The sequence below is a fragment of the Theropithecus gelada genome, chromosome X, assembly GCF_003255815.1.
Source record: "Theropithecus gelada isolate Dixy chromosome X, Tgel_1.0, whole genome shotgun sequence".
NCBI lineage: Eukaryota > Metazoa > Chordata > Mammalia > Primates > Cercopithecidae > Theropithecus > Theropithecus gelada.
In genome coordinates this window covers 121,061,079-121,299,805 of record NC_037689.1, presented here as the reverse complement: position 1 = coordinate 121,299,805, position 238,727 = coordinate 121,061,079, and the positions used below count along the sequence as shown (strand labels likewise).

At 39.4% G+C, this 238,727-nt stretch overlaps 1 protein-coding gene and 3 pseudogenes across 4 annotated transcripts; 1 reads left to right on the top strand and 3 right to left on the bottom strand.

Annotated features, from left to right (window-relative positions):
• The first annotated feature begins 39,363 nt into the window (after positions 1-39,363).
• On the top strand, positions 39,364-171,564 carry THOC2 (THO complex 2). Of its 3 annotated transcripts, XM_025372581.1 has the most exons (40): positions 39,364-39,494; positions 59,569-59,627; positions 65,611-65,702; positions 69,049-69,100; positions 74,397-74,467; positions 75,305-75,426; positions 76,316-76,449; positions 86,347-86,513; positions 99,472-99,564; positions 102,928-103,083; positions 103,962-104,134; positions 105,412-105,607; positions 125,209-125,250; positions 125,684-125,814; positions 125,917-126,018; positions 129,969-130,053; positions 131,564-131,657; positions 132,443-132,523; positions 134,401-134,497; positions 136,518-136,635; positions 138,512-138,691; positions 139,697-139,861; positions 143,390-143,665; positions 144,692-144,833; positions 145,289-145,446; positions 146,682-146,810; positions 147,160-147,291; positions 147,382-147,566; positions 147,644-147,709; positions 148,064-148,242; positions 148,487-148,589; positions 150,046-150,476; positions 150,673-150,731; positions 152,146-152,262; positions 157,484-157,621; positions 157,964-158,033; positions 158,116-158,273; positions 160,165-160,241; positions 160,717-160,762; positions 168,377-170,272. In XM_025372581.1, the coding sequence occupies exons 1-39, from the start codon at positions 39,424-39,426 to the stop codon at positions 160,742-160,744; spliced, it is 4,929 nt and encodes a 1,642-aa protein (XP_025228366.1). In that variant the 5' UTR covers positions 39,364-39,423; the 3' UTR covers positions 160,745-160,762; positions 168,377-170,272. The 3 variants fall into 3 exon arrangements, with proteins under 3 accessions (XP_025228366.1, XP_025228369.1, XP_025228367.1); XM_025372584.1 differs by lacking the exons at positions 147,644-147,709; positions 168,377-170,272 and adding an exon at positions 170,785-171,564 and having other exon boundaries at positions 152,227-152,262; XM_025372582.1 differs by lacking the exons at positions 147,644-147,709; positions 160,717-160,762; positions 168,377-170,272 and having other exon boundaries at positions 152,227-152,262; positions 160,165-160,290.
• LOC112615259 lies at positions 168,186-171,763 on the bottom strand (annotated as a pseudogene).
• A 35,161-nt stretch (positions 171,764-206,924) lies between these two features.
• Positions 206,925-209,199, bottom strand: LOC112616310 (annotated as a pseudogene). Its single transcript, XR_003117611.1, has one exon. The product of XR_003117611.1 is annotated as a tubulin beta-4A chain-like (transcript).
• A 3,377-nt stretch (positions 209,200-212,576) lies between these two features.
• Positions 212,577-212,831, bottom strand: LOC112615258 (annotated as a pseudogene).
• Between the last annotated feature and the right edge of the window lie 25,896 nt (positions 212,832-238,727).

Sequence of the window (238,727 nt, the reverse complement as noted above, 5' to 3'; positions counted from 1 at the left end):
CCACCCTGCCCGGGTAATTTTTTTTTTTTTTTTTTTTTGAGACAGAGTCTTGCTATGTCGCCCAGGCTGGAGTGCAGTGGTGCCATCTTGGCACCCAGGTTCAAACAATTCTCCTGCCTCAGCCTACTGGGATTACAGGCATGCGTCACCACACCCAGCTAATTTTGTATTTTTAGTAGAGATGGGGGTTTCATCATGTTGGCCAGGCTGGTCTTGAACTCCTAACCTCAGGTGATTCACCCACCTCAACCTCCCAAAGTGCTGGGATTATAGGCGTGAGCCACCTCGCCTGGCTTGATAGTCAATATGTTTCTAAGTCTCTCCTGGAGATTCAGCAGAGTAACTGTCCAGAACTTTTGATCTCAATGGCAGAAATAGAAGAAAGAGCACTGTCCAAAATGGTGGTTGCTATTGAGTACCTGGAATGCAGCGAATCTAATCTGATTGGAAATGTGCTGCAAGTGTAAACACAGACAAGATTTCAAAGACTTAGAACGCAAAAAAAAAAAAAAAAGGTAAAATATCTCACACTTTTCATATTAATCGATTATGATCTATTTTGGATATGTAAGATTAAATCTATTACGATTTGGCCAGGTGCGGTGGCTCAAGCCTATAATCCCAGCACTTTGGGAGGCTGACGTGGGTGGATCACCTGAGGTCAGGAGTTTGAGACCAGCCTGACCAACATGGTGAAACACCGGCCCTACTAAAAATATAAAAATCAGTCAGGTGTGGTGGCACACACCTGTAGTCCCAGCTTCTCCAGAGCCTGAAACAGGAGAATTGCTTGAACCCAGGAGGCGGAGGTTGCAGTGAGGTGAGATTGTGCCACTGTGCAACAGCCTGGGCGACAGAGCGAGACTTAATAATAATAAATCTATCAAGATTTATTTTACCTGTTTAACTTTTTCTAATGTAACTACTAGAGCATTTAAAATGACACTCATAGCTCACGTTTTTGGCTCATGTTATCTTTCTATTGGATAGTGCTGCACTAGCTAGGTATTGTAGAGTTTCCTATATTCCTCTTTTGACTCACTCAAAGTTCCAACCAGTACAGAAATGATGGTAAGCTCATTCTTATGGTTCTCCATGGCTTTAACAGTATAAGGCCAATGTATGTCATACTGTGTTCAATTTTTGATTCTCCGTACATCTTTTGCTCAATAGGGAGCTCATACAGAGGTGTCCTGTCCCCATACCAGAAAGTGCACATCGACGGGGGACACATGATGCGAAGGCCATAAGCACCGGCAACAAAAAGACCCATGGAGTGCGATAATGGCTCTAGAGTCTTTTTGTTAATCGACCCTGTGAAAGCCACCCTTCTAGCTGTGCTTTCAGTTGAGGTCCTGAGACTGACTGCCACTGTGTACAGCCTCATCACTCGATTGGCCATCTGGTGCAGGAGGATGAACCGAGTGGCCGAGGCGGCGGCGGCGGCGGAAGAAGCGGCTCCAAGAGGAACCAGGCACCGCGAGCCCAGCGCGGGAGGAGGAGAGGGGGGAGGCGGAGACAAAGGAGGATAAGATGACATCCGGGGCGGCGACGCCGGAAGATGGGGCCCGGAAAACCCTAGGTCCGGCCCTAGGAATTCTCCTTGGCGGGGCTGAGTCCGCGGAGTCGCCTCGGTCGCTCCTTCCTTCGGCTCAGACTGGCGTCATCTCCCGACTCTCAACTAACGCAGCTCTCTACCCTGGACTGAACCCTCCCACCCAGCCCCTAAAGCAGGTGTTTTTTTTGGCTTTTTTTTTGAAAGGACTAATAAAATAGACAAACTGTCAGCTAGCCTGACTGAGGTAGGAAGAAAAAAAAAAAAAAAGGAAAGAAGGGGAAAAGAGGGAAAAAATTAGTAATGAGCAAGTCGATAAAAGCACAGATATATGATAAAGATGTTAAGAAACTATTGTGGGTAACAAATGTGAATATGTAGAAGAAATTATTGCTTTCCTAGCAAACTATGAACTACCAAAATTGACCCCAAAAGTAGAGAACCTGAAAAGAGCAATAACCATAGAAGAGAATGGAGAGTCACCAGGTCTAGTTGGGTTTTAGCTAAGTTTTAGCTAACCTTTTTTTTTTTAATGCTTTGATTAGAAAAAAAAAAAAGAGAGAGACTATGTTCCTCAGGCTGGTCTTGAACTTCTGAGCTCAAGTGATCCTCCCACCTCCGACTCCCAAAGTGCTGGGATTACAGGCGTGAGCCGCTGTTCCTGGCCAATTTTAGCTAACCTTTAAAGAACAAATAATTTCAGTGTTACCTGGTCCATTCTAGATAGTGTTTTTCAAAATATCTGCAGTGAAGAACAAGTTTTTTAAAACTTAGAATTATTGTGGACATATACTTTTGCCATTTCTTTCTTTTTTTTCAGACGGAGTCTTGCTCTGCCACCCAGGCTGGAGTGCGGTGGCACGATCATAGCTCACGGCAACCTCTGCTTCCTGGGTTCAGGCGATTCTCATGCCTCAGCCCCCTGAGAAGCTGGGACTAAAGGTGCGCCACCACACCCGGCTAATTTTTATATTTTTAGTACAGACAGGGTTTCGCCATGTTGCAAAGGCTGGTCTCTAACTCCTGGCCTCTGCCCACCTCGGCTTCCCAAAGTGCTGGGATTACAGGCAAGAGGAACCGTGCCTGGCCTACTTTTGCCAATTTTAATTTAAAAGACTAGAAAAATTAAATATTAAGCAGACATAAAGTACAAGGCCAATTTTCAAATTTTTAGAACAATCAGAAATGAAATTAAATTTTCTTAAAAAATAATCAAAATAGGCCGGGCATGGTGGCTCATGTCTGTAATCTCAGCACTTTGGGAGGCCTAGGTGAGTGGATCATGAGGTCAGGAGATCCAGACCATCATGGCCAACATGGTGAAACCCCATCTCTACTAAAAATACAAAAATTAGCTGGGCGTGGTGGCCCAAGCCTGTAGTTCCAGCTACTCAGGAGGCTGAGGCAGGAGAATCACCTGAACCCGGGAGGCAGAGGTTGCAGTGAGCAGAGATTGTGCCACTGCACTCCAGCCTGGGCGACAGAGCAAGACTCCGTCTCAAAAAAGAAAAAAAAAAACAAAAAACAAAAAAAACTTAAAAAAAATAATAATCAAAATAAATTTAACATAGGGCCGGGCCGGCCGGGCGCGGTGGCTCAAGCCTGTAATCCCAGCACTTTGGGAGGCCGAGACGGGCGGATCACGAGGTCAGGAGATCGAGACCATCCTGGCTAACACGGTGAAACCCCGTCTCTACTAAAAAATACAAAAAACTAGCCGGGCGATGTGGCGGGTGCCTGTAGTCCCAGCTACTCGGGAGGCTGAGGCAGGAGAATGGCGGGAACCCGGGAGGCGGAGCTTGCAGTGAGCTGAGATCCGGCCACTGCACTCCAGCCTGGGCGACAGAGCAAGACTCCGTCTCAAAAAAAAAAAAAAAAAAAAAAAAAAACAACATAGGGCCGGGCACGGTGGCTCATGTCTGTAATCCCAGCACTTTGGGAGGCAGAGGCACATGGATCGCCTGAGGTCAGGAGTTCGAGTGCAGCGTGGCCAACATGGTGAAACCCCATCTCTACTAAAATTACAAAAATTAGCTGTGTGTGGGGGCACGTGCCTGTAATCCCAGTTACTCAGGAGGCTGAGGCAGGAGAATTGCTTCAACCTGGGAGGTGGAGGTTTCAGTAAGCCAAGATCGTGCCACTGTACTCCAGCCTGGGTGACAGGGCAAGACCTCGTCTCAAAAAAAATAAAAATAAAAATAAATAAATAAATTGATCAAGACCATCCTGGCATCCTGGCTAACACGGTGAAATGCCATCTCTACTAAAAAATACTTAAAAAAAAAAAGTTAACATAGGGACAAATAAGATAATTACAAAACCTGAATACACTACTCTTTGATGAGTCCAATGATCACTGCTTAGATGTCATAATGATGTTAAATTGCTGTAACAGTTTCTAAACCCTCTCAATTTCTGTATTTATCTCATCATAGATGGTAACAGGTTAGGGACAGGCACCAGTCCTCAGACCACAGAAAAAGATGAAAAGATCCGAAATTTATTTTGTAAAGCTAGCATAGCCTTACATGTGGGAATATTAAAATATGACAATATTTGCACAAAAGATACATGTAGAAATTCAAAATAAAATATTAATAAACTGAATCTAGCAGTGTAGCAAAGAATAATATACCATGACTAAATAGAGTCTATTTAAGGAAAGCAAAAAAAAAAAAAAAAATGCTGAGCACAGTGGCTCACACCTGTAATTCCAGCATTTTGGGAGGCCCAGGTGGGAGGATTGTTTGAGGCCAGGAGTTTGAGACCAGCCTAGGCAATGTAGTAAGATCCTGCCTGTACAAAATATAATTATAAAAATAAAGAAAGCAAAAATGATTCAAAATTAAGAAACCTATTAACATTGCTGGGCATGGTGATATGTGCCTGTAGTCTCAGCTACTCAGGAGGCTGAGGTGGGAAGATTGCTGGAGGCTGGGAGTTCAAGGCTGTAGTGTGTACTATCAATGCACCTGTGAATGGCCACTGCACTCCAGCCTGGGCAACATAGTGAGACTCCAAAAAGTCTATTAACATAATTCATGACCTGAAACAATTAAAGGAGAAAACTCATGTTATTATGTCAATAGAAACTGAAAAAGCATCAAAAATTCAACCGCCATTTCTAATAAAACTTCAAAGTAAAATAGAAATTAAAAAGAAACTACAGGCCAGGCATGGTGGCTCACTCCTGTAATCCCAGCACTTTGGGAGGCCGAGGTAGGCAGATCACTGAGGTGAGGAGCTCGAGACCAGCCTGGCCAACCATTTTGTCTCTACTAAAAATACAAAAATTAGCCGGGCATGGTGGCACATGCCTGTAGCCCCAGCTACTTGGGAGGCTAAGGCACAAGAATCGCTTGAACCCGTGAGACAGAGGTTGCAATGAGCCGAGATCGTGCCATTGCACTCCAGCCTGGGTGGCAGAGTGAGACTCTATCTCAAAAAAAAAAAAAAAGAAAGAAACTGTTTAAACATGATAAAGACTCCTTTCTGAAACTCAACAGCAAACATTATGCTAAATGAAAATGTGAAGTCATTTTCACTAAAATCAGGAACAAGAGAAGGATGCTATCACCACTATTATTCAACATTGTTTTGTATGTTCTGAACAATCCAATAAGACAAGAAAATGAAGTGATAGGTGTAGAAGACTGTTAGTTATCCTCCAAAATCTATTCTCCCCTTCCTCCTCAGAAGTACGGCTTTAAAGCACATGACTGAGAGACTACATTTTCCAGTTTTTCTTTTTTTTTTTTTTTTTTTTTTTTTTGGAGACAGAGTCTCGCTTAGTCGCCCAGGCTGGAGTGCAGTGGCGCGATCTCGGCTCACTGCAAGCTCCGCCTCCCGGGTTTACGCCATTCTCCTGCCTCAGCCTCCCGAGTAGCTGGGACTACAGGCGCCCGCCGCCTCGCCCGGCTAATTTTTTGCATTTTTAGTAGAGACGGGGTTTCACCATGTTAGCCAGGATGGTCTCGATCTCCTGACCTCGTGATCCGCCCGCCTCGGCCTCCCAAAGTGCTGGGATTACAGGCGTGAGCCACCGCGCCCGGCCTCCAGTTTTTCTTAAAGCTACCTGCAGCCACATCACCGTGTTTGCATCAGTAGAATATGCACAGAAGAGATAGGTTTCAATGTACCCCTCAATTGCTTAAAAGGAAATTGCTTGTCCTAGACTTTTCTCCCACCCTGCTCCCCACAAGCTATAACATAGGTACAACTGTAATTTAGCTCCAACCATTCAGATGAGCACAATACCCCAGTAGATGGCTGGACAGTAATGGATCACTGAATAACCTAGTGGAGCAAGGATGTCCCACCAGCCTGAATTGGTCATATGGATATGTAATAAATAAATAAGCTGGACAGGTGTGGTGGCTCATGCCTGTGAGTCCAGCACTTTTTGAGACAGAGGTGGACAGATTGCTTGAGCCCAGGAATTCAAGACCAGCCTGGGCAACGTGGTGAGACCCCATCTCTATTTTAAATAAATAAATAAATAAACAAGCAAACAAATAAATAAACTTCTATTTTATTTTCTCTCTCTCTGTCTCTCTCTCTCTTGCTCTGGCTCTCGTTTAGCTTTTAGTAAAACCAATATAATAGGAATAATTATCAGAAAAAAAGATCCAGAAATTATCAAATTTTTATTATATTCATAGAAAACCTAATAGACTCTGGTTTTACAAAAATTTCCAGAATCGTTTTCCTCACACTATTGACATTTTGAAAAAACTACTAGAATTAATAACAGTTCTTGGCAAGGTGGTTAGCTACATGACAAGCAAAAAACCAGTAGAATTTCCTAATGTTATGAATAACCAGCTAGAAATAGCAATGGGAAAATATTCCATTCACAACACCAAAAAAAAAAAAAAAAAAAAAGTAAAATAACCTAGGAATGAATGGAACAGGAGATATACAGGATTTATATGAAGAACATTATAACTTCTTTTGGAAAAACATAAAACAAGATCTGAGCAAGTTGAAAGATATAAAAACACTAATCCTCCCTCAAATAACCAATACAATAAAATTCAAATAGGAATATTTGTAAAAATCTCATTGAACTGGATAAAACAACTTTATATTATAATTATTATAGAAATTATAGTTGTATTTATTATTTTGAATGAGTAAAATTTTCATATCATTCAAATTCAAAAGGTACCAAGAGGGATGCAGTGATAAAGCTCTTTTCCGGGCCTCCCTCAGCCACTCAGTCCACTCCACATAGGCAGCCTAGGTCACCAGTGTCTCCCATAAACTTTTAGAGATATTTACATCATCATTATTTTTTTTTTTGTTTTGAGACTGAGTCTTGCTCTGTCACCCAGGCTGGAGTGCAGTGGCACAATCTTGGCTCACTGCAACCTCTGCCTCAAGTGATCCATCCACCTTGGCCTCCCAAAATGCTGGGATTACAGATGTGAGCCACCGTGCCCCCACCGTGCCCAGCCTGCATCATATTTTTTTACACAGGTGATAGTGTGATATACAGATTGTTCTGCATATTGCTTTATTTGTCTTAGCAGTGTAACTCTGAGATGTACAGAGCTTGCTTCTTATTTCTTTTTTTTATTTCTATACATTTATGTCTATGATGCTGTATTAGTCCATTTTCATGCTGCTGGTAAAGACATACCTGAGACTGGGCAATTTACAAAAGAAAAAGGTTTAATATGGACTTATAGTTCCACACGGCTAGGGAAGCCTCACAATCATGGCAAAGGAAGGGAGGAGCAAGTCACATCTTACATGGATGGCAGCAGGCAAAGAAAAAGAGCTTGTGAGGGAAAACTCCCCCTTATAATACCATCAGATCTTGTGAGACCCACCCACAACCATGAGAACACCATGGGAAAGACCTGCCCCCATGATCCAGTTACCTCCCACTGGGTCCCTCCCACAATAAGTGGAAATTAAAGGTGAGATTTGGGTAGGGACACAGCCAAACCACATCATTCTGCCCCTGGCTCCTCCCAAATCTCATGACCTCACATTTCAAAACCAATTATGTCTTCCCAACAGTCCCCCAAAGTCTTAACTCATTTCAGCATTAACTCAAAAGTACACAGTCCAAAGTCTCATCCCAGACAAAGCAAGTCCCTTTTGCCCATGAGCCTGTAAAATCAAAGGCAAGTTAGTTACTTCCTAGATACAATGGGGGTACAGACATTGGGTAAATACAGCCATTCCAAATGGGAGAAATTGGCCAAAACAAAGGGGCTACAGGCCCCATGCAAGTCTGAAATCCTGTGGGGCAGTCAAATCTTAAAGGTCCAAAATGATCTCCCTTTACTCCATGGCTCACATCCAGGTCAAACTGATGCAAGAGGTGGGTTCCCATGGTCTTGGGCAGCTCCACTCCTGTGGCTTTGCAGGGTATGGCCCCACTCCAAGTTGCTTTCATGAGCTGGCTGAGTGTCTGTGGCTTTTCCAGGCGCATGGTGCAAGCTGTAGGTGGATCTACCATTCTGAGGTCTGGAAGACAATGGTCATCTTCTCATAGCTCCACTAGGTAGTGCCCCCAGTAGGGACTCTGTGTGGCAGCTCTGACCCCACATTTCCCTTCTCACTGCTCTAGCAGAGGTTCCCCATGAGAGCCTCGTCTCTGCAGCAAACTTTTGCTTGGACATCCGAGTGTTTCCGTAAATCCTCTGAAATCTAGGCGGAGGTTTCCAAACCTCAATTCTTGACCTCTGCTCACCTGCAGTCTCAACACCACATGGAAACTGCCAAAGCTTGGGGCTTGCACCCTCTGAAGCCATGGCCCAAGCTGTACCTTGGCCTTTTAGTCATGCCTGGAGTGGCTGGCACACAGGGCACCAAGTCCCTAGGCTGTGCACAGCATAGGGACCCTGGACCCAGCCCACAAAACTATTTTTTCTTCCTAGGCTGCCAGGCCTGTGATGGGAGGGGCTGCCGTGAAGACCTCTGACATGCCCAGGAGACATTTTCCACATTGTCTTGGGGATTAACATTCGGCTCCTCATTACTTACACAAATTTCTGCAGCTGGCTTGAATTTCTCCTCAGAAAATGGGATTTTCTTCTCTATCACATTGTCAGGCTGCAAATTTTTCAAACTTTTATACTCTGCTTCCCTTATAAAACTGAATGCATTTAACAGCACCCAAGTCACCTCTTGAATGCTTTGCTGCTTAGAAATTTCTTCCACCAGATACCCTAAAACATCTCTCTCAAGTTCAAAGTTACAGAAATCTCTAGGGCAAGGGCAAAATGCCACCAGTCTCTGCTAAAACATAACAAGAGTCACCATTGCTCCAGTTCCCAACAAATTTCTCATCTCAATCTGAGACCACCTCAGCCTGGATCTTATTATTCATATCACTATCAGCATTTTTGTCAAAGCTATTCAACAAGTCTCTAGGAAGTTCCAAACTTTTCCACATTTTTTCTGTCTTCTTCTGAGCCCTTCAAACTGTTCCAACCTCTGCTTGTTACTCAGTTCCAAAGTTGCTTCCACATTTTTGGTTATCTTTTCAGCAACAACTAATACAATTTATTGTATTAGTCCATTTTCACGCTGCTGATAAAGACATACCTGAGACTGGGCAATTTACAAAAGAAAGAGGTTTAATGTGGGCTTCCAGTTCCACATGACTAGGGAAGCCTCACAATCACGACAGAAGGCAAGGAGGAGCAAGTCACATCTTACATGGACGGCAGCAGGCAAAGAAAAAGAGCTTGTGCAGGGAAACTCCCCTTATAATACCATCAGATGTTGTGAGACCCACCCACAACCATGAGAACACCATGGGAAAGACCTGCCCCCATGATCCAGTTACCTCCCACTGGGTCCCTCCCACAACATGTGGAAATTAAAGATGAGATTTGGGTGGGGACACAGCCAAACCATATCAGATGCATATTCTTACTTTCCTGCTATGTTGTATCATTGTCCTCTAATAAACTGTACATTCATAAGCACCCTCATGCTGGGTCTCCTGGGTCTTCTATAGCAATCCAACCCTGTTTAACTATTGGGAACTTATAGTAGGGGAGTTGCGCCTGATTCTTGTCTGTGAATTTTTTTTTTTTTTTTTTGAGACAGTGTCTCACTCTGTCGCCCAGGCTGCAGTGCAGTGGTGCAATCTTGGCTCACTGGAACCTCTGCCTCCTGAGTTCAAACGATTCTCCTGCCTCAGCCTCCTTGGTAGCTGGGACTACAGGATCATGCCACTATGTTTGACTAATTTTGTATTTTTAGTAGAGGCAGGGTTCCACCATGTTGACTAGGCTGGTCTCAAACTCCTGGCCTCAAGCAATTTGCCTATCTCAGCCTCCCAAAATGCTGGGATTACAGGCATGAGCCACCACGCCTGGCCCTGGCTGATTTTTAATTTTATTTGATAAGCAGTACTCTTGTTGGCTTCTATTATGGGCTGAATTGTGTCCCCCTCAATATCATATGTTGAAATTCTAATCCTCATTTCCCCAGAATGTGACTGCATTTGGAGACAGAGCTTTTAAAGAGGCAATTGAGGTAAAAAGAGATCTTATAGGTGGGCCCTAATCCGATATGACTGGTGTCCTTAGAGGTAAGAGATTAGGACACAGACAATACGGAGCCCATGGGGCAACTATGTTAGGACAGTGAGAAGGAAACCATCTGCAAGTCAATGAGAAAAGCCTCAGGAGAAACCAAACTGTCCCCACCTTGAATTGGACTCCTGGCCTCCAGAACTGTGAGAAAATACATTTCTATTGTTTAAGCCACCTGTCTGTGGTATTTTGTTATGGCAGCCTGAGCAAATTAATATAGCTTCTCATCTATCTTGTTCCTGGGAATATCAGTTTATTAACCATCTCTGCAGACTCCTGCAGGTCATAGTTCCATCTTTGCCATTCCAGACTTGCTGTCCATTATGGTTATTACATTCACCTTGACTCTGACAGTTAACTGCAACTACCTGGCCTCTGCTCTTTCCGAATCCTATTATCTTCATTGACAGATACCAAGGAGCCTAATTACATAGTAATCTCTCCTATCATGCACCCTGACCCATAGAAGACAGCCACCATGGAGTTTTTCAATATTGCTAGTAGCACATTCCTTATTGCCTTAACAAAACAAGTGTCCTCTGGGCCCTCTCAGGAGACATTGTCCACTGATGTATTTTCTGGTTTTACATAAGCAAGCTGTGCTAATTTGCCTACCTTTCTGGCCTTTTGACCCTTCTCTCAAGTCAAGGCAGTTCCAACAACTCCCCTTCATTTACTATAGAGGCATTGTTTTCTCCAAGTTTCAAGAAGCCATTCCAGCAGCGTACTAGGACTGGCTCCAGATGCCCTTGCCAGGATGCTAAATCCCGAGTCATGGGAGAGTGTTCCAATAACTATAAATTCTCCCATATCCAGCTTTCTATCCCTTCCTGGTCCAGCACCCTCAAGATCTATTCCCAGTTTATTCTCCTGATTCCTGCAAATAGAAATTTTCCAAGACTGACAACTCTTCAGTGGATAATCTATTTTCTCCCATAGTAGAAACACTGTTTCTCTTCTTGGGCTATGCTAAGAATCATCCCTTGTTATTTGTCTATAGAAGAAATGTGCTGAGGTGGGGGCAGATCTTGTGGAAGACAAGCATCATTCTTCTGTGTAAGTCTATCACTCTCACAGTCGAACCTGGAGTCTATTAGAATAGACTATTCTTTTCTGGAAGAGATTAAAAAAAAAGATACAATTTCTTATGAAGGCCTTTTGCTTTTACATCATTCTTTAAAAAAAAATTTTTTTTTTTTGAGAAAAGGTCTTGCTGTGTCATCCAGGATGGAGCGCAGTGGCATGATCACAGCTCACTGCAGCCTTGACCTCCCAGGCTCAAGCAATCTTCCCACCTCAGCCTTGTGAGTAGCTAGGACCACAGGCATGCACCACCATGCCTAGCTATTTTTTAAAAATTATTTGGAAAAACAGAGTCTCACTATGTTTTGAGACCTGCCCAGGCAGGTCTCAAACTCCTGGGCTCAAGTGACCATACCACGCTGGCCTTCCAAAGTGTTAGAATTACAGGTAAGCCACCGAGCCTGGCCCACACTATTCCTTGAGTTAATAGCTGGCTGACCATGGCTGGGCGTGGTGGCTCATGCCTGTAATCCTAGCACTATGGGAGGCCGAGGCAGGTGGATCGGCTGAGGTCAGGAGTTCAAGACCAGCCCGGCCAACATGGCGAAACCCTGTCTCTACTAAAAATACAAAAATTAGCCAGGCGTGGTGGCACGCACCTGTAATCCCAGCTACTTGGGAGGCTGAGGCAGGAGAATTGCTTGAACCCGGGAGGCAGAGGTTGTGGTAAGTTGAGATGGTGCCATTGCACCCCAGCCTGGGCAACAAGAGCGAAACTTCATCTCAAAACAGCAACAAAAAAAATGTTGGCTGACCAAACTTATCATTTTCTTCCTTTAGGGTTTCTATGGCCACTAACAACAGGAAACTAACTCCATGATTCTTAAAATTTCCACTTTTCAAGTGCTAGAATTATTGCATAAACTTCCTTTCACTTGTACCCTATACCAATCTCAGCGATTGTGAGATGACAGCATGCTGGGGATTACCAACACTCTGCTTACCATCAGTATTGAGGTTCTTGTTTTCATACATTCTACAAGTGATCCGATTCCAGAATTCCATTCTGAGGGTCTATTTTAAATGACCACTTCTGGTACCAAAAGTCTTACTTGGGGTGAAACAGGCCCTGAGGTAAATGTTTGAGAGCAAGTGGTTTACTTGGGAGGTAATCCCAGGAAGCAATGGAAGGAATTGAGATAGGGAAGAAATGGAAAACAGTACATGGTCTGCCAAGAAAAGAAAAGAAAAAAAAAAAAAAGGCCATATGCAGTGACTCACTCATGTAATCCCAGCACTTTGGGAGGCCGAGGTGGGCAGGTCACCTGAGGTCAGGAGTTCGAGACCAGCCTGGCCAACATGGTGAAACCCTGTTTCTACTAAAAATACCAAAATCAGCTGGGCATGGTGGCGGGCACCTGTAATCCCAGCTACTTGGGAGGCTGAGGCAGGGGAATCACTTGAACGTGGGAAGTGAAGGTTGCAGTGAGCCAAGATCATGCCACTGCACTCCAGCCTGAGCAACAGAGTGAGACTCCGTCTCAAAATGAAACAAAACAAAACAAAACACATGGTCTGCTAATGAACAAATTACACTGGGGCAACTGGGACTCAATTACACTGGGACCTCAGGAAGGGTAGATAGGACATGCATCAAGTTTTCTGCCCAGGGAACAAGGAAGCTGGGGGCATTTTCCCTTCATTTGTGTCCATCATTGATTGAGGGTTTCTCCCAAGGGCCTTAACTCCCTGGCACTTCTGGCCTGCCTTGTATACTGGCTAAGCACACTCCTGTGGTCAGAAAACCCTTAGGCAGAGAGTCACAGGTGCTTGCAGTAAGAAAACAGTGGCCCGTACAGAAACATTGAGTGCCTAGAGGATATTGGGAGAAACATCCAGAGTCTGTTATGAGGGGGGATGGTGAGGAGGAATTATTAAGTTTTTTTTGTTTTGTTTTGTTTTTGAGACAGAATCTTGCTCTGTTGGCCAGGCTGGAGTGCAGTGGCACGATCTCGGTTCACTGTAACCTCCACCTCCCGGGTTCAAGGGATTCTCCTGCCTCAGCCTCCCCAGTAGCTGGAACTCCAGGCGCCTTCCACCATGCTTGGCTGGTTTTTGTACTTTTAGCAGAGATAAAGTTTCGCCATGTTGGTCAGGCTGGTCTCCAACTCCTGACCTCAGGTGATCTGCCTGCCTCAGTCTCCCACAGTGAGGGATTACAGGCATGAGCCACCGTACCTGGCCAGAATTATTAAATTTGTTTTTAAATAGCCTTGTTCCCTTTTTCTGGTTGAGGTGAGCTTGTGCCTGTACACTGGTTGCCATGGAGCAGCTAGATGGAAGATTTTCTTTTCTTTTCTTTTCTTTTTTTTTTTTTGAGACGGAGTCTCGCTCTGTCGCCCAGGCTGGAGTGCAGTGGCCGGATCTCAGCTCACTGCAAGCTCCACCTCCCGGGTTTACGCCATTCTCCTGCCTCAGCCTCCCGAGTAGCTGGGACTACAGGCGCCCACCACCTCGCCCGGCTAGTTTTTTGTATTTTTTAGTAGAGACGGGGTTTCCCCGGGTTAGCCAGGATGGTCTCGATCTCCTGACCTCGTGATCCGCCCGTCTCGGCCTCCCAAAGTGCTGGGATTACAGGCTTGAGCCACCGCGCCCGGCCTAGATGGAAGATTTTCTCATTTAGATTTTGAAGTAGGAGTTTCAGTACTACAAAGCTGCACATACTGGGGGATTCTTCCCCAAATAGGGAGAGGGATTGGATGTTGAGCAGCAGTCAGTCAATCAGTCAATAGAACAAGAAGAAGAAATAAAAATTGGAAAATTCTACTACCCACATTATTCATAACTACCAGTCCAAGTTTCTGTTATATTCTCTCATAGCCTCATACTTTTACATTCTTATCACTCAGAGGTGTTTTTGTCTGTAACAGAATATCTACCTACAATGGCTTTAAAAAATGGATTTCTGGGTTTATTTTCTCACAGAACTGGAAAGCTAGAGATCAGGAGCTGCTAGCAGTTGTTCAGCAGCTCAACAATGTTAGGGCTGATGACTTTACCATTCTTTTGGCCTTTTCCTCTATGTCGCTAGATGACTTTTACAGCTCCACATTGAAGACAAAAATAAGAAAGAAGAGGGAGAGATGGTGCCTGTTATCAGGAAAGCAAAAGTTTTCTGAAAGAACCCCTGCATTCGTTTCCCATGACTGCTGTAACAAACTACCATAGACTTAGTGGCTTAAAAGAACACAAGTTAGTTAGTTAGTTAGTTAGTTAGTTTATTCTATTTTGTTTATTTGAGATGGAGTTTCACTCTTGTTTCCCAGGCTGGCGTGCAATGGTGCGATCTCAGCTCACTGAAACCTCGGCCTCCCGAGTTCAAGCGATTTTTCTGCCTCAGCCTCCCGAGTAGCTGGGATTACAGGCATGTGCCACCACGCCCGGCTAATTTTTGTATTTTTAGTAGAGACAGGGTTTCTCCATGTTGGTCAGGCTGGTCTCGACCTCCTGACCTCAGATGATCTGCCGGCCTTGGCCTCCCAAAGTGCTGGGATTACATGTGTGAGCCACCAAGCCTAGCTATAAGAACACAAGTTTAATATCTCACAGTTCTGGATGTTGGAAGTCTGAAATGGCTCTCTCTGGGCTAAAATCATAGTGTCTGCAGGCCTGTGTGCCTTCTGGAGGTTCTAGGGGTGTATTGGTTTCCTTTTCTTTGCCGACTTCTCAAGGGTGCCCATATCGCTGGACAGGTAGCTCCCTTTCACCTTCACAGCCAGCAACAGCAATCACAATCACATCGCTTTTGACTTTTTTTTTTTTTTTTTTAAGATGGAGTCTTGCTCTGTCATCCCGGCTGGAATGCAATGACAAGATCTTGGCTCACTGCAAACTCCACCTCCTGGGTTCAAGCGATTCTCCTGCCTCAGCCTCCCAAGTAGCTAGGATTATAGGCACCCACCACCACGCCCAGATAATTTTTGTATTTTTACTAGAGATAGGGTTTCACCATGTTGGCCAGGCTGGTCTCAAAATCCTGACCTCAGGTGATCCTCCTGCCTTGGCCTCCCACAGTGCTGGTATTACAGGCGTGAGCCACTGCGCCCAGCCTACATCACTTTGACTTCTGTTTTCATCATCACATCTCCTTCTCTGACTCTTCTGCTGCCAACTGTCTTCCACATTTAAGGACCCCTGTGATTATTTTGGACCCACCTGAATAATTCCAGCTGATCTCCCTATTTTAAGGTCACCTGATTTGCAAACTTACTTCATAATTCTCCTTTGCCACGTAATCTAACATATTCACAGGTTCTGGAGACTAGGACATGTACATCTTTTGGGGGCCGTTATATTGCCTACCACAACCCGCTGTGTCTCTTTTTTTTTTTTTTTTTTTTTTTTTGAGAGGGAGTCTTGCTCTGTAGCCCGGGCTGGAGTGCAGTGGCCGGATCTCAGCTCACTGGAAGCTCCGCCTCCCGGGTTTGCGCCATTCTCCTGCCTCAGCCTCCGGAGTAGCTGGGACTACAGGCGCCCGCCACCTCGCCCGGCTAGTTTTTTGTATTTTTAGTAGAGACGGGGTTTCACCGTGTTAGCCAGGATGGTCTCGATCTCCTGACCTCGTGATCTGCCCGTCTCGGCCTCCCAAAGTGCTGGGATTACAGGCTTGAGCCACCGCGCCCGGCCATCCGCTGTGTCTCTTTAGCCAGTATTCTAGCTGGGACGAGGCTGGGGAAAATGGGACTGGGAGTGAGAGTTGGGTCACTGAACAACAGTGTCTCCCATACCTTGCTAGAACTTTAGACAGTTTTTTACTAGGTACTAACGGTATGATACTCTCCCCAGTAGATTATATGTTCCATAAGAGCAAGAATCATGTCTGTTGTTAGTCATTGTATTTTCAGCACATAATACAGCACCAAACACATAATAGCGACTCAATAAACTTATAATCCATAAAGGAATGCATGAACAAGTACATACACACACATATACACATGCCTGTTACAGCATTTCTTTCTTTTCTTTTTTTTTTTTTTTTGAGATGGAGTCTCACTCTGTCACCCAGGCTGGAGTGCAGTGGCGTGATCTTGGCTCACTGCAACCTCTAACTCCTGGGTTCAAGCAATTCTCTTGCCTCAGCCTCCCAAGTAGCTGGGATTACAGGCGCACGCCACCACGCCCGGCTAGTTTTTGTATTTTTAGTAGGGACAGGGTTTCACCATGTTGGCCAGGAATGGTAACAAACTCCTGACCTCAAGTAATCCCCCCACCTCGGCCTCCCAAAGTGCTGGGATTATAGGTGTGAGCCACTGCGCCCAGCCTGCTACAGCATTTTTGAGGTCATAGCTAAGACCTGGAAACAATTTATTCATCTATGGGAAACTGATTAAAGAAATAATTGAGGCCGGGCGCGGTGGCTCAAGCCTGTAATCCCAGCACTTTGGGAGGCCGAGACGGGCGGATCACGAGGTCAGGAGATCGAGACCATCCTGGCTAACACGGTGAAAGCCCGTCTCTACTAAAAAAAAATACAAAAAACTAGCCGGGCGCGGTGGCGGGCGCCTGTAGTCCCAGCTACTCGGGAGGCTGAGGCAGGAGAATGGCGTGAACCCGGGAGGCGGAGCTTGCAGTGAGCTGAGATCCGGCCACTGCACTCCAGCCTGGGCGACAGACCAAGACTCCGTCTCAAAAAAAAAAAAAAAAAGGAAGAAATAATTGAGGCCAGGTGCAGTGTCTCACACCTGTAAATCTCAGAACTTTGGGAGGCTGAGGCCGGAGGATTGATTGAGACCAGGAGTTTGAAACTAGCTTGGCTGTAGTGTGACCCTATTTCATTTATATATATATAAAAGTTATAGTTGAGCAAAATTAGTTGGGCATAGCGGCATGTGCCTGTAATCCCAGCTACTCAGGAGGCTGAGTCAGGAGAATCACTGGAACCTGGGAGGCAGAGCTTGCAGTGAGCCGAGATCGTGCCATTGCACTCCAGCCTGGGCAACAAGAGTGAAACTCTGTCTCAAAAAAAAAAATAATAATAATAATATATTTTTTTCCCCGAATAAATCCCTAGTGCATTTATATTATGAAATACTATGCAATTGTTATAAGCCATGAGGCAGATCTTAAATGTAGTGACATGGAAGGATGTTCATGATTTATCATTAACGGAAAATGCAAGTTGCAGAACAGCATGTATTGTATGACCCTATTTATGAGATAAAGAATAAACTGAAGCTTATTGCCCAAGGGAGAAAAAAACACAAAGAACCAGAAAGAACAAAGAATCAAATTCTTGGCCTTGAGTTATTCCAGGAACACATACCAAGCATATTCCTGTCTCATGGGTTTTGCACTGATTTTTCTTTCTGCCTGTAATACTCTTCCCTCACATATTAACATATTGACATGAATTATAATTAATAGCTTGCTCTTTGTTCATTAAGGTCTCTGTCCAATGTTTTCTTCTTAGAGATGCCTGATTTGACCACTCTATCTAAAATAGCATTCCCTATCACTCTTCATCTCATTGCTCCACTTTATTTTTATGATATTTTCTTTCTATTAGTTTAATTGCTTATTGTATCTCTTCTCCTTTAAAACTGACACCTCAGGAGGCCAGGGTTCTTGGTGATTCGGATTTAGGTTGCTGGAGTATCTCACTTTAAGAACCACTTTTTTTTTTTTTTTTTTTTGAGATGGAGTTTTGTGCTTGTTGCCCAGGCTAGAGTGCAGTGGTGCGATCTTGGCTCACTGCAACCTCTGCCTTCTGGGTTCAAGCGATTCTCCTGCCTCAGCCTCCCAAGTAGCTGGGATTACAGGCATCTGCCACCGCGCCCAGCTAATGTTTTGTATTATTAGTAGAGACGGATTTCACCATGTTGATCAGGCTGGTCTCGAACTCCTGACCTCAGGTGATCCACCCGCCTCGGCCTCCCAAAGTGCTGGGATCACAGGCATGAGCCACCACGCCCAGGCTTTTAAGAACCACTTCTAATGTTTAGGGCAGCAGTTCTCAAAATATTGTCTCTAGACCAATAGCAGGAGTATCCCCTGGGTACCTGTTAGAAATGCACATTTCAAGACCCACCCTGGACCTACTGAATTAGAAACCCTGTGAGTAGGGCCCAGCGGTCTGTTTTAATAAGCTTTCTAAGGGATTTTAATAAGCTTTCTAAGGGATTCTGGTGCACACTAAAGTTTGAGAACCACTGACTGAATAAAAAAATTAGCCGGATGCATTGTAAGTACCAGCTACTCAGGAGGTTGAGGAGGGAGGATTGCTTGAGCCCAGGAGGTTGAGGCTGCAGTGAGCCATGATCACAGCACTGCACTTCAGCCTGAGCAACAGAGCGAGACCTTGTCTCAAAAAAAGAACGTTGAAATCCTGTGTTTAACTTAAGTTTAATTTTTTTGAGTGTCTAGACCTCTCATTACTGATCCTCTTTTCCTTCATGAGTTTCACTTTCCAGTAAACTCCCTGCACTCCTAATTTCTGCTTCTTCTTCCTAAAGAATGCTATCTGCTTGATGACCTCTTTGCTAGAGGAAATGGGACATTTTTAATGTGTGGCATGAATTGAATGGTGATTACTTAAATTATCACCCATGGTGGCTTCAAATGGGATGCAATTGTAAGACAAAGCTTTGCAAAATGAAATGGCTAGAGCACTTAGTCCCTATGGTGACAATGGTGATTGCTAACGTGGCTAAGGCTGTTTCTGATGACCATAAAGAACTTACATTGAAAAGAGGACAAATTGAAAGACTTGAATGCACACCTCATACCCCAATGGAAAATCAAAGAGCCACAATGCCAGCATTAAAGTAGTCTTAATTTTCCTGGAGCTGCAGGACAGATATGCCTGAAGATCACACTCAGGGACTGATTATAATATATTTTTTTTTTGAGATAGAGTTTTGCTCTTGTTGCCCAAGCTGGAGTGCAATGGCACCACAAGTGATTCTCCTTCCTCAGCCTCCCGAGTAGCTGAGATTACAGGTGTGCACCACCATGCCTAGCTAATTTTTTGTATATATTTTTTTTAGTAGAAATGGAGTTTCACCATGTTAGCCAGGCTGGTCTTGAACTCCTGACCTCGGGTGATCCACCCGCCTCGGCTTCCCGAAGTGCCGGAATCACAGGGGTGAGCCACCGCACCCAGCCGGGACTGATTATAAATGTTGCAGATGTGCGGCATCAGTTAAAGGTACAGGCTTGCCAGGACTCAGGCTAAGTTAAAGGCACTTCTGGAGAAGGAATAGGACCCTAACACATTGGATGGAATTATTTGGGCATAAACAGATGAGGTCGAGAAAAATTTAACTCCCAACTCCCAACTCCCCTTCCTTGCCTGTAGAAGCAGCCCTATATTCCTTGTCTAAAGGTACCAGGCTTCCCCTGCATAAAAACCTTTTATGGCCAGGCACGGTGGCTCACGCCTGTAATCTCAGCACTTTGGGAGGCTGAGGTGGGTGGATCACCTGAGGTCAGGAGTTCAGGACCAGGATGGCCAACATGGTGAAACCCTGTCTCTAGTAAAAATACAAAAATTAGCCAGGTGAGGTGGTGAATGCCTGTAATCCCAGCCACTTGGGAGGCTGAGGTAGGAGAGTTGCTTAAACGCAGGAGATGGAGGTTGCAGTGAGTGGAGATCATGCCACTGCATTCCAGCCTGGGTGACAGAAAACACACACATACACACAAAACCACAAAAAGATCTTAGTGTAGCCTAGATGCTCAAATGCCCAAGGGGAAGGGAATGTTAAAGTGGGATTATTATATGCCACCTGCTCAGTGCCTACTTGCAATTATATTCTCAGAAGAACTGGGTGATGGGGTGACCCACTCTCTTGATTTGCCTAGGACTTACAGGTTTCCTAGGTTGTGACATTTTCAGTTTAAAAGCGGTACAGTCCCAGGAAAATTTGGACAAGTTGGTCACCCTACTGGGAGGGCACTCTCTTCAATAAGGCATCAAGAAATACACTGATGAAATGAGCATTAGTATTATTGAAAAGCTCCACAGAATATCTTTTGTAGGCCAGGGATGATGGTGGGAGAAGCTTCAGTGGGAACAATAGGGTCCAAAAGGGTACAGTGCATGTGATGGTACTTAACTTTGAGAACTAAGGTGGGTGCAAGTAACATAATAAAGTGCAGGGATAGGATGACAATAGAGTGTTTTTGCCTCCATCTGTTGCAGTGGTTGATTATTTATGGAATTCCTTTGGAATAAAATAGATATGACTTTCAGAAGCAGAAAAATTCTAGGTCTAATAGGCAGAAACTTTGCAGACTCCTTGACTCTTACTCTGTTCCCAGATCTACTAAGCCAGTTCACAGATCTGGAGCCCATTGATTAAGAGGGAGGCTGGATCTCTCTGAGAAAGGACTCTGCTTTGATGCTATCACAGATGTATATTGCAAATCTTCTAAATCTCCATCAGACTGGGACCTGTGGCCATTTACTAGAGGACTATGACCAAGAAAAAGGAAATACCCAGAACTTGTTGAAAATTATTAGATCCTGTCTCTGAATTGATGCTAATTCTTATAGACATAGTTTGCCACTGTCGTCCACCACCAGAGTGGGGATTTATTGAGTCAGGTGCTAAATAAAGTCTTGGTGTGAGTCAATTTCAGTGGGAACTTGCACCCATCTTTGCAGAATCACCACACATTGTTTTTCTGACCCACATATCCACAGAGGGAAAGCTCTTATTATAGGGAAGTAGCAAATAGTAACCATTTTAACTGTACCTCCTCCTCTCACCCCTACCACTAAAGCAATACCAAATCCCTGACACAATGCAAGAGATTGGAACCAAAACCAAGGACTTGAAAAATGGAAATGTGAAGATTCCAACTACTTACCCCTGTTTAACTGACCCGTTTGGCCTATGGAAAATGCCATAGAGGTTTTGGAAAGCGATTGTGAGCTACTGTTAGTCAGGTAATGATGCCGGTCACGGCTGTGGTTCCCATTTACTGGAGCAAATGAACATTGCCTCTGGCACCTAATTCCCTAGCAAATGTTATCAGCAAAGATCATCAGGAACAGTTTATCCTCATTCTCTTACCTCAGGGCTATCTTAAACTATGTTGTTTTCTGTCATACTCTATTTCAAAGGGAACTGCTGTCTTTTCATCCCACAGACATAATGCTGGTCTATTACATTGATGACATAATGATAACGATGCCTATGAGCAGCAACAATCAAGCACCCTAATTGACTAGTGGTCACAGGCTAGGAGATGAATACTGTGAAAGTTCTGATTTTTGCTAAATAGATGACATTTCTAGGGGTCCAGTGGTCTGGAGCATGTCAGGATACCTCCTCTTAAATACAAGACAAATTGTTTTTCCTTGTATCGCCCACCGCAAAGAAAGAAACCAATCCTCTGTGGGCCTCTTTAGATTTAGGTGGCAATGTATACCATATTTGGGCATGCTGTTCTGGCCTATTTACTGAGTAACCTGTAAGGCTGCCAGTTTTGAGTGGGATTTGAAGTAAGAAAAGGTTCTGCAGTAAATCTAGGCTGCCCTGTTGCTTGGGCCTTATGACTCAGCAGACCGAATGGTTTTGGAAGAGTGTGGCAGAAATGTTCTGTGAAGCCCAATAAAATTCTCACAGCACAGAATCTTAGGCGATTGAAGTAGGGCTATACTTCCCCTTTTTATTTTTTGAGACAGGGTCGGGCTCTGTTGCCCAGGCTGGAGTGCAGTGGTGCAATCTTGGCTCACTGCAACTTCCACCTCCCAGGCTCAAGTGATTCTCCCGCCTCAGCCTCCAGGGTGGCTGGGCCTACAGGTGCACACCACTGCCCCTGGCTACTTTTTGTATTTTTTGTAGAGATGCAGTTTAACCATGTTGCACAGGCTGGTCTCGAACTCCTGAGCTCAAGTGATCTGCCTGCCTCAGCCACCTAAACTGCTGGGATTGCAGGTATGAGCCACCACACCTGGCCAAGACTATACTTTCCTTGCTTGACAATTATTCTCCATTGAAAAGGCAGCACCTGGTTTGCTACTAGGCCCTTTTTCTCCTTCCTTCCTTCCTTCCTTCCTTCCTTCATTGAAAAGGCAGCACCTGGTTTGCTACTAGGCCCTTTTTCTCCTTCCTTCCTTCCTTCCTCCCTCCCTCCCTCCCTCCCTCCCTCCTTTCTTTCTTTCTTTCTTTCTTTCTTTCTTTCTTTCTTTCTTTCTTTCTTTCTTTCTTTCTTTCTTTCTTTCTTTCCTTCCTTCCTTCCTTCCTTCCTTCCTTCCTTCCTTCTTTCTTTCTTTCTTTCTTTCTTTCTTTCTTTCTTTCTTTCTTTCTTTCTTTCTTTCTTTCTTTCTTTCTTTCTTTCTTTCCTGATCTTGTTCTGTTGCCCAGGCTGGAAAGCAGTGGTAAAATTATAGCTCACTGGAACCTTGAACTCCTGGGCTCAAGGGATCCTTCCACCACAGCCTGCCGAGTAGCTAGAACTACAAGTGTGCACCACCATGCCCAGATAATTTTAATTTTTTTTGTAGAGACAGAGTCTCACTATCTTGCCCAGGATGGTCTCAAACTCCTGTCCTCAAGTGATCCTCCTGCCTTGGTATCTCAAAGTGTTGGGATTACAGGTGTGAGCCATCACTGTTGGCCATGACTGAATTTCTGACTATGGAACACGAAGAGATTTTGTGACTTGAACTGTCCATCATTAAACTGAGTGTTATCTAACCCATTCAATCATCAAATGGCCATATGCAGGCAGCATTCCATTGTTAAATATAAATTGCATATAATATTGAATCCTAGAAAAGTGGGAAGGTAGAATTAAACTGAATGAGTAAGTGGCTCAGACTCTCATGGTACTTGCCACTACTTCTCCATAACTCCATACATACAGCCTCAAAGAGAGTTCTCTATGACCATTTAAGAAAGCAAGAAAATGTAGGTCTGTGGGTCTATGGATGTGTTTGCATAGTTGGCTTGCAGCTGCTGGAAGTGGGCAGCAGTTGTCTTATAGCCCCACTCAGGAATGGCCCCTAAAGACAGAGGTATAGGAAAATCTTCCCAAATATGACATCTGATTGTTTACATTGAAGGAAAGAGAAATGTCCTCATATACTGATCTATGCAGATTCATGGGCAGAGGCTAACAAGTTGGCTGGCTAGTGAAGAGTGTGAAAAGAACAAGGTAAGAATTTGGTGATGAGGAGGCTTAGGAGAGAGATACATGGATGGGCCTCTTAGAGTAGGCCAGAGTGTGAAGGTGTTTGTATTCCTCGCAATTGTCCCCAGAGGGCATTCTTTGTAGAGGAGACTCTCAGCAATCAAGTGGATGAGATGATCTATTCTATTGATGTTAGCCAACCTTTTCCTTCAGCTACCTTAATGTTTGCTCAGTAGACCCTTGAACAAAATGGTCATGGCAGCTGGAATGGGGCCTATATGTGGACTCGACAGCAGGTTCTTCTCACTGGAGCTGATCTCTCTAGCATCACTGTTTAATGGGCAATCTGCGTATCAGCAGAGACCAAAGGCTGAGGCATCAGTGTGATTCCATTCCACAGGGAACCAGATAGTCATCTGGTGGGAGGTTAGTTACACTAGACTCCTTTCATCATAGGAGAAGGCACAAAATGTCTTTACAGGAATAGATACATAATCTGAATACAAATTTGCTTTTCATACTTGCAGTGTTTTTGCCAGCACCACTATGTGGACTCATGGAATGCCTTATTCATCAACATGGCATCCCACCGAACAGTGCCACCAACAAAGGAACTCATTTTATTTTAGGATGAAGAAAATGTGATAAGCTCATCTCCATGGAATTCATTGATCTTATCCTGTGTCCCATCATGCAAAAACATCTGTCTTGATATGTCAACTGAAGAATCACATCAACTGAAAAATGATGAGGTTTATACATTTGGAAAGGAGAGTTTTTATGGAGCCTCACTCCATTGCCCAAGATGGAGTACAGTGGCACGATCTCAGCTCACTGCAACCTCCGCCTCCTGGGTTCAAGCCATTCTCCTGCCTCAGCCTCCCAAGTAGCTGAGATTACAGGCACGTGCCACCACACCCGGCTAATTTTTTGTATTTTTAGTAGAGACAGGGTTTCACCATGTTGGCCAGGTAGGTCTCAAACTTCTGACCTCAGGTAATCCACCCACCTCGGCATCCCAAAGCGCTGGGATTACAGGTGTGAGCCACCGTGCCCGGCCGCTGAGAGTTTTGTTTCTCAAAAGGGGGTTGTGACCTGCAGGCTGGCAATCTTGCACGCTGGGAAGCAAAGTCTCTAGCTAGACACATCAAGGGAGGAGTAGAGGGAACAGGAATTGAAGCGAAGCAGATTGGCTAAGTATACACATTCGACAGGTTATAAGAGGAGCTATGATTATTCATGAAGGAGAGGCACAGGCATGTGTAGTAAGCTAACATGTAGGCAACAGGAGTCCCATGTTCACATTGGGATAGAGACTTAACATTTAGATGTATTACAATTAGGCTCTACACATCAAAAAGTGAAGCAGAGGACATGAAATTCCTCTGTGTGCAGCCTCTGTAGACTAGTCAGAACTACCCCACGGTCAGTGGTCTCTGATCAGGAAGAAATTCTAGTCAGTTGTATCAAACCACAAAAGGGAGGGGCAGCATCATGTGTCAGGTGGTTGGTTGATATCAGTGGTGGAGCAAATCTTTCAAAAGCGCTGGTTTCTGTTTAACTCTTAGGGAAGAAAGCTTAATGGCAGTTAGCGAGAGAGGGGGTAAAATGAGGCGTGTCCTATCTCTTATCCCATTATGGCTGGGAACTAAGTTTTGAAAGTTTCTCTGGGACCCACTTAGCCTAGAGAGGGGCGGTTTAGTTGGTTGCAGGAGTTGGTGGGGGGCATAGAATTTTATTTTATTTTATTTTTTGAGACAGAGTCTCACACTATCAGCCAGGCTGTAGTGCAGTGGTGCAATCTCAGCTCACTGCAACCTCTGCCTCCCAGATTCATGTGATTCTCCTGCCTCAGCCTCCCAAGTAGCTGAGATTACAGGTGCCTGCCACCAAGCCTGGCTAATTTTGTTGTATTTTTAGTAGAGACGGGGTTTCTCCATATTGGTCAGGCTGGTCTCGAACTCCTGACCTTGTGATTCGCCAGCCTCAGCCTCCCAAAGTGCTGGGATTACACGCGTGAGCCACCGTGCCCAGCCTGGATTTTATTTTATTATTTTTTAATTTTTAATTTTTAATTTTTTTTTTTTTTTGGCGACAGAGTCTTGCTCTGTGGCCCAGGCTGGAGTGCAATGGCACGATCTTGGCTCACTGCAACCTCTGCCTCCTGGGTTCAAGTGATTCTCCTGCCTCAGCCTCCCGAGTAGCTGAGATTACAGGCGCCCGCCATCATGCCCAGCTGATTTTTGTATTTTTGTAGAGATGGGGTTTCACCATGTTGATCAGGCTGGAATCTAACTCCTAACCTCAGGTGATCCATCAATACCAAAGTGCTGGTATTACAGGCGTGAGCCACCGCACCCGGCCAGGATTTTATTTTTATTTCTTAGAATGGTGAAATTTCCTGCTGAAAGCTCAGTAATGACACCAACTGGGTGGCAGCACCCAGCAAGTTTGGGATTCTGTCCTATTGAACCTACTACGTGCTTTACATCATAGGCCAATATGTCATATTCTCTCCATTGTCGCCATAATGTATGGGTCCAAGATTCAAGGAGTAGAGGTAGGAGTGACCCCTCTCACTGAAAAAATACTTGCTTTCCATTTCTACATTTTTTTTTTTTTTTTGAGACACAGGCTCGCTCCGTCTCCCAGGCTGGAGTGCTGTGGCGCGATCTCAGCTCACTGCAAGCTCCGCCTCCCGGGTTCACGCCATTCTCCTGCCTCAGCCTCCCGAGTAGCTGGGACTACAGGCGCCCGCCACTGCGCCCGGCTAATTTTTTGTATTTTTTAGTGGAGACGGGGTTTCACCGTGTTAGCCAGGATGGTCTCGATCTTGGACTCAGTGGGTTAGGAAGTTCTAGTGCAGGAGAAATGCTTCCACCAGGGAATGTGACAGGATTCGGATATTTGAGAAGCTGACACCCTGCTCTCTGGCCATTTTATGCTCCTCAATCCGTCGAATAGCAGCATGATGAACAGGGGGCAAATAAGGAGTCACTACTGAGCAGGGTGGTCTATTTTGACCACTACACAATGAAAGAAGAAGGACTGTGTCTAGAACCAGGGGCTTTCAGTGGGCTTCCTCTCATCATTCTCTTGCTCAATAGTATTGGTCAATGAAAACTGGTAATTCAATCAAGGCAAGATTATAAGGACCCAGATTCAGTGGGGATAAAGGTTTCAGGAACTTCATCTGGTAATGTATCCTGTCCTGCTGAGATGCTGGAAGAGGATAAGGGAAACATGGAGTGAATGGTAGAAAAAAGAGGTATGATTATCAAGTGAAGGCTTGCTTCCCGTTTTAGAAGCAGGGATTGTAGCTATTATGCTTATGTTAATAGCTCCTCCTTTCTCTTCTACTTTATGTAAAAACCACTGGTGGTGGCTAATATTTTAGATTTCATGTGGGAGTATGAATGAATCAACATCACCCTGTAATGATACAGTAGCTGATAGGACTTTGCACATTCTGTTTTGAGTACAAGAGTTTTTCATCCAGACAAAAAGCAAGAGTGGATGTAGAGGGGACAAAAGGAATGGGCAGTACTGGAAATTCTGTTTTCCCTTTCAAGATCCACTTTTAACCTTTCTCCACCCTGCTCTGTCCCCTGACCCACAAAAATTGCATTCACCAGCATTTTTTGCACTGTGACTTCTTCTGTCCTTTAGCCCATGGGAGGTATCAGCAGGAGATCAGATGGTGAAGGAGAGAAAGATTGGGGTATTTTCCAGACTCCCTCCCTGCTGGGATATGAATTGGTAGTGGCTATATTTCTCTACAGAAATCCACAGTTCCCATTGGGTGTTCCTTTCCTTACAGTTACTGCTACAGCTCTCACTAGTTTTTGGTAAACGACTCCCTCCCCTTGCCCCTTGAGGCTTAGGAGTGCTAATGTTTTCTAGTGTTGCTATCCCAGAGGTGCTTCGCCACCTCTTGTAGGTTTCCCTTAATCCTGCCCATATCCTTGTGCATGGTTATTTCATTAAACTCTCTTTAATTATTCCTTTTGAGTATGTCATCTGCTTTCTGTCATGAACCCAGTGATATAATTCCTAGTACTGCTTTATATGTACCTTCTCTCTTCCTTTTTATGATCAGTCTTGCCAGAGGATTGTCAATTTTATTAGACTTTTCAACCAATCAATTTTTGGTTTTATTGATCATTTATCATGGATATTTTCTTTTTCATTAATTTTTTAAAGATACTTGCTTATTCTTAGCAGCATGGTGACTCAATACTATAATCCCAGCACTTCGGGAGGCCAAGGCAGGTGGATCACTTGAGGCCAGGAGTTAGAGACCAGCCTGGCCAACATGGCAAAAAACCTGTCTCTACTAAAAATACAAGAAAACTATCCCAGCTACTCCGGAGGCTGAGGCATAAGAATCGTTTGAACCCAAGAGGTGAAAGTTGCAGTGAGCCAAGATTGCACCACTGCACTTCAGCCTGGGTGACAGAGCAAGACCCTGTCTGAAAAACAAACAAACAAGCAAACAAACAACAAAAACCCCCCCTGCTTATTCTGGAATTTTATGAATATTTTCTATTTTAAAGTTTCTTTATTTCTATTTTCATTTACTCTGTTTACTCTGTTATTGGATGCTTAGCTTTTGAATTTTCAACCTTTTTTCTTTAATAATACAAAGGTGTAAGAGCGTATTTTTTTTTAAAACATCACTTTAGCTGCAACCCATAATTTCTGCCATTAGTTGTGATATGTAATATTTTTGTTATTATTTGGTGCTAAGTATTTTATAACTTTTGACTTTTTCTTTGACCTGCGATTTATTTCAAAATATGTTTTTAAATTTCTAAAGATGGTCATTGTCTTTTTTATAATTTTCTTTCTTTATCTTTTTGTTATGGATTTACAATTTAATTGCATTGTGGTCAGAAAATGTGAACTGGTTAAGACTGATTCTTTGAAATTTGTTGACTTTTTAAAAATTTTTTTATTTTTATTTTTATTTTTTCTTTGAGACAGAGTCTCACTCTGTCACCCAGGGTGGAGTGCAGTGGCGCAATCTCAGCTCACTGCAACCTCCACCTCCCAGGTTCAAGCAATTCTCCTGCCTCAGCCTCCCGAGTAGCTGGGATTACAGGCTTGTGCCACCACCCCTGGCTATTTTTTTTTTTTTTTTTTGGTAGAGAAGGGGTTTCACCATGTTGGCCAGGCTGGTCTCAAACTCCTGACCTCAAGTGATCCACCAGCCTCTGCTTCCCAAAGTGCTGGGATTACAGGCATGAGCCATTGCAGTTGGCTGACATTTGTTTTTTTTAAACCTAGTATATGGTTAATTTTTTATATGTTTGATGTGCTGGACCACCAGGATGACACATTGCCTTTGTACGAATTAGGAAAATATGCTCTATCTTCCAGCTAAATGCAGTACCACACTTGAACATGTGGTTTGGTAAGTGGAGCATGGCATGGAGTTTGGCCCCCACTTTCCCCTTTGACGAGGTCCCTTTGATCTGTGAACACGGCCCTGCTTATTTGTTTTTCTTTTTTTTCTTTTCTTCACTCCCTCCCTCTACTTCTGTTCATGTGTTCTTGTAAAGGATGTTTATTTTCCAGTTGCTAGGTACAGTGTTCTATGTATAGCTACCAGATCAAGCATATTCATTTGTTCAAATTTTCTACATCATCACTGATTATTTTGTCTGCTTCATCTGTCAATTTCTGAGAGACATGAACTAAAGACCCTGTCTGTGGTGGTGAATTTGTCAATTTCTTCTCCTAGTTCTGTTAATTTTTGCTTCACATGTTTCAAAACTGTAATTGAGTACATTCAAGACTAGGATTGTTATATTTTCCCAGTCAATTGAAACTTTTGTGAATACATAGTAACCCTCCTTAAACATAGTAATTATGTTTCTTTTACTTTCTTTACTTTTGAGACAGAGTCTCACTCTTGTTGCCCAGGCTGGAGAACAATGTTGCCATCTCTGCTCACTTCAACCTACGCCTCCTGAGTTCAAGCGATTCTCCTGCCTCAGCCTTTCAAGCAGCTGGGATTACAGAGATGCACCACCATGCGTGGCTAATTTTGTATTTTTAGTAGAGATGGAGTTTCACAATGTTGGTCAGGCTTGTCTCAAACTCTTGACCTCATGTGAACCACCACCCTTAGCCTCCCACAGTGCTGGGATTACAGGCGTGAGCCACCGTGCCCAGCCTTCTTTTTCTTTCTTTTCTTTTCTTTTCTTTTCTTTTCTTTTCTTTTCTTTTCTTTTCTTTTCTTTTCTTTTCTTTTCTTTTCTTTTCTTTTCTTTTCTTTCTTTCTCTCTCTCTCTCTCTCTCTCTCTCTCTCTCTCTTTCTCTCTTTTGAGACGGAGTCTCGCTCTGTCGCCCAGGCTGGAGTGCAGCAATCTCAGCTCCTTGCAAGCTCCGCCTCGCGTACTCACGCCATTCTTCTGCCTCAGCCTCCCGACTAGCTGGGACTACAGGCACCCGCCACCACACCCGGCTAAATTTTTGAATTTTTAGTAGAGATGGGGTTTCACCGAGTTAGCCAGGATGTTCTAGATCTCCTGACCTCATGATCCACCCGCCTCGGCCTCCCAAAGTGCTGGGATTACAGGCGTGAGCCACTGTGCCCAGCCTTTTTTTTTTTTTTTTAATGTTTATTTTATCTGATTTTTACCTTAATATCAAGAAGAAATTGAAAGACAATTAAAAGAAATTAAGTTACAACAGCTTAATTTTTGTTGATCTTAGTATTTGGCTGGTGTATTTGCCCCATCATTTCACTTTCAAACTTCTTGTGTCCCTGTGTTTTAGGGATGCCCCTTAAAAATAGCTAGATTTCAGCCAGGCACAGTGGCTCACGCCTGTAATCCCAGCACTTTGGGAACTCGAGGTGGACAGATCGCTTTAGCTCAGGAGTTTGATGAGACCAGTCTGGGCTGTCTTCACAAAAAATACAAAAATTAGCTGGGTGTGGTGTCCCAGCTGTTCGGGCCGCTGAAGCAGGAGGATTGCTTGTGTCTGGGAGGTGGAGGTTATAGTGATGCAAGATCACACCACTGCACTCCAGCCTGGATGATAGAGCCAGACGTTGTCTAAAAAAAAAAAAGCTAGAGTTCTTTAAACCCAGACTGATAATCTTTGCTTTTCAGGTGGAACATTTAGTTCATTTGTATTTCATGCAATTACTGATATACTTAGGTTTAAATCTTCCTTTATTCTATTCTGCCACTTTTCCAAAAATTTTTCCTATTTTCTTGTCGTCTTTGGATTGATTGATTTTTTCTTTCTTTCTTTCATTTTTTTCCCCTTTGCTGGTTTGAAAGATACACTTTTATGTTTGTAGTGGTTATCCTAGAAATGTTAATATTTATATTTAACTTAACTAAGATTAGTTTTTTTTTTTTTTTTTTTTTTTTTGAGACGGAGTCTTGCTCTGTCGCCCAGGCTGGAGTGCAGTGGCCGGATCTCAGCTCACTGCAACCTCCGCCTCCCGGGTTCACGCCATTCTCCTGCCTCAGCCTCCCGAGTAGCTGGGACTACAGGCGTCCGCCACATCGCCCGGCTAGTTTTTTGTTATTTTTTAGTAGAGACGGGGTTTCACCATGTTAGCCAGGATGGTCTCGATCTCCTGACCTCGTGATCCACCCGTCTCGGCCTCCCAAAGTGCTGGGATTACAGGCTTGAGCCACCGCGCCCGGCCTCTAAGATTAGTTTTAAAAAATACATTACCAATATCCAGCATTCTAGGAGACAGTCCCACACAGACTACAGTTTATAACAATGTTCAGCATACCAAAGACAGGTCCTAAGCACATTAAAGAACATATCCACACTACTGTGGAGTCCATTAGCAAACAACCCCTGCCTATGCATAGGGCTAGGTCTAGATATTTTGAATCCTTCTAATCAGTTCTGTGGGCTCATCTCCTGTCCTGTGTGATTTTCTTTTTAAAGTCTGGCACCATCAACCTTCTTTAGCAGACTGCCATTGGGCTACAAGAGCAACTTATTGCTGTAAATATGTGGAGAGCTGGAAGTGTCTAGGAGTTTATGTTTCTGCTGGGATAGCCTGTAGCCAACTGGCCAACTCCTGTGAAAGTATGAAAGCTTTCTTGCCAGCTCCCTTGCCTCAAGCTGGACAAATCCTGAATAATCTATGTTCCATATATATCCTGACTGGATCAAGCAGAGGCTGGCACTTCATTTTGCACCCATGCTTGGTCTCATCCTCTCTTCTGTCCTCTTTTCCTCACTCCCTTACCTGTTTCTCCTGGGAGCACTTCCTTAATAAGCCACTTATGCTCAAATCTTCATTTCAGGGTATGTATCTGTTTTTTTTTTTTTTTTTTTTTTGACAGAGTTTTGCTCTTGTCGCCCAGGCTGGAGTGCAATGGCACAATCTCAGCTCACTGCAACATCTGCCTCCTGGGTTCAAGCGATTCTCCTGCCTCAGCCTCCCAAGTAGCTGGGATTACAGGCTTGCACCACCGCGCCTGGCTAATTTTTGTATTTTTAGTAGAGACGGGGTTTCTCCATGTTGGTCAGGCTTGTCTCGAACTCCCGACCTCAATGATCTGCCCGCCTCGGCCTCCCAAAGTGTTAGGATTATAGACGTGAGCCACTGCACCAGGTCAGGTGTGTATCTGTTAAACCTGACCTAAGACAGAGCCTATGCATATGACAAAGCTTAGTGTACCATACAGCTCCCACCCAAACAAAGACTGTTGGCCTATACAAACAGTCTCCATGCAGCGCACATAGAGATGTATCATTCTGGTGAGGGTGAAAAGTCTTTCTCTATAGATTAATATTAGTTCCTTTCCCTTTGCTCTCTGCCTCCTTAATTTCTCCAACCCTTCCTCCAACTGCCTTCCTTCAGGAGGCATGACTTACTTGATGGATCCTTTTTGGAAAAAGAAACTGGGCATGTGTAGCCCAGCCTTTACCTCTCTATATAATCTTGGGAAGAGAGTAGTTGTTCTGCTCTGTTCTGCTCTTGTCCAGTGCTGCATGTGACTTGGTGGGTCAGTCTATTTCAGGAGTTTACTATTAGGAGGCCCAGTTGCTTGGAGATTTAACCACATTCTCCTAGATACTTCATCCTTTCCTCTTTTTTTTTTTTTTTTTAAATTGATTTAGAACTTGGACAAAGAAAAGGAGTGTGTCATTTGGACTCCTCCAATCCCAGTGGATACTATTACCTTCATTTGATAGAGGAAGAAACAGAGGTATAGAGAAGTCAATTAATTTGCTAAAGGTCATGCACCTAAGTGGTAGAATCTGGGTTCAAACTCCTGCAGTGTAGAGTTAAGAATGTGGGCTCTGGGCTGGGCATGGTGGTTCCTGCCTGTAATACCAGCACTTTGGGATGCTGAGGCAGGTGGATCACTTAAGCTCAGGAGTTCAAGACCAGCCTGGGCAAAATGGCAAAACCCTGTCAATACAAAAAATACAAAAATTAGCCGGGTGTTGTGACACACACCTATGGTGCCAGCTACTTGAGAGGCTGAGATGGGATGATGGCTTGAGCCTGGGAGGTGGAGGTTGCAGTGAGATGAGATCACGCCATTGCACTCCATGCACTCCAGCTTGGGTGACAGAGCCAGACCCTGTCTCAAAAAAAAAAAAAACAAAAAACAAAACAAAACAAAACAAAAACAGTGGGCTCTGGAGTCTGACTGCGTGAGTTTGAAGTAGTAAATGAAGAGGTAAATGAGTAAGAGAAGAGGTAAATGAAATGGAAGGGCAGGGAAAACGACAATAAAAAACTAAGAGGAGACAATGAGAGTTTTTATAATCTGGGCCCTATTTACACCTAGAAGACAGGTAGTTCTAACACCTCACCTCTCACTTGCCAAACTGTGGTCATCTCTTCCCTGTGACCCTGACAAACCTCTCCCTCACAGGGGTCTGGACCAACCTCTCTGCCGCCCCTCCCAGGCTCAAGTGATCCTCCTGCCCCAGCTCCCTAGCAGCTGGGACTACAGGCACACACCATCATGCCCAGCTAATTTTTTTCTTCAATTTTTATTTCAAATACTGGGGTACATGTGCAGGGTGTGCAGGTTTGTTACACAGGTAAACGTGCCATAGTGGTTAGCTGCAGAAATCAATCATCAACTAGGTATTAGTATGTCTGGGCATGGCATGACCCTTCTTCCCTCTCTGCCTCTTTTGTGGGATTCCAGTTCCCACCTGAAGGTCTAACTCTACCACCTGGCACAGATAATGAAAAGACCTTTTTCTGGCCAGGTGTGGTGGCTTATGCCTGTAGTCTCAGCACTTTGGGTGGCCAAGGTGGGCAGATCACCTGAGGTCAGGAGTTCAAGACCATCCTGGCCAACATGATGAAACCTGTCTCTACAAAAATACAAAAATTAGCCGGGCATGATGGTGGGTGCCTGTAACTCTAGCTACTCTGGAGGCTGAGGTGGGAGAATCGCTTGAACCTGGGAAGCAGAGGTTGCAGTGAGCCGAGATCGTGCCATTGCACTACAGCCTGGGCTTTTATTTTTTGAGACTCTGTCTCAAAAAAAAAAAAAAAAAGAAAGAAAGAAAGAAAGAAAAAGGAAAAAAGAAAATACTTTGTTTTCACCAAAGGAGCACTGTAGACGGGAAGGAGACAGTAGATTGGTTTGGCATAAACAGCCTTAGCATAAAATGCAGAAATTATCAGGTAGTTTATTCTAAAGAACTTTTCTTCATTTTAAATCTCAAAAAAAACCCTTTGCATTCATTCTTTAATTATTTTGTTATTTTGTCTTGTTTTGCTTTTATGTGCTTCCTTTTTGGTCCCATTATTTGTCTTTACTGAGATGGTAAGTTATAAGATTGCTTGACCTTACAGTAACCTAAAATCGACCTATCATTCCATGCATCAGACTGTCAACATTGAAACTACCCAATCCCTGGCCTCCACCACAGCCCTCAGTCCCTGAATAGCGCATTGGTATCCATGAGCTTGTGAGATCACCAGAGAAAAATACCCCCAGCTGTTGAGATAATACCAGATGCAGATAGCAAAGAGCAGGCAAGCCAACAACAAGGATGCAGAAGATTTCATAGCTTTGCAATCTTATAGATCAAAAAGCCAATTAGCTCTGAGTAATTCCTAAAGGAGTCATTATACCATGTAAAAATAGTTCTGCAGTTTCTGGAAGAAGAGAAAACCAGGCCTCAAAGGGCATCATTGCACTCAGGTCATATCACAAGTGTGACATATTGATTACTATGCATACTGCACAGTTCAATGTTTGGAAGAAGAAATCACTGTGATACGTGGCAAGGTAAGTCACAGTACAGGAGAATACTGTAGCTCAATGGTTCTCAAAAGGGGACTATTTTGCCCTCTGGAGAATTTTAGCAATGTCTGCAAATGGTTGTAATAACTGGTGTGTGTGTGTGTGTGTGTGTGTGTGTGTGTGTGTGTGTGTGTGTATGGAGGCTGATACTGACATCTAGTAAGTCAAGTACAGTGATGTTGCTAAACATTCTACAATGCAGAGGACCCCTGCCCCCTGGCCCCCATCCCCCCTATTCCCACAAGAATGTATCTGACCCAGGTTGAAAGCCCTTGCTGTAGATTACACAGAGAAGTATACATAAGTAGCAAGATAGTGCTTCTTGTATCACAGAAGCTACCTTGTAATAATGACTTCAAAGTTTTCCAGGGGGGATGATGGTACACGAAGATTCATTGTATCATTCTGTTTGCTTTGTATACATTTTAAATTGTCCATAATAAGGAAACATGAAAAGATCAGAGGGCACTATATTTGACCCCCCTCGAAATGGCAGAAGGTTTTTACAAGCAGAAATCACTGAAATTGAAAGGTGGATATTTTCTAGTGGGTGGCTTTAGAATTTCAAAGTCAGACAGGACACTAGAAGACTAGATACAACTGGTGAAAAACAACCATAAACAATGGAGCATTTTCCCAGAACCAGTTCTGAATACAGCACATAACTTAAATAGTTTTTCAATGCAAGTGAGCCTGGTTCATCTGACAAAACTTGCCATATTTAGAAGATACTAGCTCTAAAGTTCATATATAGGGTAGGATTTCTTCATTTGGATTGTCTGTATTTTCTGCCAAACATGTGTTTTTTTAAAAACACCTTTTATTTTGAAAAGTTGCTGTAGGGGTCAAGGGAAAACTTTCCTTTCATCCTCTGAAAGTTCACTGAAAAAACAATTACTAAAAGGCAGATTAATTGGAGAAAAGGCATACAAATTAATTTAACGTGTATACGTGGGAAGAACCACAGAGTGATCACCGACCCCGCAATGTGGTTTAGGTCTTGGTCAACCAGATTCTGGGAGAGTGGAGACGAGAAATTCTGTTGAGTGGATTACTGGGACGAATGAGTGGATCAGGAAACAGAGATTAATTGTACATTATCTTGTGAAAGAGTCTTTTCAGGTGTGGTTGCATTCTTGGTCCTACAGGGAAAGGAAAAATAGACAATTATTCTTTTTGGTGGTCTGAATCTTAGCCAGATAAAGGTTTGGGGTGAGGCAGTGGGGAGTGGAAAAGGTCAAGAGGCCTTGAGGCTTCTTCAGTTCAGCATGTCAAAGTGCTGAATTTCAGGGTATCAGCTTCTGAGCCCCAACATTGCACAAGTGGAACAGAGAATCCCTATATGTCCTTCATTCCTTCATCCTGTAGGGTAGGGAAAACTTTTCCTTTACTCTCTGAGGATTCAATAATTGAGTCTATGAAATAAACTGATTGTAGACAGATTAACAGGAGAAAACGTATAACAATTCATTACATGCATGGGGGTATGTCATGAAAGAAAAGTGAACAGCCCCAAACCCAGTAGATTTAGAGGTTTATATACCCTTTTCATAGGGGCGAGAGGAGGGAGGATATAGGGAACTTAGGATAGAATAAATGATTTTGGGAAAAGATGAGTGGGCCCTCAGAATAGGTGACAGACTGTGACAAAGTCTGTCTGGGCATGGCATTGACTTCCAGTCTCCTCTCCTGTTTAATTTTCTCTGGTTGGTGAGATTCCTGGGGAGGAGATTCATGATAACTGAGTTAGTTTTTGAGGATCTGTCTTTAGGCAGATTGAGGAAGTTCAGAGAAAGCCTCTCCCTGCATTTGCTCTTCCCCAAGAGCCCTAAGTTTAAAGTAATCAGCATACTAAAACAGCATATTTTGGGATGGTATTTACAGAACTCCTTCAATCCAGATTCCTAAAGTTAATAGTTTACATTTGCTTTATCATCCTATTACTTTTTTTCTTTCTTTGAGACAGAGTCTCACTCTGTCACCCAGGCTGGAGTACAGTGGCACGATCTAAGCTCATTGCAGCCTCCACCTCTCAAGTTCAAGCAGTTCAAGCAATTCTGGTGCCTCAGCCTCCCGAGTAGCTGGGATTACAGGCATGGGTCACCACACTCAGATAATTTTTGTATTTTTAGTAGAGATGGGGTTTCACCATGTTGGCCAGGCTGGTTCGAACTCCTGACCTCAGGTGATCTGCCTGCCTCGGCCTCCTAAATTGATAGGATTACAGGTGTGAGCCACTGTGCACGGCCTTATTACTTTTTTTCTAAAATATTTTAGAGTAAGTTGTAAAATAATGCCCCATTAACTCTAAACACTTCTGTGGTTGTTCTTTATTTTTAAAATGTAAGATTTTTAATTAATTTTTTAAATAGACAGGGTCTTGCTCTGTTGCCCAGGCTGGAGTGCAGTGGCCAGATCATGGCTCACTGCAGCCTCTAACTCTTGGGCTCATGGGATCCTCCCACCTAAGCCTCCTGAGTAGCTGGGACCACAAGTGTGCACCACCCCTTATGGTTAATTAAAAAAATTTTTTTTTTTGTAGAGATAGGGTCTGTTGATGTTGCTCAGGCTGGTCTTGAATTATGGCCTCAAGAGATTCTCTTGCCTCAGGCTCCCAAACTGCTGCGATTACAGGCATTAGCCAGCATGCCCAGAGGTATATTCTTTTTTCTTTTTCTTTTTTCTCTTTTGAGACAGGGTCTTGCTCTGTCACCCAGGCTGGAGTGCAGTGGCATGCTCACAGCTCACAGCAGCCTCAACCTCCCCAGCTCAAGCAACACTTTTACATCAGCTTCCTTAGTAGTTGGGACTACAGGCATGCACCACCAAGCTGAAATAATTTTTGTATTTTTTGTAGAGATGGGGTTTCACTCTGTTGCTCAGACTGGTCTTCAACCCTTGAGCTCAAGCAATCCACCTGGCTCAGCCTCCCAATGTGGTAGGATTACAGGGGTGAGCCACCACACCCGGTTCCAGAGGTGTTAACTCTAAATACGTCAGTGGGTGTTTTCCCATCACCATGGCACACGTTTATCTACATAACAAACCTGCACGTCCTGTACATGTAGCACATGTATCCCAGAACTTTAAATTAAATTTAAAACAATAAATAAGAAAGAAATTGCCACAATAGCAGCCATCCACATTGAGACAAGACCCTTGACCAGCAAAAAGGTTATAACTCTCTGAGGGCTAAGATGACTGTTAGCATTTATTAACAATAAAGTATTTTAAAATAACAAAAAAGAAAAAGAAAAACACGATGTTGTAGTATGTCAAAAAATTGCATAAACTTAATTTAATCGTGAAGGAACATCAGACAAACAAATACTGAGGTACAATCTACAAAATTACTGGCTTGCACTCTTCGAAAATGTCAAGGTTGTGGAAGGCAGACTGAGGAATTCTTCCAGATTAATGGAGATGTGATAACTGATACGCAGTCAGAAAAAATTTTTTTTGTTGTTGCTATAACAAGCATTATGGAGGTGGGGTGGGAGCACATGTTGTCAGGACTTCCTGAGACTGTGTCATGAAAAAAAAAAAAAAAGTATTATTGGGGTGAGCAGGGTGGCTCACGCCTGTAATGCTAGCATTTTGGGAGGCTGAGGTGGGCAGATCACTTGAGGCCAGGAGTTCCAGACCAGCCTGGACAATGTGGTGAAAAACTGTTTCTAGAAAAATACAAAAAATTTAGCAGAGCCTGGAGGTGTGCATCTGTAGTCACGGCAACTCAAGAGGCTAAGGTGGGAGGGTAGCTTGACCCCAGGCAGGTAGAGGCTGCAGTGAGCCATGATTGTGCCATTGCACTCCAGCCTGGGCGATAGAGTGAGACCCTGTCTCAAAAAAGAAAAGAAAAGAAAAGAAAAGAAAAGAAAAAAAGATCAAATTTGAAATATCTGTAGATTAAGGAATAATACAGTGTTTGTCTTTTTTTCTTTTTCTTTTTTTTTTTTTAAGATGAAGTCTCACTCTATTGCCCAGGCTGGAGTGCAGTGGCTCCATCATGGCTCACTGCAGCCTCCGCCTCCCGAATTTAAGCGATTTTCCTGCCTCAGCCTCCCGAGTAGCTGGGATTACAGGAGCGTGCCACCACGCCCGGCTAATTTTTGTATTTTTAGTAGAGGCGGGGTTTCACCATGTTGGCCAGGCTGGTCTCAAATTCCTGACCTCAGGTGGTCCACCTGCCTCGGCCTCCCAAAGTGTTGGGATTACAGGCATGAGCCACCGTGTGCGGCCCATTTTGTTTTTCATGGTACTTACAGTCCCTAGTTTAGCCTAAGGTAACAATGATAGCAGGCCAACGCAGCGTGTCAGAACTCGTGGATCCATGTTTCCCACGGTTAGGTCGTATCCCTCGCATTAGCGTAATGCTTGGCACACAGACAATGGCTACCACCTTCCCGATTATTTCCTTTTATCTCAGCAGTCAGCAGGGCGTAATGTAATTTATCTGCTTATATTTATGTCTTTCCCAAAGACTGTATTATTTCTCTATCCCCAGTGTCTAGCACATATTAGGTGCTTGAAAAATGCGTGTTTGTATTAGTGGTTGGGGTAGATACTATGGAAGAAGATAAGGTCTACTTGTTGGCCCGTGGATGGCATTTTTCTGTTCTAATGGAAAGGCTGAGGACTTCGGACGGCGCAGCCCGCGGAGTAACTTCGCAAAGGAGCCCGCGAGTTTCCACGTCGTTGGCTGCCGGGCCTCGGGTTTCCGCTGGGTGGGGAGGAAAGTGGGGCGGGAAATCGAAAAACGAACTCTCAGCTCCCGGCATTCCTCGTGGGCGGTGCTCCCCTTTGACCCTTCGCTCGCGTGCTACACATCCGGGCCTCTGCTACTAGTGAGAGGAAGATGGCGGCCGCGGCTGTGGTGGTTCCTGCAGAGTGGATAAAGAACTGGGAGAAATCAGGGAGAGGCGAATTGTGAGTGTTCGGGCCGGAGGCAGGCGCACTACCGGGCCGGGCCAGGGCGTCAGCTGCACTCTCACCTGTGGTGGGAGGTTGGGGGGGGAAGATGTACCCCCTCCCCCACCCGGGCGGCGGGCGTGGATGGTCGGCTAGGAGTTTCGAACTCGGGGAGAGGTGCTGTTAACCGCCGCGGACCTCTTTCCTTCCCTGGCCTCCCAGAAATCGCTACTGCCTGCGGTAGCTCGGCTTTCTTTAGCCTCTTAGTAGAACTCCTGTTCCGCCCCTGCAGGTCTCTGCGCTCCCTCTTGGTCTCTTTTTGTGTCCCCCTTTTCGCTTGATCTCACTGGGCTCCTTTATCTTTATGGGGCTGCGCTGGGGCGATTCGGACTTTCCATCTCTCTCTGTCCCATTTCTTCACTCTGCACCCATTGGACTCCGCAGTTTGGAGCTTGGCGCCTCCTCTGCCTGAAGTCCGAGGAGGGCGAACCGTCCCGGATTCCCTCCCCTCCTCTTCGCCCGCTGCCGCGAAGCCCGGGGCGCCGCGAAGAACCCGGTTTGGCACCTCTCGTCCTCCCGGGGAGCGGTCTCTTGACTGTCCCGGCCTCGCGTAGCGCCGTGGGGAAGTGTGGCAGGGATTGCCGCTTTCCCTGAAGAACTACAGACATTTCTTTGCTCCGTCTGTTCACCTTAGAGCTATTTAGGGTTGGATTTAACTTTCGTCATTAAGTGTTCCCTAAACCCCATTTTATCCTGGGACTGCAACTAATTCTGGCAACTCTCCAAGCTTCTCGAGTACCTAGGATAACGCGTTTCCTTAGTCGTGAAACTTTTCCCCCGTAACGCCGAAAACAGTAATTTGCCATACCCCTAGTCTTCTCGCCCCCACATTAGAGCGCTCCCTCCTCCCCTCTCCCTGAAAAAAGTCGTTTAAGCAGCAAAGCAAACCTCAGATTTAAGAAAACATATTAATAACAGCTTCTCATTTCCTTCTCTGGATCGCTTTTAGATGCTAACGCTCAACCCTGGATGAAATTAACTCTTGTTAGCCATTTTTGTCGTCCTTGCCCACCCCTCTCCATTTCTAGTAGCCAGTTTACCGTGGCTCATGCTAAAGATTCAGATCTTTGTAACTTCATTACTTGGAACGAAACACGAGGAACGCGTTGCCGGATCCCGCGCTTGTAATAGTGCCAGCCTATGTGGCTTCCTCCCCCGCACCCCCCGCACTGCTGTATGAAGTCTTAACAGTGTGAGCTCTAGAATTCCCTAAATAAGCGGCTGTCTTAGCCACTTAACTAGCCGAGTGACCTTGGGTAAGTTCCTTAACCACTTGGACTGTTTCCCCTTGAGTAAATTGGGAATAATAAGTACTCTACTCAAAGGATTGTTGTGAAGACTAAATAATGTCTGTAAAGCACTTGGCTTATAGTAAGTGCTCAAGTGATAGCTATTAAAAGTAATATTATTCCAACCTTTAGATATTTAAACTTCTCAGGACAGCTCATGCACTTAAAGTCTGTACCACTCTGGTTAGCAATTAATTGGTCTCTGACTCCTTCATGTGTTTTTACTCTTGCACTGTAATGAATTGAGAGGCCCTTGAAAGATAGGGACTATGTCTCATATTTCTTTCGGTTCCACGCACGCCCACCCCCCCCCCCAGCATATGCTTAGAGTGCTTATTGGTTTATTAATTGTCAGAGAAGACTATTTGATAAACCTTCATTTTTAACTGTAATGAACATTTTACAAATCCTCGTACATGCTAGTTAACAAATAGCTATCAAGTTTGTTAGCTAGTTGACAAATAGCCATCACGTTTGATAGCTAGTTGACAAATAGCCATCAAGTTTGGGGAAGGCAAGATGGGAAGTTACCCAGCCAGACCATCATCTTCATCCATATTAGGGTAATCCACCAAAACTCGTAAAGCAATTCACTGTTTTGTTTACTTTTAAAGCCAGCTCATTTATTTAGGGGCTGTTATCTTTGTAGATTGCTCAGCTTCCTCCTTTCAGCTACTGTTTTTTGACAGTTTTGCTTTTCTTTTTTCCCCTTGAGACGGAGTCTCGCTCTGTCGCCCAGGCTGGCGTGCAGTGGCGCGATCTCGGCTCACTAACAGCTGCCTCCCGCGTTCAAGCGATTCTCCTGTCTCACCCTCCCGAGTAGCTGGGACTACAGGCACGTGCTACCACGCCCAGCTAAGTTTTTGTATTTTTAGTAGAGACGGAGTTTCACCGTGTTAGCCAGGATGGTCTCCATCTCCTGACCTCGTGATCCGCCCGCCTCGGCCTCCCAACAGTTTTACTGTTATTGCTCCCACCTTAGAATGAGTGGTATTAGGGCTACAAGGTGAAATTCTGCTTGGCTTCTGACTGGTAATGGTTGGAGAAAAAGTGATGTAGGAGGTCGAAATACCTAGAAAAAATGGAATTTTAGGTTCACATTATGTGTATTTATATAATACGTGCTACCTGTCATAGTTCTTATATTTGAAGAGCTGCTTCAAAACTGTTATTAGAAGCCGGGTGAAGTGGCTCACGCCTGTAATACCAGCACATTGGAAGGCCGAGGTGGGTGGATCACCTGAGGTCAGGAGTTCGAGACGAGCCTGACCAACATGGAGAAACCCCGTCTCAACTAAAAGTACAAAATTAGCCAGGCGTGGTGGCACATGCCTGTAATCCCAGCTACTCGGGAGGCTGAGGCAGGAGAATCGCTTGAACCCGGGAGGCGGAAGTGGCGGTGAGTTGAGATCGCAGCTGTCGCACTCCAGCCTGGGCAACAAGGGGAGCGAAACTCTTTCTCAAAAACAAACAAAACAAAAATAACAACAAAAAAAACTGTTATTAGAACTTACATGTATGTAGTTATTGCATGACTTGTGGAATGTGGATTGAATTATAGTAGATCCAAATCAGTATAGTCAGTTTCATGATTGCATTCTGTTACAGGAAGAGAGTTTAAAATTGTGTAACATAATAAGCTATTTTAAATAGTTAAACACATCACCATTCAGTACTTAGTTTCAGTTTATTTGACCTGTTTTCCCTCTATGAAAACTTTGTTGCATATAGCATGTCTTTGGAGTTTTTGTATCTTCTTAAAGATAGGTGTTAGCATTTTCATATTACTAGGCAGAATACGTGGTGGTGCAAATATATTACAAAAAACATTTTCCCTTTGTCTGAAAACAGCCTCTGAAATATAAAAGAGCAACTGGAAAATTTAAAAATGAAGGTAGTGTGCCACCAAATTATTAGTGAATCTATTTATAGATTTGGCGTTTAGAATATGACCAATATTTAAAATTATACCTTGGGTGAATTTTTCCTTTTTAACAAGATAAATTAGCAGATAAGCTTTAACTTGACTGAAAATTACCTTTTTTTTTTTTTTTTTTTTTTTTTTTGAGACGGAGTCTCGCTCTGTCGCCCAGGCTGGAGTGCAGTGGCCGGATCTCAGCTCACTGCAAGCTCCGCCTCCCGGGTTTACGCCATTCTCCTGCCTCAGCCTCCCGAGTAGCTGGGACTACAGGCGCCCGCCACCTCGCCCGGCTAGTTTTTTGTATTTTTAGTAGAGACGGGGTTTCACCATGTTAGCCAGGATGGTCTCGATCTCCTGACCTTGTGATCCGCCCGTCTCGGCCTCCCAAAGTGCTGGGATTACAGGCTTGAGCCACCGCGCCCGGCCGAAAATTACCTTTTTTAAAAATAATGTGATGTATTTCATGAGGTTGTTAATTCATTTCTTGTCTGTCAGTTCTTACCACCATAAATCTTTTCTGGGGGTGGTTGTCAACTAGTGTTGAAAGCAACATATGAGATGTATGGGATATTTTATAACTTTCAGATAGGGCAAATTCTTAATTGTATGCCATGAAAAACAACTGTCTATTAAATGGAAGGTCTTGGCTTTGAAGAATGTTTTATTAGGTAATTAGGGAGAAAAGTAAAACTGTATTTTGCCTATCTGAATGGTCCATCAATCGCATACCTAGATATCCCATTATGTTTCCAGATACCAATTATGTTTTTAATGCTAAATTATAGAACTCTTAAAGAATGACTTTTTCCAAGAGGGCTCAGAAGGGCAAAGGCTACCAAAATGTAATTGTAATTTCCAATAATACTTATATCTAAATGCAAACTCTTTCAAATTCTGAAAGATATGTATTTGATCACTTAATTTTGGAATTAGTTTTAGTTTCTTGATTATTTTATATTGACGTAGAACTTGCCATGATTAAGCTAATAAACTTGCATGTACTGGTAGATCCGGTGGAGAATTCTGGTTTTGATAGAAATCATTAACACAGTGAACTCAACATTTCTTTATCACAAGCAACCTTAATGGAGAATTGATATTCGAAGCTCTTAATCTGAAGATGCTAGCCTCATGTTAATACTTAGTCTAATTTTGAAATACTTATGTTTGTTGAATATCATCTGTTTGTTTGAATAGCTTATTTTAGGTATCTCAATTAGAAAGTTTTGTTAGGTCTTACCTTATTAATGGTAGTTATAATAAAGTTTTAAAATTTAATTGCCAAATGTTTTGATTGCTACTCTTTTTCTTCTGCTGCTACGACATTATTTTAAACATTCTAGAACTTATTTAAGTACATTTGGTTGTTCAAAACATGCCATATGATCTGAATTTCTTGGAGAATTCTAGGTAGAGGGTTATAATCATTCTAAGAAATTTTAGTCTTGGTGGTTGAGTCTTTTTTTCCTCGCAAAGTTGCTCCAAATTCAGCCAAAGCTTTATCTGAAACCTTTTCTTGATGTCTCAGTTTTCATTTCGTATTTAATTTCCCATTTCGACCTGTATTCATAAACCAAGTATAAGTCTTAGTCTGTTTTCCTGGGAAGAGAGACATTCTTCAGGAAATGTTGAAGCAATGTCAGGAGGTTGTATAGGCTACTGCCTTGTTTGTTAAAAAAAAAAAAAAAATATATATATATATATATATATATATATATATTCTGTAATGCTTTAATGTTTAGGTAGGGTGAGTGCTGTCAATATACTTGTGCTTTTTTCCTGCTGTAAGTGCGGCAACTCCTGTTGTCTTTTTTTCTTTTTCTTTCTTTCTTTTTTTTTTTTTTTTTTTAACATTTCCTGTTTCTTTTTCTTTTAAATGCATGTTTCTACAAGATAAAACTATATTGTCCCAGTATTCATTTTTGTGGGTTTTGTTTCTGTTCTACAAATGATAATAGAGGTAGCACTTTGCTTAACTACATTTAACCTTTTTGTTGTCTTGTTTTAAAGAATTAAGTGAAGCGTAAATAGCATCAGCTTTTTATATATGAAAGCCACATTTGCGATGTAAGCATAATCAAGTAATTTAAGCTTGTGACTCTGTTTCCTTTTTACTGGAAAATGGGAACAAGTAAGATGAAAAACCGTATACCCATGTTAAGAAGTATTCACAAAATACCTTTTAAGTCCTTGAAGGAACCTCAGACATTTTATTCAGTTTTCCATACATCTTTTGACAGAAAGTAGATTCTGTCCTCGTTCTCAGGGACCTGAGACAGCATCTCCATAATAGCACTAAACAATTTTAAAAGTGGAAAAAACGAATGCCTGGCATGGTGGCATGTGAGGTGGTGGTGGCGTGCACTGTGGCACACACCTGTAATCCCAGCTACTTGGGCAACTGAGGCAGGAGGAAGGATCGCCTGAGCCCAGGAGAGCTCTGGGTGACATAGCGAGAACCTGTCTCTATTTTTATTTAAAAAAATAAATTAAAAAGTGGAAAAATGGTAAACTCAAGTATTTGAAAGTTATTAAGGGATTAAAATAATTTCAATTTGGACTAAGACAGAAAATTTGATTATTTTTAAGCCATATTAAAGTGGGCAACTATTAGAGGTAGTTTTGTTTGTTCCTTTCCCTATAATTTAGGTTAGTGACCTAAAACCATTAGGCAGGTGTATAGTAAGACAAATGTAACGTTCAGAAACAGTTTCTTTAAGAATCCTTGGTGGGCTTCTGTTAGTGAATCACTTAGGGAGAAGAGCACAGATACATCTACTTGTTGGTGGAAAATTCTTAGTGTTTGTTTTTAGTTTCTTGTTATAACTAAGGAATACCTGTTTTATTTTTTTATTAAAAAAGTTATTTTTAACTAATTTTTTTTTTTTTTTTTGAGACAGGGTCTTGCTTTGTCACCTAGGCTGGAGTGCAGTCATACGATCACGGCTCACTGCAGGCTTGACCTCCCAGGCTCAAGGGATTTTCCTGCCTCAGCCTCCTGAATAGCTGGGGCTACAGGAGCATGCCACCATGCCTGGCTAATTAAAAACATTTTGTGTGTGTGTGTGTATGTATAGGGATGGGGTTTTGCTATATTGCCCAGGCTGGTCATAAACTCCTGGCTTCAAGTGATCCTTCCCCCTCAGCCTCCCAAAATGCTGGGATTACAGGCATGAGCCACTGCGCCCAGCCAAAGGAATACCTCTTTTATACTAGGGAAATATAAGTATCTATTATGCAAACAAATTGCCTTGTTGTAATAACCTTTCAATGGTTCCATATGCAACTTGAGCAAATCTTTGAGATTCTAATAGTTCATGATGACATTGTCATCTGTGTCCTAATGAACATGTTTGTAGCCTGGTGACTGACAATATAGAATTATATTTCAGTTATTTCTTAAAGTTATGTAATGATGACTGTACCATTAGTCTAGGTAGGAGTTTGCAACACTGACGCAACCCCTTCCCCCCAACCATTGGAAGGCTTTTTGCAAAAGATGTGCATTAAGATTGTTAAATAGAAATAAAACTGTTGGAAATGTGAGGAAGCAAATGCATTGTTATAAGGAGAAGTTTTTTTTTTTTTTTTTTTTTTAAAGACAGGGTCTCACTCTGTTGCCCAGGCTGGAGTGCAGTGGCATGATCTTGGCTCACTGCAGCCTTGACCTCCCAGGCTCAAGTGAATAAGGAATAATTTTAAACAATTATTTTGTTTCTCTTTCTTTCTCATCCTTTCCTTTTCCTTTCCTCTTTTTATTTTTTCTCTTTTTCTATATGAAGGAATATTTGAAATTGCATTTTAGTAGCCTGAGTACAAAGGGAAAGATGAGTTACTTTATTCTCTTAAATTCTTCTTTCAAAGACATGGTGCTTCCTGCTATTATTATTATTATTATTATTTGAGACAGAGTCTCACTCTGTCGCCCAGGCTGGAGTGCAGTGGTGCGACCTCGGCCCACTGCAACCTCCGCTTCCTGGGTTCAAGTGATTCTCCTGCCTCAGCCTCCCGAGTAGCTGGGGTTACAGGCATGCTCCACCAAGCCTGGCTAATTTTTGTAGTTTTAGTAGAGACGGGGTTTCACCATACTGGCTAGGCTAGTCTCCAGCTCTTGGCCTCAAGTAATCTGCCCTCCTCGGCCTCTTAAAAGTGCTGGGATTATAGGCGTGAGCCACTGTGCCTGGCTCCTGCTATTATATTCTAAAGGGAATTGACCCTATAGGGGAAATAGGAACCCAAAGAAGGAATTGTTTTAATACTTCATAGTAAATATTGAAGCAATCTTGATATACTTATATATCTCCTCTCTGCAAAAGACCTAGATGGCATTTTTAGGTTATAGCTTCTGATGCTAATCTGAAGCAGATATTATTTCTATGTTGCCTACTGGAAGGAAGATTGATTTTGTTTTATATTCCAGATAAACTTAGGTTTAACATATTTTGTGAAAATAGAAGCTTAATCAGTGTTTTTTTTTTTGAGATAGGGTTTCACTCTGTTCCCCACGCTGTCCAGGCTGGAGTGCAGTGGTAGGATCACCACTCACTGCAGCCTTGACCTGCAGGCTCAAGTGATCCTCCCAGCTCAGCCTCCCAAGTAGCTGGTACTGTAGGCATGCGCCACCACACTCGGCTAATATTTTTTTTCTGTTTTTTTTTTTTTTTTTTTTTTTTGAGATGGAGTCTCGCTCTGTCACCCAGGCTGGAGTGCAGTGGCCGGATCTCAGCTCACTGCAAGCTCCACCTCCCGGGTTTATGCCATTCTCCTGCCTCAGCCTCCCGAGTAGCTGGGACTACAGGTGCCCGCCACCTCGCCTGGCTAGTTTTTTTGTGTTTTTTAGTAGAGACGGGGTTTCACTGTGTTAGCCAGGATGGTCTCGATCTCCTGACCTCGTGATCCGCCTGTCTCGGCCTCCCAAAGTGCTGGGATTACAGGCTTGAGCCACCGTGCCCGGCCTGTTTTTTTTTTGTGTAGAGATGGGGTCTCACTTGTTGGCTAGGCTGGTCTTGAACTTCTGTGCTCGAGTGATCCTCCCACTTAGGCCTCCCAAAGTGTTGGGATTATAGGCATGAGCCAGCATACCCAGCTTTAACCAGTGTTCTTAACCAACCACTGTTCTCTTCTCAACCCATTAGAAGGCCTGTCTAGTCTCCAGGGAAGTAGTTGAAAGTGCTTGGGACCAAACTTACACCAGCTTACCATTCATAAGGTATTCTCAGAATAATTTTTTTTTAGTGAGAAATGTTTAATAGCTAAATGACATTTTCTTTCTTTGTTTTTGTTTTTGAGATGGGATCTTGCTCTGTCACCCTGGAGTGCAGGCTGGAGTGCAGTGGTGCGATCATGGCTCACTGGTGCGATCTTGGCTCACTGCAGTCTCAACTTCCTGAGCTCTGGCAATCCTCGCATCTCAGCCTCCTGAGTAGCTGGGACCACAGTCGCGTGCCACCATGCTCTGCTAATTGTTTGTGTTTTTGGTAGAGACGGGGTTTCACCACGTTACCCAGGCTAGTCTTGAACTCATGAGCTCAGGTGATGTTACCAGGCTGGTCTCGAACTCCTGAGCTCAAGCAATTTACCCAACTTGGCCTCCTAAAGTGCTGGGATTACAGGCGTGAGCTACTATGCCTGGCCTGACATTTTCAAACTAAATATTTAATTTAGTAAATGCTCTCCATTGCCCTTAGTTTTTATTTTTATTTTTTCTGAGACAGTCTCGCTCTGTTGCCCAGGTTGGAGTACAGTGATGCAGTCTCAGCTAACTGCAACTTCTGCCTCCTGGGTTCATGTGATTCTTCTGCCTCAGCCTGCAGAGTAACTGGGATTACATGTGCGCACCACTGCAACCAGCTAATTTTTATATTTTTAGTGGAGACAAGGTTTCATTATGTTGGCCAGGCTGGTCTTAAACTTCTGACCTCAAATGATCCACCCACCTTAGCCTCCTAGACTTCTGGGACTACAGGTGTGAGCCACAGCTCCCGGCTTCCATTGCCTTTTTATTCTTTGGTTTTGAACATACTTTTGTGAAACCTGGAAGTGAATTGTTGACTAGCAAAAGTTTACTCTGCTGACTTTTAATAACCTTATCCTGCTCATCCTGATGATACAGTATTGACACAGTCAGAAGACACAGAGGTGAGCTGCAAGGTTATGTGTAATCTGCAAAGTAGATAATCTCTCTGTGGATGATTGTAATCTGGCATCTTATTTAGCCTTAGATGTGATATATAAGCAGGTTCTGTTAAGTCTTAAAATTATTTGTTTCATTGACTAGAAAAAGGATTACGTGATATATAAACAGGTTCTGTTAAGTCTTAAAATTATTTGTTTCATTGACTAGAAAAAGGATTACTAGATACAAAAGAGTAAGAAACTCTTCTATATGAATTCATTGGCTCTCTTTAAAGCCTTGTACACCTTGGAAGAATTTTTTTTCTAAATTATGAAATGTAACAAAAATACAGAGAAGTCATGAAACCTCAATATAGAGCTTAAAGAGTCATTGTAAGATGCACCCCCATGTAACTTACACCCAGGTTAAGGCAACATACCATTTGTTCCCAATCAAACCTTTCCCACCTCCCATGTAGTAACCATTATCCTGACATTTATGGTTTTCCTCTTTCTTGATTTTTCTCTTTTTTTAACCTTGCATCTTCAGCTCAAAGGAACTTTCTTGCTTTTCTTTGCAGTGTCATTACCCAATATGTTTATTTTTTTCTTGAACTTCATATAAATGAAATTGAATATTTATCCTACTGTATCTGGCTGCTTTTGCTCAACAGTTATGACTTTAAGATTCATCCATATTGTATGTTTGCAGTTCATTGATTTTCCTTTTTTTTTTAGTTCATTCATTTTCATAGTTGCAAGATACTCCATTGTATACCAGTGTTTATTTTTATGCTGTCTTGTTGATAAACATTTTTGTTGCTTCTAGTTTTTGGCTATTACTAACAGTGCCAATAGAAACATTATACAACAGTTTTGGTGTATACAAGCATGTGTTTTTGTGGAGTATATACTAGGTGTAGAATCTCTGGGTTATAGGTTACACTTTAGCTCTGTTAGATATTGCCAAGCTATTTCAGTGTACACTCCCACCAGCAGTGTATGAGTTGACCTTGTTTCACATTGTCACTACATTTGATATTGTCAGACTTAAATTTTTTGTAAATATGTATGTAATTTTACTGTGGCTTATATTTTCATGAGCATCTTTTTATATGTTGTTGGTCATTTGGAGTACTTATTATTATTATTTTTTGTTGTTTGAGACAGAGTCTTGCTCTGTCGCCCAGTTTGGAGTGTGGTGGTGGCGCAATCTTAGCTCCCTGCAACCTCTGCCTTCCGGGTTCAAGCGATTCTTGTGCCTCAGCCTTCTGAGTAGCTGGAATTACAGGTGTGTGCCACCACACCCGGCTAATTTTTGTATTTTTAGTAGAGACGGGGTTTCACCATGTTGGGCAGGCTGGTCTTGAACTCCGGGCCTATGGTGATCAGCCCGCCTTGGCCTCTGAAAGTGCTGGGATTGCAGGCATGAGCCACCACGCCTGGCCTGGAGTTCTTGTTTCTTTTTGTGAAAGGTCTCTGTCATATCTTTTGCCTTTTTTGCTGTTGAGTTGCTTGAGTTTCTTTCACTGATTTGTAGGGGTTCTTATTATAGTCTGTATTTGAGCCCTTTTTGGGTTACACTGCATGTGTTACAACTGTCTTTCTTTTTTTTTTAATTTTACGTTCTGGGATACATGTGCAGAACGTGCAGGTTTGTTACATAGATACACATGTACCATGGTGGTTTGCTGCACCTATCAACCCGTCATGTAGGTTTTAAGCCTCGCATGCATTAGGTATTTGTCCTAATGCTCTCCCTCCCCTTGCTCCTCAACCCCCAACAGGCCCCAGTGTGATGTTCCCGTCCCTGTGTCCTTGTGTTCTCATTGTTCAACTCCCACTTATGAGTGAGAACATGTGGTGTTTGGTTTTTTATTTCTGTGTTAGTTTGCTGAGAATGATGGTTTCCAGCTTCATTCATGTCCTTGCAAAGGACATGAACTCATCCTTTTTTATGGTTGCATGGTATTCCATGGTGTATATGTGCCACATTTTCTTTATCCAGCCTATCATTGATGGGCATTTGGGTTGGTTCCAATTCTTTGCTATTGTAAATAGTACTGCAGTGAACATATGTGTTTATGTGTCTTTATAGCAGCATGATTTATAATCCTTTGGGTATATACCCAGTAATGGGATTGCTGAGTCAAATGGTATTTCTGGTTCTAGATCCTTGGGTAATCGCCACACTGTCTTCCACAATGGTTGAACTAATTTACACCCCCACCAACAGTGTAAAAGCATATCATCAGCAGCAAATACTCTGCTGTTTTCCTTGAAATGACAGGCTCACTTGGTTCATTTTTGAGAAAATGCACGTGGAAGACCCATGTCTGAATAACCGTAGTTTGTTTTTTTTCAAGTAAAAAATGGTGTTTCATAAAATCAAGCTGGTTCAGCTTACAATTCTAATAGTCGCACAGGTGCGTCACCTGTAGACAAATACTGTGGTTGTATTTGGGTGTGTGGCAGAAATTACTTATGCAAACTTTTAAATTTCATCATATAGGCTATTAAAAGGATGTGTTATTTTTAATTTTTAATTTTTTTTTTTTTTTTTGGAGATAGAGTCTCGCACTGTCGCCTAGGCTGCAGTGTAGTGGCGTGATCTCCGCTCACTGCAACCTCTGCCTCCTGAGTCCAAGCGATTCTGCTGCCTCAGGCTCCCGAGTAGCTGGGACTACAGGCATGCACCACCATGCTCGGCTAATTTTTGTATTTTTTAGTAGAGATGGGGTTTCACCATGTTGGTCAGACTGGTCTTGAAGTCCTGACCTCAAGTGATCCACCCTCCTCAGCCTCCCAAACTGCTGGGATTACAGGCGTGAGCCACCACACCCAGCCAAAAGGATGTGTTCTTAACAAAAGACATGCTTTCCCAGGCAGTGGCTCACTCCTGTAATTCCAGCACTTTGGGAGGCCAAGGTGGGCAGATCACTTGTGGTCAGGAGTTCGAGACTGGCCTGGCCAACATGGTGAAACTCCATCTCTACTTAAAATACAAAAATTAGCCAGGCATGGTTGTGCACACCTGTAATCCCAGTTACTCAGGACGCTGAGGCGGGAGGATTGCTTGAGCCTGGGAGGCAGAGGCTGCAGTGAGCCAAGATCGTGCCACTGTACTCCAGCCTGGGTGACAGAGCAAGACTCTGTCTCAGAAAACAAACAAACAAACAAAAAAACCAAAATATGTTCTTAGGGTTCAGGATTTAACAAAATTAACAACTTTTTAAGTAACTTTTTTATTGTGGAAAAAAACACCCAACATGAAATCTACCTTCTTAGCAAATTTTAAGAGAGCAGTACAATGTTGTCAACTCTAAGTACAATGTTAGCAGATCTTTTGATCTGATCTTTTTCATATTCTATGAGCTGAACTTCGTATCCCTTATACACCAACTCCCCATTTTCCCCTTCCTGCAGCCTCTGACAACCACCATTCTACTTTTCACTTCTGAGTTTGACTACATTAGATACTTTATATAAGTAGAATCATACAGTGTTTGTCCTGTGACTGGCTTCTTACCTTAGTACACTGTCCTTAAGGTTCATCCATATTGTAGCACGACGGGATTTCCTTTTTTTTTATGGCTGAATAATGTTTGCTTTCATAGATATACAACACGTTTTCTTTATTCACTCTTCTGTTGGTGGACATTTAGGTTGTTTCTACCTCTAGGCTATTGTAAATAATGCTGCAGTGAACATAGGAATGCAGCTATCTCTGTGAGATCCTGACTTAAATTTTTTTGGATAAATACCCAGAAGTAGGAATGCTCGATCATATGGTAGTTCTACTTTTCATTTTTTGAGGAATCTCTATACTGTTTTTCATAACAATTGCATTATTTTATTTAATTTTTTTCGAGAGACAGGCTCTTGCTTTTTGTCACCCAGGCTGGAGTGCAGTGGTGCAATCATAGCTCACCGTAACCTTGAACTCTTGGGCTCAAGTGATCCTCCTGCCTCAACCTCCTAAGAGGCTGGGACTATAGGGATGTGCCACCATGACCTGCTAATTAAAAAATTTTTTTTGTAGAGATGGAGTCTTGCTGGGTTGCCCAGGCTGGTCTTGAACTCCTGGCCTCAAGCAATTCTCATGCCTTGGCCTCCAAAAAGGCTGGGATTAGAGGTGTGAGCCACAGGCCTGGCCTATTTTTTTTTTTTTCTTTTTTGAGACAGGGTCTCACTCTGTTGCCTAGGCTGGAGTGCATGGCGTGATCTCAGCTCACTGCAGCCTTCACCTGTGGTGCTCAAGTGATCCTCCCACCTCAGCCTCCCAAGTAGCTGGGACTATAGGCCTGCACCACCATGCCTGGCTAGTTTTTGTTTATTTTTTGTGGAGATGAGGTCTCTTTGTTACCCAGGCTTATTTATTTTTTATTTTTATTTTTTGTTTTTGAGATAGCATTTTGCTTTGTTGCCCAGGCTGGAGTGCTGTAGTGAAATCATAGCTCATCATAACCTGGAAATCCTGGACTCAAGCAATCCTCCCACTTCCGCCTCCCGAGTAGCTAGGACTCACACCGCAATGCCTATTTCTTTTTTTCTTTTTTGTAGAGACAGAGTCTTGCTATGTTGTTCAGGCTGATCTCCAACTGACCTCAATGAATGTTCCTGCCTCGGCCTTGCAAATTGCTGAAATTACAGGCATGGGCCACTGTGCCTGGCTGGCATCACCATTTTCTTTTATTTTGAGAATATGTTTAATTTTTTAATTTTTTTTTTTGAGACAGGGTCTCACTCTGTTGCCCAGGCTGGAGTGCAGTGGCTGATCTCAGCTCACTGCAAGCTCCGCCTCCTGGGTTCACGCCATTCTCATGCCTCAGCCTCCCGAGTAGCTGGGATTACAGGCGCCCGCCACCTCGCCCGGCTAATTTTTTTGTATTTTTTAGTAGAGATGGGGTTTCACCGTGTTAGCCAGGATGGTGTTGCTCTCCTGACCTCGTGATCCGCCCGTCTCAGCCTCCCAAAGTGCTGGGATTACAGGCGTGAGCCACTGCGCCCAGCCCCTTGACTTCTTTATATATTTTGGATATTAAACCCATATTTGATGTTTGGCTTGCAAGTGTTTTCTCCGAATCCATAGGTTGTCTCCATCACACTGTTAATTGTTTCCTTTCCTGTATAGAAACTTTTTTTTTTTTTTTTGAGACAGAGTCTCGCTTTGTTGCCCAGGCTGGAGTGCAGTGGTGCGATCTTGGCTTGTTGCAATCTCTGCCTCCTGGGTCCAAGCGATTCTCCTGCCTCAGCCTCCTGAGTAGCTGGGATTACAGGCATGCGCCACCATGCCCGGAAAATTTTTGTATTTTTGGTAGAGAAGGATTTCTCCATGTTGGTCAGGCTTGTCTTGAACTTCTGACCTCAGGTTATCTGTCCGCCTTGGCCTCCCAGAGTGCTGGGATTATAAGTATGAGCCACTGCACCTGGCCTCCTGCATAGAAACTTTTTTTGTTTGATGTAATCCCATTTGTCTATTTTTGCTTTAATCACTTGAGCTTTTGGGGTCAAATCTAAAAAACTGTAGCCCAGACCAATGTTGTGTAGCTCTTCCCCTGTTTTTTCTTTTAGGATTTTTATAGTTTCAGGTCTTACATTTAAGTCTTTAATTCATTTTGAGTTGGTTTTTGTATATGGTGTGAAGTAAGTGTCCAGTTTCATTGTTCTGTATGTGGATATTAAGTTTTACCAGCATTCTTTATTGAAGAGACTGCCTTTTTCCCCATAATGTGTTCTTGGTACCCTTTGTTGAAAATTGACTATAAATGCATGGATTAGTATCTGGGCTCTCTATTCTATTCTGTTAGTTGATGTGTCTATTTTTATGCCAGTGCCATGCTGTTTTAATTACCCTAGTTTTGTAATATATAGTTGGCTGGCCTTACATTTAGTTGGTTGGCCGCATCCACAGATTCAACCAACAACAAATCAAAAGCTGTGGATATGGAGGGCTGACTGTAAGTGTTTTCTGTCTACAGTTGGTTGAATCCGCAGATGCGGAACCTGTGGACACAGAAGGATGACTGTATATATGCCATATATAAGGGACTTTTGAGCATCTGTGAATTTGGTGTGTGTGGCAGGTGGTCCTGGAACCAATCCCCCTTGGATACAGAGGGCCAACTGTAGCTTGAAGTCAAATAGTGGGATACTTCTAGCTTTTTTCTTTTTGTTCAAGATTGCCTTGGCTGCTATTCGTTTTTTTTCTGGTTCCATATAAATTTTTAGGATTTTTCTGTTTCTGTGAAAAATGTCATTGGTGTTTTGATAGAGATTGCATTGAGTCTTTATATCTCTTTGGGTAGCATGGACATTTAAACAATCTTAATTATTATAATCAATGAACATGGAATATCTTTTCATTTATTTGTCATCTTCAGTTTCTTTCATCAGCATTTGATAGTTTGTGGTGTATAGATCTTTCACCTCCTTGGTTAAATTTATTCCTAAGTATTTTATTTTTTGTAGCTATTTTATTTTTATTATTATTTTTCTCTTTTTGCCATTCTTGCAATGCTATAGCTATTTTAAATGGAATTAAAATTATTTTTCAGGTAGTTCATTGTTAGCATATAGAATCACTACCTATTTTTGTGTGTTGATTTTTATATCCTGTAACTTAACCCTATTTATTATTTCTTTTCTAAAAATTTTTTTTTGCCTTGATGGATGCAGCATATTTATTTCTAACAATTTTATGGTGTAGTCATTAGGATTTTCTAAATATAAGATCATTTTGTCAGCAGAGACAATTTCACTTTTCTTGTTTGGATAACTTTCATTTCTTCTTTTTGCCCAGTTGCTCTGGCAAGGACTTTTAGTACTCTGTTGAATAGACATGGAGAGAGTGGGCATGTACCTGATCTTAGAGGAAAAACCTTCAACTTTTCACCATTGAATATAATGTTAGCTGTGGGCTTGTTATTTATGGTCTTTTTTTTGTGTGTGTTGAGGAACATTCATTCTATAGTTAGTATGTATATTTATTTGATAGGGAGTCTTGCTCTGTCACGCAGGCTAGTTAATTGTTGAGAGTTTTATCATAAAAGGGTATTGAATTTTGTCAAACGCTTTTTCGGCATGTAAGGAGATGATCAAGTGATTTTTATCCTTCATTTTGTTAATGTAATGTGTCACATTTAGTGTATGTTGTACCATCCTTGCTTCCCAGGGATAAATCCATTGTAATCATGGTGAATGATCCTTTTAATGTGCTGTTAAATTCCGTTTGCTGGTGTTTATTGAGGATTTTTTCATCTGTGTTTATAAGAGGCATTGACCTGTAATTTTCTTTTCTTGTAATGTTTTTGTCTGGCTCTGGTATTATGGTGTACTAGCCTCTTGTATTCCTTTTTGTTTCTGTGTAATTGGTTGTAATGTTTTTTCTTTTGTTTCTAATTTTGTTTGCATTTTCTTTTTCTTTATTAAATGTCTAGCTAAAGATTTGTCAGTTAATCTTTTTTTAAAAAACAACTTTTAATTTTATTGATTTTTTTTTCTTTTTTTTTTGAGATAAGTTCTCACTTTGTCACCCAGGCTGGAGTGCAGTGGCACTATCTTGGCTCACTGCAGCCTTGACATCCTGGGCTCAAGTGATCCTCCTATCTCAGCCCCTCAAGTAGCTGGGACTACAGGTGTGGGCCACCATGCCCAGCTAATTTTTTGTGTTTTTTTGTAGAGACAAGGTTTTGCCATGCTGCCCAGGCTGGTCTCGAACTCCTAAGCTCAAGCTATCTGGCTGCCTCAGCCTCTCAAAGTGCTAGGATTACAAGTGTGAGCCACCGCACCCGGCTGATTTTTGTTTTCTTTTTTAATTCTCTATTTCAGTTGTTTCTGCCTTAATCTTTATTATTTCCTTCCTTCTATTAACTTTGGACTTAGTTTATTCTACTTTTTCTAGTTCCTTGAAGTTTTGAGTTAGGTGGTTTATTTGAGATTTTTTTTAAAAAAGGCATTTATAGTGCTGGCTTGGTGGCTCACGCCTGTATTCCCAGAACTTTGTTGGGCTGAGGTGGGCAGATTGCTTGAGCCCAGGAGTTTGAGAACAGCCTGGGTAACATGGTGAAACCCATCTCTTCAAAATATACAAAATTAGCTGGGGATGGTGGCATGCACCTGTGGTCCCACCTAATGGGGTGTTGGGGGTGGGTGCTGAGGCTGAGGTGGGGGGATCTTGAGCCCAGAAGATCGAGGCTGCAGTGAGCCAAGATTTTGCCATTGCAGTCCAGCCTGGGTGATGGAATGAGATACTGTGTTTAAAAAAAAAAAAAAAAAAATTATTGCTACAAATTTCCTCTTTTGAACTGCTTTTGGTATATCTCATAAGTTTTGGTATTTATGTTTTCATTTTCATTTGTCTCAAGATAATTCCTAATTTCCTTCTTGATTTTGTTCTTTGATTCTTTGGTTGTTCAAGAATGTGTTTAATTTCTACATATTTGTGAACTTTCCAGTTTTCTTTCTGGTATTGATATCTAGTTTTATTCCATTGTGTTTGGAAAAGATACTTGGAATGATTTCTGTCTTTTAAAATGTGTTATTTTTTTGTGATATCTAATGTGATCAGAAGGTTAGATCACATGTTAGAGCCTGGAAAAAGGTTTGTGTGTGCTTGAGAAGAATGTAGTCTCCTTATCTTGGGTGGCATGTTATGGATAGGTCTGTTAAATCCATTCGGTCTGTAGTAGTATTCAAGTCTTCTGTTTCCTTACTGATCTTTTGTCTAGCTATTCTATGGAAAGTAGTGTATTGAAATTCCCTACTATTACTGTGTTGATGTCTATTTATTTCTTCAGTTCTGTGTCACATATATTCATATGCTTTTGTCCTCTGATGTGGTATGTGTATATATTTATAATTGTTATATTTTCAAAGTATATTTTGTCTAATATAAGCATAGGCACCCCTGTTCTCTCTTGGCTAACATTTGAATGGATTATCTTTATCCATCCTTTCACTTTCAGCCTGTCTGTGTCCTTAAATTTAAAAGAAGTTTCTTGTAGACAGCATACAGCTTTAAAAAAAATAGCTTGTCTTAAAAAATATCAATTTAGATACTTTGTCTTTTGAATGTGGAGTTAGATGTTACATTTAAGGTAATTAATTACTGACAGGAAAGGACTTAACTACTGCCATTTTGTTAATTGTTTTTCTGTCTTGTAGCTCTTCTGTTCCTCTTTTCCTCTCTTGTACTCTTCTTTTATATTTTATTATATTTTTCCTTGCAATTTGTTTGTTCAAGAGATTGGGTCACTCTCTGTTAGATTTTCCCACAGTTTGAATTTTGGTGACTGTATCCCTATGGTATCTCTTAATATATTTCTCTGTGGTCTTTTTCTGTAAATTGGTAGTTGGATCTAGATGGCTTGATCAGATTTTGATTTACACTTTCCCCCCCCAAAGACAATTTCATAGGTGGGTGATGCTTTCTTTTCTTTTTTCCCTTTTTTTCTTTTTTCTTTTTCTTTTTTTTTTTTTTTTCTGTTGCCCAGGCTGGAGTACAGTGGAGCGAGCAGTCATGGTTCACTGCAGCCTCAATTTCCTGGGCTCAGATGATTTTTTCACCGCAGCCTCCCGAGTAGCTGGGAGTGCAAGCGTGAGCCACCATGCCAGGCTAATTTTTGTATTTTTTGTTGAGACAGGGTTTCACCATGTTTCCCAGGCTGGTCTTGACCTCTGGGCTCAAGCTATCTGCCTGTCTTGGCCTCCCAAAGTGCTGGGATTACAGGTGTAAGCCACCATGCCCAACCTGCGTGGTGTTTTCTTTCATCAGAATCTGGAGGCACATAATGTTTCATAGTCTCTTTTTCTTTTCTTTTCTTTCTTTCTTTTTTTTTTTTTGTAGAGACGGAGTCTTGCTCTGTTGCCAGGCTGCAGTGCAGTGGCATGATCTTGGCTCACTCTGCCTCCTGGGTTCAAGCAATTCTCTTGCCTCAGCCTCCCTAGTAGCTGGGACTACAGGTGCATGCCACCACGCCCAACTAATTTCTTTTGTATTTTAGTAAAGACGGGGTTTCATTGTGTTGCCCAAGCTGGTCTTGAACTCCAGGGCTCAGGCAATCCTCCCGCCTTGGCCTCCCAAAGTGCTAGGATTATAGGTGTGAGCCACCGTGCCTGGCCTCTTTTTGTAATGTGAGCAGCCATTGGTAGATGCCTAGATTCTGTAATGTTTTTTTTTTTTTTTTGAGACGGAGTCTCGCTCTGTCACCCAGGCTGGAGTGCAGTGGCGTGATCTTGGCTCACTGCAAGCTCTGCCTCCCGGGTTCACGCCATTCTCCTGCCTCAGCCTCCCTAGTAGCTGGGACTACAGGTGCCCACCACCACGCCTGGCTAGTTTTTTTGTATTTTTAGTGGAGACAGGGTTTCACCGTGTTCGCCAGGATTTTCTCAATCCCCTGACCTCGTGATCCACCTGCCTCGGCCTCCCAAAGTGCTGGGATTACAGGCGTGAGCCACCGCGCCTGGCCTAGATTCTGTAATTAATTAGGGATCTTAAAATGGTGGTATTCTAATTTCATAATTCCTTCTTTATTACTACAGAGATAGTTTTAATCTTCTATGAGTTACCAGTGGTACAGTTTGTATATGAAAGGCAGAATAAATGCCTGATTAAAATTTTTTTTTTACTTGCCAGTTGATATAATTTGCTCTATAAGCATCATCTCATGTTAAGGTGGAAATTGAAATGTTTTCTATTTTATTCTAGTTTGCATTTATGTCGGATCCTCAGTGAAAATAAAAGCCATGATAGTTCGACGTATAGAGGTAAGATTTTTAAAAGTATCTTAGTTATTTTTGGCTTGATTAAAATTAGTAACTGTCTGCTTTCTATTCACTGTTAGGTATGAAAACAAAAGGTGTAAGATAGTTCACATTACATAAAGGTTTTACATGGTTATATTATAGTCAGGATTAAAACTGTAATTACAGTAAGACTATATCTCTGTATACCGATGTTATTTGACCTGCATTATAATGATATGATATTGCTTGACTTTTGTAATTGGGGCTTGGTATATTTAGCTAAATTTCAGCAGTTGTTAGCTGTATCAATCATAAATATGACAGAAAAGATAGCATGGAAAGAAAAATTGTTCTGATCTTATTTGCACTAGAAAATTTCCAGAAACTGAGGTTCAGTGTTTTTACTACAGCTGGTTATGTTTAGGTGGTGTCTGGGGATCTTGTTAAAGGCAGTTGTCATGGAAAACATTCAAACAAAGGAGTTGTTTACTGCATATCACAGATATGATTTATTAAATAAAATATTATATAATTAAATAGTATATATTATAATTTTCCAGTATCTTTAGTTTCAAAGGATTTTACTATTTAACGTTTTATTAATTTAAAATTAGACATGTGGATTTGGCAAAGGAGGGACAAAACTAAAAGCGATTGTGTCTAGTAAGTGTAAAGCATTTACATTTGTAGTATTGTTGGGGGTAAAACCCACAGTATTTTTTTAAATTAGAAAATACATTTTTATAACTGATATTCTATTTGAAGGCAAAAGCATTAGATAAAGTGTATTATGGTCATTTAAATTATGCTTTTGTGAATAGAAGATTAAGAACAGAATTTTACATATATATATATATGCTTATTTTTGTTCCACCAAAAGTTATAACTTTCATAAGAGAGAATATATTTTCTTTTTTTTTCTGTCTTTTTTTTTTTTTTTTTTTTTTTTTTTAAAGGAGACAGGGTCTCTTTCCATTGCCCAGGCTGTAATGCAGTGGTGGTGTAATCATAGCTCACTGCAGCTTCAAACTGGGCTCAAGCGATCCTGCCACTTCAGATTCCCAAGTAGCTGGGACTGCAAGTGTGCAACACCGCTCCTTGCTTATTTATTTATTTATTGTTTGAGATGGAGTTTCACTCTTGTTGACCAGGCTGGAGTGCAATGGTGCAATCTCGGCTCACTGCAACCTCTGCCTCCTGGGTTCAAGCGATTCTCTTGCCTCAGCCTCCTGAGTAGCTGGGATTACAGGCATGTGACACCATGCCTGCCTAATTTTATATTTTTAGTAGAGATGGGGTTTCACCATGTTGGTCAGGCTGGTCTTGAACTCCTGACCTCAGGTGATCCTCCCGCCTTGGCCTCCCAAAGTTCTGGGATTACAGGTGTGAACCACCGTGCCCAGCCTTATTTTTTTAATTTATTTTTTTGTAGAGATGAGGTATCTTGCTATATTGCCCAGGCTGGTCTCATATTCTTGGCCTCAAGCAGTCCTTTCGCCTCAGGCTCCCAAATTGTTGGGATTACTGTCATGAGCCACCTTGCATAGCTGAGGATATACTTTTTAAAGAACATTTGGGCAGGGTGTGGTGGCTCACGCCTGTAATCCTAGCACTTTGGGAAGCTGAGGTGGGTAGATCCCTTGAGGTCAGGAGTTCGAGACCAGCCTGGCCAATATGGTGAAACTCCATCTCTACCAAAAACAAAAAACAAAAAACAAACAAACAAACAAACAAACAAAACAGCTGCGTGTGATGGCGTGCGCTTGTAATCCCAGCTACTCAGGAGGCTGAGGTACGAGAATCGCTTGAACCCGGGAGGCAGAAGTTGTAGTGAGCCAAGATCACACCACTGCACTCCAGCCTGGGTGACAGACCTTGTCTCATAAAAAGAACATTTGGATGTGTGAGTGAAAAATGTTTTTTTAACAAATGAAAAAGCCATTTTTTACCCTGTCATATGGGTAAGACCTGTTTTAAGAATTAACATTCCTAGCCTGCCATCCCCAAATTATTTTCTTGTTTATCCTGCTTATAAAATTGCATGATCACTCAAAAGATTTTTGAGGTTGGTAGACAGTAATGTATTCTTGTTTAAGTTAGTTGACTGTCTGAAGTGTAAGAATGTACAGAAAGACTCCTTTCTAAAAATACTAGGGTACTTTATCTTTTTTCTTCCCCGTGTTTAAAATCAGTTTTTAACATCTCAGTTAACTTTGATCTTGTTTAATAGAAACATTAGGTGGATAAAATAGAAGAATTTTCAATAAATGATAGTGTAAATAGTGTAACAATGTGACTCTGGATCTTTAATAACTATTAGGTTATTGTTTATTTGCATGGTTCTGATTCACATGTGAAACCAGAAATAGTTATGAGTGTGGCCTTATTGGCAGAATTGCCAGTGCTCTCCTTCTCTTACCCTTGCTTGTTTCCTTAACACATATACTCACTCCTTGGCTGATCTCTGTCAACAGTCAGGCTTTGGTTTGAGGGGCTCCAGTTTGTTGTCCTAGCAGGGAACTGACTGAATATCATTCCTTCAGAATCTCTTTTCTGTCTTAGGGATTTGTGTTTGGGCAGTGTTCCCTCTGACCTTTCTCTTTCTGCCCTTCCTTTGAATTACTTTCATTTCAGGCAGGCAGTTTCCCTTGCACACACTGCTTCTCCTTGTTTCTTTTATAAATCACATTTCCCCCACCCCAACCACTGCCAATGAAACAACACTGTAAGGATGGCTAATAAACATGAGTAATTGGGGTACAGTGTGATATTTTGATATGTGTATATAATGTGTAATGATCAAATTAGTATAATTAGTGTATCACCTCAAACATTTATCATTTCTTTGTGTTGGGAAAATTCAAAATTCCTTCTAGCTATTTGAAAATAAACAGTACATTATTGTTTAAAAAAAACAAACATGAGTAGTACTAGTAATATTATTAGACATAACCAAGAATTGGTGTCTTCAACATTCAAACCCTGCAAAAACTAAGAATCTCTAGAAGTACCTTCTAGTGGCCATTCTTTTTTTTAATTTTTTTTTTTTTGAGATAGAGTCTTGCTCTGTTGCCCAGGCTGGAGTGCAGTGGTGTGATCTTGGCTCACTGCAAGCTCCGCCTCCTGGGTTCACGCCATTCTCCTGCCTCAGCCTCCCAAGTAGCCGGGACTACAGGCGCCCGCCACCACGCCCGGCTAATTTTTTGTATTTTTAGTAGAGACAGGGTTTCACCGTGTTAGCCAGGATGGTCTCGATCTCCTGACCTTGTGATCCGCCTGCCTTGGCCTCCTAAAGTGCTGGGATTACAGGTGTAGCCACCGTGCCTGGCCTCTGGTGGCCATTCTTAAAACTACTCTTTCTGAAGTGTTAGCGTTAAGATAAAATATTTTATTGAATTTTTTGTGGATAACTATAAGGGTTATAAGTTTTCCTCCTCATTGTAAATGTAAAGTTTTTCACCCGCAATATAAATTTTATAGGTTTCTGTGGAACTAGCCTGATAGTTTTAAACCACCATTTACAGTTTCTATGGATAAAACACAGTAGGAGTTCCCAACCATTCTTAAATAGGCATTTAGAAAACTCGTGAATTAGGCCAGGCGTGGTGGCTCACGCATATAATCCCAGCACTTTGGGAGACCAAAGCGGGCAGATCACTTGAGGTCAGGAGTTCAAGACCAGCTTGGTCAACATGGTGAAGCCCTGTCTCTACCAAAAATATAAAAATTAGCTGGGCTTGGTGGCGGACGCCTGTAATTGCAGTCACTCGGGAGGCTGAGGCTGGAGAAGCGCTTGAACCCAGGAGGCAGAGGTTGCAGTGAGCCAAGATTGCGCCACTGTACCCCAGCCTGAAGAGCGAGACTGTGTCTCAAAAGAAAAAAAGAAAACTTGTGATTTGAGAACTATCGTTGCTGCTGTGTGGATCACAGTATGATTGTTTTTATGTCACTTTAGTGTCAGCAAAATGACCCAGGTCACTTGTTCTCTATTTTAATCTCCTTCTGTGATTAAGATTAGACTTCCCTGGTTCGCTATGAGTACCAGAGGACATATTCTCACGGGACCTTAGTTTTTGATAATTGGCTATTTTGTTCCTCTGATTGCTTAAAAAAAAAAAAACAAAAAACAAAAAAACAAAAAAACAAAAAAACCCCACCTTAATTGTCTGGAAAATTTTAAATAAGTATTGTTTGTTGTAAAGCATTTTATTCATGGAAATACAAAGCATGAAGTTGACCTCTTATACCTACGATACCAAAAAATAGAAATTTTTTCCTTTGTTTTTATATTGTTTATTTAAAAGCACAATGAAGATATAGTTGTAAAATAGGCAGAATATATTTAATAAATAATTCTTCATAAATACTTGGAATAATTATTAGCAATAGCAATAGCAAATGATTTAATGAACAAGTTAATTTTACTGCAAAATAGTATTTTCATTAAGGGGGGATTTATATACATTTTGATTTCTATTATGTTGTTTTTTGTGGCTAGGAGTCATAGCAGGGGAGAAGTTTTTTTAAATTTTATTTTTGAGACAGTGGTGCTATCACAACTAATTGCAACTTCCGGAAGTCTCCTGGGCTCAAGTTCCCGCCTCAGCCTCCCAACTAGCTGGCATAACAGGTGCACGCCACCACACCTGGCTAATTTTTTTTCTCTTTTATTAGTGGAGATGAGGTCTCCCTATGTTGCCCAGGCTGGTTTCGATCTCCTAGGCTCAAGCCATCCTCCTGCCTTGGCTCCACAAAGTGCTGGTATTATAGGTGTGAGCCACTGCACCTGGCTAAGAAGATTTTTAAAATATTTGATTTTTTAACTTGCTGTTTGGTTCTGAAAAAAATTTGATTCTGCTCAAAAGTAGATTATAAATAGACTTTATTTTACATTAGCATCTTTAAAGCTCCTTGTTTAACTACTTTCTCATGATTGGAAGGAGGTAGAGTTTTTAGTACATGGGACTTTAAAAAAAAAGATGACCAGAAGGAGGTATTCACCTGGCCACTAACTACCCGTTCCAAAACCAAAATATCTTTCTTCAGGAAAGGGGACTGTGGTAATTAATAGTGAATGTTGCTACTTGTGGTTGACAGTTATCATAGAACTACCATTTTATACATGTATTTTTTGTTAGATTTTTATGGGACAAAGAGATTTTAGATTTGGGGAGAAACTTCTCTCACTCTAAGGTATGGTTAAAACTCGGTAGTATATTTACTGCTACTCTTTATCTGTTGTCACTATAGCCCTGAGATTGAATTGAGAATATATCCGAAGTCTACTAGTGAGGAGAATGATTGGTTTAAATCCACTCGCTAGAGTTCATTGAAAATAATTAGAGAGACTTGAGTAGCATGAAAAAATGCTTTAAAAGTGTTTTGGGGGGAATCAGAATGCTATATGATGTGCATGGTGAATTTAAATATGTAAAATCTGTAGACATACAGAAAAAACTGGAAAGGAATGCTCAAGCCGTAGTTATAGTAGTGGAGAGGTGGTTAACATTTTTCTTTTTTTTTTTTTTTTTTGAGACGGAGTCTCGCTCTGCCGCCCAGGCTGGAGTGCAGTGGCCGGATCTCAGCTCACTGCAAGCTCCGCCTCCCGGGTTCACGCCATTCTCCTGCCTCAGCCTCCCGAGTAGCTGGGACTACAGGCGCCTGCCACCTCGCCCGGCTAGTTTTTCGTGTTTTTTTTTTAGTAGAGACGGGGTTTCACCGTGTCAGCCAGGATGGTCTCGATCTCCTGACCTCGTGATCCGCCCGTCTCGGCCTCCCAAAGTGCTGGGATTACAGGCTTGAGTCACCGCGCCCGGCCTACATTTTTCTAACCTTTTAATTTTATGTTTTTGTGAAAAAGAAAAAAGTGCTAGAGGAAAAGCGTTAGAATTATATTTTTTCATTATTGATGTTTATAATAATTCTGAGAGGTAGGAAATATATAGATTTACTTTTCATGTTCAAGAGACTGTATCCTTACATTTATTTCTCTTATGTTCAACAGATTTCCAGCAAGCTCTCTATGAGTTGTCATATCATGTAATTAAAGGAAATTTAAAGCATGAACAGGCATCTAATGTTCTTAATGACATTAGTGTAAGTATGTATATACATATTTTTAAGTTAATAGTTGTTATATATCTTTTGCTTTGACACAAAGATCCCTGAAGTTTATAACTTGTATTTTATTCAAAATTATAGTAGTGGATGGATTTTTAAAATTTTCTTTTTTTTTTCTTTTTTCCCCTCAAAACTATGGAAGGGAGTAGTGGATGTTTTAAGATGATATTGGTAAGCCGTTTTTGCCAGACAGGAACACAGATAGTTTAATCTTTTTATCTGGTTGTTACTAAAGTAGGAAATATCAGGTAAGCTGGTAGGGGAAAAAAAAAAAGGCTGTGCTGTAATGAAATTAAGGTATCCATGGGTGGGGGTAGGGGAGAGGGATAGCATTAGGAGATATACCTAATGTAAATGATGAGTTAATGGGTGCAGCACACCAACATGGCACATGTATACATATGTAACAAACCTGCATGTTGTGCACATGTATCCTAGAACTTAAAGTATAATTAAAAAAAAAAAAAGAAATTAAGGGATCCTTAATTAAAAACGCTACTCTAAAAACATAAATTGGCTAAAATATTTTTCTCTCAATATAAGTCATTTTTTTGTTTGTAGTTATGTTTAGAAATTAAATATATTTTAAAAATTGAGGATTAAATTATTTTAAATTGCTATTGCTTGGCTCTAACATTCACTTGGTGCCAGTTTTCATTTACTTATGGTTTAAAAAAAATTGACTAGATTAAAAAAAACCCTTTTACATGGTTATTCTGTTTCACTCTTTCTTTGGAGAATTTAAGTTAGATTCAGACCAAATGTTTTTCATGGTGGTTTGGCATTTGAATTGGAAGATGGGCTTTCACATTGTAAACCAGTAGTTAAGCTTGAGGTTTTATGAGTGGTGTGCTGTTCTTTTATTATTAAGCTGGTTTTTAAACTTGTATATGAATAAAATTATCTTGTGTGTGTGTATGTATATATACATTTATAATGAACTTGTATATAAATAAAATTCAGAATAGCTTTTATAATAGGTTTTATTAAGGTGTGGGAATTGAAGCTTCTTGGTCTCAATCTGAACTTCTCTTACTGTGTTTCTTTAATCTTCTGTAGCCTTTTTTTCTGTCAGGGGAGGTAATATTTGTATGTTTTTTGTGCTTTCCCAGGGATAGTCTTAAGGAAATTCTAAGTTTAGCTGTTGTGATTTCCACCCCATATTGGGGTGTATTTGAGCAGTAGGAATTCAGTGAGTTTCCCTTTTGTCTCTAAATTATCTCCAACTGATAACAACAGCATTAGTTCATGCTGGAGTAGTCTATTTCCTTTTTTTTCTTTTAACGTTAAAAAAATTCAGTTGCTGCCAATCTTTCTTAAATAACTAATTTTTCATTTTTGAAAACTCTTATCTTACTATATTTCTGATCTTCAAGTGGCCTGAGTACTTGCATTTAAATAGACGTAACCAGAGTTCAGAGCCCTTAAGAAATTTGAGGCTAAAATCTGATTGACAAGGTTATTTCATTTTGTAAATTGAGCATTGGTATAGGTTTTAGTTTGTTTATGGGATCTGATTCTGATTCTTTTTCCATTTATTGAAAATGGATAGTTCAAGTGAATTTTATGTATGTATGTTTGGTTCTTACATAGCTTCTTTCTTTTGAATACTTAATGATGTTTTTATAGATACTTCTGCAGCTTAATTGTCTTTGTCATGGCTTTCTCTTAGTACTATACACTGTCCAGTATCTTACCCACAGAAGAGTATCTTGTGCATTTCTTTGCAGCTGCCAGATTTTTCTTTAGAATTTCCTTTAGTTTCTGAAAATAGGCTAATTTTAGGGTTGCTGTACTGCCAGCAAACTGTTAACTGCAATAAGTGAACTATGATCCCTTCTAATGGAAAATAGCCCTAAAATTGAGTGTGGGAGTAGAAAGTCAAGAGACAAGTCTAGAATAATACTGAAGTTTTTATTCAGAAACAGGAGGGTCCTTTTCTTTTCTTTTCTTTTTCTTTTTTTTTTTTTTTTTTCCCCAAGACGGTGTCTTGCTCTGTCACCCAGGCTGGAGTGCAATGACACAGTCTCAGCTCACTACAACCTCCGCCTCCCAGGTTCAAACAATTCTCCTGCCTCAGCCTCCCGAGTAGCTGGGATTACAGGCGCATGCCACAACACCCGGCTAATTTTTGTATTCTTAGTAGAGACAGGGTTTCACCATGTTGACCAGGCTGGTCTTGAACTCTTGACCTTGTGATCCGCCTGCCTTGGCCTCCCAAAGTGCTAGGATTACAGGTGTGAGCCACTGTGCCTGGCCCGATTTTGGGTCATTTTCCCCAAAGGCTACAAGAGTGAATAAGAAAATAAAGAGAACATTGAGCTCTAAAAAAGGGGAGAGGGAGGAGGAGGAATAAGGGTTGAAAAACTACCTATTCAGTACTGTGTTCACTATTTGGATGATGGATTCGATAGAAATCCAAACCCCAGCATTACGAAATATATTCATGTAACGAACCTGTACATGTACCTCCTGAAACTAAAAAACAACCCCCCCAAACCAGCTTTTAGCTTTTTAGCTGGTTTTGTATTTTCAAGATTTCTGTTTTTCTGATACTATTATGATTTTTGCATAGATCAAATGTTGACTCAGGCATGAGCACAACATTTAAAGTCTTGGGTGAAAAATGTACCATTTTTAACAGTCTTCCTTTAGGTAGGTATGAGGTACTCTAAATTCATGTGATTTCTAAAATGAAACCTCATTGGAAAAATGTTACTCGTTTGTGCTCTTTAATATTTCCCAAAGTGCTTGTTTAGGTTTCCGTTTTTTAATCAAGTTATTTCATGGCAGACGTAAACATTTTTTGCAAACATTATCTTCCTCTTTGTTATGAAAGTTTACTTGAAGAATTTTAATATTTGTCAATATAATGATGGGGTTTTTGGTTTTTTAAAAAAATTTTTTCAGCTTCACCTGGAAATAAATTTTTTTTTTTTTTTTAAAAGTCAGAGTTTCCTCTGTTGCCCAGGCTGGAGTGCAGTGGTGCGATCTTGGCTCACTGCAGCTTCCACCTCCCAGGCTCAAATGATCCTCCCACCTCAGCCTCCGGAGTAGCTAGTGCGCCATCATGCCTGGCTAATTTTTGTTTTTTTTTTTTTTTGTAGAGATGGGATTTCACCACGTGGTCCAGGCTGGTCTCAAACTTTTGGGCTCGAGTCTTCTGCCCTCCTTGGCCTCCCAAAGTGCTGGGATTGCAGGTGTGAGCCACTGCTCCCAGCCGTTTTTTGTTTTTAAGTTTCACAGAAGAGTGTTATTATGAAACCCTAATACTTGCTGTGTGCTTTTTTGCTATTTACTGTAATTATATTTTTAAAATTAGGAATTTCGTGAGGATATGCCCTCCATTCTTGCTGATGTATTCTGCATATTAGGTAGGTATTAAGCCTTTATTTCACCTGTAATGTGCTGTTTGGTAAGTCAAATGTTTGTTAAATAAAATGTTTTAAACTAAGAATTTTACAAATGTTTCTGCAAATCTAGAAGCAAATTGATTCTTTGTAGAGAATATAGCAATATAAGTCAAATGTCATAATGTTATAAACAAGCTTTAGAGGTATAATTCAGATTGAGTTTTTGACAATGTAGATTTGTATAAATTTGAGCTAAATTAAGTTATTTCAAGTTAAAAGGCCAAGTTTTCTGAGATTTTGGTAACCAAATAATCTTATTTAATGCAGGTTTTCAATGAATGATGTCAGAATCTCATACTTAGGACACTCAAGAAATACTTTGCTATTGTACTCTTTTGATTCTTCTTAATTTTAGAAAGAGCAAGAAGAGCCAAAGTAATCAAAAGTACTTTTGTTTTGAGGATGAGAAACCAGCTTTGGGAATAGCAGCTTCTTTATTTTTCCAGAATAAATACGGATTCATGCAAGATAAAAAAAGGAGTATTTCTGTGACTTAGAATGAAATGTAGTGTCCCATGGCATGGATTTAAAAAATAATGTTTATTATAATTTTTTTTTCTCCAATTTTAGATCTAGATGAAAATAACTGAGCACAGGTTTCCCATCAGTCAGTCCTGTGCTTTCTTTTCTTTTCTTCTCTTTCTTGAGACATGGTCTTACTCTTTCAACCAGGCTGGACTGCAGTGGTGTGATCTTGGCTCACTGCAGCCTCAACCTCTTGGGCTCAAGTGATCCTCCTATTTCACCACCACGCCCTGCTAATATATATATATACACACATACATACACACACACACACCCCAAACATGTATTTATATATAAACAAATATATAAATATAAATATATGTGTATATATATATAAATATAAACAAAAAATATATATATTTTAGTAGAGATTGGATTTCACCGTGTTGCCCAGGGTTGTCTGGAACTCCTGGGCTCAAACAATCTGCACACCTGAAGCTTCTAAAGTGCTGGGATTATAGGCATGAGCCACGGCACTAGGCCCAGTCTTGTGCTTTCTGTTACTTTGAATCTAATAGAAGACGTTGCCAAACGTTATTGTATTCATTTCATTTATTTAGTTAGTTTTTAGAGGCAGAGTCTCGCTATTTTGCCCAGGCTGGTCTTGAATGCCTGGCTTCAAGTGATCCTCCCACCTTGGCCTTCCAAAGTGCTGGGATTATAGGTGTGAGCCACTGCACCCAGCCAATATTCACTTTAAAATAAGACATCCTCTGAGGGTTTGTGAACCTGGAATGAATTGTTTTAGCTCATTAATCTTAATTCTTAGAATTAGATACATTACTTAAATGTCTTACTGAGAATTTAGAATTTGTTCTTGACAAATATAAATGCTGGTGCTTGATCCTTCAGGAAGTTTCAGATTTCATAAGTTCCCAGTAATGTTGGGAGTAGGTCAACATGTATGTGGACTGGGAGTGATAAATGAAAAGAGAAGACCGTTGATGAGATGAGCACATGTCCCAGTTTTGTTTTCACCGGCTAATTATTAATAGTGCCCCCTTTTACTCTCAGAACTATCCTGGTTTGGATGATCGAGTATATGTTCATGCTATCTGTTGGATTGATTTAAGCCAACCAAAAAACCTTTTAAGCTAAAATTTTTAGTGAGGCACTAAAGATATTACCTTTTTTTTTTTTTTTGCAAATAAATATATCATGAAACAAATTTCAGTTAAAAATATTTTTACTGTAAGACTGATTTGTAGGTAACATTTTGTGGAAGCTGTTGTTCCTTGATAGTGTCAGGAGTATATCTTTCTTTGGGTAATCATCAATTATCAGCTTATTGGCCCTAGTAATTTCTTTATTGACTTATTAGGTTATATTTTTCCCTTCGTAGTTATTTAGTAACATGAATTATTGTTACAAGTCATTGTCTTTTACTAGTAACATGAATTCATGAAGATGATGCTTGGTTGCTCTTGGGACATTTCTCTTAGCCTATCCAGTCCATTTTTTGTTTGAGATGGAGTCTTGCTCTGTCACCCAGGCTGAGTTCAGTAGCACGATCTTGGCTCATTGCAACCTCTGCTTCCTGGGTTCAAGTGATTCTCCTGTCTCAGCCTCCTGAGTAGCTGGGATTACAGGCGCATGCCACCACGCCTGGCTAATTTTTTTGTATTTTTAGTAGAGATGGGGTTTCACCATGTTGGCCAGACTGGTCTCAAACTCCTGACCTCAAGTGATCTGCCCACCTAGGCCTCCCAAAGTGCTGGGATTATAGGCGTGAGCCACGGTGCCCGGCCTATCCAGTCCATTTTTATAAGCAAGATTATGATGGCAAACTTGGGAAGAGGATTTCCCTCACCTGCCCCCTCACTCACCCACCCTCACCCTTGGCAGAAAAAAAATGATTAAAGTGTGACCCCAGATCAAGGCTGGGGAATAGGAGTAAGAATGTGAGCTACCTCTAATAATAATGATGATGATGATGATGATGATAATAATAATGATAATAATAACAATTTGAGTTCTGCTTTTAGAGTACCTTCCATGTTCTAGGCATTGTGTTAAGCATTTAATTTTTATTTTAATCCTTACATCAACTCCTGTAATGGTGGTAGGTGTACAGATCAGAAAAATGAGGTTCAGTGAAGCGGTGATTTTTCAAGGCCACACAAGCCAGTAAGGCAGAATTTGAACCTGGGTCCCTTTGGCTCCACAGCCTGTTATCTTTTTATTACATCATGTTGTCATTCTAAATGTTAACAGTTATAAGGGAAATTAGTGCTGCACTTTCCAGGTTAAGATAGCAACTCCCCCCTGCCCCCCCAAGCCCGCCCCGAGATGGAGTTTCACTCTTGTTGCCCGGATTGGAATGTAGCGGTATGATCTCGGCTCGCTGCAACCTCCGCCTCCCAGGTTCAAGTGATTCTCCTGCCTCAGCCTCCCGAGTAGCTGTGATTGCAGGCATGTACCACCACACCCAGCTAATTTTTGTATTTTTAATAGAGACAGGGTTTCGCCCTGTTGGCCAGGCTGGTCTCGAACTCCTAACCTCAGGTGATCTGCCTGCCTTGGCCTCCCAAAGTGCTGGGATTGCAGACTTGAGCTACCGCACCCGGCTGATAGCGACTTTAATAGACTAATCATATGAAGGTGAGGGGACGTGAGAGCTATAGAAATGGGGAGTCTGCTGTAACTTGGTATGCTGATGCGACCTCTGGGCTAGAGTAGGTAATTGGTGATACTGGGCACTAGAGTTGGAAATAGCTGAGGGCTTTTTATTAAAATCATAGGGGAAATTAAAGAGAATTTATTCGAAGTAGAGGAGTCAGGGATAATAAATGAGTTTATTAGAATGGTGTTAATGAGTTAGAGCAAAAAGAATAAAGAAACCAGGGAAGGTACAGTTGGGATAATAGAGTCCTGTACTGATTGTTGAGATAGTTCAGCTAAGAAATTTACTGAGACCCTATTAAGCATTTCCTAACATTGTCAGAACCCAAGAGAATGGTTAGACATTTAAGTAATTTATCCAATTCTAAGAATTAAGATTAATGAGCTAAAATAATTCATTCCAGGTTCACAAACCCTCAGAGGATAACTGTCTTAATCAGGTTAGGTGGCTCAGAGGAGAGAGACTTGACTTGAACAGGATGAATCTGCCATCCGTTGCCTCTGATCTTAGGGACCTTGAGAGGTAGATCTTAGGGACTTTAGGGCCCTGGAGTATAGATAGATGTTGGGTAAAAGAATGAACTCAGTTTAGCCCCGGTCCCTTAAAATCAGTATCTTTAAAGTTCTAGACTGAGGAGGGACCAGAAAACCAGATAGCAGGGCAACAATTGGGAGTCCCTGAAAAGGATTGGTGAGGTACACATGGGTTAAAAGTCTTAATGAGAAATTGAGATTATACTGTAATTTACATTGCATAAATTATACCCTAAAATTTCCTTAATACACATGAGCTAACTGCATGCTTAGCTACAGTGGCCAGGATATGTAGAAATGGCAACTGTCCAAGAAGGGAAAGTCAAGGGCCAGGAAAATGTGGATATGTTTGATGAAAAATCCCCTTCTCTTTTGATTCTCAATGTTGGCAGTAGAGCGTGTAGAGGACAATTTTTATTACTTCACTAAAACCAGTGCTTCTCTTTATAGCATATTCTAAATTATGAGTTGACTGTAAAATTAGGTTAATAGTATATAATCAGTTAAAGCAGTAATCCTGAGATTAGCCTTGTTTGTAACCCTGCCAATGCTGGTTGAAATTTTTGGTGCTTGGCATTTGGCACTGTTTTCTTTCTTCCACACTTCAGATCAGAAAAATTTTTGACAAATTTTCTGAATAATTTACTGAAACTCACAGTCTCAGTTTTTAAATATTTCAGTAGGAAGATAAAAATTTTGAATAATTTCTATTTACTGACTAGAATTATAATTCAAGATAAGATGTTATTTATTTTATTTTATTATTATTTTTTTTGAGACAGAGTCTTACTCCGTCACCCGGGCTGGAATGCAGTGGCATGATCTCGGCTCACTGCAACTTCCGCCTCCCAGGTTGAAGTGATTCTCCTGCCTCAGCCTCCCTAGTAGCTGCACTTACAGATGGGCGCCACTGCGCCCAGCTGATTTTTGTATTTTTAGTAGAGACGGGGTTTCACCATGTTGCCCAGGCTGGTCTTGAACCCCTGACCTCAGGTGATCCACCTGCTTCGGCCTCCCAAAATGTTGGGATTGCAGGCGTGAGCCACTGTACCTGGCCAGAACTATTTTTTAATACTGTCTTTTCATAAGGTTGGTGGCCAGGTAGCTTGGTTAGGACATAGTAATTTGACCAGGGTGGCGAAAGTCATGGGTTTGATTTTCATGAGTATTAGGATCTTTAGAGTTAGAAGAAATCTTTGTTATAACCCTATTCAACTTTCCACCTAAAATAATCTTTTTTTTTTCTTTTTAGCATCTCTGACAAGTAGTCATTTAAACTTTGAATGTTTCGTTTTTTGCGAACAATTTTTTATGAAGCTTTGTTGCTTCCAGTGCCATAGCAGGCAGCTCCAGTGTAATTGATGTACCATTTTATGGATCTGTCATAGGTCACAGAGTCAACCTCCAGTTTTAGGAGAAATTAAAGCATTCATATAATATTTCATGTTACCATAGTTTTGAATTTTTCCAAATTCAGATTGAGGCATTTTGAAATTAGTTTTTAAATAATTATCTTACTTTAGTGCTGGGGAGTGTAGAAAAATCAATCAAACTTTTTTCATCTTCATCATTATAGATATTGAGACAAATTGTTTAGAAGAAAAAAGCAAGAGAGACTATTTTACACAGTTGGTATTAGCATGTTTGGTAAGTTTTTAAAAATATTTTTCCCTTTTAAAAATCTGCATTAAACAGCTGCAATAGAAGTTAGTCATGTTAATGGAGGAGGATATTGACATTCAGTTGACTTTTCTCATAAGGTGAGATTTGCGTTTTGAAATGGAATGTTTTGTGAAATTAGACATGCTGTTTCTATGAAATAAGCATGTAACCATATCCATATCACTTAAACTATCTAGACATTTAAAACCTTTGGTGATATTCCTGACCTAGTAAGTTCCTAAGAAAAAGGTAAGCATTTATAAAGTAAGTAGAAATGATTGTAGACAGCTTTTAAATGGATTTTTTTCCCTCATAAACTGGTAAGCAAAGAGTAAAAGAATAGAGGTAGTTTAAAAATGATAAACTCTAGAACTCGCCATGATTGTTGTCTGGTAAACCATTTGTGTTCATAAATTTAGAACCAGGGAGAACTGCCATGGTTCAGACCTGGAAGAAGGTGCTTGTCTTTGCTATACTAGAATTTAACTTCAAGTAGGAGGCTATTAAGTGCTGTATTAGGTGAAAATCCAGTTAAGCCAAATGCAATCATATTGAAAATTTCATCTGTAGTTCTTGTCATTTATAGGCAATATACAACATGCATATAATTTTGTAGGGAATTTTTTGAAAGCTATTTATAAAATATTTCAATATTTGGAGTCATAATATTTGTTAAATTGAGCTTCCAAGCCTTTTTATAAATTGTAGGTTGTTATATAATGTTATTTTTGTATTCTTATTTAGGAAGCTTTAGTTTGAATATATTTAACATTGTGGATGCAATGCTAAGGAATAAATGACTTTTAATATTTTTTAATACAGTATTTAGTTTCAGACACAGTTTTAAAGGAACGCCTGGATCCAGAAACACTGGAATCATTAGGGCTTATCAAACAATCACAGCAATTCAATCAAAAGTCAGTTAAAATCAAGACAAAACTCTTGTAAGTACACGTATCTTACGTTTCAGATCAAGTAGCTGAGTATGTTTTTTCATTCATATTTTGAATGCTAGTGGCTTCTAAGGGGACTTTGAAGACTGTTTTTTTGTTTGTGGTTAGCATGTCTTGTGTTTTTTGCCTTCTAAAAGTAGCCTAATATTATTGAGTCATCAGTGACCTTTACCTGTGTAAAACCAATGTTACTTTTGCCCATATTCAAAGTTAAAATAATACTCATGCTTTCATAATTAGCAATAAAATGATTTATGACTATGACTATACTCGGGGTATATTCTTAGAGATGGAAATAGTGATATGTTATTGTTCCCTGATATTAACAATATCCTTTTCTTGTGTTACTGGTTTTCCCCGTGTGATTAATATTGGGGGTTCTCATATCAACCACTGTTGTTTTCTTTTTTTTTTTTTTTTTTTTTTTTGAGACGGAGTCTTGCTCTGTCGCCCAGGCTGGAGTGCAGTGGCCGGATCTCAGCTCACTGCAAGCTCCGCCTCCCGGGTTCCCGCCATTCTCCTGCCTCAGCCTCCCGAGTAGCTGGGACTACAGGCGCCTGCCACCTCGCCCGGCTTGTTTTTTGTAGTTTTAGTAGAGAGGGGGTTTCACTGTGTTCACCAGGATGGTCTCGATCTCCTGACCTCGTGATCCGCCCGTCTCGGCCTCCCAAAGTGCTGGGATTACAGGCTTGAGCCACCGTGCCCGGCCACCACTGTTGTTTTCTACTCTAAAAGGCACACAAAGAAGTAAACTTTAAACAACTATTCTTACGATTGTTGTAGGTTGGAGATAAGAAAATTCAGTGAGAATACAGTACTCTGTGCAAGCTTGTTAATTGAGATTAATTTTATCCCCTTAATGGTATTTATCTGATTTCAGTTATAAGCAGCAAAAATTCAACTTGTTAAGAGAAGAGAATGAAGGTTATGCCAAGCTGATTGCCGAATTGGGGCAAGATTTATCTGGAAGTATTACTAGTGACTTAATCTTAGAAAATATCAAATCTTTAATAGGTAAGACATATATCTGTATAGTATGTGTTGTTAAGATAAGTTATTTTAATTGTTGGAGAATATCCATAAAGACAAAATGAGTGCATTCCATATACTTTTTTTTTCTGGTTAAGGAATAGGAGAGGTGTTTAGCTTTTACTTTTAATGTTTTATCAGTAATTATAAAATTTAGCATGATATTTGTGAGAAATCTTTTTGTCACTATTACTTGTATGTTAATATTAGGTCCTGCTCTGTCTAGTCTTTCTTTTTTGTGGAGGGGATCCTGAGTGGTAAGCCAACGCTTTCAAAAGACAATGGATGACAAAGAACAGAATGGACTGTTCTGATACAGTGCCCTACGTTTCTCTGGTATTTCTATTTTTAAGTATTTCTCAACCATTTTATGGAGGACCGAAAAGCAAACATGAAAACTTTAATACAGTAAATCTTCAGTGAACTTTTGAAACCTACAGATGTGTAATTTTGAACTTTTTTCAAAATAACTTTACAAGGGACTTTGATGCATATTTTATTTTTATAATAGCCTTTTAAAGTAAGTGCAACAGCTGTTGTAAAAGTGTAACAGGAAAGTTTTTATTCTCCCTACCCTTTAAGTAGAATTCCTGTAGCATTACTTTTTTCTTTTTATTTGCATTGAGCATTTGGAAGAAGTAGTTGACTTCTGTGGAAAAGATGAATGAGCACCAGAAAAATAGGGTAATCTCGATTTTCCTAAGGTGGAAATAGTTTTTTCTATTATTTGCTAGGTGTTGTGCTATCGTAGGGAAGATTTTGCGGTACCTGGGTCTTGAGACCTGCCAGAGGAGTCATATTTTGTGCCTCACTAGTTACATCTTTGGGGTGCTTATCATCAGCTTCTTGATTCCTTCTCTGTTTTTTGGAGTTTATATATGACTACGAAAGAGGGAGAAGGTGTCCCAATCCTTATCTCCTTCCTCTGGTGCTTTGTGTAGGAATCCAATTAAAACTAGATTTACTATAATCACCCTTGTTCTTACCAGCAAGTAAGTAGCTTTCAGTTTATTTTTAAATTTTTTATTTATTTATTTATTTATTTTTGAGACGGAGTCTCACTGTGTCTCCCAGGCTGGAGTGCAGTGGCGCGATCTCGGCTCACTGCAAGCTCCGCCCCCCGGGTTCACGCCATTCTCCCGCCTCAGCCTCCCAAGTAGCTGGGACTACAGGCGCCCGCTACCACGCCCGGCTAGTGTTTTGTATTTTTAGTAGAGACGGGGTTTCACCATGTTAGCCAGGATAGTCTCGATCTCCTGACCTCGTGATCCACCCGCCTCGGCCTCCCAAAGTGCTGGGATTACAGGCTTGAGCCACCGCGCCCGGCCATTTTATTTATTTTTTTAAGAGATGGGGTCTCGCTATGCCCAGGCTGGTCTTGAACTCATGGGCTCAAGCGATCCTTCTGCCTTGGCCTCCCGAAGTACTGGGATTACAGGCATGAGCCACTGTGCCCGACTAAATAGCCTTTTGTTTAAATACCCTTTTCTTTGAAGTTAATCTAGTTCTGGCAGCTGATCTAGTTTCTTTGCTGTTTCTTCCAGTTGTCAATTTAACATCAAGATGGGTGGCCCCCTAGGGCTGTGGGACTCTTGCTTACCTGTGTGGCCGTGACTCATTTTTAGAAACCTTCCTGTGGTGGTTCCTTAGTTCCTTTCTGTTCATTCTTTTGGCTTGTCTTTTCTTGTCTTTTCTTTCTATGGAGTCTCACTCTGTCGGCCAGGCTGGAGTGCAGTGGCACAATCCCAGTTCACTGCAACCTCTGCCTCCGGGGTTCAAGCAGTTCTCCTGCCTCAGCCTCCCGAGTAGCTGGGACTACAGGAGCCTGCCAACACACCCAGCTAATTTTTGTATTTTAAGTAGAGATGGAGTTTCACCATGTTGGCCAGGTTGGTCTCAAACTCATGACCTCAGGTGATCCGCCCGCCTTGGCCTCCCAAAGTGCTGGGATTGCAGGCTTGAGCCACTGTGCCCAGCCCCTTTCTGTTCTTTCTAGGGTAGGCACCACACTTTCCTGAGTGTTTTTTGATCTAGCTTGAGAAGCTTGTCAGTGCTGCTTTGCTATAAGTTTGTCTTTCCTTGTATCCTGTCATGTACTTACTTAAGATAGTATTCCCCACATAAAAATTCTGTGCTATGTTTTTTTTGTTTTTACTTTATATCCTTTTTTGTTGACATCTGTTTCTTCTATTTCTTATGAGTTTATACCTTTTCGTTCCTTCGTTATTTTGGGAACATTTCAAAGAGGGATTTTCTTGAAGGTGTGCTTTTATCTTACTAGAAAATGTACACTATTTACTTTTCTTGAACTTTGCTCTCAGGGAGAACATGCTGTGATCCTATTTCTGAAAAACAGTGTAACAAACACAATTGTAAGCTCATGAGGTATATGGACAGTCTATGAGTATAAACAATTTGATTTATTGGGCTAAACCTATATTCTGACCCACCAAGTAGTACTCAAATGTCACCTTCTTAGTGAAGCCTTCCCTGCCCACCCCTGTCAAAACTCCTATTATTCCCTGATTATTTTTCTTTTTTGCACATATCACCATATAATATGCTCTGTACCTCCTCCCCCTCCCCCTCCCCCTCCCCCTGTGATGTAAGCTCTGTGAGGACTGGGGTTTTGTTTAGTAGCTTATCCTTTCTTTTTTTTTTAATTGAGACGGAGTCTTGCTCTGTTGCCCAGGCTGGAGTGCAGTGGCGTGATCTCAGCTCACTGCAAGCTCCGCCTCCCGGGTTCACACCATTCTCCTGCCTCAGCCTCCCAAGTAGCTGGGACTACAGGCACCCACCACCACGCCTGGCTAATTTTTTGTAGTTTTTTAGTAGAGACGGGGTTTCACCGTGTTAGCCAGGATGATCTCGATCTCCTGACGTCGTGACCCGCCCGCCTCGGCCTCCCAAAGTGCTGGGATTACAGGCGTGAGCCACCGCACCCGGCCAGTACCTTATCCTTAATACTTGGTATGTAGGTGATAAATAAATACTGGGTATAAAAGGAATGAATATTTCCTCTATTCTTGTATAATCTATACTGACTCTTAGCCTCTTTTTCCTGACATGGAGAATTTTAGAAAGTTCATCTCCCTGTCTCAGTGTTTATTTATCTCTGACTAGGTGATTTCCTCCTCCCTTTAATTGTCTGAGAAATAAACTTTTATTTTTTTGAGACAGAGTCTCGCTTCATTGCCCAGGCTGCAGTGCAGTGGTACAATCTTGGCTCTCTGCAACCTCTGCCTCCCAGGTTCAAACGATTCTCGTGCCTCAGTCTCCCGAGTAGCTGGAATTACAGGCGTGGGCCACCCATGCCCAGCTATTTTTTTTATGTGTGTGTGTGTTTAGTAGAGACGGCGTTTCACTAAGTTGGCTGGGCTGGTCTCGAACTCCTGGCTTCAAGTGATCCGCCTGACTCAGCCTCCTAAAGTGTTGGGATTACAGGCGTGAGCCCCCACACCCGGCCTGAATGAAACGTTTCATTGATGTGAAAATAGAGGTTGAAACTTCAATTCCAATGAGTATTCTTTCAATGTTGTTAGCATTTATTGGAGTCCCTCTTAGTGCATACTTCATCCAGGCCTTGTCTTATCTGTCCAGAACAGCTCACTGACCAGCATCCTATTTTTCATGGCCTCTTTGGATGGGTTTCTCTGTGTTTATTCCCATTGTTTTCTGTTTAGGAACAGTCTAGACAGGTAGTTTCTGACACCTCCTTCACCAGCCAGTGTCAGAAACTGATACCTAGTTTGGGCAGTATACATTTTAGGTGCACATACTTTCAGGGTACTTGGTCTGACCAGGATAAATCCTTACTTATCATCCTTTAGTTAAAAGACAGTTATTTGGCTGGATGCAGTGGCTCAAGCCTGTGATCCCAGAACTTTGGGTGGCCGAGGTGGGCAGGTCACCTGAGGTCTAGAATTTGAGACCAGTCTGGCCAACATGGTGAAACCCTGTCTCTACTAAAAACACAAAAATTAGTTGGGCATGGTGGCACGTGCCTGTAATCCCAGCTACTCTGAAGGCTCGGGCAGGAGAATCACTTGAACCCAGGAAGTGGAGGTTGCAGTGAGCTGAGATCACGCCACTGGACTCCAACCTGGGTGACAGAGTGAGATAGTGTCTCAAAAAAAAAAAAAAAAAGGCAGTTATTTGCTCCTAAAAGATTCTGGCACATCAAAATTTTTATATTCTGCCAGATAACTTGGGGCTATTTAGTGCATGTGCAAGCAAGGAAGCAGAACCATTGTGCATCTGCATGGTGATTGTGATCTGACACTAAATTTGAACAACTTATTAAATACTAATGAATAGTGAACAGTAGACTGTTGAGCTGCCAAGTCATAGACACCATACAAGTGACCATTGCTTGAAGATGGCAAAAAAAATCTTTTAGTAATAGAGGAAAGGATATCACAGGTGGACTCCTTTGTTTGCTGAACTAAACTGTAAGAACTCTTTTGGATGCCCTTCAAAAAAATCAGAGCATCATGCTGTACACTTTAAGTATATATAATAAAAACAAGTGGTTGCTAAGTGTTCTTTCCTTTCCTTTCTTCTGAATCAGTGGTAAGCAAGTGTTTTCTATAAAGGGTGAGATAGTAAATATTTTTCGGCTTTGTGGACCGTATGGTTTCTGTTGTAACTACTTAATTCTGCCATTGTTGTGTAAAAACAGCTATAGATAGTACATAAATAAAGTGACTGTGTGCCAATAAAATTTTATTTACAAAAACAGACAGCTGAATGGATTTAACCCACAAGCCATAGTGCTGATTCTTGCTCTAAATCAAAAGTTCTGGCTAACAACTAATTACGGAGCTAGCTTATTTGAGCGTAGCTTTAGAGAGTGAAAATGGTTCTTCCTGGTTTTAGGTTTTAGTGGTCCAAGACCTTTCTGGCGTAGGCTCTAACCCCTTTACCTTCGCTTGCAGAACCAGAGCTTTCTTCATCAAACCTCAAGACCTTCATTTGTTGCCTGGTGTCAAAGGGTATAGATTTGGCTAGGGAAGGGTAGAGTGAGAGTCTTTGCCTTTTCAGTCTCTCAAGTGACCAGAGTAACATTAAAAACAAGATAAATCCTTAAGCCAAACGATTTTTAGTTTTGGATAGATTATGGGACATTTTACCCCTTTGACTACATGATTTTGAGTGTACTTAGTATTTTATCTTTGGTTCAATCTGAATATAGGGTCCATTCAGCTTAGACACATCTTATTATGCCACCTTTCTCCTATTTCTTTGAAAGGGAAGTTGGCTGCCTTCTTTACTTAAGTTTTTACATTATTGAAGTTTCTTGGCTATATGTTAGAAGTTTTCCCTTTGTAGTATGAAAAAGAAGACAGCAATTGGTGTTTCCAACTATAGGGTTTTTTTTGTTGTTGTTATTTATTTTATTTTTATTTTGAGACAGGGTCTGGCTCTGTTGCCCAAGCTGGATTGCAGTGGTACAGTCTTGGCTCACTGCAACATCTGCCTTCTGAACTCAAGCCATCCTCCCACCTCAGCCTCCCAAATAGCTGCTACTACAGGCACACACAACCGTGCCCACTAAGTTTTGTATTTTTTGTAGAGACGGAGTTTTGCCATGTTGGCCTGGCTGGTCTCAAACTCCTGAGCTCAAGCTATCCACCTGCCTTGGCCTCCCAAATTGCTGGGATTACAGGCATGAGCCACCGTGCCTGGCCTTGTTACTGTTTTTTAGATCATACTTTTATTTTGTTATTCATTGGTTCTTGCTTTGAGATGTGCAGGTTTTTTTTTTTTTTTTTTTTTGCAAATAGTGTTTCTTAGAAATAGTCTAGCATAGATTTTTATTAGCTTGCTTCTAAAGAAATTCTTTCTACATGATAGATCATTTCATTTTGTTAAAAACATGATTTTCTTTGTCTCCTAAGGTCCATTCTCTTATGAACATGATGATTGAGGCTATAATTCCGTTTTGCCTGAAATTTATAGGCTGGACATCTCTCCTAGTTATGTCTGCAATACTCTCTTGGTCTTTTATTTTCCTGTTAAGATCTCAATTTGGCCTAATTTCTACAACGGTCATTGTCAGTTTGACCATATTTCTTGCCCCTAGTCGGTGTCGCTGTAACATACTGGCCATTTTTTCTATCTTTGGGGAAACTCCAGTTGCTTTTTAGTGCGTTTCTTCAAAGATATATCATTCAAAAGGTGTGAACTCTCCTCAAGGGTAGCGTAACCATTTTACTAATCGCTCTAAAATTTGAGCTTTATTGAGGCTTCATTGACATATAGTAGAATGCTTGTATTTAAAGTGTACAATTTGACTTTTACATCTGTGAAAACACCACAAACGAGATAATGCACATTCCTTCCACTACCCCTGAAATTTTCTCTTGCCTGTGTGTTTATCCCCCCTCTCTCCTCTCTTTATTTTCCCGGAGAATCACAAGCACCTGGCACATGGTGGGTAGTTATTTAATACTTATTTAAATGAAGGAGGGAATCTATGGCCGTTGTAGTTTTGCAGTTTCTTTATTTTTTGACTTATTCTCTTTAAATATGGTTTCTTGTTTGTTCCTCAAAAGGCATAAAGGCATATGTGTGTGTGTGTTTGTGTGTGTGTATGTATGTATGTATATGTAAATATATATATGTATATATATAAGTTTGTGTGTGTATTAATGTAGCTGGTGGTAAAGTTAGGGAGCTAGGTTTATGATCTCTCTAAAGATCACATGACTATCAGTGCTTGGGCTGGACAAAAGCCTTTCTAAGATGTTTGCATACAAGACTGCTTGTATTCTATTACAGCTGCCATTAGGGAAACATTTTGGATTTTCAAACTTACTGATTATTATTAGAGTCTCACTGTATATGAACTTAAACACTAAGACTTTAAAAATAATTTTCAGCTGGGCATGGTGGCTTATGCCTGCAATCCCAGCACTTTGGGGAGGGTAAGACAGGAGGATCACTTGAGACTAGGAGTTTGAGACCAGCCTGGGCAACATAGTGAGACCCCATCTCTACAAAAAAGTTACCCAAGCGTGTTGGTGTGCATCTGTAGTCCTCGCAAATTGGGAAGCTGCGATGGGAAGATCACTTGAGCCCAGGAGTGTGAGGTTGCAGTGAGCTATGAATGCACCACTACACTCCAGCATGGGCAACAGAGCGAGACCCTGTCTCTAAAAATAATAATACATAAAAATAAATGAAAATAGTTTTCTAAACCTTCAATTGGCTACCTTTTCTATCTGATGGATAAAATTAATTGGACTTATGGCACCTGAGATAGTAATAGAAAACTCATGAGCCAGATTTTCTGTAATGAAAGATGCAAAGGTGATACCTGTTATAAATAAAAGTGCATAACTCTTGTTTCAGATTACTGCATTAAATTGCACCTAGAAAGAAAGTGGGTAGTTGACAGTAAAGGTCACTGATAGAATAGCCTTGATGGAGTAATGCTGTTAAATAAAATATAATGCTAGTGGTTCACATTTCAGCATACTGAAAATGTAAACTTAAAAGCAATGTGAATGAAGCACTTAAAAGATTTTAATCTAACTTGTTGCTATTCTGTTCTTTATGAGTTTTGTGTATGTAGCTTAATGGGTAATTACAAGCCAGCCAGTTTGTCAAAAATTATATTCAGTGTCTCTTTTGTCTTCTATGATAGAGTGTTAATTCATTTTTATTTAGTGATTTTTTTTAATATTTAGTTAATGTAGGAGAAGTTACATGATTTGAGAATTTGCTAGATCTTACTTCCATAATATATCATCAGTGTTACAGCAGTGTGAAGGCATTTTTCACCTTTGTTCAGGCTTCATTGACATACAATAAAATGCACATATTTAAGGTGTGCACTTTGAGTTTTAACATACATATACATCTGTGACAACACCACAAACAAGATAGTGCAGATTTCTCCCATTCCCCCTCAATTTTCTTCTTCTTGGCTCACTGCAACCTCTGCCTTCTGGGCTCAAGTAATCCTTCCGCCTCAGCCTCCTGAGTAGCTGGGACTACAGGCATGTGCCACCATGCCTGGCTAATTTTTTGTAGTGACAGAGTTTTGCCATTTTGCTCAGGCTGGTCTCAAACACCTGGACTCAAGTGATCTACCCGCCTTGAACTTCCAAAATGCTGGGATTACAGGCGTGAGCTGCCGTGCCCGGCCTGATCTGCTTTTTGTTACTGTAGATTAATTTGCTTTTTCTAGAATTTGTCTATAAATGGACTCATACAGTGTGTACTGTTTTTGTCTGGCTTATTTCATTCAGCATAATTATTTTGTGATTCTTTGATACTGTTGCCTGTATCAATAGTTCTTCCCTTTTTATTGCTGAGTATGTCCACTGTACTTATCCTTACTCCACTTATCCTATACGGCAAGTTGTTTATCCATTTATATGTTGATGGACATTTGAGGAGTGTTGTATATTACAAATAAACCTGCTGTGAACATTTGCGTACAAATCTTTGTATTGTCATAGACATTTATTTCTCTTGAGTAAATGCCTAGGCTGGGTCATATGGTAGGTGTAAGTTCAAATTTTAAAGAAACTTGCCAATTTTACAAAGTGGTTGTACCATTTTACATTGCTATCAGCAGCATTTAAGGATCTTAATTGCTATTTTGGAATCACTTTTATATTCATAGGCCATACTTTTTGGAAGTACAGGGGTAGATAAAAATATTTAGAAGTTTTCTTCCTAGAACTTCAGGGAAACGTCTTTTTGGAGAGTTTATGAAAATATGGAACTTTTTTTGAGTAAGACATGCTCACTGCCTTAGTCCTTTTCCTTAGTATGATGAGAAGCAGAAGAAAATGTGTTCTTAAGTTTGGATCTCATAAAAAGAGGGAAAACTTGCATTTGGAGGATTTGGTTTTCTAAGTGATTGCTAAGGTAGTATGAAACATGAAATGACATTAGTTTTATAGCATTTAATATGAATAAGTGTGGAGTTAATAGAAGTAACTGGAGATACCATCTTACAAAAGGGTTTGGACAGGAATAGGTTATATAAGAATTTTCTTGGAAAAATCCCCTAACTCATCCATAAGGTGTAAGTGTTTAGATCTAACATACGTCCGTAAATTTATCACAGTTCTTTTCTCCTCCAGTATTAGAAGAAATCAGTGTTTATTTTTTGGCCCAGTGAAGTGGTTAGCTTGCATTTAGGGACTGTGTTTAATGAAATATACATATTTTAAAATACTAGAATCCCATTCAGCTTGATGAAAGGCATGTGGGAACTGACGTAAACCAGGAGCCTCCAACTCCCTTGGTATTCTTTGATCTATAAGTATCAATAGAATACCACTTTTCCCTTTAGAATGCTACTAAAAGCCATGGATATAAATCAGTGTTATATTTTATAGTTCTGTAGTATATGTAAGATAAAAAAAAAAAGATTTTAAAAATGATTGTCCACTTTTGTGAACCTGGACTTTTAACTGTTTATCAATATTCCAAATACTTCTGCCTAAAACATTAAAAAAAAACCCCTTTAGTTGCTTAATTTGTAAAATGCATTGTTTGATTTTCATGTTTTTCCAAGAATTAATAATGTGGACCTGTTTCAGTAGCTCGAGTAATCAAGAACTGATGAGGCAAAGTGTGGCATGGAGGAATGTTTATTTGACTGGTATCACAGGTCCTGGACTATACCAACCCAGGTCTGTCATTAACCCGTTCTGTGATTCTGGGAAAGTCACATTCTCATCTGCAAAAATGTGTAGCGGATTTATTTCCCTCTGGGAGAGGGGAAGCAAATTTGTAAAGGAAGTTGTTTTTAAAATCATTTTTATCTTGCTATATGAGTTATCCCTGAAAGTTAATGGCTTCACTAGAAATGATGTATAATCATTTTTAAATTTTTGTATGTCTCATCTGTTGCAGGATGCTTTAATCTGGATCCCAATAGAGTTTTGGATGTCATTTTAGAAGTGTTTGAATGCAGGCCAGAACACGACGACTTCTTTATATCTTTGTTAGAATCTTACATGAGTATGTGTGAACCGCAAACACTGTGTCATATTCTTGGGTTCAAATTCAAGTTTTACCAGGTAAAGAAAAACGTGTATGTATGTATATTTAGAGATTAATTTCTTAATCTTGTTTGTATAATTTAATTTGTTTTATTTGTAAATGATTGGTCTCATCTCAGACATTCTAGCAGAAGAGATAGATAAATGGATAGCTAACAATGCAATGGGGTAAGTACTATATTGGTAGTATGAATGATGTTATGTGAAAGCCTAGAGGAAAGCATTATTAAGTTTTGCCTTGGGAGAGGTGGAGTCAGGGAAGACTTTGTAGATGTATCTTTTTTTAAACCTGGTCCTTGAAGGATGAATAGGAGTTCATTAAGATTTTCTCTGCGTAAGTAACAAACAATGGGAGAATAAAGATGTGGCAGTGTGAATATATTTAAGAGATAGAAGGAATGGTTCATAGTCTAATGTGGCTGGGTTGTAAGATGGGAAAAGAAGGGACAGGAAATGAAATTGGGAAGGTATGTGTACTTTGGATGGTCACAGACTTTGAATACTGTGTTAAGAGTTAGAATCTTATTTTTATTTAATTATTTTTTATTTTGAGATGGGATCTCACCGAGACTAGTCTCAAACTCCTGGGCCGAAGTTACCCTCCCATCTCAGCCTCCCAGGTAGCTGGGACTTACAGGCATGTGCCACTGTGCTTAGATCAAGAATTTTATTTTATAAACAATGGCTATTGGAATTTTTTAGGGACATGAATAAATATTCAAGGCACATCTTGTATCATTTGCTTAAGCCACTAAAATAGCTGTCAAGCTAATCTGTGTCTCTGATTATTTCTACTTCAATCCATCTTTCATATTATTGTTACTGTTGCTTTCTAAAAGAGACCTAACTGAGGCACTTCACTGGTCAAAAACCTTTACTTGTAGGATGAAATTCAAACTTCTAAGTGTGGCAGAAATAGCTCTTCACAATTTGGCATTGTTCTTTCTGGCCTTATCTTTATAGTTATTTTTTTTTTCTTAAATCTAATATTCTAGTCATATTAAGTGACTAGCCATTTCTTGAACTTAGATATAGATATTGCTGTGAACCTTTATTCCTGTAGTTCTTTATAACTAAAAAACTATTCTTACCCAACCCTCTCACTTCTCCTTTCTTCATCTTGTGAACTCCTATTTATTCTTTAAGAGCAAATGCTGCTTGCTCTGTAAAGGCTTAGCTGACTCTTTACCCATGCAGAATTAGTCACTTCTTAATCTGTATTCTCGTAAAACTTGACACATAACTTCTAACACTCATCAGATTATCTTAGAATAAATTGTATCTATCTCCTTTGCCAGATTGTAAACCATATAGGGCAGGTTCTATGTTTTACTAATTCCTATGGATTAGTTTGTTGCCTAGCCTATAGTAAATGCTCACTAATTATAAATGAGTGATCTATGTTTTAGGAAGACAATTCTCTTGATAGCATGGAGGATTTTAATGTAATAAGGCCTCCATTTACCTTTTGGTATAACTCTGCTAATTTGTTTACTTGCCTGGGATAGTCAGCTAGTCAGAAAGCATTCATTGAATGTTTATGATTATGCTCTTTGCTAGGCACTGAGGTTACTCTGGTGTAGAGGAGTGTCTGTTTCTGTACTCTTGGAGTGTGAGGTCAGGTTAATAAGATAATTCCTTTTAGTATTCTTAAATGATATAGTACCTACTGCCTTTGCTCATCTTTTATTTTCTATGATCTGGGATGCTGCAGCAGACAGAAGAGAAAGCAGACAAGAGTTTAAAAGCATATAGCTTTTCAATACCAAACAAGAGACATGGTAGGGTTTTTGGGCAGGAGCACAATACCTTTGTTCAAAAATGAGCAGTGGAGGCTGGGTGCAGTGGCTTGTGCCTGTAATCCCAGCACTTTGGGAGGCTGAGGCAGGCAGATCACCTGAGGTCAGGAGTTTGAGACCAGCCTGGCCAACATGGCAAAAACCTGCCTCTGCTAAAAATATAAAAAAAAATTAGCTGGGCGTGGTGGCGGGTGCCTGTAATCCCAGCTACTCTGGAGGCTGAGGCAGGAGAATCTTTGGAACCTGGGAGGCGGAGCTTGCCATGAGCCGAGATCGTGCCACTGAACTCCAGCCTGGGCAATAAAAGCGAAACTCCGTCTCAGAATGTTCACTGTTGGTATTGGGAAAGAGATTCAAGCATTCTATCAGATTTTAAGAGCCACCATGATTGCTTTGGGCTTGAGTACATGAAGCCAACTGCTTTAGTGACAGGTTGGCTGAAATTTAACTTGTGCATGATTAATTAAAATATAAATTAGGGCTTTGGAGACTGTAGGTTTGAGAGCATATGACAGTGAATAATGATGACCTACTACATAACATCAAGTTAGTTGAATGTAAGTTTTAGAATTAAAATCTTTTTGTATAAAAACATTCTTTGGCCGGGCGCGGTGGCTCAAGCCTGTAATCCCAGCACTTTGGGAGGCCGAGATGGGCGGATCACGAGGTCAGGAGATCGAGACCATCCTGGCTAACCCCGTGAAACCCCGTCTCTACTAAAAAATACAAAAAACTAGCCAGGTGAGGTGGCGGGCGCCTGTAGTCCCAGCTACTCGGGAGGCTGAGGCAGGAGAATGGCGTAAACCCGGGAGGCGGAGCTTGCAGTGAGCTGAGATCCGGCCACTGCACTCCAGCCTGGGTGACAGAGCGAGACTCTGTCTCAAAAAAAAACAACAACAACAACAACAACAACAACAACAACAAAAAACATTCTTTATAAATAATATAACTTTTTTGAGCTGAATTAAAATATACCCAGGGGGGTTGACAGTATTTGAATAATCTTTTTTTTTTGTAGACAATGACCATTTTTCTTATATAAGAAATGCTCAGCCAAGAAATACTTAATTTAGAAATAACTTGTTCTTGGAATGACTAACCCTCATATTGCTCTATGTAATACCATCCCTTTGTTTCTATTGTTAGAACTGTCTTATGGGCCGGGCGTGGTGGCTCACGCCTGTAATCCCAGCATTTTGGGAGGGCGAGGCAGGTGGATCACCTGAGGTCAGGAGTTTGAGACCAGCCTGAACAACATGGAGAAACCCCGTGTCTACTAAAAATGCAAAATTAGCCGGGTGTGGTGGTGCATGCCTGTAATCCCAGCTACTTGCGAAGCTGAGGCAGGAGAATTACTTGAACCCAGGAGGTGGAGGTAGTGGTGAGCCGAGATCGCGCCATTGCACTCCAGCCTGGGCAACAAGAGCGAAACTCTGTCTTTAAAAAAAAAAAGTCTTGTCATTGTGGGAATCTGCATTCTTAAGGGCCATGGAGGGTAGAGGAAGAAATGTCAGATATTTTTGAAAAGTTGTGGCCTTGAAGGTAAAGTAAGGAAAGCTGTGAAAATCAGGAACTGCTTCGGTGATGTAACCTTGAGAGTTGGCTCCCAAGCATGTATGACCAATCTGTGTATTGGTCCCTGGTGTAATTCTACCATCCCCCTTTCCCATCACTACCGGAAAATGTTCACAATCCCTTTCTCCAACTCATATTTTGACCAGCTGGGTCTTATTTGGATTAATAGGCTTCTTTTTTTCCCCCTTAATGCTAGTATTACACTATGGTATCAACGACAGTGAGAGGTTGAGCATCCCAAATCCACAAAGCTCCAAAATCCAAAACTTTTTGAGCACTGAATGATGTTCAAAGGAGATGATTGGAGCATTTTGGATTTTGGGTTTTCAGATTTGGGATGCTTAACCAGTATGCAAATATTCCAAAAGCTGGAAAAAAAAAATTCCCAAATCTAAAACACTTCTGGTCCCAGGCATTTTAGATGAGGGATACTCCACTTGTACAGTAGAGGACTTGGGGACAGCATGAGAGACAGCACAGGAAGGGAGTACAAGAAAGTGTGAAGCTACCAGAAGACAAACTTGTCTGGATTGTCATTACAGGAAAGGAGGAGGAGGTGATAGGTCTCATCTGTATTGCCCTTTGATTTCTGGATTCAAAACACAGTAATAGTAATGGTAGTACCATGGTTCAGCCCTATTATACATACCCAAATTCATTCATTTAAGAAATAGAGATTGAGCATCTATATTTGTGCAAGGTAGAATACTAGGTACTAAGGCTTCATCTGTAAACAGAAATTCTTACTTTTTTGATGTTTACATTCTCAGTAAATTATATGTTAGAAAATAATTAATGAGATGGGGAAAAATAGAGAGCAAGATAAGATCAGGAGTGGTAGGTTGCAATTTTAACTAGAATAGTGAGAATACTCATTGAAAAGGTGAGATTTAAGCAAAGACATGAAGGATATGAGGATGTAAACTGTGTAGATGTCTGAGGAAGAGCCTCTAGGCTAAGGGAACAGTCACTGCAGTGGCCCTAAGGTGTCAGCATGCCTGACATGTTGAAGAAAAGTAAGGAGGTCAGTGTGGATGTATCAGAGTGATTGAGTAGAACAGTAGGAGATGAGGTCAGAGATGCGGGGGATGAGATCACAGAGTCAGTGCAAGGTTTCTGATTTTGATACTGTGTGAAGCCAGTGGAGGGTTTTGAGTAGGGTAGTGATGTGATCTAACTTAGCTTTACGTTTTGTTTCTCTCTTATTTTATTGTGAACATTTTCAAATGTAGAAAAGAGTGAATAGTATAATGAATACTTATAACCCCATTATTTACAATTGAGTTTATTAACATGTTGCCATATTAAAAATTTTAATTTATGTTACAAATATCATGAAAGCTTCTTCCTAAATACTATAGTTTACAGTTTTTAAAAGGAAGGGCATTTTCCTTTTTTTTCTTTTTTTGAGATGGAGTTTTGCTCCTGTTGCCCAGGCTGGAGCGCAATGGTACGATCTCAGCTCACTGCAACCTCCGTCTCCTGGGCTTAAGCGATTCTCCTGACCCAGCTTCCTGAGTAGCTGGGATTACAGGCGCCTGCCACCATGCCTGGCTAATTTTGTGTTTTTAGTAGAGATGGGGTTTCTCCACATTGGTCAGACTGGTCTCGAACTCCTGACCTCAGGTGATCCTCCAGGATCAATTTCATAACATAACTAGATTACTGTCATATAATAAACCTAGACTGTATTCATATTTTCCAAATTGTCCCCAAAACGCATTTTACAACTGGTCTGTTCAAATAATGATCTAATCAAAGACCACATGTTATATTTGATTGTCAAGATTCTCCTTCTCTTTTAATTTAGAATAGTTCCCCACCTTCTCCATTTTTTCATGGCGTCGACTTATTGATGAGACCATTCCTAGAAGACCCCATCTTTTGGATTTATCTAATTGCTTTTTCATCTTATTTGTTCTTTGTTTCCTTATTTGTATTTGTTATATACTTGGAGTGAGGTCTAAAGACTTGATTATGTTCAGATAAAATATTTAATGGCAAAAATACTTTATAGATTGTGATATTATGTAACATCTAATGTTTGACTGTCTTTAAATGGTTCAGTAAGTTTGTGACAGTCTGATCCCTCAGTTATACAATGGCACTCCGCCTACCCCCATCCCCACCGTCTTTCCCTTCAATAACAAATTATCTGTAGGTTGATACTTTGGCAACCTGGGAGTATCCAGTTTCTCATCAACTTTACGTTAAATGGTTTAGAATCCATGGATGACCTTTGCTTGAGCCAGCTTTCCCTTTAGGGTTTCCAAATTGATGATTTACTAATTTTATCATGCCCTATATATTTATTAGCTGTCATTCTTCTAATAAAGAAGAGTTGTCCCTTACTAACTCAGGCTGTTTGCTTTCCTTGAAATACAGTTCCTACTGGAAAGGCAGGACAAATGATTAATATGTTCCCACTAATTGCGAGCTATCAGAGTAAGGAGTTTCTTTAATAGCAACCTCCAATGGTGACGTGAGTCGGGGGTGTGTGTGTGTCTGTGATGAAAGAGAGACAGAGAGAGAAAGTGTGTGTGTGTGTGTGTGTGTGATTACTTAGATTTTCAGCGGATCAGTCTATGTATGGCAGCAGTGGATATCAATGAGGTTCTGAATGTATTTGAAGGTAAAGCAATAGTGTTTGCTGATGGATTGGATACAGGATGTGAGAAAGTAGAGTTAAGGACTATGCTGAAGTTTTTTGGACTGAGCAGTTAAAAAGATAGTGTTGTCACCAACTTAGGGAAAATTTCAGGTGGATTGGGTTTGGAGTGTTGGAAGTGAGAATTAGGAATTCACTTTGTGCATGTTAAGTTTGAGATGTCTCTTCGACATCCAAGTGTAGATAATCAATTTATGGATCTGAGTAAATAATTGGATATACGGACCTGGTGTTCAAGAGAATAGACTGGGCCAGAAATAGAAATGTGGATATCAAAAGCATGTAGATGCTATTTAAAGATATGACACTGGATGAAATCACTAAGGGTTGTATACTGAGAGGCAAGAGAAGAGAGCCAAGGACTAAGTCTTGGGGCACTCCAGTGTTAAGGGTCTAGGAGAAGACGAGGAACCAGCAAATAATGTAGATGACGAACAACTTGTAAAGTAGGAGGAAAACAGAGAATGTGGCATTTTGGAAGCTAAATAGAGGAAGGAATGATTAACTGTCAAATGCCTCTGACAGGTCATTGAAGGACTGAAAATTGACCGTTGGAGGGAGGTCAAAACTAGCAGTTTTGGTGGAATTGGGTGACATTAAGAGATAATGGGAAGAGTAGAATTGGAGACATTGACAATTGACAACTTTATCAAGCAGTTGCTACAAAGGGGTACAGACTAAATGGGATGGTAGATGGCAAGGGAGTGGGCTTGAGAGATTTTTTAAGATGAGAGAGAGAACGTGTTTGTATGCTGATGGGTACGACTGAGTGGAAAGGGGAGAGCTGGTGATACAGGGGAGAGAGTTGAGAATTATTTGGAGCGGTGTTCTTGAGGATAGAGAAAATGGAGTTTGGTGCTTAAGTGGGTGGATTAACATTTTATAGGAGGATAGAGAGTTTATCATAAGAGGTATAAAGGCAATATATGTAGGTATAGTTGGGTAGGTGTGATTGGGAGTTTGTAGAAGTCCAATTGATCTAATTTTCTTACTGAGAGCAAGGACATCAGCTGTGAGGATGAGAGAGGAGGTATTGGAGGTTAGGAGAGGAGGTAGGGAAGTACAGTTATGTGCTGCACAATGATGTTTCGGTCAACAATGGACCACATATATGACAGTGGTTGCGTTAAGATGATAATGAAACAGGAGCACATAGCTGAAAAAGAGGCCCAAGAAAAGGAAACTACAGGAGAACAACCCCCAAGAAAATTCACAGTAAAGGGTTTAGCAGAAGCTTTTCAGCAAGCTCCTTAAAAAATTTGAAAACATGGGCCGGCCACCGTAGCTCACGCCTGTAATACTAGCAATTTGGGAAGCCGAGGCGGGTGGATCACTTGAGGTCAGCAGTTCGAGACCAGCCTGGCCAACATGGTGAAACCCCGTCTCTACCAAAAACAGAAAAATTAGCCAGGCATGGTGGTGCACACCTGTAATCCTGGCTACTAGGGTGGCTGAGGCAGGAGAATCACTTGAACCCGAGAGGTGGAGATTGCAGTGAGCCGAGATCATGCCACTGCACTGCAGCCTGGGCGACAGAGCAAGACTCCATCTCAAAAAAAAAAAAAAAAAAAAAAAAAAAAGTTTGAAAACATGGACCCCAACACTGACCAAGGTTTTTATTAATAGAGAGGAATGTACATGGTGCATTATCTACTTACAAGCAAATCTGTGACAGGCAAACCATCATGGCATGGACATATTTCTGAAAAGAGTGACACCTCCTCAAGAAGAGCCTCAGGTCCTTCAGGAGGTATTCCAGAAGAAGACATTGTTATCATAGATGACCACTTCATGAGTGGTATTGCCCCTAAACATCTTCTAGTGGGAAAAGATGTGGAGATGGAAGACAGTGATATTGATGATTCTGATCCTGTGTAGGGCCTAGGCTCATGTGTGTGTTTGTGTCTTAGTTTTTAACAAAAATGTTTAAAGAGCTTAAATCTTTTCTTTTGAGATGGAGTTTTGTTCTCCTTGCCCATGCTGGAGTGCAATGGCGCAATCTCGGCCTCACTGCAGCCTCCGCCTCCCGGATTCAAGCCATTCTCCTGCCTCAGCCTCCCGAGTAGCTGGGATTACAGGCGCCTGCCACTAAGCGTGGCTAATTTTTTGTATTTTTAGTGGAGATGGGGTTTCACCATGTTGGTCAGGCTGGTCTTGAACTCCTGACCTCAGGTGATCCACCTTCCTCGGCCTCCCAAAGTGCTGGGATTACAGGTGCGAGCCACCGCACCTGGCCAACAAGTCTTAAAAATACAAAAAAGCTTATAGAATAAGGACATAAAGAAAAAAAATTTTTGTACAGCTGTACAAAGTGTTTTAAGCTAAGCGTTATTACAAAAAAGTCAAAAAGTTAAAAAATATTAAAAAGCTTATAAGGTAAAAAAGTTACAGTAAGCTAAGCTTAATTTATTTTAATTTATTGAAGAAAGAAATATTAAAAAAATTTTAACCTAAATATATAGTGTTTATAAAATATAGTGTTAGTAGTGTCCAGCAATGTCTTAGACCTTCATATTCACTCGCTAACTTACCCAGAGCAACTTCTGGTCCTGCATGCTCCATTCTTGGTAGGTGTCCTACACAGGTGTACCATTTTAAATCTTTTATACTTGCTACATAATATTAAATATGTCCAGTTTTTTTTTGAGGTGGAGTCTCCCTCTGTCACCCAGGAGACCCTAAGCTTTCTCTTCTGGGTCTGAGTAGGCAGGAAGTGAAGACCGCGGCAGAGCTGTGAATGGTCTGGCCAAACTTTGAGGAGTCTTCTAATGCACTCTCTTTTCCTATTTATTTTGCTCCAGGTCTTTAAAAAAACTGTCAATATACTAGTTGGTCACTAAGCTGACAGAACATAGATTCAAGTGGCCACACGTGATGAAGAATACAGACTTTACAAAAAGGGTTTATAAAAGTCACTAAACACACACACACAACAATAAATCCACAATAAGCAGCATCAACCAACCTCTGGGCATTTGGGGGTGGATAATAATCTGATCTCCATACTTGCTACATAATATTAAATATGTCCAGTTTTTTTTTTGAGATGGAGTCTCCCTCTGTCACCCAGGCTGAAGTGCAGTGGCACAATCTTGGCTCACTGCAACCTCTGTCTCCTGGGTTCAAGTGATTCTCCTGCCTCAACCTCCTGAGTACAACTGGGACTACAGGTGCACACCACCATGCCTGACTGATTTTTGTCTTTATAGTAAAGACGGTTTCACCATGTTGGCCGGCTGGTTTTGAACTCCTGACCTCAATTGATCCGCCTGCCCCGGTCTCCCAAAGTGCTGGGATTATTACAGGTGTGAGTCACTGTGCCCGGCCTAGATAAGGAATTTAAATCAATAGTCTTAAAATGCTTTATGAGCTAAAGGAAACCAGGAGTGTGCTGTCTCACCAAATAAATAGAGAACATCCATAAAGAGATACAAAATTATGAAAAGGAACCAAACAAATTCCGGAGTTGAAAAGTACAATAACTGAAATAAAAAATTCACTGTAGAGGTTCAACAGTAGATTTGAGCAGGCAGAAGAAGCCAAGCCAAAGAAAGAACACTGTAAGTAACTCTAGGTAAAATATAAAAGCCAGTATTATTACATTTGTGGTTTGTAACTCCTTTTTTTCTATATGACTTAAAAGACAAATACATAAAATAATAATTATGAATCTTTAAAAAAATAATTTAAACTTTTATTTTAGACTCAGGGTACATGTGCAGATTTGTTACCTGGGTATATTTTGTGATGCTGAGGTTTGGGGTACAATTCATCCCATCACCCAGGTTATAAATCTGTCAAATGGCATACTATAAAAATGTAATTTGTGACTAACAATAGATGGGGAGGGGCAGAGATGTATAGGTGCAGAGGTTTTGTACACTATTGAAGTGAAGTTGGTATTAATTCAAACTAGGTTGTTTTAAGTTTAAAATGTTAATTATTATACCTAAAGGAACCACTAAGAAAATAATTAAAAACTAAACAGAAAAGAGAAGAAGGGGATCAGAATGGTGCACATACACAAAATCAAACAAAAAAGGCAGTGATAGAGGAAATGAGGAGCAAAAATATGACAGAAAACAGCTAGCAAAATGATAAAGTTCATCCTTATCTATAATTATTTTGAATGTAAATGGATTAAACTCACCAATTAACAGGCAAGAGTTTGGCAGAATGTATAAAAAATCATGATCCAGCTATGTACTGTGTATGAGGAACTTGCTTTAGATTTAGAGATACAAATAGCTTGAAACTGAAAGTATGGAAACATACTTTGTGCAAGCATTATGCTGGAGAGACCTGGGGTGGCTATACTAATATCAAAGTGGACTTTAAGACAGTAAGTTTTTACAAGAGACAATGAAAGACATAATGATAAAATGGATAACCCATTGAGAAGATATAACAGTTATAAACATACATGTACCAAACAACAGAGCCCCAGAGTATTTGAAGCAAACATTGGCAGACTTGAAGGAAACATAGTTCTGTAATTATTGGACATTTCCATACCTTACTTTCATTAATGGTTAGAACAACTAACCATTACTTGACAAAAGATGAGTAAGAAAATAGAAGACTTGAACAACGTTATAAACCAATTAGACTTTTAATATATATAGAACATTACACCCAACAACAGAATCTACATTCTTCTCAATGCACATGGAACATTCTTTAGAATAGACCATATATTAGGCCACAAAACAAGTCTCGGTTGAAATCATACAAAATATCATCTCTGACCACAACAGATTGAAACTAGATTGCAACAATAGTGAGGGAGTAGTGAGTGATATGAAATTCAAAGCTGGGAGGATAGAGGGAGAATAGCCTGGAAGCAACAATAAAAAGCAAAAAGAAAACTGCCACATCACCTCTAGGCCTGGTAGTGTGAGGTGTCTGAGGAAAACAGCTACCATTTAACTGGGTTACAATGGCAGTGCTGTTCTCAGGGTGAACCAGGTTCTGTGTGAGCACCATGGTGAAAAGAACCTTTAGATGAGAGGTTTGGATATAGGGAATTTTGCTGAGGATGGATCATGAATTCCATATGATTCTGTGGAAGTATTTCAAGGATGTGGAAAGGTATGATGGGACAGAACAGGGATTGTGCATAACAGTATGTGGATGAGAGTGTGGGGCATATTGTGGTGATTTATTTAAACAAGAATGAAGGGAGTAATGAACATGGCTTTGGTACATTCAAGTCAGGTAGTGGAGGAGAGGTTGTCAATAAGTTAAATAAGCTTTTGTGAGTTTGTTTTGAAACCCTGACAACAATTGGTTTTTATGGGAAAATGTTTTGATACTAAATAACCATTTATAAACATTTATTTTTATATGTTTTAAAAAGTTTTTTGAGATGGAGTCTCTCTTTGTCACCCAGGCTGGAGTGCAGTGGCATGATCTTGGCTCACTGCAACCTCCGCCTCCTGGGCTGAAGTGATTCTCCTGCCTCAGCCTCCCAAGTAGCTGCTCTTATAGGTGGCTGCCACCACGCCCGGCTAATTTTTGTATTTTTAGTAGAGACGGGGTTTCAGTGTGTTGTCCGGGTTGGTCTGAAACTCCTGACCTCAGGTGATCTGCCCACCTTGGCCTCGCAAAGTGTTGGGATTACAGGCGTGAGCTGCTGTGCCTGGCCTGCAAACAAATTAGAATTAGGAAACTATTGTTACATTGAAGACATCTCATCTGTTTTTTAAAAATAGAGTGAAACAATGCCTTCTATAAATGATAAACATTAGTTTGGTTAGCTTTGTATTTTATTTGCATAATATCACAATTGTGGGAAGAACCTTACATACAAAGGTCTCATTTTCAGTATTGAGTATAAAAAGAACATAGTGTATTGTTATTGTTTGCTTTTTATTTACATTTGGCCAGTTAGTTATTGCCAGTTATTCTCACGTCACTGTTCCATTCATCTGACCTCAGCAGTATGCAAATTAGATTTGAAAATTCATAGCATTCAAAGATTCTTATGTTTCTATGTAGGGTCCTCATGGCTAGCCTGGAATTGACTTTGACATTCTGTACTTTAAAACATCGATTTATTCATCTGTAATATTTATGTACACCTGTTTTGTGGGGAACATCAACTGACAGCCAGATATACTTAGTATAAAACCCAAGAAATAAAATTAAAGGAAGAAAAATATAAAGCAAACGCTGATGGTTCTTCTGCACTTGTCAGTTTGTCTATCTGCGTCTCCACTGAGAACTAATTTGAAAAAGCAAGTTAAGAAAACACACATGTATCAGCCAGGTGTGGTGGCTCATGCCTGTAATCTCATCACTTTGGGAGGCTGAGGTGGGAGGATCACTAGAGCCCAGGAGTTCGAGATCAGCCTGAGCGACGTAGTGAGACCCCATCTCTATTAAAAAAAAAAAAAAAAAGTCGAGTGTGGGGGCATGTACCTGTAGTTCAACTACTCAGGAGGCTGAGATGGGAGGATCGCTTGAGCCTGGGAGGTCAGGGCTGCAGTGAGCCATGATCATGCCACTGCACTCCAGACTGGGTGACAGAGTGAGACCCTGTATCAAAAAAAACCCCTAAAACCAAAAAACACACAAAGAACAGAAAAGAAAACACAGATATAAACAGAACTGCAGACTAAATCTTGTGCATTATAAAATATCACTCTATTCAGTTGTGAGATTTTATTTAAATGTTAACCTGCACTGTAAATTGTGTCCATTTTTGAAATTACTTTCCTTGTGTTCTTCAGAAGATGTTCCAATGTGAAAAGGGATGTTGGCATAATAATCCTTGTATTGAATTCAGATGTTTGGTAAGATAAGGAAGAGCAGTGAAGCACTTTCTTGGCCTAGAGTATTTGATCTAATTGTTCTTAATTATTGGTAGGTGAAGGATGTTGCTTTAATTGTCCTTTCTGCACTAAGTGGAAACTTTTTTTTATATTTCTAGGAACCAAATGGCGAGACACCATCATCTTTATACAGAGTTGCAGCAGTACTTCTGCAATTTAATCTTATTGATTTAGATGATCTTTATGTACATGTAAGTCAAGTGGGCTGCTAAGAATATTTGGTTGTCTGTCCCAAGGGTAGGGAAGAGGAGTAGGTAGCCACATAGCACCCCCAGGATTGGGTTGGTTCTAGGTTCTCAAGTCTTACTCTTTGAAGCCCCACTACATTGTTGCTTTTTGTTTATTTTATAAAGTGAATGAATTTAGTTCTTTGGCAGTCTATGAAAATTACATACCTTTTTGGTCACCTTTACGGAGTTTGAGTTTGGATATGAAGTTCAAGTTCTTAACTGTCATCAAGGAATAGCTCATGAGGAGAGAAGCCAAGTTCTAACCAGGGTGGTGTTTTAAGCCTTTTTATTATCTACAAATGATGAGAAATACGGAGTTACCTATATACTGCTTCTTTCTCTCTAAACTGTTAATTTTAGGCATTCAGGATGAATGGGGAACTTCATTAGTATATTTTTATATTTAGTATATTTAAAAAATATTTTTCTTGTGTTATTTGTGTGCACTAAATGACTACTATTATGCTTTTATTGCTGGACCCAGGATGTAGAAGAGTTCATGATTGTGGCAGTTGATCTCTAGTTTAACAAAAATTTAGCCATCAGTTTGAAAATCTAGGCTAATAGTGTATAAATTCCTCTTCTATTAGGTTTTGCATTAGGATATCTATTATTTTAAAACAAATATGTCTAAAGGTGATATCATCTTCACTGCCTTTGAAATCACTTTATTAACATCATTGCCTATTTTTGTATACTGTGGCTACAGAGTTGAGTAAAACTTGGTCTCTACCTTGGAAGCAGTCATAGTCTAGCAAAGGAAAAAAAAATTTTGCATTATTTAATAGGTACTCTATTGGAGATATTCACAAAGCTCAGAATAGATAGTGACCGTATCTGTCTTGGGGGGCTTTTGGAAGACTTTCCCAAACTAGTTATGTTGAACTGGGATCTTGATAGACAAGTAGGGTCATCTAGGCTGAAATGGTAGAAAACTTTTTAAGTAGAATTAACTGAGTATAAAGACAGGAGTTGTTGTTGTTGTTGTTGTTGTTTTTTTGAGACAGAGTCTCACTGTTACCCAGGCTGGAGTGCAGTGGTACGATCTCAGCTCACTACAACCTCCGCCTCCCGGTTCAAGCGATTCTCCTGCCTCAGCCTCCCAAGTAGCTGGGATTACAGGTGCACGCCACCATGCCCAAGTAATTTTTGTATTTTTAGTAGAGATGGGGTTTCACCGTGTTGGCCAGGCTGGTCTTGAACTCCTGACCTCAGGTGATCTGTCTGCCTCAGCCTCCCAAAGTGCTGGGATTACAGGCATGAGCCACCATGCCCAGCCAAGGCAGGAGATTTGAAAGGGCTTTTTTATCCCTTTATGGGACTGTCAGGAAGCTCAGAGTGGTTGGAGCCTAGGGTGATATATAGGGGGAATGAGGATGGAATAGAGAAGAGCTAAACTGCTAAGGGCTTAAGTGACATAGTAAAGAATCTGGATTTTTCTCTTGGGAGTGGAGAACCATTTAGTATTTAAAGGAGAGATGTGATATAGAAACTGAGAATATGGAAAATTGGACAGAAAAGGGAGAATTTAAAAACCTAGGTATGACTTTACAGGGAAGTATAGACCGGCATATGTGGAAAGTACAAATTGATGATAGATTTATTACTCATTATGATTGCATTTAACAGTAAATGTAAGCAGACTAAGTGGTCCTGTTAATATGACAAAGATTGTCAAATGGAATTAAAAATGAGTTTATTATTTTTATGAGAAACAGCTTAAACCTAAGGATAATGAAATGTTGGTAGTAAAAGGATGAGAAAATATATCAGCAAACTTATTATTGTTGGACAAAATAGACTTTTTGGCAGAAGGAGATAAAGAGGGCTACTTCATAATAACAAGATTGTGCTCACTAGGAAGATAAAAACAGTTCTAACTTTACATGTATCTAATGACATATTCTCAAAATACACAGAAATAAAAGTTGAGAGAACTATAAGAAGAAGCAGTTTGCCCATTAGAGGGAGTTGTAATTGTCTGGGTAAAAGGTAAGGACCTATGGCCGGGCGCGGTGGCTCACGCTTGTAATCCCAGCACTTTGGGAGGCCAAGGCGGGCAGATCACCTGAGGTCAGGAGTTGAAGACCAGCCTGACCAACATGCTGAAATCCCATCTCTAGTAAAAGTACAAAATTACCCCGGGGGTGGTGGCCCATGCCTGTAATCCCAGCTACTCGAGAGGCTGAGACAGAATTGCTTGAACCTGGGAACTGGAGGTTGCGGTGAGCCGAGATCGTGCCATTTCACTCCAGCCTGGGCAACAAGAGCGAAACTGTCTCAAAAAAAAAAAAATAAAAAAAATAAAAAAATAAAACAAGAGGACCTGTGTGCCAGGTGTATAAGTACAGCAATAAAAATGTGTTTGATTGCCAGGGGAGAACATACAGAATGAGAAAAAGTCTTGCTTACTTCCTTGCACCAGTCCATAGTGACTTTTCTCTCTCCTTCCTTTTTTTTTTTTTTTTTTTGATTAATGGAATGGAATCTATAATGTTTAATATGTCATTATTATTTTCATTTACTGTTTATGTTAAACCTAATTAATGAAATAGATTATGCATTTTTAGGGGGCAGGAACATTTCTTTTATAGCTTATAGTGACTAGCAGAAACTACTAAGTAATGGTTTGTTGCCTGAATTTTTCTTTGTGTTAGGGTTATTTTATAAATGTCTACATTAATCATCTTTCACTCATACAAGGTGACTGTACTTGAGATACTTGAGCCTTTTTCATAATGGAGGGTTGACTATGCACATAGTACTTTTCCTTTTGCAATAAACTAGTAACTGGCTTGTGACTTAAGTTAAATAAGCTTCTAGAAGAAGTGAGATGTCAAGTTACTAATAATTTTTCTACCTAAAATTTTTCATTTAGATGATTTAAATTTATCCCTTCGTGTTATTTAGTAGCTCACCTTTCCCGTATTGGATCCATATTGCAATGCTTTATTTAATTTGGAGTTTAGCCTTTAATGGGGAAATTTGTAATGTTTTTAATGGAACTGCTATATATTTTCTTGGGTAAACTAATAAATTCAATGGAAAACATCACTGTTGTGGTATTATATTACTTTAGGGACTCTATCAGACAGAAGATGTGAAACTTTGAGCTGCGACTTGATTTTAAAAGGGGTACAGAATTCAGGTACTTAATTCTGTCAAATTATAAGAAAATAACTGGAATTTACTTAGAAGGCAAATGGTCGTGAATAAGTTAGACTTCTTATTTTTAGTTTTATCAATTGAGAATAGTGTTTGCTTTTTATGTGAACAGGTAGTTGGTATTAGCTGTTTTATGAAATTTTAATGTACCATTTTTAGCTTCTTCCAGCTGATAATTGCATTATGGATGAACATAAACGAGAAATTGCAGAAGCTAAGCAAATTGTTAGAAAGCTTACGATGGTTGTGTTGTCTTCTGAAAAAATGGATGAGCGAGAGAAAGAAAAGGAAAAAGAAGAGGAGAAAGTAGAGAAGGTATGTAATTCATTCTAGTAAGATTAAGTGTCTTCTGGATTTTGAATTATGAAATTTAACTTCTAAATAGTCATTTATGGAAGAATAATTTCTTAGTTTTCATTTTGCTGAAACCTCATTTTCTGGATCATTTGCTCCAGTGGTTTTATTTTTAATCTGAATGGCTCCTTTTTAAGAGAAGCTGTCATATTTTTTTCTTGTATAAATTTCAAAATGTTTTCTAAGTAAAATCACAAGAGGTATTGACTTTAATTGTCCTCTGTGTATTAGTGGCCCTCAAATCCTAAAGGGATTCTCATAGATGATAAATTCTGGTTTCCTGTGGCACGACATAACATTAAGTAGAACTTAATTCCAAGTCTATAAACTGTAATGCCTGTGTCTGTTTTTTTTTTAAATTAATTTATTATTATTTTTGAGACAGGGTCTCACTCTTTCACCCAGGCTGGAGTTCAGTGACATGATTACAGCTCATTGCAGTCTTCTGCTTCCTAGACTCAAGTAATTCTCCCGCCTTAGCCTCCTGAGTAGCTGGGACTACAGGCATGCACCACCACACCTGGCTAATTTTTGTATTTTTTGTAGAGATGGGATTTTGCCATGTTGCCCAGGCTTGTCTCAAACTTCTGAGCTCAAGTGATCTGCCCACCTCAACCTCCCAAGTTCCTGGGACTATAGGTGTGAGCTGCTGCGCCTGGCCCTGATGTTTTTTCAATAGCTAAAAATTTTGATTGTACTTTCAGGAATATATTGTTTAATTTCCCATGAATAACAAATATTTTTGATGTGTTGCTTAGGTCAATTTTTTAAGTGATGAAGTATTAAGATTTCTTGATGTCTGTATCCTGAGTATCTTAGTTTTGACTATTCATTTTTAGCCACCTGATAACCAAAAACTTGGCTTGTTGGAAGCCTTATTAAAGATTGGTGATTGGCAACATGCACAGAACATTATGGATCAGATGCCTCCATACTATGCAGCTTCACACAAGCTAATAGCCCTTGCTATTTGCAAGCTCATTCATATAACTATTGAGCCTCTCTACCGAAGGTATGTATCTGTATACTTTACTAATCATTGAGGTAGAAATAGCTTAGGACTACAACAAATTCTGTATTTATCTTATCTCCTCAAACCAAGCATGTATTATAGTACCTTTTATCAAAAGATAAGAACTATTCACAGAGTGTATCAGTCTGATGTATATTAATCAGTGACTTGTCTTCTAACGTCTACACCAGGGATTCTAGAATGTGTGCTGCAGTGTAGTCTAAAAACTACAAGTTAGACTTCTAGGTTACGTTTGTTCCATTGAGAGTTGAAACCCCATTCTTCTGGTTTTGACTTTTCCTCCTCTCAGTGGTTGGGAGGGGCAAAGAAGAATTCCTTAAGTTTTTTCTTAGTGTAATTTTTCTCTATCCTGGCTGAGTGGCTCTGAGTGAGGACATTGCCTTTCTGATTCCCTTACCTTTCCTGGCATATAGGTTGCTGTTCTGGAAATTACTAGTGCAGCCTCTCTTATCATCCCTGGTTACTATGTCGTCTAGTCCTTTAGCTTTCTGCCTACTTGCAGGATACTTAGGAGCAGTATTGATAGCAGCTCTGGCTACAGCCCCATAGATCAGAGCCTGCCTCAAAAGCCTCAGCCTTGTGACTTTTGTGTAGCTGCTGGTTGCTGCCGTCAGTGTCACCTCATGGGCCGTGGACCATGCAGGCTTCTTAGAGAGTGACCCCTGTGACTCCACAGTGGGACACCTGCTGAGCAGGTGGGAACTCTGGGTGTGATCTCCTGAAGTGACCCTCTTTAATTACGTGACTCACTTTCCCTACCACCACATTCTACATACTCTAGGTTGTGGAATCCAGATTGAGAAATGTCAATGTCAGTTGACTTGAATCAGTGTTGTTATATCCATATTTTTCTGTTTCATCTTTCAGTGTATCTTAGGTCCATCCCTTGTTTCCCATTCCCATATCCAAGTTCACGATACTGGCCAAGTTTAAAAGCAGATTCAGTTGGTGTATGTTAGATGTTCCTTGAAATCCGCACTTCTCTGATTAAGCAGTTAATTTGGAGCATTCTCCTCTGAGTTCTGATTTTTTTTTTTCTCTAATGACTGTTGTTTTTATGTGTTTCTACCAGTTGAGAATTATCTGGTATAATAAAGTTAGGCACAATTGAAATGTAGAAAGCAAATATGAGCAAGAAAACATTTCGCTGATTAAGATAACTTTGTTAACTTAAAATGATAGATATTGTAGTGTGTGTGTATAGTTATATTTATTATATATATGTATTTATTTATTTATTTTACTTTTTAAAATAGAGTTGGTGTTCCTAAAGGTGCTAAAGGCTCACCTGTTAATGCTTTGCAAAACAAGAGGGCACCAAAACAAGCTGAGAGCTTTGAAGATTTGAGGAGAGACGTGTTCAATATGTTCTGTTACCTTGGTCCTCACCTTTCTCACGATCCCATTTTATTTGCAAAAGTGGTGCGCATAGGCAAGTCATTTATGAAGGAGGTAAGTAAGATTTTTCTTACAAACCTAAATTTTGAAATGAAAATGTTCTGAGTGTACTTGTGTTATGAGTATCTTTAGAAATAAAAGTATGAACCTCAGTTAATAAAGGGTTATGTTGAGTGAGGTTTGTGGAAAATTCCAGTGTGTCCTAACCATATACAGTCACGTGTTGCTTAATGACAGGTGAGAAATGCATCATTAGGTGATTTGTCATTGTGCAAACGTCAGAGAGTGTACTTCTACAAGCCTAGATGGTGTGACCTACTACATAACCTAGGCTATATGGTATGGCCTGTTACTCCTAGGCTACAAATCTGTACAGAATGTTACCATACTGAATACTATGGGCAGTTGTAATACACTGTTAAGTATTTGTGTATCTGAACATATCTAAACATATAAAAGGTAATACCTTGCACTAAGTTGTTAGGACAACCATGATATCACTAGGCAATAGGAATTTTTTAGCTCTAGTATAGTATTATATGACCCTGGTCGTATATGTGGTCCATCAACCGAAACATTGTTAAATGGTGCATAACTGTATATATTAATATAACCCAAATCTAGCTAGATTATTAGTTAAGTCCCTCACATGGGAAAATATACTTCAGACAAGTGGCCGCTTTTTGAATTCCCTTATAATTAGTGGTTACCTTGCATTCTTTTCCTCTGCTTACCATCTAGTCATTTTCTTGAGTGTAGTTGTCAATCATTGCTGCTATGTGTAAGAAGTCTTTTCAGCCTCAGACTGTTGAGGACCCATTTTTTTTTTTAGTAAGATTTTTATTGAAATAAAACATACATATGGAAAAATACAGCTCAGTGACTTTCCCTAAACTAAGCACCCACATGTCCACTACCCAAATCAAAAAATAGAATAGTACCTGCAACCCAGAGTCTTTCTCATACTCCATTCTAGTTATTATCCTAACGTAAACATTTATGCTTTTTTAAAAAATCAACTTTGAGGTATAATTTAAATACAGTAAACTTCTACAATTTTAAGTGTACAATTCGATGAGTTTTGACAAATGCATACAGTTGTATGTTCACCACTACAATCATGATATAGAAGTTCCCGCCTTCCATTGCTGTTCCTGGCAACCTCTGATAGGCTTTCCATCACTATAGTTTTGCTTTTTCTACATCTTAATTAATAAATGGAATCATATGGTATATACTCTTCTCTGTCTAGTTTCTTCCACTTAGGCTTTCGAGATTTATCCAAGTTGCATGTGTCAGTAGTTTCCTTTATTGCTGAGTGATATTTTATTACATAGACGTACCGGAGTGTAGCCACCAGTTGATGGGCATTTGGGTTGTTTCTACTTGGAGGCTATTGTAGCGCTGCTTTCAATATTCTTGCACAAGCCTTTTGGGAGGCATGTGTTTTTGTGTCTCTAGGAGTGGGATTGATGGGTCATATGAGTAAGTATATGTTTAATTTCATAAAAAATTACCAAACTGTTTCAAAGCGTCTGTACCATTTTGCATTCCTAAGAGCTATTGTATGAGACTTCTAATTGTTCCACATTCCCACCAACACCTGGTGTTGTCACTCTTTTAAATTTTAGTCATTCTAGTGGGTATGTAGTGGTGTCTCGCTGAACTTTTAATTTCGTTCCGGTGACTAGGGATGTTGATCATCTTTTCATGTGCTTATTTGCCATTTATAGTTATCTTTAGTGAAATGTCTGTTCATGTCTCTTGCACATTTTTAAGTTGGATTATTTGTCTTTTTATTATTGAGTTGTAAGAGTTCTTTATTCTGGATGCAAGGTCTTACCAGACATGTGATATTTGGAAATTTTTTTCTTAGTCTGATTTGCCTTTTCATTTTGTTAACTATTTTTTAACAGCAAAAAAATTTTAACGTTTGATTAATTCCAATTTAGTAGTATTTTTCTTTTATGGTTTGCTTTTCATGCTCTAAGAAATCTTTGCCCAGCCCAAGGTTTTAAAGCTGAAAAGAATTATACATAGTTTCTTTAAAGTTGTGAAACATGACAACTGAAAAAACATCTAGACATTGTTAAAAAGCACAAATGCAGGGTGTCTTCAGTGTTTGGTGATTATATCTAATTTGAATTTTCGACAACAGTAACTGTATAGAAATACTAATGGCTATTGTATATTAATTTCTTGACATCTGAAATATTTGACTTGCCTTTTTATACTTAGCTGGTAGTTTTTTTTGTTTGTTTTTGAGATAGGGTTGCACTTTGTCATGAAGGCTGGAGTGTAAGTGGCACCACCATGGCTCACTGCAGCCTTGATCTCTCACGCTGAAGGGATCTTCCTGCCTCAGCAGCCCAAGTAGCTGGGAGCACAGGTGCATGCTGACATGCCTGGCTAATTTTTTTTAATATTTGTAGAGACAAAGTCTCTCTATGTTGCCTAGGTAGGTTGTTTTTAGTGCCCACAAATTTAAATTATGTAAAGGTACTCTAAAGAAATCTGTTAAGTAGTTAATTATTACTATATATTGCTTATTATGTAATATTCATATGAAATGAAAGTATATCATTTCTAAATGTTGGGAACATTCTAAGTCCTCTGTTCTAGCTATTTTGAAATATACAATACATTGTTAACTGTAGTCACCCTACTCTGCTATTGAACATGGGAATTCATTCCGTCAATCTAACTGCATATTTGTACCTATTAATCAACGTCTGTTTATTCCCCCTCACCCCCAGCCTCTGTTATCTGTCATTCTAGCCTCTCCCTCCATGAGACCACTTTTTGTTTTGTTTTGTTTTGTTTTTGAGATGGAGTTTTGCTCTTGTCGCCCAGGCTGGAGTGCAGTGGTGTGATCTTGGCTCACTGCAACCTCCGCCTCCTGGGTTCAAGTAATTTTCCTGCTTCAGCCTCCCGAGTAGCTGGGATTACAGGTGCCCGCCACCAAGCCCAACTAGTTTTTGTATTTTTAGTAAAGACGGGGTTTCACCATGTTTGCCAGGCTGGTCTCGAACTCCTGACCTCAGGTGATCTGACCTTCTCAGCATCCCAAAATGCTGGGATTACAGGCGTGAATCACTGTGCCCAGTCATGAGACCACTTTTTTAGCTTTCACATGAGTGAAAACATATGATATTTGTCTTTCTGTGCCTGGCTTATTTCACTTAACATAAAGACCTCTAGTTCCATCAACATTGCTGCAAATGATATGATTTCATTCTTTTTTTATGGCTGAATAGTATTCCATTGTGTATATATACATCACATTTTATTCATTCATCAATTGATGGGCACTTAATAGGTTGATTCCATAACTTTGCTGTTGTGAGTAGTATTGCAGTAAACATGAGGGTACAGGTATCCTTTTGATATATTGATTACTTTTCCTTTTGATAAATACCTGGTAATGGGATTACTTGTAACAAATTATCACATGTACCCCACAAATATGTACAAATATTTGTACCAATAAAAAAATTTAAAGAAATTTAGGAAATATAGTAATGTTTCACTCTTGATTTTTATTGTCTGAAAAGGATGATTCATGTTAGCTAGTGCCTGCTCAAGAAACAGAAGGGCTGTATTTTTTCCAGTGCATCATATCAGATGCACATGAAGTCACTTTGTTCCATTGCTAGTGATGTTAACTTTATCATTTGGTTAAGGTGATCTCTGCCAGGTTTCTCCACTATACAGTTACTGTTTTTTCCCTTTGTTATTAAGATACGTCTTGCGGGAAGATATAATACTTTGAGACTATATAAACAGCCTGTTTCTCCTCATACTTTCACCTACCTAATGCTGCTCTTTTTACTTGAAAATCTTAATGTTCAGGTCTCTTGTTCTGAAATTCTTTATTTGGTTACAAGTATGAAACTTGTGAGCAGGAGACCAAACCTCCAACTCATGGAAGTCCTGTACATAACCATATACAATATTATTACCAAGATACACACTTGGTAGAGCTGTCACACTTCCCCTCTTGCCTTCTCCATTGCATTCATCCTGTACACCCATTCTGCCCTAGTTGTGCCAGGTTCCTGCATTAACTCCAGTCTATTCTTGCAGAGATGAAGGGCAGAAGGGAAGAGAAAAATGTTAATTTTGACCATAGAGACCAGTGTAAGAAGAAATCTGCATTTTCTCATTACTAAGTTTGTGATGGAAAAGTGAATATTTACAGTTATCTGAGTTAGAATTTTGATCTGTTCTTACCCATAAAAGATTTTGCTGTGACAAATCATTTGTTCTGCGTTTAAAAGGGTTTTGTTGTCGAGCTTGGAATTCAAGCAGGATTTTTAAGATTGCTTCTAAAGGGTGAATATGACCTTAGTTCCAAATAATTTATTTACAATTACACTTCTTTAACAAATCTCATTTATAAGCTTAGGATTGCTTTTATATACAAATTATGCATATTTTTAAAAAGAGGCTTATATACTTATACCGGATATCACTTAACAGAATTATCTTCTAGCCCTATAGTTATTTGTAATTTATTTCTCTGATTATGTGTATATATGTTTCTTAAATTTGAGGTATGTAGTATATAGGACTAACTCCTAGTACAGTGATTCTCAAGCTTCAGCATGCATCGTAATCATCCAGAGGACTTGTTTTTGTTTGTTTGTTTGTTTTGAGACATTCCAGCTCTGTCGCCAGGCTGGAATGTGGTGGCACAACCTCAGCTCACTACAACCTCCACCTCCCGGGTTCAAGCTGTTCTCCTGCCTTAGCCTCCCAAGTAGGTGGGACTACAGGCATGCGCCACCACACCCAGCTAATTTTTGTACTTTAGGACGGGGTTTCACCATGTTGGCCAGAATGGTCTCGATCTCTTGACCTCGTGATCCGCCTGCCTTGGCCTCCCAAAGTGCTGGGATTGCAGGCGTGAGCCACTGCGCCCGGCCGAGGACTTGTTAAAATAGATTGTTGGGCCCCATCCTTGGAGTTTTTGATTCAGTAGGTCTTGAGATGAGACCTTAGAATCTGCATTTCTAGTAAGTTCTTCTGTGATATTGATGCTCCCGGCCCAAAGACCAAACTTTGAGGATTCTTGTTCTAGTCTTAAGCGGTGGAGGAGTTTGGTGGCTCTAGAATTGTTTCATATAAAATGACACATTTTGCTATAATAACATTTTCTTTAATTGTAGAGCACTAACATGCTCATCTGACATACTCAAATGTTTTTGATAGCACCTATACACTTTTTAGACTTTATTTTTTAGAGCAATTTTAAGTTCACAGCAAAATCCAGAGGAAGGTACAGAGATTTGTTATATGCCACCTGTCCCCATATGTGCATAGCCTCCCTTGTAATCAACATCTCCCACCAGAGTGGTACATTTGTTACAGGGATGAACCCACATTGACACATCAAAGTCCATAATTTACATCAGGATTTGCTTTGTGTTGTACATACTAGGGATCTCGTCAAATGTATAGAATATTATCACTGCCCTAAAAAATCCTCTGTGCTCTGCTCATTTATCCCTCTCTCCCCACAACCCCTGGCAACCACTGGGCTTTTCATTGTCTGCATGGTTTTGCCTTTTTCAGAAAGGCATATAGTTGGAATCATACGGTATGTAGCCTTTTCAGATTGTTTTCTTTCACTTAGTAAAATTATACACATTTAGGTTTCCTCTATGTCTTTTCGTGGCTTGATAGCTCATTTCTTTTTAGCACTGAATAATATTTCATTGTCTGGATGTATCACAGTTTATCCACTCACCTACTGAAGGACATGTTGGTTGCTTCCAAGTTGTGGCAATCAAGAATAAAGCTGCTGTAAGCATCTTTGTACAAGTTTTTGTGTGGACCTAGGTTTTTGATCTGCTCTGACAATCTATGTATTTTAATTGGTGCGTTTACACTGTCAGTGTTCGAAGTAATTGATGTATTTGGATTAATATTAGTATCTACCATTTTTCTTACTGTTTTCTAGTTTTTGCCCCTGTTTTTTGTTCCTGTTTTTGTCTTCCGCTCTTTTCCTGCCCTTTCTGGCCTTTTTTTGGTTAAGTTTTTTAGTGATTACCCCACAGTCTGCAATGTACATTTACAATTGATCCAAGTCCACTTTCAAACACACTATTTTGCCTCATGGGTAGTGTGAGTACCTTACAATAACAGCATAATCCTAATTCTTTCCTCCCGACATCACTGAAGTCATTCATTTGCTTACACACACACACACACACACACACACACACACACACGCATATGCATATGTAATCAAATACATTGTTGCTATTCTCCAATTGCACAAACCATTATTTTTGTTATATTAGTTAAGCATAAGAAAAATAAACATTCTTATTTTACCTTCACTTAATCTTACTTCAGTGTTTCTTTTTTTGTTTGCTTATATGTGTCCAAGTTTCTGACCTATATTATTTTCTTTCTGTCTAAAGAACTTACTTAGTATTTCTTGCAAGGCAGGTCTACTGGCAACAAATTCCCTCAGTTTTTGTCTGAGAAAGTCTTTATTTCTCCTTTACATTTAAAGTATAATTTCACAGCGTCCAGAATTCTAGGTTTTTTTTTTTTGTTTTTTTTTTTAATCTTAACACGTTAAATCTTTCACTCCACTCTTGCTTAGTTTCTGAGGAGAAATGTGTTGGAGTTCTTACCCTTGCTTCTCTATAAGCAAGGTGTTCTCCCCCGCACCCAGCTTCTTTTAGGATTTTTTTCTTTTTCTTTGATTTTCTGTAGTTATAGCATGATATGCCTAGGTGTAGTTTGTTTTGTTTTATTATTTATTTATTTATTTTTTGCATCTGTCTTGCTTGGTGTTCTCTGAGTTTCCTGCATCTGTGGTTTGGTGCCTGATACTAGTTTGGGGGAAATTCTGTCATCATTGCTTCAAATATTTCTTCTCTTCCTTCCTCTCTTCTGCTATTTCCATTATGCATATGTTACAGTTTTGTAGTCCTACGGTTCTTGGATATTCTGTTCTGCCTTTTATGAGCCTTTTTTCTCTTTGCTTTTCAATTTTGCAGGCTTCTATGGAGATATCCTCAAGCTTAGAAATTTTTCCTCCTCAGCTGTGTTATTTCCTAGTAAGACCATCAAAGGCATTCTTCATTCTGTTACAGTGTTTCTGATCTGTAGGATTTCTTTTTGATTCTTTCCTTAAAATTTCCATATTTCTGCTTATATTGCCCCCTGCCCTTTTTTTTTGAGGTGGAATTTTGCTTTTGTTACCCAGGCTGGAGTGCAATGGCATGATCTTGGCTAACTGCAACCTCCACCCCCGGGTTCAAGCAGATTTCCTGCCTCAGCCTCCCTACTAGCTGGGACTATAGGCATGCACCACCACACCCAGCTAATTTTTCTATTTTTAGTAGAGATGGGGTTTCGCCTTGTTGGCCAGGCTAGTTTTGAACTGACCTTAGGTGATCCGCCCACCTCAGCCTCCCAAAGTGCTGGGATTACAGGCGTGAGCCACCACGCCTGACTCCCCACCTTTTGTTTTTTTGAGACAGAGTTTTGCTCTGTCACCTAGGCTGGAGTACAATGGCATGACCTTGGCTCACTGCAACCTCTGCCTTCTGGGTTCAAGCAATTCTCATGCCTCAGCCTCCTGAGTAGCTGTGATTACAGGCACGTGCCACCATGCCTAGCTAAATTTTTGTATTTTTAGTAGAGACGGAGTTTCGCCATGTTGGCTAGGCTGGTCTAGAACTCCTGGCCTCGAGTGATTCACCTGCCTCGGCCTCCCAAAGTGCTGAGATTACAGGCGTCAAACACCGTACCCAGCCAGTCACAGAATCTTGTTTGTCTTTTTTCCCTCCTAGAAGTAAATAGCATAAGTTCCTGTCTCTCTCTCTCTCTCTCTCTCTTTTTTTTAGATGAGGTCTCGCTCTTGTTGCCCAGGCTGGAGTGCAGTGGCACGATCTCTGCTCACTGCAGCCTCTGCCTCCCGGGTTCAAGCTATTCTTCTAATTCAGCCTCCTGAGTAGCTGGGATTACAGGCGTCCGCCACCACACCCGGCTAATTTTTGTACTTTTAGTACAGATGAGGTTTCTCCATGTTGGCCAGGCTGGTCTGGAACTCCTGACCTCAGATGATCTGCCCACCTCGGCTTCCCAAAGTGCTGGGATTACAGGCATGAGCCACCGTGCCCAGCCGTAAGTTCCTTTTTTTTTTTGAGACAGAGTCTTGCTCTGTCACCAGGCTAGAGTGCAGTGGTGCAAGCTCAGTTCACTGCAACCTCTGCCTCCTGGGTTCAAGCGATTCTTATAAATAAAATACATTTTATTTATTGTGTTAGGAATTGGGGTAGAGAGATTCTGTGTTTATGTTTTACTCTGCCATTGTAATTCATTTGTCTAGAAAGACTATGTGGCTATTTCATATGTTGGCCCTTGGTAAAAGCCAAAGTGTTCTAAATTGATTTACAAATAAAGCTTAGTAAAACCTGAAATTAGTCAGGCAGAATATACCCCAGACTGGGTATTAGATGACATTAGGAAATAGGTGAGATAGTGATCTTGTGGTAATGTGGAGGCATGTCCTTATTCTTAGGAGACATCCTGCATTATTTTGAGAAAAGTGTCATGCCTGCAAATTTTTTTTGGTCTGCCAAAAAAAGGGCAAAATGTTAACTGTTGAACTTAGAAGGTAGGTATATATAGGTGTTTAGTATACTATCCTTTCAGTTTTTATGTAAATTTGAAATTTTTCGTAATAAAAATTTGGATTGGTAGGAGGAGAATGTACCTTAGACCAGTAGTTTCAAAACTGTAGTTTATAAAACAAATGCTTTAGAACTTCGAGGCTGATGTTTACTACTTTTTGTTTTTTTTGTCAGCTATTACAGGAGGGGGAGTCTGTGATTCTGCTTCATTCCACTTATTTGTTTTCAAAATTGAAAATCTGTCTTGGTTATGTAGCTTAAAACCCAAGATTCTTCATAGAGTAGTTTTAAGAAATAAATGCGAAGATTTTAGTCTGTACATGGCACACAGTGAGTACTAAATAAATTGTAGTAAGAATGAGAAGAAGGGGGAAGTTGAAAATAGTGTTTTAATTCACACAGACAGCTTCAGGTTCCAGTCTTTTCAAAAATCTTGTGTTTTTTTCCTCTCTTCTGAGACATAGTCCTGAGTAGTGTTTGAAATGTTTAAGGGTCAGAGATACTCAAAATAAGTCATTATTAATAAAAAATTATCTAGTTATGTCTACAACTTTTCCATTTATTCCATGACTCTCCAAAAACCCTCCTCCTAATAAACCTATAAACCTATATATTTTTTGTGAGTCCTGTACAGTTATGCAGCTGGATTAGCTACTGTGTCTTTATAGGGCAATTTTGGAACTTGTTTTGGGCCATTCAGCTAATGGCCTATATGGGCGTAATTGTGTCTAGTTTTATTAAACCTTTTTTTTTTTTTTGAGACGGAGTCTAGCTCTGTCGCCCAGGCTGGAGTGCAGTGGCGCAATCTTGGCTCACCGTAACCTCTGCCTCCCAGGTTCACGCGATTCTCCTGCCTCAGCCTCCTGAGTAGCTGGGATTACAGGCGCGTGCCACCATGCCCGGCTAATCTTTGTCTTTTTTTTTTAGTAGAGAAGGGTTTTCACCATGTTGGTCAGGCTGGTCATGAACTCCTGACCTTGTGATCTGCCCGTCTCAGCCTCCCAAAGTGCTGGGGCTACAGGCGTGAGCCACTGCGCCCTGCCTATTCAAACTTAAAAATTCAGTTGCTCACAGGCAAGTATAGTTTTTTTTTTTTTTTTTAAATTATACTTTAAGTTCTGGGATACATGTGCAGAACATGCAAGTTTGTTACATAGGTATACACGTGCCATGGTGGTTTGCTGCACCCATCAACCTGTCATCTACATTAGGTATTTCTCCTAATGCTATCCCTCCCCTAGCCCCCCACCCCGTTACAGGCCCCTGTGTGTGATGTTCCCCTCACTGTGTCCTTGTGTTCTCATTGTTCAACTCCCACTTATGAGTGAGAACATGTGGTATTTGGTTTTCTGTTCATGTGTTAGTTTGCTGAGAATGATGGTTTCCAGCGTCATCCACGTCCCTGCAAAGGACATGCACTCATCCGTTTTTATGGCTGCATAATATTCCATGGTGTATATGCGACACATTTTCTTTATCCAATCTATTGTTGATGGGCATTGGGTAGGTTCCAAGTCTTTGCTGTTGTGAAGTGTGCTGCAATAAACATACATGTGCATGTGTCTTTATAGTGGAATGATTTATAATCCTTTGGGTATATACCCAGTAATGGGATTGCTGGGTCAAATGGTATTTCTGGTTCTAGATCCTTGAGGAATCGCCACAGTCTTCCACAATGGTTGAACTAATTTACAACAGTGTAAAAGCATTCCTATTTCTCCACATCCTCTCCAGCATCTGTTGTTTCCTGACTTTTTAATTATCACCATTCTAACTGGCGTGAGATGGTATCTCATTGTGGTTTTGATTTGCATTCCTCTGATGACCAGTGATGATGAGCATTTTTTCATATGTTTTTTGGCTGCATAAATGTCTTCTTTTGAGAAGTGTCTGTTCATATCATTTGCCCGCTTTTTGATGGGGTTGTTTTTTTCTTGTAAATTTGTTCATTCTAGATTCTGGATATTAGCCCTTTGTCAGATGGATAGATTACAAAAATTTTCTCCCATTCTGTAGGTTGCCTGTTCACTCTGATGATAGTTTCTTTTGCTGTGCAGAAGCTCTTTAGTTTAATTAGATGCCACTTGTCAATTTTGGCTTTTGTTGCCATTGCTTTTGGTGTTTTAGTCATGAAGTCTTTGCCCATGCCTTTGTCCTAAATAGTATTGCCTAAGTTTTCTTCTAGGGCTTTTCTGGTTTTAGGTCTTACGTTTAAGTCTTTTAATCCATCTTGAGTTAATTGTTGTACACAGTGTATGGAAGGGGTACAGTTTCAGTTTTCTGCATATGGCTAGCCAGTTTTCCCAACACCATTTGTTAAATAGGGGATCCTTTCCCCATTGCTTGTTTTTGTCAGGTTTGTCAAAGATCAGATGTTTGTAGATGTGTGGCGTTATTTCTGAGGCCTCTGTTCTGTTCCATTGGTCTATGTATCTGTTTTGGTACCAGTACCATGCTGTTTTTGTTACTGTAGCCTTGTAATATAGTTTGAAGTCAGGTAGCATGATGCCTCCAACTTTTTTCTTTTTGCTTAGGATTGTCTTGGGTATACGAGTTCTTTTTTGGTTCCATATGAAATTTAAAGTTTTTTCTGACTCTGTGAAAAAAAGTCACTGGTAGCTTGATGGGGATAGCACTGAATCTGTAAATTACTTTGGGTGGTGTGGCCATTTTCACGATATTAATTCTTCCTATCCATGAGCATGGAATGTTTTTCCATTTGCTTGTGTCCTCTCTTATTTCCTTGAACAGTAGTTTGTAGTTTTCCTTGAGGAGGTCCTTCACATCCCTTGTAAGCTGTATTCCTAGGTATTTTATTCTCTCTTTAGCAATTGTGAATGGGAGTTCACTCATGATTTGGCTCTCTATTATTGGTGTATAGAAATGCTTTTGATTTTTGCACATTGATTTTGTATCCTGAGTCTTTGCTGAAGTTACTTATCAGCTTAAGGAGATTTTGGGCTGAGACGATGGGGTTTTCTAAATATACGATCATGACATCTGCAAACAGAGACAATTTGACTTCCTCTCTTCCTATTTCAGTACACTTTATTCTTTCTCTTGGCTGAGTGCCCTGACTAGAACTTCCAATACTATGTTGAATAGGATTGGTGAGAGAGGGCATCCCTGTCTTGTGCTGGTTTTCAAAGGGAATGCTTCCAGCTTTTGCCCACTCAATATGATATTGGCTGTGGGTTTGTCATAAATAGCTCTTATTATTTTGAGATATGTTCCACTGATACCTAGTTTATTGAGAGTTTTTAGCATGAAAGGGTGTTGTATTTTATCGAAGGCCTTTTCTGCATCTATTGAGATAATCATGTAGTTTTTGTCATTGGTTCTGTTTATGTGATGGATTACGTTTATTGATTTATGTATGTTGAACCAGCCTTGCATCCCAGGGATGAAGCTGACTTGATTGTGGTGGATAAGCTTTTTGATGTGCTGCTGGATTCAGTTTGCCAGTATTTTATTGAGGATTTTTGCATATATGTTCATCAGGGATGTCGGCCTGAAATTTTCTTTTTTTGTTGTGTCTTTGCCAGGTTTTGGTATCAGGATGATGCTGGCCTCGTAAAATGAGTTAGGGAGGAGTCCCTCTTTTTCTGTTGTTTGGAATGGTTTCAGAGAGAATGGTACCAGTTCTTCTTTGTACCTCTGGTAGAATTTGGCTGTGAGTCTGTCTGGTCCTGGGCTTTTTTTGGTTGGTAGGTTATTAATTACTGCCTCTATTTCAGAACTTGTTATTGGTCTATTCAGGGATTCTACTTCTTCCTGGTTTAGTCTTGGGAGGGTGCATGTATCCAGGAATTTATCTATTTCTTCTAGATTTTCTAGTTTATTTGCGTAGAGGTGTTTATAGTATTCTCTGATGGTAGTTTGTATTTCTGTGGGATCAGTGGTGATATCCCCTTTATAATTTTTTATTGTGTCTATTTGATTCTTTTCTCTTTTTTTTTTTTTAGAGTTTTAATCTGCACTTTTATTTTGAGTGAGGTTGAGCATCCTTTTATATGTTTAATAGCCATTTGAATTTCTTTGTTTTCTTTTTTTTTTTTGTGAACTGCCTGGTCGCATCATCTGCCCACAATTCTTTTTTTTTTTTTTTTTTAAATACTTTAAGTTCTAGGGTACATGTGCATAACGTGCAGGTTTGTTACATATGTATACTTGTGCCATGTTGGTGTGCTGCATCCATCAACTCGTCAGCACCCATCAACTCGTCATTTACATCAGGTATAACTCCCAATGCAATCCCTCCCCCCTCCCCCCTCCCCCCTCCCCACTGGCCATCAGAGAAATGCAAATCAAAACCATAATAATGAGATACCATCTCACACCAGTTAGAATGGCGATCATTAAAAAGTCAGGAAACAACAGGTGCTGGAGAGGATGTGGAGAAATAGGAACACTTTTACACTGTTGGTGGGATTGTAAACTAGTTCAACCATTATGGAAAACAGTATGGCGATTCCTCAAGGATCTAGAACTAGATGTACCATATGACCCAGCCATCCCATTACTGGATATATACCCAAAGGATTATAAATCATGCTGCTATAAAGACACATGCACACGTATGTTTATTGCGGCACTATTCACAATAGCAAAGACTTGGAATCAACCCAAATGTCCATCAGTGACAGACTGGATTAAGAAAATGTGGCACATATACACCATGGAATACTATGCAGCCATAAAAAAGGATGAGTTTGTGTCCTTTGTAGGGACATGGATGCAGCTGGAAACCATCATTCTTAGCAAACTATCACAAGAACAGAAAACCAAACACCGCATGTTCTCACTCATAGGTGGGAACTGAACAATGAGATCACTTGGACTCGGGAAGGGGAACATCACACACCGGGGTCTTTTCTTCTTTATTAATCGGGCTAGCAGTCATATTTTGTTAATCTTTTCAAAAAACCAGCTCCTGGATTCAGTGATATTTTGAAGGGTTTTTTTGGTGTCTCTATCTCCTTCAGTTCTGCTCTAATCTTAGTTATTTCTTGTCTTCTGCTAGGTTTTGAATTTGTTTGCACTTGCTTCTCTAGTTCTTTTAATTGTGATGTTAGGATATCGATTTTAGATCTTTTCCACATTCTCCTGTGGGCATTTGGTGCTATAAATTTCTCTCTAAACACTGCCTTAGCTGCGTCCCAGAGATTCTGGTACGTTGTCTCTTTGTTCTCATTGGTTTCAAATAGCTTATTTATTTCTGCATTAATTTCATTATTTACCCAGTAGTCATTCGGGGCAGGTTGTTCAGTTTCCGTGTAGTTGTGTGGTTTTGAGTGAGTTTCTTAATCCCGAGTTCTAATTTGATTGCACTGTGGTCTGAGAGACTGTTATAATTTCCATTCTTTTGCATTTCCTGAGGAGTCTTTTACGTCCAATTATGTGGTCAATTTTAGAATAAGTGTGATGTGATGCTGAGAAGAATGTATATTCTGTTGATTTGAGGTGGAGAGTTCTGTAGATGTCTATTAAGTCTGCTTTGTTCAGAGCTGAGTTAAAGCCCTGAATGTCTTAGTTAATTTTCTGTGTCGTTGATCTGTCTAGTATTGACAGTGGGATGTTAAAGTCTCCCACTATTATTGTGTGGGGGCCTAAGTCTCTTTGTAGGTCTCTAAGAACTTGCTTTATGAATCTGGGTGCTTCTGTATTGGGTGCATATATATTTAGGATAGTTAGCTCTTCCTGTTGCATTGATCCCTTTACCATTATGTAATGCCCCTCTTTGTCTTTTTTGATCTTTGTTGTTTTAACGTGTGTTTTATCAGAGACTAGGATTGCAACCCCTGCTTTTTTTGCTTTCCATTTGCTTGGTGAATCTTCCTCCATCCCTTTATTTTGAGCCTATGTGTGTCTTTGCACGTGAGATGGGTCTCCCGAATACAGCACACTGATGGGTCTTGACTCTATCCAATTTGCTAGTCTGTGTCTTTTAATTTAGGGGCATTTAGCCCATTTACATTTAAGGTTCATATTGTTATGTGTGAATTTGATCCTGTCATTATGATGCTAGCTGGTTATTTTGCCTGTTAGTTGATGCAGTTTCTTCACAGTGTCGATGGTGTTTACAATTTGGTAGGTTTTTGCAGTAGCTGTAACCAGTCTTTCCTTTCCATATTTAGTGCTTCCTTCAAGAGCTCTTATAAGGCAGGCCTGGTAGTGACAAAATCTCTCAGCATTTGCTTGTCTGTAAAGGATTTTACTTCTCCTTCGCTTATGAAACTTAGTTTGGCTGGATATGACCTTCTGGGTTGAAAATTCTTTTCTTTAAGAATGTTGATTATTAGACCCCACTCTCTTCTGGCTTGTAAGGTTTCTGCTGAGAGATCTGCTGTTAGTCTGATGGGCTTCCCTTTGTGGGTAACCTGACCTTTCTCTCTGGCTGCCCTTAACATTTTTTTCTTTGTTTTGACCTTGACGAATCTGATGATTATGTGTCTTGGGGTTGCTCTTCTCGAGGAGTATCTTTGTGGTGGTCTCTGTATTTCCTGAATTTGAATGTTGGCCTGTCTTGCTAGATTGGAGAAGTTTTCCTGGATAATACTCTGAAGAGCGTTTTCCAACTTGGTTCCATTCTCCCTGTGACTTTCAGGTACACGAATCAAACGTAGGTTTGGTCTTTTCACATAGTCCCATGTTTCTTGGAGGCTTTGTTTGTTCTTTTTCATTTTTTTTCTCTAATCTTGTCTTCACGCTTTGTTTCATTAACTTGAGCTTCAGTCTCTCATATCCTTTCTTCTGCTTGATCGATTCGGCTATAGATACTTGTGTATGCTTCAGGAAGTTCTCATGCTGTGTCTTTCAGCTCCATGAGGTCATTTTTGTTCTCTTAACTGGTTATTCTAGTTAGCAATTCTCTAACCTTTTTTCAAGGTTCTTAGCTTCCTTGCATTGGGTTAGAACATGTTCCTTTAGCTTGGAGGAGTTTCTTATTACCCACCTTCTGAAGCCTACTTCTGTCAGTTCCTCAAACTCATTCTCTGTCCAGTTTTGTTCCCTTGTTGTTGAGGAGTTGTGATCCTTTGGAGGAGAAGAGGCATTCTGGTTTTTGGAATTTTCAGCCTTTTTGTGCTGTTTTTTCCTCATCTTCGTGGATTTATCTACCTTCGGTCTTTGATGTTGGTGACATTCGGGTGGAGTTTTTGTGTGAACGTCCTATTTGTTGGTGTTGACTCTATTACTTTCTGTTTGTTACTTTTCCTTCTAATAGGCCTCTCTGCTGCAGGTCTGCTGGAGTTTGCTGGAGGTCCACTTCAGACCCTGTTTGCCTGGGTAGCTCCAGCGGAGGCTACAGAACAGCAAAGATTGCTGTCTTTTCCTTCTTCTGGAAGCTTCATCCTGGAGGGGCACCTGCCAAATGCCAGCCAGAGCTCTCCTGTATGATGTCTGCCGACCCCTGCTGGGAAGTGTCTCTTGGTCAGGAGGCACAGGGGTCAATCACCCACTTGAGGAGGCAGTCTCTCTCTTAGCAGAGCTTGAGCGCTGTCCTGAGAGATCCGCTGTCCCCTTCAGAGCTAGCAGGCAGGAACATTTAAGTCTGCTGAAGCTGTGCCCACAGCCACCTCTTCCCCCAGGTGCTCTGTCCCAGGAAGATGGAAGTTTTATTTATAAGCCCCTGACTGGGGCTGCTGCCTTTCTTTCAGAGATGCCCTGCCTAGAGAGGAGGAATTTAGAGAGACAGTCAGGCTACACCAGCTTTGGGACGCTGCAGTGGGCTCTGCTCACTTTGAACTTCCCAGTGGCTTTGTTTACACTGTGAAGGGAAAACCACCTACTCAAGCCTCTGTCCTGGCTTGACTTAAGACTGCTGTGCTGGCAGCGAGAATGTCAAGCCAGTGGATCTTAGCTTGCTGGGCTCCGTGGGGGTGGGATTCACTGAGCTAGACCACTTGGCTCTGTGGCTTCAGCCCCCTTTCCAGGGGAGTGGATGGTTCTGTCTCGCTGGTGTTCCAGGAACTACTGGGGTGTGAAAGAAGACTCCTGCAGCTAGCTCAGTGTCTGCCCAAATGGCCATCCAATTTTGTGCTTGAAACCCAGGACCCTGGTGGTGTAGGCACAGAGGGAGTCTCCTGGTCTGCGGATTGTGAAGACTGTGGGAAAAGCTTAGTATCTGGGCCAGAATCTACCATTCCTCACGGCACAGTCCTTCATGGCTTCCCTTGGCTAGGGGAGGGAGTTCTCCGACCCCTTGCACTTCCTGGGTGAGGCGATGCCCCACCCTGCTTTGGCTCACCCTCCGTGGACTGCACCCACTGTTTAACCAGTCCCACTGAGATGAGCTGGGTACCTCAGTTGGAAATGCAGAAATAATTCACCTTCTTGCTGGGAGCTGCAGACTGGAGCTGTTTCTATTTGACCACCTTGCCAGCCACCGAAGCCATGATTTCTGAGAGTTCATAGAAATTAGGCTGATGAAATTTAAATAATTTGCCAGGTCTCAACAATTGATACAGCTTTTTTTAAAACTTCCCCTTTGATCTTCATAGATCTGCAGGTTTTATTTTCCATTTTCAAAACCTTTTTTTTTTTTTTTTTTTTGAGACGGAGTCTTGCTCTGTTGCTCTTAGGCTGGAGTGCAGTGGCGTGATCTAGGCTCACTGCAACCACCACCTCCCGGGTTCAAGCAATTCTCCTGCCTCAGTTTCCCGAGTAACTGGGACTATAGGCATGTGCCACCATGCCTGGCTAGTTTTTTGTATTTTTAGGAGAGATGGGGTTTCACCATATTGGTCAGGTTGGTCTCTAACTCCTGACCTCATGATCCGTCTGCCTTGGCTTCCCAAAGTGCTTGGATTACAGGCATCAGCCACCATGCCTGGCCCAAGTATAGTTTTTGATCTTCAAGAGGTGCCAGTACTCTGTCCTGTTCATATTTGAATTCCCAATGCCTGGAATTTAGTCAGTAAATGAATGAATGAATGCATGAATGCATGTCTCTTGTTCTCCCTCCCTGTTTCTGTCTCCCTCCCATTTCTAGCTGGCATTCAATAAAACTTATAGTGTTGTGTGAGAATCTTACAGTTGCTTTGAATTAAAAAGCAAATTAAACTAAGAGAAAAAGTATCAAGGGAGTAGAATGTATTTTCCTACCAAACAAGAAAATTCCTTTTATTTGCATGTACTTCTTGATTTAATTTTGTACATTCTTGCTATAATTCGACTTTGATAGGAAGGTCTTTTACTGCTCTTCTAGTTGGTTTTATTTTGCTTCCTATATTTCTTTCCCCTTTTCAAATTTTCCTGCTTATGAAATCTAGAGAATTGATGCTTGAAATTGATATGAAATCTAGAGAATAGATGCTTGAAACTCATAAGAGTCACCTAGAAAGGGAATTAGGACAACTTAGTAAATAAGAAAATGTTTTATTTCTGTGGGAAAAAAACTGCGTGTTGCTTTACTAGATTTGTTTAAATTATAGTATACCAGGAAAGGAGGAGCTTAACTGTCTTTATCCCCGACATAATATACTATAAACCTAGTTTTTCCAATTACAGGATACCTGTATTTTTGTTTCCCAATGTACATCCTATATGCCACCAGAATTATGTGTGTGCCACCTCACCACCCCCAAACCAAACCATCTGGCTTTTTTCTGCCAGGCCACTCCTCTGTAACCCAGTTCCTCTTTGCTTACCAGGATATATGTTGACTTAATAAATTATTTCTGTGAAAGGAACCATACCTTTTTAACCTGCCAATTAAAAACAAATTGAGTGTATGTATTTTCCCATAAAGGTAACATGGCAGGCCCTGAATTAGTGTTATGTGAAAATGTAGCATAACGGTTAGACTTTTCCTGTGGTAACATCCATTACTGAAGTGTGAAAATGTATGCATACACAAAACACCCTTATCTACCAAGAAAATAAGAAGCTTATTATCCGCATATTAGCTTTTCCCTCTTTCTCACTTGATATTGAGCTAAATTCTTGTCAGAAATCTAGATTGTCACTGGTTGTCAGTACTTTAGTTGTCTTTTTGTCTTCTACAGACTCCACCCGCTGTCTCTGTTTACATTCACACAAATATCATTCACTGTTTAATTTTGAATTAATAGACATCCTTGTCAAACATCACTTTAGGGGCTCATCTGCAAATCTACAAATTGTTTATATAATACAGACCCAGGATTTTTCATTCAGTCTGTACAGTTTAAGCAATGGTTTTGTCTTTGTTAGTAATGTTATTGGTATTTTGGGCTTATCTTTCAGTGAGGACTTTGGGAGTGGTGAATTAAAAGATAGTTTTAAATTTCTTTGTGTTTAATTTGGCTTTGTTTTTGCTTTTTGTTGCTTTAGTGTTTGATTATACTAATTCCGTAGAAGAAAAACTATAATCTCTGGATGGAAAAATGCAAATGTATTATAATGAAATTATTGTACTGGCCACAATTTTTTTTTTCTTTTTTTTTGCTCTTGTCGCCCAGGCTGGTGTGCAATGGCATGGTCTTGGCTCACTGCAACCTATGCCTCCTGGGTTCAAGCGGTTCTTCTGCCTAAGCCTCCCGAGTAGCTGAGGCTACAGGTGCGCGCCACTATGCCTGGTTAATTTTTGTATTTTCAGTAGAGACGGGGTTTCGCCATGTTGGACAGGCTGGTCTCAAACGCCTGACCTCAGGGGATCTGCCCACGTTGGCCTCCCAAAGTCCTGGGATTACAGGCGTGAGGCACCATGCCCAGCCCTCACTACATTTTTATAATAAATACTTAGATCAATTTTAGGATGCGTTGGTTTGATAGGTTGAGAAAATAATTGGTTTATAAAAATTGACACTTAAAATTCATGGATATCAAGTATGACTTAGAGGTTAGAAACATAGATAAAATTTAAAAAGGTTAACAGGCTATATTTAAAATCTACATATTTGTAAAAAGTAAGAATCATGTGCAAGTTAAAGTTTTTTTCAAATTAGAACCTAAATTGTGACACCATAATCTTAGCCATTTTGTATTTTATTAGTTTCTTTTTTTAAATTATAGTTTCAGTCTGATGGAAGCAAACAAGAAGATAAAGAAAAAACGGTAAGAGACTAGAAAAATCCAATAATGTGTCTAATGTTTGTCTTGGTACAGTATACTACTAATTTTACTGTGAACAAGCTTTAATCATCTGTATGAGTAATTGTTTTATAATGTAGATGCTGATTATAGTTTTTGGCAGCTTATGCAAAGTTATCTTTTAAGATTAACATTTTTTCCCCTGAGGATTAATATGTTGAAAAACGAAGAGAGATAAAAGTTCCTCATTCCTTTGCTACCCCTTTCCTTTCCTCACCCCATTTTATGTCTTAGATGGAGAAACATAAATAAGCATTGTGAAAAAGGTGGGTGAGGAATGGGATATTGTGTGTTATGAGATTAAGAAACAGTAATTTTCCCAAGGCTGTCATGAATTTATTGTTGATTATATTAATATAGACCTCTTACTGAAATAACTTTTCCTTCTTTCTTTTAGGAAGTTATCCTTAGCTGTTTGCTTAGCATTACTGACCAGGTACTACTTCCCTCTCTTTCTTTGATGGACTGCAATGCTTGTATGTCTGAGGAACTATGGGGAATGTTTAAAACATTTCCATATCAGCATAGGTAAATACATATTATTTTCATGTTTTTAACTATTAGTAATTCTAGTATATTAACCTCTAAGTGTTTAACTTTTCCTAATTCTTCATCTCATCGTTTTTTAAGATACCGTCTGTATGGCCAGTGGAAGAATGAAACTTATAACAGTCACCCACTTTTAGTAAAAGTTAAAGCTCAAACAATAGACAGAGCCAAATATATCATGAAGTAAGTTTTAATTTATTTTTCATATTAATCTAAATTATATCTGGAGCTCATTTATTTTCTTTCAGGTAGCTTGTCTGAGCCTCAGTTTTGAGAAAGCCTATGTGTTGTGAATGGTATAGCTGATTTATATACTACAGATGGAATGACTATTAACTGTGGTTTTAGCTCATTTTGACTACCAAGTTAATGTTTTCATAGTTGTCCTGTTTACATATGGATAAAAATCTAATGAAAATCCTCTTTAATACATGCATCATGTTATAGGATGAGGGTTTTGTTTTCTTCTTTTTAAGGACAGCCTGCTGTGGCCTTTGCTCACCTTTAGTGATTTGTGCAAGGTAGTAAAAGTTCTAGCAGTTTCCTCTGCTGAAAGTTGCCATAATAAATTTTTTTAATCTGTTAGGAAGAACTAATGAAATTATCCAGAACTATCTCTGCAGGGAGTCAACTTTTGAGAAATTTCTTTTTTAAAAAAATTTGTACACTTTTATTTTCATATCATTAAAAACATAAGAGTGATGTTCTACTTCCCAGTAGATTATTTGAAGTTTAATTATGAAAATCATATACTTCAGATTCGTATTAGTTTAGATACTTAATTACATTGCTGTATTGCAAGTGTTTTCAATGAGGCTATTGTCAGTTGTCATTCCTTTTTTAAATTCATGTGGTATGGTATTCTAATTAAAAGTAGTTCGTTCTCAGTTTATTGAGATTTAACAGTGTGTAATATCTGTTAAATGTTGTCTTTGCCCAGTGATACTGTTTCTGGTCACAGTCTACTGGGAAAACAGGTGTGTGCATGATCACAATCTATTTTTTTTCCCTGTGAGCCTATGAATTATATTGAAACAACCTAGTTTAATAGGTTATACATGTTATACAGCATGAATAAAGTGCTATGGGAGGATAGATGAGAGTAAATGATTTCACTTGGGGGAGTTTTGCTTGGCAGGAGACGATATTAGATCTGAAAGAGTTTCTGGACTTAAGAGTTCTCCAGGTACAGTTTCTAGCTTAACAACATCAGCTAATATTTAGGGGAGCTCTTACTATATGTGCCAGACATTGAACTAAGTGCTCTGCATGGATTGTTTAATAATACATTAAGCATTATTAAATACCTTAAATTCATCCGCTGTCTCTGCCACCACTCCCTTAGTTCTTTTATCTGGCGTATTACAGTGATTTGTATATTCTCTTACTTAAAAATCCTTTGGTGACTGACTTTACCTGAAGGTATATGTTAGGCTCTATGGCATGGTGATATAAATAAGAGGTCCTCCCTGGTTTGTCCCTCCCTGCATACAACCTCCTTTCCTGCCAATTCTACTTCCAGATGTGCTGAGCCTACTAATGTTTCCCTAAATGTACCACTCTCTCCTTAGCTTCTCTTCCCCTGTATATACTTTTTGTTTCCTCTGTTGGTACAGATTTTCCCTTACCTTCCTTTCCCCCTTTCCATCTGGTGACCTCATTCTTGGAGAGTGAGCTCCAGTGTTACTTCCAGTGAAGGCTTCCCTAGCATAAACTGCCAAGCACAATCGATCTTTATTTCCACCGCTATTTTTTATGCATATAATGTTATCATACCTCTAGGTACATTGATATGATTGTTTTTCTGTTATTAATTATCTAATGTTTTGAATAGTTTATATGTTTACATGGGTTAAGTTTCAGTAAATATAAAAGGTATACATACAGCAAAAAGTCTCACCCCATCCTCCATCTACTCAGTTCTTCCCCCCAAGGAAAATAAAGTAACCACTGTTTAGTCTCTTATTTATCCTTCCATATATTCTTATGTATATGCAAGTCAGTACGAATATATTTTCCCCTCTTATTATTATTATTATATTAATATTGTTTTTTCTTTGTAAAAATGGGACCTCACTATGTTGCCCAGGCTGGTCTTGAACTCCTGGCCTCAAGTGATCCTCCCACCTTGACCTCTTAGTCTTAGTGCTGGAGTTACAGACGTAAGCCACCACACCCCAGCCACCTTTTAGATTATCAATAGCATATAAGTACTATTCTGTTGATTGCTCTTTTTAAGAATATTGAAATTTAATAAATAATTTTAAATCTGTCTCCCTCACTGGACCAGGCTTGAGAGCAGCAACTGTTATTCTGTTATTCATCCTTTTTTTTTTTTTGGGGAGATGGAGTTTTGTACTGTCGCCCACGCTGGAGTGCTGCAGTGGCACGATCTTGGCTCACTGCAACCTCTGCCTCCTGGGTTCAAGCTATTCTCCTGCCTCGGCCTCCCAAATAGTTGGGATTACAGGCGCCCACCACTACGTCCAGCTAATTTTTTGTATTTTTAGTAGAGACGGGGTTTCACCATGTTGGCCAGGCTGGTCTCAAACTTCTAACCTTGTGATTCACCCACCTCGGCCTCCCAAAGTGGTGGGATTACAGGTGTGAGCCACTGCACCCGGCCTCATCCTTATATTTCTATGCTTGACCTCAGCCAAAAGGCTGAGAGACACAATCTTCCTTGTTTTTCTAATGCTTAGTACTTTGACTGTCATCGTAGGTATTAATATGAATGAATAAAAATATAATTTACTACAGAATAATATGTGCAGAATTTTTAATATACTTGGATTTTTGTTATATTCATAAGTTAAAACTATTTTACCAGGCTTAAACAATATGATTTTGTTACTGTTTGAAATTTTTACATTAAGCATATAATGTATTAATTTATTACTTGTAGAATTTCATGAGTTTTGAATACTATTTAAAACATGAGCTTGCTATAGGGCATTTAATAATTCTTTCTACAAATGTTTGTTGTGTTCCATATGCTAGACACTGGTGGTTTGAGGGGAAGACAAAGACAATAAAATATTTCTTTAATTTTTGTTTGTTTGTCCCTCCAGGGTGATGGAGGCAGAAGGGAATGGAATAAAAAACAGAGAGAGGAGGGGTTGACCTTGGCAAATAGAGGGAGGCACCTGAAATATTGGGGTTAGAAATAGGGACAGGTAGTGGTAAGTTGGAAATTTGAACAAAATACTGTATAGCTAACTGTTAAAACTAATGGTCTCTCTTTTCTATGAAATAAAAACTGGGATATGGAGAATTGGAAAGGGCAGCAGTTGATGATGAAATAATTTTGATTGATGGGGCCAGTTTTGTCATGAGAAATTAATTATAGCAAGTTTGTCACTTGGATAATGGTCACATCTCCTGAATTATAAACTGAATTCATAATTTACTTCATTATATTTTCATCCTAGAAAGCTTCCTTCCTGTCACTTGTAGCCTTTTCAAGTCTCTAGATTTATTATGTAATAATCTCAGCAGAGACATTTAAGATTCTGTATAATAATTGTTTTGAACTCTAAGAATTAATAAATATAAATTTGAAGAATGCTGGTAAAAGGATGATGAGCAAAGGAAGAAATAGGAAGGAAAGGAGTAGAATTTAGTTTCAAAACATTGTTTACCTTGAATATGAAAAGCAGATAACTTTACATATTGAGGAGTGCAGCATTACCTATTGCTGTGTTAGAGTCACTGAGCCAGATGGCATGAGGCATTTCATTGCTTGACACCAAATTTGATATCTTAATCCCTAAACTGATAAATGAGTCCTCCTAAATCTGAAATAATTTTGATTCTTTGTAAGAAGAGTTTTACGTACTTGCAGAGTACATTAAGAGTTTTACTGATTATCAGACTATTACTATGAAGTGGAAATGTGTATTTTATAAATGTTAAGCATTTAATATAAAATCTCAATACCCTCTGGGAGAATCCCTAACCAAAATAGCCCAAATCCTGCCATAAAGGATGTGATGAATGTGGTTGTTTGCATTAATCCGTTTTCGATATTTGGGGAATAATTGCTTTTTCCCCCATGATGATGTAACAAAGCTATCAACGTTACAAGGAATGTTACTTAAGATGATCCCTGCCACCTTTTTCTTCCTCTGTAGGCGCCTAACCAAGGAAAATGTGAAGCCTTCTGGAAGACAAATTGGGAAGTTGAGCCACAGCAATCCAACCATTTTGTTTGATTATGTATGTTTTGAGGTTAATATTATTTTAAGGGATTTTTCTTTTTGTTGCCTTTAAATCAGCTCAGGTGGAAATAGAATGATGTTAGAAAATGAAACATCTTAAGGTTATACTAAAAACAAAATACACAATATATGTAACACATTGATCTATTTTTCTATTAATAGTAACAGTGCTACTATTATAGGCAATATAATAGTTATTTTGTATATATAATGTTATTTTGTATACCACATTTTGATTTCTGGACTTATTACTTGATTTTAGCTTTTAGAAACATTCAAATGACATTTCATTGTGATTTACATGTAATACTATCACTGCAATGTTTATTTATTTTTTTTGAGATGAAGTCTTGCTCTGTCACCCAGGCTGTAGTGCAGTGATCCGATCTTGGCTCACTGCAACCTCTGCCTCCCGGGTTCAAGCGATTCTCCTGCCTGTCTCCCGAGTAACTGGGATTACAGGCGTGCGCCACTGCACTTGGCTAATTTTTCGTATTTTTAGTAGAGATGTGGTTTCACCATGTTGGCCAGGCTGGTCTTGAGCTCCTGACCTCAGGTAATCCACCAGCCTTGGCCTCCTGAAGTGCTAGGATTATAGGCGTGAGCCACCATGCCTGGCCAATATTTAGAGATTTCTAAAACACATGAGAGAGACTAGACTCTTTCATTCCAAAATTCAGCTTTAGGCCAACTGGAGTTATTTCCTTTTTTAATTAATTTTTTTAAGATTCAAGGGGTACATGTGCAGGTTTATTACATGGATGTATTGCATAATGCTGAGGTTTGGGCTTCTATTGAACTCCTCACCCAAATTGTGAGCATAGTACCCAGTAGGTAGTTTTTCAAACCTTGACAAGCCCCCCCCCCCCACTTACTTTTAGAGTCCCCAGTGTCTTTCTATCTTTATGTCTGTGTGTACCCATAGTAAAGTTTCAGGATACAAAATCAACATACAAAAATCAGTAGCATTTCTATACACCAATAATGTTCAAGCTGAAAACCAAATCAAGAGCACAATCCCATTTACAATAGTCACAAAAAAAGTACCAAGAGATATATCTAACCAAGGAGGTGAAAGATCTGTATTAGAACTGTAAAACACTGATGAAAGAAATCATAGATGCTAAAAGCAAATGGAAAGACATTCCATGCTCTTGGATTGGAAGAGTCAATATAGTTAAAATGTCCATACCGCCCAAAGGAATCTACAGATTCATTGCAATTCCAGTCAGATTACCACTGTCATTTTTTTATAGAATTGGAATTATTTTCTAACTGAAAAATGTAGCCTAAGAAAATATTCTCTAAGCCAGTGATAAAATAGTAATTTCTATATAAATATGAAATATTTATACAGAAACCACTTTATTTAAATATTTATATAGGAAACCACTTTAATTATAAGCATTATTTCTTTTGAAAAATAAAAAGTGTAGCCATTACTTAGTTGGCACAGTAGAAATCCTTTGATCAGTTAATGCCTTCTATTATTTGTTGCTGTTTTCCAGATCTTGTCACAAATACAAAAGTATGATAACTTAATAACACCTGTAGTAGATTCATTGAAATACCTCACTTCATTGAATTATGATGTCTTGGCCTGTATCCTTTCAAATGAAGTAATATGTAGATTTCATATTTAATAGATCATATGGTAAATGTTTTATTTTCATTCTGTTTTCGTTTGGTAACCATCTGAGGTTGATTCAGGTGGCTGATCTGAAGTTTGGTCAGTCAGTAGTGTGTGTGTGTGTGTGTGTGTGTGAGAGAGAGAGAGAGAGAGAGTGTGTGTGTGTGTGTGTGTCTTTGTGTTGTATAAAGGGAGACATGAGGCTTACCAGACTTTTTTTTGCGAGATGGAGTTTTGCTCTGTCGCCCAGGCTGGAGTGCAGTGGCACGGTTTCCGCTCATTGCAACCTCCGCCTCCTGGGTTCAAGTGAGTCTCTTGGCTCAGCTTCCCAAGTAGCTGGGATTACAGGCGGGTGCTATCACACCTGGCTAATTTCCTTGTTTTTTGGTAGAGATGGGATTTCACTAGGTTGGCCAGGGTGATCTTGAACTCCTGACCTCAAGTGATCCACCCACCTTGGCCTCCCAAAGTGCTGGGATTACAGGCATAAGCCACTGCACCCAACTGGCTTACCAGACATCTTGATATTGATGGAATCTATCTTGATTGCTGAAAGATGGAAAGGAGGCTAAAGAAGGAATGTTGGTACTACAATGAGTGTATTTTTCAATAATTAGTTTTAGCAACATCCCTGGTCTTGGAAAAAAAAGATAATTTGTAATGACCAACAATTTTGCCCCTATGGTGTGGCATATTTATGTTTTAAGGGTCTTTATTAGAGATGTAATGACTTAAGTTTTTTCTTAATGTATGAAAGATTGTATCATTGAAGCTTTAGCTAATCCAGAAAAGGAAAGAATGAAACATGATGACACAACCATCTCAAGCTGGCTTCAGAGTAAGTATTTTTATTTTTGAGAAAATGAAAATACTGTCTGTGGTAACTGCCATGTTATGTGTTTTATTACCTACGCTTAGAGACTTTTAGAAGCCTATTCGTTAAGAGTTGTTGAGAATATCTAGCTACTGAGTTTGTTCTACAGAGTCCTTGGCTACTTAAGGAGGTTGATATGGTACTTATTTATTTTCCTAACTTAAGAGACCATTATTGACTGTGATAGAATTTGGGTAAGCATTACTGGGGAGATGAAATCTCCTTCTTTTTATTTATTTATTTATTTATTTTTTGAGATGGAGTCTTGCTCTGTCATCCAGGCTGGAGTGCAGTGGCGTGATCTCGACTCACTGCAGCCTCCGCTTCCCAGGTTCTAGCAATTCTCCTGCCTCAGCTTCCCTAGTAGTTGGGATTGCAGGCATGCGCCACCATGCCCAGCTAATTTTTATATTTTCGTTAGAGGCAGGGTTTCACCATGTTGGCCAGGCTGGTCTCGAACTCCTGACCTCAAGTGATCTGCCCACGTTGGCCTCCCAAAGTGCTGGGACTACAGGCATGAGCCACCATGCCTAGCCAAAAATCTCCTTTTTAACTAACATTATTTTATAGGAGTTGATCGTAAGGGAGCTAGTCTCATTTCTTCCCATTCCATCCTGAGGTTCCAGTCATCTTAAAAGAACAAAAACTTGACTTAGTTTAACCAAAAAAACTAACCATATTTCTTTTTAATTCTTGTACCTTTGGTTTCTAGCAGCCAGTTCCCTTTCTTTCAACTTATTGTATCTGATAGCGGAATCTTGCAGTGGCTCCCCATTGTCCTTTAAAGTCCGAAATGTTTAATAAGTCATACAAGTAAGTTCTTTTGAAATCAGGTCCTTTTGCACTGTTCTAGCCTCATCTTTTCCCTGCTTCCCAATATTCTAGATTCCATTAATACTGAACTTCTTGTACTTTCCATGAACTTTTGCCCATTATTCACTTGACTTGGAATACCCTTCATGGCCCACTCCGTGTTCTGTTTATTCATTAGATTTCAGCTTAGAGGTCACTTCCTCTGGAAAGCTTTTTCTGTTAATGCTCCCACCTACAAGTCTGAATTGGGCGTTCCTCTTTTATATTCCCATGGAGCATTTTGCTCATCATAGTTATTTGTTTACTTTTCTGTATCTTCCACTAGACTCAGCTCCTTGAGGGCAGGACTTGAGTTTTGTCCAATATCATTTAGGTGCTTAGCAAATAGTTGTGGAATAGCTTGCAGAGTACTTGACTTTACTTGCATCTCCTACTCTTGTATTGGCTGGAGTCTCCTCCCTATTCATGGTATGATAAGGACCATTGGTTAAAATTGGTCTCTTGTCTGCTTCTAGGTCTGGTAATACTTTATTTTCTTGCACCTCCACAACTAGTAGCATGTTCTTAGATAAAAAGAGATTTTTTTTTTTTCCTTGACTCACATTCGGGGGCTGGCATTTTGTCATTTATTCAAGTTTACTGAGTGATCTGCAAGATTTTGTTATATCTTAGTTTCACAAACTCTGGAATCAGGCTGCAAAGATTTGACTTACTGCTCTACTTTGTACTATGTGACCGTGAGCAAGTTACATGACATATCTGTTCTGAATTTGCTTCATCAATAGGTGATACCAACCTAGGATAATAGTTGCAAGGATTAAGTGAGATAATCATGATAAAGTGCTTGGTACAGTGCTTGACATATGTATGCTCAATAAATATTGGTTATTGTTATTATTATGAAACTCCATTCAACAGCATCAGCAATGCAATTATTCCTATCTCATTTTATTTTAGAGGTTTAGTTGAAATGATACTTGTGCATTTTGTTTTATGAGTTGTTTTTACTCCTTTTTTATTTCATATAGGTCTGGCTAGTTTCTGTGGTGCAGTTTTTCGTAAATATCCAATTGATCTTGCTGGTCTTCTTCAGTATGTTGCCAATCAGCTAAAGGCGGGCAAAAGGTATTCATAGCAAATTATACATAACGAAATTCAATAGAGTACTTCTGGTGGTTTGGGGTTATTGAGACTCCTATTATCCTGAAAGACTACTTACTTGTTGGTTGTAGGCTCAAGTAGAATAGTTGCTCACTTATTTACATGAAATTCTTTAGTTAAGTGATAATACATAAATAGACACTTTTTTTCACGAATAAATGTACTATTTGGCTATATACGTTAATGCACTAAAAATATACTTTCATTTATTTTGACTGCCTATTGGGCTTTTGAGTAAATGCCTAATATGATATATTGTGTATCTTCCTATAACAAAACATACTGCACTAGGTCAGTATGCAGTAATTGACCTGTATCACATTGAACATCTGGTAGGAACATGTTTATTTTGAGGGTATATATAATACCTTTAAAGCATAATTTTTGAATTTGAGTTTTAGAGATACATAAGGCTTCCATACCTTTTGGACAATGTCCTTTTTGCTTTATGAATACTGAAGTTTATTTTATTTTGGGCCAATATCAGTGCTTAGAGTTTGAATTAGTATGTATGTATATTAAACCTCATGAGAAGTAGACTGACTAGAATCAAAGAACCTGAAATTGTTTTCAGAAGCTTTCTGGTAGAAAGCAAACAAACAAAACATTAAAAGCTATTTGGTGTTCCAAACAAGTATTACCTAAGTAATTATTGACAGATTCTTATTTTGGCTTAGGGAAAACTTAAAAAATATTTAAACTTATGTTTTTTTTTTGGCACATCCCTTATGCTCATCTCTCTGCCACTTCTATATATTTTTATTCTTCTTTATCTATAGGCCGGAATAACATATATCATTTTTAAAATCTGTAACTCAGCTTTCTGTACTATGAATACAGTTTTTGTGACCATCTAATTAAAACATAGTTTGAAGAAAAAATAAACTGTTTCATTGGTACTTATATACTAGTTTTCATGAGGGCTTTCTTTAAAAAACAAACAAACAAAAAAAAGCAACTAAGGAAAGCACGGCAAGTTGAGAGAACAAACCCTTAATAAGAATCTTAGAAAATGGTTCTTTTGTCTATTAGCTTGTGTCTTGGGTATGTCTGACCTTACGTTTGGAGAAACATCTAGAGTTTTTAGGAAAGAATGTTTTTACTTTGTTTAGATTAACTAATTAAAGAAGATCTTGGAGGACGTAAGATATTATTTTCACTGGTAGTCCTAAACTTTGACGATTAAAAAGCGTAACTGTTGGCACATTACTGAAATGTGCTCTGGGCTGGCCACTAAATTGTCATCTTTGGCTCGGATATCACAGCTTAGAACTTCTTTTTTTCCTTCCTTCCCTGCCTCTCTTCCAAGTGTATGTGACCATGCTACATCTTTGTCCCTTTTTAGTAAACGGATTATTTAGAAATGGCTCTATACCATCAAAAATGTTTTGGCCATCCTGTATTGGAGGAGAAAAAATGCTGTGAAGGACTTTATTGGGTCAACTGATAAAATGAAATATCAATGGTAGATTTAAGTATTTTATCAGTGTTTGATGTACTAAAATGGATAACTGTGCTGTGGTTATTTAAGAGAATAGCTCTCTTAGGAAATGCAGTCTTAGAAATTTTAGGGGTAAAAGGCCATGGTATATAAATTTCCCTCAAATGATTAAAAAATTGAGTGTCTGACTATGCATGTAGAAAGGGGCTCCAGAGAGGGAGAGGAAATGCAAATGATCAAGCAGGAGTAAAAATGTTACCAGGTGAAGTTGAGGTAAAGGATATATGGGTGAGTTTTTTACTGTTTTTATTTTTCCATCCAATCTGTAAATTTGAAATTATTTCCAAGTAAAAGTTAAAATGAACTTACACACCAAGTATTTGTCAATATAGTTCTAGGAATGCAGTTAAAAACTGCTTCCGCCCCTTCCCCCATATTTATATACAAATAATTTAGGGTTTCTCAGTATATTAATTACAATATATTGTTACTGTTATATTTGAAGGTCTAACTATAGACTGTTTCTTTTTTCTTTTTGAATAGTTTTGACCTGCTTATATTGAAAGAAGTGGTGCAAAAAATGGCAGGAATAGAAATTACAGAGGAAATGACAATGGAGCAACTAGAGGCTATGACTGGTGGAGAGCAGCTAAAAGCTGAGGTAAGAATTGCTATTTTTGTTCATCAACTTTTAAAATTCATAATGTATGCATGGTCATAGTAAAGAATCCAAACAATATGTAAGTTTATAAAACCAAATGTCAAAGCCATACATACCTTCCTTTCACAACCACCCCTACCCCCCTTTTGAAATTGAGATACAGTAATTACTTCAACTTTTTAAAAAAGCTGAAACAAAGTATAAAAGACAGTAAGTATTTCTCTGATGGCTAGTGATGATGAGCATTTTTTCATGTGTCTGTTGGCTGCATAAATGTCTTCTTTTGAGAAGTGTCTGTTCATATCCTTTGCCCACTTTTTGATGGGGTTGTTTGTTTTTTTCTTGTAAATTTGTTTGAGTTCTTTGTAGGTTCTGGATATTAACACTTTGTCAAATGAGTAGATTGCAAAAATTTTCTAGCCATCAGAGAAATGCAAATCAAAACCACAATGAGATACCATCTCACACCAGTTAGAATGGCGATCATTAAAAAGTCAGGAAACAACAGGTGCTGGAGAGGATGTGGAGAAATAGGAACACTTTTACACTATTGGTGGGACTGTAAGCTAGTTCAACCATTGTGGAAGACAGTGTGGCGATTCCTCAAGGATCTAGAACTAGAAATACCATTTGATCCAGCCATCCCATTACTGGGTATATACCCAAAGGATTATAAATCATGCTGCAATAAAGACACATGCACATGTATGTTTATTGTGGCACTATTCACAATAGCAAAGACTTGGAACCAACCCAAATGTCCATCAATGATAGACTAGATTAAGAAAATGTGGCACATATACACCATGGAATACTATGCAGCCATAAAAAAGGATGAGTTCATGTCCTTTGCAGGGATGTGAATGCAGCTGGAAACCATCATTCTCAGCAAACTATCGCAAGAACAGAAAACTAAACACTGCATGTTCTCACTCATAAGTGGGAATTGAACAATGAGAATACTTGGACACAGGAAGGGGAACATCACACACCAGGGCCTGTTGTGGGGTGGAGGGACGGGGGAGGGATAGCATTAGGGGATATACCTAATGTAAATGACGAGTTAATGGGTTCAGCACACCAACATGGCACATGTATACATATGTAACAAACCTGCACATTGTGCACATGTACCCTAGAACTTAAAGTATAATAAAAAAGAAAAAAAAAAAGACAGTAAGAAATGCATCCATAAGGAAAATAATTACCAAATAAGGCCGGGCGTGGTGGCTCACGCTTATAATCCCAGCACTTTGGGAGGTGGGTGGATCACCTGAGGTCAGGAGTTCGAGACCAGCCTGGCCAATATGGCAAAACCCCACCTCTACTAAAAATACAAAAAATTAGCCACACGTAGTGGTGGGCACCTGTAATCCCAGCTACTTGGGCGGCTGAGGCAGGAGAATTGCTTGAACTTAGGAGGCGGAGGTTGCAGTGAGCCAAGATCTCGCCATTGCACTCCAGCTTGGGCAAGAGAGTGAGACTCTGTCTCAATAAATAAATAAATAAATAAATAAATAAATAAATAAATAAAATTACCAAATAATTACTAAATCTTCTGTGATCTTTGATATCCTCACTCCCTTAAGTCTTAGTTGCTCTGTTGAATCTGTGCCATACTGAATAACGAATAATCCTTTCGGACTGCAAGGTGGAAAATGGAAAATTTGCAAAAATTTAAATTCAATTGACATTTGCTTTTAAGCCAGTGACTGTAGTCTGTAATAGTCACTGAAATAAATTTGTGTAAGGGAAGGAATGTGGAATGTCGGAGTTTTTTATATTAAGGATTTTAACTCAACTTTTTTCTGCCTTTTTTCAAATTAGCATGGGTTATGTACTGTACACTGGTAAATTTGTGTCTTTTCTCGTGCAGGGTGGTTATTTTGGTCAGATCAGAAACACTAAAAAATCCTCTCAGAGATTAAAGGATGCTCTATTGGACCATGATCTTGCCCTTCCTCTCTGTCTGCTTATGGCTCAGCAGAGAAATGGGGTAATCTTTCAGGAAGGTGGAGAGAAACATTTGAAACTTGTGGGAAAGCTCTATGACCAGGCAAGTTAAAGTGGCTTTTATGTTTATGTACATGTTTTTAATCCTGTTAAAGGAAGATAATGTGTTATAATTTGAAAAATGTCATTTTTGCACATCATGTGAATATGAGACATCCTAATCTAATGTGAAAGACATTCTGGAAATAGGGTCTATTTCTATGTAAATTATGATATTTAAGAGATAGCTCCAAGATATGTTATGTATAAGGCTGTCAATTAATTAAATATTACATCATTAAATTCCTGCAACTTCAAGTTGTTTGCATCTATATCTTTCCTGATCTCTGGAAATCTCAGTCATAACAGAATAGATGCTTGCTTGCTTGCTCACTCATGCATGCTCGCTCTCTCTTCCTTTTTTTTTTTTTTAAGACAAGGCCTCACTCTGTTACCCAGGCTAGAGTGCAGTGCATGATCTCAGCTCACTGTAGCCTCTACCTCCCTGGCTCAAGTGATCAGTCTACCTGAGCCTCCCGAGTAACTGGGGACTATAGGCATGCACCACCATGCCTGGTTAATTTTTGGATTTTTTTTGCAGAGTCGGAGCTCTGCCATGTTGCCCAGGCTGGGTTGCTATCTCTCTTTTTCTTTGCGTTGTAGTTGATGATAGTTAAACACATTTTGTGGGCTGATCTTAAGTTTTGGTACTTAATATTTATAAATATATTCTGTAAATAAAGTTTTCTTCTTTTAAGGGCAAAGGAATTGACTTCTGTTTGTCTATGGTTATTATCTTATTTGATTTAGGTAAATATATTCCACTAAAAGTGATGAACAACAGCTTGACATTTAAGAGACCTAGTTGGCTAGTAAAGCCTTGGATTAGTCAACCTGTCAGGGCCTTGGCATCTTTTTTCGTAATATGGTCATGTGATTATACTTGTAGATGGTCTCTAAAGTCCTTTTAAGTTATAAAATTTGGATTCTTAATTGTTAAAATATTCCTGAAATGACTTCTTAATCACTTTGGAAAATATGTTGATTTTGTCTTATTTTTTAAATTTAGTGTCATGATACCCTGGTGCAGTTTGGTGGGTTTTTAGCATCTAATCTGAGCACAGAAGATTATATAAAGCGAGTGCCTTCAATTGATGTACTCTGTAATGAATTTCATACGCCCCATGATGCAGCATTTTTCCTGTCTAGGCCAATGTATGCGCATCATATTTCGGTAAGTATAAGTGTCTTTTCTGCCGCTCAAGAACGATCCAAATTATTTCTTAACTATTTTATCTGTAAGTACATTTCACTACAGATTTTGGGGGAAGGTTTTGGCCCTTAAACTAGGATTCCTTCTTTGTTTCCAATAGGGGTACAGAGCTGTGTGGTAGAGGTATACAAAAAAGGTGATGAGAAATTTGGAGTCTAATCATTTAATCAAACATCTGCTGTTAGTGTTTACATATCAACTGCTACAGTCTCCCACTTCTTTCCTAACTGTTACTTGATTTAATTATCACTTTGTTAGCACTATGCAGGAATTCCTGTGTTATGTATACACTCTGAAGGGGAAAAGACAATAAGGGAGTGGTGTTAGGCTAGCTTCTTCCCCTTTAGATCCTCTCAATCCAGAGAATTGTATGCTGTCTTTGTGTAATGTCTTACTGTTGTCACACCCCATGGTAGATCATTCTCAGCTGTACAAGAGAGTACCTGATTTCTTGACAGACAGAGGTGGGAGAGTTGCTTCATCTTAGGAATTCTGACCTGCCCTGTGCTAAGTGAACACACTAATCAGCAATATGGAATCCTAGCAAACAGGAACACCTGATTGTCTGAGGTTGGCTGAACTTTGCCAGGTCGGAAAATGGAGCAGGTCATTCTAGCCAAGTCAGATATAAATCTTGTATCTGTAGGCAACATGCCACTCTCTGGAAAAGGGGTTTCCCAGCAACCTTGTGGTTGCACTGGATGGGCATCCTAGCTGCCCTGGGATCCTTGCTTTTGCTTCTTGAGTGAAAACCGCTGTTGAAGAGGTGACTGCTATGTCCCCTCTATAAATTGACTATCAGCAGGCTCTCTTGGAGATAATTCAGCCAAACGCTGCTCAGATTTTTTTTTTTTTTTTTTTTTTTTTGAGATAGAGTCTCGCTCTGTCTCCCAGGCTGGAGTGCAGTGGTGTAATCTCAGCTCACTGCAACTTCCACTTCTTGGATTCAACTCCTATCCCAAGCTCCCAAGTAGCTGGGATTACAGGTGTCCACCATCACACCCAGCTAATTTTTGTATTTTTAGAAGAGATGGGGTTTTGCCATGTTGGCCAGGCTGGTCTCAAACTCCTGACCTCAGGTGATCCGCCTGCCTTGGCCTCCCAAAGTGCTGGCATTACAGGCATGAGCCACTGTGCCTGGCCTGCTCAGATTCTTGAGATGAGATTTTTGAACAATAGTGAGAAGTACAGCAATAATTGTAGATATCAGTTCTATTCCATAAGTCTAGCTCCCCAGGCGATTTGAAATGCAGAACTGTTATGTCTCTTCATTTGACTGAAGGTGTGAACTTGAAGTGGGAGTTAAACTGACTTTAGACAAGGACATATTCATCCTAGGTAAATATGAAGTATAGCCTTCTTTTCTGACCAAGCCTATTTTTCTAACTAGATAGTGACTATGGGGTTCCTAACAATAGAAATCACAGATTCAGACCCAGAGGAGGGAGACTGGAGCTATCATGTAACCCTCTCATACCGATAAACTAATTTTTAGTTTTAACTGTTGAGGTTGTGGTCCACCTTGAGACACAGTTCTGAAAGATAGGCTTTTACCTAGTTCATATCCTAGATCTTGCCCAGAACAGGTAGCTAGGCTGTCTTTTATGCAGATAGCATCAGCCCTATTTTATCCTGTTTTGTTAGAACCTTAGAAGTCATTCTGCTCATCTAGATTCATATTAGTTACCTTCAATAAGACCTGTCCTCTAAATTAAAAAAAATTCTCTGTTTTCCCAACTGCTATTCCCTCAGGTTTCTGATGCAATTGGGACTCCTTTTTCATAACTAATGTTCTTTGTAACTTTGTCACTTATGTGGTCTCAGTGGTTGTCAGCATGCTCTCTAAAATGGGAGTAACGGAGCGTAAATCTTCCCACTTCTAAAACAATTGTAAAATTCTAGAACAATTGTAAAATGGAGCAGTCAGGAAGGAAGGCAGGTAACTGAGCTGTAAGGAGCTGAGACTCTTTTGACTATCACAGTGTAGAACTGGAAGCAGAACCTTTGATCATCTCATTTTGGGTTATGTGTTTAGCACAAATAGAATGATTTAAGTCATTTTCTAACATAAAGAAGTAACTAGTTTTAGGACATCCTTTAGGTTCGTATTAAGGGTGATACCTAACCCAAACAAAATTTTCTGCATGAGAGCTCATTCGTCCTAAAGAAACTGAAGGATGTGAAACAATAGCAGCAACTCTGTGTTATCTTCTCTCATATATATATATATATATATATGTGTTCATATATATGTATATATATGTTCATATATATGTATGTTATTTTCATATATGTTATCTTCATATATAGAGAATATATATATATATTTTTTGTGTGTATATATATGTATAATATATTTGGCATATACATATCTCTACAGCCCCTCCCATTGTACTAACAATTTTTTTTCCTTACAAAATTAAGAATATGGCATTCTTCTGACTTTTCCCCCAAATTAGGTTAAATCAGTTAAGCAAAAGAAGCTGCAGCATCAGTTCTCACATGCTTTAAACTTCAATATACCAAAGCTTTTCACAGAAAAATTTATTTGGCTTAGCAATAGAGTAACCAGTTGGTTCCGGTTTGCCTGGGATGTTCCCAGTTTTGGCACTGAAGTCTTAAATCCCCAGAAACCCCCAAATCCCCAGAAAACCCTGACAATTGGTCACCCTACTTAGCAGTCTTAAAACAAATTTCTTGTAACTTTTCTTAATGTTGATCCAGCTTTTTTTTTTTTTCTTTTTCTTTTTTGAGACAGTCTCCTTCTGTTACCCAGTCTGGAGTGCAGGGGCATGATCTCAGCTCATTGCAACTTCCGCCTCTGGGGTTCAAGTGATCCTCTCACCTCAGCCTCCGAAGTAGCTGGGATTACAGGCATGTGCCACCACACCTGGCTAATTTTTCGTAGAGATGGGGTTTTGCCATGCTGGCCGGGCTGGTCTTGAACTCCTGACCTCAAGGGATCTGCCCTCCTCAGTCTCTTGATCCAGCTTTTTAATTGACGAATTTTAACAGTTGGTAGGGTCTACATGTAGTGATACTACGTTCTGTCCTAGTTGACTGTTATTAGTTCCATTCTTCCTCTTTTCTCATGTTAAGACCTTCTATTTGTTCCCTTGAATATCTCAAAAGCAGGACTGGAAACCCTACATGTTCAATCCCTGATACAGCAGCAAGAGGGAGTAGGGTGGAGGAATGGAAGGGGGGACATGCATATACCCTGTTCACTTTACTCAACAGGTCAGATTAGATAAGAGCCCTTATCTCCTAGTTGGCACACAGTACTAAAGATTGGAATATCTTCCAGAGATGATTTATCTTAAAACAAATGTTGTTGGTAAGAAACTAGAATTTCTATAACAGTTTTGAGATTGGTCATCTTTTGATTCTTTAGAAGGGAATATAGATTTTTATACCATGAAAGTCAAAGCTATAAATTATGTTGTGTGTGTATGTATGTATGTATGTATTTTTACTTTTTATCTACAGTCAAAGTATGATGAACTTAAAAAATCAGAAAAGGGAAGTAAACAGCAACATAAAGTTCATAAGTACATTACATCATGTGAGATGGTGATGGCGCCTGTCCATGAAGCAGTGGTCTCCTTACATGTTTCCAAAGTCTGGGATGACATCAGCCCTCAATTCTATGCCACATTCTGGTCATTGACAATGTATGACCTTGCAGTTCCACACACCAGCTATGAACGAGAAGTCAATAAACTTAAAGTCCAGATGAAAGCAATTGATGACAATCAGGAAATGGTAGGTTTTTGTTCTAGTAGTTCAAGTGCAATAACTTTATGGTCTCACCTATATTTTGAAATTATTTTAGCTCTGGTTCCTTAAAACAGTGATCTTGTTGCTATATAATATTTTCTTAAATGGGGTTTAATAGTTATTCTGAGTGGAGGGCCAGGAGGTTGGTGACTAGGTGGAGATTATGATTAATCAAAAATTATTTGAGTGTCCTTTTCTACTGATGACTATGCTGGTAACTTAAAGTGATTCGTGTGACTCTAATAGCAAGATCAGTAGTTCTCAAGAAGTGAGTGCTTTAGGAGAAGACTGTTGAGAAGCTGAGTCTTGAAATGGACGGGCCTTGAAGGTAGATTAGGTTTGGAAATATGGAAGCAGATAGGGAGGTCACCATAGGGTTCCAGCAAAGACAGGAAGTACATTGAGGTTTAGGGAGATCACGTTTACTGATTGACTTTCACATAGTGAATGTACTTAGTGATACATATGAATATGATGGGGCCAGATTATGTAGGGCATTGGAAGTCAGGGAGAAAAATAGACTTGGTAAAATTGAGGGCTATTTTAGATTCCTGAGCAGGGGAGTAATGTAAAAAATGGTACTTAAAACAGATTACTCATGACAGCAGTGTGAAAGATGCTTTTGATAGGGGAAGGGACTAGCATTAGGCTAAAGACCAGCTAGGTGGCTTTTTAGGCAGTCTATTGTGAGAGCATAGACTGATGGAGGTAGTGGCAGTGTACAAGGCTTGTAAACCAGTCTTGGTATAAAGGAGAAGGAAGAGTCAAAGATGACACCATGCCTGAGACTGATAGTATCAGTGTTGCAAATGTAGCCTGTTTTGATGGTGTGTGAAGATGCCATGACAGTGTTATGAGTGTGTTGAATGAAGATAAAAGCACATTCAGGTGGACCTATATTCATGTTAAAGTAGTTATAAACTGTCAGCCTTTATCTCTTTAAACTTTTCAATTAAAAGAAGAAAGGTAATGTGCATATATTTAGAAAAGTATCTGATTTATTCTTTGTAGCCCCCAAATAAAAAGAAAAAAGAGAAGGAGCGCTGTACTGCCCTTCAGGACAAGCTTCTTGAAGAAGAAAAGAAACAGATGGAACATGTACAGAGAGTTCTACAGAGATTGAAACTGGAAAAGGACAACTGGCTTTTAGCAAGTAAGTTGTTGGAATTGTTACATTCCCGATGCTGGTGAATTGCAGAAAACAAAACATTATAACTTTACAGGTGTTACAGTGTATTATGTTTGTATTTCAACTCAGTGTTCTCTATCCCATTCTTTGGTTATTTGTTAATGCAGAATCAACTTCACGTTCACTAGAGGAACTGATATAGTTTGCTGGTGAAGTTAATTAACTTTTAACTATATATTGGCAGCTTGTCATTCAACTTTTCTGTATAAAACATATTTCTGGAGAAATCATAGATAGAAAAAAAGTCCACATAGTAAAAATGATAATCATGACCAGGCATGACATTTGGTTACAAACTATAAATAGTTTGTGGTTTTATAGTATTCTCTACACTAAAGGTAATATGTTGTCATGTTTAGTGGCTTTGAGGCACTTGAGGAAGAAGTTTACCACTTAATATATTCTTCCTTTATTTTTAGAATCTACCAAAAATGAGACCATCACAAAATTTCTACAGCTGTGTATATTTCCTCGATGTATTTTTTCAGCAATTGATGCCGTTTACTGTGCTCGTTTTGTTGAATTGGTACATCAACAGAAAACTCCAAATTTTTCCACACTTCTTTGCTATGATCGAGTAAGTTTTTATTGCAACCTTTAAAAAATTCTCACACAAAGATAGCTAACATTATAATTTATAGAGGTATTATTGTGTGTTTGGTTAAAAAGCATGAACTCAGGAACCAAGTGTCTGAACTTGAATCCTAGATCTACTATTTTCTAGCTGTATGATCTTTGGCAAGTTATTTAACCTCTCTGTGCCTGTTTTCTTATCTGTAAAGCATAAGTACCTGCTTCATAAGATTGTTGTGAGGATTAAATGAATCACTACACATAAAAAGCACCTGATATGTAATAGTCACTCAAGGTTAAACTATTAACTATTTGAGTTTACATGTTGTATCATAATAGGTAGAACTCTCTTCTCCATTCTTAACCTTCACTTCTCAAAAAAAAAAAGACAAAAGTTTACACCTTCACACACATATAAAAGCAGGGAAACTTTTTAGTATGGTCGTATTTACATTTTGCATTTAGCTTTTTTCTTATTAGTACATTTTGTGGTTTAAAAACATAATGTGGCCGGGCACGGTGGCTCATGCCTGTAATCCCAGTACTTTGGGAGTCCGAGGCGGGTGGATCACGAGGTCGGGAGATTGAGACCATCCTGGCTAACACGGTGAAACCCCGTCTGTACTAAAAAAATACAAAAAAAATAGCCAGGCGTGGTGGCGGGTGCCTGTTGTCCCAGCTACTCGGGAGGCTGAGGCAGGAGAATGGCGTGAATCCGGGAGGCAGAGCTTGCAGTGAGCCGAGATCGCACCATGGCACTTCAGCCTGGGTGACAGAGTGAGACTCTATCTCAAAAACAAACAAACAAAAAAACCCCCACAAAACATAATGTTTGTTCCAGCATGTCAGCTGCCTATTTTAAATTTCTATTAGCATCTCCTCTGTTTACTCTCCCCATAAACCCAGTAATATGTATGGCTAAGTAGTTAAGAAACTATTATGTAATTAAAAAAAACTATTATGTAATAATAATGACAGTTTTTTTTTTTTTTCCCCCTGTCACTGTAAATCAGCTTTCTATATAAAAGTTCTTGTTTTGGGTGGTTGTTTTATGAATTCACTATTTCCCCACAAAAGCCAAAATCTCCAAAGGTCTCTGCAGTGTCATTATATAAAGGGAATATACATTTCGACTAAGCTTACCTGTTTATTATGACTTGCTATAAGAGAATCTTCCAATATTTTTAAATGATTTTGACCTTGATTTGTTTATATTTTTTAAACATTTTTTTCCTGTAGGTTTTCTCTGACATAATTTACACAGTTGCAAGCTGTACTGAAAATGAAGCCAGTCGATATGGAAGGTTTCTGTGCTGCATGTTAGAGACTGTGACCAGGTGGCACAGTGATAGAGCCACATATGAAAAGGTATGATTAATAAAAACCCTTATATTTTACCCATGTATATAATGACCACATCCATTAATGTCTAGATTGTTGAGTTTTAAAAGAGAAGCTGAGTTTAAGATTCAGTTGTAAAACCGTGTTTATAAGCACAATTAATTCATTATTAAAAAGTTCTGTATAGTTTTTTATTCTCTCTCAAACTGACGTTCCAAATTAATATCTTTGTATAAGTTGAACTTTTTGTGACTACTTATCAAAATATGCATGATGGTTTTATATGGAAACATTGATCTAGTCTACTTAAGTTTCAGTTTCTGTGATTTTGTGGATCATAATTTTTCCTTAAAAGTGACAAACATTGTTTCCTTAGGAATGTGGAAACTATCCAGGATTCCTTACCATATTACGGGCAACTGGTTTTGATGGTGGAAATAAGGCTGATCAATTAGACTATGAAAATTTTCGACATGTTGTACATAAATGGCATTACAAACTAACCAAGGTAAAAAAAAAAAATTGGGTTTTTCAAAGGCAGATTTTTCTCTTTATACTTGTACTTTTATAATAATGGATCTGAAAATGTTTGTTGTAGGCATCGGTACATTGCCTTGAAACAGGCGAATATACTCACATCAGGAATATCTTGATTGTGCTAACAAAAATACTTCCTTGGTACCCAAAAGTTTTGAATCTGGGTCAAGCTTTGGAAAGAAGAGTACACAAAATCTGCCAAGAAGAAAAAGAGAAGAGGCCAGATCTATATGCATTGGCTATGGGGTAACAAAATTATATTTTAATGTGATTTACAAGACTAGATGACAGAAGGATTCTGAAGACTTTAAAATGTTTTACAGTGTTGAAGTTTATCTTCTGCCTTCAGGAGATTATGGGAGATTATGCGATCATGTTCCCACAGGCTGGTGAGAGTTACCACTTCTGATTATCAACTTCCGGTCTATACTGGATGATAGTTTCAAAAGTCATATATAATATTTCTTGATTGGGAGGAAATATAATTTTATCATCATAGTTAACAGATCTTCAAGAGTAAAAGAAAAAAGCCATCTTAGTTTAAGGATTAGTTTATAGTGAAATCGTAATTTTTAAGAAAGTTGGGCATTCTATAAAAACCTTCAAGAACTTATTAAAAATTGGTATTTTTTTAATTCTCTAGAACTACATAGTAGGATGAATAACTTGCTAATTCTTAAAAACCTCATGTTTATGTTTTTTGATTTGTGTTTGTATATTTAAACACTTTGTGCGACTTTCAGCTACTCTGGGCAGTTGAAAAGTAGAAAGTCATACATGATACCTGAAAATGAGTTTCATCACAAAGACCCCCCTCCGAGGAATGCAGTTGCCAGTGTGCAAAATGGGCCTGGTGGTGGGCCTTCTTCATCATCAATAGGAAGTGCATCTAAATCGGATGAAAGCAGTACTGAGGAGACTGGTATGCTTATTTGTAGAAACTTATAAGTAATATATTTTATTTCAACAAAGTAAAATGTTTAATATCACAGAATTAGTACAATGCTGGCTTAGTATTACTTTTTATTCCCTAGATAGGAGTATATAAACGTTAAGAAGTAATGAGCCTGCTGTTTCTTTCTAATTATTCTCTAATCATTTTGCTGTGAAATTGTAGCTTATTTACATTTAGGGGCTTGTTAAATAAAACCTTACTTTTATTTCAGATAAATCAAGGGAGAGATCTCAGTGTGGTGTGAAAGCTGTTAATAAAGCTTCTAGCACCACACCTAAAGGGAATTCAAGCAATGGAAATAGTGGCTCTAACAGGTAGGAACACTGTGCCATGTGTCATAATTCTAAATTCTTTTTAAAAATGATATTTATGTATTTTTTTTGAAATGGGGTCTTGCAGTGTTGCCCAGGCTGGTCTCGAACTTATGGCCTCAAGCAATCCACCAGCCTTGGCTTTCCACACTGCCGGGATTAGAGGCATGAGCCATTGCACCTGGCCCTCATAATTCTAATTTCTTATATGAATCCTCATGAGTAGAAGGGGAGTGGTTGTTGAGTAATGTGAAAAGTCATTTATGTTGGACTTTGAAATTTTTTATGTACCCTATTTTGCTGATATGCTTTACATCCTAATTATGTTTTGTAGAATTATGCTTGTATAACAACTTTGTTTCTCCTGCTGGGATACTCAGGGGAATGTAGGTATGAAGTTAAAAAAAATAGTTTAGGTTAGAGTGATTGCTGTGAACAATCTGAGTAAGGACAGACATAAGAAAAGCCTACACTAATTTAAGTAGTGATCCATCCAGCTAAGTAATCCATTTCCTGATAGTAGTTCCCTTGGTTGGTTTGTGGGATATATTTTTGGTTTTTACCGTTTATTCTCATAGGTTATACATGTATGCCAAAAAAGAACCTGAGATGATTTTAATAATTATTTTTTTATTTTTTTGAGACAGAGTCTCTTTCCATCACCCAGGCTGGAGTGTAGTGGCGTGATCTCGTCTCACTGCAACCTCTGCCTCCTGGGTTGAAGCAATTCTTGTGCCTCAGCTTCCCTAGTAGCTAGGATTACAAGCGTGTGTCACCACACCTGGCTAAGTTTTTGTGCATTTTTAGTAGACGGGGTTTTGCCATGTTGATCAGACTGGTCTCAAACTCCTGACCTCATGTGATCTGCCTGCCTTGACCTCCCAAAGTGCTGGATTATAGGTGTGGGCCACCGCACCCAGCTAATAATTCTTTTAAATCTGCAATTCATGAATTTGTTTATGATTTACTGGATAAAGAAATACTTCCTTTTTTTTTTTGAGATGGAGTCTTGCTTTGTCACCCAGGCTGGAGTGCAGTGGTGTGATCCTGGCTCACTGCAACCTCCGCCTCCCAGGTTCAAGTGATTCTCTTGCCTCAGCCTCCAGAGTAGCTGGGATTACAGGTGCCCACCACCATGCCCAGCTAAGTTTTTTGTATTTTTAGTAGAGATGGAGTTTCACCATGTTGGCCAGGCTGGTCTAGAACTCCTGACTTCAAGTGATCCACCCTCCTCAGCCTCTCAAAGTGCTGGGATTACAGGCATGAGCCACTGCACCCGACCATTACTTCTTCCTTTTTACTTGTCTTAAAGTTGTCCTTTAGTTTTTGAAGGACTCGCCCTTAGTTCTAATATTTTTGAAGTTAGTCAGAAACCCTTTATGATATATTTTATCATATATCAGACAAGGGATACATTTTATGATTATTTGTGTTAAAATCCCATGTTTTTGTTCTAAAGCAACAAAGCTGTTAAAGAAAATGACAAAGAAAAAGGGAAAGAGAAAGAAAAAGAGAAAAAAGAAAAGACTCCAGCTACTACTCCAGAGGCCAGGGTACTTGGTAAAGATGGTAAAGAAAAACCAAAGGAAGAGCGGCCAAATAAAGATGAAAAAGCAAGAGAGACCAAGGAAAGAACGCCAAAGTCTGACAAAGAGAAAGAAAAATTCAAGAAGGAAGAAAAAGCTAAAGATGAGAAATTTAAGACCACTGTCCCCAACGCAGAATCAAAATCAACTCAAGAAAGGGAAAGAGAGAAGGAGCCATCCAGAGAAAGAGATATAGCAAAGGAAATGAAATCAAAGGAAAATGTTAAAGGAGGAGAAAAAACGCCAGTTTCTGGGTCCTTGAAATCACCTGTTCCCCGATCAGATATTCCAGAGCCTGAAAGGGGCAAGTTTACCTTTCTTTATATGTTCTTACCTTTTGTTATTTTAATGTATAGTTGGTTATTGTCTCCTTGTTTTGGCAGGTTATATAGGGATTTTGCTAGGGGAACTTGATTGCCATGCAAATTTTTTTTTTTTTTTAAAGTGTTTGGAAAACTAGAAATATACCTTATTCTGACTATTTCTTTTTGTCTTAACAGAACAAAAACGCCGCAAAATTGATACCCACCCTTCTCCATCACATTCCTCCACAGTAAAGGTTAGTATAGCCTGAGGAAGGCAGCGTCCATGTTAGGCTCACCTGTTTGGAATACCAGTGTCCTGACTTCCTTCAAGTCTTATGCCAAGCATTCACTGGAGCCACTGGAGGTTTTATATTGCATTAGAAAATGAATTTTTCTATATTGGTGGACTGATTTTTTTTCTATTGAGTATTTTTATTATAAAAATGTTAAAACTTCAAGGACTTAGCACTAATTTTGTAGTGTTTCAAAGTGCAAGAGAAATTTTACCCAGAAGTGCCTCAGCTGCTTTAAGCAGTCTTTTTTGGAGTGCAATGGTAGCTACAAGCAAACGAATCTTTTCAGCAGAATGAAGCCTATTTTTCAGCATATTGAAGAATATATAGCACTGAAGACTTCCTGGATGATACAGGATAAACAAGTTACCTCTGAATTCAAGCTTCTTGATGAGCATCATACCGATGTGTGCCTTCTAAGAAGGAGTCTTGAAAGGAGTTCCATTTTAAAGTCTCCTTGGTGATCAGTTCTCCTGTAGTTGTGTATATTCAGTGAGCATGCAGCTTCTGTTTATCTTCCCTTGGAGGTTTGTTTATACCCAATGGGTTCCCAACAAGTTGAACCTTGCGTTACGATAAAAGCAGATGTGGCATCCAATCCTACCACCCAGCAAAGAGAAACCCCAGGCATTCAACTGCAGCACAAAATCGTGGGTGTAGCCTTCTTGAAGACTCAGGGTAGCCATTCCTTGCTCCATATTTAATTTTAATTCTAAAGTCATCTAATTTCATGGAATCTTTGAATTTGCAGTACGTTGAACTTTTAAAAAACTGTAAGTTATTAATTCTTCATCAAGAGCACTGTGGTGGAATATCGTAGTTGATTTCTTTTTCTTTTTTTTTTTTTTTTAATGATTTCTTTGTGTGTGGGAGATTTGAGATTCACCATGATAGGCACTTTGCAAAAAAAAAAAAAAAAAAAAAAAGAAGTGATTACTCTTATATATTTTGTTTTCTTGTTAATACAATGCCACTGAATTTTCCAGCTAGGATTTAAAATATATATATTTATATTAGAGTTACAAGTAAAGTAAAATGTGAATCCTCCCAATTAAAGAAAAACTATGAAAAGTATAAGGCAATGTTGTTCTTCCACAGTGACTTCCAGTATTTTAAATTTTTTGTGGAGAAAAAACTGTTTTGCTTTCTTAAACCTCTTACGTTACATATAGCTTAAGTAGAGAGATATGAAAAATGTGGCATTGACATTTATTTTTAAATTCTGAGCAGAGAAAGATTTTTATTTCTTACATTGCGTACATTTAATTTAGTTTTTAACATTACAATTCCATTACATTTTTTTTATTGTTGATATTCATATTGATAATGACATCATGAAATTTATCCTCACAAGAAGTAGCTGGTTTATTTCCAGGTTACAGCCATACTTCCCAAAGTTCCTCTGGGTTCTGAGAACTATGCCAGCTCACCTGTCATCTCCATTCATTTTCTACAGGACAGTCTCATCGAACTCAAGGAATCTTCAGCAAAGGTTTGAGTCTTTTAAACTCATCATGCCTAAGTAAACCAAATGTTCTTTACTTATTTTATTTAGTAGATGTCCTCACATCTAGCACATTCAGTAAGCTGAAATCAGTGGGATAAAGTACTCTGCTTACATTGAATAACCTTCAAAAATATTAAATGTTAAAACTGAAACAACAGACGACAATGATCCCTTTTAATGAGATTGTTATAAAATGTGTGTAATGTAGCAACATTTCTATCATCTCTCCTTGCTTGCTGTGTTATACATCCTCCTTTTATGCTTCAAAATCTGGAAATAAGTTTAACATTCAGGGAAGAGGTTATTGGATTGTTTTGGGTTTATTTAATTTTTCAAAATAAATCTGCAAGGCTGTCTGACTGTTTAGACAACCCAAAATACCAAAAAATAAATTTGATGCATTCACATATCTGTTTTAAAAATGGAACTCATCTCAATCTATAAAAATTCTTTATATATCCTCTGCTGAGGTACCTTTTTGGTAGTTGTAGCACAATATCAGGAGATACAGTTAATGTGAAAGAATCATTCCCCTGGAGGGGAATACTCGGTGGTTGCATTTACATGTCAGTATTGATTCTTACCTATTCTACTTTCTTGAGTATTCTGCTACTAAAAATAGTGTGCAGTTTATGTATCTTATTACAGAGTTTATTTCAGTGTACTTGAATTGTCCATTGTTCATGTTGTTTTGTCTTTGTTATAAAACGTGTATCCTTCTTTGATTTTCTACTTTGCCTCCTCTTACAAGCTATAAGCAAATGAATCTGCTTAGCAGAATAAAGCCTATTTTTCAGCATAAATATTGCTTACCATGATTAAAATAGAAATCAGCTAAGCTTGATTTCTTTACTGGTGGACCAAATGAAATTTTGAAACAGAGCCAGTTGACATTACTAACTGCTTTTAGATGTATAGATTTATAATGAAATGTCTGTGGATATTGGGGAAATAAGCACTAATTTTTAAGTTTATATTAGCCAGTGTACCTGTGTCCTAAAGTTGTAGCATTGTTTTTTAGAATATACTGTATTAATCAAAAGTCTCAGCTATCCCAGGAGGACTTCCATTTAGTTAGTTTTTTTTTTTTTTTTTTCTGATTTGAATGAATGTTTTATTTGAAGTAGATATTGGGATTATTCTGTAATATGCTATTGAAGAACAAGTCAAAATAACACATTAGACACAACATCAACTTAATGACATTATTTTTGAAAATTCTAAACGTCCAACGTATTTTTGTTTTTTTGATGTTAGCCATAACGTCACAATACTAACAGAGTTCTCCATACCTAGTAGGAGTTACAAAAATGTTGATATCAGGTTGGAATTATATATTGCTATTTTTTATTACATGGAATTATTATTTAAAATGATGTTCCTATTTAGGTTAGTTTTGGAAAACTTAATTTATATTCCATTTCAATTTTGATATCTATAGAACTTTCATTTAATGTAAAGTTTTTGTTGGCTAACTTAAATACATACTGCAATATAGTAGGTTTTTATAACCAGTTTCAAATTGTTTATGTCAGTCTTAACCATCAGTGGCTTGTATGGGCTATGTTAAATTAATGGGCTAACAGTGTTACCTTCTGAATATTTGTTTACTGAAACATACTTTGAAGCAGTTTGTAACCTGCTTTTAAAATTAACTGAATTTTCTAACCGATGATAGTTCCTCACATTTGTGAAAAGGCCTTTTGAAAATATGTACTGTCTCATTTCATGCTCTTAACAGTGTTGTGAGGTAGACAGGGCAGGTGGATAGTGTCTTTTTGACAAATGAGAGACTAAAAGTTCTTTAGCTTTCCCAGTTACATACAATTTGTTAGTATCAAAACATGAACTAAAATTAAGGTTCCTTGATTCCTAGCACCACCCATTTCAACAATAGTTGAAAGGGTTTTTCTAGCTCCTTTAGTGTGTTTGCCTTGGTTTTTAAAAATTACAGTGATTTAGCTCAATCTCCCACATCCCCCCTTTTAAAAAATGGTGTTTTGTGGGCCTTTAAAATTTAATAGATTTATTCCACATGCAACCAGAAAAATTTGAAAATGGCATATACATATGCTTCTAAAAATTATGTGACTTCTACTACTTTTCAGATATTTAGTGCTTAGCATGGTGCCTGGCAGTAAGTTTAGGTATTCAATTAATATTTGAAGTGATTTCTTAAGCCTTTGCACTTTGGTAAAGCATGCAAAGTACTGGTTTGCATAGTAGCTGATGTTGCATTTTTATGTGTCTAGAAAGTTTAATAGTATATGAATGTCTTAGAAAAACAAATTCATTGGTCTTTAGCCTGTTTCTGAGGTAGCTTTTACTTTCTAGAGGGTTTGGAAGATATGCATCTATTTTCATGTTATCTTGTCACTTGTACCTATAAGATTCTCTCCCCGCTTTAGTTTGACTTTTTAGTTATGCTTTGTCTGTGGGATTCTCTTTATTATTTATTTGCTATTTTTACTTTCTAATTTGTGGTAAAAGCAATACTTGGATTTTAGGTTTTCAAATGAGATTAGCTAAAAGAAGAAAAATCTAGCTTAGTATCCAAATCTCTTCTGTCAGTTTACCCTTTACCCCTAATTTTCAAATAGTGTATTTCTAGTTTTGATCAATTGTGTTTTGATGTAGCAATTCTAGCAGCTACTTTTGATGAAGAAAGGGTAAAAAAAAAAAAAAAAAAAAAAAAAAAGCAAGTTCCACTAAGCAGCCCTTCTGTAATTTAGGAGGGCATCAGTAACCACCTCAAGAGAGAATTTAGCTTTTAATTTGCTCACCATCTTAAAATGAGGATTTACAGCCAAACCCAAGCCTAAAAGTGAGGCCATCTTTATGTAATATAGTGAAGCTTTAATAAAGTCAATGGAGCAGTGTTTTCTGAAACAGATTTTGAAAATCAGTCAAATTCTTTTTTGGACCTTAATGATCCCAATGTCAAGAATAAAAGCCAATCAAGAACAAAACCCAGCCATGCTACATACAAATCCATTTAATGAATCCTTAATTTTATTTGTCAAACTTATGAGTACTCACTGTGTGTACAAGGTACTAGGAAGTATGTAAAAGTAGAAAGGCGCCTTAGCTCTCCTACCAAACTGGAAACTGTTATGGACAAAAATGTGTGACATGAAGTTAATAGGGAGCACTTGTCATAAAAAAAGTAAATATGAAATAATGGAAAGTGAGTTGCAGAGTTGAGAAATGGTTGAATACTGATGACTTTGAGCCATCTTTGAAGGCTAAGTAGAGTTTTAGGAAGTTAAGATAAAACTGAACAACCGTTCTAGTAATGAGAACTGCTGGAAAGGACAGATGTTAGGGAGTGGTAATAGCCACAGCATAGAGTGCACTGGGTTACTATAGCAGGATATAATTGTGAAAAGATGGTGGAGAGTTTGGAATGTCTAAACTAAGGAGTATGCATTTAATTCATTAGGCAATGAGAAACTCTTTTTATGCAAAAAGAGTATTGTGATCAGAACTATTCTAAAGAAGGAATTGAATTGGGTGCATTCCGAACTAAGAATTTCTGATTGTGTATCAGTTGAGCTATGTGACTTTTTATGTCAGGAATGAAGTATTTGAACATTAATGCCAGAAATTCTAGAAAAATTTCTCAATTCCTTGCAGTACAGAAAGAAAGTAAGCACAGTTCAAAACTTCATTATTAACAAGGGTTGTGTGTATGTGTGTGTGTGTGTGTGTGTGTGTATGTATGGATTTGTGATTACAAACTTTTTTTTTTTGCTTTTATTGGGAAAAAGTTAATACTTAGAGAAGTCTTCTTTGAGTATTGCAGTCATATTTCCTTTGTCTTAATCATTTTCATAAATAATGTTAAGATATGAATAAACCTCATGATTAGAAAAATCTTGGTGTCATTTAAGGCATTCTAGCCAGCAAGAGTATCTTTTAGATAAGTGCTTTTATGACTATCATTCTCTTGCTCTTTATTAATAAGCATTTTGTCTATTTCAGTTTATCAACTTTTAAACATTGAAATTTTAAAGAATCTACTTCTGCATTGCTATGGCAGTATTTCTGAGCCAACTGAATTGAAAATGTTTGGTGGTGTTAAAAAATAAGTGTTTATCAAACTGATGGTCTTCATTTTTCATGTATTCCTTTGAATACCAAAGGATTTCTTCATGTAAAAATATTTGACTTTTGACTAACTATTCTATTTGTTCCTAAGGTATATCTAGCATTGTATAGTTGTGTAATGAGTTATATTCAGTATTCTGCTGCATAATACTTTTAATGTCTTAAATTAAACATAGGCTTGTAGCACAGATATAAATGCCATAAGGTTAGGTGTCTGATTATTTCCTGACTACTTCCTAAATATTTTATGTTACAGCATATTTCCATATTTACAACTCACCTAAGAAGGGTTATCTCTTAATTATTTAGTTAGAATACCCTTGATGATTGGCTGTTTTATTGCATATAGTCCTTTCGGCAGAGAAAGGATAGGCAGAGGAGAATATTGGTTCATTATTTTTTAGTCTTTTGAATTGTTTAATCATCCTCAGCTGACTAGATGGCTTTTTGAGGTATTTAGAACCAGGAGGACAAATTTCACAGTTAATTGTGATTATTTTGATAGAAATTGGAGTGCTTTCAGCAGTACAGAACACGCAGCCTTTACATTTGTAAAAATAATTTGGGATAATCTTTGCATGGTTCACACTGAGGCAGAAAAGAATTATTAGCAAAATCATGGCTAGGTTTTATATTTATACTTTTGCCCATTGCCATTATTGACTTCCTGTCAGTGGATGGTAAGACTATTTAAAATTTTCATGATTGTGTAGAGGTGTTTTTCTTTCTTTCTTTTTTTTTTTTTTGACAATAGAGAAAGTCCAGTCACTATTGTTCATATATGGACTCTTGTAATGGTGGTTATAGGTCTTTACAATAGAGCTATAAGGAATACTCTAGTTTGTGAATTTACTAATGAGTCTCAGTTGAGGCACAAATGAACTGATGGAGTTTAAATGGTAATTTTTATAAGGCCAAGAATTGAAGGCTTTGTATAATTTGTGCCATGCCCTTTTATTTTACCTCTTGTAATCCAGATAGCTGACCAGTTTTGACTTTGGGTATAATTCCCAATTGTGTTTCATTTAATAAACAAACAAATGATGCCAATACTGGAAAACTAATAATCTTTAGTAATATTGCCTTGATTTAACAGCTCTACATTAATCATACTCCTCCACCACTGTCCAAGAGTAAGGAGAGAGAAATGGACAAGAAAGATTTGGACAAGTCAAGGGAAAGATCCAGAGAAAGAGAGAAAAAAGATGAAAAGGACAGGAAAGAGCGGAAAAGGGTTTGTAATTTTTTTTAAACTAGTTTGGAAAGCTCATTGTCATGTACACCAGTGTGTATGTTGCCTTTTAAAAAATACTAGTTTGTTCCATAGTTGTCTGTTTTTTCATGATTTTATTGATATTTTTACCCCGAAGTATTTGCATCTTCTACATTAATAAGGATCTTCAGCCTAATAATCTCTATCAGCTCTGCTTGTCTTTCATGCCATTTTTATCAAGTGTGTGAAACTACTGCAAATATTCTCCATTGCTAGTTAGCTGTGCCCTTCTCATATAAAAGTAATATTTTAAAACAAAAACAAAAGCCCTTGGTCAATGTAGTTCACAATTCTTGGTTCTAGGATCACTCAAACAACGACCGTGAAGTGCCACCGGACTTAACCAAGCGACGTAAAGAGGAGAATGGAACAAGTAGGTAGACTTATTCATATCTTTGAAGGTATCATCGAAGTGAATTGGAAAAGGCTTTCATGATTTTCTTTTGTAATTTTAGTGGGGGTTTCAAAACATAAAAGTGAAAGTCCTTGTGAATCTCCTTATCCAAATGAGAAAGACAAGGAAAAAAATAAGTCAAAATCTTCAGGCAAAGAAAAAGGCAGTGATTCATTTAAATCTGAGAAGATGGATAAAATCTCCTCCGGTGGCAAAAAGGTAAATTAGGAAAATAAAGGAATAATATGCTTTATCTTAAAAAAATCAACTCTGAAAATTTAGCAAATATTGAATTTTTTTCCTAGTCATACAGTCTTTTGTTCATTATTTAGGGGTGGGAAGAAGAGGTATTGAGGGAGGGCAGGTTATGTGTTTGGGGAATTTGAGTCAGTTCAGTCCCAGATTACTAGGAGGGTAGAGTTAGTATACCTCTGAGATTCCTTTCCCCTCTCCATTCCATTCCCACCTACTTCTGTTGATTGAGTTTCAGCTGTTCTTTGCATTTTCTTTTTTCTCCACCAACTCTTTGCTTTTAGTTTCTCTTTATTCCTGAGATTAAAATACGGTCACGTGTATTCTCTCTGACCATCATAGCGTCAAAAAGTCTTGATTGTGATTTGAAACATTTTTGTAACATTTTCTCCTAATAAACTCATTTGTTTGAAACTTGTATTTGATTTAAAAATTGAGTATAAGATACATTCTGTTACATATTAATGGTTGACATTTAAAATGAATCTCATGCATCTGCCATAAAGTAATAAGCAAACCATTACTAAAGTATAAATTGTTTATAAAACATTGTTATATATATTGAAAATATATGCCTTTTATTCATAGTTCATAAAAACAGCTTTAGAAAATTATATAAGGAACATTTTAATTCTATGCTTTAAAAGATAGGCTGTTCTTTTAGGTGTTTTTTAATTGAGGTAAAATTCAAATAACATAAAATTAATCATTTTAAAGGTATACATTTAAGTGACATTTAGTACATTTACAGTATTGTGTAATCATCTCTACCTAGTTCCAAAACATTTTTACCACCTCCAAGAGAAAACTCTATACCCATTTAAACAGTCACTCCCATTTTCCCCTTCTCCTCAGCCCCTGGGAACCATAAATCTATTTTCTTTATGGATTCACTCATTCTGAATATTTTATATAAATGAAATAGTACAATAATGTAGCCTTTTGTGTCTGATGTCTTTCATTTAGCATAATGTTTTTTTGAAGTTCTTCCATGTTGTAGCATGTGTCATTTACTTCATTTCTTTTTATAGCCAAGTAATATTTCATTATATGAATATACCACATTTATTTATCCATTTGTCAGTTGATAGACTTTTGAGTTGTTTCCACGTTTTGGCTATTCAGTAGTGCTGCTGTGAACATTTGTGTGGGGCTATAAGTATTTGTTCAAACACCTGTTTTTAATTATTTTGGGTACATGCCCAAGAATGGAATTTCTGGGTTATATGGTAATTCTATGTTTAACTTTTGAGGAACCACCAAACTCTTTTAGACAGTGGCTGTACAGTTTACATTTCTACCAGCAAAGTATGAGGGTGCAGATTTCTCTACATCCTTGTCAACACTGGTTATTTTCTGTTTTTGTTTTTTTATTATAGCCATTCCAGTAAGTGCGAAGTGGTGTCTCATTGTGGTTTTGATTTGCATTTTCTTAATAACTAATGATGTTGAACATATTTTCATGTGCTTATTGGCCATTTGTTTATGTTTCAAGAAATCTGTTCAGATACCTTGACCATTTTTTATTTAGAGGGTTTGTGTTTTTGTTGCTCAGCTGTAAGAGTTCTTTATATATTTTGGATACTAGATCCTTATGAGATATGTGATTTGCAAATTTTTTCTCCAGTTCTATAGGTTGTCTTTTCACTTTCTTGATAGTGTTCTTTGATGAATGAATATTTTTACTTTTGGTGAAGTTCAATGTATCTATTTTTTTCCTTTTGTTGCTTATGCTTTTGGTGTCATATTAAGTAAGTTTTTGAAGACAAATTATAGCTTGTGGGTGATGAAAAGGGGTTTTGAGCTGGCTTTTATATTTGGTTTTCCCTTCCCCAACTAATTCTACCATTTCTTATAGGAGTCCAGGCATGATAAAGAAAAGATAGAAAAGAAAGAGAAACGGGACAGTTCAGGAGGAAAGGAAGAGAAGAAACAATATCCTTTTCATTTTGATGTTTTCAGTCAGTATAATGGAAAGCTTTGATACTGGTCATGTTTACAATTGTACTCTTTTAGTATGTGGTTTAAATGCTTAAGGGCTTATTAGTTTTGAAATGGTCTTTCCAGTTAACTCTCTCAAAATGTATGAAATCTGGAAGTGGGATACTTGATGTTCTTGATATTTAAAAATACTTCTTTGGTGACTGAGTTTTATGCCACTAAGGGATTTATAGTCCTTCGGGTTATATTATCACAGAGAGGAAGAAAGGGAACAGAGAGTGCCTAGGGCCGGGGACATTGGGAATAGAAGGGCAAAATGATGAGGCAGACAAGCAGAGCTGGCAGAGTTTGAGGCTACCAGACTGGTCAGAGCCCATATAGGCCTGCAAGCTGAGGTGCTGTACTAAAAGGGGAGATGTTCTTCTTTCCGCCATTCCCAAAAGTTGTTTTCCCTTAATTTGTCATCTACTCATAAGTCCTCGGACAAGCACAGATAATAAAGACTTTCCATCAAGGTGAGTGTTCTCTCACCACCTTTTCATTTAATGATAGAAACATAAAACGAGGTCTGACAGTGTTGAAAAACTAGATGCATTTTACAAGCTACAACTACTTGATTTTTTCACCTACATATAATGACCAAGTCTTTGGGTATAGAAGCAAAACAAGATTCAGAGTTATTTTTAAGCTGTTTTCATTTTAAGCTTGCTGATTAGCCACACATTTTTTTAAAGCACCAAGATATATTTAAGAACATCTGGCTTTATCTTCACCACTTATTCCCATCTTCTCTGGATAATTAATTATGTTTTTAAAGTCCTTATAGCCTTGTAAATGATGGTGGTGGTATCTGCATTTTACAGGTGAAGAAACAGACTCTGAGAGGTTAAGTTGAAGAGGGTTATAAAGATATTAGTCAACAGAGCCAACACTCAAACCTCGGTCTTTCTATCCTTTAGTGTTTTCTGTTCCTTTTGCTTTCTCATGCTGATGTGTTATCCAAAGATTTTTAAGTTTTTGTGCCTTGTTTTTTTTTTTTTAACCACTGCCCATGTTTTGCAACAGAAAATATGGTCTGTGTTTTTAGTTCTGGAATCTACGATGTGTAACTTTTTTTTTTTAGGTAATGCACTTATGATTTATGTGAGATTTAAAAAGTATTTTACCCATCTTAAATAAATTGTATTTCCATCACAGTGGATACAGTGTTCAGACCCTAATATTGCCTTTTTTGAGCACTTAAGATAATCTGAATAGTTACTGTTTGGTGATACCTTGGTATTATTGAAGTACGTAGGACAATTTGCCCCCTAAATGTAATGGTTCCAGACAGCTGTATTTTGAGGCTGTTGATTCTGCCTTTATTTATTTATTTATATGATTGATTGATTGATTGATTGAGACGGAGTCTCACTCTGTCTCCCAGGCTGGAGTGCAGTGGTGCGATCTCAGCTCACTGAAACCTCTGCCACCCAGGTTCAAGCGATTCTCCTGCCTCAGCCTCCTGAGTAGCCGGGATTAGAGGTGCCTGCCACCGCGCCCGGCTAATTTTTGTATTTTTAGTAGAGATGGGGTTTAACCATGTTGGCCAGGCTGGTCTTGAACTCTTGACCTCGTGATCCACCTGCCTCAGCCTTCCAAAGTGCTGGGATTACAGGTGTGAGCTACCGTGCCCGGCCGACTCTTGTTTCCATGTTAGCTATCATTTCTTAATATATTAAGTATACTTGCTTGTCTATACCTCCTTAATATATTAAGTATACTTGCTTGTCTATACCTCCCCCCTAATATTATTGGATGCTTCTAATCTTTTATGAGACCAGATAGATAAGCAAGGCTATTTACCAGTGTTTAAATTATAAGTGAGAAATGTCTGAGAGCCAGTTCTGTATAAGGGTATGGGCTTAAAGGTATGGATTTTGTCATCTTTATTTTGGCTGCAAAGCAGGGATTTGAGAGGTTGCCATATAGTCAACACATGATGAATGGTGTGCTTTTCCTGCTTTTTTGGTGCTTGTTATGTAAGTAGAGTAGGGTCAAGTAGGGTAAATGAGAGTTAAAAAAGAACATTTAGAATTTAATAGATTTAAAAGGAAATATTACTGCTAATTCTTGAATTCTAGCTGCTCCTACCCCCATTCCAACCTTGACAACTATCTTCTCTGGTGAGCCATAAACTCTTAATCCTCATTTTAACCTTTCTTTTAATCTGGCATTTTGCTGTCACATGTGGTCTCCCTATTAAAAGAAAAACAAAAAGCCCACCTTTCATATCTTCATGAGGAGTGAGCCAGCCATTGTCACTGACAACTTTCACAGTCATTTTATATATCTCTCTTTACTCAGTACCTAAATATTATTTTTTTGTATGTGAAGGTTATGCTACAGATTTGAGTTTTTCTTACACTGACCATGAATTTGTATTTTACTCCTCTGTATAATCTCTTAGGAACAAAGGGATAACAAAACTGGTCAGGGTTAGATATTTGGCTTGTGGTCTTATAGCAAAGCTTCTAGATTCAGATGTTCTTTTAAAAGTACATCTAGCTGGATGTCCATCCTGTTGAATTCCTCATTGACAACTTTGTATGATACTTTCTTCTTGGGTAGACTCTTAATTCTGTGAGACTCTGGTTGATAGTTTCTTTTTTTTTTTTTTGAGACAAAGAAGTCGTGCTGTTTTGACCAGGCTGGAGTGTAATGGTGCGATCTTGGCTCACTGCAACTTCCGCCTTCCGGGTTCAAGAGATTCTCCTGCCTCATCCTCCTGAGTAGCTGGGATTACAGGCATGCACCACCATGCCTGTCTAATTTTTGTGTTTTTAGTAGAGACAGGGTTTTACCATGTTGGGCAGGCTGGTCTTGAACTCCTGACCTCAGGTGATCCACCTGCCTTGGCCTCCCAAAGTGCTGGGATTACAGGTGTGAGCCACTGTGCTGGGCCATCTGGCTGATAGTTTCTTTTTCTTTTTCTTTTTTTTTTGAGATGGAGTCTCGGTCTGTCACCCAGGCTGGAGTGCAGTGGTGCATGCAGTCTTGGCTCACTACAATCTCTCCCTCTTGGGTTCAAACAATTCTCCTGCCTCAGCCTCCCTGGTAGCTGGGACTATAGGCACACGCCACCATGCCTGACTAATTTTTGTATTTTTAGTAGAGACAGGGTTTAGCCAGGTTGGCCAGGCCGGTCTCGAACTCCTGACCTCAGGTGATCCACCTGCCTCAGCCTCCCAAAGTGCTGGCATTACAAACGTGACCCACTGTACCCGGCCGATAGTTTATTTAAAAAAAAAAAAAAAATTATAAGTATAGATGGGGTTTCGCCATGTTGCCCAGGCTGGTCTGAAACTCCTGGACTCAAGCCATCTGTGTGACTTGGTCTCCCAACATGCTGGGATTATAGGCATGAGCCGCCGTGCCTGGCCGATAGTTTCTTTTTCTGGTTGTTGACTGCTGCCTTCTATTTGGATACATTCCAGGGTTGGTCAGGTCTGTTTTTCTTCCTTTTCTTTTAGAATGTTATCATTTCTGATTGGAACCATCTCTTTACAGGCTACTTTGAAATCTGCTGCCCTCCCCCACTCCCCTTTTATTTTCTATTCTTTAGAAAGGATAGCTCTTACATATGTCATATTTCCATGATTGAAAGATGTCATTACTTGTAAGATTTCATTATTGTTTTTAGAACAGTTTTCTTGAGGAGGGTTGGTAGAGAAATAACACACTGATTTGTAAGTATCATCCTGATTTTCACAAACGTTAAAACAATCACATTAGAATTAAGATACAAGGCCAGGCATGGTGGCTCATGCCTGTAATCCCACTGTAGGAGGCTAAGGCAAGAGGATTGCTTGAGGCCAGGAGTTTGAGATCAGCCTGGGCAACATAGCGAGACCCCATTTCTAATAAATAAATAAATAAATAAATAAATAAATAAATAAATAAATAAAACAAACTCAGCTAAGCATGGTAGTATGCACCTGGAGTTTGAGACCAGCCTGGGCAACACAGCGAGACCCCATTTCTAATAAATAAATAAATAAATAAATAAATAAATAAATAAAACTTAGCTAGGCATGGTAGTATGCACCTGTAGTACCAGCTCCTTGGGAGTCTGAGGCTGGAGGATTTCCTGAGCATAGGAGTTCAAGGCTGCAGTAAGCCATGATTATGCCACTGCACTCCAGCGTGGGTGACAGAGCAAGACTCTGTCTCTTAAGAATTAATAAGATACAGTATATAAATATGACCATAATTAAATTCCTTCCAGTCTTCTGTCGTCTTCTCTTGTCTTCTATATTTGGTTGCAAAACTCTGTTCCTTCTCTGCATTGTCTATTTCCCTTAAAGTCTTTGTCCAAATTCATCTTGCCTCTCCTTGATTTAGTCTCTTGAAGATTACTAGTTCCTTTGCCTTTAACCTTTCTTCCTACTGTAACTTTTTTTTTTTTTTAATTCCTGCTTGTAAAATTATCCTCTGAGAACCACCACCCTTTGGCTTCTCAATTTTAATTTGATATATGTGATCCTCAACTCAGGGATGTTGAGTTCAGCAAACTTTTGAAAGTCCTTTTGTGAACCAGATGCTATGCTAAGCTGACATTTGCTCCCAGGCCTTGAGATGCTCAGTCTCCTTGCTTTTTATTATTTTGGACGTAGGACTTTGATTTTAAAGAACATAGCAGTTAGCACTACTTATTCATAATCTGTATTTTTAATCTACTACATTCCTATTCTCATCTTCCATTCCAAGAAGGCCAAATATATTTTGCAGGTCCATTCCTTCTAGTCTCACATGTGTAACCTAATTTTTATCCTCTAAATCCTAGGTTGCAAATTATCAGCCCTTGGGCAGAATGTGGCTTGTTAAATGTACTTTCTTATTTTATTTTATTTTTCATTTCATTTCATTGCATTTCATTATTTCATTTCATTTCATTTCATTTCATTTCATTTCATTTTTGAGACAGAGTCTCTCTCTGTCGCCCATGCTGGAGTGCAGTGGTGCGATCTTGGCTCACTGCAACCTCTACACCCCGGTTTCAAGCGATTCTCATGCCTTAGTCTCCCAAGTAGCTGGGATTACTGGCATGTGCCGCTGTGCCTGGCTAATTTTTTTGTATTTTCAGCATAGGCGGGGTTTCATCACGTTGGCCAGGCTGGTCTCAAACTCCTGACCTCAAGTGAACCGCTCTCCTTGGCCTCCCAAAATGCTGGGATAACAGGTGTGAGCCACTGCGCCAGGCCTCTTTTTTTTTAAATTTTTTTGTAGAGATGAGGTCTCACTATATTGCCCAGGCTGGTATTGAACTCATGGGCTCAAGTAATCCTGCCCTCTGCCTCTCAAAGTGGTGGGATTACAGATGTGAGCCACCACCACCAGCCAAATGCACCTTCTTAACCTCACACGATATTTCAAAATTTTAAAAATCTGTTTGTTTTTATTTTATTTTATTTTTATTTTTATTTTTTTATTTTTTTTTGAGGCGGAGTCTTCACTCTGTCGCCCAGGCTGGAGTGCAGTGGCACCATCTTGGCTCACTGCAAGCTCCGCCTCTCGGGTTCGTGCCATTCTCCTGCCTCAGCCTCCCGAGTAGCTGGGACTACAGGCGCCCGCCACCGCGCCCGGCTAATTTTTTGTATTTTAGTAGAGACGGGGTTTCACCGTGTTAGCCAGGATGGTCTCGATCTCCTGACCTCGTGATCCGCCCGCCTCGGCCTCCCAAAGTGCAGGGATTACAGGCGTGAGCCACCGCGCCCGGCAATCTGTTTGTTTTTAAAAATCAGAATTGACAAAATCCAAATTTCAGTTTTTCTTGAAGGATTGGAACATCTGGTAACATTGTGTTCTGATTTCTGCATAGCAACATTGTATCCTGGTTTCAGCTACACTTGTCTAGGTGCTGCCCCCCCATTTAGAATAGAGCAAGGGCCTTTTTAAAAAGAGTTCGCCTCAGTCAGTCCCCACTCAGCTCGTTTCTTTTGTTTTCATTATGTTCTTGGCCTCTGTAGACAATTGATTTTGTAATTCCAGCTCTAAGCCTTTTTTTTTGTATTGTTGTTTTCCCTTCAGCTCATACTTTGAAACTGACCTCCTAAGCTCCCAAAGATTTCTTGTTAAAATAAGCATTGCCATTTTGAGGCTTATTCCTAGATGTTGACGGTAGGTATTGGGATAGGGTATGGGATAGGGAACTCATCAATGTTCACATCGATGCCAGAGAAACATTTAATATCTCTGTGTAAGTGCAACATTGACTTTTTTGCCACCAAACACACCATTTTATAGGAGAGAAACCGAGAAACCTATACTGATTAAAAGAGCGTGCTTATTTGCTGCAGCACATTTTTTGAGGGCAGATTTAGTATGCTCTCATTTTGGTCTGTATGTAGTAACCATTACATGTATACTAGACTCTTGTTAGGAGTTTGAAAATGACAAACACAAATCATTTTTCTCTTCATTATCATCTTTTATACTTAAAAATACTGAGTATAGGTTTTGTGCACTGATATTCATAGGCACCAAACAGTTGAAGAGGGCAGGAGAAATTTTCTGTTTCCTTACTGTTCCACTTACAGTAGAGCAAATACTCATTTATATGCTGTTTTTAAAAATCTTGACATAGGCATGAGCACTTATAAAAGGCTTCCATGCAACATTTGCCCTAAGTGTGTCTTTCCCCTAGGCACATAATTATCCTGAGAAGCATCCCTGGGTGCAGTTAAGATGCAGCTCAACAGAATCCACATCTTAACTCTGTTACATTTTATCCACATGGAACATCTCAGGAACTCTGTTTGCTATAAGAATTCCTAGGTTGCACTATAAGGGTAAATGAAGGAGTAAAGTGGATTTAGGATAGCTGTCCCCATGTCTTTCTCCTCATAACTTTTTTCTTCCTTATCAATATTTGTTTGACTTTTTAAATGTCAAGTGCATCCGTATATGCCTTTCTACCTGGGGTTTATGTGCAAAGAGTGAGAGAATGAGAATGAAATTCTGACAGTTTCAGACACTAGTAAAAATGCATGGAATGCAGTTCTGGGATGCTTCCTTTGAAGTGAAGACACTTAACCAAAAATAATATATTATTTTGGTGGGCTTGTATTTTATAGTTTCTCTTAAAAATTGTTTGGTTGCCATCCAGAGGGCTCTTTTATGAAGAATCTATATAAACTACTAAAATATTTCTTAGGACCTTTTTGGTGAATTTGATCATAAAATTAAAAAGCGTGTATGTGTTTTATAAAGGCATACCTCTGTTAAGAAGGCTGGTTTTATGTTTGCCTTTTCTTCTCTACTTTGATGACCACCCTAGCTGTTCCTTTCTCCAGACCACCGTACTTTTCAAACTTGATTCTTCTTGTCACAGCTCTCTATAACATCAGTTACAATCAGCTGCCTCAACTCTTTGAGGATTTTTGTGCATAGGATGGCATTGTGAAACATAGGGAAATGGCAGTCTTACTAACAAAACAGGGCCTATCTCTGGCCAAAAAGAAAAAGAAAAAGAAAAAAAAAAACTAACAACTTAGGAGGTCCAGATAATTACCAATATAAAATGGTGTTCACAGATAAAATCTTGTCTCAGCAGAGTAGGAAGGCCATCTTCTGTTGGCGATGTTCCCTACAAATATTACCAATACAGCTTATAGCACCAATAGGTGTCTGTGATGGAGAAGAGCAGACTATGAACTGAGCCTGGAGTAGAAAACTTTTGAGAAACAGCAACAGTCCTAGATGTGAAAAAGATAGATCTGTGTGATCCCTTACATTTAGAACTTATACTTTCTTATTTACAATGGTTAAAGCAGCACATATTTTTCAAAAATAGTTAATGGGAGAATGTTGCAGGTAATGTGGTATAAATGTTAATGAGAAGAGAAATACTGCTTTGCTGAAAATAGAGTCCTGAAGGCTGAGTTTGGCACTGTTTCATCACTGTGCAACTTTCTTCTTGATGGCAGCTAGCTCTTTCTGAAGTTCAGTAAAGTTGGGGGCGGTTTTCAAGTTTGTAATCCTAACACCTCAGCATTATTTTGTTAAAATATTCTCTGGACACTGCCAAGAGACTGACATCCAGTATCTTCTTTCCACTTGCTCTTGTGCTTGCTGATTTGTCATTCCAGGCTATGGACAGACCCCCTAAGCTGAAAGTCTCCCAGAGGAGGATGCCAAAGCTCCGTGCGTCACTCTCAGAACGATATATCCCATAATTAAGAGCTTCTGGTGCTGTCCATTTAATGGGAATCTGCTTTAAGTCAGAAGATGAATACACACCACCATCCTCTTGACGAGACATTCCAAAGTCACTGATTTTCAGAACATTATTTTCACCTCCAGGCAGTTTCTTGCAGCAAGGTCCCTGTGTATACATTTTTTACTCGAGATACGCCATCCAGAATCAGCATCTAATGAAAATTTCACTAACTGAGTTTTAGTTCATTCTTCTTTCTCAGAAAGGAGAGGAAATCGCCTCCTGGAACCAGTTCCTTAATGATGTAGATAGGCCGTCTTTGTGTGCGAACTCCTATACGTTTGACAGTACTGGGATGATTATATTGCTTGAGGATTTTGGCTTCTAGTAAAACTTTTAATTTCAGTTCCTGGGGAAGATGTTCTTGACATATTTTAACAGCAACAGCAATTTTATCCTTTAATGTGCCCTTAAATGTGTCACCAAAATGTCCCTTGCCAAGTAATTCTTGTAATGTGACACCTTTATGATTGAGAGCCCATTTCTTATTCTCCTAGTTATGACCACACTGTGATACCATGATGCTCTTAATTGGAACATTGACTTTTTTTGCAATTTAAACAATTGGGATAAAATTCATATAACTTCAAATTTGCCTTTTACTTTTATTTTATTTTATTTTATTTTTTTTTGAGACCAAGTCTCGCTCTTGTCTCCCAGGCTGGGGTGCAGTGGCGCGATCTCGGCTCACTGCAACCTCTGCCTCCTTCCTGGGTTGAAGCAATTCTCCTTCCTCAGCCTCCTGAGTAGCTGGGACTACAGGCGTGCACCGCCACGCCTGGCTAATTTTTGTATTTTTAGTAGAGATAGGGGTTTCACCATGTTAGCCAGGATGGTCTTGATCTCCTGACCTGGTGATCTACCCACCTTGGCCTCCCAAAGTGTTGGGATTACAGGCGTGAGCCACCACGCCCGGCCTCAGATTTGCCATTTTAAAGTGTACAATTCAGTGGTTTTTAGTATATCCGCTGTGTTGTGCAAGCATCACTGCTGTCTAATTCCGGAACATTTCTATCACCCCAAAAAGAAACTCCATGCCTATTAGCAGTCACTCCCAATTCTTCCCTTCCTCAGCCCCTGGAAATTAGTAATGTACTTTCTGTTTCTATGATTTTGCCTGTTTTGGACATTTCATTTAAATGGAATTATGCAATAATTTGTGGCCTTTTGTGTTTGGCTTTCACTTAGCATCACGTTCTCAAGGCTCATCCATGTTGTGGCATGTATCAACTCCATTCCTTTTTATGGCTAAATGATGTTTCATTGTATGAGTGTGTACCACATTTTATTTATCCATTCAGCAATTAATGGACAGGAACAATGGCTTTTAAGTATTAAATTGTAAGTTAAACATTAAATGTATCCACAGTTATTGATAATGTCAAGATTATACATGGTGTGAACAGAATGCTGTGTAGAAATGATATGTAAATTATTTGTCAGCATTTCATGTAAGTGTGATTATTTTCTAAGGACCCTTCTAGCCCTGGTTTTAAGAAATATGTGAATGTAGTATTTTCATCAATAAAGTTTAATGCATTAAGCATTAGCTTAAAATTTGAATGAAGGCAGATGTGAAGATATTTGCCACATGTTGTAATAATCATGTTTTGAAATTATTTCAATATGAAATATTTGAAAAATGTCAATACATAAAGGAAAGGAAATGAGTATAATTAAGTCAATATATTTTTAAAGCAATTTTTATAATTTAGCAGACACTGCATCTTAATATAAGTTACTATTAAAATTGTGTCCTTGTGAAAAATGTGATGTCATTTTTCTTTTTTTGTTGACCATGTAAAATAGGTTACTTTTCTTTGCTACATTTTCTATTTACTTTTGATAAGCTATTGCTTGCCCCTGTGGAAAGTTTTACTTGTTGCTCCATTTTTTTCTCCCTACCCCCACCCGTCTCTCCCACATGCACACAATGTTCAGTTTTTTTTTTAAGTCATCATTAGTGTGTTTATCTTTAATGGTTTCTAAGAATGGACAAAAAGAAACACACAAATATTTCATCCTTTTCTGGGGATTCAAGTCTTTGTTACTGATGGAACTCATTAACTTTTCTTTCTTTCTTAAACCTTCCTCCCTCCTTACCTTTTCCTCTTCCTTCCTTCTTCTCTTCTTCCTTTCTTCTCCCCTCCCTCCTTTCATTCTCCTTCTCTCCTTCTCTCTTCCTTTTCTCCTACCTCCTTTGACTAACTGTCCCTCCCCTACTCCCTCCTTTCCTTCCTTCCTTCTTCTCTATCAATATAATCACTTTGTTTCTTTCAGGTGAGATTGGAGTGGAACTGTTCAGCTGCGACCAGAAATTTATTTTCCTGAGTAAATTGCCAAGAATTAAGAATGAAGAGGGCCATTTGCATCTCCTTAAATTATTCAGTTATCTGCTTTATTGCTCCATGTGGAAAACTTAAAATTGTTAAGTTGTGCATTACTGTATTTTAACTTGTTGCTTAGTTTCTACATGTTTATTTTCAGTAATGGCTGAAAGTGTTAACTGTTCCATACTTATAGCACAATGTGCTGCATAAGGTTACCTGTGTACAGAGTTTTACTTTAGTTTAACTAAATATTGCCTGGGTTCAGTTTTTATTTCCATTCTGAAATGCTTCCTTTTTATTGTTTGAAACTGAAAATAAACAATTGTTGAACCATTTTGATTTTACCTCATTTTAAAACTCAGTTTTAATTTATTATTTGGCTTGTTCTTAATATTAGTCACTAAAAGCAATGGGAGCATTGTCTTATGAAATGCTTAGGAATCATTTTATATAGTACATGTACAACATTAAACGTGTTTAAAAAAGAAAAAGGTACCAGCGCTCACTTGTCCCTTGCCATTTTTTCTTGTAATTATATTAGACAAATCTTGGCGGCGGGGGGATCAAAACATAATTGTTTTAATTCTACAGCTATAGGAGCTTTGTATTGCTAAACTTTCGTCTGGAAAAGTTTCACAGTGACATTTTTAAAAGAGAATTTTTTTATCTACCGAATTCTACCAGTGTAACCTTTTTTCTAAATAAACAATAGTTTTCTCAAATGGTTGTATATTATTGTGTATATTGTTGCTTATTCAAAATGACATAGCAAAGATAATTCATTAAGGTTCCTAGCCCTTCTCAGTTCTTATTCCGTGGGCTACATTATTTTCAAATGACATATCATCCGATAATAGGAAAATATCCTCTTTGATTACCTCTATAGTTGGAGTAAACAGTGGACTGATATCATGCCTGGATTTGTCCATTTAGTCTTCAGTTCCTTGGAAACAATACCTATGCAAATTAAAATTTTCAGAGAATGACAAAAAGGATATACTTTTTTAAAGAACTGAGAAATGCTGAGCATATTTTAAATGAATTGGCAAAAGGGTATAAATCTTGATACCCTTTTCAGGTAATTGTAATTTGCAAAAATCGATGAGCAGAATATTTATGGGAGGGTGATGTATTCAGTGACTGTTGAGTGCTTATAATGTGCCTGACATAAAAATAGATGTTTTGTTAGAGTGACTTCCGACTTTGAGAAAATAACTATGGCTTATGTCAAAATTATTTGTCTGAAAGATATCAGGAAGACCTTTCCAGTTGTTAAATATGCATTCATATTTTAAAGGTTTCATGATTGTGATTTTGAACTAGAAAGTTTACTACTAATTAGATAGCATCAGTATGCCTTCTTCCTGTTGCCCCAAATCATCAAACACAGGTAATCAGTTCTGGCCTTGCTAGAAATGCATTGATGATGGAAAATACTATCTTTGGATTAACTATGTAAAAATAATATATATTGGAAGTAGGAAATCTGTTTGTATAGTGCTAGCTATTTTAGGGCATCTACTCTGTTCTAGGTCCAAAGAAGTATAAGACCGGTCTCGAGAGTGCTTCCAATCTAGTTTGGAAAACAAGAACCAAATGAATACTATAGGGGGCCAGCAAACTTTTTTTGTAAAGGGCCAGATAGTAAATATTTGTGGCCTTGCAGGCCATGTGGTTCCCATTGCAACTACTAAGCTCTGCCACTGTAGTGTTGATGCAGTTATAAATAATATGTAAGTGAATAAGCATGGCTGAGTTAAGTAAAAGTTTATTTACAAAACAGGTGGAAGCCTACATTTGGCCTGCAGGCCATAGTTTGCCAACCCCTTCTATAAAGAGTAGAGAGTCCTATAGGGTATTCATTAAAAAATATTTGAGGGTAGGAGACGGGTGAGGGATAAAAGACTACATACTGGGTACAGTGCACACTGCTTGGGTGATGGGTGCAGCAAAATCTCAGAAATCACCACTAAATAACTTATTCATGTAACCAAACACCACCTGTTCCCCAAAAACCTATTGAAATATATGAGTGCCTCTTATGTATCAGAGGTGCAGCCATGAGCAAAACAAACCCCTGTCCTCATGGAACTTCCATTCTAGTCAGTGGAGGCAGACAACAAATCATGTTACTTGGAGGGAGGTCCTCTGAGGAAGAATAAGCCTGGATAAGGAGACTGGGGTGAGGCCGAATTTACTACTGATTACACAGTGACTATGGAGTGAAGATGAACGAAGCAGAACATTTTGAGGCAGTTATCACAGTATGAATATTTTATTATCGAGTAATGTGTCTGTGATTCCCAACCCATCTTTGAACCTTTTACATGAAAGTAATATGCAGGATCTCTCTCTCTCTCTCTCTCTCGTTCTAGTGGGTGGCATCTAGCTTGCCATTTTTCTAGAAAGGAGTTCTTGACTAAAGGCTCATGAATGAGCTTGGGGGATATTTACGGGCCTTCCAGAATCCCAGAAATTGGGTACAAGTTTGTGTTATGTACACTTTTCTGAGTCTATAGCTTTTGCCAGATTCTCAAGAAAATAGGCCTAAGGTGGTAAGTTTGTTTTTCTGGGTCTTGTTCCAAAGGTGTCTGAGACCTTTATAACTAACGCTGAATTTTTGGGGGGATGGTGAGAAGGTGGAAGACAGTTGTCTGTATATCTACCTTGGATTAAATGGTAGGGGCTAAAGTTAGAGCAGCAGCCTTCCTTGCCTTGGCAAATAATCTAGAAGTGATTTGCAATTTGTTGGAAAGTAACTGGTCCATGGTATAGGACCATTTCCTCTTTTAAGGAGGCACTTTAGCCAAATATGGGCAGACATCCTAGTAGCCTTTTTTTTTTTTTTGACAATTATGTGATTGATTTATTTCTACTGTACTATGATCCAAAAATGATTTATGAAAAAAACAGTGCAGTTTTTTTCTCATCTTTAAATGAGAAAATTTGTTTCTGGGTGAAATTAATAACCTAACTGAAGCTATTACCCCAAAATGTCGTGTATAAGTGGGCCATGGAGAAACTGGCAGGCCACAAAGAGAAGGTAATGTGATTAGTTATAGGAACTAGTGTCCATCAAATATAAAGTTAGTTGCAGCGGAGAAGAATGTTTCCTGGCTCCGAGGCCTGAAAGAAACTTCTTTGCATTCACAAAGCAGTCATGTCTTTTCAGTGGATAAAACAAAGGAATGTGCCTTGTAAATGATCTTGAGTATTACCCGATGGCCAACACCTTAGTTCATTCTAGTAAGGTTATTCTACAATGACACTGGAACATGCGGTCCAGGCATGCGGGTCTCTGATGATTTGTTTCAGTCCAGGAAAACATTTTTAAATATTTGGGACAGGGTTTGTACACTGGGATTTATTATAGCCTTGTTTTTTATGTTTGTAAAGATTAGGAAACTCATGCAACTGTTGTTTGGTTCCCATGATGCAAGTAATATGAACAAGACCTGTTTAGTGTAAAAGCTTTGCCTGCCCTTTGTTTCATTTTTATGGATGGTTATCTCTAAGGCTGCCTCTTAGATAGAATGAAGCTTGTAATACTGTAACTGCTTAATGTTCTATCTCACTACTTATCAGAAATGTGGTTTAAATGCTTAAGTTGTTTGTTTTCATTTTTTTTGAGACAGGGTCTCACTGTTGCCCATGCTGGAGTGCAGTGGTGCGATCTTGGCTCATGGCAGCCTCCACCTCCTGTGCTCAAGTGATTCTCTTGCCTCAGCCTCCCGAATAGCTGGAATTATAGGCACGTGCCACCATGCATGGCTAATTTTTGTATTTTCAGTAGAGATGGGGTTTCACCATGTTGGCCAGGCTGGTCTCGAAATCCTGACCTCAAGTGATCCGCCCACCTCGTAAATGTTTAAGTTTTAAAAATTGAAGTAACATTTCTAGAGACACTATCTTTCAGGGCCAAGGAGATTTTATTGGGTCCAGAGCTGAGAATAAAAAAAGGAGCTGCTTAAAAGATGGTAATTCATGCTAATCGAACACAGATTTTCTTCTATTTATAGACACGAGTAGACATAAGAACAAGAGGAGGGATGTTGGAAGTAGTGATTAAAGGAAGTGTGGCAACCTGAGAAAATAAACCTTAATGTAAAAAATTCTGGTTTTGTTCCTGATTCTTAGGTACTGTTTTAAGCTGTAATGAATGGCCATTTCTAAGTGGATCAGGCTTAAAAAGCTTAATTCCTTTGATGTGTTGCTAAATGGATGTGGTTAACAGAGGAAGGAGAGGGAACAGAGATGATTCTGATTGGGCACAGGGCACATAAGCTTGAGAAATACATAATTGCAGATGAGAAACAGCCTTCATTTCATGGTTAGGAGCTAGAAAATGACCTGGCACTTAACCTCTAGCTTAGTCTGACCTCTGATTTTTGTTAGATGACAGCTAGATGTCCTTGGGCTCGAGTATCAGACCAACGGACAGCTATTATTACCTCTATCCTCACAAAATTTTCTTATATTTTAACCAGAATGATACTGTACTTTGTTCAAGGCTTTCTTGATCCTAATTTCATGTGGTATGTAATAGTACTTATCTCCTATTGCATATATCATCATTATCAAAGAACGCTTCTGAATTGTAATTGGATATGCCATTGCTAGGTACTATTATACAGCATCTTTTCTGCTTTCTGGAATAATTGATCCAAGACATCAGTAAGACAGACAAACATGCTAAGCAAGAAACAATATGTAAAATGAGTAAGGTATCCATACCACGTGCAGCTGGGGACCAGGTGGTACATTTTAAGAGTTGGTGAATACTCAGTAAGAATTACCTCAGACTAAGTGTGATTTGAGAAGTTTTTTGTCCACAACAGGTTCATCTAGGAAAATTTTATAAAGGATTTGGGCTTTAAGGAAGCCAGTTGATTTCTACTTAGACCTAGAGGGTATAGGTCTTTTGGGGTCTCGTTTAACTCTTAAGTTGGCACTGGCAGAGAGTGAATGTTGAATTTGGAATTCTGAACAATTCTGGTATTATGCAGAATCTTTGAAGCCAGTTTGTTATACTAGCCCAGGAATTGATCAGATTTGAGAGACAAATGGTCTCTACCTCTTTGGGTACTTTTCCATGCTGTCTCAATATTTTCCTCCTTTTTTGGTCTTAAAAAAACCCCTGACATCATCAGTCTTTTATTGCTTTAACCAGTGTTAATCACACTTTTCATATCTTTACAGGTAATTAAAAAGTTGTTGTCTCTATGTCAAGATGACTTTCCTTATCCATTTCTATTCCTCTGAGTGGGGATGAACTCCACTGAAGCTTCTTACACTTTCTCGCTTGATCTTCACAATGCCCTTCTGCTAATGAGTTAAATCTAACAATACGTGTCAAGTACCTAAAACAGGACCTAGTACCTGGCAGGTACTCAATAACTAGTAGCAGTTGTTGTTATTAGTGGTAGTATTTATACCAGTACTTTCCACACTGAGAATTATTAGAATGAATTGAGAAACTTTTGGAGGTCCCCACATCAAGTATATTGAATCAGATTTTCTTAGAGTGGTGGCTTGGAGTATTTTTTACAAACAGTTCCTCAGGTGATTCCAAAGTAGGGATAACATTTGGGAATTACAGAGTTAAACCATCACACAATCCCCACATCTCTGTTCTTAATTTTGGACAGAACTCAGAGACTTCTTATTTCTGGAGGTGATAAGTATATTATGTCCCAGAGACAACCCATGCCTAGAAAGGAATATTGTAAAATCGATAGCAATAGCCTCTGTCCTGGTATCAGAGTTTATCAACTTTGCTAGCCCATGCTACTCTTGTTCACGGACCCCCTGACTTTTCCAGCGTTCCTTCACTGACCTTTCTGGATCTCACCTCTTGTTAGATTAGCTGTATATCGTCAGCAAGCATCTGCTACTGAAATAAGCAGTTTGAAGTTCAGAACGTTTTTTGATACCACTTACACCTCCTTTAACTTTATCTGTAGCAGTTCACTTTTATATTATTGGACTTGTGTTTAGGACTGGATTTTGTCCTTCATTCCTTGTTTTTCCTTGCAAAACAAACTGATGGTGAAGGGGTGTATGTATAAATGCTTAATAATTTAATGCTATAAATTTCCCTCTAATCACTATTCCAACTAGATCCCACAAATTTGATGTGTGACATTATAATTTTCATTCAGCTCAAAATGTTTTCCAATTTCTGTTTACTTTTTCTTTGACCCATGTGTGTTGCTTGATTTTCAAGTATTTGCAGATTTTCCAGATGTCTTTCTCTTGTTATCTAATTTAGTCTTATGTGGTCAAAGAACATACTGTGAATTATTTAAATCCTCTCAAATTTACTGGGACTTGTTTTATGGTCTAGTAGCTGGTCTTCTATGGTGAATATTCCACATGCCCTTGAAGAGAATGTGCATTTTGTTGTTGTTGGATGTAGTATTCTATAAATGCCAATTAGGTCAAGTTGGTTGGTGGTGTTCCAAGTCTTCTGTATTCTTGCTAATTTATTTTCTGCTTGGTCTGTCAATTACTAAGAAAAGCATGTTGAAATCTGCAAATACAATTGTGGATTTGTATTATTTCTTCTTTTGGTTTTGTCATTTCTTTGCTTCATGTATTTTGAAACTTTGTTATTAAGTATATACACATTTAAGATTATATACTCTAGGTGAGTTGACCCCTTTATCAAAATGAAATATTCCTCTTTATCCCTAGTAATACTCCTTATTCTAAATTCTACTTTCATATTAATATAACCTCTCCAGATTTCTTTTTCTTGTATTTGCATAGTATATTTTCTATTCTTTTTCTTGAAAATGAGTTTCTTGGTTTTTAATCCAATTTGACAATCTCTGCCTTTAGTTTGAAAGTTTACACCATACATTTAATGTAATTGTCGATATTGTTGTGTTTACATTTGGCATCCTGCTACTTTCTGTTTGTTGCATCTTCTCTTTTTTTTTCTTTTCCTGCCTTCTTTTAAATGGATTGTGCCTCAGTTTTCCCATTTATAAAATGAGGCTAATAACCATTTTATAAGGTTGTCCTGAGGATTAAATGACATTTATACAAAGTGTTTAGATGAGGCCTGGCACACATTTTTATGTGGAGCTTGAGAAATATTAGTTTTTAAAAATTAGGAGATGGAGAACTCATTGGGATAGCAACTCTTCAAAGGTTTTGGGTTCTAGATCTGCTTATGTATGCACATGTAAGGTGCAGGTTGTTGTACAAGTGTGGTTTGAGTGGGCCTCTAAAGGCCTTAGCTCTAAAACATCTACTAGCTAGCTGTGGTATGAGAAATTCTCATAGTTAAGCACTTTACAGAGACTTCTGGAGATTTCCATATTCATTGAGGTAAGGTATTATGTGAGGGGGCAATCAGTTCTCACACTAGCACTGAAATATGGATGATTTCTGATGATACCCCATCATGCTCCTATTTCCTATTCCTAGGAAAGCCTTGGGAGGTTGGGCAGGTAAATGTACATAGGCAGAAGTCAGTGAAAAGGACAAAGCCTGATCCTGGGAAGGGAGCCACAATGGGTAGCCCAGATGGTTCCTCGAAGGTGAAAGGAGAGGTGGGAAAGTTGCCAAAAAGGACCTAGCCCAGTTGGTTTTACCTTGGACTGATTTGTGAAGTTAAACTTCTGAGTTTTGTATTTGCTTAGTTTACCTCAGTTTCAGTGTAGATGAAATGTGTCCCAAATGATATTTAACTATTCGACTCTTGAATAGTTGACTAGGTCATACTTTACAGTTATCTCCAAAACATGAGGTGGCTTGTTTGGAAGTCTAAGCAGTAGTGGCTTTGGAGCAGTCGTGCTTTTCCCTCTTTTTCATTTTCACTGAGAATTTGTTTGGTCCCTCTGAACTCTTCCCACATTCATCTAGAATATAAGCTGCATGAGAGCAGGGACTGTGTAATGCCAGCCTCTAACATAGTACATGGCATATTGTAGGTATTCAATAAATATTTATTGAAAGAATGAACAATTTGTCATTTCCTCCAAATGAATAGAAATCTTTTTGATCAGATAAACATCATTATTACCCGCTTTACTCATTGCCCTCATGGATCTTTAGTTCATCTCACCTGGACCATTAACCTCCTCTAAATTGAGCACCAAACTTAGACCATGGGTTCAATACTGTCCCTGGGCTGGAGGAGTATGAAAAGTGCTATACAAGTGTCTCAGCAGCTCAGGATTAGCCTTGCTGCTGGTACAGCTTCAACTTTGGGTGCAGGTTTTGGTGGTAGGATTTTTCTTCTGCCTCTTATGGCTAACTGTACCTGTGCATCCAAGTTCCATAAACAGAGCCCTTGTTCTGTATCTCAGTTTATCTAGAGTTGGTGTCCATGTCTTATACACAGTCCATCATAGCTGAGTCCCTAATACCTGTTGCTCAGCCTACCATACTCCTCTTCCCCAATACACGTTCAGGGTTGTGGTAGCTTTAAGGGACTTGAGAGAGGTTAAAGACATCGGGAGAGGAATATTAGCAGAACAGAGGGTGCCACACCTCAGCTTGGCCTTTTGGGAATTTTTTTTTTCCAAATTGCTCTGTGAAAGGAAGGGAAAGGAGACCTTTTTCCTCTTCTCTCCTGCACTGCAGCCTATTGCTCTTAGGATCCAGAATACAGACTAGTGCTAGTGGTCCCATGGTTGAGGTCATAGGCTTCTGGGAGCTGGTCTAAAAACTCAAACCACCCTTTGTTTTTATGGGAAAATATGTTCTACTCAAACAGTTCACTTACAGATAAGTTTTGGAATACAGCTCATCGATAAATTAGAGATGGTTTTTAAGCTAATCAGACAGGCTTTCCCCACTAGGGAGCCTGAGTAAATGGATTTGCAGGTTGGTCTCTATATCAAAAATGAGTGTCACTCCTTTTCTATAACTCTGGACAAATAGCAGACTTTTTTTTTCTTTTCAAGGTTGGTATAATTATTTTTGACAGAAAATGTATTGGCTGAAGGAAATACTCTTCTATTTTGGTGGTAGAAGTCATTATTTGGGGAAGGACATCAGCTTAGGGCAACTTTTAAAAACATTGGAGTTAGGCTGCACGCAGTGACTCATGCCTTAATTCCAGCACTTGGGGAGGCTGAGGTGGAAGTATCCTTTGAGCCTAGGAATTCAAAACAAGCCTGGGAAACATAGCAAGACCCGGTTTCTACAAAAAATAAAAAAAATTAGCCGGACATGGTTGACACATGCCTATAGTCCCAGCTACTCAGGAGGCTGAGGTGGGAGGATTGCTTGAGCCCAGGAGGTCAAGGCTGCAGTGAGCTATGATTGTGCCACTGTGCTCTAGCCTGGACAACAGAGACACTGTCTCCATTAAAACAAAAGATTGGAGTTTTAATTTTTCAAATACATTTTTTCTTTATAACTAAAATAACACTAATTGAGGCAATTTACATGACAAATTTTCCCAGGGTCTCTAACCCTTCAATTTTGTTGGCAGACAAGAAATATTGATGTCTACTGTCCTAGAAACAAGAATATGCTAACCTTTGAAGAAAGAACATTTTGTGTAATAGAAGACATCAGCCTGGGGACCTTTCGTGTAATCCTTTCTAATCATTTTAGAATCAGTATATTAAAAGATGGTCATTAGGAGTATTTCAAGGGCCACATCCCATTGCTCCCTGCAGGATATGTCCAGGGGAGTTCTGACTTTGCCTGCTGGCCTAAATATAGTCTTAAATCTTTGTCAAAGTAACAAATTGATGTCCAACATGCACTCTCTGCCTTTGTGAGGCATTAAAGTCACTGAGGTACGAAATAAGTAATTTGCTTTTATATTTAGTCAGAAAGCTTTCTTAAGACACTTTTAAACCCTAGTTCAGTTAATGCAACCTGCATTTATCCACCATATTTGGAGAACGCGTTCAATGACTTAAGCGAGACATATGCTAAAATGAAAGTAGCAAATGACATTTTGTTAAACTTCTGATTCATGTAGCCTAGTTAAATATTAACAATATGTCCTCGTTTGAGAAAGGATGGGAGAACACTTTGGGCCTGGACAGGGTGAAAGTGAGGTAAGATAGCAAGCATTCTTCTAGGCGCTACGATGAAGCATAGACACAGCAGTTATTCTCACCTCCCAAGGCATTTAGAGGTCAAAGAGCTATTATCCTGTAAGCAAAACTACTTCATTATGTGATTACTCTTGGTTCACTTTACACAACAAGTACATTCCTGGAAAGCTGTCTTGGGTGCACAAGCACAAATCAAATAGTTTTCTCGTTGACTCACACTTTCACTTCTGATCTTCATTTGTCAGCAGATTCTAAAACTAACCCAGTCAGGTAGTTAATAAGAGGTACTTAAACACAGAAGGGGATATAACTCCAGTGAATTATTCCTTGAAACAAAGAAGTTTTAGGAAAATGAATGTGCACTCTTGTATCCTAAATTTGAATTTCATATATTGGCTTTCCTAAAAGTGAGGAACAGCTAATTTTTTTCTCTTAACTATTATGTCTATTGTGATAATTTCCCCTGCATTCTAGACACCAGGTTTTCTGGATTCATTTATTCATCTCATTATTGGTCATCACCTTGCAACAATGACAGAACAATCATTTGTTCTACAAACGCTGATTGATCGTGTATTATTTGAGACACTGCAGTTGGTCTTGGGGATCTACAATCAAGCAAGGAAAGATCTCTGTCAAGATGCTCACAGTCTGGTAAGGGAGGGAGATAAATTAATAGGCAATTCCTATGCAGTTTGAATACTGCTTTGATAGGAAAAGTACGGGGTGCTATGGAAGCACAGAGGATGGGTGGGAGGTTGGAGGGAGAGGGGTTCAAGGTTTTATGATGTCTATAAGGGCCCAAATTTCAGGCAAAGTCATCTGTTAGCACATGTTAAGTTTTATTTAACCAATCAATGGAAGAACAGATACAGAAGAATGCTGATTCAAAGAGCATTTGAAAAGCAGGGATTCATGTAGTCAGTTGGGGGAGAAAAGCCAAAGTGACATTACTAAGTTACATTCAACTTTGGCTAATGTCTTATTGTGCAATAAACTGAAAATTTTTGGGTTATCTACTAAACCAAACTTCCCCCCAAATCTAAACCATATCTTAATAGTTTTCTGTGCGTTAACCTCTAGTGTTACAAGACTAAAATCATCTGGACCATAATTAATTATGGATAGTTGGTCAAAGTTACAAATCTTCAGAGAGGTGGCTGACAGGCCTATTAGAAAATGTTTTGCCACCCTGACATCACCACTATGCAATCAATGCATGTAACAAAATTACACTTGTACTCCATAAATTTATACACATATTCTACCAAAAAAGGCAAATAAAAAGTACAGCCATGATAACAAGTCATGAAAGCATCATTTTTCCTTCTTTTCTTTTTCTTTTTTCTTTTTATACAGAATCTTGCTGTGTCGCCCAGGTTGGAGTGCAGTGGTGCAATCTTAGCTCACTGCAACCTCCGCCTCCCAAGTTCAAGCAATTCTCATGCCTCAGCCTCCTGAGTAGCTGGGACTACAGGCATGTGCCACCATACCTGGCTAATTTTCTGTACTTTAGAAGAGACAGGGTTTCACCATGTTGGCCAGGCTGGTCTCGAACTGCTGACCTCAGGTGATCTACCCGCCTCGGCCTCCCAAAGTGCTGAGATTACAGGCGTGTCTTTTTTTGTAGAGACAAGGTTTTGCTATATTGCTCAGGCTGGTCTCAAACTCTTTTTATTTTAAATTTTAATTTTTTTTTTTTTTTTTTTTACTGTGGGCGAATGATTATTTAGACATGGTAATCCCTCACCTCCTGTATTCTCCAGTTTCTCACCTCCTGTATTCAGTTTCTCCAGGCATGTAATCCCATGCCTGGGATTACACGCATGCACCATCACATCCAGCTAATTTTTGTATTTTTAGGAGAAACAAGGTTTTACCATGTTGGCCAGCCTGGTCTTGAACCTCTGGCCTCAAGCTATCCACCTGCCTCGACCTCCCAAAGTACAGAGATTACAGGCATGAGCCACCACACTTGGTCCATTAATTGAATTTATTGCTTAGTTAATTTTCTATTACTCTTAGTGGTAGTGGAAATTAGCCATAGGTTTCATAGGGTCCATGATGGTATTTGTTCAGTTATTTATTTCTTACCTTTCTTGTAAGAGTATTATATATCCCTGTTCATTGCCTGGTGACCTGCTATGCCTTTTGTGAGAAGAGGACAATACAGGTCCCCGCTTCATTAATTTTGGCCTTGATTGACATGCTTTGGCTAATAGAATGTGAGTAGTTATGACATATGCCACATCCAAGTAGAGATTTAAGCTGATTGTGTGGTCTGGCTTGGCCTCTTGTTGGGTTGGCCTGCAGTCAACCCACAGTTTACATATGATATGAGCAAACAAGAAAGGTAATAAGCCAGCGAAATTTCTCCCTAAGGGTAGGAACAAGATAAGACTGTCCAGTCTTACTAATTCTAGCCAACACTGTACTGAAGTTCTAGCCATGGAAGTAGACAAGACAATGAAATAAAAGGCATCCAAATTGTAAAGAAAGATGCAAAACTGTATTTGCAGATGGCATGATTTTTTTAATATAGAAAATCCTAAGGAGTTCACAAAAAATCTGCTGAAACTAATAAACAACTTCAGCAAGGTTAGAGGATAAAGGATTAATATACAAAAATCAATTATATTTCTATACAGTAGCAATGAGCAAATCAAACCTGAAATTATGAAAACAATTCTTTAACAATAGCATCAAAAAGATTAAAGTACTTAGGAATGCATTTAACAAAAGAAGTACAAAACTTACATTCTTAAGACTACCAAACATTATTGAAAGAAATTATGCAGGATCTAAATAAATAGATATCCTATATTACTGGATTAGAAGACTTACTAGTATTAATATAGCAATACTTCCCCAATTGACCTGTAGGCTTAACTCAATTTTTGTCAGAATCCCAGCTGACTTCTTTGTAGAAATTGATAAGTTGATCCTAAGATTCATGTGGAAATTCAAGGGACACAGAATTGCTGAAATAATGTTGAAAAAGAACAAAGTTGGAGAGCTTATGCTTTTTGATTTCAAAACTGTCTACAATGCAACAATAATCAAGATAGTGTGGTACTGGCATATGAATAGACACAGATAAATAGAATAGAATTGAGAATCCAGAAATAAACCCTCAAATTTATAGTCAATTGATTTCAACAAGGAAGCTAAAACAATTCAATGGGGGAAGGAATGATCTCTTCAACAAATGGTGCTGGGACAACTGGATATCCACATGCAAAGGAATGAAGTTGTATGTCTATCTTACACTGTATACAAAAATGAACTTGAAATGGATCAAAGACCCAAGTGTGGCCAGGTGCCGTGGCTCATGCCTGTAATCCCAGCTCTTAGGGAGGCAGAGGCAGGAGGATAGCTTGAGCCCAAGAGTTCGAGACCTGCCTGGGCAATATAGCGAGACCCCGTTCTCCACAAAAAGGAAAAAAAAAAACAAAGCAAAACAAATGTAACAGAACTGTAAACCTCTTACAAGAAAACATAGAAATATGTCTTTGTGACCTTGGATTTGTCAGTGGTTTCTTAGATATGAACCACATGCATTAGCAAAAAAGGAAAAAAAATAGATAAATTGGATTTGATCAAAAGTAAAAACTAGCTGGGTTTGGTGACTCATGCCTGTAATCTCAGCACTTTGGGAGGCCGAAGCGTGTGGATTGAGTGAGCCCAGAAGTTTGAGACCAGCCTGGGCAACACAGGGAAACCCTGTCTCTACAAAAAATACCAAAAAAAAAAAAAAAAAAAAAAAAAAAAAATGGCTGGGTGTGGTGGTACATCCCAGCTACTCAAGAGGCTGAGGTGGGAGGATCCCTTAAGCCTAGGAGGCAGAGGTTGCAGTGAGCCCACATCTCACCACTGCCCTCCAGCCTGGGCGATAGAGTGAGACCCTGTCTGAAAAAAAAGGAAAATGTAAAAACTTTCATGCATTATAGGATGCTATCAGAAAAGTGAAAAGACAGCTCATAGAATGGAAGAAAATATTTGCAAATCATACATCTGAAAAGGGATTTGTATCTATATAAAGAACACTTAAAAGTCAATAATAAAAAGATACATAACCCAATTTTTTAATGGGCACAGGATCTGAATAGCCATTTCTCTAAAGAAGATATAGAAATGTCCAATAAGCACATCAACATTATTAGCTATCAGGGAAATGCAAATCAAAATCACAATGAGATACTACTTCACACCTGTTAGGATGGCTGGAATAAAAAAGGCAAATAATAAAAAAAAAGTCTAGCATGTTGAGAAATGAGAATTCTTATATACTGCTGATGGGAACATAAAATGGTACAGCTGCTTTGGAAAACAATCTGACTGTTTCTCAAATAGTTAAATATAGAGTTATCGTTTGACCCATGAATCCCACTTCTAGGTATATACCCAAGAGAGATGAAAACACACATCCACACAAAAACTTGTACACAAATGTTCATAGCAGCATTATTTTTAATATTCAAAAAATAGAAACCTAGTTGTTCATCAATTGAATAAATAAAATGTAATATTTTCATACAATGAGATATGATTCGACCAGAAAAGGGAATGAAGTAGTGATATGCACTACAGCATGCATGAATCTTGACAACATTATGCTAAGTGAAAAAATTATGGAAACATTATGCTAACCTTGAAAACACTAAGCAGATTCTCAAAATACCACATATATGATTCAATTTATATGAAATGTCAAGAATAGACAAATCTATAGAGATAGAAAGTAGTTTAGTGGCTGCCTAGGTCTGGGGAAATGAGAGAGTTACAGGGTCATAGCTAAAGGTATATGGTTTCTTCTTGCGGTGATAAAAATGTTCTAAAATTGATTATGGTAATAGTTGAAAAACTGAATACACTAAGGACCATTGAACTGTGCACTTCCAATGTATATTTAAATAAAGCTAATACCAAGAAAATTAGTTATTTGACACTGCATATAAGCTTGATGATGCTTTTATCTATCCTGAGGAATAAAATAGCGGAGACATTCATATTAAGAATATTTGACCTATAAAAAGTACCTGGTGGAGCTGGAGCTTCTCTTTTTATTTGGAAACTTTTCTCATATTGTGGATTTGATGATGAGGAAGCTCTTATAATAATGTTGATATAGTTTTAAAATATAGAGTCTTCCAGTAATTATGGAGGAATGAAGTGGTCACAGGAACCCTTTCATAGATAACAGTTATGAAACATTTTTAAAAGCTTGTTAAACGCACTGGAAAGACTACAAAAGCAGACAGAAGAAAGAAAACTGCAACTGCACAGGGTAAGAATTGTGAGTTTGTAGTTTTCTGGTCTGAAGACATTTCTTGACCCCTATGGCTATGGCTGAGAAAAGCAGCAGTAGAAAAACAGCCTTGTTGGCTCAAGGTACCTTTCAGGGCTGGACGATCAGCTTGAAATTTAAAGGGGGAAATTCTGGAAGCAAAATAATCATAGAAAGAGTGAGACTCAAATTCCAAATAGTTCTGTCTAAATCCTTTTGATGGCTAGACTATGCATGTGCAAGAGTGGATTCATGAGGCCTGACACAAAACATGTAAGGAACAGAGAGAAATCTATACTTCAACCATGGAGCAAGTTCTGTTCATTTGCTTTTTTGGGTATGTTGTTTGGTTTAACTAAAAAAAGTAAAAGTTAAAAATAATTTATTGAGGTGAAGTTCACACAATATGAAATCCATTTTACAGTTGACAAATCAGTGGCATATTGTACATTCACAATGTTGTGAAACTACTACCTCTATCTAGTTCAAAAACATTTCCATCACTCCAAAGCAAAACTCTGTATTCATTAAGCAGTTTCTCCTCACTATTCCCTACTGCCTAGACCCTGGCAACTGCCAGTCTGTATCCTGTCTCTATGAATTTGTCTATACCAGACATTGCATGTAAGTGGCTTCATACAATATGTGACCTTTTTGTCTGGAATCTTCCACTTAGCATAATATTTTGGAGGTTTGTCCATGCTGCAGCAAGTATTAGTATTTCATTCCTTTATTGTGGCTGAATAATATTTCATTGTATGTATATACCACAATTTATTTATCTATGTATTCATTGATGGACATTTAGTCCCTTACTTCATTTTGGCTATTGTGAGTAGTGTTGCTATGAACATGTGTGTACATGTATTTATTGGAGTACTTGTTTTTTAATTATCTTGGGTATATATGTAAAAGCACGTTTTTGTTAAAAGAAAAAAAAGTCTGAATGTATATTCTTATTTGCACTCAGATGGAGCAGAAGAAAGCTGAAGCCTATGGGCTTGAAGTATCAGACAACAGAGCCCAAGGCTGGCAGGACAAATAGTAAACTAGGTGGGAAACCTTAGAAGCGAGGAAACTACAGAGAGACTGAGTTTCATCTCTGCCCAAATTCTTGGCTGACTGTCAAATTATACAGGCACATAGCAGATACCACATGTGCCTTCCATGTGGATAGGCCAGGCTAAAGCCAGAGGTAGGCCATAAGAACCGAGCAGACATATCAGTTGCTACATACCTCAAGAGACATAAAGTAGTCAGTTTGAATTCAGGTATGTTAACTGCCTACTTGAACAAGATCCCAGTAATCATAAGAACACATCAGAATCCAGATTTATTATAACATTGTCTATAATGTCTAATTTTAAAACAAAAATTAGTAGACGTTGAAGGAAACAGAAAAGTGAGACCTAGGCACCTGGGAAAAGGCAGTTAATAAAAACTGACTTTGAGTGGGCCCAGATTTAGCAGATGAAGAATTAAAAACATCTATTATAAATGGCCCAAAGAATTAATGGAAAATGTGGTATCAATAAATTAGAAACATCTCAACAGAAGTATGTTAACTATAACAAGGAAATAGAGATTATAAAGCTGAAAAATACAATAACTGAAATAAATTTACTAGATGGGCTCAACAACACATTGGACTTGGCAGAAGAATCAGTGGGCTTGATTTTACACACACACTCCAATTTGAATAACAGAAAAAAGATTGAAGAAAAATGAAGAGAATATCAAGCAGTCCAATATCTGTGTAACTGATATTCCAGAAGGGAGAATAAGGGGCAGAAAAATATTTGAAAATATAATGGCTGAAAAATTTAAAAGAAATCAAACATACCTAATTATTTCTAGCATCCCTCTTGCAATTGGTTACAAAATGAAGAAGCAGGTCTTTGAGGAGATACCTAGTAGTCATATAGGAAGTGCCAACAATAAAATGGGTATTAAAAAATCTTCATGATGTTATTACATTGGATCTCTAAATTTGTGCTCCATCTCAGAGAAGGACAGCATTGACGAGAATTTTCAGTCAATAACACAGTTTCCCCAGAAAGAAAATGCTGCAGCTTTATCTGTGTTACTAATCAGGAAAATGATACTTTGTAATAACAGAAAAAGTAACATAAAGAATAATTATTTTGGCTACTTTATACCTGTAGAAGCCCTTATTGTTCTATTGTTTTATTATAATTGTTTAATTAACTGGAATAGTTTGCAGTTTTAAATCTAAAGTATGCAAAATTATTGCAAAACCAAGAAAGTTAACAGACCTTTTTGAGAGATTGTATTTGGGTAGGGTGAGTAAAACAGATTTTGCCATTTGAGTAGAACATGCAGAAAGTAAATAGTAAGATTTTGCACTCTCACAGTTGAGAACAAACCATAAATTCAAAGACCACTTGTCTTTCTGAGTTACCAGTCCCCTACTATATATAAGCTTCTGCTTTTAAAACCAATCGTGTAATTTTAACAGACTTCCATATATACATATTAAAATGCAAACACATATACCAAATGTCAGATAACATTATTTAAGGCTTTAAACACTAGTTTTTGTTTATTTTATTCTAGGAATGCAAAGCTCTTTTAATATTTCAAAATCGATAGTGCAGTTATCCAAATTAACAAGCTAAATAGAATAACTATCACGATGACATCAGTTGATGCAGAGGAAGCATTTTACAACATTCAACCCTCATTTGTAATAAAAATGCTCAAAAAATAATAAAAGGGATTTGAGGAGCAATTCCTCAACTTGCTGAAGAGCACCTACAAAAAACCTATAGCTAACTTAATACTTAACAGCAAAAGACTGAATACTTTACAGCTAAGACTGGGAATAAAGCAAGAATGTCTGCTCTCTCTGCTCTTATTCAACATAAGGCTGGAAGGTCTCGGTAGTGCAATAAGGCAAGAAATGGAAATAAAACATACAGATCAAAAAGGAAGAAATTAAATTTCTCTATATGCAGATATCATGATTGCCCATAAACAGCTTTTAAAATTAGTCTTACCAGCATACGCCTTTTTATTGCCTGGATTTTTCCTGTAATCTAAATGCTATGAAGAACAAATACATTTATGTAATGAAAAAGACATTTAAAAATAAATGTCTCTTTTGGTGACAATTTTTTTTCACTTTTTCTGTATTTCTTCATTTCAATTAAAAATTGTTCCACTCATGCACTATTACACTTGTGTTATATTCTGTACTGTCATAAACTCTGGGAGAAGACGTTTAGCTTTTTCTAAAACCAAATTTATCAAATCACTCTGATTTGTGGGAGGATTCAGCTTGATTAGGAATATTAGATGAACTTGGAACCATATATTCTTTTACATTTATTTAAAAATATTAAAATGCTTCGCAGAAGTTTTGAATAGTGCTTTTTTATGATTAGTAATTGCTAGCTTGATATCTCATTTTCATTTCTTTCTTTGGAACCTAGTCTCCAACCATTTGACTACTTCAGCTTTTCAGTTTCTGAATTGGCAGTTTGTGTGTGTGAAAAAGTTTTTCTTAAAGGGCCAATACATTTAAAGCATCAGAAGTCCAATATCTTCTTTGTATGGAAATTCTTGAGTTCTTTTCTTTCAGGTTTATGTAAGTACTTGTTAGTCTCAAGAAGCTAAACAGAACAAAATCTCTTAAATTTAAGACCTCATAATCAAATTTATTAATTCCCTCTGTATGTAGGCAGAAATGTTCTAAAGTACTTTCTTAGAAAATATTTCACATTCATACAGTAGAAGAATCATATAAACTCTTTGACAAGCTAGAGATTGCCCAAGCAGGAGTTTATAGGTGAAGTTTTAAAAAATGTTTTTTCTCTATTTTCTATATTTTGTTATATGCTATTGTATTCTCATTTTATGTGCAGTTCAAAGTTTTAAATACACATAAAATAATTCATATTATTGTTATGCAAGCCAAGTAAATGCTATAGAAGTCAAAATTCTCTGCTCTCTAAACAATGCAGAATCTATTTCAAGTCTATATGTTTTTCCAACCTTGACGGTAGATCTCTTTGGGTTGGATATCTCTAGTGTTCACAAATGATAGATTCCTATGATAAGTTAATCTCCAAAAATGTTTTCCTCAGAAGCCAGATACAGACAAAGGGTTACAATTACAAACAGATTATACTTCATGGCTAATTTCTTTTCCTCTATAAGGAGGGAGTAAAGGCTTTTCTCATTTAAATACACACAGAGAATTGTCTTTAGCCAGGGGACAAAAGCAGAGGCAGAGACAAATATATATGTAAAATTCACTATAGGGAAAAATAAAAATTCCCATCCTAATGATTTTTAAAAATCAGAATATTCACCATTCTTCAGGCACACGACATACTGCTGTGGGCCATTGGTTTCTCTTCCATTTACTCACGAGATTTATGATTCCCAACCCACAGAATTTACTTAAACAAAAGAAACACTGACAAAAATCCCTGCAAATCTTTTACTCTACTTCACCTTTCTGAAACTTTTACAGGCTTTCAGATACAGTCTTATCACAGCCAGGACACCAACAGACTTCTAGGCTCTAACTGAAAGACAGGTGTCCAATCATATCTACTAGCTGTTTACCCTGGAAATCTAGTTACCATCATGACTCTGGTGCCCACGTCAGATTTTCAAACTCAAATTAAAAAAAAAATATGTTTCACAAGTTTTCAAATGTTAGACAGTCATGACTTGCAATCTGTATTTTCTCTCCGGATGAGAAGGGGCAGAACTCAAGCAGCAAAACACTGCGGGAGTCTATTTTTTTCTTTGTTCCAAAGCGAAAGGATTCCTCTGGAGTCTTGGCTGTCACTTGAAACCTACCATGCTACCCTTGTCCAACATGGTAGGTTGGATCATTATACTATTCCTTGAGTGAGGTGAGTGTGCATAGTCCAGAAAGAAGTTTATGCTTCCAACTTTATTAAGCATTTCTGTATTAGGCATTTAATTGTTTAGAATTTTGTTGGTATGCTTTTTTATTTTATTTATTTATTTTACTTTAAGTTCTGGGATGCATGTGCACAACCTGCAGGTTTGTTACATAGGCATAAATGTGCCATGGTGGTTTTCTGCACCTATCAACTCATCATCTAGGTTTTAAGGCCCACATGCATTAAGTATTTGTCCTACTGCTCTCCCTCCCCTTGCTCCCCAACCCCCAACAGGCCCCAGTGTGTGATGTTCCCATCCCTGTGTCCATGTGTTCTCATTGTTCAACTCCCACTTATGAGTGAGAACATGCAGTGTTTGGCTTTCTGTTCCTGTGTTAGTTTGCTGAGAATGATGGCTTCCAGTTTCATCCTCGTCCCTGCAAAGGACATGAACTCATCCTTTTTAATTGCTGCCTAGTATTCCATGGTGTATATGTAACACATTTTCTTTATCCAGTCTATCATTGATGGGCATTTGGGTTGGTTCCACATCTTTGCTGTAGTGAACAGTGCTTCTATAAACATACATGTGCGTGTGTCTTTATAGTGGAATGATTTATAATCCTTTGGGTATATACCTAGTAATGGGATTGCTGGGTCAAATGGTATTTCTGGTTCTAGATCCGTGAGGAATTGCCACACTGTCTTCCACAATGGTTGAACTAGTTTACACTCCCAACAACAGTGTAAAAGTGTTCCTATTTCTCCACATCCTCTCCAGCACCTGTTGTTTCCTGACTTTTTAATAATCGCCATTCTAACTGGCGTGAGATGGTATCTCATTGTGGTTTTGATTTGCATTTCTCTAGTGACCAGTGATGATGAGCTTTTTTTCATATGTTTGTTGGCCGCATAAATGTCTCCTTTTGAGAATTGTCTGTTCATATCCCTTGCCCACTTTTTGATGGGGTTGTTGATTTTTTTTCTTGTAAGTTTGTTTAAGTTCCTTTTAGATTCTGGATATTAGACCTTTGTCAGGTGGGTACCTTGCAAACATTTTCTCCCATTCTGTAGGTTGCCTGTTCACTCTGATGATAGTTTCTTTTGCTGTGCAAAAGTTCCTTAGTTTAATTAGATGCCATTTGTCAATTTTGGCTTTTGTTCCAATTGGTTTTGGTGTTTTAGTCATGAAGTCTTTGCCCATGACTATGTCCTGAATGGTATTGCCTAAGTTTTCTTCCAGGATTTTTATGGTTTTGGGTGTTATGTTTAAGTCTTCAATCTATCTTGAGTTAATTTTTGTATAAGGTATAAGGAAGGGATCCAGTTTCTGTTTTCTGCATATGGCTAACCAGTTTTCCCACCACCATTTATTAAATAGGGAATCCTTTTCCCATTGTTTGTTTTTGTCAGGTTTGTAGAAGATCAGATGGTTGTAGATGTGTGGTATTATTTCTGAGGCCTCTGTTCTGTTCCTTTGGTTGATATCTCTGTTTTGGTACCAATATCATGCTGTTTTGGTTACTGTAGCCTTGTAGTATAGTTTGAAGTCAGGTAGCATGATGCTTCCAGCTTTGTTCTTTTTGCTTAGGATTGTCTTGGGTATACGGGCTCTTCTTTGGTTCCATATGAAATTTAAAGTAGTTTTTTCTAATTCTGCAAAGAAAGTTACTGGTAGCTTGATTGAACAGCATTGAATCTAAAAATTACTTTGGGCAGTATGGCCATTTTCACAATATTGATTCTTTGTGTTTATGAGCATGGAATGTTTCTCCATTTGTTTGCGTCCTCTCTTATTAACCTGAGAAGTGGTTTGTAATTCTCCTTGAAGAGGTCCTTCACGTCCCTTATAAGTTGAATTCCTAGGTATTTTATTCTCTTTGTAGCAATTGTAAATGGGAGTTCACTCATGATTTGGTTCTCTCCTTGTCTATTGTTGGTGAATAGGAATGCTTGTGATTTTTGCACTTTGATTTTTGTATCCTGAGACTGCTAATATTGCTTATCAGCTGAAGGAGTTTTGGGGCTGAGATGATGGGGTTTTCTAAATATGCAATCATGTTATCTGCAAACAGAGACAATTTGACTTCCTCTCTTCCTATTTCAATACCGTTTATTTCTTTCTCTTGCCTGATTGCCCTGACTGGAACTTCCAATACTATGTTGAATAGGACTGGTGAGAGAGGGCATCCTTGTCTTGTGCAGGTTTTCAAAGGGAATCCTTCCAGTTTTTTCCCATTCAGTATGATATTAGCTTTGAGTTTGTCATAAGTAGCTCTTATTGTTTTGAGATGTGTTCTATCAATATCTAGTTTATTGAGAGTTTTTAGGATGAAGGGATATTGAATTTCATTGAAGGCCTTTTCTGCATCTATTGAGATAATCATGTGGTTTTTGTCATTGGTTCGGTTTATGTGATGGATTATGTGTATTGATTTGCATATGTTTAAACCAGCCTTGCATCTCAGGGTTGAAGCCGACTTGATCATGGTGGATAAGCTTTTTGATGTGCTGCTGGATTCGGTTTGCCAGTATTTTATTGAAGATTTTCACATCAATGTTCATCAGGGATATTGGCCTGAAATTTTCTTTTTTGTTGTGTCTCTGTCAGGTTTTGATATCAGGATGATGCTGGCCTCATAAAATGAGTTAGGGAGGAGTCCCTCTTTTTCTCTTGTTTGGAGTAGTTTCAGAAGGAATGGTAACAGTTCCTCTTTGTATCTTTGGTAGAATTCGGCTGTGAATCTATCTGGTCTTGGACTTTTTTTGGTTGGTAGGCTATTAATTACTGCCTCCATTTCAGAACTTTTTATTGGTCTATTCAGGGATTTGACTTCTTCCTGGTATAGTCTGGGAGGGTGTATGTGTCCAGGAATTTATCCATTTCTTCTAGATTTTCTAGTTTATTTGCATAGTGGTGTTTATAGTATTCTCTGATGGTAGTTTCTTTCTGTGGGATCAGAGGTGATAGCCCCTTTATCATTTTTTTTGTGTCTATTTGATCCTTCTCTCTTTTATTCTTTATTAGTCTAGCTAGAAGGCCATCTATTTTGTTAATCTTTTCGAAAAACAAGCTCCTGGATTCACTGGTTTTTTTGAAGGGGTTTTTGTGTCTCTATCTCCTTCAGTTCTGCTCTGATCTTAGTTATTTCTTGCCTCTGCTAGCTTTTGATTTTTTTTGCTCTTGCTTATCTAGTTCTTTTAATTGTGATATTAGGGTGTCAATTTTAGATCTTTCCCGCTTTCTGTTGTGGGCATTTAGTGCTACAAATTTCCCTCTTAACACTGCTTTAGCTGTGTCCCAGAGATTCTGGTATGTTGTCTCTTTTTTCTCATTAGTTTCAAAGAACTTATTTATTTCTGTCTTAATTTTGTTATTTACCCCGTAGTCATTCAGGAGCAGCTTGTTCAGTTTCCATGTGGTTGTGTGGTTTTGAGTGAGTTTCTTAATCCTGAGTTCTAATTTGATTGCACTGTTGTCTGAGAGACTGTTTGTTATGATTTCCATTCTTTTGCATTTGCTGAGGAGTGTTTTACTTTCAATTATGTGGTTGATTTTAGAATATGTGCTATGTGGTGCTGAGAAGAATGTATATTCTGTTGATTTGTGATGGAAAGTACTGTAGATGTCTATTAAGTCTACTTGGTCCAGAGCTGAGTTCAAGTCCTGAATATCTTTGTTAATTTTCTGCCTTGTTGATCTGTCTAATATTGACAGTGGGGTGTTAAAGTCTCCCACTATTATTGTGTGGGAGCCTAAGTCTCTTTGTAAGTCTCTAAGAACTTGCTTTATGAATCTGGGTGCTCCTGTATTGGGTGCATATATATTTAGGATAGTTAGCTCTTCTTGTTGAATTGATCCCTTTACCATTATGTACTGGCCTTCTTTGTCTCTTTTGATCTTTGTTGGTTTAAAGTCTGTTTTATCAGAGACTAGGATGGATTGCAACCCTTGCTTTTTGTTGTTGTTGTTTTACTTTTCATTTGCTTGGTAAATATTCCTCCATCCCTTTATTTTGAACCTATGTGTGTCTTTGCACGTGAGATGGGTCTCCTGAATACAGCACACTGATGGATGTTGACTATCAAATTTGCCAGTTTGTGTCTTTTAATTGGGGCGTTCAGCCCATTTACATTTAAGGTTAATATTGTCATGTGTGAATTTGATCCTGTCATCATGATGCTAGCTTGTTATTTTGCACATTAGTTGATGCAGTTTCTTTACAGTGTTGATGGTCTTTACAATTTGGTATGTTTTTGCAGTGGCTTGTACCAGTTTTTCCTTTCAATATTTAGTGCTTCCTTCAGGAGCTCTTATAAGGCAGGCCTGATGGTGACAGAATCCCTCAGCATTTGCTTGTCTGTAAAGGATTTTATTTCTCCTTCACTTGTGAAGCTTAGTTTGGCTGGATATGAAATTCTGGGTTGAAAATTCTTTTCTTTAAGAATGTTGAATATTGGCCCCCAGTCTCCTCTGGCTTGTAGGGTTTCTGCTGAGAGATCCACTGTTAGTCTGATGGGCTTCCCTTTATAGGTAACCTGACCCTTTTCTCTGGCTGCCCTTAACATTTTTTCCTTCATTTCAACCTTGGAGAATCTGACGATTATGTGTCTTGGGGTTGCTCTTCTTGAGGAGTATCTTTTTGGTGTTCTCTGTATTTCCTGAATTTGAATGTTGGCCTGTCTTGCTAGGTTGGGGAAGTTCTCCTGGATAATATCCTGAAGTGTGTTTTCCAACTTGGTTCCATTCTCCTCATCACTTTCAGGGACGCTAGTTAATCGTAGGTTTGGTCTTTTCGTATAGTCCCATATTTCTTGGAGGCTTTGTTCTTTCCTTTTTGTCTTCACACCATATTTCAGTAAGTTGATCATCAATCTCTGATATCCTTTCTTCCACTTGATCAATTCAGCTATTGATACTTGTGTATGCTTCACAAAGTTCACGTGCTGTGTTTTTCAGCTCCATCAGGTCATTTATATTCCTCTGTAAACTGGTTATTCTAGTTAGCAGTTCCTGTAATCTTTTATCAAGGTTCTTAGCTTCCTTGTATTCGGTTAGAACATGCTCCTTTAGCTCAGAGGAGTTGGTTATTACCCACCTTCTGAAGCCTACTTCTGTCAATTCGTCAATCTCGTTCTCCATCCAGTTTTGTGCTTGCTAAAGAGGGGTTGCGATCATTTGGATGAGAAGAAGCATTCTGTTTTTTGGAATTTTCCGCATTTTTGTGCAGGTTTTTCCTCATCTTCATGGATTTATCTACCTTTGATCTTTGAGGCTGATGACCTTTGGATGGGGCTTTTGTGTGGGAGGTCTTTATGTTGATGTTGATGTTATTGCTTTCTGTTTGTTAGTTTTTCTTTGAACATTCAGGCCTCTCTTCTGTAGGTCTGCTGCAGTCTGCTGGAGGTCCACTCTAGACCCTGTTTGTCTGGGTATCACCAGTGGAGGTTGCAGAACAGCAAAGAATGCTGCCTGCTCCTTCCTCTGGAAGCTTCCTCCCAGAGGGGCACTAGCCAGAGCACTCCTGTATGAGGTGTCTGTTGACCCCTGTTGGGAGATTTCTCCCAGTCAGGAGGCACGGGGATCAGGGACTCACTTGAGGAGGCAGTCTGTCCCTTAGCAGAGCAGGTGCACTGTGCTGGGAGAATCCCTCTTGTCAGGATCAGCTACTCTCTTCAGAGCCGGCAGGCAGGAATGATTAAATACACTGAAGCTGTGCCCACATCCGCCCCTTCCTGCAGGTGCTCTGTCCCAGGGAGATGGAGTTTTTTTTCTGTAAGTCCCTGACTGGGGCTGTTATCTTTCCTTCAGAGATGCCCTGCCCAGTGAGGAGGAATCTAGAGAAGCAGTCTGGCCACAGCTGTTTTGCCATGCCCAGCCCAGACCTCCTAGCCTCCTTAGCATTGTCAGGGGAAAACCGCCTATTAAAGTCTCAGTAATGGTGGACGCCCCTTCCCCCACTAAGCTCGAGCATCCCAGATCGACTTCAGACTGCTGTGCTGGCAGCGAGAATTTCAAGCCAGTGGTTCTTAGCTTGCTGGGCTCCGTGGGAGTAGGACCTGCTGAGCGAGACCACTTGGCTCCCTGGCTTCAGCCCCCTTTCCAGGGGAGTGAATGGTTCTGTCTCGCTGGGGTTCCAAGCACCACTGGGGTATGAAAAAATACTCCTACAGCTAGCTCAGTGTCTGTCGAAACAGCCGCCCAGTTTTGTGCTTGAAACCCAGGGCCCTGGTGGTGTAGGCACATAGGGAATCTCCTGATCTGCAGATTGCAAAAACCATGGGAAAAGCATAGTAACTCAGTGGGTAGCACAGTTCCTCATGGCTTCCCTTCACTCAGCCAGGGAGCTCCCCAGATCCTTGCACTTCCCGGGTGAAGTGACACCCCATCCTGCTTCTCACCCTCCATGGGTTGGACCCACTGCCTAACCAGTCCCTGTGAGATGAACTGGGTACCTCAGTTGGAAATGCAGAAATCACCCGCCTTCTGCATTGGTCTTGCTGGGAGCTGCAGACCAGAGCTGTTCCTATTCAGCCATCTTGGCCCCTCTTTTGTATTTTTTTGTTTGTTTGTTTGTTTTAATTTCATTTAGTTCTGCTCTGATCTTGGTTGTTTCTTCTGTTGGGTTAGGGTTTGGTTTGTTCTTGTTTCTCTTGTTCCTTGAGGTGTGACCTTAGATTGTCTATTTGTGCTCTTTCAGACTTTTTGATGTAGGCATTTAATGCTATGACCTTTCATCTTTGTTTTTTTTTTCACACTGCCTTTGCTGTATCCCCGAGATTTTGATAGGTTTTGTCACTATTATCATTGAGTTCAAAAAACTTTTAATTTCGTTCTTGATTTCATTGTTGACCCAATGATCATTCAGGAGCAGGTTATTTAATTTCCATGCATTTGCATGGTTTTGAGGGTTCCTTTTATTATTGATTTCCAATTTTATTCCACTGTGTTCAGAGAGAGTACTTGATATAACTTCAGTTTTCTTAAATTTATTGAGACTTGTTTTGTGGCCTATCATATGGTCTATCTTGGTAAATGTTCCATGTGCTGATGAATAGAATGTATATTCTGTAGTTCTTGGGTAGAATGTTCTGTAAATATCTGTTAGGTTCATTTGTTTTAGGGTATAGTTTAAGTCCATTGTTTCTTTGTTGACTTTCTGTCTTGATGACCTGTCTAGTGCTGTCAGTGGAGTGTTGAAGTCCCTCACTATTATTGTGTTGCTTTCTATCTCATTTCTTAGGTCTAGTAGTAATTATTTTATATATTTGGGAGCTCTAGTGTTAGGTGCATATATATTTAGGATTGTGATATTTTCCTGTTGGACAAGTCCTTTTATCATTATATAATGTCCCTCTTTGTGTTTTTAAGCTGCTGTTGCTTTAAAGTTTGTTTTGTCTGATATAAGAATACCTACTCCTGCTCATTTTTGGTGTCAATTTGCATGGAATATCTTTTTCCACTCCTTATTGTAAGTTTATGTGAATCCTTATGAGTTAGGTGAGTCTCTTGAAGACAGCAGATACTTGCTGGATGAATTCTTATCCGTTCTGTCATTCTGTATCTTTTAAGTGGAGCATTAAAGTTATTTACATTCAGTGTTACAATTGAGATGTGAAGTACTATTCTATTTATTATGGTAGTTGTTGCCAGAATACCTTGGGTTTTTTTTCATTTTGTTATTATTTTATAGGTCCTGTGAGATTTATGCCTTAAGAGGGTTTTATTTTGGTGCATTTTGATGATTTGTTTCAAAATTTAGAACTGCTTTTAGCAGTGCTTGTAGTGCTATCTTGGTAGTGGCTAATTCAGCATTTGTCTGAAAAAGACTATCTTTCTTTTATTTATAAAGCTTAGTTTCACTGGACACAAAATTCTTGGCTGATAATTGTTTTGTTTAAGGAGGTTAAAGATAGAACCCCAATCCCTTCTAGCTTTTAGGTTTTCTGCTGAGAAATCTGTTAATCTGATAAGTTTTCCTGTGTAGGTTACCTGATACTTTTTCCTCACAGCTCTTAAGATTCTTTCCTTTGTTTTGACTTTAGATAACCTGATGACTATGTGCCTACATGATGATCTTTTGTGATGAATTTCCCAGGTGTTCTTTCAGCTTCTTGTATTTGGATATCTAGATCTCTAGCAAGGTCAGGGAAGTTTTCCTTGATTATTTCCTCAACTATGCTTCCCAAAGTTTTAGATTTCTCTTCTTCCTTGGGAACACCAACTATTCTTAGAATCCATCATTTAACATAATCCCAAACTTCCTGGAGGCTTTGTTCATGTTTTAAATTCTTTTTTTCTTTGACTTGTCAGATTGGGTTAATTTGAAAGCCTTGTCTTCAAGCTCTGAATTCTTTCTTTTACTTATTCAACTATATTGCTGAGACCTCCCAGTGTATTTTGCATTTCTCTGTGTGTCCTTTATTTCCAGAAGTTTTGATTGTTTTTCACTTATGATATTTATTTCCCTGGAGATTTTTCCATTCATATCCTGTAACATTTTAAAATTTATTTGAGTTGGTATTCACCTTTCTCTTCTGCCTCCTTGAGTAGCTTAATAATTGTCCATCTGAATTCTTTTTCTGGCAATTCAGAGATTTCTTCCTGGTTTGGATCCATTGCTGGTGAGCTAGTGTGATATTTTAGGGATGTTAAAGAACCTTGTTTTGTTATATTACCAGAATTGTTTTTCTGGTTCCTTCTCATTTGGGTAGACTATGTCAGAGGGAAGATCTGAGGATCAAGGGCTGCTGTTCAGATTCTTTCATCCCACAGAGTGCTCCCTGGATGTGGGTATTCAGGGATGTGCCTTCCTGAAAGCCAAACTGCAGTGATTGTTATTTCTCTTCTGGATCTAGCCACTCAGCAGAGCTACTGAGCTCTGGGCTGGTGTCTGCAAAGAGTCCTGTGATGTGATCCATTTTCAGGTCTCTCAGCCATGGATACCAGCACGTGCTATGGTGGAGGTAGCAGGAGAGTGAAGCAGACTCTGTGAGGGTCCTTGGCTGTATTTTTGTTTATTGTGCTAATTTTATGTTGGTTGGCCTCCAGCCAGGAGGTGGTGCTTTCAGGAAAGAATCAGCTGTGGTAGTATAGGGAGGATACAAGCTTGCCCTAGGGTCACCTGGATAAGTTTCTCAGGTGGTGGTTGGGGCCATAGAGCCCTCAAGAGATTATATCCTTTGTCTTTGGCTACCAGGGCAGGTAGAGAAAGACCATCAGGTGGGGGCAGGGTTCAGTGTGTCTGAGCTGAGACTCTCCTTGGGCGGGGCTTGCTGTGCCTGCTGTGGGGGATGGGGGTGTGATTCTCAGGCCAATGCAGTTATATTCCCAGGGGGATTATGGCTGCCTCTCCTGCACCATTCAGGTTGCCAGGGAACTGGGGGGAAAGCTGGCAGTAATAGGCCTCACCTAGCTCCCACACAGCCCAAAAGGCCAGTCTCACTCCCACTGTGCCCCCCACAACAGCACTGAGTTTATTTCCAGGTAGTGGGTGAGCAGGGCTGAGGACTTGCCCCAGGATGCAGGCCTCCTCACTGGGAAAGCAAGCAGGACTTTCAGATTTTGTGGCTCCCAGCATGTCACAACTTCTGTACTGTGTTTGCATTCCTGGTTTGCCCTCTCACCCAGGTTCTGTCTAGGAAACTTCTTGTTTGGTTGAAATTGTTACAAAGTTCAGTTCACAACCTCTCCTTGTGGTTTTTCCCCAATTCCACTGGCAGCTCTCCCCAAGGACCCCTGTGAGACAAAGTCAGAAATAGCTTCCCCAGGGACTAAGAGTGGCCAGAGAGCTCTTCCCACTGCTTCCTCTACCCCTGTATTTCCCTCAGCTCTCTAAGTTCATCTAATCTCCATGTAAGGTCAATTACCTTGCTGGCTTACTTATTCACTCTCTTAATTGTGTCTTTCAGGGTCCAATTTATCAATCATTTTGAATGATTTGTACATTTTGTGTCCTATTAGCCTTTTGCTTTGGATTCTTCTAGATGTCTGTGTTTGTGTGTGTAATCAGTCTTCACCACTCTAGGAGTACAAATGATATATTAGTTAAATTAGTACCTTAACTACCACATCAGGCCCCATCACATTCTTTAGATGGGAAGGAGCCAATCAAAAGCTTACCTTTTTAGTCTTTGTTATTGTTCAAGGATGATTGGCAATGAGACTATCTTCTCCTTTCAGGTAAAACACAAGTACCAACTCACAGAATGACTTTAGTTCGCAATGACCCAACATCATTCCCTTTGGGCTATTATTGTAATCACTGAAGTAAAATTTAATGAGAAGATTTCAAACAAAAATTTAGGCAGAATAGTATAGTGAACCCTTATATACACATCATTGGCTTCAAAAATAATGATCTCGTGGCTAATCTTGTTTCATCTATATTGCCACACACTACTCATGACTGAGTTATTTTGAAGCAAATCCTATACATCATATCATTTCAACCATAAATAATTCAATATTTGTCTGTAAAAGATGAGGATTCTTTAAAAACAGGCATATGATCACTTTCAGCTAAAATATCAACAATTTATTACCATCATATATCCAATGTTCAAATTTCCAGTGGTTTCATAAATGTCATAATTTTTTAAACAGCTTTATTGAGATTTAATTCACATATAATTAACCCACTAAAAGTGTACAATTTAATGGCTTTTAGCATATTCATGGAGTTGTGCAACTCTCACCATAATCAATTTTAAAACATTTCTGTCACCCCCAAAAGAAACTATTTACCTATTTGCAGTCACCCCTCCCCAATTCCACCATCCTTTTAGTCCTAGACAACCACCAATCTACTTTCTGTCTCTATAGACCTACTCATTCTGGGCATTTCACATAAATGGAATCATACAACATATTATCCTTTCTGACTGACTTCTTTCACTCAATATAATATTTTCAAGGTTCATTTATGTTGTAGCATGGATCAGTACCGTACATCTTTTTTTTTTATTGCCAAATAATGTTCCATTGTATGAATGTGCCACATTTTATCTAGCCATTCACCAGTTGATGGGGACATTTGGGTGGTTTTCACTTTTTGGGTATTATGAGTAATGCTACTATAAACATTTGAATATAGGCGTTTATGTGAACATAAGCTTTCATTTCTTTCGAGTATTTTTTTCTTTTTTAGTATTATTACTATTTTTTTAAAATTATACTTTAAGTTCTAGGATACATGTGCAGAACGTGCAGGCTTGTTACATAGGTATATGGGTGCCATTGTGGTTTGCTGCACTTATCAACCCATCATCTACATTAGGTATTTCTCCTAATGCTATTCCTACCCTAACCCCCCACCCGCCGACAGGCTCAGGTGTGTGATGTTCCCCTCCCTGTGTCCGTGTGTTCTCATTTTTCAACTCCCACTTATGAGTGAGAACATGTGGTGTTTGGTTTTCTGTTCCTGTGTTAGTTTGCTGAGAATGATGGTTTCCAGCTTCATCCATGTCCCTGCAAAGGACATGAACTCATCCTTTTTTATGACTGCATAGTATTCCATGATATATTCTTGTCACATTTTCTTTGTCCAGTCTATCATTGATGAGCATTTGCGTTGGTTCCACGTCTTTGCTATAGTGAACAGTGCTGCAATAAACATACATGTTCATGTGTCTTTATAGTAGAATGATTTATAATCCTTTTGTATATACCCAGTAATGGGATTGCTGGGTCAAATGGATTTCTGGTTCTAGATCCATGAGGAATCGCCACACTGTCTTCCACAATGGTTGAACCGATTTTCAACAGTGTAAAACTGTTCCTATTTCTCCACATCCTCTCCAGCATCTGTTGTTTCCTGACTTTTTAATGATCGCCATTCTAACTGGCGTGAGATGGTATCTCATTGTGGTTTTGATTTTCATTTCTCTAACGACCAGTGATGATGAGCATTTTTTTCATGTTTGTTGACTGCATAAATGTCTTCTTTTGAGAAGTATCAGTTCATATCCTTTGCCAGCTTTTTGATGGGGTTGTTTTATTCTTGTAAATTTGTTTAAGTCCTCTGTAGATTCTGGATATTAACTCTTTGTCAGGTGGATAGATTGCAAAAATTTTCTCCCATTCTGTAGGTTGCCTGTTCACTCTGATGATGCTTTTGCTGTGCAGAAGCTCTTTAGTTTAATTAGATGCGATTTGTCAATTTTGGCTTTTGTTCCAATTGGTTTTGGTGTTTTAGTCATGAAGTCTTTGCCCATGCCTATGTCCTGAATGGTATTGCCTAGCTTTTCTTCTAGGATTTTTATGGTTTTAGGTGTTATATTTAAGTCTTTAATCCATCTTGAGTTAATTTTTGTGTAAGGTGTAAGGAAGGGGCCCAGTTTCTGTTTTCTGCATATGGCTAACCAGTTTTCCCACCACCATTTATTAAATAGGGAATCCTTTTCCCATTGCTTGTTTTTGTCAGGTTTGTAGAAGATCAGATGGTTGTAGATGTGTGGTGTTATTTTTGAGGCCTCTGTTCTGTTCCATTGGTCTGTATATCTGTTTTGGTACCAGTACTATGCTGTTTTGGTTACTGTAGCCTTGTAGTATAGTTTGAAGTCAGATAGCATGATGCCTCAAGCTTTGTTCTTTTTGCTTAGATTGTCTTGGGTATATGGGCTCTTTTTTCGTTCCTATGAAATTTAAAGTAGTTTTCTCTAACTCTGTGAAGAAGATCATTGGTAGCTTGATGGGATAGCATTGAATCTAAAAATTACTTTGGACAGTATGGCCATTTTCACGATATTGATTCTTCCTATCCATGAGCATGGAATGTTTTTCCATTTGTTTGTGTCCTCTCTTATTTCCTTGAGCAGTAGTTTGTAGTTCTCCTTGAAAAGGTCCTTTACATCCCTTGTAAGTTGTATTGCTAGGTATTTTTTTCTCTCTGTAGCAACTGTGAACGGGAGTTTGCTCATGATTTGGCTCTCTGTCTATTATTGGTGTATGGGAATGCTTGTGATTTTTGCACATTGATTTTGTATCCTGAGACTTCGCTGAGGTTGCTTATCAGCTTAAGGAGATTCTGGGCTGAGACAACGGGGTTTTCTAAATATACAATCATGTCATCTGCAAACAGAGACAATTTTACTTCCTCTCTTCCTATTTCAATACCCTTTATTCTTTCTCTTGGCTGATTGCCCTGGTCAGAACTTCTAATACTATGTTGAATAGGATTGGTGAGAGAGGGCATCCTTCTGTTGTGCCAGTTTTCAAAGGGAATGCTTCCAGTTTTTTCCTATTCAGTATAATATTGGCTGTGGTTTGTCATAAATAGCTCTTATTATTTTGAGATACATTCTATCAATACCTAGTTTATTGAGAGTTTTTAGCATGAAAGGATGTTGAATTTTATTGAAGGCCTTTTCTGCATCTATTGAGATAATCATGTGATTTTTGTCATTGGTTCTGTTTATGTGATGGATTACATTTATTGATTTGCATATGTTGAACAAGCCTTGCATCCCCGGGATGAAGCTGACTTGATCACGGTGGATAAGCTTTTTGATGTGCTTCTGGATTCGGTTTGCCAGCATTTTATTGAGGATTTTCACATTAATGTTCTTCAGGGATATCCTTGAGTACCTAATTTTTAAAAGTTGCTTTGAGTTAGAATCTAAATAAGGTCTGCATTATAATTAATTGATAGTGTTTAAGTATTTTATAGGTTATCTTTCCTTTTTTGAAATTATTTATTTGTTGCAGAAACTAGGTCATTTGTCCTGAAGAGCTTCCCATAGCTTGGATTTTCCCACGTATGATGAATTTAACATGTTCTTTTGTCATTGTTGCCATCGTCACTGTTCCTCCTCCTCTTCTTCCTTCTTCTTCCCTCCTCTCCATCCGTCCCACTTTCTCTCTGTTTAACAAGAATACTTTATTGGAGGCATTTTGTTCTTCTATCAGAATGTGTGTTATGTCTTGTAGTCTCTTTTTTCTGTGATGTTAGCAGGTGTTGATAGTCAATGCCTACATTTATTAATTCTCTGTATGTTGCAAAATGGATGATATACTTTTCTCCTAGGGTGTTTATAGTTTTGGGTTTTACATTGAAGTCTTTAATCCATCTTGAGTTAATTTTTGTATAAGGTATAAATAAGGGGTCCAGTTTCAGTTTTCTGCATGTTGCTAGCTAGTTCTCCCAGCACTATTTATTAAATAGGGAATCCTTTCCTCACTGCTTGTTCTTGTCAGATTTGTCAAAGATCAGATGGTTGTAGGTGTGTGGTCTTAGTTTTTGAGTTCTCTGTTCTGTTCCATTGGTCTATGTGTCTGTTTTTGTACCACTACCGTGGTGTTTTGGTTCCCATAGCCTTGTAGTATTGTTTGAAGTCAGGTAGTGTGATGCCTCCAGGTTTATTCTTTTTGCTTAGGACTGTCTTGGCTTTACTGGCTCTTCTTGGTTCCACATGAAATTTTAAGTAGTTTTTTCTTTTTTCTAATTCTGCAAAGAGTCACTGGTAGCTTCATGGGAATTGCATTGAATCTAAAAATTACTTTGGGCAGTATGGCCATTTTTGTGATATTGATTGATTCTTCCTATCCATGAGCATGAAATGTTTTTCCATTTGTTTGTGTCCTCTCTGAATTCCTTGAGCAGTGGTTTGTAATTCTCTTTGTAGAGATCTTTCACCTCCCTAGTTAGCTGTATTCCTAGGTATTTTATTCTTTTTGTGGCAATTGTGAATGGGAGTTCATTCCTGATTTGGGTCTCTGCCTGCCTGTTGTTGGTGTGCGGGACTGCTAGTGATTTTTGCACATTGATTTTGTATCCCGAGACTTTGCTGTAGTTGTTTATCAGCTTAAAAAGCTTTTGGGCTGAGATGATGGGGTCTTCTAGCTATAGGATCATGTCATCTGCAAACAAAGATAGTTTGATTTCCTCTCTTCCTATTTGAATACCTTTTATTTCTTTCTCTTGCCTCATTGCCCTGGCCAGAACTTTCAATACTATGTTGAATAGGAGTGGAGAGAGAGTGCATCCTTGTCTTGTGCCAGTTCTCAAGAGGAATGCTTCCAGTTTTGGCCCATTCAGTATGATATTGGCTGTGGGTTTGTCATAGATGGGTCTTATCATTTTGATGTCTGTTCCTCCAGTAGCTAATTTATTGAGAGTTTTTAACATGAAGGAATATTGATTTCTATTGAAGGCCTTTCCACATCTATTGAGATAATCATGAGTATTTTGTCTTTAGTTCTGTTTATGTGATGAATCACACTTATTGATTTGCATATGTTGGGCCAACCTTGCCTCTAGGGGATGAAGCCTACTTGATTATGGTAAATAAGCTTTTTGATGTGCTGCTGTATTCAGTTTGCCAATATTTAGTTGAGGATTTTTGCATTGATGTTAATCAAAGATATTGGCCTGAAATTTTCTTTTTTTATTGTATCTCTGACAGGTTTTGGTATCAGGATGATGCTGGCCTCATAAAATGAGTTATGGAGGAGTCCCTGCTTTTCAATCCTTTGGAATATTTTCAATAGCAGTGGTACCAGCTCTTCTTTGCCCTTCTGTTATAATTCAGCTGTGAATCTATTTGATCCTGGGCCTTTTTTTTTTTTCGGTTGGTAGGCTATTTATTACTGCCTCAATTTCAGAACTCATTATTGGTCTATTCAGGGATTCAGTTTCTTCCTGGTTCAGTCTTGGGAGTATGTATCTCTGCAGAAATTTATCCATTTCTTCTAGATTTTCTAGTTTATGTTCATAGAGGTGTTTATAGTTTTCTCTGATGATTGTTTATATTTCTGTGGGGTCAGGGTGATAACCCCCTTATCATTTCTAATTGTGTTTATTTGATTCTTCTCTTTCTTCTTTATTAGTCTAGCTAGTGGTCTATCTATTTTATTAAGTTTTCTTTTCTTTTCTTTTTTTTTAACAATTAATTTATTTATTTAGGGCGAGGCAGGGAAGCAGGTAGGGAGGGCAGGGGCAACCTCTCTTCCTCACAGGCACTAGGCCTTGTTTCTCTCCCAGATAAGCTAAGGTCGTCAGGGGCTGAGGGGAGTGAGGCAGGGAGGATGCATGGGGTCTGTGGGAACCAGAGAGAAGCTGGAGTCAGAGGTAGGAGCTGGGGCTGTGTGGGGGTGAAAGGTGAGGCAAGGTCAAAGGTGAACTGCAGCTTGGAGGGAAGGGTCCAATGTAAACCAGGACTTACAGGTGTAGAGGTAAAATGGGGTTCGTAGGGGGTGAAAGAGAAGTTGGGATCAGAGGGGATTCATGGGTGAAAGAGAAGTTGGGGTCAGAGGTAGGAGTTGGGGCTCAGGTGGGGAGTTAAAGGTGAGGCAAGGTCAGAGGTGAAGGGCAGCTCAGAGGGAGGGGTCAAACGTAAACCAGGACTTATAGGTCTAGACGTAAAATGGGATTCATGGGGGGCAGAGTTCAAAGGTGAAGCAGAGGTCGGGGTGAAGGAGGGCCCATAAAGTTAAAGGAGCGGTTTCTGGAGTCAGAAGGAGTGAAGCGGGGCTCCTCCTGGGAATGTCAAGGTTGGAAGAGCTCAAGGGAGTCAAAGATAAATTAGGGCTCAAGGATCAAAGGGGAGTCAGGGTCGGAGATGAAGTAGCCAGAGGTAAAGCGAGCTCCAAAGGTATTGTTAGGGTCAGGGCAAAGTCTTAGGGTCAGGGGTGAGTCAGGCTTGGAGGGAAAGCAGGGCTCTAGGGGTCAGAGATGGAGGGTCCTAGGGGATCAAAGGTCAGAAGCCTCGAGGGGACAGATGGGAAGCGATGGGAGCAACCTAGGCGACCTTCTCCTCGGCCCCCTCCTCGAACTTGCCCTCCTCGGCTGTGGTGTCCTGGTACTGCTGGTACTCAGATACCAGGTCATTCATGTTGCTCTCAGCCTCAGTGAACTCCATCTCATCCATGCCCTCGCCTGTGTACCAGTGCAGGAACGCCTTGGGCCAGAACATGGCTTTGAACTGCTTGGAGATGCGCTTGAACAGCTCCTGGAAGGCCATGCTACTGCCGATGAAGGTCACAGCCATCTTCAGGCCACGGGGCGGGATGTTGCACACGGCTGTCTTCAAGTTGTTGGGGATCCACTCCACGAAGTAGCTGCTGTTCTTGCTCTGCACGCTCAGCATCTGCTTGTCCACCTTCATGGACACGCAGCCCCGGAACACGGCAGCCACAGTCAGGTAGTAGTTGTGGTGCGGGTTGCACATGGCCATCATGTTCTTGGTGTCGAACATCTGCTGGGTGAGCTCAGGCACTGTCAGGGCCCGGTACTGCTGGCTGCCCCGGCTGGTCAGGGGCGTGAAGCCGGGCATGAAGAAGTGCAGGTAAGGAAAGAGGACCATGTTGATGGCCAGCTTGTGCAGGCTGGTGTTCAGCTGGCCCAGGAAGCACAGGCAGGTGGTGACTCTGCTCGTGGTGGCCGACACCAGGTGGTTGAGGTCCTTGTAGGCGGGGGTGGTCAGCTTGAGGGTGCAGAAGCAGATGTCATAGAGTGCCTCATTGTCAATGCAGTAGGTCTCATCCATATTCTCCACCAGCTGGTGCACGGACAGCGTGGCATTGTAGGGCTCCACCACCATGTCTGACACTTTGGGTGAGAGCACCACGCTGAAGGTGTTCATAATGTGGTCTGGGAACTCCTTGTGGATCTTACTGATGAGCAGAGTGCCCATCCCAGACCCCATGCCACCCCCCAGCGAGTGGGTCAGCTGGAAGCCTTGAAGGCAGTCGCAGCTCTTGGCCTCCTTCTGGACCACATCCAGGACAGCGTTCACCAGCTCCATGCACTCCATGTAGTGCCCCTTCACCCAGTTGTTGCCAGCTCCAGATTGGCCAAACATGAAGTTGTCTGGCTGAAAGATCTGACCGAAGGGGCTGGAAAGGACAGAGTCCATGGTGCCGGGTTCCAGGTCCACCAGCACTGCTCTGGGAGCATAATTTCCTCCTCTGGCCTCGTTGTAGTATACGTTGATCCTCTCCAGTTGCAGGTCACTGTCCCCATAGTATGTGCCTGTGGGGTGATGCCATGTTCATCACTGATAACCTTCCAAAACTTGGCCTGGATCTGGTTACCACACTGGCCAGTCTGCAGGTGCACGATCTCCCTCATGGTGGTGGCGCTGAGGGTGGATGTGGCAGCAGTGGTGTGAGTGTGGGGAGCTGTGGCGGCAGTGTGGGTGGAAGATGCTGTGGAGATGGCAGAGCGCTATTAATTTTTTCAAAAAAAAAAAAAAGCTCCTAGATGTGTTGGTTTTTTGAAGGGTTTTTCATGTCTCTATCTTCTTTAGTTCTGCTCTGATCTTGGTTATTTTTTGTCTCTGCTAACTTTGGGGTTTGTTGCTCTTGGTTCTCTAGCTCTTTTAGTTAAGATGTTAAGTTCTTAACTTGAGATCTGTCTAGATTTTTGATGTGAGCATTTAGTGCTGTAAATTTCCCTCTTAATATTGAATTAGTTGTTTCCCAGAGATTCTGGTACATTGTCATTTTGTTCTCATTAGTTTCAAATAACTTCTTGATTTCTGTCTTAATTTCATTACTTACCCAAGAGTCATTCAAGAGCAAGTAATTCAATTTCCATGTGGTTGTGTGATTTTTAGTGAATTTCTTAATCTTGACTTCTAGTTTGATTGTGGTGTGGTCTGAAAGACTGTTTCTTATGATTTCAGTTTTTTTTTTTTTACATTTGCTGAGTAATGTTTTACTTTCAATTATGTGATCAGTTTCAGAGTAAGTGCCATGTGGTGAGGAGAAGAATGTATATTTTGTCATTTTGGGTGGAGAGTTCTGTAGATATTTATCAGGTCTACTTGATCCAGAGCTGAGATCAGGTCCTGAATATCTTTATGTTAATTTTCTGTCTTGATGATGTGTCTACTATTGACAGTGGGGTGTGAAGTCTCCCACTATGATTGTGTGGGAGTCTAAGTCTCTAAGAACTTGCTTTATGAGTCTGAGTGCTCCTGGATTGGGTGAATTTATGTTTATGACAGTTATGTCTTCTTGTTGAATTGAACCCTTTACCATTATGTAATACCCTTCTTTGTCTTTTTTTTTTTTTTTTTTGAGATGGAGTTTCACTCTTGTTGCCCAGGCTGGAGTACAATGGCATGATCTCAGCTTACTGCAACCTCTGCCTCCCGGGTTCAAGTGATTCTCCTGCCTCAGCCTCCCGAGTAACAGGGATTACAGGCATGTGCCACCACACCTGGCTAATTTTGTATTTTTAGTAGAGACAGTGTTTCTCCTTGTTAGTCAGGCTGGTCTCGAACTCCTGACCTCAGGTGATCCGCCTGCCTTGGCCTCCCAAAGTGCTGAGATTACAGGCGTGAGTCATGTGCCTGGCCTTCTTTGTCTTTTTTGATCTTTGTTGATTTAAATTCTAGTTTGTCAGAAACTAGGATTGCAACTCCTGCTTATTTCTGTTTTCCATTTGCTTGGGAAATTTTCCTCTATCCCTTTATTTTGAGTCCATGTGTGTCTTTACATGTGAGATGGGTCTCTTAAAGACAGCATACTGATGGGTCTTGGCTCTATTTTCAATTAGTTTCTTTGCAGGAATCTATTCAAGCTCTTTATCCACGTTTTAAGGACAGTTTTATTTAAAACTAGATAGTATAATTTAAAATCCTCTTATGAGTTGCAGATAAACAACAATTTATGGCAATCTTCTGAAAGATGGTGAAGAGGTGAGACTGCCACTGAAACCCACTCTATTTTGTGGAATTCTCACTCTTCTCTCTGGAGACCTCATGACTGTGATATATGAACTGAGAGAGGGCAGCACTGTCAAAACATACATGGAAGAGAATTTAATAAAAGAGAGTTCCATGTACCTATCATCCTGAATTCACATATGTTAATAATTTATGATACTTGCTTTGAATCATTTTATTTATTAAATAAATAAAATATAGATAGAGGTCAAGTCTAATTTGTACTTCTTCCTAATCATTCTCTTCATTCTCAGAAGAACCATATCCTGAAGTTGGTGGACATTCTTCTCATTCATTTTCATGTATTTAATTTTACTACATATATATATACATAGACAAAAATCTAGTATCATTAATGAGTATCTTTTGACTTTATATAAAAGTTTAAAAATGTATATAAATCTATCATTCTTTACAGAGAATTTGACAACTTCCTCACCATTATGTTTGTCAGATTCACCCATGTTAATACTTGTAAGTCTTCTTTCAACAGTACATATTACCTTTTATGAATACATACATTTTACCTATTCATTCACCTCTTCTTGAATATTTACATTGTTTTCATCTTTTCATTGTTTCAAACAAAGCTGCCACAAACATGTTTTCCTGAGCATATGAGTTTTTCTTTCTTTTTTTTTTTTGTTTGAGACAGAGTCTCGCTCTGTCACCCAGGTTGGAGTGAAGTAGCGCATGATCTTGGCTCACTGCAACCTCTGCCTCCTGAGCACAAGTGATCCTACTGCCTCAGCCTCCTGAGTAGCTGGGATTACAAGTGGGTGACACCATGCCTGGCTAATTTTTGTATTTTTAGTAGAGACGGGGTATCGTCATGTTGGCCAGGCTGGTCTCGAACTCCTGACTTTAAGTGATCTGCCAGCCTTCGCCTCCCAAATTGTTGGGATTATAGGTGTAAGCCACTGTGCCCGGGCCTGAGTTTTTCTAGAGCAGTAGTTCTCCAACTGTTTAATTTTACTCTTAAAAATTATTGAGGACCCCAAAGAACCTTTGTTTATCTGAGTAAAATATATTATTATTTACTGTATTAGAAATTAAAATGGAAATTAAAAATATTTAATTATGTATTCATTTAAAAGTGATAATACATCAATTACATGTTAGCACAAATTATTTTATGAAAATAACTATATTTTTCAAAACAAAAACATTTAGTGAGAAAAGTAACATGGGCTTTTATTTTTTGCAAATCTCTTTGATTTCTGTCTTAGTAGAAAAGAGCTGGATTCTCTTATCTGTTTCTGCATTCACTCTTCTGTGATATATTGTTCTGGGTGAAATATAGAAAGTCCTATCTCACATATATATGTAGTTGGAAAAGACAGGAGTTTTAAAGTAGTCTATGCAGATAACTGTGGATGGTTTTTGATATACTAAAATTGGACATTTGGAAGTTTCTTGAAGGTTAGTTCCAAAATGCAAACTGAAACTGTATCAATGAACTGCTTGTGTTTTTATACATGAAAAATCCATTTGCCTATCCTCACCTGGAATGGAATTTTTACCTATGCATGATTTTGTAGCATCATGCATTGATTATTTTAAAAATATTGCTTCACTGAGTTATGCAGACCTTTCAAAATATTGACATATTTCATGATACAATATTAAAAATATCACATTTGTTACTATCACCATTGATCTTATCAGGAAAGTATGTTTCAGAAAGCTGTGCAGCTTATGGTTGCAGACACAAGTTTTCTTTCCTTTTTTTGTAAGTTTCAAATATTTATTAATGAGAGTAACCTCCTACACAACACATCAACATGATTTCATGCTTTTGGAGGATAAAAATTTCCTAGTTAAGTGGAAAATTGGAGATGGCTTCTGGAGGACCTTCATTCTAAAGCAGTTTTACAAGACCTTCTTTCTTTGGTTTGCTGTAATCCACATTAACTGAGTAGAACTTGTATTGATCATTGGGACCCAGTTTGTTCCAGGGCTCTGGGTTATTCTTTCTGTTCCAAGTAACATCTGGATTGAACAATGCTGGATGCAAGACATACAGTGCTGCTCTAGTACCTCCATCTCCAATAAACTCAAAGAGGAGAATCATGCTCAGATACTTCTTGGCTTGATTGAGGATCTGGTAGAGCATGTTTGCAGCAGTGGCCTCTGATTCAAAAGGAGAGAACAAGCCTAGTTATCAGACTCTGAAGTAAGTAGTATCTACTACAAGTTTTCTAAAACTCTAATTTTTACACAAAAACTTGAATTTGTAATTCACAAATAATGCTGTCAGTTGTTTTCCTTGAAGTGACAACCTCACTTTGTTAATTTTAGAGAAACATCTGCCCAAAACCCAAGTCTGAATAACCAAAGTTTGTCTGTCAGTAATTCTTTTAACTACAAATGGTGTTTCATGAAGAGTTGCTTTTAAATTGCACAAGTGTTTGTCTTTGAGGCAGTGATTATACTTCAAGATGTAGCAGAAGTGCTTTATGCATATTTTCCATTTGTCATACAAAATATTTAAAAACTGTATTCTCAAGGGTCAATATTTATAACATCAATACTTTTCACTGCTCCATGTAAGACAAGTGCAACTGACGTTTTTAATAAAACAGCGTATGGTGGTAACAAACACAATGCCTACTAGTACTATTTTGTGGCACTGCTTCAATTTATACTAAGGCACCAGTAGTCTTACACACTGTATTCGTTTCCTAGGGCTGCTGTTACAAACTACCACAAATTTGGTTGCTTGAAACAACAGGCATTTATTCTTCTTTAGTTCTGTAGGTCAGAAGTCTGAAATGAGTTTCACTGGGCAGAAATCAAGCTATCAGCAGGGCCCAGTCTTTCCAGAGACTCTAGGGGACAGTCTGTTTCCTTGCCTTTTCCAGCATCTGAAGCTGAATTTCTTACATTCCTTGGCTCATAATCCCTCCATCTTCAGTCAGCAGCATAGCATCTTGCTTTAGCCATTATGTTGTCTTCTGTTCAAATCTCCCTCTGCCTGTGCTGTGACCATCCTGAAGAAAAAGAATGGATACCCACCTAAAAATTGGTTTGGATGTCAGGACTGATGATGCCACACACATACCAAGAGGGTATGAAAAGATTTATTGCTTACATAATTGAAGCTTTTCTGGGGAGAGCAGGGCAGCCCTCCCAAGCAGATTTGAAAGGGACTTGAGAGCCAGGAAAAGAAACTAGCTTGAATATTTTAAATTGTGATTAGGGAATGGGGAAAACTTTCAATGTAAAGGGCTAGATAGTAAAAATTTTAGGCTTTGTGAGCTATGAAATCTCTGCCATAACTACTGAACTTAAAATGTAAAAGCATCCATAGACAATCTATAAATTAATGGGTATACCTGTGTTTCAATAAAACTTTATTTATGGATACAGAAATTTGAAATTCATATAATTGTCATGAGTTGAAAAATTTTCTTACTTTGATTTTTTGCCAGCTATTAAAAAAATGTACAAACCGCTGGGTGTGGTGGCTCACGCCTGTAATCCCAGCACTTTGGGAGACCAAGACGGGTGAATCATGAGGTCAGGAGATCGAGACCATCCTGGCTAACACAGTGAAACCCCGTCTCTACCGAAAATACAAAAAATTAGCCAGGTGTGGTGACGGGTGCCTGTGGTCCCAGCTACTCGGGAGGCTGAGGCAGGAGAGTGGCGTGAACCTGGGAGGCGGAGCTTGCAGTGAGCCGAGATGATGCCACTGCACTCCAGCCTGGGAGACAGAGCGAGATTCGGTCTCAAAAAAAAAAAAAAAAAAAAAAAAAAAAAAAAAAAAAAAAAAAAAAAAGTACAAACCACAAGTTCACAGGTTATATAAAAGCAGATAATAAATAGGATTTGGCTTCCAGGCTTAGTCTGACAACACCTGGATTAGAGTTTCATAATAGATGGGAGAAATATTACATTTATTTAATGATGCATAAAACATTTCCACCACATATTATCTCATTTGATCTTTAGAACAACTGTGAAGTAGATATCCTCATCATACTCATTTTACAGATGAGAAAACTGAGGCTCAGATATCTGCATAAGGCAGTGGCTCTAAACCTTGGCTGTACATTGGAATTATCAGGGGGGCTTTTAAAGAATATCAGGCTTCACCCCTTGAAATTCTGATCTAATTGGTGTAGGACCATGGCTCTCAAATGAGGGCAATTTTGTTCCTCCTCCTCCAGGGGACATTTGGCAATGTCTAGAAATATTTTTGGTTGTAACAACTGAGAGAGGAGTGTTGTGATACTGGCATATAGTAGGTAGAGTCCAGTGATGCTTCTAAATATCCTACAATGGACAGGACATCTCTTCACAACAAATATTACCCAGCCTAAAATGTTAATGGTGTCAAAGCTGAGAAATCCTAGTCTATGCCAGGGCTCAGGCATTGGTTATATGAAAACCTCCCTAAGTGGGTTCCCAGGTGGTAGTTTAATATCTATATTCTCTCTGTAGTATGAGGGCTCAGTGATAACTTGGCTAATTCATGTCAATAGACAATTGTGAATTTTCAAGAAAAGACAATTCTAGCTCTTTACTGGCAACTTTTTTTTTTTCTTCAGCTGCTAATAAGACTTTAAACAGACAGGATTGAACTCTTTGTCCTTTGTTTTATTTGGTCCACTCTGTGGAGTAGTGTTGAGAGCACCAAAGTCATAGAGGAGCTCTCCTAGGTAGCAGGGAGATCTGAGTGAAAGAAGCAGCACCTATGTATTTACTTGAAGAGCTCCTGCTCTGAAACCTAGGGAATCTGATTGGCTTAGGGAAGACTGGAAGCTTTCCAGAAGGATACAGCTAATTGTTGCTTTCAAAGGAGATGCACATGTGTGAAGGCCTGAAAGGGATGAATCTGGGCAAAGAAAACGTAGAAATTGTAACTTCTTCCTGTTCAGGCTAATGAGATGTGGTGAGATCCAGGGAATTAGTGGAGGTCATTAGGGTGTGCAAAAAGCACTCAAAAGAGATACTGGAAAGATTGATAATGCAATGATTCAAAACAACATAATGCAAAGGGAGAAAGAAAATATCATGTAGGTCAATGTTTCTCAAGGTATAGTCCTTGGATCAGCTACAGCAGAACTACGTAGGATACTTGTTAAAAATGCAGGTTTTTCAGACCTTGCTGAGACTTTTTGAGTCAAGATCAAGGTGAGGCCCCATAATCTGCATGTTTAATGGGCTCTCCAAATGTTTCTGATGTACACTATAGTTTGAGAAGCACTTTTGTAGGTAGAACTCTTGCTCTAACTGGAGGATGATCAAGATGACCGTGTAATCTGAAATAAAGGTGTCCCTTGTCTTAGAAAAGCATGTTTTCCTGAGAAGTGGTGTGTTAATGGAAGTTTCACAAGTTGACTTTTATTGTAATTGCACTAGGGGGACTCATTATTACTTAAAAGAAACCAAAGGTTAAGATGTTCACAGAGTGAATGTTCATATTCAATTGATCTTTTAAAATGTTTGGGGGATCTAATCTGTCATAATATTAGTTAGCTCTCTAACCTAAAGAAGAAGTAGGCATTTAAAAAGTTTCACTTTTATACTTATTTCTGTGATTCTTTAGCATTTTTGCCTTTCACAAAAATGTTTTGTGTCAATTTTAAGTTTAGAAAACAGAGCGAATTAGGTTTAATTAATTTTGACAACCATGATAACGTGCTTGTTATGATTATATAAATGAAATTTTTGTGGCTTCCATATCTGTCGCATATCATGTTCAAACAAAGATCTCACATTGGAGCAGAAATATGCTGATTAGATGAATGGCATTAAGTACAAAATTGTATTGTGCTGGGTGCATTTGAATTTTACACAAAGAACAGACTTGGAGTCTGATTATCCCAGTCTCTGATTGCTTTGTCATTCACAGTTTTGATAAATGGTTTAATCATTTAATGAATTAATAATTTGCTATTGAGTCAACAAAATATCTAATTGCAAACCTTGCTTTTAAAAATCTGAGACTAGTTGAATCCTCATCCTTTGCATTATTTAATAGTGTATATATAATTGTTCTATTTTTTTCTACTGTCTTTACTCACTTCCACTTGATTTGATAAGACCTTCACAGGCTCTCTGTGAGATTTTCATTTTGACAGGATAATGATAATACATGGCATATTGAGAATTATAGCAATTCTAGTAGAGGAGAATAAATGACTTTATAGTATGGAAATGTAGAGTTCCTATTTAGAAAATGAAATTGGTGGATAAATAAAGTGCATTTCTGGCTCATTTCCAAATTATTTGTTCAATGAGGCCCATGTCAATCTGCAATGCTTTCAGTGTAAAGGAATCCAGAAGAATACAGAATCTTGAAGATTAAAGCTGGAAGGAATTTAGGAGTTCTCAAACTCAAATCTCTAAAAAAAGTCAGGTAATTAACATAAATAAGCGATAAGCTTCAAATTACAATATTAAGGGGGTTCCTTACCCCTGTTGCCTGTGGAAATGTAGGGTCATTGTTTCCAAATAGTCTGATTTTTCAAGAGATGCCAAAATCTAGTCTTCCCTATCCATCCTCCTACTGAGTAGCCACCAGGATCTGGAACTTCTCTCAGTCACAGCTAATTGCACTAGGGATAGGTGCCTGTCTTTGAGGGATGTTGCCCATGTAAATGCTGGCAGCTGACTCTTATCTGCTGACCCAGCCTTAAGATGAACAAGTATAGTTTATTTCCCCAGGACATTTGACTCATGACACAAAGGAAATTTATAAGGTGTTAGCAAGGCAGAAAGAAGTAGACACAAAGACTCAAACCAAGTTATGTTACCTGCAGAGCACCTGATAGAAAGTTGCAACCTTCTACAACTGAGGTCCTCACAGAGTGGCTTAGAATCTAGACCCACCCACCATCTGAATTCCCAAGCTAGGTAAGGTATTTTTAAAAAATTATTTTTATTTTATTTTGTTTTATTTATTTATGAGAAGGAGTCTTGCTTAGTCACCCAGACTGGAGTGCAGCGGCACGATCTGGGCTCACTGCAACTTCTACCTCCTGGGTTCAAGTGATTTTCCTGTCTCAGCCTCCTGAGTAGCTGGAATTACAGGTGGGTGCCACCACAGCAGGCTAATTTTTTGATTTTTAGCACAGATGGAGTCTCACCATGTTGATTGACCAGGCTGGTCTCGAACTCCTGACCTCAGGTGATCCACCCACCTCGGCCTCCCAAAGTGCTGGAATTACAGGCGTGAGCCACTGTGCTCAGCTAGGTGTTTTATTTTAACAGCGAAATAAACTCAAGGGTAATGAACACACTAAACCCAGAAATGTGTATGTAAAGGGTTGGATTAATTGGGGATAACTGTATTTAACTTCCAGAACTGTTAAGAATTAAATGAGTATGTGTGAAAATGTTTAGGTCAGTATCTAACACATAGTAGGCACTTAGTGCTACCTTCACAGCTCTCTTCCTCTCTGCCCCTTTTACTACCCATGTATTTACATTTAGTATTGGCATCAACCAAGGGAAGGATGCCAGTATCTGTGACTTAGTCTGATGATGGATAAAAAATTTTTCCTGTCTGTTAACCAACTGTTATCTAAAAGGCCCCTGTCTATAAGCCATATTTTCCCAGACTCAGATCTTGAGGGGAATTAGTAAAAAATTGTAGACCCTGAATTTTCCTGCCTGTATCTGTCAGGATTCAGTGCAAGAAACAGAGATCACTTTAAGTATTTTAAGTAGAAAGGCATTTAATAAGGACATTAGATATTTTTAAAACTCTTTGGGAGGATTGCAAAAGTAGGCTCTAGGCTGGGCCTGAAGAAATAGCTCCTAGAATCTTATAGAACTGATCCACCAATTGGCTCCTATCTCTGAGACCACGACTGGAATGCTTGAATTCAAGAATATAGCACCAGAGCTGACACCCAGGAAGCTGGAGACTAGTTGCTGGCACACAGATGCAGAACATTCTCATGTCTACATGACCTCAATTGCCAGGGTAAGAGAGTCCAAAAGGGGAAAGAAAGTGGCCTTGACATTATTTCTGCTTTCCAAATCTCACAAAAATGTACCTAATTAATAGAAGCAATTTTACATTGAGAATTTTAGCTGTAAAAGAGTCTGTGAAATGCAATTTTCACTTTTCTAGTCTTTGCAGCACAGAAGGTGCACTAGAAGGAAATGGGAATGAAGGATGAGTGAACCAATCCACAGTATCTATAACACTGTCTGCAATGGACTGAATGTTTGTCCCCCCAAACTCATCTGTTGAAAATATAATCCCAATGCGATAGTATTTGGAGGTGGAACCTTTGGGAGATGATTAGGTCATGAGGGTGGAGCCCTCACGAATAAGATTTGTGCTCTTTTAAAAAGAGTCCTTTAAGAAGAGCTAGCTAACTCTCTTTTCACTATGTGAGGATATAATGAAAAGACAGCCATCTGCAAAGTAGGAAGTAGGCCTTTACCAGACACTGGATCTGCCAGTGCCTTGATCTTGGACCCTCCATCTTCCAGAGTGTGAGAAATAAATGTTTGTTGTTTGAGCCATTCAGTCTATGATATTTTGTTATCACATCCTGTCTTACTTAGTCTATTTAGTGTAGCTCTATCAGAATATCACAAACTAGGTAATTTATAAATAAAAAAATATCTCTCACAGTTCTAAAGGCTGGGAAGTCCAAGATTAAGGGTCTGCATCTGGTGAGGGCCTTCATGCTACATCATCCCATGGTGGAAGTCAGAAGGGCAAGAGAGTAAAGGGGGCTGAACTTGCTTTTATAATAAGCCTACTCTTGCAATAACTAACCCATTCCTCTGATATTGACATTAATCCATTCATGAGGGCTCTACCCACTTATTAGGCCCCACCTCCCAACACTGTTATATTGGGGATTAAGTTTCTAACATATGAACTTTAGGGGACACATTCAAACCAAAGTCCAGCTGAAACCAAGATATTGCCCTACCATATTTGTCAGTGAAGGTTCTCATGATCCCCCTTGCACTGGACCTGCCACCTGGTATCATCTGAATTTGAAAGTACAGTGAAACCTCATGATGATGCTAATTCTGAAAAAATACATTTTTCATTTTGTGTCTGTTCTTTATCCATCTGCAGTTCTAAAATAGGAACCGGCTAAGGTCTTTTATTTTCTGCAGCAGTAGAGTGGGTAGGGGAGAAATAGGGTTAGGGATGACTATGTTGTGATCATCTGTGACTTTCTCAGTTAGGTGTAAGATCTCCTGGGTACAGCAAGTTTAACAGATCTTTACCCTTGTGCTTTTTGAGATAGTAGGGATTGACTAAAAAATATTGCTTTTTGTTAACTCTGCAATACTGTGTATTTTTTCTGATGAAAAATTTTTGGACTCTGCTTAACACTTTTTGAAAACTCTTTCATACTTGCTTCTTGATTTTGTTTTTATTTTTAGTTTCTTTTTTAGAAGACTTTGATATACTTTGGGGTTTGAGATAACACTGTTAGTTCATTTAAGGGAGAGAGGGGGAAGACATTGTTGTACCTGGGTTTAGAATCATTATCTCTAGCAGGGCCACAGTGCAAGCCCGCATCTTTAAAGACATAATGTCCATCTAAATGTGTATGTATCAGTAAAGATTCCAGCTAGAAATAGTTGGCATAATCTGAGTAGGTTGAGAAGAGTTTAATAAAGGTATGGGAATGTTTAGAGAAATCAGCAAAGAATAGTACAAGGACTTTAGGGCTAGCAGCAGTGGAGAAGTTATTACATCTTATGTCCAAATAGGCAAATAGAGGAAGCTAGTTTTATCATTAAAAGCCATTATTTTTAATGACAAAACCCGCAATTACTTTTGCAGCAACCTAATATGAGTGGTTACCAGAATATGAGGAGCATAGCTATCTGGAAAATGCCTCTTAATAGGAGCTGTGGACTTCATTAGTGTGTTAGTCAGGGTTCTCTAGAGGGACAGAACTAATGGAATGAATATATATATATGAGTTTATATATATATATCAAGATGAAATCAGCCTACTACTCCACATAGGAGTATGTATATATAACTCATATATATATATCTCATATGTATACACACACACGCGCACGCGCGCGCACACACACACACACACACATATATATGAGTTTATTAAGTATTAACCCACATGATCACAAGGTCCCACAATAGGCCATCTTCAGGCTGAGGAGCAAGGAGAGCCAGTGCAAGTTCCAAAACTGAAGAACTTGGAGTCTGATGTTAGAGGGCAAGAAGCATCCAGCATGGGAGAAAGATGTAGGCTGGGAGGCTAGGCCGGTCTCTCTTTTCACATTTTTCTGCCTGCTTATATTCTAGCTGTGCTGGCAGCTGATTAGATTGTGCCCGTCCAGATTAAGGGTGGGTCTGCCTTTCCCAGCCCACTGATCAAATATTAATCTCCTTTGGCAACACCCTCACAGAGGCATCCAGGATCAATACTTTGTATCCTTCAGTCCAATCAAGTTGACACTCAGTATTAACCACCTCTTGTCAACTTGAACCCATATACATCTCCTGAGATTATACCTAATCTTCAAATAAATACAATAATAAGGTCATAATTATGCCTAACATAATACAACTATCCTTTGTACAACTGGAAACACACCAATCCCCAACCCAAATACTATTACATAAAGTTAACAATACTTAAATGCTGATGTGAAGTTGATAAATCTTACGTCACATGATAAAGGAGAAAGGAAATAAAATGAAGATATTTTCTTAGTACAAGTGTATACAAGCACAAACATGTTTTTAACAAAAGAAGGAGGAAATACAACAATTACAGTTCTCGTTTCTGCAGCTGGTCACGTGGTCATTGCTGGTATTGATGACTACCTTCTTCTGCCACTCATTCTGTATTTCCCTTGCCTTCAACAAGCACCTCAGCAGGTCGTGGATTTTTTTTTTCCCGGTGGAGTGACTCAAACCTTCATTCCTGAAGGGTCTGGGTCATTTGTATTCTTGCCTGGATTGGGCTGTTGTACTTTCCCATTGACCTTAATCACAGGGCATGGAAATACTAAGAGACACCCTAATGGATCTCCTGTATTCCATGCATACTCGTCCTTACCTCCTATGTGGAGTAGTAGGCTGATTTCATCTTGATAGTCCAGGTGAATCACCCCAGCCAACACTGTAACCCCCTTCTTAGCCTTTTGACTTAAAGGTAGGAGGAGCCCAAAGTGTCTGGGTGGCAATCTTAACTTCCAGTTTAATGGAATTGTTGTTGTGTCTCCTGGTGGCAGTGTTCCTCCTTTTGGAACTAAGACCTCTAGGCAAGCAGAATGTAATGCCATGGGAAAAGGGAGCAAAAATTTTGCTAGTGGATCACTAGGGGTGATGGTGAGTGGTGCCACTTCTACCACTTGATTCCTGGACCTATGAATCCTGGCTATGGGAGAAGCAGTACCATATATTGGATGGTGATTCAGAGCATACACGACCTTCTGGAGAACTTTGCCTCATTCCTGCAAAGTATTGTCACCTAGTTGGCATTGTAATAGTGACTTCGAAAGGCCATTCCACCATTCTATCAGTTCAGCTGCTTCAGGATGATGGGGGAACATGGTAAGACCAATGAATTCCATGAGCATGAGACCACTGCCGCACTTCTTTAGTCATAAAGTGAGTGCCTTGGTCAGAGGCAATGCTGTGTGGAATACCATGACGGTGGGTAAGGCATTCTGTGAGTCCATGGATGGTAGTCTCGGCAGAAGCATTGCATATAGGATAGGCAAACCCATATGCGGAGTAAGTGTCTATTCCAGTGAGGACAAACCTCTGCCCTTTCCATGATGGAAGAAGTCCAATATAATCAACCTGCCACCAGGTAGCTGGCTGATCACCCTGAGGGATGGTGCCATATTGAGGGCTCAGTGTTGGTCTTTGCTGCTGGCAAATTGGGCACTCAGCGGTGGCCGTAACCAGGTCAGCCTTGGTGAGTGGAAGTCCATGTTGCTGAGCCCATGCGTAACCTCCATCCCTGCCACTATGGCCACTTTGTTCATGGGCCCATTAGCTGATGACAGGGGTGGCTGGGGAAAGAGGCTGAGTGGTGTCCACAGAATGGGTCATCCTATCCACTTGATTATTAAAATCCTCCTCTGCTGAGGTCACACTTTGGTGAGCATTCACATAGGATACAAATATCTTCACAGTTTTTGACCACTCAGAGTGGTCCATCCACAGACCTCTTCCCCAAATTTCTTTGTCACTAATTTTCCAATCATGCTTCTTCCAAGTCCCTGACCATCCAGCCAAACCATTGGCTACAGCCCATAAGTCAGTATAAAATTGCACATTTGGCCATTTCTCCTTCCATGCAAAGTGCACAACCAACTGCACTGCTCAAAGTTCTGTCCACTCGGGAGATTTCCCTTCACTGGTGTCCTTCAGGGATGTTGTGCTGCAGCTGTCCACTTTCGGGTGGTGCCTGCATATCATGTAGAACCATCTGTGAACCAGGCCGTAGTCTTCTCTTCCTCTGTCAACTGATCATAGGGAACTCCCCATGAGGCCATCAGTGCAGGCTGGGGAAGAGAAGGCAGGGTGGCAGGAGTGGAGATCATTGGCATTTGAGCCACTTCCTCATGTAACTTACTTGTGCTTTCAGGACCTGCTTGAGCCTGATCACATATATACCACTTCTATTTGATGATGGGATTGCTGCTGTTTTTTTCCATCTCTTCAGTGCCTCTTTCAGTGATATGAAGTTAAAACCAGGTACTGTGAGTGCTCACCTGATTTTTTATTTTTATCAAGGTGTTTGTTTCCTCCTCCTCCTCTCCTCCTCCTCCTCCTCCTCCTCCTGCTCCTGCTCCTTCTCCTTCTTCTTCTTCTTCTTCTTTTTTTTTTTTTGAGACAGAGTCTCACTTTGTTGCCCAGGCTGGAGTGCAGTGATGCAGTCTCAGCTAACTTCAACCTCTGCCTCCTGGGTTCAAGTGATCCTCGTGCCTCAGCCTCCCAAGTAGCTGGGATTACAGACATGTGCCACCACACCCAGCTAATTTTTGCATTTTTCGAAGAGACAGGGTTTTGCCATATGGGCCAGGCTTGTCTCTAACTCCTATCCTCAAGTGATCTGCCTGTCTCGGCCTCCCAAAGTTTTGGGATTACAGACGTGAGCCGCCACACCCAGTCTGAAGGTGTTTTTTCTGTGTAGATAGTTGTTAACTTGGTATCCTTACAGGGGAGATAGTCAGTGGAGCTTTCTATTCCGCCATATTGCTCCACCCCTCTATTCCATGTGTACCCATTGTTTACCTCCCATTTATAAATGAGAGCATATGGTATTTGATTTTCTGTTTCTGAGTGATTTCACTTAGGATAATGGCCTGCAGGTCCATCCATGTTGCTGTGAATGATGTGATTGCATTCTTTTAATATATTTAAATCTATGTTTTCTTTTATGGTTTCTGTCCTTGGTGCCACATTTTACAATGCTCTTCCTGCAAGGACACCCTGTCTCTACTAAAAATACAAAAACTAGTTGGTGTGGTGGCACATACCTGTAATCAAAGAACTAGAATGACAATCACATGTTGACAAAATGTGTATCATATGACAAAGGAATGAATAATTTTTACAAATCAATAAAGAATAAAGGTAAACATTCCAATAGAAAAAAAAATGGGCAAAATGTGAGGACAGGCAATTTACAAAGGATCAAATACAAATAGCCAATGGAAAAAATGGAAGCAGTTCGGATTCAGTGATAATAAAAAATACGATTAAACAACATCATGCCGTTTAAAAATTTTTCTATTTTTTGCCTATCATTGATAAATAATAAAAGTAATGATAATACACTATGTTGACCTGGATATGAGGAAATAAACACTTTGGAGTATATGAAAGTTATATACATATGTTAACATTTATATGTTGGGGGAATAAATTAGTATAATAATATTTCTGAAGGATAACATTCCAAAAGTCTTTTTCTTTTTTGAGACAGGGTCTCACTCTTGTAAGTTGCTGCACATCTTGCGGCATAAAGACAAGTGCTTTCTCTGACACTTGTTTTCAAACTCCTGTGGCCACTTAATGTCATTGTGGTTTCAAGGAAATGCAATGAAGATAAGACTTCTTTGGTCTCAGCAATGACTGTAAAGACTGGGGCAGGAAAAAATAAATAGGGAAATCAACTCCAGAATTTTTTTTTTTTGACACAGAATCATGCTCTGTCGTCTAGGCTGGAGTACAATGGCACGATCTCAGCTCACTGCAACTTCTGCCTCCCAGGTTCAAGAGATTCTCATGCCTCAGCCTCCCGAGTAGCTGGGATTACAGGTGTACTCCACCACTCCAGGCTAATTTTTGTATTTTTAGTAGAGACAGGGTTTTGCCATGTTGACCAGGCTGGTCCCGAACTCCCGGCTTCAAGTGATCTGCTCGCCTTGGCCTCCCAAAGTGCTGGGATTACAGGCGTGAGCCACCGTGCATGACCAACATATTCCAAAAGTCTTAAATGTGTGTGTTCTTTAACCTAGTTGTTACAATTGCAGGAAATGATCCTAAGGAAATAATCAGATACAAGATATATATATATATATATATGTGTGTATATATATATATACACACACACACATATACACACATATATACACATACATATACATACACACACACATATATATATAAACTCCTATAATATTTTATAGTGTTGAAAATTTAAAAACCATCTGAATTTCTTAATATGGACTTGGTTAACTAATTATGATATATCCATAAGTGAATTACAGTTCATCCATATGTTGGGATACTATTTGACTGTTTAAAATAATGATATAAAAGAATAACATAAGAAACTGTTCATGGTATATCACTAAGTGCAAAAAGCAGACACCAAATCACTGTGTGTTGAGTAATAAACAGTTTATTATTCAGAGAGAGACAGGAAGGAAATAAACATATTAATGAGGGTTATTTCTGGATGGTGGAGTTGGATGATTTTAGCATTTTGTGTTTTTCAGATTTTTATTCCCAATTCTTTTGTATTAAGAAAGCATTATCTAGGAAGCAAGATGAAAAATTACTATTAAAGTGTTTTTTTGGGTTTATTCTTTTGTCTATAAAGGCAACTGAGTCAAGACAAATAGTCTGTGTTAGGCAGTTGTCTTTTGCTGGGTCCAGCCTGTAGCTTATTAGCCCTATGCTAAATTTTCATCAGTAACAACAGGAGCTCGTCAGATCATGGCAGTTCAAATGAGAAAATTGCTGGGAAAGTCACCTTACTCCATCTTGTAGCATACAGACAAGTGCTTTCTCTGACACTTCTTTTCAACCTCCTGTGGCCACTGAATGTCACTGTGGTTCCAAGGAAATGCAATGAAGATAAGACTTCTTTGGTCTCAGCAATGACTGTAGAGACTGGGGCAGGAAAAAATAAACAGGGAAATCAACTTTGGAATTCTCTCTCTCTCTCTCTTATTTTTCTTTTGAGACAGATTTTTCACTCTGTGGACCACGCTAGAGTGCAGTGATGTGATCTCAGCTCATTGCAACCTCTGCCTCTTGGGTTCAAGTGATTCTCGTGCCTCAGCCTCCTGAGTAACTAGGATTACAGGTGTGCCCCACCATGCCCGGTTAATTTTTGTATTTTTAGTAGAGACAGGGTTTCGCCATGTTGGCCAGGCTGGTTTTGAATTCCTGACCGCAGGTGATCCACCTGCCTTGGCCTCCCAAAGTGCTGGGATTACAGGCATGAGCCACTGCATCCAGCCAACTCCATAATTGTCTAGAGGCCTGTACGATGCCTCTGGCCTCCTATTTCTACTAAACATTTAGATTGATAAATTAGCAACGAGAACAAAGTGTTTGAAACAACACTTCCCAGCTTCTAAAACATTCTAAGTCCCATATAGTAAGAACCAAAACCCCAGGTTGTGATCCTGCTTCTGCCAAACTCTGGTCAGATTCCTCCAATGGAAAGATGGAGAAACTGAGCGCAGAAATAGAGGACAGCCTCAGGAGGCAGAAGACAGGCACCCCGTAGGCAGATTAAGAACCTGCATAGGGCACCAGAAAAGAAAGGGCATCAAATAGTAATGCCTTTTTTGGAGGCAAAGGCTGTGTAGGATTTATTTTGATACCACTAGTGTTTGGTACAGAGTTTGGCATGTAGTAGGTGCTCAGAAAAAATTGAAATGACTTCCCTGGCTACTATCCCTTCAATCTGGATTAGGTGACCCTCCTTTATGGTCTCATAGTACTTATGCTTACTTCTATCATACCACTTATGGCACTGAGTTACAATGATTCATTTACATATCAGTTGGATACTGGACATTAGAGACTGTATTTTTTGACATGCCGTCAGCCCTTAGTGCAAAAGAGAACATGCTCTCCCCCTATATAATACACCCAAGGGATCATGGTAACCAGATGATCCTTTTTTTCTTTTCATGGTTCTTTGTTCTTAAAATGAACTGAGTTACAAGTTTGGAGAAGCTGGAGTTAAGTTGGAGCAGGAATGAGAGGGCCAGGAGTAGGGAAGTTTAGTGAGGCTAGGCAGAGGTAGGTGAAGGAAAAAATATCTCATTGGTGGGATGGTTGGAGAGAGAAACGGAGAACTGGAAATATGTCAAATGGGGATTGATGAAGTTGTTCGTGATGTAAATGTATTTTCTCCATGTCTCCTGTGCAGTATTTGGTACATTCTTCAATGCTTTGTTAGCAAATTTTCTTGTTGGCGGGGGGTGGGGTGGGGTTGTGAAGAAGTATCAAGGTTAGTGGGCAAAAATGGATGCTGCTCATGGGTAATAGCTCATCTATGGGTTGCGATAGCCCAGTGCATGTGTCTTGCAGTGCTGTGCTCTTTCCAAGAAAGCTGATTTGGCTTATTTACATAGGCCTGCCATAATTGGCTATCCTCATATCAGAGAGTCTCAGATACCAGATGTGACCTTTTATAAGGTTGACTGCAAGTGTATACAGAGTGAATGGCTACCTCTGTGGTACTGACGCCTCTTTCTTTAGCTGGCTACTTTAATTTACTCATTAGTCATTTTTTGGGGGGCAAGGGAAAGAAGGAAAATAGACATAGAGAGATTTACCTGGAACCATGAATCCTATTGCTCTCCTTCTCTGGGCACTCTTGTCTGTTCTCCAGATTATCCTGTTTTCTATCTGGACCATCACCACTGTTGTGTCTTCCATTCCCTCAGGGACCTGCTTTCTGTTATGTCTCTAAGCCATGTCTTTTCCTGAGCTTCAAACTTATGTAGTCATGCTCCTATTTGACATCTCCATTTTGTTGCTTACTAGGCATCTAAAATTTATTGTATCTAAAGTCCAAACTCCTGATACTCCCAGAAAACTTGATCCTCTTGCAATCTTCTGTATTTCAGTTAATGGGCAATTTCATGCTTTTAATTACTCAGCCTAGGACCTTGTAGATATCTTCATCTCCCCTTTTTCTCTTACAGCCTTCATCCAATTTATCAGCAAATCTTTTGGCACTGCTTCAAAATACATTCAGAATCTGATCTCTTCTTACCACCTCTACTGCTACCACTCTGATTCAAGCCACCATCTTCTCTCTTGCCTGGACTATTTCAATAGTGTTCTAAATGTTCTCCTTGCTCCTATGCTTGTCTTCTACAATCAACACAGCAGCCAGATGACCCTTTCAAAGCTTAAGTTAGATCATATCACTTTTCTGTTTGTATCCCCCAACAGGTTTCCATTTCTATCAGAGTAAAAGCCACTATTCTTATGGTGAGCTATAAGCCCATCCATGACCTCACTGACTTCATCTCTTACTCTCACCTATTATTTGTCACCTATTACATCTTCATACACTCACCTATTATTTGTCACTGCACTCCAGCCACAGTGACTTCTTCACTGCTCCTCAAACATACCAGATATGCTTTACCTTAAGGGCTTTGCACTTAGTATTCCCACTGACTGCAATTATCTTCCTCTAGGTATCTACATAAATCATCCACCATCTAAAGGTCTCTGCTTAAGAGTTGGTAACAACTTTTGTGCAGGTCATTTATTTGGGAACGTCATCTCTGGAAGCATGTATGAAGAACAAGGGAGGTGAAACAAGGAAGAGAAAGCCAATATAAAGATGAGTTATAGAGTTGACCACAGTTATGGGCAACTGTTTTCTTAATCCTGCTGGACATCTCAGACAACTTATGACATGAGCATCTGTATACTTTCTGGTGATTCGAAAGGGTGAAGCAGGCCAGGCCTGGTGGCTCATGCCTGTAATTCCAGCACTTTGGGAAGCCAAGGTGGGAGGATCACTTGAGCCCAGGAGTTTGAGACCAGCCTGGGCAAAATGGTGAAGCCTTGTCTCTACAAAAAATACAAAAATTTGCCGGACATCTCAATCAACCTTCCCACCTCAATTTCTCAAGTAGTAGGGAGTACAGGTGCACACCAAATAGCCTCAGAGAAGTTGGAACTGCAGTGAGCCAAGATTGTGCCACTGCACTCCAGCCTGGGTGACAGAGTGAGACCTTGTCTTAAAAAAAAAAAAAAAGAGGGAAGCATTTCTCCATCAGCTCACCATCTCTGATGCAGGAGCAGCTATGTAAATTGTGGGGCACAGTGCAAAATGAAAATGAAGGGCCCTTTGTTCAGAAATTATTGTTTGAAGACATCAGTAGCAGAAATCAGAGAAGCCTCGGGGCAGGAAGCAAGAGCCTCAGGTGCATCTGTGGCAAGACAGTGTCACATTGAGCCTACTTGAAGCTGATTGAACCCTGTATGGATGTTGTGTCTGGAATAATGAGTAAATTCAAAAGGATTTTGAAATGTTGCATAAATCTGAAAAACCTTGTCACGCTCTATGCCTTTTCCTACTTCAGTTTTCTTTACAGTATTTGTTTATTAGGTTCTTGCCTATCTCCTCCACTAGAACAGAAGCTCGGAGAAAGCAGGGAATTTGCTTTATTCTCTGTTACGTTCCCAGCATCTAGAACTATGTCTGGCACATAATGGGTGCTCATTTTTTGTTGAATGAATGAATTCATGAGAAACAGTGTACAGCGTTTAAGAGCCTAGTCTCTGAAGCCAGATGGCCTGGATTCAGTGATTCATGCCAGTGTGTAAGTGGCTATTAATATGTGCCAATGACCCTCTTTTCTCTCCTGCACCATTTTTGTATAGGGAGCTGGTTAAATTGAGTATCAATATTATTTAAAGTTTCTGTTAATTATCAAATATTTCTATAAGATAAGTGCTATTGATACTCAGTTTTACAGATAAGGACACTGTGGCCCAGAAAACAGGAAAGAACATCCTTAAAGGGGATGAGACATCCTGTAACTGCTGAGCTGGAGGGTGCTGGAGAAGGGTGTGTCCTCCATTTTGCCTCAGTGATTGTGGTGCTAGTATGGGATAACTCTATGAGTGAATGGGTATGAACTCTTTTTGTCTCTTCTAATAGCCTCCTAGGGACCGGAAGTATAAAGACAAGGACTCCAATGTATAGGGAGAAGAGGTCAGAGACCAACAGGCTAGTGTCCTTGGAAGCATTGCCTCAGAGAAGCTTCAGGAATTCCCAAGTCATGGATGCGTTATTGCTCAATATTTTGACTTTGACACATGAATGATTATTTGTACCTAGTGAATGAGGAATACACACCCAGTTACAGGGATGTGTTCAGTATTAATTGCAACTGGTTAGTGGTCAGATGGTTGGTGGAACTGCAAGTTGACTTAGTCACGCAGGGTTCAGAATGCAAATAAAATGGTAAGATGCCTTGGCCATGTGGGTAAGGCCCCATTTCTGCTTACTGAAATAAGGATGAAGGGGCATACAGGACGACCAGAGTGAAAATGCAAGGGAACTAGTCAAGAGAACAGTCAACATGGTGAAAAATGTTTTTAATTGAACCAATGCTACATACAAAGTGTACTGTTTTTTGTTTAATAAACCAATCACATTTTCATGACAGGCTACGGTTTGGTGGGAGATAAGGGAAGGAGAGGAATGTTGGAGAGGACATAAAGCCAGAACCTCTGAAGCTTAATGATAGGAGATGTCCTTGTCGGGTCAGAAGAAGAACTTACTAATCTTCTCTTTATTCCTCCATAGCTTCTCTTTTTGCTATTACAAAGGAGCTAGGAAAAGGTACAAACACTGCCTAGTAAAATCTGTACCCCCATAGGATCATGGCATTAATATATTCAGGGATAAACAATGCAGTTGTTCATTCTTAATGTTTTTCATGTCTGTGACTTTGAGTAGACTGATCACTTTCCTTTTTCTAGTTTGTGACTTTGGTTGTGTGATGAGTGTTGGCTTGAAAAATTACATGCAATCATAGAACTTGTGCTGCTATCCCAGCAATTTGGGAATAACTCTTCTCAGGGAATGTTTTGAGTATGCAAATAGCAAAATAGGGATGCTCTTGACTTTCCATCTGTTCCAAAGACTGCTTGTTGACTACCAAGATATGTTCTTCCTTTCTTCCTAGGAACACGGCACATAGCTATAGCTACTACAGTCCCTTGTGTAGTAGATTTAGTCATTTGACTATGCTCTCCCCAGTGGAAAGTGAATGGAAGTAATGTGTTCTACTTCAAGGTCTTAACAAAGTGAATTTTCTTTCTCCACATTGCAACCTGTGATAACCTAACTTTGACCAAGCAGATCACATCCATGATCTAAGGGATGGAGGGGCAGACCCGTGAAAGGAATCCAGACTCCTAAATAATCATGGAGCAGAGCTGCCTTGTTTACCTTGATAATATATTAATACTTACCTTGCAAATATTGAGATATATATATTTGCACAAATCCATGCACAAAAATATCTTCATGAGAGCTCTGGATTCCATGTGAGGGATTATAGCACCTGGGTAGAGCACAGAAATGAGAAAAGATGCACTGGTAAAGGTAGGAAAGACAGTTTTACTCTACCCAAGTGACTTCTCCCCATAGCCTGTGTAGCACAGGGCTAAAAGAGATCCTCTCTGTTTTGGAGCTCTCCTGTCAGGAAAAGAGAGCGAAGTGAGCATCTGACTTTGCCATGGTCCTAGGCTCCAAGCTAGCCCTTGTGGACCTTGGTGCCATGCTGGCCCCTACGAACCCATTTCAGGCCTGCACCAGTGGTCCCAGACACCAGGCAACCTGTGCAGACAAAAGCTCCGGATACACCCCAGGGCCAGGCCAGCTGCCATTGATCCAGGTTCCAGGCCTGCTCTGGCAACAGTTCTACCCCAATGGACCTGGGCACCATGCCCAACCCAGTGAAAAGCCAGTCCATGCAGACCTAGGCTCCAGGTCCACCCTTGCTGACTCAGGCTCTGGGCTCACCACAGCACTAGGCCAGCCCTGGCATCAAGAGGACCCCTGAAAACTTGGGTTTCAGGTTTGCACCAGTGGTCCCAAACACCAGTCTGCCCTCTGCAGACAGAGACCACAGGCCCACTCCAGATGCAGGCTGGTCCCCACAGACCCAGACTTTAGACACATTCCAGTGCCAAATTGGCCCCTGTGGACCTATACTCCAAGCCCAGTTCTGCCCCAGCATCAGGGAAGCCACCACAGACCCAGGTCTCCCTCTGTGGATCCATGCTTCAAGCCTGCACCAGTGGACCCCAGTGCCAAGCTGGCCCCATAGACCCAGGAACCAGTTTTATCCAGGCCTGACTGTTTACAGGCAGACCCTTGCAGAAGGCCTACAGTCCCCACCTGTGTATTCAACCAGAATTTTTGGCCAGAATGACTGATGGAGGACTTTCCCTGACAAAGCCAGTCTGTAAAGACTTGAAAAGGTGCCTACTTCTTCAAATACATAGACACCAATATAAGCCTACAAGGATCACAAGAGATCCAATGATTATGACACCACCAAAGGAACAAAATAAAGCACTAGGGACCAGCTCTAAAGAAATGGAGATCTACAAGTGACTTCACAAAGAATTCAAAATAATTGTTTTTAAGAAGCTCAGTGAGCTATAAGAAAACACAGATAAACAACTAAATCAATTAAGAAAATGATACATGAACAAATGAGAAGGTCAACAAAGAAAAAATGTAAAAAAGAAGCAAATTCTGGAGCTGAAGAACACAATGACTGAACTGAAAAACTAAATAGAGAGCTCCAACAGCCGACGTGATCAAGCAAAATAAAGAATCAGTGAACTTGGAGACAGATCACTTTAAATTATCTAGTCACAGAAACAAAACAAAAAAGAAATGAAAAAATAAAGCCTACAGGACCATGGGACACTATCAAAAAAAAAACCCAAATATATGCATTATGGGAGTTCCAGGAGGAGCAGAGAAAAGGGCAAAAAGTTCATTTAGAGAAATGACAAAAACACTACCCAGATCTGGGGTGGGGGAGGGGGAGATAAATAAATATCCAGATTTGTGGAGCTGAAAGAACTCCAAATAGATTGAATGTGAAAAGTTTTCACCAAAACACATTGTAATCAAATTAGCAAAAGTTATGAGAAAAGAAGTGGGCCATATGTGGTGGCTCACATCTGTTATCCCAGCACTTTGGGAAGCTGAGATGGGAGGATTGTTTGAGACCAGGAGTTTGAGACCAACCTGGGCAACACAGCAAGATCCCATCTCTAAAAAGAAAAAAATAATTAGCCAGGCATTGTGGCATGCAGTTGTGGTCCTAGCTACTCGGGAAGCCAAGGCAGGAGGATCACTGGAGCCTTGGCATTCAAGGCTGCAGTGAACTATGAAAATAGCACATGAAGAAATAAAAACGTCAACAAAGATATAGAAACCATAAAAAATAACCAAACAAATTCACCACTGCACTCTAGTCTGGGTAACAGAGCAAGACCCTCTCTCTTTAAAAAAAAAAAAAAAAAAGGGAAGAAAAGGGAAAAGACATCCCTTTTCCTAGCCAGGGGAACTGAGACACACAACACCTGGAAAATCGGGTAACTCCCACCCCAATACTGCGCTCTACCAAGGATCTTAGCAAACGGGCACACCAGGAGACTATATCCCAGGACTGGCCGGGAGGGTCCCACGCCCACGGAGCCTCCCTCATTGCTAGAACAGCAGTCTGCGATCTCCGGCAAGGCAGCAGCGAGGCTGGGGGAGGGGCGCCCGCCATTGCTGAGGCTTAAGTAGATAAAGCGGCTGGGAAGCTCCAACTGGGTGGAGCTCACAGCAGCTCAAGGAGTCCTGCCTGTCTCTGTAGACTCCACCTCTTGGGACAGGGCACAGCTAAACAACAACAACAACAACAACAACAACAACAAGCAGCTGAAACCTCTGCAGACGCAAACGACTCTGTCTGACAGCTTTGAAGTGAGCAGTGGATCTCCCAACACGGAGGTTGAGATCTGAGAACGGACAGACTACCTGCTCAAGTGGGTCCCTGACCCCTGAATAGCCTAACTGGGAGACATCCCCCACTAGGGGCAGACCGACACCCCACACCTCACACGGTGGAGTACACCCCTGAAAGGAAGCTTCCATAGCAAGAATCAGACAGGTACACTTGCTGTTCAGAAATATTCTATCTTCTGCAGCCTCTGCTGCTGATACCCAGGCAAACAGGGTCTGGAGTGGACCTCAAGCAATCTCCAACAGACCTACAGCTGAGGGTCCTGACTGTTAGAAGGAAAACTAACAAACAGGAAGGACACCCACACCAAAACCCCATCAGTATGTCACCATCATCAAAGACCAGAGGCAGATAAAACCACAAAGATGGGGAAAAAGCAGGGCAGAAAAGCTGGAAATTCAAAAAATAAGAGCACATTGCCCCCTGCAAAGGAACGCAGCTCATCGCCAGCAACGGATCAAAGCTGGATGGAGAATGACTTTGATGAGATGAGAGAAGAAGGCTCCAGTCCATCAAACTTCTCAGAGCTAAAGGAGGAATTACATACCCAGCGCAAAGAAACTAAAAATCTTGAAAAAAAAGTGGAAGAATTGATAACTCTAGAATAATTAATGCAGAGAAGGCCATAAACGAATGGACAGAGATGAAAACCGTGACATGAGAAATACGTGACAAATGCACAAGCTTCAGTAACCGACTTGATCAACTGGAAGAAAGAGTATCAGTGATTGAGGATCAAATGAATGAAATGAAGCGAGAAGAGAAACCTGAAGAAAAAAGAAGAAAAAGAAATGAACAAAGCCTGCAAGAAGTATGGGATTATGTAAAAAGACCAAATCTACGTCTGATTGGGGTGCCTGAAAGTGAGGGGGAAAATGGAACCAAGTTGGAAAACACTCGTCAGGATATCATCCAGGAGAACTTCCCCAACCTAGTAGGGCAGGCCAACATTCAAATTCAGGAAATACAGAGAACGCCACAAAGATACTCCTCGAGAAGAGCAACTCCAAGACACATAATTGCCAGATTCACCAAAGTTGAAATGAAGGAAAAAATCTTAAGGGCAGCCAGAGAGAAAGGTTGGGTTACCCACAAAGGGAAGCCCATCAGACTAACAGCAGATCTCTCGGCAGAAACTCTCCAAGCCAGAAGAGAGTGGGGGCCAATATTCAACATTCTTAAAGAAAAGAATTTTCAACCCAGAATTTCATATCCAGCCAAACTAAGTTTCATAAGTGAAGGAGAAATAAAATCCTTTACAGATAAGCAAATGCTTAGAGATTTTGTCACCAGGCTTGCCTTACAAGAGACCCTGAAGGAAGCACTAAACATGGAAAGGAACAACCAGTACCAGCCATTGCAAAAACATGCCAAAATGTAAAGACCATCGAGGCTAGGAAGAAACTGCATCAACTAACGAGCAAAATAACCAGTTAATATCATAATGGCAGGATCAAGTTCACACATAACAATCTTAACCTTAAATGTAAATGGACTAAATGCTCCAATTAAAAGACACAGACTCGCAAACTGGATAAAGAGTCAAGACCCATCAGTCTGCTGTATTCAGGAGACCCATCTCACATGCAGAGACATACATAGACTCAAAATAAAGGGGTGGAGGAAGGTCTACCAAGCAAATGGAGAACAAAAAAAAGCAGAAGTTGCAATACTAGTCTCTGATAAAACAGACTTTAAACCATCAAAGATCAAAAGAGACAAAGAAGGCCATTACATAATGGTAAAGGGATCAATTCAACAGTAAGAGCTAACTATCCTAAATATATATGCACCCAATACAGGAGCACCCAGATTCATAAAGCAAGTCCTAAAAGACTTACAAAGAGACTTAGACTCCCATACAATAATAATGGGAGACTTCAACACCCCACTGTCAACATTAGACAGATCAACGAGACAGAAAGTTAACAAGGATATCCAGGAATTGAACTCATCTCTGCAGCAAGCAGACCTAATAGACATCTACAGAACTCTCCACCACAAATCAACAGAATATACATTCTACTCAGCACCACATCACACTTATTCCAAAATTGACCACATAATTGGAAGTAAAGCACTCCTCAGCAAATGTACAAGAACAGAAATTATAACAAACAGTCTCTCAGACCACAGTGCAATCAAACTAGAACTCAGGACTAAGAAACTCAACCAAAACCACTCAACTACATGGAAACTGAATAACCTGCTCCTGAATGACTACTGGGTACATAACAAAATGAAGGCAGAAATAAAGATGTTCTTTGAAACCAATGAGAACAAAGATACAACATACCAGAATCTCTGGGACACATTTAAGCAGTGTGTAGAGGGAAATTTATAGCACTAAATGCACACAAGGGAAAGCTGGAAAGATCTAAAATTGACACTCTAACATCACAATTAAAAGAACTAGAGAAACAAGAGCAAACACATTCAAAAGCTAGCAGAAGGCAAGAAATAACTAAGATCAGAGCAGAACTGAAAGAAATAGAGACACAAAAAACCCTCCAAAAAATCAATGAATCCAGGAGTTGGTTTTTTGAAAAGATCAACAAAATTGACAGACCGCTAGCAAGACTAATAAAGAAGAAAAGAGAGAAGAATCAAATAGACACAATAAAAAATGATAAAGGGGTTATCACCACCGACCCCACAGAAATACAAACTACCATCAGAGAATACTATAAACACCTCTATGCAAATAAACTAGAAAATCTAGAAGAAATGGATAATTTCCTGGACACTTACACTCTCCCAAGACTAAACAAGGAAGAAGCTGAATTCCTGAATAGACCAATAACAGGCTCTGAAATTGAGGCAATAATTAATAGCCTACCAACCAAAAAAAGTCCAGGACCAGATGGATTCACAGCTGAGTTCTACCAGAGGTACAAGGAGGAGCTGGTACCATTCCTTCTGAAACTATTCCAATCAATAGAAAAAGAGGGAATCCTCCCTAACTCATTTTATGAGGCCAACATCATCCTGATACCAAAGCCTGGCAGAGACACAACAAAAAAAGAGAATTTTAGACCAATATCCCTGATGAACATCGATGCAAAAATCCTCAATAAAATACTGGCAAACTGGATCCAGCAGCACATCAAAAAGCTTATCCACCATGATCAAGTGGGCTTCATCCCTGGGATGCAAGGCTGGTTCAACATACGCAAGTCAATAAACGTAATCCAGCATATAAACAGAACCAAAGTCAAAAACCACATGATTATCTCAATAGATGCAGAAAAGGCCTTTGACAAAATTCAACAGCCCTTCATGCTAAAAACGCTCAATAAATTCGGTATTGATGGAACATATCTCAAAATAATAAAAGCTATTTATGACAAGCCCACAGCCAATATCATACTGAATGGGCAAAAACTGGAAAAATTCCCTTTGAAAACTGGCACAAGTGTTGGAAGTTCTGGCTAGGGCAATCAGGCAAGAGAAAGAAATCAAGGGTATTCAGTTAGGAAAAGAAGAAGTCAAATTGTCCCTGTTTGCAGATGACATGATTGTATATTTAGAAAACCCCATCATCTCAGCCCAAAATCTCCTTCAGCTGATAAGAAACTTCAGCAAAGTCTCAGGATACAAAATTAATGTGCAAAAATCACAAGCATTCTTATACACCAGTAACAGAGAAACAGAGAGCCAAATCATGAATGAACTTCCATTCACAATTGTTTCAAAGAGAATGAAATACCTAGGAATCCAACTTACTAGGGATGTAAAGGACTTCTTCAAGGAGAACTACAAGCCACTGCTCAGTGAAATAAAAGAGGACACAAACAAATGGAAGAACATACCATGCTCATGGATAGGAAGAATCAATATCGTGAAAATGGCCATACTGCCCAAGGTAATTTATAGATTCAATGCCATCCCCATCAAGCTACCAATGAGTTTCTTCACAGAATTGGAAAAAACTGCTTTAAAGTTCATATGGAACCAAAAAAGAGCCCGCATCTCCAAGACAATCCTAAGTCAAAAGAACAAAGCTGGAGGCATCACGCTACCTGACTTCAAACTATACTACAAGGCTACAGTAACCAAAACAGCATGGTACTGGTACCAAAACAGAGATATAGACCAATGGAACAGAACAGAGTCCTCAGAAATAATACCACACATCTACAGCCATCTGATCTTTGACAAACCTCAGAAAAACAAGAAATGGGGAAAGGATTCCCTATTTAATAAATGGTGCTGGGAAAATTGGCTAGCCATAAGTAGAAAGCTGAAACTGGATCCTTTCCTTACTCCTTATACGAAAATTAATTCAAGATGGATTAGAGACTTAAATGTTAGACCTAATACCATAAAAACCCTAGAAGAAAACCTAGGTAATACCATTCAGGACATAGGCATGGGCAAGGACTTCATGTCTAAAACACCAAAAGCAACGGCAACAAAAGCCAAAATTGACAAATGGGATCTAATTAAACTAAAGAGCTTCTACACAGCAAAAGAAACTACCATCAGAGTGAACAGGCAACCTACAGAATGGGAGAAAATTTTTGCAATCTACTCATCTGACAAAGGGCTAATATCCAGAACCTACAAAGAACTCAAACAAATTTACAAGAAAAAAACAAACAACCCCATCGAAAAGTGGGCAAAGGATATGAACAGACAGTTCTCAAAAGAAGACATTCATACAGCCAACAGACACATGAAAAAATGCTCATCATCACTGGCCATCAGAGAAATGCAAATCAAAACCACAATGAGATACCATCTCACA

Coding starts and splice junctions, on each gene's coding strand:
- THOC2 (XM_025372581.1), top strand. CDS start 39,424: ATGGCGGCCGCGGCTGTGGTGGTTCCTGCAGAGTGGATAAAGAACTGG. Junction 69,101..74,396: donor TGATGTATTCTGCATATTAG/GTAGGTATTAAG, acceptor TCATCATTATAG/ATATTGAGACAAATTGTTTA. Junction 138,692..139,696: donor TGGGAAAGCTCTATGACCAG/GCAAGTTAAAGT, acceptor TTTTAAATTTAG/TGTCATGATACCCTGGTGCA.